Raw genomic sequence first — 288,358 nt, 5'->3', positions numbered from 1 at the left:
AATTAACAGAGTGAAAATGACCACTTGAAAAAGTTAGAATTATAGCCATTTAAATAAGTAATGTGATAAATATTTTAAACTAACTTATACATAGGTATATCTAAATAATTAGTGAATAGTAGAAAAAGTAGTAAGATATTTGCCCAATAGATAAAACTGAAATTTTTATAGTACCTATCAAAAATAGCAATATTGAGAAATGTAAGACAATTGAGAGACTCTTACATTTATTTAATAAAATTCCTGTAGGAGAAAATAGAGATACATTCATCTAATAAAATTTCTAAAAGTATAAAACAGGGAAAATGAAGGAAGCAATACTTGAAAAAATATTATCTGAGAATTTTTCAGAACTTACCATACTTAAAATATAAATTTTCCAGAACTTATTATACTCCCAATATAAAAAAAAGTTGACAAAATCATGTTAAATTATAAAATACCAAAAAAATCAAAATTTACTATATAAAATATGGAAAACATAAAGATGTACACTGGACATGTGTTGGAAAATTGTATGGCTGAATCATGAACAACTTTGTAACTGTATCTCATGTTGATTCAATTAAAAAAAAGTAAAAAAGAAAGAAAATATCTTGTACATAAGGAAAATAATTTGACAAAATTTCTAAAAAAATAGAAGCCAGAAAACTTTATTTTCAAAATATTAAGAAAATACATATCAACTTAGAACTTATATCTGCTTAAATTACTTTTCCAGATAGCAATACATAATCATATCTACAAAGTAAAAACATAATCTTACTGATAAAGACTGGTTTGACACACATATCCTCTAATGATGAGCATCATAAAGGCATTTCTTACAATTAAAAAAAATGCGGACCTCAAATAAGCATATGTGCTACAAAAGGCACATTGCAAAATCAATATTATATCAAATAAAATTAACATAATTTATACTTAGAAAGCAAAGCTAAATACCTAAGTGTGATAACAAATGGGGAAATTTAAGAGTGATAGATCTGTGTCTATGTGTCTCCAGGGCTATGGCTGTGATTGGCTATGGTAAAATACAATTTTTTGTGTGTTTTGGTATATTCTTTCAGTCCCAAGAGTTTGATCCAGTTTCTAATATTGAATAATTTTTAAAATGTGTCCTATTAGTCTAGATAAGTGATTGTAATTTACCTATTCATTAAAGTTGTCAATGTACTCTGTACTTGAGATTATGAAGAGTTGTTACATTCTAACTTCTGGTTCAGGGTGGAAGAGAGCAATAACACACACACACATACACACACAGAATTATAATAAATTTTACCTATAATAACAGGTCGCTGTAACTCAAAGCATTATTACAAACTGCATGAGGCATTCCAATTGCTTTATAATGGCATCTTACTTGAAATTAAATTTGCCATCTGCAGGAGGTAAGGATGAAAAGAATCTGATAGTTTTCTAGTCTAAATTAACTAGTGAGAAAAAAAAATTTATACTCAGAAAACATGAACTACTAATGCAATATCCTCCTTTTGATTTTTCATTCCCTTAATTTCTTGGGGTCTGTAAAAGGGATATCAAACTATAGGTATTTTGGGGTCTTTTCCTATGACTGAACTGGTTTTGTTAATAAAGGAGTGAAACTTCAGGAAGCTTGATATGTAATTAGTGTTTGTTGGTGTGATAAAGCAATTGAAATGAATTCATCTATGGCTCATTGCTTTTAGCAGCAAATAAGGCAGTCTTCTGCTTAGTATAAGATAGGGAAAAGCAGAAGAATTTCACTGCAGAAAAAGTATTAATTTTATAAATTTGTTGACATAATATTATTTATTCATATAAAATCTCATTGAATAAAATGTTTTGTTGTATAGAGTATCTTTGATTTATACTTTGATACAGTCATGATATTTACTCTTTTTAATCATATTTTAAGTCAATAAAATGAAATAGCAAGTTTCTGATATCTGTGTCACAAGAAAAATGTAATAAATTATTGAGTACATCAAAGAAAAGAATTCATGCAGTGACAATGTAAAACATATGGGAAATGTGGTTTCAAAGAAGACCATGACTTACAAAAGTTTGGAATTTCTGGACTGAGTTCTTCAAGTAGAAAAAAAAATAAATTTTCAGTCAGTTTTTTTAATATATAAATTGAAGCTAGATTTTCAAGAACCTACATAATTAATCATTGTCCTCGAAGCCATAGATGTGACTTCTAATATTGCTCTTACCATTTATGAAATACAAAATTTCTAATCATGAAGGAAAGAAGAAACTATCATATTTCACTTACCATGATTATTTAAATCATGCTGAAAAAATCAAGTTACTTCTCTCTTTCTGTTCACTGACACCCATTAAAAGGAGCATGAGTGAGATTACCAGTATTTAATCCTAATAAGATATTTTAAATGTATTACATTTTAATCCCAATGTATAGTATAAGCAGTGGAAGAAATATTGAAACTAGAAGTCCTGCCTGAGCACCAGAATTTCAACAGTCATAATGAGATAAAAGTTTGCAGAAAGAGAAAATTGGCAACCATCTATTCTATTGAGTTCAAAGTACAATACAAATAAGTAAAAAGCATCATCACAAGAACCTTATTCTATAGTTTAGGGAATTCGTCTTACATATTCTTTAACTTGTTATGATCAAAATGATAGTATAAAAGAAATAAAAAGCAAAAAACAAAAATTTTTACATGAATGTGAAGTTAAATAGAAAATAAAATAGCTTGCAATTAAACTCTTAATGGCAATAACATGTATAACAGACTACATAATTTTTCAAAAATGTCAAATATTTTAACTAGATTATTTGTATGCTGCTTGTCTATTGTTTCTTTGGAGTTATAGACCAAACCTGTACATAACACATTATGGGTTAAGTCACAAAAGGCAGTCAACAGTCTACTTTGTTCTTGTCTCTCCATTCTCAATTCCTCATGCCAAATGCTACGGATTAGTATAAATATGAATTTTAACATTGCTCTAAGTCTATCATATACAATAATATGTTATTTTAAAGATAGTCTAGTAAAACTGTACACATACTTCTAAATAAAGAAGCATTATCAGAAGCTTTCATCTCAAAATGTTAGAACAATGGAGAGGCATGTTGTTAATACACAACAATTTCACCTCTGAGACATGATTTTCTGTCTGTTCATCATCAAAAGCAAAACAAGCTTACTGATATTAATATAAGCCATTTTTCTAACTCTGCCTTAAGCTATTTGAACCTCATGCTTCCTTTTTTCAAAGGCATAAGGTCTTCAGGGACATGTTGTGTTTTAAACTACTCTGTCAATTTGATCAATTTAAAGCTATATCTAAGATGCACATCTCAAGCAAAATCCATAAAAAAGAACAGTGTTGAAATCTAGATTTAAAAGGCCCTTCAGAATCATGTTTGAGGTTAAACTCAAAAGCATCTGATGATAAAATTTTTCTCACTTTTAGAGTTCATAAACAGGAATCATGAAAGAAAACCATACTCTTGCTCACCGATATCAACTGTAATCTTCCATTTTAGCTATGAAAAATTGATTTGAAGTAGTATCACTTTTTTCTAATTCTTGGTAAATATTAAAAGTGCCAAAAACTGCATTGTTAGTTTTAGAAAATACTTGTAAGCATTGTACTGACAAGACAGAGGATTTGGACACCAAGTTCTTCTGTCTTTATGCTACTAAGTACTCACAGAAATTAAAAGGACACACAAAACTCTCAAACTATATTCTTCATCCACACTAGTAATTTTCACATAAGAAGAGAGGATGTACAAGAATAAAACATTTAAGATAAAAAGATTTTCAACAAATATAACTTAATGACAGTAACTCTGAAAATAAAACATCTGTATATCTGACTTAGAGTGCTTTGAGGATGCTTTCTAAAAATTTTGAATTATTGTCCTGATTTTTTTAAAGAAGCATTTTGTAATTTAATTAAGTATCTATATTTACTATTTTACCAATCAGACAACATATTTATTTTTCTGATTCTGTAAATTAAATATACTTAAATTATTAGTTAATAATTACATTTTTAAATGATATTGGATATTAAATGGCAGAACAGACATCTAAATAAATCATGTTTTAAGCTCCAAGAAATGTCAGTAATTGGAGCCAGTATCATTCTGTAGGGTTTACAGGGACACATTATTTCAGTCTCCTTTGCTGTCCCTCAAACTCCCCCTAAACTTCTCAAAGGCCCTCAGCCCCTAAGTATTTTCTCTATTATTGTAACACTGAACCACGAGGCCTTGTATGCATCCTTAAAACACCTCTATTTCTCTGGTTTTGCACTGAAAACACCAGTGTTTCCAGTTGTAGCCCACATTCTTGGAGTACACTCATTCCTCCTAAGAACAGACTCCTTCAGAGACTACCCATAGAGTGATCTAGAAAGAGTCACATAGAGCAGGGAAGGCATAATGGGGAAGTGACATAAAAGCCCACCAAGAGAAAAGACAATGATCCTGAAGACTGTATAGACCAATCAGTCTATAACTACTCAGAAAATAACTTTAAAGCTACCACAATGAGAATGTTTAATGAGCTCAAGGAACAATACAGATAGTCAATAAAACACAATAAGTATGAAATCAGAAATGAAAAAGTGAAATAATATGTGACAGAATTAAAGAGTATGGTCAATAAAATTGAAAAAAAAAACTCACTGGAAGGCCCTAGCAGCAAAGTAACAACAGATGAGGAAATAATTGGTGAGTTTCACAGTGAGTTTCATGAGCCCCTCACCCCAAGAGAACAATAATAGATGGACAAAACTTTGAAAATAAATGAACAGTACATCAGAGAATTATGGAATGAGTTAATGAAGCACAATATAAGGTGAGAAGTAGGAGAAGGGGAAAAGAGAAGAAAGAGGAGGAGGAGAAAGGAGAAGGAGGAAGAAGAAAGAAGAAAGGAAGAAGAAAGGGGAGCAAGAAGGAGGAAGGATGAAAAGAAGGAGGAGGAGAAGGTAGAGGAGATGAAAGAAGGAGAAGGAGAAGAGGAAGAGGAAGAAGGAGTAAGGAAAAAACAAAAAGACGGAGGAGAAGGGAGAAGGGAAGGAGAAGAGGAAGAGGAAGGAAAAAGAAGGAAGAACAAAGGGAGGAGAAGGGAGGAGAAGGAGGAGGAGGAAGAGGAGGAGGAGAGGAGGAAGAGGAGGAGGAGGATAAGGAGGAGGAGGAGAAGGAGGAGGAGGAGGAAGAGAATCAGCAATGGCAGGAGCCAGAAAAATCATAGCTGAGAATTTCCCAGACGTGAAAAATGCTGTACCTAGATTCAAAAGACCCAAAAGGGGCCCAGCCAAAATAGACAAAAATAAAAATGCACCAAGATACGTTATAGTCAGAATGACAGAAGTTAAAGACAGACACAAAATATTTAAAGCAGAAGAATCAAAGAAAGAGCTTATATATAATATATCTTCCATACGATCAAAGTAGATCTCTCAGATATTTTACAGGTCATAAGAGAATGGGAGAAAATAGTAAAAAAAAAATTAAAAAAATAAAAACATCCCAATGAAATGAGGACCTCGCCAAGAATATGCTATTCAGTTTAACACTCATTAATTGAAGGAAAAATATAGAGCTAAATGTCAACATAACAGAATCTTAAAGCTCAACACCACAACTACCCTGATTAATAAAGTAGGAAAATTGGATATGGAAAATGAGGTGTAACATTCTTGTAGATTGCAGTGAATCAAGGGGAAAATCAAGACTATTGTTTCCCTATGAAGAAAAAAATTCTTTTTTTTTCTTGCCAAAATGTAGGCCAATGAGATAGGTCAAATATTGAGTTCCACAATCTGGAAGATTGGGTTAGATCCCCAATAGCACATATAAAATCACCAGAAGTGGGCCCAAGCTCCACTGAGTGCTTCTTGGAGGCCTAAAGATAAAAATAAATAAATGAAAGTGGAGAGAGGGGACTCTAGAAGAATTACACTTAACGACTATGAGAACAGTCATGTCTACCCACTAGTTTGTAAATTGACCATTTTCAAGTTTCTGAGCCACTTGACCAGCACATTTGTTGAGTGGGGCCAAACTGAAGATAGAAGGAAATATCTGAAGAGAGCAGTTAAATAGCCTATATTTCATTGTGAAAACTAGATCATGATCCATGATTTCCTATGCAGATTCTGAGGAATATGGCTAGGCTTGAACATTCTTGCATTATCAATAAATTCCCCTAAAAACTACCTATTAAGGATATTCAAGCAATAAAATTATTTTTATAAGCTTCATGAGGAAGGTTTAGCAAAGCAGAGAATATCAATGCCAATCTGGATGATCCATTCTGTAAGATTTCGGAGGGAATATCCTTGGATTTTATCACAAACCAAAGGAGAATGTTGTCCAAAAAGGATTAGTTGGAGAAGAGCCTTACTGGAGGGAAATGTAAGAAGTGAAGTCAAGTCCTCCCTTGGACAGGAAAGAAAGTAGACTACAGCAATGTCTTAACTAAGTAGGGATATTACAACAGAATACCAAATAATAGGTAACTTTAAAAAGTATTTCTCCCAGGGGCTGGAGAGAGAGTAGAAATAGGGCACTTGCCTTGCATACAGACAGATGATGCCCAGCAGTGAATATGAATCCCTAAGCCTCACCAAGAGTGATCCCTGAACATAGAGCCAGGAGAAATCCCTGATCACAACTGGGTGTGGTACAAAGCAAACAAAATTATTTCTTATGGTCTTTTTGAGTTCAAGTTACAGTTTCTTTCCCTGGAACCTCCTTCTCACTGTGTCCTCATATGGTGAAGCAAGAAAAAACCCAAGTCTCTGCTCTCTTCATAGAGGTTCTCTAATCCCGTCACAAAAATTGCAAATACCCTCCTCTAAACTCATTTCTCAAAGACCTCACCTCCAAATACCATTGAATGGGGGTTTGGAGACATAGGCATACAATCAGAAGAAGCAATATATCTAAGTGAGGCTGGAGGAAAAAATGGAAGTGTTTTGAGTTAATTGTGAGATAGGATTATTTGGCAAAACTAGATGCAAGATACATATAATGATAGAATTAAAGGTAATATACATCAGCAAAAAGTTGGATATGTCAGCATAGTACAGTTATGCCAGAGAAATGCATGTTTCAAATTTATTCCTGACAAATTTATCTTCTTTAATTAGCTCAATTAGATTTTTTTAATTGTACACAAAATACATTTTATATTAAAAAGTAAATACTTTAAAGTCATACTATACTAATATACTTATATACTAATTAAATACTTTAAGTGTTTTCCCAGATGTAGTTATATGTTTTACAAAGCCATATCTATAATACAATTTAAATTTTGCATTTTTGTTACCTATTATACTATAATCATCTATTGTACAAAGCACAGTTCATTCAATTATTTCATAATTTGTTGCTTCACCCAAGTTCTTAAATACCTGTTTCTAATACTTGCTATTACAGACAACACAATAATTTCAGTTTGTATCATTAACATTTTTCTAGGTTTTTGATATAATAAAATCAGATTTATTTCTAACAGTTTTGCAAAGCAGTTAACAATATAGATAGTGACTCCCCCACCAAATATCACCATTCACTGTATCACTGTATCACTGTCATCCGTTGTTCAACAATTTACTGGAGCGGGCATCAGTAATGTCTCCATTTGTCCCAGCCCTGAGATTTTAGCAGCTTCTCCTTACTCATCTTTCCCAATGCTGCCATATTAGAGGCTCTTTTAGGGTCAGGGGAATGAGACCCATTATTGTTACTGTTTTTGTCATATCAAATACGTCACAGGTAGCTTGCCATGCTCTGCCGTGTGGGCAGGATACTCTTGGTAGCTTGCCGGGCTCCCCAAAAGGCATATATATCCCTCTATGATTTGTTGCCTATTATCTGAATCCCATCAAATATGATATGCTAATTGTTGAAAATGGGTATGGAATTTCTTATGATGTATCGGTCCAGTAATATGATCACTTATATGTGAGGCTCAGCCCTAGCATGTGAAAAGTGACCTGGAGCGTGGCGGCAGTTGGGTAGTGGAAGTCGGCTGCCAGGACTGGGTCCCTTGGGGTGGGGAGGGTTCTCACCATTATTATATACTATTACTTCAAAGTTTCATTTACTTTAATAGATAATAAAAGAGGTCTTTATTGTCTTGATGTGCATGTTCTAGGTCCTTCATGAAAGTCACTTTTTCTTTTGTTTACTGTTTTAGTTTTCTAAGATAAATTACATCTTTATAACCTTTGTCCACTTATCTGAGATATTTTAATGTCTTTCTTTGTATTTATGTAAGCTTTCTAAGTTGAAAGTCAATTCTGTTCCACTTTTAAGTGTATTAAACATCTCTCATTCTGACTCTCTCTCTTACAGAATGTTTGTGTGAGTGAGCATAAGTACAAACATCCCCTAACTCTAAGAAGGAGCCTCTGATATTTAATTGTTCTTGCCTCTAAATTATTCAAGAGCACACACCAATTGAAAAGTTCACATGTTCATGTAATTACATTCTGCTAATTGCGGCCATTCTTTTTTTTAAATTTTTATTAGTGAAACACCATGAGGTACAGTTGTAGACTTACAAATTTTTGTGCTTGGGTTTCAATTATACAATGATTAAACACCCATCCCTCCACCAGTGCCCATTTTCTACCACCAAGGGTCCCAGTCCCCCCATCCCACCCTGCCTCTGTGGCAGGGCATTCCCTTTTGATCTCTCTCCCCTTTTGGGTGTTGTGGTTTGCAAAAGAGGCATTGAGTGACAGTCATGTTTGATCTATAGTCTACTTTCAGCATGCTTCTCCCATCCTGGGAGGATCCTCCCAACACCCTTTACTTGGTGCTCTCTTCTCTATCTGAGCTCCCTTTTCCCCTAGCATGTGTGGCTGGCCTCCAAGTCATGGAGAAAACCTCCTGGTACTAATCTTGGCCACTCTTGGGTGTTAGTCTCCTATTTTGTTACTTTATATTCCACAGATGAATGCAAACTTTCTATGTCTATCCCTCTCTTTCTAACTCATTTCGCTTAGCATGATACTTTCCATGTATTACCTCTTGTAGTCTTGTGGCATTCCTTAGGGATAAGTTTTTCAAAGGACACAAAGCTTCTTTTGGACTACCAAGTGAAATGTGCTCTATATATGGGCAAAGAAATACTTCTTTGACATTACTTGTCACTTAAAAATTATAGAAAATATCCAATTATTCCAGATCCTCATTCCCTATTTTTATCTTTGGCCAGAAAATTTGGAGCTATTATAATTTCAACCAAAAAGGTCTCACAATGGAGACGTTACTGGTGCCCACTCGAGCAACTCAATGAACAACGGAATGACAGTGCTACAGTGCTACAGTACTTATTATGAGTAATCCACTAAAAATGAGACAAAAGGTTTCTTAGAGGAAAGTGTGTGAAGATTGTTGTATTTCACCCAGGATTCATTAAGCCCTTCTATAAGAGATTAGTAACATGTTGTTAAAGATTGAACCTTGTGTGCATATGTGTGTGTGTGTGTAAGTGTATTTCCTCCTAAATTGGTTGCCTTCCACTTTAAACCCAATCAAATGTGGTATGTTCACTGTATCACTGTATCACTGTCATCCCATTTTCATCAATTTGCTCAAGTGGGCGCCAGCAATGCCTCCATTCGTCCTAGCCCTGAGATTTTAGCAGCCTCTCTTTACTTGTCCTTCCCAACAGTGCCGCACTGGAGGCTCTTTCAGGGTTAGGGGAATGAGGCCCATTATTGTTAGTGTTTTTGGCATACCAAATATGCCACAGGGAGATTGCCATGCTCTGCCATGCATTCAGGAAACTCAGTAGCTTGCCGGGTTCTCTGAGAAGGAGAGCTAGACTATAAGAGCTTCTGGGAGCTTCGTTTTATAGTCTCTGGATCTTGACTGTTGGTGTGATGAAATGGGCTGGGGACAGTTTGTGGGTGTGACTGCCTAACTACTGGAAAATGAGGGATCTGGGTGGAGTACTGATTCTGATAAGGCTTCTTACTCTGAATCAGTACAATAACATATAAATTTAAACATATAGACACTAAGCAATGAAATTTTGAATACTTGGGGTTTTGCTTACCCTTTCACTTGACATTACCCTTTCACTTAAATTCTTACATATATTTCTGTCTGAGTAGTAGTTAGAAGGTAACTATTTCTTGTGCTCAATAAAAATCATGTTTACGCATTTGACAATCAAGTTGTTGTTTGAAGAAGCAAACTAGCACAATAACACCGACCAGTCTCCTCAATTTCAGTCACCTTTTTGAGACCAGTCAGAAGACTCTTTGTATGTGGAATTTCATGACTCTGGTGTTTATGGACTAATATTCTTTATGCATTTAGGTAGGGAATGACCTTTAGTTTGCTCTCCCATACCTCCCACCCCACAAAACCAGGATTCTTGAACTGATCTTCAGAGCTCCCCTGAGTCCATAATGCATGAGTTTCTTAGTGCATTAGAAAAGAGCCACAATGTAGAATAACCCTGTGTAAATTGCAAGAAGCTGGAATAGAACCCAGGCATGCAATAAGTCATTCACGAGTACAAATAAGAATGCTCAAGGCTGTATGCACTATATTTCTCAGGAGCTTGGCTCTCTGCTATGATTTAGATATAATAGGATACACATGCTGTTTGTCTTTGTATTGGTAATATGCTTATAATAAATTCTATGGCTTCCATGAGCATACTAAGGACTGAGTGAATTAATTTTCCTGCTTGGTGACACCATCTTGTCCTATTCCTATGCAAAGTGTCAATGATGTCAGAAATGTGCTTGAGCATAAAATATGATTGTATGCACTTATGTTTGAATAGACCTATACATTCTTTTTTATGAGACTATTAAACATGTAAGCAAATACCTAAATATATGTTCAGCTTGCTCTTTGGTCCATTCAAATACTACACATTAATGTAGTCGATACATGCCTCTACTTTCCTAGAAAAACACATTAATTCCAAAGGAAACTGATTTAGAAATGAAACATTTACCTCTAAGTTTCTTAATATTTACCTGAGATTTTCTTAACCTTCTAGTGTAAAAGCTGAGAAATAAAAACCCTACCCTGCATGATTGCCTGTAAGACAAACTTGAAGAAACTATCTGTATTATCAAGGTGGCATAAGGTCATAAATATTCTTCATATCTTAACACTCTAATTTTGAAACAATTATAAAATAATTCCAAGTCTGTATTTGGTTGGTGTGAGTAAAGCAATTATTATGTTCTTTAAAAGAGTTTTCAGTTAAATCTAAAGGTAGGAGATGTTTACCTACCTTTCACCACTTTTTTTATATACTCCTACAGAAAAATTCACTCTTATTGGTGAAAGTGTCTTTAAAAATAATGGCACATGAAAAATGGAAGAACTTATGAATATTTTTTCAAAGTCAAAGTACAAGATAAAACAACTGAAGGAAATAAACATATTACTCAGTTCAGTACTGCCTGTAATAGATTTAATGTATGGTCATACGGCTTAATCTGTTTGTCAAAATATCCCTATCCATACCTTTTGTACTTCTTTCCCAAAAAGACCTACCATACACACAGATATTGTCAAATTAAACCTGAAGATAAGCCCATGTGTTCATGGTGTCCTGGTACAAGCTTTAATCATTTTAATGTTGGTATTCAGTCATCAGTGATTCATAAGTGCTGGGAAGATGTGAACTAATATTCTCTAATAATAAATAGAAACATCATTTAAGCTATTAATATTCCTCAAGTCATAAAATCTCCAAAGGTGCAATGATACTTTGAAAGGCAAAGTATTAATTCCTAATTGAGGATCAACTTCTGCCATGTTGGAAGAGTATGGTGTTTCTCTTCTTTAGTCGATTCTTATCATTGCAACCATTTCTGTCATTTATTGGCCTCAAGTTATTTATCATACTACCGTACATGTGAATTTATTATTTGGACTAAGTAAATACAAAGGACTATCAATGCATCCTGATGCTATATGAGGCAACTATATTAAATTAGAGCCAAACTTCTAAATTATGTCCTTCATTCTGATAACAGATTCATATGATGAGTTTCAAATGTCAGCTTCTAAATTCTTTGTTTCTTCTTTATGCAAAATGTCTGAAAACAGGTCTAAGATAACTCACCTTAACATTCAAGGTTAACATATCCAAATAAACAATTTTTATTTAAATTCCATAGAGAGAAAATCATGATACCAAAAAAAGTTGCAGATAAATAGGAAAAATAATAAGAAAAGTGGTTTATATTTGACAAATAACTTCTAGAAGAAAAATTTCATAATTGACTTAGATAATCTCCAGTCATTATAAGTTTTTTTTTTATTAGTGAAGCACCATGAGGTACAGTTGTAGATTTACAAATCTTTGTGCCTGAGTTTCGGTCATACAATGGTCAAATACCCATCCCTCCACCAGTGCCCATTTCCCCCCACCCCCCCCCTCCCACCCTGCCTCTGTGGCAGGGCATTCCCCTTTGTTATCTCTCTCCTTTTGGGTGTTGTGGTCTGCAAAAGAGGCATTGAGTGGCAATCATATTCAGTCCATAGTCTACTTTCAACAAGTCATTGTAAGTTTTGACTATTGATTCAGGATAGTTGCTTTTGAAATGGAGGCAGAATATGGTCACATCCAAACTTTATCTAGAGATTTTAAATCTTCCACTATGCATGGACTTTAAATTTTATAGTTACTTCTTACCATTTTTTAAATGTTTCTGTCAAAATCTCATTTTATGAAAATCCTCTGAAATGTGGCTGTATTATTCTGCTGAGAGTGTAGCAACTCATGCAGCAGATTTGACATTAAACCTGTTGTTTTATCTTCTTTGTCTTGCTAGCCCCAAAGAGGCCTGAGAGTAACTTGCCTGGAGCTAGGTCAGAGCAGAGAGTGCTTCAGTTCAGTCAAAGCAGTACTCACTGAGGATGCTGCAAACTCCGTTCTGACCTTTCTTCCCCAGCAATAAGTGGGTTTCCTCTGTGCCATTTGCACACTTGTAAATATTTCAGTCAGTGTGATCCCACAGGGAGGCAAAAAAAAATAACTCTTGTGTCTTTTCCAGCAACTTTTCCTCCACAGGACAGGGAGGAAAGTGTCAAAAAAAAATGTTTTTGTTTTTTGAGAATTCGATGCTGAGAAAAGCAAGTGAGGGTTTTAAAAAATTTGTACTTTGGGGGCCTGAGATATAGTACAGCTGTACAGCTGGTAGGGTTCTTGCCTTAAACACAGCTGACCTGGGTTTGATTCCTCCTCTGATCAATACCAGGAGTGAGCCCTGATTTTACACACATATGAAGGGACACACACACACACACACACACACACACACACACACACACACAAAGAGAAACAGAAAAATAAGAGGGTGTTTATTACTGCAAAGATACTACAGTGGTCAGTAGGTTGCATGCCTTGCACATGGTGAACCCAGGTTCTAACCTAACTTATTTGGTGCCACAAACACAACTAGGAGTGATCCTTGAACACAGAGCCAGGAGTAAGCTCTGAGTACCACTAGGTGGATCAAAAAAAAAAAAAAAAAGAACAAAATTTAAAAAAAATAGTTGATATTTTTCAAAGTGATGTTTCAGAAAGTTGATTCTCAGCATATAACAATAAATAAACTCATCAATAACAAAATTAAGGCTATTGTTTTGTGCTACATAGTTTAATGATTTCTAGGTATTCAAATAGTATGAACCTGAAAACTATTTAATAAAAATTGGAAAATGGATAGAGTTGCCAGCTTTCACTTTCCTCTCAGCTAATTTTAATTTACTATTAGTAAAGATAATATTGTTATCCTTTATTATTTACATATAATAAAAAGATAAATAGAAACCTTGAATTTATTAAATGAATTTTGCTTAATGAATACTATTATTTTGTATTTTCTTGACAAATACATAATCATAAACCCAATGGACATATTTTTTGTTATAGTGTTTCTTTTAAAAAAAAGGGGGGGAAGTGATTATGCAATGTGTAGGGTGCTTGCCTTGCACAAGGCCAATCTGAGTTTGATCCCCAGCACCCATATGGTTTCCCAAGCCCACCAGGACTGATCTCTGAGTGCAGAAAAAGGGTAACCTCTGAACACTGTTGGTGTGGCCCCAAAACAAAAAAAAAATAGATTCAATATGGTATCAATTTGGAACTTAGAATTTGATTAGAATGCTTCATTAACATCATGTCTCTTAGAAATAGACCATTAGAATTCCAATGACCTTCCAGACTCAAGAGTTAGATGCCTTTATTTCATAGATAAGAATATCAAAACTCATGGGGCCCAAATTTCCAAACGCCATACAAGGTCCCTAAGCTACTGATGTCAACTTCCATATGTCTACAACCATACAGTTTCTTTTAAAGTTATAGTCAATATTTGAATATCTGCTAATGATAAGATGCATTTACAACATTTTGATTATGTTCTTCAAATTTTAGGTAGGCTTTTATTGTGAAGCTGGCAGTTCCATTATATAGATTAGGAAGTAAAACCAATACTATTAGTGCCATGTTCAAGGTAATTTTTTTTATTCATACTATTGCAGACAGACTGTCATTTTTGTTCTTCGTTTTGGCAGCCTAGTTCTGGGTCTCCCTTTGAGGAATCGAAAGAGCTATGCTCAGAATATTGCGTTTCACCCAAGTGAGAGAAGGAATCCGGAGTTTCAACCTCCATTGAAGATCGAGAATCAGGGACTGCTGTCTCGTTTGTCAAAGTGTTTAAAATCAGATGGGCTGGACACGTAATGCGATTCAGAGATGACCGCTGGACTAGAGCTATTACCGACTGTATTCCACGGGACATCAAAAGAACACCTGGCTGCCCACCTACGAGATGGTCAGACTTCTTCATCAAAACCCTGAACTAATGGTTTGAGGCTCTTCATATTCCTGGAGTGAGCAGATGCCACTGCGCTACATTAGCTCGTGACAGGGATGAATAAAGATATTACTGGTGCCGCCTGAGGAAATCAATGAGCAACGGGATAACAAGTGATACAAGTGTGATACAATACTATTAGCAAGTATTTAGACCCGTAAATCTATAGACCCGTAAATCATGAGGGCTATAGTATTTGCCAGTTAAATTGAGGATCTTAGGGCTTGTCATGTAAATGGGGGTCCCTATTGTTGAGAGAAGGATGAGAAGAAATTTATTTTCGTCACATTAATCCAATGCAATATATGTTTAGGAATAGCTGGCAAGTTAAATGGATATCCCCACATTCAGATACCAGCACACTGGCTCTGTACTTCTAGATTCCTGGGCATAATGATGGATCAATCCCCCAAACCTTGCTTCATTTCCTATCCCTGGTTAACTCTTTCAGTTTTGGCTCATAAAATATCTACTACTGAAAGGTATTAAAATTATTATTTATTTTATGCCACTATTTACATTTTCATATGATTAGATGTACTGCTCACTTTGCACACCTTAGTACCAAAGTCTCATTTCACTTCACAGACAAAGCTCAAGATCATTTTTGTATAGCAGTGTACTTTGAACGAGAGGCACAAAAAATTATTAATTACTCTTGGTTTGGTTGAAAGTGCCCGAGTGGACTAGAAAGATTGTTCAACAGACTGAGTACTTGTTTTGCATGTGGAAGGCCTGGGTTTGAGCTCTTTTTATTTGCTATCTCCTATTATTGCTAAACTCCAAGCTCAATGTAAATGAACCCCTTAAAACTTTTTACTATAGAAACTTTTGTAGTCCTTTCTAGTTTTTGTTAGAGAAAAGGCTAATTTTCTAAAATGTAAAGATTACAAGAGGTAATACAATTCTCTCATTACTGAAGTATTCAGTTATAACTGGGGTATATATAAGAGACACAAAACTTGAACACATTTATTCAACTCTTTTTGTTTGGGGATCATACCTGCTTGTGCTTGGGGATTGTTTCCAGTGGTGCTGAGGAACTATACAGTGCTGTAGGGTTAAACTGGAGTTTCTATAACCAACACATGCACTCCGGTCATTGAGGCATTTCTCTGACTTTAATAACTCATATTTAAAATTAATTTTTTGGATTTGGGGCCATACCTGGTGATTCTTGGGGGTTATTTTTGACTCTATGCTAGGATTTGCTTCAATCAATACTCAAAGCCTCACATAGTGCCAAGGTTTGAACTGGTATCATCCTCATGCTGATATCTCTGTTTATCTCTAATTCCCTAGTCACTCATTTTGTAGTTGGTTTTTAAGAAACATTTGAGTATGCACTGTGGCTTTCAAGTACATTACCATTAAGTAAAGCTTTTATAACTCATTACATCTATTTATCCCAAGTAATATTGTATTTTCCACTTTATTGCTTATAAATCAATCAAAATTTCAGTCATCATGAAGTGGCCAGTATTTTTTCTTACTGCACTAGTAGTATTTCAATCAACAGTCAAAAAATCTTTTACAATAGTATGTGCATATTTATCATCATAGATGGGTAATTTCCTTTGACATTTTGGAACAATGACTGTGGAACACCCGGATTTCACAGTATCATCACCTCATCTCTGTAGTATGCCCAGTCTTAGAATCACTGGTTGAACACTATTTGCTGAATTTAGTGATAAATGCTCAAAATATGAAGCAAAATTATTCAGGAGTCCTACCTTGATATGTTTAGTATATTCTGAGTGGATATACTTAACATTTGGTTATTCAGGAATACCTGACTGAATTTTCACCTTATCTAGGTTTATTCTTCTTTCACTATTTTACTCATTTTGGTGGTACTGGGCCCATGACCCTATACTCTTCTATCTCCAACCACCTTAATACTTGGGGAGAGGGGGGAAGGGAAGGGGGATTGTGGATGAGTTTCCCTTCCTTTCTCTCTTGCTGATTAGGAATCTCAGCTAGAACACTCAAATCCCTATGTCTGCAGTGGGCTTGTTTCTAGTCTATGGGACAGGCCCTAAGGGTTACTAGCAAAGAGAGAGGAAGTTCCTTCCTCAGCTGGATGTTATTAGACTGTCACTCACTTCTGCCCTCAACCCTTGACTCACAGCTGGGAGAGAAACCACAGTATAACTACAGAATTATTGACAGCCATGAGCCAATTTCCCACAATTTACCTCCCTCCCACCACTTTCATCCTTGTTCACCCTGACCCCCAGTCCTATTCTGACCAAATCATCATGATGCCATTTGGATGGGCAGGTTACAAATAGGATAACAATAGATGAAACTAATGCCTTCTGTATTTTGTATATGATTTCTTCAATATGTAACTAATCAGTATCTTGTCAATAAAGTCAGATCAGTCGACTTCCAAAAAATAAATAAGACACTATCTCAGTCCCTCCTCAGGACAGTACTAAAATCACTCTTTTTTCCCTTGCTTTAACACTGAATAATTTAGGGACTTCCTCTCTAAGCATGGAGTCTAGCAGCTGCTCTGGGCGGGTGGCAGGAGAGAGACACTTAAAGGAAGGCAGCATAATGTAAGATCACTTACCTGAAATTGGACTGGTTTTTGAATTTGAATCCCAGCTGTTCCAATTTAAGCTGAGGAAATGAAATCTAGTGCCAACCCTCTCTTAGACTCACTTATCTGAAAAACAGCAATAATAGTACCTTATTTATAAAGTTTTTAAAGGAGTAAATGATAGATATTCATGAGGATTAAATGTATGTAAAACAGTTATACTGGCACATAGCAAATATTTATTAACTTTCACCTATTATAATTATTAAAGGGGAGAGTCAAAAAATAGGATTTTTAAAAATTTTTTTAACAAAATGAATACATTCATATAGCTCTTGAACCAGAAAAGCATCAGATTTGATAAAAATCATTATTTTGAGAGTTAAATAAAGGACAGATAGAGATTAAAAGATAAAAAACAGCATGAAAAATAAAACAATAAGTTAGAAAATGTAAATATGGTTCCCAGAACTCCCTTCTGTATGTTTTTTATGTTCACTTGTTTTGGGGCTACACCTGGCTGTGCTCAGGGCTTACTCCTGACTTTGAGCTCAGGGGTCACTCCTGGTGCTGTTCAGGAGAACAAATGAGGTGCTGCCAGATCAGCCATGTACAAAATAAATGTCTTACCAACCAGGGTTCGATTCCTCCATCTCTCTCAGAGAGCCCAGCAAGCTGCCGAGAGCATCTCACCTGCACTACAAAGCCTGGCAAGCTACCTGTGATGTATTCAATATGCCAAAAACAGTAACAAGTCTCACAGTGGAGACATTACTGAGCCCGCTGGAGCAAATCAATGAACAACGGGGGGACAGTGCTACAGTGCTACTCACTGCACGATTTCTCTGGCCCCTCTTATGGGTAATTTTCATGACTATTCTTTTTAATTTCGTATTATGTGCAAAGTAGGATTAAAAATAGGCTTTGTTTTAGAGCAAAGGAATTCAGAAAGTATAAAGGGTACATAGGGATCTATTCTTGTATATTCAGTGAAGATGAAATTAAAAATAAATCTAAGTCAGACCAAGATTTTTAACTTTTAATTCTTACAAGGACTTAATGCAGAACCCAGCAGCTTGGAGCAGAAAAGTGAAAGGACTATGCGTTAATCCAGGCCATCATGTCTGCCCGGAGGGGAAAGGGTGTTGGTCCCTTCCGCCCTCCTCCCTCTGGAAAGAAAGATGGCGGCCACACGGGAGCCTTGTGGACAGCAGGTATGAGCCGGGGGTGTGGGGGCGACTAAAACCTCATGGGAAGGGGGGCGTTCCGGTCCGTCCTTCATGCCCTACCGAGGTCACCAGTTGCCCCCCGCGAGCGGCTCTCCAGCACAGCCACGGCCCCAGAAGCACAAGGACTTAATGTAGAACCCAACAGCTTGGAGCAGAAAAGTGAATGGACTATGCGTTAATCCAGGCCATCATGTCTGTCCGGAGGGGAAAGGGTGTTGCCCCATTCGTACTTTCCTCCCTGGAAAGAAAGATGGTGGCTGCATGGGAGCCTTGTGGACAGCAGGTATGAGCCGGGGGTGTGGGGGCGACTAAAACCTCATGGGAAGGGGGGCGTTTCGGTCTGCCCTTCACGTCCTACCGAGGCCACCAGTTGCCCCCCACGAGCGCCTCTCCAGCACGGCCACGACTCCAGAGCACAGAAACCAATTTCTTAACTATCTGACTTTCAGTAGAAATACTTCCAGGGTCAATAAGTAAAATAGCAGAAATCCAAAACCAACATTTAATTCTTGAACCCAGCTGTAGAAAGCAAATCACTTCACAATGCTTTTTCAGCATGTCTGATTTGGGGGGGGTGGGTAAACTCTAAATAATAGTGGTGACTCTTTTAATGAAACAATGAATCTAATCAAAGCAGAAAGAGTGTTAACTAGAATTCATCTGCCTCACAGGGACTGGGAGGGGTGGGGGGTGGGGTCTTATTGGGGTTCTTCATGGTAAAAAAATAAGTAGTGGTAAAGGGAAATGTGTTTGATATTTGCATGACTGAGACCTAAACCTGAAAGCTTTGTAACCTTTCCCACAGTGATTCAATAAATAAATAAATTAAAAAAAAAAAAGAAAGTTAGGTCACTAAACTCCAGTATTGAAACAGGAGGAATTGAAATTTATTCTATAACCTTGGAGTTTGAAAGCTATGTTAGCTTCCTGTTTCTGCTGGAACAATTTATAACAAATTTAATGATTTCAGTCACATGAACTTATTATGCTACAGTTTCAGAGGTTAATGTAAGAAATGAATCTCTCTTGGTTAAAATCAAGTATCAGCAAAGTTTAGGAAAGAACCCATTTTTTTACCTTTTTCCAGGTTCCAGAGACTCTGAATGTCATGACACATGGTTTCTTTCCACTTTGGGCTTATATTATACTCACAGGGGTTATCCAGTCCAGTTTCCAAATCAAGGTAAACTGATTAGCAAATACAACTCCACCTACAAGCTCTGTAGCATTTGATCTATAAAGTAGTTCCAGGAATTAGAACGTGATTACACTGTCCACCATCAGAGTTTTCTAAGTGTCTTCTGATTTGGTTCTTTATGCTTATAAAACAAATTCATAATAGAGCCAAATTTTGTATCTTCATATATATAATTAATTAATGCCATTAGTAATGCTTATTTATGAAGAAAAGTTGGAAAGCAGTTTATCAGGAAAAAAATAGTATAGAGATTCAGGTGCTTGCCTCGAATGTAGCTAAGCCTTGTTTTATCCCTGGCACCACATATGGTCTCCTAAGCCCTTATAGGAGTGATTGCTGAACACAGATACAGGAGTAATCCCTGAGCACCGCTGAGTGTGGCCTCTTTATTTTTAAGTTAGAAAGCAGTTCTCCTTACTAAGAAAGAATTTGGGGAAAATTATTACTTTTTCTGTGCAATCATCTCATTTTAAATTAAAATTATAATATCTGTATTATTGTTATGAGAATTAAATATGATTATTTATGTAAGAAATATAGGGTGAAAACAAAATGATTATCCCACTAAGTTAGTTATTATTATTAGGCTTCTTTAGGATCATTATATCTCTTAATTTTATGTGTAGTTTTATATATTCACCTCTCATTACCAATTCATCCATTTAATATACCCATTAAGTCATTATCATTTACTATTACAAAATAAACAGCAAAGTACACATAGAAGAAATACCAAAAACTTTTTATAGTTGTAAAGCATTTTGCACTTGCTCATGTATCTGACCCTCCTTAGAAGAAAGTCTTGCCCTGAGTCTCTTGAGAAATTACATTCAAATCAGTCAAACACATAGACATGGACTGGATTTCAAGAGTGTTGACAGTGGGTGCTTTCTTGGGTGTCAGAAGCATTATGACTAGGGCCATGGCTAAGAACACCAACCAGCACCTACCAGCTTAGCGTAGATTGGGCTTTTTTTTTTTTTAAGTAATGAACAGACACAGCAGGTTAATGAGGTCAAATCTTTCATGAAAAAAAGAATGACAAAATTAAGTAAAAAGGAAACAATATATGATGGGGTGGCTTTAATCCTTCCGTGAGTTCTATTACCAAACAGTTAATTCTACTCTTCTTCCTAATAAGGAGAAGTGGAAAACCCAAAAGAAAGCCCCAAATTTCTCAAATTTGTAAATTTCTCACAGATTTCTCAAATTTGTGAGAAATATTTAGGTCACCACTTGAGAAAATTCTATAAGACCTGCAAAGTGCCTCCTTTCCCAGAGTTGGTATTTTGTTATGTTCACTGGCTAATTCCTTTGTCCATTGTTCAGTTGATAGTTCATACGTTAGAAGACAGTTAGAAGACATGGTCGGGAGAGTTTGGATAGAATTCCTCAGGAGAAATTTTTTTTAAACGTCCTATACAGAATAGGTAAAGTGGGAGACCCCAATACAGAAACAGTAAATGAGGACACCAGATAAGAATTTCAGAGTTCTCCATTCCTTCTGCTAATCCTTGGAGTCTGGTGGTCCACAGGGAGCTGTGCCCCCAGGTGGATTTCTGGGAGGAGAAAGCCACCATTTGCTCTCTTACCCTGGGGCCACCCAGCTGCCAAGTGTCAGCTGAACAGAGGTGCATCAGAGGCCTGCAGTGAAAAGGCAGCAGGATGGCCAATTGCCATACATTTCTGAAGCAAGTCTGGCATCTTGGCATCCTGTTCTTTCTCCCCTCCCCCAGGTTAATTGCCAAGAACCTCCGCCTTAAAAGCTGCTTATCCCACCAATTTCAGCTCCTGCCCTCCTTTCTTTATGCCTCTCTGGTCTTACTTTGTGACACCCTAGAAGTGAAATGAAGTCTTTCATATACCTGGATTTATTTGGGAGACCACCCAAACTCTGGTGCAAGTGTTTCTCTGCCCATCCCCCCACCCCCCACCAACACCCCCACGGGTAAAGGCAGAATTGCCACGTCCCCCTTGGACCTGATTGCTAGGCAACACTCAGCCATGTGAATTTGTCACTTCTGTTTGGCGCAAATTTCAATTTCACCTCCAACTGTAACAACACTGCTCGATATATTTTAGATGCCACTGTGGTTGGATGGCATCCCAGGAAAGATGTGAAGTGCTACTGCCAGGAATGAATGATTGGCATTGGGTAAAGCAATTCTCTGAACTCAGCCTTGGCATACCATTAATTGTTAAGTCTGTTCTGCTACCACCAACCTCTTGTCAGAATCATGTCTATTGTAAGCCTTTGCGACAAGAATCCAAATGGTAGAACTCTCTCCCTCTGTTAAGATCCGACTCATGTCGACAATGAAGCAGTGGATTTCTCAGCTCACACCATAGTACTTCTTCCTACTTTCATCTACTGGCTGCACTTTTCTGTGCAAAGAAAAATTATTTCACATTTAAATAGTACTAACTTAAGAGGTACGGTGTGCCAATTCAGAGCCTGGTGAAGAGATTTACCTTTTCTTTGGTTTCTTCATTACAATCTGTTTTTACTCGTTGTAACAATGAAATGCTGTTATGAGAAAACAAGTTATTAATGGAAGAGGAGACAATGCTTAAAGTATTCGTCGGACAATAAATATGTAATATTTGACATGTAGAATTTACAGACTGGCAATAAATCAGAAACATCCAACACGCAAACAATTATAATTTTTGAATAAACATGTACCATCACTGGCAACATATAATTCTATAATCCTTAAAACCTCCATCTAATGTACCAAATGTTTCTATATAAGTATGCTGACTATTATTTGCCCTATACATTCAACTGCATAGTGACCTGCATGAAATATTCTTAAATATAATACTATTGCTCAATCGGCTTTAAAGATGTTAAGTGTAGAATGCTTTAATTTCTGTGCTCTGTGCTAAATAACGGTGAAAAAAGTAAACCTGTTTGTATTCCCCTTCAACCCTTCCATCCACCAACTTTTCAGGCAATTGATTTTTCCCCTCAAAACAAAACATCCTCAGAAAGCTTGAAAATATTTTCCTGGAACAAGTCTAATTAAATAGATGAAGTCAGTCAGCAATGAGTAAGAATAGTATTTGAGACTTTACAGCCATTTGCCCTGATTCACTGGAAACAAAAGGAGTTTCGGTAACAGTGTGAATGAACCATGAAGTGTGCATGTTCTTTTAAGAAAGGCCAAGGGTGCAGTTCTATTTTCTTAGCTCTGCTTTCATATTTATGTGTCTCATTTCCAGCTCATTGCTGATGCCTCAGTTGCGCTATCCATCACCACTTTTATCCTCCTTGTTCCTCAAAAAGAACATAAAATCCTTTTTTATGTGGTGGTAATATTATTGCAAATAAAAGCAAATACCAAAATCTTTATTAGTCTGCCAAAATAATAAACTATTTAATAAAAGCATGCTGTAAAAATAAGGTCATTTGCATCACTCAAGTTACTTGCAGGAAATACAAAGAATTATTGGTCAAAAAAGTATGAGCTGACAGCAATTATTTCTGTTGCTCATCTGATACACTGTGCAATAGGGTTAAATTTTTTGTTGATGTTTTGCATATTTTCTGGCTTTAATATTGCCCAAAACTCTTTGCACATTGAAAAATGAAAAAACAAAAACAAAAAGGTCCAATTGTCACAAAATACTGACTTCTTTGTAAAAATGGTTTTAGCAAGAGAAATGAGCTGTCTAGTTTAATTTTGGATAGATTTTTATAATCGTGGAAGCTGACCCACTGATAATCTTGATATTTTAAGATTTATTGCCTAAATATTTAGCATTTTGACATCCAATATTAAATGTATTTGCTTTGAATTTTGTTCATGTTTCAGTTGTACAACTCATGCTCTCTTTGTACTCATCTTTTGTCATTTCTGCACACACACAAATATAAGATATTTTACTTGGGAAGGTTAGCTTAACAGTGAGTTAACAATAAATGTACTATTTCTAAATAAATGTCTAATGTTTGATCTCTTAGCCTATTACAGTGTAAAACTGCCAATTCTTTTTCCTTTGCAATTTCCATCCTCAGCTGGCAGATCTGCAAATATATTATTGATATGTTTATAACAGCAAAATCAGTAGCATAGCGATATTAAAATATCATTTTTATAGTCCTTACATTGCCAAAAAAACCTGCATACCAGTTACTCTACACAAAAAGCAAACACAACAATTAAGCAAATATTACAAATCTTCAAAACCCATATTATTCATGCTGCTTTTTTCATGCTGGCATATATATTCAAGAAAGGCTCTTTAAACTCAAGTTATATTTATTGTTCTTTTTTCAGTTTTTACCTTATAAAACCTTGTCAATGTTGATTGTTTGGGGCCACAAATTCCTTATTTCCAGCTTTATAGACATCAGGTTAATATAAGAAAATGAGGTCTGATTTCCATTCAATGAACCTCATTGATAATTCAACTATAAAAAATTGGGTATGTGAAATAACACTTTTAGTGACACAAAAAGACAATTCAATCCAGACACTATGTGTTATGGTCTGATTGTGTGCTAATCTCACCGCCAGGTTCTTCTGAAGCATGAGGCCCCACCCCAATTGCTCCAAAAGTGACTGTATTCAAAATAGTGCCTTTAATAAGGTCCTTGAGATTATATCAGTTCATATGAGTGGGTCCTCATCCAGTCTTAGAGATATACTTCAAAGAAAATAAAATGTGAAAACCCAGGGAATATACAACCAGAGAGGAAAAACACATGAATGGTTAGGATGAGAGTCACCAATTGCAAACCAGAGAGAGGGACCTCAACGAAACTAACCCTGTCATTTACTGTATCAGACTTGGAGCTTTCAGAAAAAGAAGAGAAAATAAATTTTTCTGTTGCTTAGATCATCAGTCAGTAGTATAGAGCAAGCCCAGCAAGCAAATATACTATGCATAACAGGCAATGTCTATTTAGGCCTGGGAGATAGTATAGGGGCTAAGACTTCTACCTGGCATGCATCTTCCTGGTTAGACCCCTGACACCACTTGGTGCCCTGAGCACTGCAATTGTAGCCCTGGAGACCTCTGAGCACCACTGGGGTGACCCCGGCTGTTCCCAGCTCCATCAGGCTCAAGCAGTATGTCATCTTTGGACCCTGCATTGAGTTGACAACCCCTTTAGCCAAGAGTCAGCAGGAGTGGTCGATGGGTCTCCTGACCATCACATGAGAGTAACTCCAAATATAACTTTTTTAAAATTCTGACACCAAATAAAATACATTATTTATTTTAACCCCCTAAGTGGATTAAAGAGAAACAATTCAAGTGACTTTGAGCAACTCAGTCTCATGGTAATACAAGATTCCAACACAACTACCTAACTTCTTTTTGTTTGTTTCTCTGTTTGGGGGCCACACTAGGAAATGTTCAGGGGTAACTCCTGGCTCTGGAATTACTTCTGGTGATGCTTGAAGGACCATATGCAGTGTCAGGAATAGAATCTGATGGGTTGCATACAAGGCAAGTGCCCTACATGCTGTATTACTTCTCCAGCCCATGATTCCCTTAATTTCTATGTTGCCACATAAATGGAGACTGAAATTCTGCTTCAGAATAGGAATTCATTTTAAGTTAAGAAGTTAAGCCTTTTTATATTTATTGTATATCATATTTGAGGGAGGGGACCTGCATATATCCATTTAATGGGGAAAAGTATGTCATCTCTATAAATTAAGAGCCACTTAAGATTCTTGTCCTCTGGTTTATTTATAAGCAATAGTTTGTTCCCTAATAAAAATAAAATCTAGTTCTATATAGCCAAATCAATATTTTTAAATGGACAAAACAATGTCATAGAATGAATTGTCTGCCTTGTCCATGGTAAGATGTTTGACACAGTTAAGAAAGTCATACTATTTGAATATTTAGCTCAAGGACAAGGAACTGATAAACCTGCACTCTCTTTCTTTCTTTCTTTCTTTCTTTCTTTCTTTCTTTCTTCCTTCTTTCCTTCCTTCCTTCTCTCTTTCTGTCTTTCTTCCTTTATTCCTTCCTTCTTTTTTTTGGTTTGTAAATGAATGTTTTTAAACACAGTTTACTGGTCTATAATTCCTAGACTCATTAGAATGGCAAATTTTTAAGAATCAAAATATGGCAGATCTTAAGGAAAACATTTACAATTTGGTAAATTCAAATCTATACAGAAAAAAATGCCTGAAACTACATTTCTACCTAAGCAAACTCCACTTGTCAGTGACACTATGAGATAACTCCTAGGTAACAGTTCATATTTTATATGCTCCACAAGAAGAATCTCTCCTCTGTATAATTAACATCTTCTACTAATACTTGAAGGACTAGTCAACAATGAATTCATCTAAATTATTCTTGCCACCATTCTTCTGGATTCATCCCATTTAGCACTTGGAATCAAACATGGCCAGGGAAAAACAATCTTGTGTGGAAGAATCAAAAATGCAGATACATAAAATCTCCCTGATACTGCCACATGCCAGTTCTCCACTATGGACCACATCCTAAGTATGTGTAACTTTAAAGAAAGGATATCATTCTCCCCAGTTGTTCCCCTCAACAGCTTATTCTTCCTTAATAGCTACACTTTATAAATTATTTAAAGAAAAGGTGGTTTGCATTATATTAATTTTCTATTGCTGCTCTAACACTGTCCTCCCATTGTTCATCGATTTGCTCGAGTGGGCCCAGTGACGTCTCCATTGTGAGACTTCTTGTTACTGTGTTTGGCATACTGAATACTCTAGATAGCTTGCCAGGCTCTCCAAGAGGGGCGGAGGAATCGAACCCCGCTCAGCCGGGCTGGCTGCGCGCAAGGCAAACGCCCTACCGCTGTGCTATCACTCCAGCTCCCTAACAAGTTATATCAATTTATTAATTTAAAACAACGGGAATGAATTTATTTACAGTTTTAAATAACAGGTGTCCAAAATCAGTTTTGCTGGACCAAAATCAAGGTATAATCAGGACCACAATCTCTCTGGAGACTCTGGAGTAGGGTAATAATCTATTTCCTTACCTTTCCCTCCTTCAAAGGATGAGTTCCTTGCATTCCTTAGCTTGTGGCTCCTTCCTCCATCTTCAATGTCTTGCTTTTAACCCTCAAAAACTCTCTTTGTTTTGCAAGTAAACCTCCCCTTATCACTTGAAATGATACTGTTGCCAAAGAATTTTAATCAACACTAGCCCTCTTCCTACAAGTAACTAGAATGCAAAGAGAACCTAGGCTTTGTAAACTTGAAGTGCAGAGAGTGTAAAAAGATCTTTCTATAAAACCACTACTTTACTTCGCTGGGATAATAATTCCACTGCCAAGAAACTTAAGAAGCATTCAGTAACAACTCAATTCTTATTTTTCACTGGTTGCGTAGGAAATTAAAAGGAGAAGAAAGAAGGAAAGAGGGGGATGAGGAAAAGGAGAAGACAAGAAGCAAAAGGAGGAGGAGAAGAAAGAAATGACTTGTGGCTACAGTTACAGTCACTTGTACTCTTTAGGTATACTCACCATTGCAAAATCCTTAATTTACTCACTCATGCTAAGATCCTTTTGCCATTAAGTAATATTCACAAGTTTCTGAGCCAGAACCTTCTCAGATTTGGGGGGATTATTGCTCAACCTATGGCAGGTATCCATACAAAACCCGTTCCTTATTAAGGTATACTAGAAAACTGTATACTTTGAAACACTTTTCAAACATTTTAAGCAAAAGCCTATATGTTATTAAGGAGATGATAATAATGTTTATTGGGTATTTGCTTTGGTTGAGACTCAGTTATAAATGTTTCACATATATTTTATGGATTAACAGCAACAAAACAAACTATGAGCTAAGTGTTATGTTAGTCCTGTTTTAAGGCTGGAGAAAACTGAGGCACACCAAGATTTCCAAACTTGCCCAAAGTTACAACAATCTATTTAAGTTATCAATATTAACTATTTTATGTTATAGACAAATTCCCTAAAATGCATTTAGCATAGCCTCTGAAATTATTTCAATAATAATACCATTATAGGCCCGCAGCTACAAGGTATTGCTTGCGTCAAAGTAATTTTCAGATAAATTTTAGTTTCCTTGTTTTGGTATTCCTCCTGTGAAATGATTTCATTCCAGTATAAATAACAATATACTTAGTGTCTTTGGTTCCACTAACAGTAATAATAATTCTAATTGTATTTTGAGAGCGACTTTCTTTTCGGCAAAGATCACAAACTTAGGAACAGGGTTACATAGTTAAATTCGGGCCCAGTAACCTCTCCATCATAAGACTTGTTGTTACTGTGTTTGGCATATTGAATATGTCAAGGGTAGCTTGCCAGGCTTTGCCATGCAGGCGAGATACTCTCGGTAGCTTACCGGACTCTCTGAGAGGGGCCAAGGAATCAAACTGGGCTTGGCTGGGCCGGCTGCGAAAAGAAAATAATTTATCTTATGAATAAAGTTTGAGATGATAGCAGACCTCAGCTACTACTGACATATGCTTCATTGTTACCCAACTCATTCATTGTTCTCAAGTCTTCTTCTATTCTCATAACCTTTAAAACTGTTCATATACTTGCTTTCAAGAGTTCTTTATGGACTATTGTTGAAAACAGGTTTCCCTTATCCTTATAGGTCACCCATGTTCTTGTTTTCCTTTTCAGCAGTGGAGGGAGAGTCAACAAAAACAACTCTGTTGTTAAATTTCTTTTATACACACTTCTTTATCTTTAGAGTTTTCTCTAAACCTCAACCAGATATGCAGTGTATGGAGAGAAAAAAATAAAATATTCTTTTCTTTAGCTTCTTTGGGAATTTTGAAGAAAATGCCTTGAACAATAGAAAAGTCATAGACTTTGAAGACTTCATGAAAGTGTGTTTGTTCCAAAAGCCATGGATAAGGATTATGAGTTTTATTTTGTTTAGATGGGTTTGAGTTACCCCAAATATACCTGATTTTTTGTGTTACTGGATTATTTCCTGTGTAGCATTATCTGAATATACAATAGACACTTAGACACTTCAGCTTAACTAAGTGACATGACTCAGTTTCAGATGCCACAACATGTAGGGAGAGGAATGGTTTTCAGAAGACTGGCCACTTAATACCTCTAAACCTATGACACTAATACTGGTTGATCACATTTCTCTAGATTCCAAATGAAAACATAAATACATCAAAGTACTGTAATGCATAGAAAATTTTACTGATAAATAGTATTTTATTGATATCTGATAATTGCTGACCTCAACTAGCACAGACAGAGGGACAGAGAGGAGTAAAGTGAAGAAATAGGAGACGTTTATTGGGGTGTGCTCCCAGGCATACCCTACCTGCCCCTGACAAAGCTGGGGTAGAGCCATGCTTTGTGACAGATTAAATGAGACTTTAAATTGGCATGAGAGGGAAAAGGGAATGGAGATGGGGTGGGGGAGGAGGGAATAGTGCGCTTGGTCTGGCCTTCTGTTATCTGTAGGGAACGGACATGAGGAACCATGGAATGCAGCCTGGTGGCTTCCTGTCACCAGATGGGCCATAAGTCCTATCTTCTGCGCTGTGGGGAAGGGTGATCTTTGATTCTGGGAATGTCATCATTTCATCAGCCGGCTATCATTTAATCTGAGCAAACCTTACAATATCTGATTTGTATGGTTATAGTGATATTCCAATGTATAGTACCTATAGGAAAAGATTTTATTTCATTTTCTTAACTTCAAACAATATGAGAGCAGATGATAATCAGAGAAATACTGTACAGTCAATAAAGTCATGAAATTTAGACATTAATCAATATAGTGGTGTAAATCCATTAGCTACAGAACCAAGGCAGACATTCTACCTGTAGCTTTATTTTAATCTGCAGAACAGAGACGTTGGCATAAATATAAGAGATGGGAAAATACAAAAGTGCTGTTCTTATGACCCTACATTTCTAGTGATTTTTAAAGTATGTTAGAAGCAATTTCTTTTTTGTTGCTTTTTTGGGGGGCCACATGTGGATGTGCTCAGAGATTACTCCTGGCAGTGTGCTCAGAGATCATTCTTGGTAGGGTACAAGGGACCATTTATAGTAATAGGGATTGAACCTGGGTCAGTTGTGTGCAAGGGAAGTATCTGTGTTCTATCTTTCCAACCCCAAATATTTCAGTTAAAAGTTTATGGGAGAAGAAACATCTGAAATAGAATAGGGAGTAGGTTCCTCAAGTGACTTAGCAGTTTTCAGTAGCATCAACTGTTGCAGTGAAAACAAAGATTTCTAATCTTAGAATTTGGCAGGTGAGTGAGTAACAGATTTCTCAATATAATGTTTTGATTTTTGAGAAATAAGTGGGTTTGTCATTTTTTCCTGTTCCACATTTAGTCACATATTTTATTACCCACTTGGGAAGTTTATTACAAATATCATTAAATCAAAGAATTATTGACTATTAGCTAAACATTATTTTTTAGACCTTTCTATTGTGATATGTTATATAGTCCAGTCTACAAAGTCAATATATGCTTGAATATAATGATATGAAGATATATGTAGGCCTGTGTATATATATTTGAAATGGAAGTGAATGCATATTTAAGAATTGAGTTAAAGGGTTTTTTTAAATATTTTGGGGGTTTTGTCACTTCACTTTACTAATGTCATTTAGTTTCATTTTTTTCTCAAACTGATTTCAGATGTTACAAAGAAGGTGCAGTGGAATTTAAGCTATTTTTACATCCTAAAACATATCATCTTAGGTTTCTTTAAGTGCAATGGATGTTGTATTAATGAGGAGTGTTGTCAACACTATGCCAATAAAACTGCCAATCAAGAGGAGAAAAAGTACCCCTAACAATTTTTAAAAACATAAATTACATACATAATTGGACATTGTAAAACACATTAAGAAATTAATTCTATGTGCTGGAGATGTGGGTCAGTGGCAGAGTACATGCCTTGCATGCTCAAGATCCTGGGTTTGGGACTGGAGCAATCGCACAGCGGCTAGGGCGTTTGCCTTGCACACAGCCTACAGGGTTGGATTCCCAGCATCCCCTATGGTCCCCCATGCACGGCCAGGAGTAACCCCTCTTCATCGCCAAGTATGACCCAAAAAGAAGAAAAAAAGATCCTGGGTTTGATACATCAGACCCACCAAAAATGTCAGACGTGTACATGTTAGCCCTAAGCACAGCACAGTGGGTTCTGGGTCCTGAACATTGCCATGTCACATATGTTCCCCGATAATGATAAAATGAAACAAAGCTAAAACAACTGAATTGTCCAAAATAAAAAAATATTTTTCATATAAAGAATAAATTCCCTGCTAATTATTATTTTGTTTTATTTATTTTTTTGCTTTTTGGTTCACACCCAGCGATGCTCAGGGGTTACTCCTGGCTCTGCATTCAGGAATTACTCCTGGGGGAGTAATTATGCTTGGGGAACCATATGGGATGCCAGGGATTAGACTCAGATCAGCCACATGCAAGGCAAATGCCCTATCCGCTGTACAATCTCTTCAGCCCTAATGATTATTTAAATTAACTGATTTTACTCATAACTTTTGCTCTTCCTCATAGCTGTTATATCAAATATTTTAAATATTCTCTTAAATGCTGTGCATTTTAAGTAACTGTGTGAGTCTCGGGAGTAAAAAGATGGTAACTTTTCTATTTGGGCCGATGTCTCTTGAGGTAAGGAGAGGTAGGGAAAGCATTGTGCAAGTCAATTTTTGGAAATTATTTGCAAGGCTGTTATAACACACATTACAGAATGGAAGCAGATGGTCTTTAGGATTTGCATTATATTGACAGGGAAATTATAACCCAGAACACAAGGGTATTTTTTACTACAGTGGCAAAGGGATACAGGCCAACATCTCAGTGAATATGGTACTCTGCCCTGAAAAAGTAAATTGTGAAAATGCCAGATTTCCACAATATTATATCTTGCAAAATATAGTACAGTAAACTCTTTCAGTTGTCTTTCTTTAGTGGGTCAATGTTAGTTTCTTATTGCACTTTAATATTCAAAAAGAAGTATAGTTTGTTGTGAAGCATTTTTTGCTTAAATCTCTTACTTTTGAATATAGTAGTTTTATTTCTCATGATTATTAACATAAATTTAAAAATCACTGGTAAAAGGTTTTTCATGATACATATGGTTGGAATCATCTTAATTGTTTTGGAATGGTATAAAAATGACCACACCCTTTCATGATTAGTTAATAATAAGCCACTCCAACTTCAGTGTGCATTCATTTTGACTCCAGAAACTTGGTAATTCTCTGTAAAACTTTCTTTACATTACTGTGAACTTGGTGGCTTGATTTAATCTTTTTTTTCCTTCTCTATCAGAGAAAAAAAAAGTTACTTCTTTAAAATTGCCATTATTATTCTTCAGCAACCTCTTCCTTTCCTTATAATAATGACGTGTATTGTCTGTGTCCATAAAGAGCAAGATACTTTGTTTTGGAGAGAGACAGACAGACAGACAGACAGACAGACAGACAGACGAGAGAGAGACCCTCAAGTTGAATGAACACCTCAGGCTGACAACACCCCTCCCACACACACATACACATAACACACACAGTGGGGTCACTCCCTAGCAGAGAGCCAGGAATAGCCCCTGAGCACTGCCAGGTGTGACCAAAATGTTCTCTCTCCAATACTTTTTATTTATTTTGTATAACTCAAATTAGGTTTATCTTTTGTCCTATCCACTTAGTCACCCAACACTGATTGAGTACTCACTAGAGGTACTCACTATGCTAGGCTTTAGGACTAAAATCTCTTCTGAGCTGTCACTCAAGGTGCTAGTTAGGAAACACGAGGATTTAAGTAACAGTATAAAAGTGTGAAAAGAATTGAAAAATACCAAGGCATGCGGAGGTATTCAGGAACTATCAACTGTGGGAAACCTAATCCACTCCTAGTCCTAGAGGAGAAAAAAAAAGAAAATCGTAGTAGCTACTTAGGAATATTTGGAATTTGGGAGGTGGGACTCTGACACTAGAAGATCAAAGCCACTACTAGACATAAGGCATGAAAGGAGAAAGAAAGCAGGGAAAGACATATTTCAACTTTGTTTTCCTCTTTTATTCTCTTATTCTCCTTTCTGGGTATCCTATTGGTAAAATTCAACAGAAATCCAGAAGACAAGAATCAGAGATGCAGTCCAACAGGATTCACATTAGCATAATAAAATGTCAAGAATTTATTAGAGATCTGAAGGTAAGAGAAGCAACCTTATGATTCCTTTCTCCTAGTATCCATTGCCTTATGTAAATCCTTGTATAGATGCACACTGCTACTAAATAGAAGATAACAAAAGTGTTGAAAACCACTTCTATGAAAATGTCCCATCCCGGCTTCAATCTCAGGCTTCCATCTTAGAAGCTTGTTCACTATTCTCACTTGCTCACTTTAAGAGAAGTCACCAGTCAGGCTGTGAGTTATGGGCTCTGGAGTTTCACAAGACATGAAATAAATACCCAGCCTAAGAAGGAACTGGGACCCTCAGTTTAGGAAACCATTAAGTAACTAAATGTGGCCTATAAGCATGTGAATGATCTTGGAAGTAGATCCTTCACCAGTCAAGTCAATGGAAGCATCTTCAACCCTGTAAGAAAATTTGAGCCAGAGAACCTAGTTAAGCATGACTAAATTTCTCTTGAACAGGAACTGTGGAAAAATAAAGGGTTATAATCTTAACAAATTAGATTTGTGGAGTAATCTCTTATTTAACTAAAGGTAACTAGTACCTTTAGTTAATGGGAAAGAGGGGAACAGAGGAAAACAGAGAATTGGCCCAATTCACTATTTTTGTCTCACAGAATTTAATTTTTTCTTCACCAGGTGAAGAGATTCTTGCCTCACACATAAAGTAGTTATTAGGCTAAAGGAATAACCTGTAATCATGAAGTGTAACCAGTTCACTGATGCCTTTTCCTGAAACCTAAATTTCAATGAACTTCCCAAAAGAGGTAATAATACAGAAAAAGAAAGAAAAGAAATTGATATGAGATAAAGTATTATAGTCTCTGTAATTGTTCATGAGAACCAAAATGCTATCTAAATCTTCTTCTCATATTTTTGATGATTGGGATTGCTTACCTGGTCAGGTGGTCCAAACCTTTGCTTATATAATTTTAAATTCCTGGTGATTTTATCTTTATTGAGATGCCTCAATTTCCCATTCTTATGCAATACTAAGAGTTTCCTAGCAACATCCCTGAGTTTTATTCTTGTTCTTCTTGCTTTTGTTATATAACAGTGACTTAATTTCTCCGTAGCAAATTGATCCAATTACTTTGGCCAGTAGTAACCCCCTACTATTCCTGTTCTATTTTGGCCAAAAATAGCCAAAGGTCAATCTCAGCTTTTAATTTAATGGAGCAATGATTATGCTTCCTGAAATAAAATGCTCTACCCTGGGAATTAGGACTTCCAAAACTTTTGAACCCATATGTAAAATACAAAATAAAATAGTGAGAGAAGCGCCAAAAAATGGTGCAGCAGGTGAGGTATATGCCTTGCACTCAGTCAACCCTGGTTCAGTCCTTGGCATTCTGTATCGCCCCTCAAGCACTTTCAGGAATGATTCCTGAGTGTAGAGTCTGAGCCAAGCAGAACTGGGTGTGGCCCAAAATCTTAAAATACAAACAAAAACCCCGAAACAAACAAAACCTTACCTACAAATAGAGAACTAACTCCTACCTCTTCTTTTTGGTTTCCAAATCTCCATATTCTAGGTGCAGAGAAGATGATACTCTATATCACTGTTGGCATAAAGCCTATACTACTTGCTAGCAGTTTCCTAAAGTGAGTAATACCACTCTGGGGGGAGGAGTGGGAGTAGGGGAACTGCCATAATAAAGGGCAATCTTAGCCTCAGATAAAACAGCTGTTTGTTTCCTTATAGAATTTAAGATTTAGGAATTTAGATTTAAAGGGAGGCACTGAGTGTGTTAGTTTTTGTTTTTCCTGAAAAGGGAGGAGGTAACACAAATAAGATTGGGAACTTCTATGTAGCACAGTACCTTAAAACCTGGGCTGGGCTGGAGCACAGTGGGTAGGGCATTTGCCTTGCATGCGGCCGACCCGGGTTCGATTCCTCTGTCCATCTCAGAGAGCCAGGCAAGCTACCAAGTCTGGCAAGCTCCCTGTGGCATATTTTATATGCCAAAACCAGTAACGACAGCAAGTCTCATTCCCCTGACCCTGAAAGAGCTTCCAATCGTTGGCAAAAGATGACTAAGAAGAGGCTGCTAAAATCTCAGGTTGGGAGGAATAGAGACATTACTGGCACCTGCTCGAGCAAATCCACAAACAATGGAATGACAGTGATACAGTGATCACGATCACAATCATCCTGCTGTTCATCGATTGTCTCGAGCAGGCTCCTGTAACGTCTCCTTCTACCTAGCCCTGATATTTTAAAAGAGCCATTTTAATGCTTTTTCAGGATTAGGAAGATGAGACCCATCATTGTTACTGGTATTTGGCATATTTAGTACAACACGGGAAGTTTGCCAGACTCTGCCGTGTGGGCAGGATACTTTTTGTAGCCTGCCAGGTTCTCCAAAGGAAAGATAATAAGATGTCCCACGACCGCAAATGCGCCTGAGCGCTTCTGGGAGCTGGGTTTTATAGTCTCTGTGTCTTGGCTGTTGATGGGACCAACCTGGCACTGTTGGCAGCTGGTGGGTGTGATGCCTACCTACTAGAAGATGGGGGGTCTGGGTGGAGAAGGCCCAGTCCCAATTTGAGTAGGCTTGGAGACCTCAGCCCCGGGATCTGCATGCCTGGATTCCTCTGTCAGTTCTTTCATGCATGAGGCCCATCCAGATTGTGTGGAGAGTGGTCCCAGTATGGCCATGCTGGCTCTGGAGGTCCTCAGCTGCTGGGGCTCTGCTCGGAGCAGAGGGGGGGAGAGAAACTCAACCCTCCCCCCTCCAAGGGACCCCGGTGAGCACAGCCAGGAGTGGGGGTAGGATACAGTGATATATATCATAGAATATAAATACATTATATATATATACATATATACTGTGTATTAGCTTTTAACATATCACCGTAGCACTGTTCTCCCATTGTTCACCAGTTTTCTCAAGTGGGCATTAGTAATGTCTCAACAAATTGTGAGACTTCTTGTTACGATTTTTGGCATATCAAATACATCACGGGGAGCTTGCCAGGCTTTGCCATGCAGGCGAAATACTCTCGGTAGCTTGCCCGGCTCTCTGAGAAGGGCGGAGGAATCGAACCCGGGTGGTCTGCATACAAGGCAAATGCCCTACCCACTGCGCTATTCTCCAGCCCATATATGTATATGTATATGTATATATACACATATATGTATATATACATATTGTGAAATTGTAGATTGGTTTGCAGATTTCTTGGGGCTACTGTGAGATACAATATAGTCAAGACTTTATTCATCATACAATCACCATAAATCTATCCTTTGACCACTGGAACATGGTAGTGTTTTGTACACTAAAGACTAACATTATCTCAGAGTCCCCAGCTAACAATTTCCAAGGCAGGGATTTTTCTTCCTTAATAAAAATCATGCAGGTAAATGGCTATCTGTTCATCTGGAAAAGCAACGGACCAAAAGCTGTTTTGGTCATATTATGGGTATATTCGGCTTTGGAGATACCTGTCTACTTGCTAATGAAAGGGCTTCAAATGTATGTAATGGCTTAATTTGGGGAACACAGTATGAAACTAAGGATTCTCATTATGACAACTTAAATCCCTTTTGATTTTACATGAGTCAAGAAACACCTTATTAGATTGCACATTGATTAACTCCACATACCCATGCTAGAAAAAACGCTTTGATCGCCACTCTTTAACCTGTGCCTTATTAAGTCAGTTTTGTGTATTTGTTGCTGTCAGTTAAGTCCTTGTCTGCTTTGTTATTGTTAATGAAATCCCTTTTTTTTCTGCTCACATCAGTTCATTTTCATGATAACATCTTTCAAGTTCATCATCAACCATTAGAGATAGCCACCACTCAGTTTTCAAAGACCCTACTGTTCCCTTTTAATTTTATATTTTATTTTATTACTTATTTATAGTTTTGGGGATTTGGGCCACACCTAGCAGTGTTCAGGGATTACTCCTGGCTTAAGGTCCAGTGGTCTCTCCTGGAAGTGCTTGGAAAACACATAACGCTGGTGACAGAATCAGGACTCCTACATGCTCAAGGGCCTGTTAGAGCAATCATTCTGAACCACGATGAATTTTAATATGTTTTAATGAAAGAGGTATCCCCAAAGCCAAAGGTTCCCAAATTTTTTGTCCTATTGTCCCCCTTTAGAAAAAAAATCACTTGGTAACCCCTCAAAAATCTACCTTCTTTAAATGAACAAAAAGAAAGTGCCATCTTTCAATTACATCCAGAGCTACTACTGCTCACCCCCAGTGATCCCAGCAAATTCCCATAAAGGGGGCAGTATCACCCAGTAAGGGAAACTCAAATTCAGCATTTCTTTCATGCAGTAAGGAATGCATGAGGATAATACACCAACTTGCACATTAAAAATCTGTCCTAACATTCTCATTTCTTTCCTATATTTTATAACCTCAACATCTCCTGCCCTGATAATCGCCCCAAACATAATTGAAAATATTACATCTCAAAGCTTAGAAGAGACTATATACATACATGAGAATATTCCTGTGGCTCTCAAACTTTAACATGTACCAGAATCATCTGGAAGATTTCTTATAAAGTAATTTCCAGGCCTCACACCCCAGTGTTTCTGATTCATTAGGTCTAGGGTGGAGTTTAGAAATGTGCATTTTTCAACTGTTCAGGTGATATGGATGTGGGTCAGTCCAATGACTATACTTCAAGAATCACTGACCTAATTCAATAATACAGTTCATTAAATTGATCTCATCTCTTTAGAAAACAATCAAATTCATGCCTGCTTGATTCTGGTTTTTTTTTTTAATTTTTATTAGTGAAACAACATGAGGTACAGTTGTAGACTTAAAAATTTTTGTGCTTGGGTTTCAGTTATACAATGATCGAGATACCCATCGCTCCACAAGTGCCCATTTTCCACCACCACTGATCCCAGTATCCTTCCCACCTCCCATCCCCCCATCCCACCCTGCCTCTGTGGCAGGGCATTCACTTTTGTTCTCTCTCTCTCCTTTTGGGTGCTGTGGTTTGCAAAAGAGGCATTGAGTGGCAATCTTGTTTGGTCTATAGTCTACTTTCAGCATGCTTCTCCCATCCTGGGAGGATCCTCCCAACACCCTTTATTTGGTGTTCCCTTCTCTGTCTGATCTGCCTTTTCCCCTAGCATGAGCGGCTGGCCTCCAAGCCATGGAGTAAACCTCCTGGAACTTATCTCGGCTACTCTTGGGTGTTAGTCTCCTATTTTGTACTTTATGTTCCCCAAATGAATGTAATCTTTCTATGCCTGTCCCTCTCTTTCTGACTCATTTCACTATAGCATGATACTTTTCATGTAGCACCACTTGTATATAAATTTCATGACTTCATCCTAACAGCTACATAGTACTCCATTGTGTAGATGTGCCAAAGTTTCTTTAACCAGTCATCTGTTCTCGGGCACTCAGGTTTTTTCCAGATTCTGGCCATTGTAAAGAGTGCTGCAATGAACAAACAAGTGCAGATGTCACTTCGACTATACTTTTTTGCCTCTCTGAAATATATTACCAGGAATGGTATTGCTGGGTCAAATGGAAACTCAATTTCTAATTTTTTAAGAATCATCCATACTGTTTACCAAAGGAGCTGAACCATTCAGCATTCCCACTAGCAATGAAGGCAGGTCCCTTTCTTGCCACATCTGCACCAACAATGGTTGATTTTGTTCTTTTGAATGTTCGCCAGTCACAGTGGTGTGAGATGATATCTCATTATTGTTTTGATCTGCATCTCCCTGATGATAAATGATGTAGAGCACTTTCTCATGTGCCTTTATGCCATTCGAATTTCATCTTTGAGAAAGTTTCTGTTCATTTTGTTGAGCCATTTTTTGATGGGGTTGGATGTTTTCTTCTTGTGGAGTTCGATCAGTACTTTGTATATCCTTGATATCAACCCCTCGTGGGATGGGTATTGGGCGGATATCCTTTCCCATTCTGTAGACTGTCTTTGTATTTTGCTCACCGTTTCTTTTTGCAGTGCAGAAGTTTCTTAGTTTAAGATAATCCCATTTGTCAATCTCTGTTTTCACTTGGTTGGCCAGTGGCATGACATCTTTGAAGATACCATTACCTTCAATGTCGTGGAGGGTTTTGCCAACCTTGTCTTCAATGTACCTTATGGATTTTGGTCTGATATTGAGATATTTAATCCATTTTGATCTTATTTTTGTACATGGTGTTAGGTAGAGAACTGAGCCCACTTTTATTTGCATGTAGCTGTCCAGTTTTGCCAGAACAATTTGTTAAAGAGGCTTGTCTTGCTCCATTTCACAATTCTTGCCCCCTTATCAAAGATTAGATGATCATATGTTTGGGGGGAGATGTCAGTATATTCAACCCTGTTCCATTGGTCTACAGCTCTGCCTTTGTTCCAGTACCATGTTGTTTTTATTATTACTGCTTTGTAGTAGAGTTTGAAGTTTGGAAGGTTGATTCATCCCATTTTCTTTTTCCCAAGAATTGCTTTAGCTATTCGTGGGGGCTTATGAAATTCCATATGAATTTCAGGAGTGTTTGCTCTATTTCTTTGAAGAATGTCATGGGTATCATTATAGGGATTGCATTGAACTTGTACAATGCTTTAGGGAGTAATTCTATTTTGACAATGTTAATTCTCCCAATCCATGAGCAGGGGATATCTTTCCATTTTCTCATGTCCTCTTTTATTTCCTGATGTAACGTTTTGTAGTTTTCTTTGTACAGGTCTTTTTCTTCTTTAGTTAAGCTAATTCCTAGGTACTTGATTTTCTGGGGCACAATTGTGAACGGGATTATATTTTCATGTCACTTTCTTCTCTCTCACTATTTGCATATAGGAAAGGCATGGACTTTTGGGTATTGACCTGCTTGATTCTTATGTATACAAATTGGTATGATTTCCTCCCAAAGAAGAACTTACAGTTTTCAATTAGAATTACTCTGAGATTTCATTCTTATTATGGGTGTTGAAGAGGGACAGAAGGGAAGAATGGGAACAGGATGTCTTGTGGAGAAAGAGAGACAACTAACCCAAGATATTAAAATATCTTGCTTCAGCGAAGGTTATGTTTCCTCAGACAGTGGGATAGAACTGAGTCCTTTCCCAAGACAGGTTCAAGAGGATTTGGGGTTTTCAGTTTTCAGTTCTTAGCATCATCTGTGCCTTCATAATAACCTTGTACCAAATCTTAGTATTTGACCTCTTCCCAACAATGCCCCTACCTGAACAAAATTAGTACAGGGGCAAATATATAAAACAAAAAGTACATTTCTAATCATGATAATTTTTTGTTATATTTATTTATTGAATCACTGTGGGAAAGTTACAAAGTTTTCAAGGTTAAGTCTCGGTCATACAATGATCAGACACTTTTCCCTTCACCAGTACTTATTTTTAACCACCAAGAACCCCAGTATACCCCCCTCCCATACCTCCCAATGCCTGTGAGGCAGATGATTTCTACTTAACTCTCTCTCTACTTTGATACATTCATTATTTTGACAAAAGATGCACCATTATTGTTTAGAATTTCCCTCCAACAATCAGATCTGCTGAAAAGGCATTGTGAAATAATTTGTTTTTATAGCTGGTTATGAGAACCATATGATGTCACGCAGTCGCAGTAGTGGCTGCGCAATTTTGGATTTCTGATATTTTACTAGGTAAGTCTGGAGGGATTTTTGCCAAAAGCCAGATAATTATGAGATTCGTTTCTGTGCATCTGGAGTCATGGCTGTGCCAGAAAGCCGCTCGTGTGGGGTAACATGTGACCTCTGTAGGACGTGAAGGACAAGGTGGTACCACCCCCCTTCCCATGAGACTGCAGTTGCCCAGGAGACTGCCGCCTCATACCTGGCTTTACAATAAGCTCTGAGGCGGCGGCCACCTTGCTGCCGGGGTGGGGGAAAAAGGCAGAAGGGAGTGACACCCTTTCCCTCCCAGGGAGGCATGGCGCCATAGTTTAATGCATGGTCCATTCACTTTTCTGGCGCAAGCTGCCAGGCTCTGGATTAAGTCCTTTTGCTTCTGGAGCCATGGCCGTGCCCGTGAGCCACTTGTGTGGGGCAACATGTGACCTCTGTAGGACGTTAAGGACAAGCTGGTACTACCCTCTTTCCCATGAGACTGCAGTTGCCCCGTCACCACTGGCTCATACCTGGCTTTCCAATAAGCTCTGAGGCAGCAGCCACCTTGCTCCTGGGGGGGGGGGGGGGGAAGGCAGAAGGGAGTGACACCCTTTCCCTCCTGGAGAGGCTTGGCGCTTTAGTTCATGATAAATTTTTAATCTATTAGTTTCTATGTTTATGTTAATCAGTTTAAACATAAACATAGACACAGTAACTAATATATTAAACAATGTACAGAAATATAGTAATATAATAAAAGTTCAAAGGGAAAGTAGTTATAATCAATATGCTGCTTTGTCAAATTTTAATGTATAATCAAAATTATTACTGTATTATAATGAAAATTGTCCTAAAATAAATTCTCTCTTAATTTGCCAGTTTTTCCAAGTTCTTTTTATAAATTACTTTCCTTTGGGAGGTGGGTGCACTGATGATGGGTGTGGTATTGCACTTTTGAATTCACTGAATTATGCAGGACTACAACAGCAGGACAGAGGCTATTGTAGGCTTTTAGCAGAGCCATGAGATATTGCTATTGTGACTGGAGGCTATACATTTTCTATGATGAAAAATAAGTGACAGATGGACATGAAGTGTATGTGATGCTTTCAATATTTTCAAAGCTATTTCAAATGATCAATTTAGAAAATAGGGCATTTATAAGTTTGGACACTTTTAGAGGAATGAAAATAGATGTAACATTGAGTCTCATGTCATCAAATTATAACCTCATTTTTTCAGAGAAGTTCTTGATAAAGAGACTCAGTTGTGAATATGTATTCTCTATATTTCTGACAAAATGTTATTTTACAAGAAATTATCAGACTTTAAAAATTAATTATTATTACAATCATAGAAATTCAGGATGTGATAATTACTATTTTAAAATTTCAAAATAGACAGTTTTATGATTTTAATTTTATTATCTGGCTTGAAAGTCAGGAAATCTGAGTTCTAGCACCAATTCTGTCATTAAATCATTAATTACCTGACATATCTATGTTTCTGTTTTCATTTGTAAATTGCAAGAAAAATATTTTCTCATTATATTTTATAAAGATATTGTTAGAACATAGGAAACAGTTTGTTAAATACTTGTAGTGTGCAAAAAGAAAAATGAAACAAAAATTCACAATCTACTTCTTTAATACTACATACCCTACCTAGTCAGAAACATTTTCCAAAATAAGAACACTGAATAAAATTACTCAGAAAGAATATAAAAGTTTTTAATATAAATATTAAAATATATATTTAGCAGAGTGAAAGTATAGTTACAGTGAATCATGCACTTGCTTTGCACATGGCTGACTGGGATGAATCCCCAAAACCTTATATGGTTCCCAAAGCCTACCAGGAGTTATGGCTGAATGGAAAGTCAGAAGTAAGTGCTGGGCACCCACCAGGTGTGGTAAAATTAAATAAATAAAAATATATATTTACACGTCAAAAAAAATACAGTTTAGGGGGTATGATGCCGCCAGCAGGTCAATTTGTACCTGTGACGTGAGTGCCATCAGCAGCCTGATGGCACTATCAGACTTTCAGATACCCCAAAATTGCTGCTTTGCCTTTGGTCAGACCCCAAAAACTTGGGGCAAAGTTTACCAAGAAAGTAAAGGGCCAAAAATTAGGTATGTGGGAGACACACCAACAAACTACCTCTGGCTCTGCTATATAATTGGAGGTATGACCTCTCTGGTTCCTGATCGAACTGCTTAACAGCCATGATCCCAGAGACTCAGAAACGACTCTTGGAACCCAAAGGTTTTTGGCAGAAATGCGTCCTGTTCCTGCAGTAGGTTACTGGCTCTGACCCAATCCAGGTGGGAACAGGTTTCATGCCTTGGCCTGTTTCCCTTGGCGGCCCAGTGACCACCATCCTCCAGAGGCTATTGAACAATCAGTGACGAGACATACGGGGACTCACCAGATGGGGGTGGAACCAGCCCTTTCCTCCCCATCCCAGTGAGATCCCGAGTCACCACCTACAAATGGCCTCTCTGGCTCCTGATTAAGCTAATTAACGGCCATGATCCCAGAGACTCAAAAACAAAACTCGAAACCCAGCGGCTTTTGGCACAAATGCATCTGCACCGCATACAAGGTGGCTGCTGCCTCAGAGCTTCTTGGAAAGCCAGGTATGAGCCAGTATTGACGGGGCAACTGCAGTCTCATGGGAAGGGGGGCGGTACCAGCACGTCCTTCATGACCTACCGAGGTCATGAATTGCCCCCCACGAGTGACTCTCTGGCACGGTCATGGCTCCAGAGGCAAAAGGACTTAATCCAGAGCCCGGCAGCTTGCAGCAGAAAAATGAATGGACCATGCATTAAACTATGGCGCCATGCCTCCCCAGGAGAGAAAGGGTGTTGCTCTCTTCCGCCTTTTTTCCGCCCGGCAGCAAGGTGGCCACCGCCTCAGAGCTTATTGTAAAGCCAGGTATGAGGCGGCGGTCTCATGGGCAACTGCAGTCTCATGGGAAGGGGGGCAGTACTGGCTCGTCCTTCACATCCTACCGAGGTCACAAGTTGCCCCCCACGAGTGGCTCTCTGGCACAGCCATAACACTGGACACACAGAAATCAATCTCGTAATTATCTGGCTCTTTGCAGAAATCCAAAATCGCAAGGCTGCTATTGCGGCCACACAAGATTATATAATTCTCATAACCAGCTATAGAAAACAAAGTATTTCACAATACCTTTTCAGCAATTCTGATTGTTGGGGGGAAATTCTAAAAATAATGGTGCATCTTTTGTTGAAAATATGAATGTGATCAATGTAGAGAAGAGTTAAGTAGAAATCATCTGCCTCACAGGCATTGGGAGGGGTGTGAGGGGGGTATATTGGGGTTCTTTGTGGTGAAAAATGAGTGAAGGGGATGGTGTTTGATCATTGCATGACGGAGACGTAAACCTGAAAGCTTAGTAACTTTTCCCACAGTGATTCAATAAATAAATACAAGAAGAAAAATAAATAAATAAAATTATGAAAAAAAAAGTAAGGAGGAGTTCATGCCCAATTCAATCAGCTAATCAGTGACTGAATAAATAGCAGTACTCCTACATTAAAAAAAATACAGTTTTCGTATGAGACAATTTTGGGGGAAGGCTCAAGTGGAATTCAAAAATAGGCAATTATATAAATTATATATGCATATATATGATCTGGTAATAGAGATTGGAAGTAGAAACATGTATTATTATTATTTCTAATATACTTATTAGGTAGCAGCAAACTTTAAACATAATTAATCATATAACTCCACTTACTGAAATACCTTTAAACTAAAATCTAGAATTATAACTTTATCACTGATTATAGAAAGAGGAGGGAGAAATGGAAGTCAAGCATTTATCTTGGAGACCAAATAGATATAGATGATGCTATTCATTAAAAAAAAGACAAAACTCTAAGGGTTGGAGAGAAAGTATATTAATAAAAGTATGCAGTCACTTGTCTTGCATATGACTGGTTTGATCATTGGCACTGCATATGGTGCACTTAGCACCACCAAGAGTGATTTCTGTGCATAGAACCAGGAGTAAACCCTTAGCTCTGCTGGGAATGGCCCCCAAACCAAATCAAAAAAGCTTTACAAAATAAAAAAATATCTGAGTTGATATTATGGAGGTATGAATATGCATGTTAATATGTCAATTTTGGTTTTTCACATTCTAGAAATACATATTTCCAGTGTTCTTTAAATTAATTACATTCCAATAATATTTTTAAGAAAGCTTCTCCCCATCATATCAGCTGGTATTTGGAGTTACTGATATTTTTGTTGAAGACCTTAAAAAATAAACAACTTGGTTCTTTATTAAAAAGAATGAGATGATATGATACTATACTTATAGAACCCTAAAACCTCTACCAAGAAACTCCTAGAAACAATAGACTTGTATCATAAAGTCACAAGCTATAAAATCAATACCCAAAAGTCCATGGCTTTCCTATACGCAAATAGTGAAAGAGAAGAAAGTCACATGAAGAAAACAATCCCGTTCACAATTGTGCACCAGAAAATCAAGTATACCTAGGAATCAGCTTAACTAAGGACGTAAAGGACCTGTACAAAGAAAACTACAAAAAGCTACAACAGGAAATAAAAGAGGACACGAGGAAATGGAAAAATATCCCCTGTTCATGGATTGGGAGAATTAACATAGTCAAAATAGCAATACTTTCCAAAGCACTGTACAAATTCAATGTGATCCTTATTACGATACCGATGACATTCTTCAAAGAAATGGAGCAAACACTCCTGAAATTTATATGAAACAATAAACCCCCACGAATAGCAAAAGCAATTCTTGGGAAAAAGAAAATGGGAGAAATCAACCTCCCAAACTTCAAACTCTACTATAAAGCAGTAATAATTAAAACAGCATGGTACTGGAACAAAGGCAGAGCTGTAGACCAATGGAACAGGGTTGAATATATTGACATCTCCCCCCAAGCATATGATCATCTAATATTTGATAAGGGGGCAAGAAAAGTGAAGTGGAGCAAGGCAAGCTGCTTTAACAAATTGTATTGGAAAGACTGGAAGATTACATGCAAAAAACTGGGCTCAGATTTCTGCCTAATGCCATGTACAAAAGTAAGATCAAAGTGGATTAAAGACCTCAACATCAGAATGGAATCCATAAGGTACATAGAAGAAAAAGTTGGCAAAACCCCCAATGACATTGAAGCTAATGGTATCTTCAAAGATGCCACGCCACTGACCAAGCAAGTGAAAACAGAGATAGACAAATGGGACTATCTTAAACTAAGAAACTTCTGCACCTCAAATGAAACAGTGACCAAAATAGAAAGACAGTTTACAGAATGGGAAAGGATATTCGCCAAATACACATCCGACAAGGGGTTGATATCAAGGATATACAAATTACTGGTTGAACTCCTCAAGAAAACATCCAGCCCCACCAAAAAATGGGGCGATGAAATGAATAGAAACTTTCACGAAGAAGAAATCCGAATGGCAAAATGGCACATGAGAAAATGCTCTACATCACTAATCATCAGAGAGATGCAGATAAAAACCACAATGAGATATAAATTCACACCACAGAGACTGGCCCACATCCACAAGAACAAAAGCAACCTGTGCTGGTGCAGATGTGGCGAGAAAGGGACCCTCCTTCACTGCTGGTGGGAATGCCGACTGGTCCAACCCTTTTGGAAAACAGTATGGACGATTCTCAAAAAATTAGAATTTGATCTCTCATTTGACCTAGCAATTCCAATCCTGGGAATATACCCCAGAGAGGCAAAAAAGTATAGTCGAAGTGACATCTGCACTTGTTTGTTCATTGCAGCACTCTTTACAATGGCCAGAATCTGGAAAAAAACTGAGAGCCTGAGAACAGATGACTGGTTAAAGAAACTTTGGTACATTTACACAATAGAGTACTATGTAGTTGTTAGAAAAGATGAAGTGATGAAATTTACAAACAAGTGGTACTACATGGAAAGTATCATGTTAAGTGAAATGAGTCGGAAAGAGAGGGATAGATATAGGAAGATTGCATTCATCTGGGGAACATAAAGTAGCAAAATAGGAGACTAGCAACCAAGAATGGCTGAGATATGTACCAGGAATTTTGCTTCATGGCTTGGAGGCCAGCCACACTAGGGGAAAAGGGAGCTCAGATAGAGAAGGGAGCACCAAACAAAGGGTGTTGGGAGGATCCTCCCAGGGTGGGAGAATCATGCTGAAAGTAGACTATAGACCAAACATGATTGTCCCCCATTGCCTATTTTGCAAACCACAACGCCCAATAAGAGAGAGAGAACAAGGGGGAATTCCCTGCCACAGAGGCAGGGTGGATGGGGGGATGGGGGATGGGAGGGATGCTGGGACCTGTGGTGGTGGGAAATGGGCACTGGTGAAGGGATGGGTATTTGATCATTGTATAATTGAAACCCAAGCACAAAAATTTGTAAGTCTACAACTTTACCTCATGGTGTCTCGCTAATAAAAATTTTAATAAATAAATAAATAAATAGAAATATCCTCAGGAAAAATAAAGAATGAGATGAGATAAACCTATATGGTGAGATATAGAATACTGTTCCAGAAATATATGAAAAAAAACAACAGAGTATACATGAATATAGTAGGCTTGCCTTGGTGAAAAGTAAAATTGATCTGTGATTTTATATTCATAAACTCATCCTGGAAAGATACTGAAAACTGTCTGTGTTGCTTGATAGGAAGTAATTTGTGGGAATGGAGGTCTGAGAAGGTGGACTAATTTTATTTCTTGCTCTGAAATGTACATTTTCTGATATGTACAACAGTCATTCAGCTATCTTTTTGAATACTGTTTGCAAACCATGTATTTTTTCCATCCTTTTACTTTTAAACTGTCTCTGTCCTTATTTTTATTTTTAATAATTTTTTATTAGTGAAACACCATGAGGTACAGTTATACACTTACAAATTTTTGTGCTTGGGTTTCAGTTATACAATGATCAAGTATCCATCCCTCCACCAGCGCCGATCCTCTACCACCACAGGTCCCAGCATCCCTCCCACCCCCCATCCCCCCATCCCACCCTGCCTCTGTGGCAGGGAATTCCCCCTTGCTCTCTCTCTCTCTTCTTTTGGGTCCTGTGTTTTGCAAGAGAGGCATTGAGTGTCAATCATGTTTGGTCTATAGTCTACTTTCAGCATGATTCTCCCACCCTGGGAGGATCCTCACAACACCCTTTATTTGGTGCTCTCTTCTCTATCTGAGCTTCCTTTTCCCCTAGCATGTGTGGATGGCCTGCAAGTCATGGAGCAAAATTCCTGGTACTAATCTCCACCACTCCTGGGTGTTAGTCTCCCATTTTGTTGCTTTATGTTCCCCAGATGAATGCAATCTTCCTATATCTAACCCTCTCTTTCCGACTCATTTCACTTAACATGATACTTTCCATGTAGTACCACTTGTTTGTAAATTTCATCACTTCATCTTTTCTAACAACTACATAGTACTCTATTGTGTAAATGTACCAAAGTTTCTTTAACCAGTCATCTGTTCTCAGGCTCTCAGTTTTTTTCCAGATTCTGGCCATTGTAAAGAGTGCTGCAATGAACAAACAAGTGCAGATGTCACTTCGACTATACTTTTTTGCCTCTCTGGGGTATATTCCCAGGATTGGAATTGCTAGGTCAAATGAGAGATCAAATTCTAATTTTTTGAGAATCGTCCATACTGTTTTCCAAAAGGGTTGGACCAGTCGGCATTCCCACCAGCAGTGAAGGAGGGTCCCTTTCTCGCCACATCTGCACCAGCACAGGTTGCTTTTGTTCTTGTGGATGTGGGCCAGTCTCTGTGGTGTGAATTTATATCTCATTGTGGTTTTTATCTGCATCTCTCTGATGATTAGTGATGTAGAGCATTTTCTCATGTGCCATTTTGCCATTCGGATTTCTTCTTCGTGAAAGTTTCTATTCATTTCATCGCCCCATTTTTTGGTGGGGCTGGATGTTTTCTTGTGGAGTTCAACCAGTAATTTGTATATCCTTGATATCAACCCCTTGTCAGATGTGTATTTGGCGAATATCCTTTCCCATTCTGTAGACGGTCTTTGTATTTTGCTCACCGTTTCATTTGAGATGCAGAAGCTTCTTAGTTTAAGATAGTCCCATTTGTCTATCTCTGTTTTCACTTGCTTGTCCAGTGGCATGACATCTTTGAAGATACCATTAGCTTCAATGTCATGAAAGGTTTTGCCAACTTTGTCTTCAATGAACTTTATGGATTCCGGTCTGACGTTGAGGTCATAAATCCATTTTGATCTTACTTTTGTGGATGGCGTTAGGCAGAGATCTGAGCCCATACTTTTTTGCATGTAGCCGTCCAGGTTTGCCAGCACAATTTATTAAAGAGGCTTTCCCTGCTCCATTTCACTTTTCTTGCCCTCTTATCGAAGATTAGATGATCATATGTTTGGGAGGATATGTCAGTATGTTCAACTCTGTTCCATTGGTTTGCAGCTCTGCCTTTGTTCCAGTACCATGCTGTTTTAATTATTACTGCTTTGTAGTAGAGCTTGAAGTTAGGCAGGTTGATTCCTCCCATTTTCTTTTTCCCAAGAATTGCTTTAGCTATTCGTGGGGGCTTATTGTTCCATATAAATTTCAGGAGTGTTTGCTCTATTTCTTTGAAGAATGTCATAGGTATCCTTATGGGGTTCGCATTGAATTTGTACAGTGCTTTGGGAAGTATTGCCATTTTGATGATGTTGATTCTCCCCATCCATGAGCAGGGGATATTTTTCCATTTTCTCGTGTCCTCTTTTATTTCCTGTTGTAGCGTTTTGTAGTTTTCTTTGTACAGGTTCTTTACTTCCTTAGTTAAGCTGATTCCCAGGTACTTGATTTTCTGGGGCACAATTGTGAATGGGATTTTTTTTTCTTCATGTCACTTTCTTCTCTTTCACTATTTGCATGTAGGAAAGCCATGGATTTTTGGGTATTGATTTTATAGCCTGCCACTTTACTATACAAGTCTATTGTTTCTAGGAGTTTCTTGGTAGAGGTTTTAGGGTTCTCTAAGTATAGCATCATATAATCTGCGAATAGTGAGAGCCTGATTTCTTATTTCCCTACCTGGATGCCCTTAATATCTTTTTCTTGCTTAATCGCTATTGCAAGTACTTCCAGTATTATATTGAACAGTAGTGGAGAGAGTGGGCATCCTTGTCTCGTCCATGATCTTAGGGAGAAGGCTCTCAGTTTTTCCCCATTGAGGATGATGTTTGTTGTAAGTTTGTGGTAGATAGCTTTAACTATATTGAGGAAAGTCCCCTCTATCCCCATTTTGGCGAGGGTTTTCATCATAAATGGGTGCTGGATCTTGTCAATTGCTTTCTCTGCATCTATTGATATGATCATATGATTTTTACCTTTTCTTTTATTGATATGTTGGATTATGTTGATTGATTTCTGAATGTTGAACCATCCTTACATCCCCAGGAAGAATCCCACTTGGTCATGATGTATCTTTTTGATGAGTTGTTGAATTCTATTTGCTACTATTTTGTTCAGAATCTTCGCATCTGTGTTCATCAGGGATATCGGCTTGTAGCTTTCTTTTCTCGTGGTGTCTTTGTTTCCTTTTGGTATTAGAGAGATATGGACTTCATAGAAAGTGTTTGGGAGAGTTTCTGTTTTTTCAATTTCCTGGAAAAGCTTGAGAAGAACTGGCAATAAGTCCTCTTTAAATGTTTGGAAAAATTCACTAGTAAATCCAACTGGACCTGGGCTTTTGTTTTTTGGGAAGAATTTTGATTACAGTTTCAATTTCCTTGATGTGAATAGGTCTATTCAGGTACTCTATACCTTCTTGATTCAGCTTTGGGAGATGATAGGAATCCAGGAATTTTTCCATTTTTTCTAGTTTCTCTTGTTTCGTGGCATACAGACTTTCAAAGTAGTCTCTGATGATCTTTTGAATTTCTTTGGTTTCTGTTGTGATATCCCTGTTCTTATTTCTGATTTGATTTATTAGGGTTCTCTCTCTCTGTTTCTTTGTGAGTGTTGCTAATGGTTTATCTATCTTATTTATTTTCTCGAAGAACCAACTCTTGGTTTCATTGATCTTTCGGATTGTTTCTTTGTTTTCCATGTCGTTGATCTCTGCTCTAAGATTTATGATCTCTTTCCTTCTGTCCAATTTGGGCTCTTTCTGTTGTTCCTTTTCTAAGATCTTGAGCTGTGAAGTCAAGTTGTTTGTATGCATCCTTTCTTCTGTCCTGAGATATGCTTGCAGAGCTATAAATTTTCCCCTTAAAACGGCTAAGTACTAGAATGGCCACCCCAGCTTTTTTGAGGGAGCTGTTTGCTTGCAGGATTGTTTTCCATCCTTTGACTTTGAGTCTGTGTTTGCTCTGACTGTTGAGATGATTTTCTTCTAGGCAGCAGAATCTTAGGTTCTGTCTCTGAATCCATTTTGCCACTCTGTGTCTCTTAATTGGTGAATTTAGACCGTTGACATTGAGAGAGATTATTGTTATGGGGTTTTGTGTCATCTTTCTGATTGAAAAGAATGATACTAGTTATCATAAAATAAAAACTGGGGCTGGAGAGATAGTACATGAGGTAGGGTGCTTGCCTTATATACAGCTGACAGGGGTTCAATCCCTAGCACCCCATATGGTTCTTCGAGCCCACTGGGAGTGATGCCTGAGTGCAGAGACATTTGAGTACCACTAGGTATGGCACCCCTCCCCACCCAAAAAAAAACAGAAAAATAAAGAAAAGAAAAAGAAAAAAAAGAAAAAATGAAGAACTAATTTCATTCTTGTCAATAGTTTTTTTTGTTAAATGAGACACAAGCGGAGGTGGTGTAGTTGCCGGCTATCTATCTTCACTCCCATTCCTTCCCTTTCCAATCGTCGCATGATGTTCTCGAGGGTGGCACTGAAGAGTTCTTGGTGAAATGGTATCACCCTGCCAAACCCCTATCTTGACATGGATGATCACTTCCTTGTAGAATGGTGAGATCCTGGTGGTGAATCCGTAGTACAACTCACGGAGGATCCCGATGTATTGAGTTTGAACACCCTGTTTGGCTGTATTCATTACATGTAATAAATTTGACCAAATTCAATTGTAAAGGTTGATGAATTTTCATAGTTGCTTATCATTGTTTAATATGGCTACTATTAAAATAGAGTACCTCCTGCTCTTACTCTCACCCTAAAAAGTCTCCTTAAAGTCTTTTGCCCTTGATTATTTCTAACCTGAGGCAACATAGATTTATTTTCTAGAACTGTTAACTTTTGCTTTTTCTAGGATTTCATATAAAATGTTATTTTTTACATTTGAATTATCTCACTGATCCTTAAATACTAAGCTAGAAATAAGTCCTAAGCACCTCCAAGTGTGGATTGGTCTGTTTGCAAGTATAAGAGTGATCACTGTTGAAGAATAGAAAATGCAGATCCAGGAGGTGAATGATGGCAATGTCTTTCTAATATAAGTTGGCACTGTAGTGGACAGTGCACTGTCTCCCGTTCTTCAAAGATTTGCTTGAGCGGGCACCAGTAACGTCTCACAACAAATTGTGAGACTTGTTGTTACTATTTTTGGTATATCAAATATGCCACAGAAAGTTTGCCAGATTTTGCGGTGTGGACGAGATACTCTCGGTAGCTTGCCGGGCTCTCTGAGAGGGGCGGGGGAATCGAACCCCGGTCAGCAGCGTACAAGGCAAACGCCCTACCCGCTGTGCTCTCTCCAGCCCAATAAGTTGGCAATAGGACATTTTTTTTTTGCTTTTTGGGTCACACCCGGCAATGCACAGGGGTTATTCCTGGCTCATGCACTCAGGAATTACTCCTGGCGGTGTTCTGGGGACCATATGGGATGCTGGGAATCGAACCCGGGTTGGCTGCGTGCAAGGCAAACACCCTACCCAACTGTGTTATCACTCCAGCCCTGAGGCAATAGGACATTTTAGCCAAAATAATCACTTGACCATTTCGGTGACTGATAGAGTATAATGGTTAAGAGCATAGATTTTAGAACTAGGTATTCTGGGTTTGTCTCCTGGTTCTGTCACTTACTAGCTCTGGCCCTTGGATTGTGTTGTGAATTGAATGTTTATGTCAACTTAGAATTTATATGCGGAAGATATAAACTCTGTGTGATGCTAATTTGAACCATCATAAATGGATTAGTTCTCTTATAAGATGAGACTCTCTGCTAAAATGTGGATACATTAGTAAAGCTTTCAGTATAGAAACAAGGAAGTGAGCTCTTTCCAGAATCTGACTCTGCTGGAATTCTGCTCTTGAAATTACAACAGTAAACTTGTAAGAAAATAAATGTCTATTTAAGCCCCTCAGAATATTTTATTTTATTTATGCCCAAATTGATGAAAGGAAGTGAGATATTCTATTTCTTTGTATTCAGTTTCTCTGTCAGTTGTAATTACAACATACTGCTTTACAGATTTGTTGAGATACTTAAATTGGTTATTATAGGTAAAATACTTAGATAGGGCCTGACCCATATGACCTGCCATTTATTACCAACATAGGTATATCATACCACAATGCCTTTAAATTTATGCTTCAGGCAATTACTTAATTCCTCCCTTTCTCCAAAATCTAACTAAACTACCATCTGAAGCCTTCTTTTATGCATGGGTTCAGGTGTAAATCTTTTCATGATTTCTGAGGAGTAAGTACCTGTAGAGCTTTTAAAACTTGATTTTATAAGTCTTTATCAATCACATCATGGAGATGTGCTGCTAATAAAGCAGAATTCAGTGTCAGCTTGCAACTTTTTATTACCAGCAACAGTGTTTGGTTATGCAGAGTTTTCCTAAGAAAACTGGCAAGGGATGTAGATTTTTTAGACTGATTTTCCATTCACTTATTCTTTTGGCTTTGCAAACTAGTTCAGTCATTTATATGAAGTGGTTTGACACTGCAGAGACTGTGAGTGCACAATGATTTTGAAAGGTGAATATTGAGGAAGTTTTTATATATGTTATAAAAGAAATTACTTTAGATTATACAGATACAGAAGTCTAATTATTCGCATTGACTACAGTAACTGTTACACTATCGTGTAGAACACTACATATATAGGGGGTTGTTTAACAAATTTTGTTGGTATTTGGACAAATAATAGGCAAATGAATATAATGATTAAAGTTATGTTTTCCGTATTAAATTTTATCTTATTAAAAACACGTTGCTATGATTCAATATTAGTATATTACTATTGAGTACATCCAGGAAAAGTAAAAGTGTTGCTGTTTATAATTTAGACATTAAGAAATTCAAATACTCAATTCAAATACTCACAAAACTCAAATACTCTCCTTCAAATACTAATCTTAGTCTGAATAAACTCTGTACTCTAGATTTCTTATTCCAACTGGCTACAATGTGAACCGAGTAGTATAAACTCTATGTTCCTCATTATTTGATTTTGGAAGACATGCTGTGTCTCACTATGTCAATCATATAGCTGACTTGCTCAAATCTCCTTTCAAAACACCTATTGGCCTAAAAAATTAATATACAAAAAATCTGCCATATTTCTAGATGCAAAATATGAAGTAGAAGATCAAGAAATCAAGAAAACAAATCCATTTACAGCCAGAGAATAATTAATTCTGTAAGAATCAACATAGGAGGTAAAAAAATTTATTCCTCAAAAATAAAATGTTAAGATAGTCCTTACAAATTTTCGATGACTTTTTCGTCAAGGAAATAAAACACTACTAATGTGCACGAAACCAAAAGTGACCCTCTCAAGAAGCAAAGAAAAAAAAACTGAGGAAAAAAATATATGGAGCATTCTGTTCCCTGACTTTAAACTGTACAATAAAATTATAAAAATAAACAGTGTTGTATTGTAATAAATGCAGACATAACAATAGAATAGAATTACAAGCCCAGAAATAATACTCTAATAATACAGTTAATTTATGAAAAAGGAGCCAAAAGCCTAAAATGGAGAGACAAGTCTCTTCAAGAAATTGTGTTCAGAAAACTGAATCATACATACAAAATAATAAAATTGGATCACTATCATACGCCATGTACAGGAGGTATCTCAAAATGGATTAAAGAATTCCATGGTAAAAAGTAAACTGAAGAGAGCACAGAAAATTCTATGATATTGACTATAGTGACTTCAATTGACTTCAGTGACTCAATTCTATCAGCCAGGAAAACAATAGTTAAAATAAACAAATAGGATTATTTAAAATTAGCTTCCATGTAGCAAAGCAAATCATATCAAATGAGAAAGTTTCTACAGAGCAATATATATTATTATTAAATTTATCACTAAAACTAAGAGACATCCTACTTTTAGATGAATGGGATAAAATACCCACCCACCATACTTCAGACAAATGGCTAGTATATATCCAAGATATATAAAGCACATACAAAACTCAACAAGAATAATACCATCAAAAAACGGGAAGAAAAACTGAACAGACACATCTCAAAAAAGACACAGATGGTCAACAGGCACAAGAGAAAATGTTCAACATCAATGATGATTATGGAAATTCAGATCAAAATTACAATGAGATACCACCTTATACCAGTGAGAATGGCCTAGATCAAAAAGGCCAAAACTAACATATGCTAGCAGGGAACCAGAGCAAAAGGAACACTTGTTCACTATTGGTTGGTAGGTATTATGGGCTTTGAACTATATAAGTTTTCAAAGGAATCAAAACAACACTACTACATGATCCAATGATTCCATTACTAGATATCTGTCACTGTCACTGTCCTCCCGTTGTTCATCAATTTGCTTGAGCAGGCCCAGTAACGTCTCCATTTGTGACAATTGTTACTGTGTTTGGCATATCAATTACGTCATGGGTGGCTTGCCAGGCTTTGCCGTGGGGGTGAGATACTCTCGATAGCTTGCCGGGCTCTCCGAGAGGGGTGGAGGAGTCGAACTCGGGTCGGCCATGTTGGCCACTTGCAAGGCAAACGCCCTACCTGCTGTGCTATCACTCCAGTCCATTAGGTATCTATTTCCAAAAATATTAGTCATAAAAGATATATGAATGTCTATGTTCACTGTAGTGCTATGCACAATGGTTAAGAACTAAAAAAAACCCAAGAACCTCATAGCAGATTTGTGGTAGAGAAGAATGTGATGTATAATAAGTTTATATATGTATATGTTATGGCTGTATATATGTAATGAAATATTTAGCTCTAAGTTCTAATTTTGTATTTTGCTGCAAGTTAGATGAAACTGAAGAGAAGGTCATGCTAAGCAAAATAACTCAAAAAGAAAAAGTCTGAGGATCTCAATCATAGGTAGGATAAAAGAAAGCAAGGGGCTGGACAATGTACAGTGAAAACAAATCCTTAGATTCCAAGCATAGAATTTTAGATTACCAAGAGGGTAGAGGAGTGGTTGAAAATGTCCAACAGAATATCCTGAAGGAATACTTGTAGGTGTGAAATGGTAACATTGTATCCTCCACTCCCAACACAAACATTTACATTCCTATAAATCATTGTTACTCAAAACAACAACCAAATAATTTCTATTGAGGGAAGCATCACTGTCATCTGGTTGTTCATTAGTTTACTCTAGCGGGCACCAGTAATGTCTCCATTCATCCCAGCCCTGAGATTTTAGCAGCCTCTCCTTACTCATCCTTCCCAATGCTGCCGTATTGGAGGCTTTCAGGGTTAGGTTAGTAGGATAAGACCCGTTATTGTTACTGTTTTTGGCATATCGAATACACCATGGGTAGCTTGCCAGGCTCTGCCATGAATACATAAATAAATAAACTGAATTTCCCCCAAATTCCACTTTGCATGTACTGAGAAGAAATAAAAACACACAGATACATATATATATATATATATATATATATATATATATATATATATACATATATATATATAGCACAGCGGGTAGGGCGTTCACCTTACAAGCGGCCAACATGGCCGACCCGAGTTCGATTCCTCCGCCCCTCTCGGAGAGCCCGGCAAGCTACCGAGAGTATTCGATATGCCAGACACAGTAACAACAAAGTCTCCAATGGAGACGTTACTGGGCCCGCTCGAGCAAATCGACGATCAACGGGAGGGCCTTTACCTTTACCTTTATATATTAGCAAAAGAGGTGGGGAAAAGTCCATCATCCAGTGATAAATAAGATCTAATCTGGCTATACAATGCCACCTACACAGGAATGTCAGTCAACAATAAAAAGGAATGATACCTGCTCCAAGGCTGAGCCCGTCATGGGGTGACAGCAGGACAAGCTGTGTGGTTCATGCCACTATTAACCTATTAACGTGACCCTCCAGAACAAGCCTATCAGCAAAGTGGCTGAGAGATGGCCAGAGGCTAAGGGCAGAGGATTGGAGAGGGAAGGTGTTTCCTTCAGCAGGGAATAAAAAGATTTTAAAATAAAATTGTGGACTTCAAGGGACAGCTCAGCAGGATACAGAGCTGGTTTTTCACACAGGAAGCCTAGGCAGTATTCCCAGCAGCACTGAGTCTCCTAAGTGCTGCCAAATACAGATCTTGGAGCAGTCTGAGTGCTGGTGGGTGTGTCCACAGGACAAAAATAGATTAAACTGTGGTAATGGCTACACAATCCTGTGAGTCTACTTAAAAATTAAATTCTACACTTTAATTGGTGAATTAGAGCCCAATAAAGCTGTTCTTAAAATGAGGGTTATGTGTGTGGGTGTATGTGAAAGTGGTGGTGTGGGGTGGGGAGGGAAGGGATATGGCTCAGTGGCAGAGCCCAGGCTTCTAAAGTGTGAGGTACTAGGTTCAATCCCTCAGATCACATATGCACACCCACACAATAAACATGTCAAAGAATTAAAAATCTAAGAAGTGGAGCTGGAGAGATAGTACAGCAGTAGGGCGTTTGCCTTGTACCCTTCTAAGCGCAGAGCCTGGAGTAACCCCTGAGCATCACTGGACAGCTGCCTTTCCTTTCCCTGGCCCAGCCATGTGGAGCTGACTTCACACTGGACCTTTTCCACCAAGACTCAATTCAAATCAACAACCACAGAACATCTGTCTCTTTGACTAACACACTGCTACATTCTTCCTTGGGGGTTAGTGATCTGGGCATTTGTCCATGCCCATTTTGAGAAATGTCATTATTTCCCTTGTGAAAAACTTTAATCACCACACTAAGAGGTCTATGGATCCTGGAGTTCATAACAGATCCTACCTTCCCCCGTCTATTTTGTTTTCGGTCAAACCTGACAGAGCTCAGGTGATAGTTACTGACTTAGTAATTGTATGTTGCTCTTGGTGATGTTTGGGGGACCATGTAGTGTTGAAAGTGGAACCCAGGCCTTCAGCATGCAAAGCTGATGCACACTGCAGGTCTGGTGTGTAAAGCACTTGAGAGTAAAGATAATTCAAATCCCCCTGACTGCAATATAGTCCTCCAAGCACTTCCAGGAGTGATCCCTGAGCATAGAGCACCACTGGATATGGTCCCAAAACAAAAATGAAAAAACAAACCACTTTGCAGAGATCTGGCATAGACCCATGTCTATAGGTCATTGTCATGAGGTAAACTTTATGCAAAGTTAGCCTCACAAAGCACTGAAAAGTTCTACTGAAATAATAGCTAAATAGCTCAGAGATAATAGCTCTTTCCTCCCATTGTTCATCGATTTGCTCGAGCGGACACAGTAACGTCTCCATTTTGAGACTTGTTGTTACTGTGTTTGGCATATTGAATACATTACGGGTAGCTTGCCAGGCATTGCCATGCGGGTGAGATACTCTCAGTAGCTTGCCGGGCTCTCCAAGAGGGGCAGAGGAATCGAACCCGGCTCGACTGGGCTGGTTGTGCACAAGACAAACGCCCTACCGCTGTGTTATTGCTCCAGCCCCAGAAATAATAATCAGCAAATATAACATACATCTCTCAGAATTTAATAGAGATAGGAAATTGGATAACTCTATTTGTCATGGGGTCTCTATATAAAAGAAGGGAGGACATTTAGATCTGAAAATCACATGAAACCAAGAAAGCCCTTATTTACAATCATTCTCAGTGATCCACTGGAAACTGGTTAATCGCTAACATTTCTGGCCTGAATAGAGTTACTGGTCCTAGTCTTCAGAATTTTTCTCTCTTTCTAGGGAGCAGTGAGCAATTAAACTAGAAGTTAGAAGCTAATTGGTATAAAGAAGTTTAAATCAGCTCTAGGGGACCAGGCATGGAAAATTGGCAGGAAGAGATGGAATTATTTTTCACAAAAAGAATATACATAAAACCAAAGTTATCTACCTGATGCTTCTGGGCATTTCTGGAAATGTGAAACTGTGAAATGGACAGATGCAGCAACTACTGGCTAAGGGTATGATATCCAAAGTCCAAGTGCCCTAAGTCATACCATCAGTTAAGTCAATAAAAATCCAGGAAGAACAGAGCTAAGAGTAGAGAGAACAAAAAGAGAATAGTTGGGGGAAGGGAAATACCAAAATTGTTCAAGACCAATGGGAATGACAAGGACTGAAGAAAATCCTGCTAACCTCCATTTTTTAAGTTTATCCTCAGCAAGAGTTCACAAAAATAATAAAGGAGGGTATCATAAACATTATAATGAACTTATCCTAAGTATCTAGCTACAGCCTGGAAGATGGAAGATCTGGGTGGACGAGGCCCCAGTCCCAATCCGAGAAGGCTTTTAGATCTACACCCCGGGTCCCGCACACCTGGGTTCCTCTGCCGGTTCCTTCATGCGTGAGGCTCATCCGAATGTGTGGAGAGTAGTCTTAAGCATGGCTGGCTGGAACCAGAGGTCTTCAGCTGTTGGAGCTCTGCTCAGGGTCAGGAGGGAAACTCAACCTACCCTCCTCTAAGGGGCCCTGGTGAGGACAGCCAGGCAAGGAGGCAGGAGACTCTGCATATATGCTTTTTATACAAATAGATGTTTATTTTTAAATAAATTTTTAAAAAAAGTTCTATGAACCTATATGAAGGAGTGACCCAAAGTTTAAGAAATAAGAATTTAATTCATACCATTGTTATGGGGGAAGTAGAGAGGGAGGGACCAGATAATTGAAACCACAGATTGGTTCCTCATTTATACATGTGATCCAACTGGCAATCCCATGTCTTCATTTGCATAGGCCTCTGTGATCTGATTGGTCAGTTTCACAAACCCTCATTTATGGACAATGTTGGTTTGTCCTTGCTCCTCCTGCAGGGAGCTTAGGTTTATTGAGTTACTCCCATGGCAGTGCTTCTGAGGCGCACCCAATTCCATCAGGCACTAATAATCCTATATTGCTTTTCTCTTTCCTTTATGTCATTTGCATGGTTTAACAATGGCCTTTTTGTATAGACACAGTAAGGGAGTAAGACAATTGATGCTATTCTATTGTAACATGGGAGTTAATTGATTCTGAATAATATCTATTCCTCAGCATCCATCATATTTACTTAACTCTCAGTTGCCCTTACTTCCTAACACACTCAAAAGGAGGGTCCCAGAGAGGGACAAGGATGGCCCCAGGGCAAGCCTGAGCTACCCTGGCATTGAAAAGGGAAAAGCTAAGTGTCATAATAAGTATACTAAGTTAAGAGCTCAGTCATGGAACAAACTCTGTCATGATCCAAAAATAAGTAACTGAATAAGAACCTGACTTGAGGACTGTATCACTGTCATCCCATTGTTCTTTGATTTACTTGATTTACTTGAGTCTCCATTTGTCCCAGCCCTGAGACTTTAGCAGACTCTCCTTACTAGTCTTTCTCAACATCCTGGAGGGTCTTTCAGGGTCAGGGGAATGAGAACCATTATTATTACTGTTTTCAGCATATCGAATACACCACGGCTAGCTTTCCAGGCTCTGCCTTGCGGGCAGGATACTCTCGGTAGCTTGCCAGGCTCTCACTCTCAGATATATATATATATATATATATGATATATATATATATCTGAGAGTGTATATATATATACATATATATATATGACTGTAGTCTGGGATATATAGCGAGATATCACCAAGAAGACCCAACCTTTAATCTTAAACTTACTGTGTTTATACAAAATGACTAGAAATATTTGCTCGAGGTAAAGGCCCTCCCGTTGATCGTCGATTTGCTCGAGCGGGCCCAGTAACGTCTCCATTGGAGACTTTGTTGTTACTGTGTCTGGCATATCGAATACTCTCGGTAGCTTGCCGGGCTCTCCGAGAGGGGCGGAGGAATCGAACTCGGGTCGGCCATGTTGGCCGCTTGTAAGGCAAACGCCCTACCCGCTGTGCTATTGCTCCAGTCCAGAAATATTAGTAAGAAGTAAATTTATTATGATTGTTTAAATGAATTACTAGCTGAGGAAAGGAGAAAGCAATATAGCCTAGATGGAATCCCACCCTTGAGCGGATTTTCTAGTAATCTAGAGTGCTGAACCCTCAAATGAGATTTTGTTCCTGAGTTAATCTCCTAGAACTTCCCCTGAAGGAGTGGCTTTACATTTGTTATTATGATAATGTTCAACCCCATTTATGTGTACCCCCACCCTTCACTATTTCTATATAACTATGTCATAAAAGGGGAGGAGGGAAAAAGAAAGTAATTGGGAAGAGATATAACTATGTAGAAAAATAACAACACTATAATAGTGGAAGAGGAGAACTAACTACGCTGTTGTAGGGGAGAGAGAGATCAAACTATGTCGGGGTGGAAATAACTGTGCTGTAAAAGAGAAGCAGGAGGATGAAGCTGTAAGGATGACGAGGAGAATGAAATAAAAAGTCTCTGATTACCAACCAGACTGGGGCCCTGTTCCTCATTCCCTCCTTCCCCCTTGGGCCAGGGGGAATGGTTCTCAGTAACCAAATGCTCTTGTCCTGCATGCCCATACTCTTTGAAACTCACAGTCAGTTTCACAAATCCTCATTTACATGAGGAAGAATACATTAGATAGCAGAAATAGCTAAAAGGTAGGAATACAGAATATAAAGTCAGGTTGTCATTGAACAGGTAACTAGGGTTGCTGTCCTGTAATTTGCTCAGCCCTGCTTCTTGCTGCAGAATCCATGGAAGAGTCGGTCTGCATAGACTACCTATACCTGCTGTAAATAGAGCTGTAACACTGAAGGCATCTGGTGGTTGGCATGCTGCTCTTGCTACCTCTACACAAAAGCCTAAAGTTTAGTCAGATCTGCTACAACATTGGTATCATTTCTTTCTCTCACATCTCATATCTAGTCCATCCAATTCTGTTGGCTTTATTAGCCAATAGAGATAAAGAGCTGGAATCTTTCCACTATCAGTAAATTTACTAGTATCTTGATTCCACATCTATCAGTTCTGGCCTGAAACACTTCAATCGCTTCCTAAGGGGTATATTTCAAGATAGCAGAACACAATTCTTCTAAAGTTTTAAGCCATATCTTTGTTCAGAGACCAGTAATGGTCACCCACTTCACTCAGAATTAAAAAGGCAAAGTTCTTTATAGCTTCTAAGTCCATGTAGGGTCTTCCTTCCCCCACCATCACTGAAACCTTATATCCCACTACTCTGCCCAATCTGCTCTGATCTAGTCACACCAGTCAGCCGTGTTCTTCCACAAACACAGTGATCCACCCAGAGTGTTGGTTTTAATTCCTTCCTGTCTGGAGCACATTCCGTATTATCAGTGTACATGGAAAAAATCTCCCTGCAACTCTGGTACTTCTCCAGCTGATTTAGGTCAGAAAGAGAAAGAAATTTAATTCTGTGTGCAGTTGAGTGGGTGCTGTAAAGATCACAAAGGTCCAGTTTGTTAAGGTGAAGGGGAAATTGATCCTGAGCTCTTCATCCCAGGGGACCTAGTGGTTGGGGCTATCTTCATATGACAAGGGATGAAGGTATTGGACACAAATCTATTTCTGTGTTTATGCCCTACCTCTGAGAAAAAGCTTGTTTTCGGAACTATCCCTAATTCTAGGCACACTACTTTCTCTTAAGAATAAAAGTTTCTCTAAGGGCACACGGTTCTTCCATTAACTTTAGTACTCATATCAAGGTGATACAAAGGCCTGTGCAGGAAATCCTGGAAAGTCTGTCTAATCCCTTTTGGGGGAGATTTGTTATTTATAGCTAATACTTTTCCTTTAGGTTGGCTTAACTCACCTCATTAAATCCCACCTTGACCATTAATTCCAGCAGCTTGGCCTTTCACCTCCTTCCTGATTCCTCTCAAACTCTAATTTTCTTTTCCATGGCATTTATCACCTTTTAAACAAACTACTTAAGAGTTTTCGCCTGTCTATTGCCTCTCCTTTCTCGCACATAAACGCCTTAAGGAGAATGATATTTTGCTCAAGGAATGTCCCAACTGTCCAAAACAGTGCCTGGTATATGGAAAGCATTCAATTAAGTGCTTGAGGAATCTGAAAGCTTGATTATCTTTACACAACGAAAGAACGCTAGATTTCTTTATTCAAGACCAGGGCCGTTTGGTGAAGAGGCTTAATGAACTTTTCAACGTTTCCAGTTTACAGGTGACCTAACGTCCAGGGAGCTTGGAAGTCAAGCAGGGTCCCTCCAGATCCGAGCCGAGTTCCAGCAAAGAGGAGAAATCAGCAAACACTAAAACCAAAACCCAAGCCGTGGGGGAGGTTGACATGCTGAGGGAAACACGCCTCTCCCTGAGGGAGCGGGGTGGGCAGACTGCCTTTTTCCCACGGCAGGACCAGTGTTTTCAGAACCGACAGCAGAAATGACCTGACACCCGTCCTCTCCAGAAACAAAAGCCGGGTCGGTCTCCGTCCCGGCGTTCTCGCGACGCAGCCCTTGCCCTTCCCCCGGAGGCTTCAGTGCCCTCACTTAGGTGGTTAGGCTGCGCCTAAACGTTTATCGAGGCCGCTTCGCCTCGTCACGGAGACCAGGCGCCTACAGCGGGGAGGGTCGGGTTGGGGGTGAGGATCTATCTCCCGCGCCCGGCAGCCCCGCGCGCGGCGATCGGGGCGGCCACGTCGAGGCGGGCTCAGGCGGGGAGCGAACACTCTGGCGGCGGGGGCGGCCCCGCGGCGCGTCAGCCCCGGCCCGGAGGCCGCCAGCCCCGCCGCACGCACGCGCGCTGCGCCCAGCATGAGGGTCGCGGCGCTGATCAGGTAACGCGCCGCCCGCGCCGCCGGCCTCCCTCCGCGCCCGCCTCTCGGCTCTTCCCGCCCGCGAGCCCGAACTCCTGTGGCCGCCGCCCGGCGCCAGGAGCGAGAGGGGGCGGGTGTCAGCGGCGGGAGCCGCGCTCCCTCCGGGGCCTCGGCGGCCTCTCGCGGCTGCCGGAAGAGGCGGGGCTTACGGGGAGCGGGGCCCGGCCGGCCCGTTTCTCCCTGCAGCCCGGCTGCGCGCCTCCGCCTCATTCTGCTCCTTCACTTCTTTAGAGTGAACTGCGACTTGGAGTCGGAGTCGCCCCACCCGTTAGTCCCCTCTTGTCTCCGCCAGGAGTTCCCGCTGGTCTTTCAGCCCCTCGTCCCTCGGCTGCTTGGGGACTTAGCCCGCGTCCCACGGCGGGGTGCGGGATGGCTGCTACCTGGCTGGGCGTTGGGGCTGCGGTGCCAAGAGAGGCCCGGCTAGGTGGGAGATGGCATTCGTGCCGCTTTGACCCTCTAGTTTTCTGCAGCTTCGGGTGCTCTTTGGCCCCAGAGTAGCTCGAAATCGGTCGTAACCCCTTATATGTGTGCGTTGTTGAAAATGAGGCCTGCGACAACAGAACAGCTACACACGCAGAGACCAGTAGACACACAGGAACAGAGTTGGGGGAAAACATGCCATTTGGACTAGGACCGTTTGACGGGATTTGGGTCTCTGCAGTGAAATGCACATTTCAGTCAAGTGCCTTGTAAACCCTTTCATAAGCATTTTCGTTCAGTGTTCAGCAATTGATACTGGGCTGACAGTAATGGCCGATGAAGGACTCATAACATTATAATCGCCTCTTTGGTGATTACAATAGTTCAGTTTCTTTCATTACTTAAATGCTTTTGAGTGGGGGGGGAGGGGCACTGGACTGTAATATCAAAATACTTGTTATGTAGTGAATTTCTTCTCCAAGAACATTATAATCTCATTTGATCTAGATAAGAATAAAAGGTAGTCAAGGAAATGAGCAATTGAGTTTAAGTCAAGCTTTCAGACTGGAAGCTTGACTGAGACACGACTTAAAGACTCAGAAATCATGGGGGAAGGGAGAAATGCTTGGTATACTTGCTTTCAGTATTCTGAAATGTACACGTATTACTTCTATAATAAATGTTTTAAAAGGCAATGTATTAATTTGCACGCAGTTGATCCCCGGAGCACTGCAAGGAGTGATTCCTGAGTGCAGAGCCAGAGTAACTCCTGGGCATGGCCAGGTGTGACCCAAAATAAACATGGCAGTGTTAGGAAATTATTATTAGGGTTTAGAGAGTACAGCAAGAAAGGCACTTGCCTTGTCTGAGCTGCTGCTGGTGTGGTCCCCCACCGCCTATCCCGGTGAAGAGTGGTCCCTGAGCACAGAGGCAGGAATAAGCCCTGAGCAGGTGGTCCCCTAAACCAAAAGACAACAAAACAAGAATGCTTGCTAAACTGTAAGTTCTGTATAAGGGCTAGGAGACATACTGTAAGCATGAATACATAGCCTGTATATCAATATGGATACATATGCATTTATCTGCATATGTAGATAAATTTAAGCTTAAATTTAAGCTTAAGGCGAATCTTCGCTGTGTACCATTTACGTATCATTATGTGACTAAAATGAATTATAAGATATATGTGTTTTAGGGAGTAAGTGAAACAGACTCTTTTGACCATAAATGATACTGTTTTCCTACACACAAAGGATTGAATTATTGAATTTTGCAATTAAATGAAACCTTGAGGATTAATTAGGTTATTCTATTAATCTTATAATGAGGATTGTAAACCTGCATATATTGAATAACTTAGTTTAGTTTTCTAGGGTTGGGAATGAAAATTCTTATTATCTGTGGAGTTTCTCACCAAGCGCATGCTAGTATACTTTAAGTCAGACTAAGACATGAGTAAGTTAATGGCATCTCTTGAATTTATTTGACTTTGAAATGCTGTTATTCGTAGACACAAAAGATTTTAGATACTAGTCTTCCATACAATTTGGGAAATGTTATTTTAAAACCACACCTGAAAACTCATTTCATTTTTTCATTTCATCATCCTGTTATTCGTCGATTGCCTCGAGCAGGCCCCAGTAACGTCGCTTTCATCCTAACCCTGAGATTATATTCAAGGCTCTTTAGGAGAATGAGACCCATCATTGTTACTGGTATTTGGCATATTTGGTACGCCACGGGGGGGAGTTTGCCAGACTCTGCCCTGTGGGCAGGCTACATTCGATAGCCTGCAAGTTTGTCCAAAGTAGGAATGAGATAATAAGATGTCATAAAAGATGTCCTGATAAGATGTCCCATGGTTCCGGGAGCTGGATTTTATAGTCTCTGAGTCTTGGCCATTGATGGGATTACACGGCGCCAGGGGGCCAGGTGGTGGGTGTGACCCCCGCCTACTGGAATTTGGAGGATCTGGGTGGAGGATGCTCGACTCCAATCCGAGTAGGCTGGGAGATCTCGGCCCCGGAACCCGCTTGGATTTGTCCCTCTGCCAGTACCTTCAGGTGTGCGGAGAGTGGTCTCAGCATGGTGGTGGCTGGTCCTGGAGGTCTTCGGCTGCTGGAGCCCTGGTCGGGGCGGGGAGGAAAGCTCAACCCGCTCCCCTCCAAGGGGCCCCAGCGAGGAACAGCCAGGCGCGGGGGCAGACTGCACTCTTCTCTTCCGGGAGCTGGATTTTATAGTCTCTGAGTCTTGGCCATTGATGGGATTACACGGCGCCAGGGGCCCAGGTGGTGGGTGTGACCCCCACCTACTGGAATTTGGAGGATCTGGGTGGAGGATGCTCGACTCCAATCCGAGTAGGCTGGGAGATCTCGGCCCCGGAACCCGCGTGGATTTGTCCCTCTGCCAGTACCTTCAGGTGTGCAGAGAGTGGTCTCAGCATGGTGGTGGCTGGTCCTGAAAACTCAGCATATTCTTAATTGTGGTGTTTGTCCTTTAATCTGTGACATTCTAAATATTCTAAATAATTAGATCCTTTTGTCTTACAGAAATAGAGCAGTGAGGTTTAATAGGGAAAGTTGTGTGAAACTTAGAATTGGAGGAAAGACATTGTGATGTATAACTTCAGTTTGCTCCTTGCAATCTCCCCTTGAGAAGTTCTAGAATGACAGTTATTGATCCATAAGTAGTAGAGGCAGACAAATGTTAGGAACTAAAATAAAGGGGGAAAAAGGGCAACTTCTAGGACAATCACTCTCTTTTAGTTTCTTGGTCTATGAATAGGTTTGTACATTGTCTGGGTGTACATTTGTAGATCTTAAGCCAAGATTGGAAAGGAGGAAAATAGGAGGGGTGTTGGGGAGAAGGTAGAGAGGCAATAATGGAAAAAAGAATGCAATAATGGAAAAAAGAAACATATATAGTAAGAAGCAATAGGATATTACACTGAGATATCATACATGTTGCCTTAGAGATGAACTAACACCTGTCTTGAGAAAATGATTCACTTAATCACTTAATCACTTAATCCCCGTTATTCATCGATTTACTCGAGCAGGTGCCAGTAACATCTCCATTCATCCCGGTTGCGTGCTAGCGTAGCCCAGTGGTATCTGTTCGTTCTAGGAACATGCAGAGCCTCAAACCGATCATTCAGGGTCTTGACGAAGAAGTCTGACCATCTTGTAGGTGGGCGTCCACATGATCTTTTGATGTCCCGTGGAATCCAATCAGTAATGGCTCTAGTCCAGCGGTTGTCTGTAAACCTCATTACGTGTCCAGCCTATCTGATTTTTGATGTCTTGGCAAATAAGACAGCGTCCCTGATTTCTTGAGCATTGACGAAGATCAGAACTCTGGATTCTATCTCTCATTTGAGTGAATCGTGATATTCCAAGCATAGCTCTTTCGATTCCTCTTTGAGAGACCCGAATAGCGTTCTCATCCTGTTTTCGTAGGGTCCAGGTCTCTGAGGCATATGTTAATGCAGGAAGAATAGTGGAATCAAAGAGATGTGCTCGTAGCTGGAGGTTCTTTGTCCTTTTAGTTATTTCTTCAATGCTCTTGAAGGCATTCCAAGCCGCTCTCTTCCTCCTGCGCAACTCAGGTGCCAGGTCATTCATCATGTTGATTTCTCGACCTAGGTATATATAACTGTTGCATTCGGAGATGGTGGTTCCGTTGAGAGCGAATGGAGAAAATGATTAGCCTAAAATAATCTACCTTATGTAGATTTGGCACCAGAATTTAGAATTTTGGCTATTTATTAGATTTGTGGCTCCAGCCTTACTCTGCCAGCGTATGTACAGTGATATCTGAGTGCTGAAGAACTGAAAGTACTGATACTTAATTTGTCTATATGATCCAGTAATTCCACCAGGTATATAAATCTTTGCTATTAGATTTGGATATCAGAGCTTACTTCTGGCTATGTGCTCAGGGACCATATGTAGTGCCAGGGATAAAACTAGGGTCAGTCTCATGCAAGGCAAGCAAGCATCTTAACCCTTGTACTATCTTTTTTAGCCCAGTATCTCAAATCTTTATTTTGATCCTTTAATTAGTGGTGATGGCTAAAACCAGTTGTTAAATTTTCTTTTTTTCCTTTTTTGGGTCACATCTGGTGATGCTCAGGGGTTACTCCTGGCTCTGTACTCAGTACTTAACTCCTGTGGTGCTCGGGGGACCATGCTGGGGATTGAACCCAGGTTGACTTCGTGCAAGGCAAACGCCCTACCTGTTGTACTATTGCTCGGGCAGCCTTGTTAGACTTTTCTTAATGGAATAGAATAGTTTTTTTCCCATGGAGTTCATGCCCACTTCAGTATGCTTAATCAGTGACTGAATAAATACCAGTGTTTCTACATTTAAAAACAAATAAATAAATGTGATACTTAAAAAAAAAAGATTTTTCCCCCTATGTTTTATAGAATTTCATCTGAATATCACAAATACATATACATATATATGTTTAGCTGAAATATAATTTCTTTTTATAAACTAGTTTATTAAGTAAAGTCAATATAAATCAGTTATCACATTTTATTTGGAATAATCTTTGTTATTAATGTACAATTTAATAAGCTCTTGTGTAAACAATCTTACTCATTTTTATTTGCTCAGTTTCTTATACTTTGAAAATTACTTGAGTTTTTAAAATTCTAATTGTAGTCCCTCAGATATTCTAAAATAATACAGTTTTATTTTGATAGCTAATCGTTCTATATTGATAATGATTAATAACCTAGTATTTATCTCTTTATCTCCTTATGTTTTAGTGGTGGGAAGGACAGCTGTTATAATATGATGCAGTGCATTGCTGCTGGGCATCAGATTGTTGCTTTAGCAAATCTAAGACCAACTGAAAACCACAGTAAGTACATACTTTTAGTAGGATGTTACTTAAATGATTGAAACTCCAACTTCACAGTGTGTTCTATTGTATGTGATATGCAAAAACAAAAGGGAACTAATACAAACTTACAATCTATTAGATGCTAAATTTTATTAATCTACAAAAATGTATAGACTTTACTTTAGTTACTTAAAATAAATTTATCCTTAGTTGTATAAAAGCTACAAGGGGTGGCCAGGGGGAAGCCCGGACTGCTCTTCCCCCTCACCACCAGCGTGTTGTGTTGTGGGGTGGAGTGGGGGTGGCCTCTGGGCCTGCTTGATTGATCAGATGCCTTTATTCCATTCTCCCCATGTACCTGCCTCAGTCTCTCTGAGACCCCCATTCTAGTCTCACACTCATTCCCATCTCCTCTTGTCTCTCCCATTCATCTCTACGCACTCCGTCTTGCAACCTGGGCTCTCTCCACACACCTTCTCCTGTATTCCTCTACATCCTTGACCCTCTTGCTAGTCTCTTCCCACTCCATCTGGCAGCCCTGCTCTTTCTCACTCTCTCCCCAGCTCTCTTGTCTTCCCAACTTTCCAGTACTCTGGGTGATCCAGCACCCAGTCTGGTAGCCAAATCAACATAAGAAAGCCCTTCTTGAGGGCCCACCAAGTTCAAAAGAAACCACCTAAGAGGTATTCCAAAGCCCTTCCTGACTGCCTCAGGCAAAATACCTCTTTTTATTTATTTATTTTTCTTTTGGGTCACACTAGGTGGTACATAGGGGTTACTCCTGGCTTTGCACTCAGGGGACCATATGGGATGCTGGGAATCAAACTCCCATCAGCTGCGTGCAAGGCAAACGCCCTATCCTCTGTACTATTGCTACTTAAGGTGTTTTTCTCCTTTCCTCAGCCCGATAACTCTATCAACATCTTAATACTAGTTATTTTTGTATGGACACAGTAAGAGCTACATTAAGGCTTGTGGGGCAGCTCTCCTGGGAACATCTTACCACAAACTCAGACTACAGAGCTCAGGCCAGATTAATCTTTCCTAATCCTAGCAGGGCCCGAATCTAGTTATTACTTTTTGGATCATGACAGCATTTGTCCATGACCAAGCTCTTAACTTATAGTTAAGCATTATGACACTTTAGCCAGGCCCATCTTGATGCCAGGGTAGCACATAGCTTACTGCTTGCCCTGGTTCCTTCCATTCATTCCCTCATCAGGACTCTGCTTTTGGGGGTGCTAGGAAGTAAGGGCAGCAGATGCTCAGGAGGAAAATAACACTGAGAGTCACATTACAAAAGCATAACATATACTGTCATCTTGTGCCCATACAAAAAGGACATTGCTCTGAATAAACTATGCAAAGGACTTAAGGAGTAGAAAAAGACAATATTTACAACTCAACAGAGCACAAAGAAAGAAGTTACAAATAGCATAGAGGAATGGGAGCACTGTGATGGGAGCAACCTAATAAACCTAAACTACCTGAGGCTATGCAGGAAGGACAAAACAGTATTATCTTATACCTAGTCTTTTGCCATTAGAACTTTTATCTTCTTGTGTGTTCATGCCTATGTCCAAATTCCCCTCTTATAAATCATTTTGGATTTAGAACAAAACTTAATGACATCTCTTAGCTAATTCTATATACAATGACCCTGTCTTCAAGTAAGTCAAATTCTGAAATACTAAACTAGCACTTTAACATAAGAATTTGAGAAGGATTCAGTTAACCTACAATATACTTTTAAAAATATTGAAGTATGAAGCTGGGGATTACAGCTCAGAAGCACATGTTTTGCATGTGTTAGGTCTTTGTTCAGTCCTGGGCACCGTGTGGCCTCTGGGCCCTGCCCAGTGTAGCCCTTGAGGACTGCAGGCAGTGGCACAGAGGAAGGAAAGAAAAATATTCAGTAAGTTGCTTTCTTATACTCATATAATTTTAGAGATTAGCTGCTAAAATGATACGTGGCGAGATTAGCCGTTGCTTAACTCTATTACTACTTTTCCACATGACTTTTCTAGTAAAATATATATATTTTTTGATCATCTTCCTTATCACCCCCAACTTATTTCAAGTTCAGTGCTTTTGTTCTACTGTTATTTAGTGTGAATTAAATGAGTTGTTTATGTGAAGGTAGTAATCATAGTTCTTGGCATGAAGTAGATACCTAATAGTAGCACTGTAGCACTCTCCTCCCGTTGTTCATCCATTTGCCCGAGCGGGCCCAGTAACGTCTCCATTGTGAGACTTCTTGTTACTGCATTTGGTATATTGAATACTTCATGGGTAGCTTGCCAGGCTTTGCCGTGTGGGCGAGATACTCTTGGTGAGAGGGGTGGAGGAATCGAACCCGGCTTGGCTGGGCCAGCTGCATGCAAGGCAAACGCCCTACCGCTGTAATTTAGTTAAATCTGAATTTAGTCTAGATATTCCCTTTTCTGCCTCCTTTATCTCCTTTATTAACTTTTTACCTTCTTCCCTTTTCCCTTCCTCCCTTTTCCTTCCTTCCCTATTTTCCTTTCTTCCTACCATCCATCAGTCCTTCATCATTTCAATTTGTTTTCTATTTATTTTGCTTTCCTTTTTTATTCCAAAATAGGTTACGTGTGAACTTGTAGAGAGACCATATTTTCTTTTAATTGCTCTTAGTACTTGGGACAGATCTGTGCTTCTGGTAGGTATTTACTCAAAGTTTCTTGGTAGAAAGATGAATAATGAATTAACTAGAATTAATCATGAGAGTCACATTACAAAAGCAAGATGTTGATTTTACTTTCCTTTTATGATTAAGACTAAAGTAGTGTTGAAAGTGAAGTGAAAAGACAAGAATAGAAACTGAACCTTCTCTTACAGGGCCATGGATGAACATATACATTGGGATTTTTCACTGGACGTCTCATGTTTACAAATAATAACATTTTTAGGAATGACTTTTTTTTTAAAGTGAGCTATCTCTGACTTTTAAATAATAAATCGTTCAGTAAGGATGAGGGAGAAATATACTATAATTTCTATAATAGAAAGAAATAGAATCTTTTTGTATACATAGGTTCTGTTACAAAGGAAATAATTCCCTCATGCTTGTGGCCAGTCAGGTAAATGGGTTTATAAGTTGTCTATTTTGAGAGGCCTTGGTCTTTAGATAGCAAATATTTATGTAATATGTAACGTATATGTGATATAATTTCCCTGTTGATTTTTATATTGTTTTTAGCTTTCTATGTGAATTATTATAGTTACCATGTACTGAATTTTTCATGTATAGTCTTCCATTTGGTCATGGTTCACTGGAAGAATAGGTAAGATGACACAGACATAGTTTGTCCTTAAATTATACCTCACTGTGGAATGGAGACATTTATTTAGAATATTATTATTATGACAAATTTAAAGTAAATAAAATATACTCAGTGAAGTAAAAGCTGGAAAAAAAATCAGCTGGAAACCATAGACATAGTAGAAGAGACTAGATGATTACAGATTGGGTTATAGGCTATAGGGAGGGTTAGCTAATCTTGAATTAAAGTCAGCAGGAAGTTGGTAATTATTGAGTGATTTATTGATTAACTTCTTTTCCTTCCAGTATATTGTAAGAGCAAACCTAATGAGGTAGAGTTGACTCCAGTATAGAGAAAAGTTGGTTAGAGTGAATTCATGGGACTGTTTTCAATAGGTAGTCTGGAAAGGAATTTATCTCCATCAGTGCGGATAATATGGACTTGTCATAAAATTTACAAAATCCATCTCTTTAAATTTGTAGTAGGAACTTTTGTGGCATATTAATTGAGGTGCTTTGGGCAACAATGGAGACTTTGGTTCTATCTGATCTCATACCACTATTGCTATGTAACTTCCATTAATAAAAGTTACATTGTGGTTGGGACTAAATGGAGCCACAAAGGAAAACTGTCTTCTAGATTTTTGATGTCAGTAAAATGTTTTAATTATTATGCCAACATCAGGAAGTTTGTTGCTAAGAAGCTCAAAATTTTTAATTTATTAATTCAGTGGTATAAATGTCCTTTAAAAATAATACATTTAAAGATCCAGTCTAACTTTGAGATTAGCGTAGACTGAAAGGCTCTTAGGTAATGCTGTCTGTATTTCTGTTTCATTCTAGAAGGAGTAGACATACTGTTAAGAATAATATGAGTATGTGGAATCCAATCTAATATGTCCGTTCAGAAACTTGGTGAGCCAAAAGTAATGGCATATGATGATGATTTGATTATTTAAGGAGCCGTGATGATACTATCTTTCATGCCTTTTGTTAGACAACATTTACATTCACTTGAAAGCCTGGACCTACTTAGCATATAGTTATATATACACAACTACAGACATATTTGTTAAATTGCTTTGTAACCTTTTTTTCAAATACATAATAACACATTGTATACATCTTTTATGCTGTTAAGTAATTTTCTGCCATAGCATTTCCTTGAGAACTTCTTTGGAGCACTGATAACTCATGTGGATAGATAAATTTGAAAGATAGTTCATACTTTTATACTCCCCTTACTGGAGAACCTTATATTAAGTGGTTTATCTTCATTTTTTGCTTTTGTTATATCTGGTGATGCACAGGCAGTACTCCTATCTCAGTGCTCAGGAGTCACTGCCATCTATGGTTGAGGGGGTCTATGTATCCTCTCATTCATGCTTTCCACATTCAGAGCATGAATATTAGCCCTTTAAGCCATCTTCCTTGCCCCAATTTAGCCCTAATTTTTATAAACTCACTTGACCCTTTTTTATTCCTTTCTTTTAACTTCTCAAGATTTCTGTTCTGCAGGATATACTTTAGAAAATTCTCTTCAAAACTGTTCTAATAGTTATGTATCTTATATGAATATACAGCAATAATTTAAAATCTATTCTGTATGTGATGTGATGACTATCACCACAAATAATATGTAAATTTGTGATTTTTTTCCCGAAAAGTTAAAGTTACAGATAAAAATATTTATACCAATACATTTCTTTTTTTTTTTTATTTTTTTATAATTTATTTATTTATTGAATCACTGTGGGAAAAGTTACAGAGCTTTCGGGTTTAGGTCTCAGTCATGTAAATATCAAACACATTTCCCTTTACCAATACTTATTTTTAACCCCGAACCCCAATAGACCCCCACCTCCCACCCCTCCCGATTCTTGTGAGGCAGATGAGTTCTAGTTAATACTCTATCTACTTTTGACTAGATAGATTGTTTCGATAGAAGATGCACAATTATTGTTTAGAGTTTACGACCCACCCCCCACAATCAGATATGCTGAAACAGCGTTGTGAACTGATTTGCTTTCTACAACTTGGTTTAAGAATAAAATGATGTCGCGCGGCTGCAATAGCGGCCGCGCGGTTTTGAATTTCTGCTATTTTACTTATTGACCCTGGAAGAATTTCTATTAAAAGTTAGATAGTTAAGAGATTGGTTTCTGTGCCCTGGAGTCGTGGCCGTGCCGGAGAGCCGCTCGTGGGGGGCAGCTGGCGACCTCGGTGGGGCGTGGGGGACGGCCCACAAAGCCCCCCTTCCCATGAGGTCCCTGCCGCTCCCGCCGAGCCCGGCTCAAACCTGCTGTCCACAAGGCTCCCGTGCGGCCGCCATCTTTCTTTCCAGAGAGGAGCACCAATACATTTCTAAATTCACTTTTATTATCAAAAAACTTGGTGCAACTCAACCTGTTTTGAAAATTTTATCTGTATCTTGGATATATTTATATCACAAGATTGTGAAATCTTGAACAAAAAGTGATTGTATTATGTTAAAGCTTTAGTTAGTGTGTTTTGATACATGTTTATAATTTTTGTAGCAATATTAAATATGTTTATATGTTTTATATTTACATATGTTTTTATATTTATATATATTTATTTATATTTATATATATTTATATATGTTTTTAAGTTTTGTTAAAGTACTGAGTATAAACTCTGACTAAGGACTTAAATTTTTTCTTGAATTTTTTTTTCTTTTTTTAATGTTTCTGTCACAACTGTCTTTGCTCATGGATCACTCCTGGTGGGCTCAGGGCAACATCTAGGGTATAGGGGATCCATCACAGGTTGACTGCATGCAAGGCAAATGTCATATCCACCGTACTTTCTCTTCAGCCCTCTTCTTGAAAATCTTGTCACATTCACTATCACTGTCACTGTCCTCTTGTTGTTCATTGATTTGCTCAAGTGGGCCCAGTAATGTCTCCATTGTGACACTTGTTACTGTGTTTGGCATGTTGAATACGTCATGGATAGCTTGCCAAGCTTTGCCATGCGGGCGAGATACTCTCGGTAGCTTGCCGGGCTCTCCGAGAGGGGCACAGGAATCGAACCTGGGTCAGCCAGATCACCCGCGTGCAAGGCAAATGTCCTACCCGATATGCTATTGCTCCAACCCCTTGTCACATTTAAGATATTTAATTAAGAAAATTTTGTTCTACAGGTCTAGATTAATTCTTGAATAACCTTGAATATTTGAAAAGCATGTAATAAAATCTGTAAAGTTAGATATAATTCTTTTGGGGGGAAGATTGGTTACATCTGGCTCTGCTGAGTGCTTACTCCTGGCTCTGTGCTCAGGAAATCACTCCCGGTAGTGCTCAAAGTACCATATGCAGTGCCAGGGATCAAATCTGGGTCAGCCATATTCAAAGCAAGTTTGCCTTACTCACGATACTATCTCTAGCATTTCTACTTTTTAAAAATGTTCATTGTATATTGCTTCTAAAATTATATTTAAAAAATTCATTTAATTTTTAATTAGCAACAGAGAAGACTGTAGCTGATAGGAAGTAGATATTCAACTATGAATAACTTCACCTTACGACAGAAATGCAGATAGATTTAATATAGTCACTTTTAAGATGATACTGACTGCTCTCCAAGCAGTAAAATCTAGACACTCTTTCAAATTCACTGTCTCTTTTCATTATTTTATTAATTATTTCTGCTCTAATTGTTGCAGCAGGGTCAGATGAACTGGATAGCTACATGTATCAGACAGTGGGTCATCATGCCATCGACTTGTATGCAGAAGCAATGGGGCTTCCCCTCTATCGCCGCACCATAAGGGGAAGGAGTGTGGATACAGGACAAGTCTACACCGAATGTGAAGGTGATGAGGTTGAGGACCTTTATGAACTTCTAAAACTTATTAAGGTATGCACAGAGTGACTGATTACGTTTAACTGAATTTACTGGGTGATTTAGTAAATTACATGTATCGCAGTCGTTTAGTAAAAAGTGACTTACTGTCAGTAGTAGCTCAACCGTTTCTTGAAGGTCAATATTTTATATTTTAGGATAGAAAAAAAATCAGGTTACCATGCAATATTAAATTAATTTTATTAAATTAAATATTAAATGGTATTTAAAAATAAAATATTGCGTATGTTTTGGCACCCAGGATTGTCAAATGATAGTTAACTAAGTCTTTTACATAGAATTGTGGGACTAATCAATTTTAAGCTCTAATCAATTTTAACACATGCTTTTTGTAGGCCTGTGAGTATGGTTAACATTTAGTTCTAGACAATGGATTTAGAGCACTAAACAGATTTTATAAAAATTTTATTCTACTGGGACTCACTTACCAGTGCCAGGAGATAGAAAGTAAACAAAGAACTAAATACTGTGCCTTGTGGTGGAGAATACAATGAAACAGAGAGGGCTGAGTTCAGGTGATGTTGAAGTCTGATGAGTTAGGATTGGCTCTTTGCAAGATGGTCTAGCCAGCCCTTTGCTTGGTGGTCTAGTCTGCCCTTTGCAAGTTTGGAATTTGTATTGACTGACAGAAAGTGAAAGACTGAATTTTGCTTATCAATTGAAAGAAGCATGAATTAAATACTTTGTCTCTATGTATAAGCAACCACTGTGATTTCATTGCTAATATCTCTAGACCAAACTTAAGAAAGTTGTAACAGGATTATCTAGTAAGTTCTATACCAGTAATTGGTCATTCAGGATATTATTTTAAGCGCTTAGTTTTTTATTCTCATTGATAGCCAACTCTATGATTACAGTCCAAATATCTAAATGTGTGTTTTGTTTTGTTTTGTTTGAAATTTTACTTTAGGCACTTTGGTTTATAGTACTGTTTATGATAGGGTTTTCATACATGACATTCCAGCATACACCATCCATCAGAGTGCCCACTTACTTCTACCATTGTCCCAGTGTACCCAAGCCCACCACAGTAAGTTTCCTACTGAAGACAAGTTCTCTGTTTCTCTTGCCTTTGGACATTGTCCTTTCCTTACATAAAGATATAAAGAAAAATCTTTATATCAACATTTGGAGATCATTCTGTATCAGTCTCTATCCTTCTAACTTCACTCAGCATGAGAAAATATGAATTTTATCTAGTCAGTTTTAGGCAATTTGTGTAAGGAAATTTTAGGCAGTTTTCTTGGATATCAGTAATTTTTCAGAAAGGAAAAGAAAATTTCTTCACTTTTCTCTACTAAAGAACTTTGCGTTTCAATATTTTATTCTTTAGAGGAGTTCAGTCTTTACAGTTATGTAATGCGTCCTTATGAAAAGTTGCCATTCAAATAGCTGCTTCAGGCGCTAGAGTACAATGGGGAAGGTGCTTGCCTAGCATGTGGCCAACACAGGTTTGACCCCAGCATCCCACATCGTCCTCTGAACCTGCAAGGAGTAAATCCCTGAGTGCAGAATTAGCCAGGAGTAATTCCTGAGCACAGCCAGGTGTCCCTCTCAACCCCGCCACCTCTGCAAAAAAAAGAAAAAAAAGGCTACTTTAGTGCTGAGCCTTACATTTGATGCTGATCTGTGCTTAATATCAGTGAATAATTTTGATTTTAAAAACTGAAAGGACTTCTATTCTTTTAAACTTTAAAAGTCCAGAGATGTAGCTCAGTAGTAGAATACTGCTTTACATGTATGGGCACTGGGCTGGATCCTTGATGTTTTCCACACATAAAGTTAGTTTGCCTAATTAAAAGCTTATTTTCTATGTTGAAAATTTTCATTTTTATTTACCTTTTAATAAATAAATTTATAGAGGAAATACTTAGAATAATTCTATAACTTACTCTTTAATCATGTATACCATAAGAAGTAGATGATTTCCTTTCCTTTTGGGGGCAAAAGGGAGTTCCAGGAATTGAACACAAGTTGTCACATAATTCAAGAAGGTTGATGTCTTGCCACTGAATGACACCCCAGTTCTGTAGATATTTTTCAAAGGAAAATACAGAAAAAACCTGGTTTCTTCCTTCTTAGAAGACATCTACTGATAACTATTTTGACTGTCAAAGGAGAAAGTATAAAAGAGTTCTGTTTATAATGGTCTTCCCACACTGATCAACCAAGATCTTATTAGTGCTCACTTTTGAGTGAGAATTTGCATTTTCAATTTCTTTTTTAGAGTACAAATAAGTTGGATTTTTACCATTAGCTAATGTTATTAAGTGGTGGGATTGACACAAGAAATAATTGTGTCATTAAATAGTGGATAACTGATAACTTTGGAGAAGTTTTGTGGTAATAGCCTTCAAGAAAGTGAGTGATAATAAATTAATCAATTTAATTTAAAATGAGCAGATTAGTAGTACTTAAGAAAATTTTTTATTTAGGTCTATGTTCTCTTTGGAGAAGAGGATGCTTTGCCTTTATCTTTATAGTAACTATCAGTTTGAAATAAGTTAATACTAATGTTAAATCTTGACAACTTTGCTTTGGAAGTTCATACATGATGATTTTAACTATAGTCAAAAGAGGTGTTATCAGATTGTCTAAGACTACATAGTTCTTTTTTCTATGTAGAAATACTAATTTACTATTGGATATTTTAAGGATATATATATATATATGTTTCAAAAACATTGCTTTCATGAAAAACATTTTATAGTCTTTTTTTATAGTTAAATCCACTTATGAAACATTGGTGCTAAGATTTCAATAGACATCTTATATATTCTAATGAATAATTAATTATGGAAAAAAATGAGAATTGTTATCACTCTTCAAGTTAGTTTTGTTCTGAGAAGATGATGAACTATTTTTTCTGATTATTTTAATGTGAATGAAGTGCTGAAATCATTTGGATTGATTTTCATTTTCAGTGAATTTTTGACAGGTTACAGTTTTGTGCCTTTTATATGTAAGTCAGTCTTCTGTTTTTATCACCCCCCATCCCCTAATATTAGAGCTGACTTTTGCATAGGAATGCTTCTTTTTGCAAAGAATTTAGTTACTATAATTGAAAAGAAGTAGGAAAAATTTGGAAGAATTTTAATACCTAAAACTTTGCTAACTTGTAAAGTTAATGAAAACTGGTAGAAATGTAAAAAAATTTTTATATTGCTCATGATTACCAGGTGATTGCAGAAGATACTTGTCTAAGTATAATGCAAAACCAAATATATATATATATATATATCACACATATAATTTGAATTCCCTAAGTTTAGTATTAAAGTAGTTTCAAATCATTTCTCTAGCTATTTATCGATGTCTGTTACCTGGTTTTCAATTAAGTGTTTGCCAACTACCTGGTTTTCATATAACCAGAATTTCTCTTATTTTTTAGAATTCCTTGGTATTAATATGTCACTTTGGGGGCTGGCAGATAGCTTCAGTGGTAAAGTACACAGCAAGTTATAAGCAAAGTGGAATCTGTTTCCTGGAGCCCCCACACCCCCTAGATATTCCCAAGCGTCCTGAAAATTGTCCTGGTTCCCAAGAGCCATGGGATGTGGTCTCTATGGAAAAAAAAGTCACTTTGGGGGCCAGAGCAGTTGTACAGCAGGTAGGGCATTTGCCTTGCACAAGACCAACTTGGAGGGCTGGAGCAATAGAACAGCGGGTAGGGCATTTGCCTTGCATAAGGCAGACCTGGGTTCGATTCCCAGCATTCCATATGGTCCCCTGAGTAGCCAACTGCCAGGAGTAATTTCTGAGTACATGAGCCAGGAGTAACCCCTGTGCATTGCTGGGTGTGACCCAAAAAGCAAATAAATAAATAAATAAAAAGACCAACCTGGGTTTAATCCCCCGTGACCCATGTGATCCCCAAGCACTGCCAGGAGTAATTCTTGAGAGCAAAGATACCAGTAAGTACTGAGCACAACTAATGAGCGTTCCCCCCCCCCCAACAAACAAACGAACAAACAAACAAAAAGTTACTTTGGGGGCTGGAGCCATAGTACAGGGGGTAGGGTGTTTGCCTTGCACATGGCCAACCCAGGTTCGATTTCCAGCATCCCATATGGTCCCCTGAGCACCGCCAGGAGTGATTCCTGAGTGCAGAGACTGGAGTAACCCCTAAGCATCACCGGGTGTGACCCAAAAAGCAAAAAAAAAAAAAAGTTAATTCCTCCGCCCCTCTCGGAGAGCCCGGCAAGCTACCGAGAGTATTCGATATGCCAGGCACAGTAACAACAAAGTCTCCAATGGAGACGTTACTGGGCCCGCTCGAGCAATTTGGTTCTAATCTGAATTAATTAGGGCTAGATAACCTGATTATTTCATGAAAATTCTTTTTCCATATGTATTTTCTTTTAAAGTCAGATAAGTAATATCATAGTTATTAGAGCATAAATGTAAATTCCTGATTTCTACAGACAGTGTATTTAAGGATCAGCATATTTTTTCTATATGGTACTGGAGAAACTCCTTACTGAATTTGCTATGATCTTTCTTGGTTTTATTTCTTCATTTCGGAACAGCTCACCTTCAGGAAATTTTCTTAGGGAAGGTACTTGCAGATTCTTACATTTTGAAAATTTTCCTAGTCTACTCACATTTGATGGGCTGGAGCGATAGCACAGCAGTAGGATGTTTGCCTTGCCCGCAGCCAGCCTGGCCGAGCTGGGTTCGATTCCTCCGCCCCTCTGGGAGAGCCCGGCAAACTACCGAGAGTATCTCGCCCTCATGGCAAAGCCTGGCAAGCTACCCATGATGTATTTGATATGCCAAACACATTGACAAGAAGTCTCAAAAAAAAATGGAGACATTACTGGGCCGGCTCGAGCAAATTGATGAACTCACATTTGATATAATAATGGGATTAAAATTTTTAAATTGAGGAGCTGGAGTACTAAGTCAAAGAGCTAGAACACTCACATATAGGGGGCCCAGGTTCAATCTTCAGCACCTGGGTTCCCTGAGTATCATTTGGAGCCAGCTTGGCACACAGCCATTGAATAGCCATTGAGCACCACTGGGTATGACTACAAATCTAATAAACAAAAAAAGTTAGGTCAAAAATCAAGTTGTTGCAGCTGTGGTTCCATGTTCCTATAGTGTAAAAAATTATGCACGCAGGAGGTTGTGTGTTTGCGGGCTCTCTGGACAGCTCTATCTCACCACCCCTGTTCGGTGCCCTAGAGCCTCTGTGTGTGCTCTGGATCGGGACAGTTGTTGGCCAAGGGCAGACGAAGGAAGAGATGAGAGCCATGCTGGTTGGTCTTAGTTGCAGTTTATTCCAATCCTCTCTCTTACACTCCACCCAGTCAGGTAGCCAAATCAACATAAGAAAGCCCTTCCTGAGGGCCCACCAAAAAGGTAATTCTAAAGCCCTCCCTGACTGCCCAAGGGCAAAATACCTCCTAAGGTGTTTTTTTTCATTTCCTCAATCCAATAAACTATCAATAAACTATCAACTATCAACTTCCTGAGGCTATGCAGGAAGGACAGAACAGTGTTATCATACACTATAGCATTTTGTTCCTTTTTAAGTGATGTTTTTCCTTTCTCAACATTTTCATGATAGTGTCTTCATGCTTATACTTTAAAAAGTCACTGTTGGACACTGAATTTATTATATGTGATGACATGCTTCACAACCCTCATTTAGTAGCATTATATCCCTGTCCTCATTCCCTTTTTGGTGGGTCAGGCATAGTACTAACTTAAGTGAAAGCCAGAACTAGGATAATGAATGGTTGGCAGGTCCACTTTCTCCTTTACAGAAGGATTTGTGAATATGAGATCAAGAACTGCTATGTCCTTTTTTCCCCCCTTAATGGAAGAAAACTTTATATATAATATGACACATAAAAACATGGCATAACTCATAGGATTGCACTGAGGGGACCTGGGAAATCCTTTTTCATATTTCTTCTATAATTTGCTCCCGTTTATTATTTGTTTCTCTAGTATTTGTGTTGATCAGGTATTAGATCTTATAAATTGAATCTTAATGAATCCTGTCTTTCATCACATATTTTCTATCTCTTTCTTTAGATTTTGTGAGATTTACTTCCTTAAAGTCCTTGAACTGGCCTTGCATGAGACTAATATAATAAATTTAGTATGAGACTGATTTTAAAAAGAGTCTAATAATAAAAAATATTATGAGACTAATATCAAAGGCTAGGGAAAATAGGGGCCAGGAGGACTGGTCAGTGGTTGGAAGCTTGCTATAAGTGTGTGGGAGGCAAAGGGTAATTAGGATGGAGAAAGGGCCATTATGATGATTATAGTTGGAAGTAATCCATTTGGACATGAACCGAGTGTGGGAGGGAGGGAGGAAGAGAGGTAAGAAAGAGAAGGGGGAAGGGAGGGAATGAGGGAGGAAAGGTTTGGTATCTGCCATAGATGTGGGGTGGGAGGGAAACTGGGGACATTGGTGATAGGAAACGTACACTGGTGAAGGGACGAATATTGAAACATATGACTGAAAATCCAATCATGAACAACTTTTTAACTGTGTATCTTACTGTAAACACTGTGATTCAGTTAGAAAATACATTTAAGAAAAGGGCATGTAGGATAACATTGGTTTGTCCTTTATGCCTAGCCACAGGGAGCTTAGGTTTATTGGGTTACTCCCATCACAGTGCTCCCATTTCTCTGTGCTTATTTGTAACCCCTTTCTTTGTGCTCTGCTTCCCCAACCTATCACCTTTATCTCCTGTCAGACTCTGTTAACTTGTAAATATTGCTTTTCTCTTCTCCTTAAGTCCTTTGCATAGTTAGTTCAGAGCAATGTCCTTTTTATAGGGAAATAAGAAAACAGCTAATGATATGCTTTTGTAACTTAGGAGTTAATTGACTCCATATATTCACTCCCGGGCATCTGTTCTCTTGACTTAAGCCTCAGTTGCCCTTACTTCCTAGCACCCCAAAAGCAGGGTACTGACAAGGGACTGGAAGAACCCAGGGCAAGCTGCGAGCTACCTAGGCATCAAAATGGGCCAGGCAAAAGCACCAAAATATTCAACTAGAAGTTAAGAGCATGGTCAGATAAATTCTGTCATGATCCAAAAGTAACAGCTGAGTTAGGACCCTGCTAGGGTTAGGAAAGATTAATCTGGCCTGAGCACTGTAGACTGAGATAGCGAGATGTCCCCAGGAGAGCTACCCTACAAACTTAAAATATCTCTTACTGTGTCCATATAAAAAACAATAACTAATATTAATAAGTAGAATTAAGATGTTAATTAAGTTATTGGACTAAGGAGAGGAGAAACACCCCTAAGTGGTATTTTGCCCTTGAGCAGAAAAAGGGCTTTTGATACATTGATTGTGCCACTGGGTGGAGTGTGGTGGCTATCCCCAATGCGGGGAGTTGGAGAGAGAGGAGAGAGAAACCAGGCTGCGATATGGAACATGGAGACATGAGTGAGGGGGACAGGAGGAGACTGGAAATGAAGAGCTTAGTGAGATTGGAACAGGCACTTGGGGACAGTGGGATAAAGGGCAGCTGATCACCAACCAGCCTGGCCTGGCCCTCATTTCCTTCTTCATCCGCCCATGGCATTGGCTGTCCTGGGTGGGGAAGTGGTCTGAGACCACCGAATGGAGGCAGCAAGAAAGAGCCGGAGCTTCTCCTAGCCACTTGGTGATCATGCAGGGTAATATTTTAATCTCGGCCCACTGGCCAGGGAGGATGTGTGTGTGTGTGTGTGTGTGTGTGTGTGTGTGTGTGTGTGTGTGTGTATGTGTGTGTGTGTAATAGACCTTGGGCTGGAAAGATAGTACACAGGTTAAGGCACTTGCTTTGCATACAGCTAAATATGGTTCAGTCTCTTGCACTGGATATTGTCTCTGAGCACAGAGCTAGGAATAAATCCTAAACAGTATTCCATGTAGCACAAAAACAAAATACAAACAAAAAGAAACCAAAAAGGAATCTTAAAGTATTGTTTCTTTTTGGGTCACACCGGTGATGCACAGAGTTTACTCCTGGCTTTGTACTCAGGAATTACTCCTAGAAGTACTTGGGGAACCATATGGGATGCTGGGAATCGAACCCAGGTCAGCCACGTGCAAGGCAAACCCACTGTTCTATTGCTCCAGCCCCTTATTGTTTTATTTTTAAAAGCATCTATACTTCCTTTCCTAGTTGTAACATCTCTGAATCTTTCTTTAGATACAGATCATTTGTTTACTGAAATATTCATATTTTCTCTGGGGCTTGTCACTCCCTCCCCACCACTACCATGTTTTATTCTCTTTCATGATATAGGATTTTCTGAAGTGTCTTTATTGCTTGTTCATAATTGGGTTTCAGTCATACAATGATCCAATACCCATACCTCCACCAGGTAATTTCCCACCACCAATGTCCCTCATTTCCCTCACAACATCCCCAAATACCCCACCTCTTACCAGCGTTCTGCCTCTATGGCAGACACTTTTGTTCTTTTTCTCTTTCCCCTTTCCCTTTTGTGCATTTTATTTTGCAGTACAAGTACTAATAGATCATTTTATTTGTTCAAGATGTTCAGTATTTTTATCAGGAACATAGGACTAAAGTGGCCTCTTAACTGGGTGAGAGCTTTGGGGTGTGGGTGTGACTGCTGAGGCTTCCAGAAGTACAGGAAGGTGGTGGGAAGTAGCACATCCTGACCGCAATAAAGCCTGCAAATTTTAGTCACAAAATCCGCATACCAAAATTTTCAGCAGATTATGTCTCGCTGAGGCTCTCCAGTTAGAATTGTAACAGAGTTTTAAAAGCAAATTTTATATCTTTAGTAAACAACAGTTATCTCTGTACTCATTTTGGTTGGCATTCTCTCTTCACTTTGTTTTCTTCACTTTACTGGATGGAAGTTACTCATAAGCTGGTGTGGTGCTTGCATGCTAGTTGTCATGTTGCCATTCCCAAACAGTTTCTGAATTCAGATTATAATAGACTAAATTTGTCTCTAAGAAATTATTTTACATATTTTGAATCTTTGCTTGTGCCTTTCTCTGTCTTTACTACTAAGTTGTCTTGAAGAAAACATCTCATGTCATGTTCTCTGAAATCAGCTTCATCTTATCTTCCTTCTTCTTTCTTTCAGAGCATCTTGTCTGTACCTCTACTGTGGTCCTCAGAACGTTGCTAGGATTGTTATGTGCGACTCTTCTCTTGCTGGATTGTGAGATCCTTAAAATATGCCGTGCTTCCCATATTTTTATCTCTTGGTGTCTGGACATCTTGTAAATGATTGTTTAGCAAGTTAGTTTAATTCCCCTATTTGTGTGTGTGTGTGTGTGTGTGTGTGTGTGTGTGTGTGTGTGTAATAATTGATCACATTCAGGGGAGCTCTAGCATTTTTACAAAATGTACTATCAACCCATAGGTAAATTTATTTTTGCTTTTTTACTGAAGCTTCAATGCAACAATCAGAGTAAGTTCTGCTAGCAGGTATGGCAATATAACCTCTATGTGTCCACAGATAATTTCCATATGCAGAATATTTTGTTAAAATTCAAATAACTTTTGGTATCTGCATCTTTCTTGTGTGTTGGAAAATTACTTTGTGGAAGCCTTCTGATTTTGATTCTTGGAGGGAAATCTTAGAACACCCAGTGGCTAAGGCAAATCCAAAGGCTGTGGAGTGGGAGGAACATGTAAGATGGCCTTAAGATTTCAGAGGGACTCAGGCCTAGTGCTAATTAAAAAGGAAAATAGCCTGTGCAGATTGTTGCTGGCTCTTTAGCACTGCACAGCTTGCCTTAAGCCCTGTCAGTTCCCAAGATTTTGGACATTAAACCTGGTCTCTTGGCCCCAAACACATATTTCTATTATTGATTCTGGACACTAAACAGGAAGTGTTAGAATTAAAACAGTCCGGCATCATTTTCTCTCCCAGGTGCAGCTTTATAGAGACTGCTTTCCCTGGCCTACTCAGATGATAAAGTCAAGCATGCGTGAGAAAGTACATGATGGATGATCTGTCTGGAAATAAAATGTTGGATCATACTTGTCAATTATTGTAGCTTGAAAACTTATCATTGGTTTAAAGTTTTCATCTGTAGATTTCTTCAAAGCCCAGAAAACATGACCTCCTCATGCTAGTGAAAATACCATTTTGTCTCCTCAACCTTGAGCTTTTTTCATTTGGTATCCGTAATTTTGTGTGTATATTACGTGTGTTTGTGTGTGTGTGTGTGTGTGTGTGTGTGTGTGTGTGTGTGTGTGAGATTCGGTACCTCTTCATAAATTCACCAATGGACTTTTATGCCTTATTCCTTTCTCTAGAAACTATAGGTTTCTTTATATTTATCATCTACTCTTCATATTTTAAAGCATACTGGGTATGTTTGATTTGTCTCTCAAATTTCTTTATGCTATTCAACCCTAATGTTTCTGTGTCCAATTGATTTTCTTTTTCCTAACTATGCCATCATTTATTTCTAAGAAGTCTTTCATAGGTATCTACTTCACGATTTTGTGTTACAAAGCATCAGCTATATATGTTTGTCCTACAGTATTTTACTTTATTTCTAGACCTGGGGTTTTCCTTGTCCTTATTATGCTTTCTATTAAATGACTTGAAAACACATAACCCAAAACGGATAAGCTTGAATTATTCTATTCCTTCTTTGTTTTCCTTACATTTGGAAGGAACACAGGCTTTAATGCTGAACATTCACCAGTTTGATAGATCCTGAACTGAACTTTTTATATTGACTTTCCCTTTTAAATGGGGAACATCTTCATCCATCAGATTCATAGCCTGAACTATAAAATAGCCATAAAATAATGACACCATCAATAAATATTTAGAGTTTTTTTTCTTGTAAGAGGGAATTTAATAGGAAGTTATTCTATGACATGCTGATGTGAGAGAAAACATTTAGTGAATCAAAAGAATGTCTTGGTTGACCCTGACTTTTCCTATTAACTTTAAACTACATTACTAACACTTAGATACTCTTATAGCTTTCATTCAGCAAACAATAATTAGGTGCTTATGATGCATCAGTATTGTACTGTACTTATGAGTAAAATGATGTACAAGACATAGTCTCTGCCCTTACAAACCCTGAAGAGATAAAACAAATATGCAGTGTTAACTTCAGTGTATCTTTTTCCAATATTATGTTGTATGAAACCTAGGTTTCAGTTAAATTAGACTGTTGTTATAGCTCATTTTTCCCCACATTGTTCCTGATTCTCCTTCCTAGTTCTGTGGTTTAGTCAGACAACCTTTTATTTGGTGTCTCTTCGATGTCATCCTAGATAGGTTCTCTCTCTATGAATGAAATACTTTCTGGAACCGTCATCTAAATTTGCATTTCTCTTTTAGTCCTTAATGCATCTTGATATACAAGCCTACTGGTTTGTATGTGTGTGTGTGTGTGTGTGTGTGTGTGTGTTTTGTCTTATGAGTTTTTATTTAAAGATTATAAATGATAAATTTTTAATTCAGTTATACCATCTGTAAAAAGTGGCTATATCTCTTTCATTGTCTTATTTGTCTATTTTGACACTAAATAAATTTATGGGCATCTCTTTAGATTTCTAAAAAGAGAAATGCTATATTGCTATATTAGTTTTTATTTTTCTTCTCCCATCAGGCTGCAAGTACATGATTTCATGTCAGCTTCGGGTCTTCTCTCCTTTATTTCTTAACTTCTAAAAATCAACCAATAAAGCTATATGAAGTGTATTTTTTTTCCATTATATTCACAGCTCCATTAGCATATAAGTTGTAGCTCCAACTTGGCATTGGGATGAGTGTAATTCCTCTTGACTTTATTAGTAAGTTAATGCAGAGAAGAAAAAGAATAGTAGTCATTCAAATTGTGAAAGAGGTTTTAATGGGGGCAAATTTATATTATGTATTAGATTGGATTTGTCCATCTACATTTGTTGCTTATAATCTTTGGCTCTTCTGAGGTTTTTTTTAGACCCCCACAGTCAAATAAATCAGCCTTCTAAGAAACATATGGAATTGCTGTTTTCTATCTAACTTTCTATAGTAAACTGAGGCATGGGTCATTTCAAAAAGATAATTAAGTAAATCGAAAGATAACAATTTTTTTATTATAAGATGCTTTCTTTCCATTAAAATTATTTTGGCATGTTTCCTTTTAGGATTTAACTCTCTGCTTATCTTTAAAATCTAAGCAATGTATTTTCTATGAACTCATTTGTAAAAAAGCCTTAAGCCAGGACTTCCATTTGAAAGTTACATGAACTGAGTTTAGAGAATTTAGACTTGAAAGAACACATGAAGAATTAAGAGATTTTAAAAAGTGGCTCTTTGACTATCCAGAGGCAATATAATAGGGCTCTTATGCGCTCTCTTGTGTATAGAAGCAATTATCTCTCAACACTAGCAGAATTATATATAGTACATTTATTCATTGCATTTACAGTGGTGACCTGTGTGGTCATGTGACATTCTTGCTCACTTAGTTGGGTACTAAATGAGAAATTCTTAAACTTACCAAAGAAATTTGAGCCTATCTAACCAAGATTTAGCTTATACTGATGCTTGTAGATTTCCATTAAAAAACACATTGAGGGAGCTGGAGTGATAGCACAGCGGGTAGGGCGTTTGCCTTGCACGTGCCCAACCCGGGTTCAATTCCCAGCTTCCCATATGGTCCCCTGAGTACCGCCAGGAATAATTCCTGAGTGCAGAACCAGGAGTAACCCCTGAGCATCACCGGGTGTGACCCAAAAAGCAAAACAAAACAAAACAACCCCACCTCCCCCCCCAAAACCCCAACACATTGATAAATCAGAAGAGGCAGAAACTATGAGATGTGTTACTTAATTTCCTTGTACTAGAATTCTTTGCTATCTAGTAGGGAATTGGTTCTAGAGCCTTTAGAATAGCCTATTTAAAGGCTTCTCTATAGATTCCTTTTCAAGCAATAGTAATCTTACTCGGTAGTAAGGTAAGGTGGAAGAAGCATCATCATTTGTTTATAACTCATTGTGTCCCTTTTGAATCATTTACAATTTAGATCCTTCAGTAACTTTTATTTATCTCGTGGTAAATTTTCATGACTTCTTAACCATCATCACAGTTTTACTCATTTTCTGGTCATAATATCTGGACATGATCACAGAAAGCTAATAAAGTTCATTCCAGTGGACTTCTGTATAGGAAATGTGATTCTTTAAGACAAGACTTCTTAACTGGGAGGAGAGAGGTGTCTATCTATTAGTTAAAGATAAATAGCTACTTCTATCTATGGCTACTACTGGCCAGGGTCTCCTTGAAGCTCTTTATACAGGAATACCTCCTGCTGGTGGCTGGGGAATGATAGGCAGTGACAGGGATTGAACCAGAATCAGCTGCAAGCAAAGCAAGTGCCTTATATCCTATACTAACTTTTTAGTCCTGGAGGGGGGTATTTTTGAACCCTGAAATTTTGTGAAAAATTGTATATGTAATTTGTTTTTCCTTCGGAGAGGTCCAAGTTTGATTTATTGGTTGCACTGAGATCTATTCATTTTGAAGTTTAAAAACTATTATTTAAACTACATTAATTTCTGAAAGTCTTGTAGCCTGGAAATATTCATGACTACTAGGTTCAGAATCAGTTTCCCTCTGATCCTATAACATACTATGTTATGTGCTGTGATGTCAGGGTGTCATCTTGTACTTCTAAAGAATTAAAAGAATCACTTTGAAATATCATCTAAAAGCAGATGATGATGACATCTTCCAAAAAATATATTAAAATGATGGAAATACAGCTGAGTATTAGAGCAAAATATATTAAAATGATGGAAATACAGCTGAGTATTAGAGCACTTTCCTTGTCTGTATGAGAGCCTAGACTCAATTCCTGGTAGTGTCCTCAGCTCCTAGCCCCTGGCCCTTAAAAAGGGACCATAATGATATTAAAATCTTAAGACAATAGATTGCAAAGTGGCATCCTAAAATTTTAGGTAGGAAGTGCTAGGGGTCAGAGAATAGGCAACACACTTGGGGATGAGTTTTTTGTTTTGTTTTTTATTTATTTTTATTTTTGGCACCATGGTTTACAAAAGTGTTAGTGGTAGACTTTCATGCATTAAACATTCTAGCATCACACCCTCTACCAGTGTCCACTTCCCTCCACCATTGTCCCTGTGCACCCCCCCCCCCCCCAACCCCCAAGCCCTTCTACAGTGATTCCCTGAATCCCCTATGGTAAGCTTCCTATTGAAGATAAGTTGTCAGTTTCTGTGACCTTGGGCCTTTTTTTTTTTTAACTCCTGTACTAAGTTTCTTTATATCCCACATATGAAAAAGAATATTGAGTGTGTCCCTTCTCTTTTGACTAATTTTACTCAGCATGGTACTTTCCAGATCCATCCACGTAGTGGTGAATCACACCAAGTTTAGTAGTACTCCGTCGTGTATATGTGCCATAGTTTCTTTATCCAGTTATCTGTTCTTGGACACTTGGATTGTTTCCAAATTTTGGCTATTGTGAGCGGTGCTGCAAGGAACAAAGGAGTACAAGTGCAGTCTTCAGAATCTTCTCTGAATAGTGTTTGGGTCCTTGGAATAATTTTGTTTCTTTTAGTTGTAAGAAAATGGAAGACCATGCAATTAATTCATTTTAGTTTCTATATTTATTGTTGGGCTGGAGTGTTAGCACAGCTGGTCGGGCATTTGCCTTGCACTTGCGCGACCCAGTTTTGATTCCTCTGCCCCTCTCAGAGAGCCCGGCAAGCTACCGAGAGTATCTTACCCGCACGGTAAAGCCTGGCAAGCTACCCGTGATGTATTTGATATGCCAAAAAACAGTAACAACAAGTCTCACAATTTGTTGTGAGACATTACTGGTACCTGCTCGAGCAAATTGATGAGCAACGAGAGGACGGTGCTACAGTAGATTTATTGTGAAAAATCCCAGAGACATTTTTTTCAGTTACTTATTTTAGGGGAGTGGAGAGGTAGTATATGGGGTAGGGCACTTGCCTTGCACAAAACTGACCTGGGTCTGATCATCAACATCCAATATGCTCCTCTGAACCCCACCAGGAGTGATCCCTGAACACATAGCCAGGAGTAAGCCTGGATTAGCTTCAAGTGTGGACCTAAAATAAACAAAAAATTTACATAATTATAATTACTCCAGTTTATAACACTATTTGCCAAACACTTTAAACAACTAGTTCAAAAATATGCAGCTAGAAAGAGGTCGTTGGGTTTTTTGGGTTTTTTTTTTGTTGTTGTTGTTGTTGTTGTTGTGTGGGTGCTTAAGGCTTACTCCTGGCTCTGCACTCAGGGATCATTCCTGGCAGTGCTCAGGGTACTGGAGATTGAAACTGGGTTGCCGTGTGCAAGGCAAGTGCCCTCCCTGCTGTACTATTGCTTCTGCCCCTGAAAGATATAGTTTTAATACAGCATTCTGCTACCTCTCAGAATTGCATTTGTATTCATTCATGTTGATATTACCACCTAACAATAGACATACATTGTGAATGGAAACCAATAAGGTATGTGTGGATTAGCAATGAGACAGAGAGGCAGGCATATGGTTTGATAAGGAGAGGTGGAGTTATTAAGTCAGGGATCAAAGTGTTCAGTCTGTGTTTGATCTCATCTCATTTCAGAGCTCTCAGAATAATTATAGATCATTGTTGCTACTCAAGTGTGGTCTAGAGACTGGTCCATGAAATGTGTCTGTTATTTGTGAAAGGTCAGCTATTTTTAGAAATTAAAAATAAGCATTTGGAAACTTTGTAGCCATTTAAAAATGATTTTATATCTTTGAACCTAATAATAAAAATTAGCTCACATTTTAGACCTCTACCCACTTCACCCACACCCCGCTCCTGAATATTTTATTAATTTTTCATATTGTGGTTTACAGAGATTTTTTTGACGGTTTAGAGATTTTTTTTTTAAAGAAGTGATTCTTAACACTTTGAGAAGCACTCTTCTAGGTTGCAGCTTTTTATGTTTTTTAAGCTATTGTTTATCTAAAAGAGAAAAAATGTGATGGTAGTTTGAAGTTACAACCTAATTTGATCCTCTTTTTGATGATGAGTTAGAAACTACTTTATCATACTTGACTATTTTATCAGTTTCATGGTTCTGTGAGTATGTGGCCCTAAATTAAATTGACTTTTGGAGGAAGGAGGGCACCTTTCTCTTTTCTTCTTTCATTTTTATTTTTAATACTTACTACTTTTCTTAGGAATGACACATTTAATAAGTCATTGATCCAAGATAATAACATGAGAAACTTGCTTCATTATTCATTCATCATTCATTCTTCCTTGACTTATAAAATAAGACAATTTGGAGGGACTTGGGAGAAAGCACAGGATGGGTGCTTGACTTTCATGGTCAGGCCTCACTTCAATCTCTGGCACTACATGATCCTGTGACACCCCTGGGTATAGGCCTGCAAGTACCCACGAGTGTTGGCCCAAGCACAGAAATTTCCAGCCTGCTGTTCCCTCCTGCCACCCGCCTATCCCCCAACTCCCACCCCTCCCCAAAATAAGTGTAGAATGTAGACTTTCTATGTGTTCACATTTTTCTCCCAGAATAACAGAAACCCAACAATACAACAAAACATTCATTGCTGATGGTGGATGTTGCAACACCAGTTCAGTTTGTAATATTTCTTATTCTTTGTGGGTATATTAAGAAGTGCCCTTCTATAATATTTTGTGGCCAGATAGTGTCATGCAAAATTACCAACCCTAAGAGGGGTCTTTGCATGTTTTAACAACTGTCATCTCCTCTTCAAGATAGTCTCTTTTGGTGGTGCCCTCAGGTAGAATTTGAGAAGGAATATCTCACTGTCTTATAGATATTTGAAAACTGAACTTCAAATAGAGAAATGAGCTGAGTATATGAACAGGCAGTTCACAAGTAGAGAAACTCAAGAACAAAGAAATGTTCAGCCTCACTAATTAAAAAATGAGGCTATTAATTTGGCTGGATTGACAAATGATGCTGATTTTGGAAAAACTGTTACCCTTACATACCTCTAGCAGACCCATAATTTTATTCAGCCTCTCTCAGGGTAATTTGGCAGAAGTCATCAGGCACACACAAAAAAATCAACTAACTCTTTACCAAGCAGTTCTACTTTGGGAGATTTAGTCCAAGTCAATAATTAAGGAGGCACTCAAAAATTTAGGGTAACTATATTGTAGCATATCCCTATAATGGGGTACTGTAGAGCATTAAAATGAAGTTGTAGAAATTTGTATATATTATTAAGGAACAAAATATATTACCAAATGCTCTGTATGCTATAATTATATTTCTGTAAAGTGCAGTTATACAAATACATGCATAGAAAATATCCAAAGGATATATTTTAAGTCTGTATGTGGAAAGTATTGAGTGTTTGTATAATTTTTGCACATTTGAATTTTAAAAATTTTTCCCCACTAATGAGCATGCATCACATTTGAAGCTTCTTTGTTGAAGATTTGGCTTCCATTTTAAAATGCACAGAATGGTATAGGAGGAAAGGAAACCTGATAATCAACAGGATGTCGCCATTCCCTAGGTCTTTTTTCTGAAGGTTCACGAGAAGCCTGTTTTTCTTTCAGCACTGGTATTTGAAAGCTGAGTTTGAGTTTTTTTTTTTCCCTTCTGTGACAAATGCCTATCATTTTCTAAACAAGAAAGCCAATGTCCCAGTTAGGTGTGTGGAGTTCTTTTCATTCCCTTGCAGCCCTGTTGTGTTAACACTGAATAAGCAGAGACAGCCTGGCTGGTGGTGAAAGATGGTGAGCCAGCCTTGGGGGTTTTTCTGGTCAACCCTAAGCCTCTGATTGCCACGTTTTCCTAATTTCCCATTTCCAGGGCATCACTAAAGTGACCTTGCTTGCTGAATATGATGCTCTGAATCCCTCAGATTTTCACAAGCATTTGGAAGTGGGCAGCCAGGCGATTGTTTACAGGACTCCAAATGAACTGTGCACTCACAGCAAGTTTGATAAACACACATTTCCTCCTTTTATCAGTGAGATTGCAGAATGTGAAGTATGAGTTTCCAGTTTTACTCATTCCCCTCAACCCTTTTCCTGTTTAAAAACTTAGACATACTAATTGGATGCTGATCTGTCCCTGTTTTTCATTCTGCTTACCGGTAGTTGACGGTTTATTCTAATACTTACCTAGGCAAAGTTTGGCAATCCTTCAAAAATAAACTTCCCATTTATTTAACTTAAAAGAGATTCATCCCAAGGAATGTAATGTGAGCATTAATTAACAGTAATGACTGCTAATCACTTTGCTTTTTATACTCCTCTAGGAGCACTGCTATTATCCAATGTAGTTAAGTAAAATGCTTGTATATGAATCAACAATGCTGCATCCTTTTAGCAGCTATTGCTTACAATCAAGCTTTGCATAAATTAGAGTTAACTAAAATTGATTTTAATATGCTACATTTCTTTCTACATTAGTAAACTAAAATATCTTGCTAAATATCCTGAATATTAAAAAGATATTACCTTTTTTTGGCAATTATCCTTGTGGTAAATGAAAACCAATATTTCAAATACATTTTCTCAGTTAGCATTTTCCTTTAGATTTCTTTAAATTGCATGTGAAATATTCTTCATAGTCACAGTACTGATCCTGCTGTAAGCTTTTTATCAGATCAATGAAACGTAATAGCCTTGTGTTTAATTTTTCTGAATTTGTGCATTTACTTCGTAGAGGATGTTACAATTTCTTTAAATTATATAGCCCATTTATATAATCTTGGGTCATAAGATTGTGCATTCAGTGTTCATTAAAAGGGGTTGTTTTATTATGTTAGTGTATTATCAGACTATTATAAAAGCTTTCTGTTTATTTACATGCATCCAACATACCTACCAATTGCCTTGCCTCAGGAGGAGAGTAAGCAAAACTCATAAATTAATAATTTAAGGGAACTATACTCAAGTAGCATTTTTGTTAAGTTAATAAGAGTCTTAGAGTCAGTGCTAGCTACTTTAACAATGCTTTACTTTTGACTTTTATTGCTGAAAATAACTTGTTAAACTAAGGCTTTTGTAATAAAATCAAATCTACATACGATCCGAAGCCCTTTCCCCTCTTTCTGATTTATGAGTAGGTTGGCATATTATTGAAGAATTTTAACACTTTCACAGTTCCGCACTTTGATTTGGGAGATGGTGCTAATCTCTATCGAAGTTTGAGAGTGACAGAATGACTTGTATACTATTTTTCTAGGGAATTTGGGATGATTTTTAGATGCTTCAGTTTTATGATGGTACCTGTATTGATGTTGATTTGTCTAATGTGTGATTTGGGGATGTGAACTAGTGTAAGTGAAGTATCCTCCTTTCTCAATTTGTATAATTGTTATCGTTCATTTTGATATTTTTATAGTGGCTCAAAAATGAAGGACCATCAAAATAAAATAATTTAACATCCCTTTTCACTTTTGTATTATTTGTAGTGTCAAATACTTAAATTTTTGGTGAATAAACAAGTGGAAAAAATTAAGTAGTAGCATAATAAGATTTTTATACTTACTAGTCTTATTGTAATGCATTGTAAACATATGTATTTGAAAAAGCCTTTGGCACTGTACTTAAATTGTAATAAGAATGATGTGAAAGAACGGAAAATATCTGGAAGCTTAATTGAATGCTATCCATATATAATCACTAAATGTTGTCAGTACTATTATGTGTAACTTACTTTATTCCTTGGTACTGTTGTACAGTAGCACAAAATATATATATGTCTATGAGAAGAAAATAAAAACACTTTGTCATTTATATTTTGCATTTTCTTTGAGTTTGAGTTTTTTTTATATAAAATAAAATTTCATATGAAAAAGGCAAGGTTTTCAGTTTCTATCCTTTTTTTTTTCCCAGTGTGTTTACTTCCATGTAAGAGTGATTGATCTGTAGCTGTCATTTTACCCAAAGAGGGGACAAATGGAATTGGCCTTTTAGACAAAAGTATGCAAACAGACTGCATTCTTTCTGCTGATAGAATTATGGAAGGATTGCATGAGGTGCCACATTCATTTTCCTATTGATTGTAAAGAGGATTCTGCAATGGGATGCTGTTTCCAATGGATAAGGAGATGCTATGATTAGTTACCTTTCTCGTGAAAGCACTACAAAGGAAAATGCAAAACGTGTGCAGTGCAGTGTTCTCAGTTTGACAGTTGTTTTTGTTAAGTTTTTTGCCCCACTGAAGTCCAGCCTATTTTAGAAAAACATACATTTTAGGTGTCCCCCCCTTATATTAGGTTTAAATTTAGATTTCCGTGCATTTGATCCTTTAAAAGAAACTGCACATTACGTATAGATTCTTTTTCTTAGAATCTATTGTAAAGCTTCAAAGCTGATGCAACAGTGCCCTCTATAGGTCAGTAGTGAATAGAGGCCGCATGCCGATAATTCAGAATTTTCAGGTAAGAAGCAGGATATTTAAATTTAACTTTTGCTCAGACAAGAGACTCTTTTTTCCTCAGTAGACATTCTTGGTTTTTTTTTCAGTAGCGGCTTTACTTTAAACAAAGGGAACAAAAGACCATTCTAAGGATTCATTTGAAATTATTAGCTACCTCATGTCATTACCCAGTGTTGTAAATCTCAAATTTTATCAGACATTCATCAGAGTAATTTGAGACAGAAGGAATCTTACAAACTGTACTGTCTCTTCATGAAATTTCTTTTTGAAGTTGAGTTCCAATAGGAATGTTTCAAAAAATTATTTCATTCCACTGTATTAATTTCTTCCTTCTAATTAGAATCTGAATAAGCTGTCTAGAAGTTAACTTTTACTTGTACCTGAGTTTGGCAGCCCTAGTTCTATACATCACATTATTTAAATTCAAACTCTGGAAGTTACACAGTGGCTAAGTCATTTATTCTTACTATTGATTTAAATTTTAGATTTCCTTCTTTAGTTTTCAATTGGATTGTACATGTTGCTAGCTAGTTTTTACTTATAAAACAGTATTTTTTATAAAGTTATATGATATAAAAGCAGCTACTGTGTTTAGCTGTGTTTTGAAGAGAAAACTTCTAAAGACTAACTTATTTCTGAAAGTATTTTAGTTAAAGATGTATGGACTACATTTTAGCTTTTCCATGTATTCTCTATGTAATATCAAATATATGATTTTTAATTTTTTTGACCTTTGGTTCTGCTTTGGGAAGAAAATACCTTATCTTTTGAGGATTTGTGAAGGATTAGAGATAATATATATTAATTGGCTGCATCATTTTAGATGCCCAAACTATAATGGTAACTTTAATCCAAAAATCACACTGTGAAGGTTAGTGGTATTATTTTACAGCAGGCGTTTTAATATAAATCTGAACACATATAATGCACTTTTTTTAAAATGCCATTTCATAGCTTGTGATGATTGCTGTGGATCTTAAAGCTGCCATACAATTACTTAGCATTATGAACCAAGAAACGGAGATGTGTATTAACTTCCAATTCCCTACAGACCTCATCTCCAAACTTAAAAGTCATGTTTATAAACTTCTGTAGAGAGTTCCAAAAAAAAGGGGGCCATTTATTTTTTTTCTTTCTTAAATGCTGTATCTGGGAATACTTTTTCATTTACCTGTGTTCTTAGTTCTTATTCATACATGGGTTGTGTGTGTGTGTGTGTGTGTGTGTGTGTATGTGTGGTATCAAGAATTGAACACAGGGCCTCACACATGCTAGGCAACAATGTAACTGAACAAGCCCAGCCCTCATTCCTATTGGCAAGTCATATTTGCTTTCTCTGGCTAAAAACAAAACAAAACAAAACAAAACAGCAAAACACTCAAATAGATGAAAGTGGAGATTTTCTGCTTAAGATGGTGATGGGAGTTGAAAGGCCCACAAAAGTTATAGAGTTTAAGAGAAACTTTGCAGTCCTGGAAGATAGCTTAAAGTGCTGAAGCACTTGCTTTGCATGCGGAAACCCCAGGTTCAATGTCAGCTTTGTATGATTCCCTGTGTTCCTTAGGGAATGACACACAAACATGAGCCTGGAGTAGTCTATGAGCAATGCTGGGTTTGACTACCAAAAAAACATAAATAAAAGCAAAATAAAATAGCATATATTCACTCTCTCTTCGTGTGTGTGTGTGTATATGTGTGTATCATATATATGTGTGTGTTTGTGTACATTGCACAGACACATATACTCCTTTTGTTTTGTGCAAAGGCTTTCTTCTACTTTTACTGGAATTCAGAAAAGCTCCTAATTCTGTACCTGTCACGAAAGATGCTCAGCATATGCCTGGCAAATACAAAACTCTTACATCAGACTTCTTATTGGCATATGATTTGAGATATCATATGTATTAAAATGCAGTTTAAATGTGCTAGTATAGTACTATAGTGATTGTTTTCTGTGAACCATTTAAACAAACAGAATTTCAATATTATCCATCAATTCTTAAAAGTCTACAAATTGTAGCTACAAATAATGGAATTGAATAGAAATACTCAGAACTTGTCTTCAAGATGATTAAAAGCTATTATACTTCACAGGGATGGATTTTAGCTAAAGATTCGGGCATTTTAAATGAACCAATGAGAAAAATAATCACATAAACTTCAGAATTGATTTTTCTCACATGCAGTATTGCTTCTCATGAAAAATTCTTATTTGTGAATTTTATCAATACTGAACTACCTTGAATTTACATTGTGAGAAATTATACATTATTTTTAATATATGTCTTGGACTAAAATTGAGAGCTCCAGAAGTATCTTTTTCTATTGTTATAAAGAAGGCACCCGTATTTTAAGGTGATAGAATAAAAATGAACAAGTGCTTAATAAACCAAATACGGTAATTCTTTTTTAAAATATTGACCAGTTGAAGTGAGAATTATGATTTAAATTAAACTCTGGTTTACAAGACTGACAAGATTCTGTCTACCAAAAAAATTGAATAAGGTATTTTTTTCTTTGCAATGAGAGTACCAAATTAAGAAACTGCTTAATTAAAATAATGATAAATGTAGATTACATTACTGAAGACAGTGAAATACAGCTGCTCTCTAGTGAGAGTCTGCATAATTTACTAATACTGTACAAAGAAGCAATGGAGCAGCCACTGCAGACTGTTAGAGGAAATGTCCTGTTTATTCTACATACATTTCTTTTTTTAATTAAAATGTCAATGAAAATTTTATAGCAGCATTCCAAAAAAAAATTCCTTTAAATTTCTTCAAGATGGTAGAATATGAGACAAGATCATTACTGCTGCTGAATGAAAATGATTAAATTTGAGAAAAATATCTTTATTCTGTTTTTCTTATTATAGTTGATATTGAAGTATGTGTTTATATATTATATGCAATATGTAATATATATGTATAAGAATCTAGCATGTGAAAATTGGAGCAAAATCTTTGAATATACACTTTTATAAAAAAGTCTTTGGGGTTGAAGCTTTGTGTTTTTCTTTTCATTACATTAGGTGTAATGTTCTATAAATTGTGGGAGTGATGCCAGGAATAAAATATAAGGAATTTTAAAAAATAATAGAATACATAAACATTTAAAAGTCTTTTGGAGTCAAGCATTATTTGGATGAGCCACAAATAGTATTTTTACAGAGGTGTAGTTTTAGGTCCTGAGAAATTCTCAAGGTGGGGCAAATAGCTCTGGACATATCAGAATAAGTTGATATTCCTCCTCAGCATCATGGGTCATGATGAGGTATATATGTTGCTATTGTGTGTCTAGGGACCAAGATGTAGTTAAGAATCCCTGTTATACTGTATATTCCTGAATATAATTTTAATGATAAGAAGTGATCTTTTACTTTCATAATATTAAAGGAAACCAGTATATAATTTGTATGTAACAAGAAGTGTTAATATCTATAAAGTGAGGACTTTGGCATAATTTAGACTGTCCCACATGTTAACCATATGATCCTGTTTTTTAACGTCTCTGTACTATTGTTTTCACATTTATAAAGTGAGCTTTAGTAATAGTACCTACACCATAGGGTTGTTCTGACGATTTAATGGGATAACTCAATGAAAATAGGTGATAATGGAAAGTTCAATAAATATTGTTACGTTATTATTGCTCTTGCTGTTGTCATTCACTAGGTATAACATTTCTGGTGTATTGGAGCATTACTGTATTGTTAATGCTTAACTAACTTTAATAAGATCATTATTATCAGGCATTGTTACCCATTGATTTTGTTGTTAAACAAGTTAACTGTTCTGTGTATTCAGTTATAGTATGACTGAAATTCTGTTACTCTTTATTTTGTCTTTAATCTTTCCTTCTAATGTTTTACATATTAGTTTATTTATACATGGTAAAGATGATGTCAAAGCTTGTGTGTTTCAATATGTCTATTTTGGACCTTGTTTTTGATTGTGATTTGGGCAAAAATTAATTGAAAGATTTCCAGAATCCGGATTTCTAAAGGTTCTTTCAGGTGTTCTAAAAAGTCTTAACTAGGAAAGCTTGATGGACATATGACTAATAAGTTTGCTTTCTCAGAGAAAAATGTAAGAAAAAACTTTTAAAACATAAGTCATTTTTTGATATGTATCTAATTCCTTTTCATTATTATATGGGTTAGGTAACATGGCTATAAGATAAGAGCTTCTTAAGATGACTTTATATGCTCTTGTCGAAAGTAGACTATGGACTGAACATGTTTGCCACTCAATGCCTCTTTTGCAGACCACAACACCCAAAAGGAGAAAGAGAACACAGGGGATTGCCCTGCCACAGAGGCAGGGGGGGATGGGGGGGTGGGGGTGGGGGGATATTATCCATGGTGGTGGAAAATGGGCACTGATGGAGGGATGGGTATCTGATCATTGTATAATCGAAACCCTAGCACAAAAAATTGTAAATCTACAACTGTACCTCATGGTGTTTCACTAATAAAAAAAAAAAACTCTAAAAAAAAAAAAGATGACTTTATATGCTCATTTCTTTAATTTCAAAAAATGATAAGTGCAAGGTGTATACAGATGATGCCATATGCTACATGTCTCTAATCTATAATGTTTGCATATGCTATATGAAGTTTAGGATGTAAACATACTATTTATTTTTCCTTCTGTGTTTGTTACACGCTTTTTTATAGTTGCTAGAGATGTAGATGATTAAGGCATAGTGCCTATTTATGGATTTGGCAATTTTAGTTTTAAGGAAGAAAGTTAGTTTTACATGTTCATCAGAATGATTATAGTGAATGTTTTGCTATTAAAATATTTCATATTCTTATATTGTAGTGTTTTCTCTGTGACTTGCATGCATCCTTCGTTATTTCACTAATGTCACTAGGGTTGTCCTAAGAATCTTGTGGTCTTTAAGTCTTCGTATCACCCTACCTGTGTGTTTGATTGTTATTCTTATGATTCATTCTTGTTTTAGCTTATAGTTTTGATCAGTACTTTGAAATTATCAATTATTCTTAACAATTTAGTCTTTGAGTTTCTCCATTTCTACCATATATTAGTTATATTTCCTCATCTTGTTCCTCTCTGATAGAGATAATTACAGATAATTACATATCTATACAGTTTTTCAGTGCTTTCAGTTTTACTATCAAATATATATACTGAAGTGAAGTATGAAGTAACTCTAAAATTAAATCAAACCTCCAATTCAGTGTGTCCTAAGGTCATTAATTAGCTACTGTTTACTTTTGTATTTTAAATTAGTTGCTTTGGAAAGCCAGAAACACCCTACCCCCTTTATTTATGGAAGCGCATTTACTTCAGATATTCTTTAGTGCTATCATTTAACACAGATTCTGCCAAAGACTAGGTACTGTTATGGAGCCTATTTTTAGGTTAATGTCAATAAGCCTTGTTTTTTGATGGAGTTCTTGATCCCTTAAACTTTATATTTATAAATTATACTTAGAAATTTTGTCTTCAGCTTTGAGTGGTTTGATTTCTTCCTCAGGATACTGAGCACATAGTTTCTTCTCAGATGTTATTTATGTCTATTGTAGACAAAACAAGGCTACATAATATGTAAAACTTCTCTAGCTGTAATGATTTTGCATAATTGTAAGATGCCAAATTTATGTTGATGCCTTTTTTGCTTTATGGTTAATTGATAATTACCAATTCCCTACTGTGTGTACAATTACTGCATTCACCAAATTCCCTGTTTTATATAACAGATTTAGTGTGACTGTAAAAATGTCTTATTCTTTATGCCATGTTTTTATTGACTTCGAATCAAATAATCAGTCAAGACATCTTATATGGAAATGATTATAAAGCATTTAAAACCAAGAAAAGTGAAGAGAAAATATAGTAAGTTGTAACTACTGTAAGTAATTAACATAGTAGTTAAAACATTGTTTTATAAAAGGCATTGTTTATGAATTTATTATACAAATATTTGAGTTTATAGTATTGTCTAGAAATTAAAAAATCTGTATTAAATGTGGCAAACACAAAGGAATCTTTTCAGCTATCAACTTTGTAGAAAACAAAATAAGTTTTGTTTTGTTATGATTTAACTAGGTTATTTCCTTATTCAACACAAGATTTGTAATAAGTTGGTAAAACTATTATTTATTTCCTTACATTTTTCTACTTCAACTATCTGGCAGTTTCGCATAATAAAAGTAGAATTAGCATTAATACGAGCTTCTTTGTTTAGTTATTAGATTCTAACTGGGCATTTCTGCAGTTTTGAAATTTTATTTTCTGTTCCTTTATTTTTGACTCTCTTTTTCATCTGTCTTCTACCTTACAAGTAGTGCAAAAAAGCCTGTATTCTGAGAGTTGGTGCTTAATAGTCATCTTGCAGACATACACATACAACTGTATTTTTTTAGTGGATAAGCTACATTGGAACTGCAGTGTTGATCGTACCATTTAAAAAAATATAAATTATAACAATTTTCTTTGATTTTAAAATAATTATTTTTAAATTTAAAAATATATAAAAATATTAATAAAATACTCAAAATTTAGTCACTCAGGTAATGTTTTTACATATACCCTACATGTAACCTACATATTTAGCACACATACATAAATTTATACATGTTCACAAATGTATTTGTATAGTCATTTATGTATACACGTTTTTCCATTGCTTTTGTAAACTGAAAATATTAGAAACCTTTTTCTATGTCATCAGAACTTCCTTATGAACATAATTTAACGACTAGCTAATATTCCTTGCTATGGATATGTACTAATTTCCTTAATGGTCCTAATTTTGTAAATTGGCTTGAATATTTTTTTGTAAATAATAGGACTTAGATGTGAGTACATAATTTATTGTCTGCATGAAAAGAAATAATTTTGTAATGACAGCTATCAAGACAGAATTAGTAGATCAAAAATTATGATTCTGTCTAAGACCATTGCTATACATTGCTTAGTTTATTTCTGTAAATAATATACCTGCTTATCGCATTATTTATATTTTGAAGTTCAAAGGCTGCTTAATGTATCTGAAACTTCAGCTTGAAATTCTGTTTTACTCTCCTTGACATTTGGAGAATACAAGCTGAGAGAAGCATTCTGCCCATCTCTGACTTTATTTTATACTTGGAACAAAACCAAAGAGATATATGTTAGGGCAACTTAGTCATGTAATGCGATGCTTAGGGTTATTTTGCCCTACTATTTTGAGAAGTCAGTTTTCATTGATTTAATGGGGCTATATTCCTAGATGACCAGCTGCATAGTGGTTTACTAATAAATGTGCTATGTGGATGAACACACACATGTGTATATATATATATATATATATATATATATATATATCCCTGTTATTTTTAAAGCAGTTACAATTATATTAGCTAATTATAACTCATTTCCCCCCTAGATTCTATTTGTTGGTTTGTTTTCTGTTAACAATAAGTTTGACATTATTTAGAAATAATTTCTAAGTTTTCCTCACCAAACAAATTACAGAATACTAGATTCACCATTTGACACTATATATTTTTAATATCATATAAATGTTTGATAAAATATACACTGTACAAATTACTTCTACAAGTATAAGCCATTACTTTGTCTTCTTCCTTTTTAAAATGTGCTTAGTGTTGTTAATGTTGCTGATTTTATCATCTCATTATAAACAATCTATATAAAACTGTAGTGCTACTATTTTGAATTTAGTGGATTTAATATAGTAATGATGATAATAATAAAATACTTCATTTGTAAGACTAAAACGGATAGTGTTTATTTTCTGGTAACTATAACTAAATGGTTACACTTTGAGAAAAGAGTATTAGAAAGCCTTCTGAGCATTGTATGTAAATTTTGCTTTGCTGTTGTCGCTACTTTTTCAGAACTAAATTTTTCCATATTTACTTGCATTGTTTTTTACTGGCTTCTGTGACATATTTTGTATTTCAAGTCTCATTTCTTGGTAGATTCTTATTAGTGGTATGTAAAGCAGTGTTTGCCACACTAGCTTGGGCATGTCTGTGTAAGATGGAGAGTTGTATGAAGGAGGTGTTGTTGCTCTTCTCCATGCTGCTGTATCTTCACTTAATCTCTCCCTACTTCTCAGCTCTAAACAGCTCTACATAAACATTCTGTGTGCAACATTTAGTTAAATTCTTTGCCTGTTTTTTTTTTTCACCCCTCCAATTCTCATTCTGTCTTCTTTCACCTCTCCAACAAATGGTGTGTGAACATACACATTAAGGGGACTTTCTAAGTATTAAACATAGACTTTAGGATCTAGATCTGCTTTAATTGCTCAAATGCCCAGGTGATGTCACTACTGCAGGCCTGAAGCTTTACTCTCAGTAGTGAGGTTTTCGCACTCTTATTCCCTTTTCCCTGAGGCTGTCATTTATTGGAACAGGAATATTGGGATGGAAAACTTTCTTCACATAATTACAAAAAGAGTTTAGTATTGTCAGTGTGTAGGGAGAGGTATGGTGGAGTTGGGGTTGCGGGGTGTGAGGGGTGACTGAAAGGGCTAGGGCTCCTTTGCATGTAGAAAGCCCTATGTTTGATCCCTGGCACTACATTATATCCCAGCACAGTCAGATCTACTGTTCTCAAAGTTAACATGGAATACATTTTATTTCCCTTTTTATTTATTGTTATTTTTGTTTTGGCCACTAAAATTACATCTGCCACTACTCAGGAGACTATGGGTTGCCCAGTGACTCGGAGTCCTATGAAAGCAAGGCATATAGTCTAACACATCATGTTAACTTTCTGGCATAGATTACATTGTCTTTTTAAACATAATTTTCTATGTTTCTACAGTTTTCCTGTAATATTGGCAGTTGCCAAGCCTGGTAAATGAATATATCCCTGAATTTTGGTTATTCTGTAATAATTTTGTATATAGTGTCCCTAATGTTACTTAGTATAGACTAATGGTAACTTGTATCAATATTTACTTTTCATGATCAGATTTTGTAGTATATCATCTCTATATGATTATTAAGAAAAACTGCTGGGAATTTTGGGAATGAATGTGAAGATCATAAATTGGGAGCTAGATGGAGGCTTTAATGAAAATTAGGTTACTGCAGAAAAACACTTTTATTCCTTCTCATCCCTATGGTTTTCATGAATAGAATCACAGACAATTCAGTGGAAATGAATTGCCTGTTGAAAGTGAGAAAAATAACCCAATATGATACAGCTGAGGAATTGTTCCCATTATGCTTTTAAATAATGTATTCAATGTGCTTTTAAATAAAGAAATATATAGTTTTCTGTACAAAAGTAGACTGCTTCTAGCAATAAGTCATATCAGAACTTACGGCAGAGTGATTGAAAGATTGGCCGATTTTAGAAAGGTAAAACGTATGACCAGGTTCTGTAGCTTGACCCATTATTTTCAGTTCAGTAATCAGATGTAGCCACTGTCATAACTCCTACGTCATTACTGAGATGAGTTTGGTAAAGTACATTCGTTTACAACATTTTTGAGGACAAATAATTAAATTGCCTACTGCGGTTGGTTTCAAGGTGGCAGAAGTTCCATATTCTAATTTTAAAGATTAAGAAAACTAGAAAAACTTTTCTTTCCAGTATGCACTATGCTTGAAATTTAATTGTATTTTAATTTATGACCAAGAAAAAAAGAGTCTAGCATAGGTTTTGCTTTTTCAAATCTTTGCAAACATTATTTTAGAACTAGATACAACATTTAAGTTATATTCCCAATCATATTTGTCTAGGTACTTTCAATGAATATAGATTGCTTGTTCTTTAGTCAGCCTACATTTAAAAGGCTTATGTTTTGCCATAATACTGTAGAATTATTTGTGGTAATGTTACAAGTCTCTAAACTGCATGAACATTATCCTGCTGTTTTATTGTTTTATAATGTAAAAGTAAATGCAAGCATTAAGAAATGTGCAGTGCTGTCAGGCTCCTTTAGGATTTAAGAAAATTGCCCCTACTATTGAAGAACTGAAAATAATCTTTCAGGTCGCAAAGAGCAGTTGTTATAATATTGCCTAGCATTTTGCTTTCTTTTTTACTCTTAACCATGGTGGTGATTTGAGTCAAAGCTGAAAAAACTCAGATTTTATTTGATTTCAACAAACTGTTATTGCCTTGTAAGAATTACATATAAAATAGCCAGGCTAAAAATAGAACAAAATAGAGGACTCAGTATTAACTCTCTCTGCATAAGGCTAAATCATAAATCAGTTTCTTATAATAGTAAAAATTTTGCAGCCCATTTTCTTGATGCAATTATAAATTTTATATAGCACAAGTAGTATGTATTAATCACAAAACTGAAATTATGAGGCATTGTAAGCTCTTCATAAAAATAAGAAGACATACAAACAAAATAAAGCCAAACCTTCCAGAAAAGTTCTCATGAGGCATTTTGGATTTTTAAAATGTAAGGAAGGAGATATTCCTTATGGTTTTAGCCTTTTGTCCTATCTGTTTTAAAATATTTCCATTTAAATGCAGATTTTGATTTTCCATCTGGCACTAGGTAGAAGCCATTCTATTATATTACTAAAAGAATAATCCACTTTAACACAACATTTCTCCCTAAAGGGATGTTCTTTTCTAGTCATAAGGTATTATTTTTCTCAGAATGATATTAACATTCATGATGTAGTGATTTTATCTTGATTTGAAAGATGTTTTGTTCTGGCAGTAAAAGGGATTAGGTGAATGTCCTTTGTATCCTGTTGCTTAAAAAAAAAAAAAACAGAGTCTTACCATGCTCAAGATTAGGTATTAGTAATTTTCAAAGTGTTTCGGGTGGGTATATGATTTGTATTTTTATAACAAAAATATTTAAGCCTGGTAAAATATAAATCACCACAATTATTTAATCAAATTCTTAAATATTGTGTTTTAAAAAAATAAACCGAATTTCCAAATGTCTGCCCCCCTTTCTTTATGCATTTTAAACAAGCCATTTAGATTCAGAGGGAAAGTATTAGAAGCTATTTATTGCATTCAGTTTCATGGATGTGTTGATTTTGCCTTACCTTCTAAATTTATTAAAAATTTAAGATAAAGAGGGATTAATTAAATGGGGTGTCTCAGTCACAAGAAGCAAGGCTCTGAAGGCCTCTGCTATTTGTTGGGCAAAGTATTGGCATGCAGAATGTCACTCTCCAAGACTTCAGCACTTTGGGACCTTGTGGAATGCCAGCACCATGCCCCTAGGCACGCTGTCATTCAGTTTTAGATTAATTAATCAGAGACTGCAGAGCCTTGTGCTTTTAGCCAGCCCATTTTTGAGGCAGAAAATACAACGTTTATAAAGCCTTGAATATTTTTTTGAAGTTTTTTTTTTAACAAAACCAGAATGACAATTTTTTTCAGAAAATATTTTTTCTTATACACATACAGTATATCTTATATATAATGTGAATATAAACAAAATTATAGGAGATATGTTATGTGGGTGTACATGTATGTTTTTATCACTTTGTAGGAGTGAATGCTTTTAATGAATTGAAACTTTAAAGCCCAACCTAAGTATGACATCTATAGCCCTTGGAGAATTTTTCTAATGTTGTATGTCCTTTAAACTTCCTTATTAATGATTTATTAAATCAGAGTAGGTAACAGGTTTATAATTATCATTAAGACTGAAGAGATTTCAGTAAAGTCTACCTGAATAAATACATTTATTTATCTAATCACAGGCACTGCTTATTCAAATTTTCATTAAGATTTTTATCTTCATCAAGGATATTTCTATTCATTCTTAGATAGAAAGCATTTTAAGATAAATGATGATTGTTACACTGGAATGTTTTGTTTAGACATCACATATTTCTCAAATAACATGTATATATTTATCTTGAGAAATGATTGCATTTTCATTTTTTAAGTTAATTTTATAATTATTATTAAGCATGAATCACTTGTGGATAAAATATTATTAGTTTCTAATTATGAGCAAACTTCTTTCTATGTTTATTTGCACCTTAAAATTAGTAAAGGACAGGAGATATATTTTAAAAAGACATGTTTTCATTTAAAAAGTTTAAAGCAATGTAGAATACAACTCCCTCCCCTTCCCCCAACATCCCCTCCACTTTCACCCTGTCAATTTTTTAGTGTTCTCACTGGAATTTATTTTGTTGTAGTAAATAAAAGACAAGTCATTATTAAACAGATTTTGCTGTTAATTCAATGTATGATTACCCTTTGCCATAGGTACTTTTAAGGGCTTTTATCCAAAATAAAATTCATTAAAAATGCAATTAAAAAAATCTATTGTTAATGACTGCTTGAGTGACTGGTTCATAATTGGCTCATTACAATAAAAAAGCAACTGTTTAAAAATCTTGACAATGAGATACGGTGTAGAGTGAACACTGTATTGTAATGCCCTGTGTGATTTTAGGCTCCGGAAGGTAAAGCAGAGACACGTGTAGATCTGAGACTTCAGACCAACTTTCTCTTCTACACTGGTACAGTGAGTTCAGGTCATGACCTAGCAAGGACTGTAGAGGAAGGAGCCCCTCTATTTACAGTGTCTCCCTCTAAAGAGTAAACTTAGGTAATATATTCCACTTACACGCCAGCACTCAGACTTCTCTTTGTTTCCCTTCCCCAGAAATCTTTTCAGTTGACTTAGATTACAAAGTTGTAATCAGGAAATCTTTAGTTCTGTTGGACTAAACTAACAAAGACAATATTGTCATACAAGCCATCATTATTACCTGACCCTTTGTTAGTGCAGGAAAGCATAGAAGTAGCTTTTTCAAGCTCCAGCATTTTTGATTAAGTACTCCTAGAGCTTTGTTTTTGTTCTAGTACTTTAGCGATTTAATATTTGTATTACATTTTCTTTAATTAATTGCTTTTAATTTATTTTATCTTTGGGACTTAAGTCTTTTAGTCAACAAGGAAAAGAAACTTGGTAAGGCAGAAAAAGTAAGCAGTAAATAAGTTTTACTTCATAAATTGAAGTTTTATTTATTTCTCTTTCTGGGTCTTGGGCTTGACATACTATAATTTCAATAATGTACTTTGAGATGTCAGACATCAGCTGTATTCTGTATAGTATAAAATTTTAAAATACTGACAAGTATAAATAAGAATGACCATTAAATTTCTGCTTCAAGTTCTACCTATAAGGCAAAAATCCTGAGCTCCAGCTGTAGTGTAAAGGCCTTCTTTAATGAACCCTATATTTCCAAAATGCTTTTCCTGTTTGAGGCTAAAAAAAAAAAAAACAGTAAAAGTTTTAGACTGACGGACTCCTGCTTTTGTTTAGTCTACAACAGCAATATTAATGTTGGTCTTGTGTTCTGGTGACTGACTTAGGTGTAATTTTTCATTACTTGTATTAAAAAGTTGAATTATTTTGAACTCTGAACTTTAAGACCAGTCCCTGTGTGAACCTTAGAGTATAAGCAAGGCAGTAACTTCAGAATCAAAATCACTCAAGACCACTCACCTCAAGCAATCACAGACTGTTGATACTAGAATTTAATAAAAATTAGGAAAAATCTCCCAGTCAGATAGTAACCAGTCCTTAAAGAAATAAGATATGTTTAATCAGCTTCATACCTGTATAAGTAACTAAACTGCTTGAGTATTTTTTTTATTTATCTGCTTTGCATTCCTCTAATCACCTTATTTTGTTATCTTTGCATTTTCTTTTCTATAGAGATAAGAAATGCCACAGAGGAAACTATTATTTAAAATATAGTGAGAATCACATTGTTTTCTGTTTTAGTTTTCTTTGAAGAGTTACTTTGTGTGTTTACCTTTGCTTTTTTTTTAATTGAAAGAAATTTACTTAGAGATGTGTGACAGAAGAGAAAGAGAGGAACACATGTTCAAGAGAGAGCATGGGCTTGTCCAGAGTGGAAAAAGCCTACTTTTGCTATTCTAAAACAAAACTAAGCAAAGCCTTTGTCATACTCCAAGTCAAGTGAGACAGCTTCAATCTATTTGACACTTTTTTCAGTCAACTTAATCTATTTCACACTTGTTCAATCTATTTCACAACTGTTTATTAAGTTACCTTAATACATCACAAAGGAATCATCTTACTTCCCAACTAAATATAACTTACTAAACAATATAGGAAATGCCTTGGATTAATTAGATCAGTAGCAAAATGTTTTCTACAGTTAGGAACTAGTAGAGCTATAAAAACTTCTTAAATATCACTTCAATGTTTGGTTCCTGAGAATGTTCAGTAATAAATTGTTTATTTATAGTAAGTTATTATTTGGTAACTATTCATGATCATGTTAGTGACTTAGAGATAGTCCTAACATTTTTCTTTTCTTTCTTTTTTCTTTTTTCCCTCTTGTGTTTATTATTTACTTGGAGTTTGTGTGTAGGGGCCAGAGAGGTAGAACAAGGGTTAAGTCACTTGCCTTTTACGTGGCTGACACTGGTTCAATCCTCTGAGTAACGCTAAGAGTGATACCAGAGCACAGAACTGGGAGTAAGTGCAGAGCCCGACATGGAAGGAAGAAAGGAAGGAAGGCAGACAGGTACAGAAGTATGAAGTTTTTAGGCATTTCGTATGCATATAATGATTAAGTTTTGTTCTCTTCTATGATGTGCTAATTTATCTACACCCAGGGAGCATTAATTTTGAATATTAAAGAAGAGCTACATATCCTCATTCATCAAATATGGTCTGAGTGATTGCTCTGTTCTGGGTCCTGAAGACAAGTGTGTGTGTGTGTGTGTGTGTGTGTGTGTGTGTGTGCATGTGTGTGTGTGTATACACATTATATATATAATGTCCCAGCTCTCTTAAGAGCTCATAGTCTAGATTCCAGAAGACAATATATGATGATAGAGATGCTTTATTTTTGTTTTTTTTTTAAACAGTGTTGTAGGAATATTGGTTTAAGAAATATTATCTTTTATATCAGGGAAGGGGGATGATGGGCAGTTGGGGAACAGATAAGTACAGAAGAGATGAAGAATGACATCCCAAAATAGAGATCATTTTATGTGGGATGAGCATGGGATGTGACTAAGTGTGCTTTCAAGTTTGATGTGACTAGAGGACATATATAAGTGATGGCAGCAGTGAAAGTAGATAATTTGGGAGCAGTTTGTAAAGAGCGTATCATGTGCCTTGCTGAGGAGTTTGTGATCCCACTCTCTAGGTAATGGGGTCACTGATGGTTTGAAGGGTAATAGCAAAATGGGTAGATTTGTATGTTGTAGACGCATACAGATGACATAGGGAGGGGAGAGATGGAGACTGTGGTCTTTAAAATATATGGTGGTGTGGCTTCTGAGAACAGAAGATGGTGACACTGAATAAGGAGAAATCAAGCCTGGATTTAATGAGAGATAATCAGTATTTAATCAATAATTAAAGTTGTGTAAGGAAATAACCTTACTCAAAGGTTTGGGTTTGGGGACCTGTTTCTGGGCTACTAATGCATTTCATTGCATAGGTATCACAGATTTTATGCCCCCATTTTGTGTGTGGGGGGAGGGGGTGGAGGATTCTTGCTGTGCTTCAGGGGCCAGTAATCCCTTCTGGAGATCTTCAGCCAACCTGGCTGATGATTCAGTGCTAGGGTCTGAGAATGCCATGCTTTTTGGACCCTTCAGTACTGGGTTATCCTACTTTTTTTTTTAATAAAATAAAACTGGGGTGTGACCATTATGTGAACTTAAAAAAAATGTGAAGAACAGGTTTGTGATAATCATGCAGTGGCAATCATTATGTGGTGAAATATACAGTGTGTGACTTTGAACAAACTTTATCTCTCTGTGTCTCAGGTTTTTTTTCCTTTATAAAATGGGGATAAAAATTACTTGCCTCATAGGGTCTCAGTGATGACTGAGAGATGTAATTTTGTGTTATGCATTATTATTGTTGAGCTATTTAGAGTTGATAATTTTCATCATATAAAGTCGTTTGATAAGAAAGGGGAAATTACTAATATATAGAAAACTTTTTTTCATACCCCACCCCAATTTGAGCTGAGAACTTGCTATGTACTAAGAAATTATTTTTTAAAAGCAGCCAATAGAAAATGGGTTATAGAAGGTACTGTGATATGGATTCAGGAAGATGTGGAAGTGCTAGGAAGAAGCACACAAGTTGGTGAGGTTGTCACTAGAAAGAATATAGATATGTTTGGAGTTAAGAAAAATGGAGTGATTCGGACCAGGAGTTGGCTTTCTCCATATATGCGCCATGGGCGTCCTCTAGGACCCGGGGACACTCACCATCCCTGAGCCTCTTCTTGTTTGTTCCCAACGCTGTGCCCAGTCTTCTTCCTTCCCCAGGTCAGTTATTCGAACCTGGGACTAGGCTTTCCCCGTATATGCACGCCAGGCGTCCTCTAGGACCCTGGGATGCTCACCATCCCTGAGCCTCTTCCTGTTCGTCCCCAACAATGTGCCCGGTCTTCTTCATCCCCCAGGTTGTACCCCCGCCCCACACACACCAGGTATCTATAGGGGGCGTGGCCTATTAAGAAGTGGGCGTCACCTCTTCAAAAGTGGGCATGGCCTAATTTTGTGCTGCTGTGGCCCATGTGGCCACAGATACTTTACTCATACCCAACAGTTTCGTGTAACATCTCAGTCTCTCCATAACTCCACACCAACATGAAGGAACAAGACAAATCCTCACCACGAGGGGAGGACAATGAAAAGAGTTTAGAAGCGTCAGTAGGTGCTACTCACCTAAGGGACCTCTCTGAGAAAGAATTCAGATATAAAGTAATGAAGATGTTCAATGAACTCAACGAAACAGTGAGACAGATATCCAGTAAATTAAAGGAGGACATGAGAGAAATAATTGAGAAAATCCAGGAAGAAATGAGAACAGAAATTGGAGAGCTACACACAGAAATGTCACAAAAGATTCGCTAGATGAAATAAAAAACTCAGTCTGTGCTCTCAACAATAGAATGGCCACAGCTGAAGACAGAATCAGTGAGCTAGAAGATCAGCTGCATGAAGCCTACAGGCAACAACGAACAATGGCAAGAGACCTCAAAATAGCTCTAGAGCGAATCAGAGTCCTAGGAGATGATTCCAAGAGGAACAATATTAGAATCATTGGAGTACCAGAAGGTCAGGAAAACAATCCCAATGAAAAAACCACGGTTAAAGAAATTATTGCTGAAAAATTCCCAGAGCTGTACAATGCAGCCATTCAGATTCAAGGAGCTGAAAGGGTGCCAGCTAAAAGAGACCCTAACAAAAACACTCCAAGACATCATAGTTAGAATGATGCATGCTGTGGATAGAGACACAATACTGCAAGCAGCAAGGTCAATGAAGGAAATCACATACAAAGGAGCACACCTTAGATTCAGAGCAGATGTATCAGAGGAAACCCTCCAAGCCCGAAAGCAATGGTGGGATATAGTGAAAAAACTCACTGAAATGAACACTTCACCAAGAATACTCTATCCGGCTAAACTCTTACTCAAACTCGAAGGAATGGTATACTGTTTTCTGGATAAACAGCAGCTCAGGAGCTTCATAAACTCAAAACCAAACCTAAGGAAGGGCTAAAGGGGCTATAAGATAAGACAAGCCCTACAAGCACAACAAACCCTTACACAAAGATGACACAAAACCCCATAACAATAATCTCTCTCAACATCAGTGGTCTAAATTCACCAATTACGAGACACAGAGTGGCAAATTGGAGTCAGAGACAGAATGCAACATTCTGCTGCCTATAGGAAGCTCATCTGAACAGTCAGAGCAAACACAGACTCAAAGCTAAAGGATGAAAAACAATCCTGCAAGGAAATAGCTCCCTCTAAAAAGCTGGGGTGATCTGGACTGCATACAAGGTGGCCGCCAGCTGAGAGCTTATTGGAAAGCCAGGTATGAGTCGGCAGTGACAGGGCAACTGCAGGCTCATGGGAAGGGGGGCGGTACCAACTCGTCCTTCACGCCTTACCAAGGTAACGAGTTTCCCCCCACAAGCGGCTCTCTGGCATGGCCATGGATCCAGAGGCAAAAGAACTTAATCCAGAGCCCGGAAGCTTGCGGCAGAAAAGAGAATGGACAATGCGTTAAACTACGGTGCCATGCCTCACAAGGAGGGAAAGGGTGTTGCTCTCTTCTGCCTTTTCCCCCCACTGGCAGCAAGGTGGCTACTGCCTCAGAGCTTATTGGAAAGCCAGGTATGAGCCAGCAGTGACGGGGCAACTGCAGTCTCATGAGAAGGAGGGCAGTACCAGCTCATCCTTCACACCCTACTGAGGTCATGAGTTGCCCCGCAAGCAGCTCTCTGGCATGGCCATGGCTCCAGAGGCAAAAGGACTTAATCAAGAACCTGGCAGCTTGTGGCAGAAAAGTAAATGTACCATGCGTTAAACTACGGTGCCATACGTCCCCGGGGGGGAAAGGGTATTGCTCCCTTCTGCCTTTTCCCCCCCTGGCAGCAAGGTGGCCGCCACCTCAAAGCTTATTGGAAAGCCAGGTATGAACTGGCAGTGAAGGGGCAACTGCAGTCTCATGGGAAGGGGAGTGGTACCGGCTCATCTTTCATGCCCTACCAAGGTCATGAGTTGCCCCCCACAAGCAGCTCTCTGGCACGGCCATGGCTCCAGAGGCAAAAGGACTTAGTCCAGAGCCCAGCAGCTTGCAGAAGAAAAGTGAATGGACCATGTATTAAACTACGGTGCCATGCCTCCCCACGAGGGAAAGCGTGTTGCTCCCTTCTACCTTTTTCCCTCCTGGCAGCAAGGTGGCCACTGCCTCAGAGCTTATAGGAAAGCCAGGTATGAGCCGGCAGTGAAGGGGCAACTGCAGTCTCATGGGAAAGGGAGTGGTACCGGCATGTCCTTCATGCCCTACCAAGGTCATGAGTTGCCCCCCACAAGCAGCTCTCTGGCATGGCCATGGCTCCAGAGGCAAAAGGACTTAGTCCAAAGCCCAACAGCTTGCAGAAGAAAAGTGAGTGGACCATGCATTAAACTACAGCGCCATGCCTTCCCAGGAGGGAAAGGGTGTTGCTCTCTTCCACCTTTTCCCCCCTGGCAGCAAGGTGGCTGCTGCCTCAGAGCTTATAGGAAAGCCAGGTACGAGCTGGCGGTGAAGGGGCAACTGCAGTCTCATAGGAAGGGGGGCAGTACCGGCACGTCCTTCACGCCCTACCGAGGTCACGAGTTACCCCCCACGAGCAGCTCTCCAGCACGGCCATAACACCGGACACACAGAAACCAATCTCATAATTATCTGGCTCTTTGCAGAAATCCAAAATCGTGGCCGCATGGCATTATATGATTTCATAACCAGCTATAGAAAACAAAATAATTCACAATGCCTTTTCAGCAGTTCTGTTTGTTGGAGGGAAATTCTAAACAATAATGGTGCATCTTTTGTCAAAATAATGAATGTAATCAATGTAGAGAAGAGTTAAGTAGAAATAATTTGCCTCACAGGCATTTGGAGGGGTAGGAGGGGGTATACTGGGGTTCTTGGTGGTGAAAAATGAGTACTGGTGAAGGGAAAGGTGTTTGATCATTGTATGACTGAGATTTAAACCTGAAAGCTTAGTATCTTTTCCCACAGTGATTCAATTAATAAATAAAAAGGTAAAGGTAAAGGCCCTCCCGTTGATCATCGATTTGCTCAAGCGGGCCCAGTAACGTCTCCATTGGAGACTTTGTTGTTACTGTGTCTGGCATATCGAATACTCTCGGTAGCTTGCCGGGCTCTCCGAGAGGGGTGGAGGGATCGAACTCAGGTCGGCCACGTTGGCCGCGTGCAAGGCAAACGCCCTACCCGCTGTGCTATCGCTCCAGCTTAAGGTGGAGTTCATGCCCAATTCAATCAGCTAATCAGTGGCTGAATAAATAGCAGTACTCCTACAAAAAAAATAAAAATAAAAAGCTGGGGTGGCCATAATAGTATCCGACAACATAAATTTCAGGTTCAAAAAGATTAGAAGGGACAGCAAAGGCCATTTTCTATTTATCAAGGGAGACATACAACAGGAAGAAATCACACTCTTAAATGTATATGCACCTAATGAGGGAATAGCTAAATACTTAAACGACTATTAACAGATTTTAAGAAGGACATTTCTAGCAACACAATAGTAGCCAGAGACTTCAACATCGCCTTATCACCTCTGGATAGATCAACAAGAACAGATCTCAGCAAGGGAACATTGGCTCAGAAGGAAGAAATAGGAGAGGGATTATAGACCTATACAGGGCTTTACTCCCCAGAAAGAAAGAATACACATTCTTCTCCAGTGCTCACGGAACATTTTGAAAATAGACCATGTGCTAGGCCACAAAACATACCTCAGTAGAATCAGGAAGATAGAAATAGTATCAACAATCTTTTCAGACCAGGATGCACTGAGAATAGAAGTGAATCACATACTGACGCGGAGAACCAAATCAAACACCTGGAAATTAAACAACTCAATATTGAACAAGGAGTGGGTCAGAAAGGAAGTCAAGGATAAAATCAAAAGATACCTGGAAACAAATGAGAATGAAGACACGAGCTACCAGAACCTATGGGATGTAGCTAAAGCCGTGTTAAGGGGGAAATTTATAGCTCTACAAGCATTTCTCAGGAAGGAAGAAAAGGCCCACATAAACAGCTTGACTTAACAGCTCAAGATCTTAGAAAAGGATCAACAAAAGGAGCCTAAATGAGGCAGAAGGAAAGATCATAAAACTTAGAGCAGTAATCAACAACATGGAAACAAAAAAAAAAAAACAGTCTGAAAGATCAGTGAAACCAAGAGCTGGTTCTTTGGGAAAATAAACAAGATAGAAAAACCACTAGCAAGACTCATGAGAGAGTAAGAGAGAGAGAGAGAGAGTAAGAGAGAGAGAGAGAACCCTATTATGAGAAGCGGGATATCACAACAGGAACCCAAGAAATTCAAAAGATCATCAGAGACTACTTTGAAAGTCTGTATGCCACGAAACAAGAGAACCTAGAAGAAATGGATAAATTCTTGGATTGTTACAATCTTCCAGGGCTGAATCAAGAAGATCTATTGTACCTGAATAGTCCTATTAACATCAAGGAAATTGAAACTGTAATCAAAAGTCTTCCCCAAAACAAAAGCCCCGGTCCAGATGGGTTCACTAGTGAATTTTTTCAAACATTTAAAGAGGACCTATTGCCAGTTCTTCTCAAGCTTTTCTAGGAAATTGAAGAAATAGAAACTCTCCCAAACAGTTTCTATGAAGCCCATATCTCTCTAATACCAAAAGGAAACAAAGACACCACAAGCAAAGAAAACTACAGACCGATATGCCTGATGAACACAGATGCAAAGATTCTCAGCAACATATTAGCAAATAGAATTCAACAACTCATCAAAAAGATCGTACATCATGACCAAGTGGGATTCATCCCGGGGATGCAAGGTTGGTTTAACATTTGGAAATCAATCAACATAATCCATCATATCAACGAAAGAAAAGATAAAAACTTATGATCATATCAATAGATGCAGAGATAGCATTTGACAATATCCAACACCCGTTTATGATGAAAACCCTCGCCAAATTGGGAATACAGGGGATTTTCCTCAATATAGTTAAAGCCATCTACCACGAGCATATGATAAGCATCATCCTCAATGGGGAAAAACTGAGAGCCTTCCCTCTAAGAACAAGGATGAGAAAAGGATGCCCACTCTCTCCATTGCTGTTCAATATAGTACTGGAAGTGCTTGCAATAGTGGTTAGGTAAGAAAAAGATATTAAGAGCATTTAGGTAGGAAAGGAAGAAATCAAGCTCTCACTATTAGCAGATGATATGATACTAAGAGAACCCGTAAACCTCTACCAAGAAACTCATAGAAACAATAGACTTGTATAGTACAGTTGCAGGCTATAAAATCAATACCCAAAAGTCCATTACTTTCCTATACACAAATAGCAAGAGAGAAGAAAGTGACATGAAAAAAACACTCCCGTTCAAAATTGTGCCCTAGAAAATCATGTACCTAGGAATCAGCTTAACTAAGGAACTAAAAGACTTGTACAAAGAAAACTACAAAACACTACTTCAGGAAATAAAAGAGGACACGAGAAAATGGAAATATATTCCCTGCTCATTGGTCATGAGAGTTAACATTGTCAAAATGGCAATACTTCCCAAAGCATTGTACAAATTCAATGCAATTCCTATAAGGATACCCATGACATTCTTAAAAGAAATGGAGCAAACACTCCCGAAATTCATATGAAACAGTATGCCCCCATGAATAGCTAGAGCAATTATTGGGAAAAAGAAAATGGGAGGAATCAACCTCCCGAACTGAAACTCTACTACAAAGCAGTAATAATTAAAACAGCATGGTACTGGAACAAAGGCAGAGCTGTAGACCAATGAAACAGGGTTGAATATACTGACATCTACCCCCCAAGTGTATGATCATCTAATCTTTGATACGGGAGCAAGAAATGTGAAGTGGAGCAAGAAAAGCATCTTTAACAAATTGTGCTGGCAAAACTGGACAGCTACATGCAAAAAAAAAATGGGCTCAGATCGCTACTTAACACCATGTACAAAAGTAAGATCAAAATGGATTAAAGATATCAATATCAGACCCGAATCCATAAGGTACATTGAAGGCAAGGTTGGCAAAACCGTCCACAACATTGAAGCTAATGCTATGTCATGTCACTGGCTGAGCAAGTGAAAACAGAGATGGACAAATGGGACTATCTTAAACTAAGAAACTTCTGCACCTCAAAAGAAATGGTGAGCAAAATACAAAGACAGTCTACAGAATGGGAAAGGATATTTGCCCAATACCCATTCAACAAGAGGTTGATATCAAGGATATACAAAGTACTGGTCAAACTCCACAAGAAGAAAACATTCAACCCCATCAAAAAAATGGGGTGATAAAATGTAATGGCTGGAGCGATAGCACAGCGGTAGGGCGTTTGTCTTGCGCGCAGTGAGCCCGGCCAAGCTGGGTTCAATTCCTCCACCCCTCTCGGAGAGCCCGGCAAGCTACTGAGAGTATCTCGCCCGCACGGCAGAGCCTGGCAAGCTACCCTTGACGTATTCAATATGCCAAACACAGTAACAACAAGTCTCAAAATGGAGACGTTACTGGGCCCGCTCAAGCAAATTGATGAATCACGGGAGGACAGTGTTTGTTTGTTTGTTTGTTTGTTTGATGAACAGAAACTTTCTCAAAGAAGAAATCCGAATGACTAAAAGGCACATCAGAAAATGCTCTACATTACTAATCATCAGGGAAATGCATATCAAAACAACAATGAGATATCATCTCACACCACAGAAACTGGCCCACATCCAAAATAAGAAACGCAACCAGTGTTGGCACAGATGTGGTGAGAAAGTGACCCTCTTTCACTGCTTGTGGCTATACTGACTTTGTTCAGCCCTTTTGGAAAACAGTATGGATGACTCTCAAAAAATTAGAAATTGAGTTTCCATTTGACCCAGCCATACCACTCCTGGGAATATATCCCAGAGAGGCAAAAACGTATACTTGAAATGACATCTGCACTTCTATGTTCTTTGCTGCACTGTTCACAGTGCCCAAAATTTGGAAAAAACCCGAGTGCCCGAGAACAGATGACTGGTTAAAGAAACTTGGTACATCTACACAATTGAATACTATGCAGCTGTTAGAAGAGATGAAATCATGAAATTTACATACAAGTGGTTCTATATGGAAAGTATCATGCTAAGTGAAATGAGCCGGAAAGAGAGGGACAGACACAGAAAGACTGCATTCATCTGCAGAATAGAAAGTAACAGAATAGTTGTTGAACACCCAAGAATAGTTGAGATAAGTACTTGAGTTCTGCTCCATTGCTTGGAAGCCGGCCTCACATGCGGGGGGGGGGGGCGGGGGGGGAAGGCAATTCAGATAGAGAAGGAAACACCAAGTAAAGGATGTTGGGAGGATGCGAGATGCATGCTGAATGTAGACTGTAGACCAAACATGATACCCACGCAATACCTCTGTTGCTAACTACAACACCCTAAAGGAAAGAGTGAGCACAAGGAATGCCCTGCCACAGAGGCGGGGTTAGTGGGGGGATAGAGCGTGGGAGTGGGAGGGCTACTGGGATCATTGGTGGTGGAGAATGGGCACTGGTGGAGGTATTGGTATTGGATCATTGTATGACTGAAACCCAAGCACAAAAGTTTGTAAGTTTACAACCGTACCTCATGGTGTTGCACTAAAAAAAAAATTGGAACATTAAAAAATGAAAGATGGAATGACACAGGGTGCTCCATTCAACACCTGCTCCTTTTCTTTGCCATCTTGGGGACAAGACCATTTACTTCAAACAGGTGGACCCAATGTCATCCATTAGGGGATTGAGGAAGATTTTAAGTATGGGAATGTTCTCTTAGGAGAAGTAAAAGGGAATTAAGAATTGCCAGTCTGAGATCAGCACCAGGAGGATTACTCCATAACTTAGAGGCCAGCCGGGTATCCTAGAGGAAAGGGCAGTTCAGATAGAGAAGGGAGCACCAAATAAAGGATGTTTGGAGGATCCTCCCAGGAGGGGAGATGCATGTCGAAAGTAGACTATGGACTGAACATGTTTGCCACTCAATGCCTCTTTTGCAGACCACAACACCCAAAAGGAGAGAGAGAACACAGGGGATTGCCCTGCCACAGAGACAGGGGGGATGGGGGGATGGGGGTGGGAGGGATATTATCCATGGTGGTGGAAAATGGGCACTGGTGGAGGGATGGGTATCTGATCATTGTATAATTGAAACCAAAGCACAAAAAATTGTAAATCCACAACTGTAAAAAAAAATAAAATAAAATAAAGGGGGAAAAAAAAAAAGAATTGCCAGTCTGTTTAGAACTCATGTGTCATTGAAAACTTTTAAAAAAATATTGATGAGGAAGAGTCTTTAACTCTCAAATTAGATTGAAAAGAAAATTAGAAATATTGATAAAATAATTTTTAAGGGGCTATCAATTTACTTATATCAAAAGAAATTGATAATTATGTTTTGTTATGAAATACAACTTTCCAGAAATTATAGCAGGCAAAAATTACTAAATAGAAAATTATTTTTTGGTTTTGGGGTCATACTAGGCAAATTGCAGGCTACTCCTGGTTCTGTAGTTGGGCATCCTGCGGTGTAAGGCACTGAACCCAGGCTCCACATACAGTTGTGCTTAGGCCAAGGGGCTACCTCTTGGTTACTAAATAAACTTTGTATCAGAACAGTCTTCTCTACTCAAGAGGGGACTGCAACATTAACACATATGAGTTTAAATGAAGCAGCTACTAAGGTTATATTTTCTGGGTAATGAACAGGAGATATTTACCTTCTGATATGATGGTTACTATCAGTGATGAAAAATAACATGGCAGAAAACAGAAAGATCAGAGTCTTTCCACTTTAGTGGGGGAAAAGGCACTAAGGAGAATTAACTCCTAAAATGCTTTTTAAAATAAAGACAAAATGAGGTATCTATATTTATGGCAAACTAATGTCTGCATAACAACCTAGTATTGCAGTTTTACTGTATTACATATATTTCTTCAAGGGTTATTCTAGTTACCTCAACATAACTAATTGCGTTAACACTGATTTGTTTGAGGGGGTAGGAGCATTGTGGCTTGGAGGATGCTACTTGTGAGACTCGGCCAACCTCCTGGTGGTTCAGTGTAGGAGTCTCAGGAAGTGGTTATGCTTAGGCTCTGTAATGCTGGGGATACCCATGCCAACCTGATGGTGCCTAGGGGTCTCCAGGGCTGCACCTGAAATACTTGGGGGACCCTGTGGTGCCAGGGATCAAATTACGATAGGTTGAGTCCTCCTTAAGTCCTATGTATCTCCCGGATCCCTTCACTGATTTATTTTATGAGTAATTGATATAAAATATCCAGTGTCAGTGATTTACTTTTCCATTAAACTGTTGAGCAGTTGCCAACCATTTGGGTTTATCTATAGAAGGCAAACAATGCTAAATGTGGGATTATTTGTCAGTAGGTAGTAGTAGTAATAGGGAGATTCTCATATTTTTGCTTGTTTCCTCACACTTCCATTAATTTCTCCAGTTTTGTGACTGAGGGAAATTTCAGGTATATATAAGAGAGATAATAACTTTATGAATCCCCATTTATGTATCTCCTAAGTTCAATATTTTTTCAACTCATGGGATTCCTCATTGAAATTGTGCAGGTTTCTGTGATGTCAGGGCGCTGATATAATAGTTACATATTGCTTAATTAAAAATACAGAAAAGTACAGAATAGCATTTAAAATTAAGCACAATTTGCCTAAGTACATTGTGAAAGAATGAGTAAACCTGTATTTTTATTTTTTTAAGTAAGGAAAACTAAATTGTCAGATCTAGGCTACATACTGTATGAGAGGTTAAAATTAAATTAAAACCCCCAGATTTTTAGGTGATAGGATTGACCTTCTCTTGGGAATATTACATTCTAAAGTTAAATTGGATGAGTTAAGGTTCTGCTGGAGTTTCTTTTAACCACTAGATAGTTCTTTATCTTCTGATTAGAAAAGCCCTGAGGACTGTTTTAAAATATAGCCACCCTTAAAATTATATGAACAGAATTTAAATCAAATTGACTTTCTACTTTTCTCCAGGAGATAAATATAATAGTTTGAGTCTCTTCAATTTCTTAATGCATGAACTTAATGTATTGTCTGAAAACATGATGAGAATTTTATTTTATGGTAAACTTTTCAGGAACATATTTTATAAAAATGAGTAGACTTTCTTTTTAATATTTAAATGAACTCATTGGTTTTAATTTGTTATACTCTAGAAGCAGAGAATAAGCCTTTAGTTTTTCACTTGGAGGTTGAGGAAAAATTATATTGTGCAATTGCCTCTTTCTAGGGTTTTTATATTTTCTATAAAATGTGATGAAATTTCTAAGAAAAGTTGCACTTGTCAGAAATTTATCTATGTCAGTAATTTGGGGGACTCAGTCTTACTAAGCTATGCCCTAATGTTAACTGAAAGTCTGCTCTACATTCATGAGTATCACTTTGCTCAAAAATAAACAGAATATTAATAAATAACAAAGTGTACAGTAGAAAATTTTGTGTGTATATGTTTGAAAGGAAGCCTCTGATACTTTTCTGTGATTTTAATGATACTTTTATTGACTTCTTATGGCATTTTGATAGGTGTCTTTTGAAAATAGATAATGAAAGGGAGAAAAAGGAAGAGATAATGGGATCTCCTGAGTAGAGAAATTCATTCAATAAATAATCAAATTAAGTCCCACTTTGCTTAAAATGCAATTATCATAAATAAGAGCATGCATATCAAAATCTATTGGCATATAATGTTTTCCCAGTAGGAATAAAATATAGAAAGTTTCCATTTTTGGATGGGCATATTACCTTGTCTTTTCATTCCCCTTTTCATCTGTTAAATGAGAATGTATTAAAGTGGCCTATACTGCTTGTAGAACATTAGGTTCAGTTCATATTAAAATCATGGCAGGAATACCCAAGTCAGTACTTGGTTCTAAAAATAGCCAAAGCACTCTCACTTTCCTGGATAGTCAGATTGCATTGTCAGCAAACACAGTTCTGAGGCAAGTACTAAATATCAAATTTAATCAACTTAGATCCTATTGAGCACCTTGCTAGTATGCTGAGCACACTTGCAGGGCACAGAGGATAATTCTCAGTGACACACCCATTCATAGATGGTGCTGATATGATTTACTCATGGAAAGTAATATTTAGACTGAAGTTTCTCATCTATGAGAGAGATGGAGAGAATTCATTACCATCTTCCAGGGATGGTTAATCAGCTATTTTCCTAATAAAGAAGTTAGGATATTAATTATTTTGTGGCATGCACTGATAAATCTATTCTTGGGAAAAATAGAAGGGTTCATTTACAGGATAGGACCAAAACATTCTTTATGTTTATGATGAGTGAAGCTAGAAAAATGTGACAACTTCCTTGAAATTATTCATTTCACCTTAGATGGTGCCACTTTCTTGACCGGTTCACACGGTTGAAAGCAAGTTATATTCCTACAGGTTTGTTAACTTTTTCATACCCAAAGATGTAATGGCTGTTAGAAGCTGGTTGTTACAGGCACATTATTGCAAGGAACCTCATTCCTCCTCCTATTAAGACTGCTATAGTTATTGAAAAAAATGCTTACCTTATATTTTTGTTCCCTTATCACCCGTGACGTATTGAATATGCCAAATACAGTAACAACAAGTCTCAAAATGGAGACATTACTGGGCCCGCTCGAGCAAATCAATGAACAACCGGAGGACAGGGTCCCCATATATTGTCTATTAAATGAGTATCATCTGTTAAGTGAGAAACTTGCTGGCATGACTCCAGTGCACCTATGCTAATGGGTAAATTCACCAAACACAATAGCTAGACAAAACAAGCATCTACAAGATCTGTAACCGATAAATGACCTTTGTTGTTCGTGTGAATAGCATTTTCTTTAATGCCTAAGTTCACTTATTGCTATAGCAATGATTTTAACTCTGACAACCATGTTGTTGACATTAGAGATCTGGAGTCTCTATATAGCAATATTTAGAGTCTCTGACTTTTAACTCTTTTCTCTTTATCTTCCCTATCCCCTTAAAACAATGAAAAAAAATGTTATTTCCACCCAAACTACATTTCAGGGCATGAAGGAGGGGACAGAAATATTTCTAAAGAAAATATTCTAAATGTTTCTAAAGAAAAATTAATAAAGTTCACACTAATATAAAGTTTACACTTGCCCATATCTGCTAGGGATAGAAGTATGAACATTAGCTAAATAAGCATTTATAACTATATAGGTAAATTAAGTTTCATAAACATTAGGAAAAGGAAAGAAGAAGAGGCAGGAAAAAGGAAGGAAGAAGGAAGAGAGAGAAAATGCTAGCTTGTACATCCGAGACTTGCCTTTAGATGATTTCATTTGGTTCTGCTCATAATATCTCACATGAAAATTTATTAAAAGCAAAGGGAATTGGAAATGAGTATGAGAAGAATGAACAAGTTCCATGTAAATCTGTATTTATTATTCTAGATATGAGAAGAGGCAGATATTTAGGAAAATATCAAGGGAAAAACATAAAGTAGCTTTCTGAGAGAGTGCCACACTAAAGAATTTGCTACTCTAAACAGTACATTGTAAGAATGACTAAACTATACCATTAACTGACATGTTTTGTGCAGCCTTAAAGTTAAATGCCAAAGACTATGTATTAGTACTTAAAATGCATGTTATTTAACAAGTAAGAAAATTACATATATATTTTGCCAGCATGTATACAAAAACAGCATCATGGCTAGAGACTAAAAGGGAATATAACAAAAGTAGAATAACTTGACTTACATTAGCCAGAGTAGTAAATTATACTAGACTTGGCATTGAATAAAAGATATATAGTGTTCTAGGAAGTATATGTTGTTTGGCATTATAAGAAAATCTTTAAAGATTTATTAATTGCTCACCACAGTAAACTGACCCAATTCCATCTATAGTGAAGCATATACTTCCCATAAATCACCTTTTCTCAACATACTTCCCAGGAATTGGGAAGATATGAGATGGAGTGAGGGAAATGAATAGAAGATTCTTGGATAACACTGGCCCTAGGCTTTGATATCCACTGTGATTACCTATGCAAAGTGTTTCATATAGTAGTCATGTAACTAGAGGATTCAAATTCTTTCATCCTCTCATAGAAACACACAAAATAGTCATTTTTAAATCAAAGAGTAAGCAGAAAGAGATCAATGAACTACAGAAAGAGAGAAACTGATATCCATGTAAGTTCATAACTTTGCTCTTAAAATTGAGGTGCATGTGATTAAAGGTTTTTTTTTTTTTTGTTTTGGGGACATTTATCATTCTGGATTTATTTTGGACAAACCTTGAGAGTTTACTTAAAATGAAGGTTTAAAAGAAAATTTGAGGTAGTAAGGACATTACTTTTTAAGTTGCTCAATCTCTAGAAAATAAAGATGATGGTTTGCAGAGGTTCCCCCCCCACCCCCGCAGGTAAATTACTACTGCCTAAATATCTAGGGTTTTTTTTTAAAAAAGCAGATCTTCATAACTTTCATTACTGTCAACAAGAAGGGACCATTTTAACACATGACAATCTTTTGCCTTTTTTTCTCTTCAAAACATGTGGTATTTAATATTTCTAAACTGGTGTACTAATTATTTTTATACTATTATGTAGTGTTGGTGGACTAGAAATAATTTTCTAAATACTTGGGTACTTTTAGTAAAAAGTTTCAGAATGACATTGAATAATATTAGCTAAAACATTGAATTAAATCAGTTTTGTGATTTGGATTATGAATTTATGGGTTGGCCTTTATTTTGCTCTATTTTATTGACACTTTGATAGCTTGATAAAATTAGTATTTCTTTCTCCCACTCCCTCAAATATAGACTGATTTTAAAGGGGTGTTAATAACATTCTGTAACTATTATTATTTTATATAATCATGTTCTTCAGCTGATCTTCTCGGTCCTATCTTGGCATTAAAATCACCCACAATGATCTTGTAGAAGGTGTGGTCTTCTTTATAGAATTTCTCTAGCTCCATGTAGAACTTCTCGATTTCTCTTTCATCATAATGAGATGTTGGTGCGTAGACAATGAAGATAGAAACTGCAGGCAGTGAGCCACATCTATTCAAATGTAAACGTCCAATTCGGGTTGTTAGGCATTCGAATGAATCAATGCTCTTGGCCAAGTTTGTGTTGATAAGGACACCGACGCCTCCAACACCTCTTTTATCGCATGTTCCGAGGAACAATTCTTCTCCAGTGTCGAAAACGGCATGGTGAGATTCGTGTCTTCTTGTCTCGGTCAGACCAATGATGTCGTACTTGATCATTCGCGCTTGTACCATCAGGTCCTCGATGGATGCATCTGATGCTAGCGTCCGTGCATTGAAAGTACAGACGATCATTTTTGTCTTCCTTCGTTGTGGCAGCCTAGGTCGGCCTTGAGATTTTGTCGGCCTCTCCTTTCTCATCCTTCTCAGTGCTGCCATGTCGGTGAAGCCTTCAGGGTCAGGTGAATGAGATCAGTTGTAGTTACTGGTTTTAGCATATCGAATACACAGCGGATAGCTTGCCAGGCTCTTCCGTGCGGGCGGAATACTCTCGGTAGCTTGCCAGTCTTTCCGAGAGGTATAGAGGCTTTTGGGGTGAGCTCTAATCACCCTTGTAGGTGTTACCATATTTGAACCCTATCAAATATGGTACGACAATTCCAGAAGACGGGTATTTAGTGTCTTATGATGTGGCAAGCGGCCGCGCGGTTCCGGAAAGCGTCCTGGAGTGTGGCGACGGCTGGGTAGTGGAAGCAGTGTCGAGAGTGGAAGTCTGCCAGTGGGGTATTTATCTGGGTAGGGTGGGTCTCCTGTGCACAATTCGATCCCTGGGTGGTTGATGGAAGCAGACAGGGCAGGGTAGGGTGGGGCTCCTGATTAGAATCCCTTTGTCACCTGTGGTGGTGGGAGCAAGCAGAGAAGCTCTGTCCCTGGGTCCGCCGAGCCTGGAGTCCAAGGTCTCAGAGAGTTCCGCTTACCTTGTTCTGTGGGTCTTCAGTTGTGCGTGGGTCTCGGCCGGAGCTGCCGCGCGGGTCCGGAAAGCGTCCTGGAGTGTGGCGACGGCTGGGTAGTGGAAGCAGTGTCGAGAGTGGAAGTCTGCCAGTGGGGTATTTATCTGGGTAGGGTGGGTCTCCTGTGCACAATTCGATCCCTGGGTGGTTGATGGAAGCAGACAGGGCAGGGTAGGGTGGGGCTCCTGATTAGAATCCCTTTGTCACCTGTGGTGGTGGGAGCAAGCAGAGAAGCTCTGTCCCTGGGTCCGCCGAGCCTGGAGTCCAAGGTCTCAGAGAGTTCCGCTTACCTTGTTCTGTGGGTCTTCAGTTGTGCGTGGGTCTCGGCCGGAGCTGCCGCGCGGGTCCGGAAAGCGTCCTGGAGTGTGGCGACGGCTGGGTAGTGGAAGCAGTGTCCAATAGCTAAGAGGACGAAGAACCTCCGGCTCCGGGCACATCTCTTTGATTCCACTGTTCTTCCTGCATTAACATATGCCTCAGAGACCTGGGCCCTACGCAAACAAGATGAGAACGCCATTCAGGTCTCCCAAAGAAGAATAGAAAGAGCTATGCTTGGAATATCACGTTTCACTCAAATGAGAGAACGAATCCGGAGTTCTGACATCCGTCGACGATCAAGGATCAGGGACGCTGTCTCATTTGCCAAGGTGTCGAAAATCAGATGGGCTGGTCACGTAATGAGATTTAAAGACGACCGTTGGACTAGAGCTGTTACTGATTGGATTCCACGGGATGTCAAGAGACCGCGTGGCCGCCCACCTACCAGATGGTCAGACTTCTTTGTCAAGGTCATGAACGATCGGTTTGAGGCCCTCCATGTTCCCGGAGCGAAGAGATGCCATTGGGCTACACTAGCACGCGACAGGGACAAATGGAGACGTTACTGGCGCCCGCTCGAGCAAATCGACGACTAACGGGAAGTTAAGTGATAAGTGATAAGTGATATAATCATGTTATATAGCATTGGCTTCTTGACTTCTGACAAAGTACATGGTATAAAAGAACTTCAAAGTACTTTTTGTAAGGCAGTATAACTTGCCATACATAAAAGGAGCACCTATTAAAGAATAGAATCTATTCTGCTCAGATAATTCTCTATCTGGTTTCAATAATGTTTTTCAAAATGTGTCAGTCATTTTGCATCACTCATTCAGCAATAGCAAGAATAAAAATTGCATTTTAAATCAAAGTCACTGATACTTATTTTTGGTTCTATGATACTTTATAGCTATATTTAATTATATTTGTTTTATTCATTTACTTAACATATTCATTGAGTACTTACTGGATGACAAGCCCTGTGTTCTCTGCTAGGAATAAAAGTGAGCATGGCTTAGAGTCTAGTAATTAATGTCTTTGGTTTAATTGCTAATTAATTACATGGTTAGTTATCAGTGTCTATAGGCATTAATCAAACTAAATCATCTAAAACATATAATTGTACCTATGACAATGCCACTAAAGGAGTAGAGATGAGAAGGAATTGGTCAAAGACTAAGATAGACTTTTCTCTGACGCTTGAATGTAAGTTTTCTCCAATCAGAGAGTATCTGAGTAAGTCTTTGGAAGGGAGAGTATTTCCTTCCTTGGAACAAAGGTGGATATGGTACTAGTATTAGGCTTAGAGAAAATTAGTATGATTGCAGTGTCCAAAGTGGAAGTTAAAATTGATATGAAAAGGGGAGTGGAATGATAGTATAGCAGGTAGGCCTTCACACAGCTGACCCAGTTTCAATCATAGCATCCTATATGTCCCCCAGATTATCACCATAAGTAATTTCTGAATAACTCTTGAACTTCTTGGGGTGTGGGCTTCAAACAAAAACAATAACAAAAGAAGGCTGGAGAAGTAAGTAGAGTTGGGTAGCAATTACATAGTTTGTTTTATGTCTGTGTATTCATCAAAGTATACACGTTGATACCCTTCTATATGTGCTTATTTCAGTTTTTAATTTACTTAATTTAGGGGGGCATATTTTCGTGAGTAGTTGAAGGTTTCTAAGCTTTATCAAATGAATACTGTAGTAATTCTCTTATATCCATGTCCAGTTACCACTCTAGTCATTAAAATCAAGCACTACCCTGATTTCAGTCACCTTAGGTTATTTTTGCCTGTCCTTTAATGTCATAACAGTAGAATATTTAATTTAAAATATAAATTACAAATTTAATTCACACATATAAATATTTGTAAGTTTATATATGCCTTCTTTTATCATTATATACTTTTGGGATACTTATGTGTTTACACCTAGCAGTAATTGGTGCAATTTTATTGGAGTATAGAAATTCAGTATACAGACATACCATATCTTGTTTATTCATTCTGCTATTCATAGGTACTTGGGTTATCTCTAATTTGGGGATAGGTACTTGGGTTACCTCTAATTTGGGGATATTACAGAAAGTTCTGATATCAGTACTTTTGTATATATCTTTCAGTGTATGTATATGCCCATTTCCGTTAGGAATGAATATAGGAGCCACAATGAGAGGTAGTTGACATGTTTTTAGTACTCATATTTTGTAGCTACTAACTGCTTTCCAAAATTTCTGTGCAGATTTTTACTCCCACCAGCAATGTATGAGGGTTCCATTTGCACTCACCCTAACGAGCATTTGGAATTGCTAGTTTTGGGAGTTTTAGTTTCGGTTTGGGTTTTTTGTAGGGCGTTTGCCTTGCATGCATCTGACCCGGCCGACCCGGTTCCGTCCCTCTTGGAGAGCACGGCAAGCTACCGAGAGTATCTCACCCGCAGGGCAAAGCCTGGCAAGGTCCCTGTGACGTATTCGATATGCCAAACACAGTAACAACAAGTCTCACAATGGAGACGTTACTGGGCCCACTTGAGCAAATCAATGAACAATGGGAGGACAGTGACAATGACAGTGGCTTGGCTTTTTTGCCAGAGATTGAACCTAGGACTACATACATGTGACATGTGTATTCTCCCACTGAGCTGTTTCCCTACTGGTAGTCTATTTTTAAAAAATAAAGTATTCTGGTGGTGTATGGTATTACATATTATGATTTTAATTTATATTTCTTCGCTGAGGTAGAAATTGTTTAATGTTTTTTGTTTATTTTTATATTCTTTGTTGGGTAGTGCCTAGTTAAGACTGTTGCCTTTTAAAAGCATTTGATTCATTCATTGATTTATTCTTTGTAACTTTTATTATTCTTGGTTAGATGCATTTTAATATCTTTTATTCTTTGATGAAAAATGCCTTCTTTGATATAATATAGTATAATAGTGTAAATTATAATTTTATTCTTTATGAGGCATTTATTTTTATATTTTATTGAATCACCATGAAATATAGTTACAAGCTTTCATGTCTGAGTTACAATCACATAATGATCAAACACCCATCCCTCCACCAGTGCACATTCCTCATCACCAAAATCCCCAGTATACCCCCACCTTTTCCACCCTCCCACTGCCTCCATGGCAGACAATATTCCCCATCTCTCTTTCTACTTTTGGGCATTATGTTTGTAATACAGATACTGAGAGGTTATCATGTTTGGTCCTTTATCTACTTTCAGTACACATCTCCCATCCTGACCAATTCCTCCAAACCATCATTTTCTTAGTGATCGCTTCTCTTTTCCAGCTGTCTTCTTCCCCCGGCTCATGAGGCAGGCTTCTAACTGTGGAGCAGTCTTCCTGACCCTTGTATCTACTGTCCTTGGGTATCAGTCTCATGTCATGTTGTTTTATACTTATGGGCATTTTATTCCTTGTTTAAGAAAGTTTTTCTACCACAAAGTCATAATGCTATTTTTTCAGAGTATCTTTTAGAAGCTATTGCTTACTTGCATACTTAGATGCATTTGATTTGTGTAGGTATGAAATAGAGATTAAGATTTATTTTTCCCAAAAGGAATATCCATTTCTCTAAGTATTACATATTGAAAAATCCTCATCATCTCTCATAAATATATAAATCTGCTTATGAATTTTCTGTTTTCTTCCATTAGTTCATTTGTTTCTCCTGTGCCTTTGGAACACATTTTTTTAAATTATTTCAGTAAGATATAGTTGCTAAAAAAATAATGTACAAGGATTTTAGTTGATATTATAGTGAATCTGTAGCTTACTTGAAGAAAACTGATATTAAAGTATTGAATCTGTCATCTGAGAGTATAGTACATATCTCCATTTGTTTGCATCTTCTTTAATTTCTTTGATAATGTTTTGGAATTTCTTATGTAGAAGTAGTGTAGAAGTAGTAAATTTATGTCTTTTTAAAAAAAATATTCATGCCTGTATATATTAGCTAAAAGTCATAACAAAATACCGCAGAATGGGTGGCTTAAACAATAATTTTTTTTTTTAGTTCTGGTGACTAGAAATCCAAGATCAAGTTGTCAGCAGGGTTGGTTTCATTCTGAGGTTTCTTTATAATGATTTATAAATGACCTTCTCCCTGTGACCTCATGTGGTCTTTCCTCAGATGAGCACCTATATCTTGATTTCTTTTTTTAATATAGATCCCAATCATAATGGATGAGAGCCTACCCATATGATCTGATTTAATTTAGTTACCTCTTAAAAGGCCCTATATTCAAAATATAGCCACATTACGAGGTAATGCAGGATTTAGGACTTAAGTGAATTTGAGGGAGACACAGTTCAGCCCGGGACACAATATTTATCAAGTTATTTTTTGCTGAGTGATCCACCGCTAAGAGTCGTACTGTTTTTTGCCGCTTGCGCGGGCATCGCTAGCTTCGGCACAGTGGGCTCCGGAGAGCCCGTGCCTCCGGCCGGGCCAGACTTGGACAACGAGACCAGACTCGGTGGGGTCGGGAGAGGTTTCACCCACGAGGGGGTTGAGCCCGGACGTCCGACACCGTGCACGCAGATTAAATTTTAAGTATTGTTTAGTATATGCCAACTATGATAAAGTTACTTACTCTAATATATTTCTATTAATTGTTTTGACTTTTCTTCATATGCAATCATTTATCATCTGTGAAATAATTGCAGTTTTATTTCTGATCACCATTAAATATGCTGCTGTAGATATTTTGTAGTTTATCTCCCAATGATTACAGTAACCCTCTTTCTTTAGCTTGTTTTGAGAGTTTAAAAAAAATCCTGATTTGATTTTTAAAGCGCATAGAAACTGAATGCTAGTTATAACCATAATGAAGAGTAACAGAATTTACTGGTGGATAAGTTTGATACAGAAAATAGTGGGAAAAGGTGTAATGGAGAACAGTGAGAAAAGGAATAGTGGAGTTTTAAATTTTAACACATTATGTTAAAATTGTTTACTAATATTTCAGAGATCCAGTTACTTAGCTAACATCTGTATATTTTCATACTTCTCCCTCTAATTTTTGTTAAACAGTTATCCATTGTTGTTGAAAGTATCCAGTTTACTTTAAGTTAGTTAATAATGGATATAAATGTCTGAGTTCTTTGTGCAAAACATTAAACTATGCATTGAATGATTTTAATGTTTTATTTGGAGCAATCAGGAAATCTGCAGCACTGTAGCACTGTCCTCCTGTTGTTCATCAATTTGCTCGAGCTGGCCCAGTAACGTCTCCATGTGAGACTTCTTGTTACTGTGTTTGGCATATCGAATATGTCACAGGTAGCTTGCCAGGCTTTGCTGTGTAGGCGAGTATACTCTCAGTAGCTTGCCGGGCTCTCCAAGAGGGGCAGAGGAATCTAACCCAGGTCGCCTGGTTCAGTCGTGTGCAAGGCAAATGCCCTACCTACTATGCTATCGATTATTTTATTTAATTTGGAATGTGTGGGATTCAGACTGCAACTTGCTGTATGCTCAGGGCTACTCCTAGCTCTATGCTCAGGAATTATTCCTGGTGGGGCTCAGGGAAACATATGAGGTATCAGAGATTGAACCTGGGGGGATAAATAGTACAAATGGTAAGACTTGCATTACATGTAGCTGACCCCCAGCCCCCAAACAAATAAATAAATATACATGAAAAGTGCCTACTTTTGAATTCAGGTTAAGGAACTGACATACATTGCATAGTCCTTACAATAACTCTTAGAAAACTGTTTTTAAAACTGGGTTTTTACAAATAAGAATACTGCCACATAGAAACATAAATATTTGTCCCAGGTCAAACAGCTAATAAATGCAGGAATTGTGATTTGAATCCAGTAATTTGCTCCCAGAGTTTTCTCTGGAAAGGCTATATGATGTCATTTTGAAGTAGAAACCTTTAGTTGATTTGTTGTTGTTCTTGTTGTTGCTTTGCTTTTCCAGTTTTGGTGGAAAAGCACCTGTGGTATTCAGGGACTGTTTGCAGCTCAGTGCTTGGAGAACACTTCCTGCTGTGCTCGAGAATCCCCTGGGTTCCAGGGAATAAACCCTGGAATCCTTCATGTAAAGCATGTATCAAACACAATGGGCTATGCTTACAGCCCCAGAAATCCTTAGTTTTAAAATAGAATTTTTAAATGGATGGATAATAGTACATTTTAATCTGACATTCAAAAATAGTGTAGGGGACAACAGAAATGCTATTAAAATAGTATCGCCACACAACATACAAGAATTTTCCACATTAGGACATCATTATTTGTGCTGTTACGTGGTTTCTCTCACTTTTCCTAGACTAGTCCAACTCTTGCCCCAGCACTTCACCTTCTTACACCTGAACAATTTGATGTGCTCTTGATAGCAACAATGTTATTGTGAAGTGAAAATTGATGTAATGAAAAATTATGGTCCTAAGTTTCAGTTGTGTTGAATTAATCTCTAAAATTCTACAATGACCAAAACTTTTATGCCCATAAACAAACTTGAAATGATCCTTTTGCTGTCCTATATTCCGTTTCTTCCTCTTTTTCTTATTTAAATGTGTTTTTCTTCAAGTATTCTGTATATAAGATGAAAGTCTTTCTGTTCTTTTGAATTCATTTTGTTGTTGTTGTTATATTTTGAAATTTTTAACTATATCTTTCTACTCTTTTTCATCACAAGCATATCTATGGGTATATTATAATTAAGTAAACCAGTAATCTAACCTTTATTTAAAATGGATTTGTAAAACATAAATTCTTTGTGGACTGAAGTTTGCATACATATGCTTCACAGCATACACATTATAGTTAAGACTATTTATTTGGAAGTAATGAGTGACTCAATTTAACATTATTTTTTCTGTCTATAGGTTTCATTTTCTTCAAAAATTATTTTAGACACCATTAAACTGGGTCACCCTTGTCACCTCTATACTATCGCTTTAACCCCAGGAATTTTTTTTAAGATAGCACAAAAAAATCAAAGTATGGTATTTTGTTTTTGTGGGTGCTTTTTTTTGGGGGGGCACACCCTGCACTGCTTAGGGCTTACTCCCTTACTCTTAGCTCTGTGCTCAAGGTTCACTTCTGGCAGGCTCAGGGAACTCATGGGGTATTAGAAATCGAACTCAGTTAAGCATCATGCAAGGCAAGAGCTGCCCAATGTACTATATCTGGCCATGGATCAAAGTTTTTTTATTTATTTATTTATTTTTTTTTTGCTTTTTGGGTCACACCCAGCAATGCACAGGGGTTATTCCTGGCTCTGCACTCAGGAATTACTCCTGGCGGCACTCAGGGGACCATATGGGATGCTGGGAATTGAACTCAGGTCGGCCGCGTGCAAGGCAAACGCCCTACCCACTGTGCTATTGCTCCAGCCCCTGGATCAAAGTATTTTACAAGTTATATTTTATATTGCAAAGCCTTATCTTGTGCCTAATACACAAAAATAGTGCGATTCATTTTTCAGTTTTTTCATTTCATCTTTTAGATATTTTAGTGTTGATGCTGTAAACCTATATTCAGGGCCAAATGTGGATCTTGGTACCATATGGCATTAAGTTGCTGTTTGTACTTTCTTGGAAAAATTAATCTCACTTTGGTCAGTTTTCCTATTTTTAAATAAAAAATGGAAGAAGATTAAGAAGATAATACATATAACATATTTAACAACTCAGTGGGTTTTTTTGTTTTATTTTATTTTATTTATTTATTTTTATTTTTTAATTTTTTAAATTTTTTTATTTTTTATTTTATTAACAACTCAGTGTTTTTAAACAGTGCTCCCAAACCTGAAATTTTCAGTCAATGATGTCCTATGGATATAGCTCTTTATGAGAGAAAATGTTTCTGAATCTTTGGGGAAGTCTTTTATGATAAAATTATAATTATTAAGTCCAGAAGCATAGTACAGGAGTTGAGACTCCTGTCTTGCACATGTCAGACTCCCAGTTGCATCTTAGCACCATATATGGTTCCCTGAGCACTGCTAGGAATGATTCCCTAAACACAGAGCCAGGAGTAAGCCCTGAGCATAGTTGGGTATTGTCCAAAGTCTCCTTGCCAGCATTATAATTATTAACTAAAAAAGTAAAAATTTATGGACTATCCTTTATATGTTATGCATAGCTAGCAGATATTCTCACATCTAAAAATATTTTGTTTTTGTTAGGGGGTCACACCTCACAGTGCTCAGGACTTACTCTTGACTTTCTTCTCAGGAATCATTCTTGGCTGTGCCCAGGACTTCCTTTTGACTCTCTACTCAGGGATCATTTCTCGCTGTGCTCAGGATTTATTTGACTCTGTACTCAGGGATCATTTCTCGCTGTGCTTAGGATTTATTTGACTCTCTACTCAGGGATCATTCCTGGTAGGCTTGGGGGTCCATATGTGGTGCTGGGAATCTAACCTGAGCAAGGCAAGTACCCTGCCTTCTGTACTGTCATTCCAGCCCTGAATAAAAAATCTTGAATCACATAAAAGGTGAATTCATGACCTCCCTTCACTGGCCTAATGTTTGATTTTAATCAAACATGTGAGTGATGATCAAATAGTGCCACTGAAGAATGGATTATGGGAAGTAAGTAAATAACTTCTTCAGAACACTAATACAAAAATAATCTTTGTAGAAATTTCTAGTTTGTAAACCCTCTTCCTTTGTGAATTCAGTTATTTAACTTTTGACCAAAACAGGCAATAAACAAGTATTGTAGTATCCTCCTTTACTCTAAGCCAGGTATGTAGAAAGCAGTTAACTTTTCTTTCTTTGTTCAGCCTAGTTTCCTTGTACTCACACATATACTCTTCATTCAGTATATGTGTGTTCATATATATATATATTTATACATACATATATATACACACACACATACATACGCATCATCTACATGTATATATAAGCACACATAGATGTATGTATCTTTAGATTTCCCAAACAAGCTGAAATGGCACAGGGTGTTTAAGCAGTGTAGATTTTGTCAGACATCACATTCTTCCAGATATATTTTTCCAAATGGAAAGATGGCTCAACATTTTCTATTATTATTTTAGATGAAATGTTCTGCAATATGTTGTTGACATTGTACTGAAGTAAATACTGTATGCTCAAGTCTCTCAGGGACCCTCATGAAAATGAGATGCATGTCCCAGGAGGCTATCTCAGAAAAGAGAAATTCTCAACAAAATAGCATGAATGAAGAAACTCACAGGAATTTATTATGAGAAATATTCTTTTGTATAATCCTGTACTTACATTGGCACAACAGATTACTGACATCCTGTGGTTCAGTTTAGTATAATAATAATTTATAATTTTTACTTTTATGTTCAAATAACCAAAGGTGTTTTATTTACAGTGATGGAATATGGCTCATTTAGTAACTAAATTGCCAGTTAATTCCATCACTGCAAACATCTCTTTATGATGAACAATTTAGAGTGTCTTTTGTTATTTTGTTTTTGTTTTACTTGAAACAGACTGAAGGGGAGCCACGCAATTCTCAGATTTTACTGATTAGTGAAGTGCATGTTAACCCAAAAATTAAGGTGTAGTTGAAAAGAACCAATTCATTTAGAATAGATATAGTCCATGCAAAGAGATAATTGCATACTCATTTGTGGAGTATAAAACAACATAACATGAGACTGACACCTAAGGATAGTAGATACACGGGACAGAAAGGTTGCTCCATAGCTGGAAGCCTACCTCATGAGCAAAGGGGAGAAGGGAGCTGGAGTAGAGAAGGGATCACTAAGAAAACGATGGCTTTAGAAACCGGTTGGAATGGGAGATGTGTGCTGAAAGTAGATAATGGGCCAAACATGATAACCTCTCAATATCTGAATTGCAAACCATAATGCCCAAAAGTAGAGAGTGTATGGGGGATATTGTCTGCCACGGAGGGGGGGGGGGAAGGGGAGGTATATCGGGGATATAGGTGGTGGGGAATGTGCACTGGTGGAGGGATGGATGTTTGATCATTGTGTGACTGTAACCCAAACATGAAAGCTTGTAACTATCTTATGGTGATTCAGTAAAAAAAAGAGAGAGAGAGAGAGAGAGAGAGATAATTGCATAGTCTTCTATGTGGGGCTTTTTTGTGTGTTTTGTTTTGGGGACCACATGTGGTGGTGCAGAGGGGCTACTCCTGGTTCTGTGTTTGGAATGCTCAGGGGACTGTGCTTTGCCAGAGATAGAACTAAGCATGAAAGATAAATATTAACACCTGTGCTATGTATCTCTCTGTCCTAGCTTTGGTGGTTTTAAATTTTGATGCTCCTTCTGCCTGAAGGGTATTCCTTCTGGGCTTACTTATTTTTAATAGTTTTGTCTAATTGCTGTGTATTATTCCATTGTAGAATGAGTATAGTAAGTTGCACATACTGATCTATCACATTTTTCTTACACTTCCATCTCCACCAATAATTGGAAAATTGGAACTATTTATAATTTTTGGCTAATATGTAGTTAACATAATGTAGCTTAGGACATTCACCTGTTAGGACATTCACCTGTAACTTTTCTGAAAATGTAATTTTTATTAATCATGAATTGATACTAGGAATAAAATTGCTGGATCATAGAGTGATGATAAAAATGAAAATGCTGGATTATTTCTCTACTAACTGAAGATACTGAGTATTTTTTCATGTGCTTCTACTAGCTTTTCATATCTCTGTTTAAGTAGAATATTTATCAAAGTTTTAAAATTATTTTTAGTTGTTCAGTCGTAAAAGTTTGTTTTATAGTCTGCATAATCTTTTATCAGCTATATGACTTGCAAGTTGCAAATATTATTCCCAGTTCACAGTCTATCTTTTTATTTTTGTAATGGCAGTTTTTGAGTTGTGAAAATTTAAAAGTCATTGAAGTCTATTTTATCAGTTTCTTCTTTCATGATTTCGATATTTTTGATCTAACATCATCTGGGTTTTTTTTTGTTTGCTTCTGTTTTATATTTGTAGATAGAAAATATAACTACTGTGTATATGTTGTATATGTATATAATGAATTTATATAGCTTATAATGGTGCAAGGCAGGGGTCAAATTAATCATTTTTCATATGAATATCCAATTGTGTCAGTACCATTTATTGAAAAATTACCCTTTCTTCCACTCAGTTGCCTTGGGAAGTTTGTCAAAGATCAGTTGGCCAAAATGTAGAGATATATTTCAAAGCTCATTTGTTTGATTAATTTCTGTATGCATTTTTCCCATAGTGTTATTTTGATTGCAGTGGTTTTATAATACATTTAGGATGGTTAGTAAATCAGAAATAAAGTGCTCTCTCTTACTTTCACTCCTTATGGTCTCACCATAGTCAAGAATATGTGGCTCACTTTGGTCCTCTCTGGGTCTCTATAATGTATACAAAGTTGATCACTGTCTTTAATGCTGTCTCCTTTTATGAGTGTCCCATTTAAATATCTGACCAGTCTGAATGTCTGTCCACTGCTTTATGCAACCAGGACTACAGCTTTAAGACTGAGTTACAGAGTTTCTCACTGCATGTGCCAGGGAGGTCATAGTTGTTACTTGGCACTGTTAATAGGTTCGAGGGCTTCCTATGTCTCACTCCAAATCTCTCTTTTTCCATGACAAAGAGAGATTTGGGTTTTTACATCTTGACTTGCCCTGGTGTGGAAACAGCTTCAGGCAATAAAACTAGATGCCCAGCTATCAGTAGTTTTTCAGAGATAGCTACTTTTTATTTTCACATGTACATGTGATCCATCCTCAGCTCCCTGAGTTAGTTGCTTTTGATAGCTGTGCACTTTTATCACTGCAGTGCGGGGTGGAGGTGGGGAGGATTTGCTAATAGTAAACACACTATACTTGAATATTGGAAGTCCTGTCTTGGTTTTTACAAGTTATTATCTCTCTTTTGCAACACAACTTTTAGTATTTAAATAAAAAGGTAGAGTAATAAATCTAAGAGACAGCTTCAACAGGTGGACACAACCCATCATTTCACTCTGATGCCTTATTACCTCCATTATTTTAAAGCAAATATCAGATATCATCACTTGTTCTTCAACATCAGTCTCTAAGAAATAATGCTTACTGTTAGATCTAATGGCAGGGTCATACTCACACATTAAAATAAGTCACAAAAATTTCTTAGCACTGCACTGTAGCACTGTCGTCCCATTGTTCATCGATTTGCTCGAGCGGGCACCAGTAACATCTCCATTGTTAGACATGTTACTGTTTTTGGCATATTGCATATCGAATACACTACAGGGAGCTTGCCAGGCTCTGCCAGGCAGGCAGGATACTCTCAGTAGCTTTCCGGGCTCTCCGAGAGAGATGGAGAAATTGAACCCAGGTCGGCAGCGTGCAAGGCAAATGCCCTATCTGCTGTGCTATCTCTCCAGCCCGAAAAAGATCTTCAACCTCTCTCCCCATCAGGGAATTGAACCCTGGTCTCCCGTGTGAGAAGCGGGGATACTCACCACGGTACTAATGAGGAAGACTTATAATTAAGAAGAGACAATTTCTTAATTCATTGAAATAGCTAATCAGTCTTCACATTTCTAGTTGTCATATAGATATCTTTTTTGTTTTGTTTTGTTTTGTTTTACACTTGCATTGCTTAAATCAAGATCTAAGTAAGTTCATTATGATTTGTAAATATATTTTTCAAGTCTCTTGTCAGGTTTTTTTCTTCCTCTTTTAACGTCTTTATTATATGAATTAGGTCACCTGACTAATAGAGAAACCCACAGATTGACAAAATTTTTACAATAAAGTACAATATGTTCTTTGTTCTCAGTGCTTTCCTATAAGTTGAGAGTTGGATCTAAAGCCGTAATTTCTAAGTCTGTACTTACCATGTTAGCATATAGATTTAAATTTGGGGGTTTGGTTTTAATTTTGTCCTACACACAAGCCACTCATGGGATACTCCTGACTTAGTACATAGGGGTTTCCTGGGCAGTACTCGGCAACCAGGTGGTGCCAGGCATCCAACAGGGCCTCTTGCATGCAAAGAATGTGCTCCAGCTCTTTGAGTGACCTCTCTAGCCCCTAAATATACATTTTAAGTAGTAAAAACAAGTAAAACTTAAAATTCTACTTCCTCAATCTCACTTTTAATATCACTAATATTTATTATCCTCATGTAACTAATAATTGCTATATTTTTTTTACTATAGAAGTAGAATATTTCTATAATTGCTGAAAGTGATATTGGAAAGCATAGATTGTTTTTGTTTTTGCATTGGGTGCAGGTTTGAATCCAGGACTTTACACATGTGAAGTATGCCCTCTGATTTGTGTGTGTGTGTGTGTGTGTGTGTGTGTGTGTGTGTGTGTGTGTGTGTGTGTGTTTGGGAGCCATCATTTGGGCTTACTCATGGTTCTGTGTCCAGGAACTAAATATGGTACTGGTTATCATACCCAGGTCAGGCAAGCACCTTACCCACTATACTGTCTCTCACCCTGGCTCCCGATTAAAACAAAAAAGAAGTTTTTTAATATTGCATTAAGGTGTGTTTTTCTATCAGGCGAAAGACAATATCTAATTAGCCCTCTCATCTTTGTGATGTTAGCAACTGTTAGTGATTGTTGCTTAGATGTACTTTTATAAAGTAGATTAGAAAATGGCAGTGTTATTTTTTTTTTCCATTTTTGCCTTATTTAGTATCTGGAATATTCTATGAAAAGAGATTTTTCCTGACCTATTAATTAGATCTCAGCAATTATGAGACACATATTGTTTTTTAATTTAATCATTTTTTTCTGATGGTGATACTGTGTTTTACAATATTGTTAATTGTGATTTCTTCTGAACTCCTGGCTCTGTGCTTAGGGATCACACTTGGCAGTGTTCAGAGGATCATATGTAGTGCCAGGGATCCAAATGGGGTCAGCTGCATGCAAGGCAAGTGCCTTAACTTCTGAAATGTCTCTCCAGCTCACCAAAAATTTAATTCTTAACTTATTTGATAGTTTGTTTTTGTTTTGGAGTCATTCCCAGAAGTACTTAGAGACTACCTCCAAATCAGTGCTTGGGGCCTACTCCTGGGGCTATTTGAGGCTTGAGGGACAGCATAATGTCAAGGATTGAACCTGGGATCTCAATCTTTTTCTTTTCTTTTTTTTTTTTTTGGTTCTCAATGTTTTCTTAATTTCTTATTTTTTAAAAATATTTTCAATTGACATTTTGTAGTTTACAATGCTATTAATAATGTTTTTTCATGCACAAAATTCAAACACCACACTCATCACCAATATACCCCTCCTTCTCCCAAGGTCTCCACAACCCCTCCCTTCCCTGATACCTATCCCACAACTCCTTCCTCTCACAAAGTCCCAACACCCCTTCCCTGAAAACCCTTCCTCCCCAAACTCAATTGTGTGATTAGTTCTACCATTATGTTGCCTTTGTTACTACCTTGCTGTGTATTTAAGTCCCATATATTAAAGAGATTATTCTATATTATCCCGTTCCTTCTGACTGACTTCATTCAGTATGATAGTCTCAACTTATATTGTATGATTTTGTTCTTTCTTAGAGCTGCATAGCATCCCGCTATATGTAGACATTTATCTATCTATCCTTCTATCTATCTAACTATCTATCTAAGGGCTGGAGCAATAGCACAGCAGGTGGGGCATTTGCCTTGCATGCGGCCAACCCGGGTTCGATTCCTCCGCCCCACTCGGAGAGCCCAGCAAGCTACTGAGAGTATCCTGCCCACATGGCAAAATCCTGGCAAGCTGCCCATGATGTATTCAATATGCCAAAAACAGTAATAACAAGTCTCACAGTGGACATGTTACTAGTGCCCGCTCGAGCAAATCGAACAACAGGAAAGCAGTGCTATCTATCTCTCTATCTATCTATCTATCTATCTATCTATCTATCATCTATCTATCTACCTATCTGTTTAGCTATGGATCGGTGATACCACTTTTTGGTATCTAGCATTAAATTACAAAAACATTATTCAAAAGGATATATGCACACCTGTGTTCATTGTCACACTTAGTACAATAGCCAAGATATGGAAACAACCCAAATGCCCAACTACAAATAAATGGAGGCAACTCAGCCTTTGAGTTACCTCTCTTCACTTATTTAAAAATACTTTCAGAGCCTGCTAGTAGACACCATGAGCAAAGCTTACCCCCTAGACTGAAAAATTTATGGACAAGAAGTTATTGTTGAAATTGAATGGTGGTAGTCTGGCAGTCATATCCAAGGAATATTCTGGGGATTTGATCCCTTTATGTGTCTTGTGATAGATGAATGTGTGGAGATGGCAACAAGCAAATGACAGGATATTAGGAAGTTGGACATACAAGGAAATATTATCATATTAGAAGTCTTAGAATGAGTCTAAACAGTGATTATTTAGAAGGCAAATGTTTTCATGTATACCCTTTATTGTATCTTCTTACTGATAAAAAGTTGGGATATGCATATTTTAAAATTTTTGTTAAATTTGTGTAATAGAAAATAATAAATAATGACAATCACTTAATCATTTAACTTCCCGTTAGTCGTCGATTCGCTCGAGCGGGCGCCAGTAATGTCTCCATTTGTCCCTTTCACGTGCTAGTGTAGCCCAGTGGCATCTGTTCGCTCTGGGAACATGAAGAGCTTCAAACCGATCCTTCATGATCTTGATGAAGAAGTCAATGACAATAATAATAATATTAATAATAATTATATGCTCTGGGACTGGAGTGACAGTACAGCAGTTAGGGTGCTTATCTTTCATGCAGCCAACCTGAGTTTCATTCCTGACATCCATATGGTCCTTTAGCGATGCCAGGAGTGATCTTGGAGAGCAGAGTTAAGTCCTGAGCACTACTGGGTACAGCACTGTGGCCAAAAACCCATAATGATAATAATATTTTCTGAAAGACAATATCCAGCCTTTATATAAAGTGATTTATTTTCTGTTATTTTAAATGAATTTTTAAGTTAAGTATTTATATGCTATAAGTAAAGTGCTATAATGGTTGTTTTTAACATTTCACTTAAGGAAAAATAATTATATAAGTTTCACTGTTTCTATATAAAACAGTGCAAATATATTTGTTATTATTGTAGCTTATAGCCTTTCAATTATCATGCATTGGTACCTTGTTGCTAAGAAATAATTTTAATTTATTACAGCTTAAGAAGCTTATTTATGATTAATTCATTTTTAAATATCATTAGGTCTCTGATGGTCATCCTTAGAATTTTTTTGAAGGAACTACCTATAAACAAATGTCTTATATTCTTAAAAAGTGAGAAACAAAAAAAAATGCTACTCTTTTTTCACCTGAACCCAACTAAGCAAAATTGGATATTAATATAAAATTTGAAAATTATTATAATTTATTTTTTAAAGTTTTATATAATTTATATCAGCCATTGTATCTAAAATCAATTTTTTGATTAGAAAACTTTTTAAAAGTAACATTTTGCTATTCAAGAAGGTACATTTGACAATATAATAAATACTTAGAATATACTAATAAAGGCACTGTCCTAATAAGTAGCTTATACATATTTTACCTTTCAGTTAATTTTAGAGGATAGATGGGCCAAGTCTTTCTTATAATTATAGAGCCTCAACTAAAACTTTTGATACTTTTCCTTTTAATGAATTTATTATTTTTCTTGTCCTTTGTGGCCGTTGAATTTTTTATAAACTATTATTTTAAAAAATATGCTTTTTAGACTCTTGCCTTTATTTGAAGTTCTGGAACCTTCAGAGGACAGCACTTGAGATCGTTAACATTAGATATTCAGGGGTCAAAGGAAACATGAAAAATCCCAGTGGTATGAAAAGAGACTGTAAGCCCTGGGGATTGCAAGAACCTGCTAAATTAAGGCACTTCGTGGTGACCAGCTTGAATTTCGTTTTATAGCCATAAAATAATTTCTCAGTTGCTCTTTAGTGAAATCTGAAACATGGAGAAGCCCTAACCTAGTTTTGAGCAATGTTAGTTGGTGATGGACTCCCACTGCCAAAACCTTCCCTTAGAGGCATGGGTTGCCACTTGTTACAGTTGGAAAACAAAAACTTTAGCTAATTCTTGACCAAAGCAATGACTTCAGAGAGTTTATATTAAGCTTTTCAGTGTACTTAGAATCAGAACTTTTAAGCTGTACTAATCCTGTCTCCAGATGCGGCCAGGAAGTTTGAACTGCTGTTGAGTAACTTTTATTTGCATGAAGCTCTGATACTTAGCAGTACATACTGGCCAGATGAATTCTCCTGTCACAGGTCGACTTATTGAGAAGTTGCAGCTGATAAAGGGGAATGAGGATCTTGTTGTAGCTGAATACATTATCTGATCACCGTAGAGGAGAAGAATAAAGATGATGGGGTATTAATTTGAAATTTTCTTTGTCAGGGGGTTTGAGAATTCTGTTCTGCTTTATAAATGGATTTTTCATAGCTACTGCCCATTATATCTTTCAAAGATAATTTTCTATTCTTTGCAGGATTTAGTTTCTTTCTTGCCGTTGTTACTGATATATCAGTTCATAAGATAGCCTTCTTTGGTAAAGTAATCTTAATTAGGAATCTTAAAACCCTTTGAAAATCATAATATCCCCTGAGAACTTAAGGGCTTGCCAATTTTCCTATCAAATGATTGTAGGAGCTTTGGTCTTTTTAAAATAATTATATACTTTGTTATATATATATATATGCACTTATGTTACATATTATGTGCTATAATATATATTCTATATAAATATTATATTTGTGTATATACATGTGTATCTTAGACTGTGGGGGCACACCTGGCAGTTCTCAGGGCTTCTCCTGGCTCTGTACTCAGGGATCATACTTGGCGGGCCTCAGAGTAATACATGGGGTGCCAGGAATCAAACCAGGGTTGGCCACATGCAAGGCCCCTAACCATTTCTCCAGCCCTGATATACCTATTATTTAGTGAGCAATATTTTGAATACTAATGGTGATCATTTTACAAGTCAAAAATTATCTTCTTAGTGTATAATCTTCCTACAGTTTCAGACTACTTCATATTCTTTAAAAATAGATAAAATTGTACCATTTTAGGCACTAGGTGCTCAAATTCATATGTTCCTTCCTTTAAACTCATTTAATATTTGGTTACTTGGTATACTTTTTGAAGTATCCTAGAAACAGTATTGGTGATAATAGACATTTTTAGTAAAAGATTTTTAAGAACCTAGTTTTAAGAATTCTGCTTTCATAATCTATTGCATATTTTTACTATCTTCACGTGCATTTTTAAAACTATATATGTGTTTATGGATAAAATACCTCTAACCTTTTTTCTAAATTTTTTTCCTTAAAATTGGAGAGCGATTTGAATGAATTTAACATTTCTTTGCAGGCAGATGTTGTTAGAGTGGTAAGCAGTTCTGTTTAGTTATAGGCTTATCAGTAACCTTTACACATAATGTGATATTGTCTGAATGTCTTATTTTGTTCAGCTTTCCCTGGCACTGATGAAGCCTAAGGCTGCTGTTTCTTTGAGTTACTGATAATTTTTTATCTGATTAACTGACACATTTAGTTGAAATCAGACACAGCCCTTAGGCTGGGCATGGATTTAATTTAAAAAGTATCAAAGGTTTGCTCTGTGTGCTGTTTAATCATCATGTTTATCAGGCAAAGAAAAATTACTGGAAGGACCATAGGGAGAGGGTTATCTTAAGGAGCAGTAGCTTGGGAAATTGATAATAGCTACAAGGTAATTTACTTCTAACTTTTACATTCATTAATATAACATTTCCCGCTAATAATTACAGGGCATGTAATATACTAATTAAATTGAAAGTATTATCACTAATTTTCTTTTTGCTGAACCCTCAGATGGATAGATAATAAGTGAGAATGTGAATTGAAAAAACCCATGTAGTCATACCAATTAAAAAAATTGGTTAGTTGACCAGTAAAACACTTTGGAAATAGAAAATTAAACTATGAATGTTCAGAAAAACTCATTTCAGTCTCTGACAAGGAAATGAAATTTCTAAATGAAATCACCATGTACCATAAGTTTTTAAAATATTACACTGATCTGACCTGTAAAAGCAGTACATCTCCCAGGAACCAATGCATCACTACTATCCATGTGTATGATGGCACCACTCTAATGAATGAATATGCTGGTTGATGGAGTTTATGGATGCTATAGGGCCTTTGTTTGTTGTATAGCTCTCAACACTGCTTAAGATCCATTTTTTACTTGGAAAAATATGTCATACTGTAGAACAGAGCACAGTAACTCCATGTTAATTCTTAAGAGGTAATCTACACTCCTAAAATCCCTTAAAAACACAATAGCAATCAAAAACTGGATTTATTTAAAACTTTATGCAATTCAGATAATGTTATATTTGGGTATACAGTTATTGTATAATTGTACAATTTATTCCAGCAGGCAGCCTCCAGGGTTTTTCCTCTACATGCATTAATGATGTGCATAGGGTATAGCTTTGTAGCACTGTAGCACTGTACTCCCATTGTTCATAGATTTGCTCAAGTGGGCCCAGTAACGAATTCATTGTGAGATTTTTTGTTACTGTGCTTGGCATATCAACTATGTCATGGGTAGCTTGCCAGGCTTTGCCATATAGGTGAGATACTTTTGGTAACTTGCTGGGCTCTCTGAGAGGGTGGAGGAATCAAACCCGGGTCAGCCGGGTCGGCTACGTGCAAGGCAAATGCCCTACTTGCTGTGCTATCGCTCCAGCCCACATAGGGTATAATAACATCTAAAATACTATAATCATTTTAGCATGTTTGAGAAATAAAACCTTTAATTACGAAGTCTTATCTCTGTAGACATTATAAAGTATTATGCCACCACTAAATTTGTCTTATCACAACTAAAATTTGTGTTTATATTTAGTTTGATTCAGTTTGGTTTTTGAAAGTCTCGTGCATTTTTAGGACAGTAAAGTTTGCTTTAGTCTTCTTATCCCTTTCTAAATTGTCCATGAAAACAACATGTTACAAGAAATGAAAAGTTTCATTGCCTGGAAATTTTCAGTCTTTTTAAACATATATTTCCTAGTTTTTTTCTTAACTTATTGCTTCTATAAAATTATATTTTATGTATATTCTGAAGATTAACGCCATTGGAAATTCTCTGTAATACCCATTATTACTACAAGTGATCAATCTAGATTTTCTTATAGTTGGTTAATCATAGAATATGGGCAGATTTTATCTTATTTTATTTTGCTTTTTCCCCAGTGGTGTTCTGGGACATCCAGAGCCATACCTAGTGGTGTTTCAGTGGCCTGTGGTGCCATGAATTGAACTTTGGCCTCAATAATGCAAGGCATGTGCTCCAGCTCTTCTGAGATATCTCCCCTCCCCCCATAATTGTCTTTGTTTATTTGTGCTTTTTTTTTTCTTTTTGACTAATCAAGCAAGCTGTATTAGCAACAAATCAGCAGGTTGGAACATAGTAAACACTTGTCTCTCAAGAATAACTTATCTACACAGCCACAAGAAATAAATTTTTAAGAAAAGAGCACTGGGAAGCACATTTTTAAGAAGGATGGTTGCTGATAGTGGGCATCAGAGTATCAATAAATTCCTCTTAAGCACACTCCCAGTGTATCTACAAATAGATTTCTGTCTATGGTTTCTGCTTTCTTATCTTTTAGAAAAAGATTAGGGGTTACCCTCCACATTTTCAAACATCCCTGCCCAGACAAATTTCCTGGTTTTTAAAATTGACTTAAACTTTTTTTTTTGACGGGGGTGGGGTGGGGTGGTCTTTGGGTCACACCTGGTGGTGCTCGGCACTTATTCCCAGCTCTGCACTCAGACATCAGCCCTGACAGTGGTCAGGGAACCATATGGGATGCTGGAGATTGAACCCATGTTAGTCCTAAGCAAGGCAATCACCCTGCCTGCTGTACTGTCTGTCACTCTAGGCCCTGAATTCAACTCTTTATTTCACTGACCTGCTTTAATCACCACTGTCCATTCTTCCTTCTATTCCTCTGGAAGTTGGGGCATTTATTCAAAGAACAGATAAAACATTGCTTTAATTAAATGGAATTAAAATTAGTTTATAGATGTGGAAGGGTATGGCTCCATGGGAGAGCATATTGCCTCACCAGTGTGAGGCCTTGAGTTGGGTCCTCAGTACAACCGATCATCACTAATGTAAGGCTTAACATAGCTGCTGTTGTACCAAGAACCACAAGTACAACTCTGAACACTAACAAGTGTGTAACACCTGGAATCACTGCAATTAAAACAGCAAACAAGAAAAACATGAAAATAAAAAAGTCTGTCCTGCAACTACACCTCTGAAAACATTATAAATATCTGAATGCCCTTGTTTGAAATAAGCTTTATCTCTAAGTAACCCCAAAGGATGGGACTTGAAGAGTTTGTAATTGCAAATATTTGATATGAATCATATTTTCTTCTATATATTTAATATAATGTAGTAGCCAAAAAATCAAGTAGAAAAACAGAATCTTTATGCTTCTGGGTAGATTATTTTAAAGCTTAAGGTTTCTAAATTGTGTCTAAATGATAGTGTTTTCTGATATTTTATTTGTTTTCATTTGGGGGGTGCACTGGTAGTGCTCAGGGCTTACTCCTGGCTCTCTGTGCTGAGGGATCACTCCTGGCTGTGCTTGAGGGACGAGATATGGTACCAGGGATGAAACCAAGGTAGCCACCTGCAAGAAAAGCACCATATGCACTGAACTATCTCCCCAGTACAGGTTTTTTTGCTATTTAGAATGAATGAGTATTCTTGGTATTTATATTTATCATTTCATGCATGCAATTTTGTTAATAGCCTGCCTTAGGGGAAAAAAAAAGTAAGACTGTGTTTTATGTATTTGACTTCAAATAGCAGATTGATTCATAATGTAGCTCCTCAGAAGGTTATCTGTTACTTATAATACTAACTTTAGACATGACCATATTAGCTTCAACTGTTCAGTATCAGAATAACAGTGAAGAAGTTTAAGCCTCCTGGGATACTATAGTGGGTAGGGTTCTCTTGACTTGCCATGTGGCTAGCCCAGGTTCAGTCCTGGCATTCCATATGGTCCTCTGAGCACTGCCAGGAATGACTCCTGAGCACAGAGGCAGGAGTAAGCCCTGAGGACCTCTGGATGTGGCCCCCAAACCAAAACGAAAATAAATAATAGTTTTTAAAAGAAATTTTATTTCAAAACAGTGTTTTAAGGTTTGAAAAGTCACCCCCCACAGTTTAAGTAGCTGGTCTTGGTGCCTAATCTGGGAAGACCCAGCAAGTCTGGAATAGAGACTGATCAGATTTTTTGGTTTTGTGATTTCTGAGATCCTCCAACTGCAGAAATCGTGGAGTGAAACTACGTAAACATGAGTATCTAGAGCTTTTCTGATCTCTGGGATTATTTCTAGATCTTTGGGGCCCAAAGACTTGAAAATCACATAGGCAAGATGTGATTGTAGAAAGATGTTTTAAAGATAAGTTACCACATTTTAATTTTCACTCTTCAACTTGTCTCTTTTATTTTTTTTATAATTTTATTTATTTTTCTTCTTATATTTATTTATTGAATCACTGTGGGAAAAGTTACTAAGCTTTCAGTTTTAAGTCTCGGTCACACAATGATCAAACACCTCTCCCTTCACCAGTACTAATTTTTCACCACAAAAAACCCCCAATATATCCCCCTCCCACCCCTCCCAATGCCTGTGAGGCAGATGATTTCCACTTAACTCTTCTCTACATTAATTACATTCATTATTTCAACAAAAGATGCACCATTATTGTTTAGAATCCCCCCCCCCAACAATCAGAATTGCTGAAAAGGCATTGTGAAATACTTTGTTTTCTATAGCTGGTTATGAGAAACATATAATGTGCAGCTGCTATTGCGGCCGCCACGTGATTTTGGATTTCTGCAAAGAGCCAGATAATTATGAGATTGGTTCCTGTGCGTCTGGTGTTATGGCTGTGCCGGAGAGCTGCTCATGGGGGGCAACTTGTGACCTCGGTAGGGCGCGAAGGATGAGCCGGTACCGTCCCCCTTCTCATGAGACGGCAGTTGCCCCATCACCGCTGGCTCATACCTGACTTTCCAATAAGCTCTGAGGTGGCGGCCACTTTACTGCCGGAGGGCGGGGGGGGGGGGGGAGGCAGAAGGGCGCAACACCCTTTCCCTCCCAGGGAGGCATAGCACCGTAGTTTGTAGTTTAACGCATGGTCCATTCACTTTTCTGCCGCAAGCTGCAAGGCTCTGGATTAAGTCTTTTTGCCTCTGGAGCTATGGCCGGCCCAGAGAACCGCTCGTTGGGGACAACTCGTGACCTCTGTAGGGCTAGAAGGACAAGCCAGTACCACCCCCCTTCCCATGAGACTGCAGTTGTCCCGTCACCACTGGCTTATACCTGGCTTTCCAAGAAGCTCTGAGGCAGCGGCCACCTTGTATGCGGTCCAGATGCATTTCTGCCAAAAGCCTCTGGGTTTTGAGATTTGTTTCTGAGTCTCTGGGATTATGGCCATTAATTAGCTTGATCATGAGCTAGAGAGGCCCTTTGAAGGCGGCGACTTGGGGTCTTGCTGGGATGGGGAGGAAAGGGCTGGTTCCACCTCCATCTGGTGAGGCCCCACGTGTCTCGTCACTGCAGTCCCAAACCTAACTGTTCAGTGGCCTCTGGAGGATGGTGGTCACTGTGCCACCAAGGGGAACAGGCCAAGGCACGAAACCTATTTCCACCTGAAGTGGCCCAGCATCAGTAACCTACTGCAGGAACAGGATGCATTTCTGCCAAGAAGCCTTTCGGTTCCGAGATTCATTTCTGAGTCTCTGGGATCATGGCTGTTAAAGCAGTTTGGTCAGGAACCAGAGATGCCATGCCTCCAATTATATAGCTGAGCCAGAGGTGGTTTGTGTGTGTGTGTCCCACATGTCTATCTTTTGGCCATTTACTTTCCTGGTAAACTTTGCCCCAAGTTTTTGGGGTCTGGCCAAAGGCACAGCTATTTTGGGATATCTGAAAGCCTGATGGTGCCATCAGGCTGCTGATGCACTCATCTCACAGGTACAAACTGACCTGCTGGCGGCATCATACCCCCATCTTGTCTCTTTTATAGCTACTATTTAATTTTTGTATCTTGAATGTGAGATACAAAATATAGAATGTGAGATACAAAAGATAGAATATGTTCTGCTGTGAAGTTCTTCTTTCTACAAAAGCTAGAGTAAGACCTGAAGGAGAGAACAAATTGGGAACAGTGGTAGCAATTTAAGGCCAACCTTCCTCTCTCCTCCCCCCATCTCTCATCTCTCACAGGTTGCATGAGGTGCAGTTTTTTTTAACTACTCCGATCCTAGGACTGGGTCTCTGTGGCCTGGATACCAAAGATCTTCTGATGGAAGATGTGTTGTGCATTTGCAGTGGAGCTATGGAGCTAATATTCATTCATTGAGTAATGATGACTTATTGATAAGTAATAACATTTTAAAAGCTTTATTCTTTACAGTTTTCCAATATGGTTTGAGAGAAACACTATTTAGCTAATGGGCAACATTTTTTTCCTAAAGAATGCTAAATGAAACTAAAAGATGATCTACAAAGCAGAACTGGCAAATAGTGTTTTGACTTAACTGGTTTAATCAGGTATAAGATGTCAGCTGCCTAAACTTAAATAAATACTGAAAACTATTGTCTCTGCCTCGAAATCCTGATGTTATCGTTCTTTGTATTTTTTTTCATTCGAGTTTATCAAGAGAGGAGAAAAGTTAAGACTGTAACTGGTCCTCAGTATATTTGTGTGGCAACATTCTGCTAAGGTTTAAACCTGGTGATCTATAATTGTAACAGCACTTCAGGCAATAATATGTAGATCAGAACTAATTGGAATTTTTCCCTTGAATTTTTCTCTTTTTTAGAGGGGGGAAAATTAGCTTGCTTTAGAAATCAGTTTCCTGCCAAATTTGCTAAGGGCAAAGATTTAGAGGATTTTTCTGTTAATGTTGCTGTTAATTTTATTTATTTCTTGAATAGGCAATGCATTCACCTGATTCAAAATTCAAAATGTTTATAGAGGCTCCATATTTGTAGCCAAGCTGAACAGAATTAGTGGCATCCTAGGCCAGTACTGATTGCAGTTGGCATTGAAGTAGGTTGTGAATCCTTAAACCACAGGATCTGGGACTCTCCAAATAGAGTATTAGACGAGTGAAATTTCGGACTCTAACTGGTATTGCTTTGTATATGAGAAAAAGTAAAAATGACAATAAAAACACATCTTGGAGTATAATATTAGAATGAAAGTGTATAGGAGTATGCGAGAAATTAGACTTTTTTATCTTTGTTTTTGGTCTACACTTGTTAATGTTCAGAGGTCACTTCTCCAAGGTGTTTGGGGAATCATAATATGGTGAGGATTGGACTCTGGACTCCTGTAAACAGTGTGTGTATACCAGCCCTTTGAGCCATCACTTTGGCCTTGAGCTGCTAGGTTTATCCTTATGTTTTCATTTGTATAGTCATTGAAATTATGTCTATAAGCTTCCAGAAAAACAATAAAATTTCAGTAGAACTGGTATCAATGAATCATTATGTGATTCAGGAATCACTAATTTTCACTGTATATTACTCTGCTTTTATTTAGACATATTCTAGAAGAAACTTTGCTAGACAGGAAGTTCTAAAAAGGCAGAAATTATGTCTGCCTATCTATCTGAGTTTAGAGTGTATAAAAGTCACATATTTGTTGCATAATTTACAGAATGAAAACAAATACTGTTAAGAGTTATCTTGTTCATTTCAGAGGGTGGTGGTGGGTCCACATTCGGTCTGCTTGTGGCTTATACCTCACTCGGTGCTCAAGGAGCACTCTTTTTTTTATTAAAAAGTTTTATTAATGACAGGTGAGACATGATTATTACCACAATGAAATCCAAGTATAAAATAAAATTAAATCTTAAATTTAATATACTTAAGATTCCAGATTTGAAAGTTTATATGTAAATAAGAATTGACAATTTATTGTATTGTATGAAATGTTTTAATTTTCTTATTTACATAGGTCAAAATAATACAATAATGGCAAATTGGCTATGATTGATTTATTTTCTGATCATTGTAATTACCATTTATTAACGTTTTTTATTTTTAATTGTTTTTATTAATTTTTATTAGTGAAAAACCATGAGGTACAGTTGTAGACTTACAAATTTTTGTGCTTGGGTTTCAATTATACAATGATCAAATACCCATCCCTCCACCAGTGCCCGTTTTCCACCGCCATGGACCCCAGTATCCCTCCACCCCCATCAACCCCCATCCCACCCTGCCTCTGTGGCAGGGCATTCCCTTTTGTTCTCTCTCTCCTTTTGGGTGTTGTAGTCTGAAAAAGAGGCATTGAGTGGCAATCATATTCGGTCTATAGTCTACTTTCAACATGCATCTCCCATCCTGGGAGGATCCTCCAAACACCCTTTATTTGGTGCTCCCTTCTCTATCTGAGCTGACCTTTCCCCTAGAATGCCCGGCTGGCCTCTAAGCCATGGAGTAATTCTTGTGGTACTGATCTTGGCTATTCTTGGGTATTAATCTCCTATTTTGTTACTTTATATCCCCCAGATGAATGCAATCTTTCTATGTCTATTCCTCTCTTTCTGACTCATTTTGCTTAGCATGATACTTTCCATGTAGTACTACTTGTATGTAAATTTCATGACTACATCTTTTCTAACAGCTACATAGTACTCCATTATGTAGATGTACTAAAGTTTCTTTAACCAGTCATCTGTTCTTGGGCACTCAGGTTTTTTCCAGATTCTGGCTATTGTAAAGAGTGCTGCAATGAACAAACAAGTGCAGATGTCACTTCGACTATACATTTTTGCCTCTCTGGGGTATATTCCCAGGAGTGGCATTGCTGGGTCAAATGGGAGTTCAATTTCTAATTTTTTGAGAATCGTCCATACTGTTTTTCAAAAGGGCTGAACCATTCGGCATTCCCACCAGCAGTGAAGGAGAGTCCCGTTCTCTCCACATCCGCACCAGCATTGGTTGCTTTTGTTCTTTTGGATGTGGGCCAGTCTCTGAGGTGTGAGATGGTATCTCATTGTGGTTTTGATCTTCATCTCCCTGATGATTAATGATGTAGAGCATTTTCTCATGTGCCTTTTTGCCATTCAGATTTCTTCTTTGAGAAAGTTTCTGTTCATTTCATTTCCCCATTTTTTGATGGGGTTGGATGTTTTCTTCTTGTGGAGTTCAACCAGTACTTAATATATCCTTGATATCAACCCCTTGTCAGATGTGTATTCGGTGAATATCCTTTCCCATTCTGTAGACTGTCTTTGTATTTTGGTCACTGTTTCTTTTGAGGTGCAGAAGCTTCTTAATTTAAGATAGTCCCATTTATCTATCTCTGTTTTCACTTGCTCGGCCAGTGGCGTGACATCTTTAAAGATACCATTAGCTTCAATGTCATGGAGGGTTTTGTCAACTTTGTCTTTAATGTACCTTATGGATTCCGGTCTGATGTTAGGTCTTTAATCCATTTTGATCTTAGTTTTGTACATGGTGTTGGGTAGAGTTCTGAGCCTGACATTTTTTTTGCATGTAGCCGTCCAGTTTTGCCAGCACAATTTGTTAAAGAGTCTTTCCTTACTCCACTTCACATTTCTTGCTCCTTTATCCAAGACTAGATGATCATATGCTTGGGGGGAGATGTCAGTATATTCAACCCTGTTCCATTGGTCTGCAGCTCTGCCTTTGTTCCAGTACCATGATGTTTTAATTATTACTGCTTTGTAGTAGAGTTTGAAGTTAGGGAGGTTGATCCTCCCATTTTCTTTTTCCCAAGAATTGCTTTAGCTATTCGTGGGGGCTTATTGTTCCATATGAATTTCAGGAGTGTTTGCTCCATTTCTTTGAAGAATGTCATGGGTAACCTTATAGGGATTGCATTGAATTTGCACAATGCTTTGGGAAGTATTGCCATTTTGACAAAGTTAATTCTCAAGAAGCACTCTTGACAGAGCGGGGTACCATGTATCATGCTCAGGATCAGAGCTGGGTAGGCTGCACATCAAGGTAGCACTTTAGCACCTTTAGGTGCCTGTTGTTTTTGATAGATCTATCACTTCTGTAAGTAGCTATGTTTTTATGTAATGAAATGATTCTAATACAATTATATGTTGCTGTAGTTAATATATATCGCTGGGCCTCTTCATCTTCATATTTATTCTTTGCCCCTTCCAGGAAAAGTGTGGGGGTATAGTGGGCTTAGACTCTTGATACTGGATTTCCTTCGAATTTGTCCAGTCAAACCACCAGGGAGACTGAAGATGAGAAGGAAAGGAGGAACTCTGGCTGTTCCATTTTTCTCAGTCTGAGTAGAGTATCCACTGTGGCTGACTTACCCTTTGCATCTGCTCCTATTATATAGACCAGCCAAGGTTCTAGCTTCCATAAGGGTACTTGATTTCTGGATTCTGGAAAACTTCTTAATACCAGAGATAGTAATCTGCTGCTATCGCTGAACCCAAGTTACTGCAGTGTGGTCTTTCAATTATGTCACCAGTGTTATCAATTCACTGTATTTATATTGGTTTCTTCTTTTAGCTGGATTTTAATTGAAATTGTCCTCAAAATTTTAATCTTGTAAAGCATAGTTTTAATGTCATTTCTAACTGCACTGCACTGCACTGTCCTCCTGTTGTTCATCGATTTGCTCGAGCGGTCCCAGTAACAACTCCATAGTGAGACTTGTTGTTACTGTATTTGGCATATTGATTACATCACGGGTAGTTTGCCAGGCTTTGTCGTGAGGGCAAGATACTCTTGGTAGCTTGCCAGGCTCTCCGAGAGGGGTGGAGGAATCAAACCCAGGTCGGCCAGGTCAGCTGTGTACAAGGCAAATGCCCTGCCCGCTGTGCTATTGCTCCATCCCTTTGCATTTATTACTGTGGAATATATAGCACAGCGGGTAGGGCGTTCACCTTACACGCGGCCAACATGGCCGACCCGAGTTCGATTCCTCCGCCCCTCTCGGAGAGCCCGGCAAGCTACCGAGAGTATTCGATATGTCACACACAGTAACAACAAAGTCTCTAATGGAGACGTTACTGGGCCCACTCGAGCAAATCGACGATCAACGGGAGGGCCTTTACCTTTACCTTACCTATATAGAAATAACTGAATTATCCTCAGATACCTTTTGATGATTAAATATAAGACATTTTACTGGGTGTTATGCAAATGCTGACAGAATCTAATGGAACTAAAATATATATGTGTATATATAGAATATATTCTCATCATATATATAAATATATATGTATATATATAATATACTCTCATCCTGGGTGATGTTAGTGACACAAAAAGAAAAATAAGAACATAGAAGAAGATGCATGCTGAAAGTAGACTATAGACCGAACATGATTGCCACTCAATGCATCTTTTTCAAACCACAGCACCCAAAAGGAGAAAGAAAACAAAAGGGAATGCCCTGCCACAGAGGCAGGGTGGGATTGGGGGGGATGGGGGGTGGAAGGGTTACTGGAATCAGTGGTGGTGGAGAATGGGCACTGGTGGAGGGATGGGTACTCAATCATTGTATAACTGAAACCCAAGCACAAAAATTTGTAAGTCTACAATTGTACCTCATGGTGTTTCACTAATAAAAATTAAAAACAAACAAACATAGAAGAGGCTAATAAGAAAATGAAAATAAGTAGTATTTGTATTACTCTTTATAGTTGAGTACTTTCTCTTCCATTTAACCAGTTATATCACACAATTCTGTGAACTAAATATTATCTATATTTTATGAATAGTCTTCACTTAGAGTTAAGGAATTTGAACAAGATCTTGTTTCTAGATGTTTTGTAAATCAGCATTTAAACTCAGGTCTTCTCTTTCACTGTTTTTTTTTTAAATCATTCATTTTTATTGGCTTCCTTTTTCACATATTAAATCTTGAATTCTTTTGACCAGAAATCATAGTCTTACTCTAATGATAAGTTTAATTTTGGACAGATATTTAAAGAAAAATTATAAACTTATAAAATTTCTTTGTTTTCAAAGAGTCCAGAATTAAGTACAGAATAGTTTAGAATTGGGGTAATGTGTGTAGGATTTCCTTTTGTTTTCCTCTTTGATGGATACCTAAGTTTTAAGAGAGTATAAAACTAGGTATAATTTTTCAGGCTATGTCATTCTTAAATGGCATAATGTTTCTCTATGTTAAAAATGGGGCTGAACTGAACTGGAAAATGACATTTCAGCTTCTCTTCATAATGTTATACCATCAAATGTTTTTGGGAACTTGTATTCACATGACATATTCTACTTCTATACTATTTTCCTTTCTATCAATTAATTGCATCATATCTCTATACAGTACTTTTGGGAATATTTATTCAATCTTATAATTTTTTATCACTCTTCCCTTATCCTGCTTCACTTGAAATTAAACACCAATACTAATTTATTAAAATTCCTCCTCTTGACATCAGTAAAATCCAACTCTGTTTGGTTTATTATAAATTATAATAAACTAAAGCATTATTATAGCTTAGATTATATGGTTACAATCTGTGAACATTTATGGTATTGATGTATATAGTTACTGTACCTCACCACTTCCAAAGTGCCCAAGACCTTCCATCATTTGTCCTTATGTCACGTCTAGTCTATATCTTCTTCAAGATTAAATAAAACTTGGGGTCTAAAAGGAAATCAAAGAAAAAATATCCTTGAAATGATTGTAATTGAAAATGCAAATTATCAGTACCTGTGGGAAACAGTGAAAAGCATTACTAAGGATGAAGTTCACAGGGGCACAGCCTTTTATCAAGAAACAAGAAAAAGCATAAATAAATAACCTAATCTCACAACTTGATAAACTAGGAAAAATGGTAAATGAATCCCAGAGTTAGTAGAAGGAAGAAAATAATAAACATTAGAGAAGACATTTTCTGTGTCGAGCATCTTCCACCCAGATCCTCCAAATCCCTGTAGGCGGGGGTCACACCCCCACCTGGCCCCCTGGCGCCGTGTAATCCCATCAACGGCCAAGACTCAGAGACTATAAAATCCAGCTCCTGGAACATCGTTTTATCAGGACATCTTTTTATGACATCTTATTATCTCATTCCTACTTTGGACAAACTTGCAGGCTATCGAATGTAGCCTGCCCACAGGGCAGAGTCTGGCAAACTCCCCGTGGCGTACCAAATATGCCAAATACCAGTAACAATGATGGGTCTCATTCTCCTAAAGAGCCTTGAATATAATCTCAGGGCTAGGATGAAAGAGACGTTACTGGGGCCTGCTCGAGGCAATCGACGAATAACAGGATGATGAAATGAAAAAATGAAAGAGAAGACATCAATTATGTAAAAATCAAGAAAACTATAAATTGTTAATAAAAATCAAAAGTTTTTTTCAGAATAAACATTATTAACAAATCTTTTTTTTGGGGGGGTCACACCCAGAGATGCTCAGGGGTCACTCCTGGCTCTTCACTCAGGAATTACTCCTGGTGATTCTTAGGGGACCATATGGGATGCTGGGGATCAAACCCGGGTCGGCCACGTGCAAGGCCATCACCCTACCCGCTGTGCTAGCGTTCCAGCCCCAACAAATCTTAACTAGAATCACAACAACAAAAAAAAAAGAGAGAAAGGGTCAGAGCAATAGTATAATGGGTAGGGCGTTTGCCCTGTACGTGGCCGACCGGGGTTCGATCCCCCACATCCCATATGGTCCCCTAAGAACCGCCAGCAGTGATTCCTGAGTGCAAAACCAGGAATAACCCCTGAGTAATGCTGGGTATGACCCAAAAAGAAAACAAATGAACAACAACAACAACAAAAAAGAGACAGAAAACACAAATTACATCAAAAATGAAAGAGAAGAAATTACAACAGATATCTCAGAAATGAAAAACAATAAAAGCAGTTACTATGAATAATTTTATGCCACTAAATTGTAAAACCTTTTTGAAATTGATGCATTTTATGAATCATACCGCCTCTCATACCAAATCAGGAGGAATTAGAAAAACCAATTAGACCAATCACTGATAAGGAAATTCAAACAGTAATGAAAAATCTTTCTAAGAACAAAAGCCTAGATCAAAATAGGTTCACTAGTGAGTTCTAGCAGATCTTCAAAGAAGACATTACCTGTGCTCCTCAAGTTCTTCCCAAATAGTGACTATTACATATTTATTCTTTTAAAAACACAAACTCAGTTGCAAAATATTACTGCTTGGGTTGCTGTTGTTGTTGTTGTTGTTATTTTGTGGTACCAAACATTGAATCGCAATTTCACAACATTACTTACACAATATGTGTTCATTGATTGGAAAAATTAAGTTAAAACACCCATATCCAAAGCTATTTATAGATTTAGTACAATCTTATCAAAATTTCAATGGCATTTTTCATAGAAGTAGTTTTAAAATTATATGTATAAGAACCACAAAAGACCAATTGCCAGAGGTTCCATGAGAACAAAGCTAAAGGCATCACTTCCTGATTTCAAACAATTACAAAGATACAGTAATCCAAATAAGACGGTTTAGCACAAAAACAGACATATCCATCAGTGAAACAGAGTTGAGAGCTAAGAAATAAATCCTTCACATTTTATAGTCAAATAACTTTCAACAAGGTAATCAAAATGAACAATGAGGACAAAGTTCTTCAATTATGATATTAAAAAAACTAACTAGCCACTTGCAAAATGTATGTGGAGAAAAAGAACACATGTGCTCTATTGGTGGGAAGGTAAACTTGTAAAGTCACTATGGAAAACAGTATGGGGGTGTCTCAAGAAATTAAAGCTAGAACTACCATATGGTCCAACAATTCTGCTTCTTGGCTTATATCCAAAGCAAGCAAAATCATTCTCTCAAAGTGATAAATAGACTTTCATGTTCATTACAGCATTATTCACAATAGTCAAGCTGGAGAGATAACCTAGGTGGCCACTGAAAGATAAATGGATAAAGAAAGTGCGATATATAATATACGTAATGGGATATTACTCAGCCTTTAAATAAAAAAGGAAATCCTGTCATTTGCAATAACATGGATGAACTTTGAAGGCATTAAGCTAAGTAAAATATGCCAGGCAGAGAGAAACAAATACTTTATGGTGTCACTTATATGTGGAATATGAAACAACAATAATAGCAAATTGATCTCATAGAAACAAAATGGAAAGGAAGTTGCCAAGAGCTGCAGGATGAGGGAAATATGGAACAGTTGGTAACAGGGTACAGACTTTGAGTTACTTACAAGTAAGACCTGAGGATTTATATAACATAGAGACTATAGTTGATAAAATTATTGCACAAATAAAATTATTTTGAGAGTCATTTAAATTTTCTTACAAAAAACAATGGTATGGTGCTGGGACTAGAGTATGGTACAGTGAGTTAGGCACTTGCCTTGTACACTGCAAGGTTCAGTCCCTGGCACCTGCTATAGTCCCTAGAGCCTCACCAGGAGTGGTCCCTGAGCACAGAACCTAGCGTAAGCTCTAAGTACCAGTGGGGGACGTGCCCCCACTAAAGAAAGGTAAATATGTGAAGTGATAAATATGTATAATCAACTTGATAGAATTCTTTTATGTAAACACATTAAATAATCACATTTTTAAAGTATAATTTGCCAGTTGGGCTGGAGCGATAGCACAGCGGTAGGGCGTTTGCCTTGCACACAGCCAACCCAAGTTCGATTCCTCCATCCCTCTCGGAGAGCTCGGCAAGCTACCAAGAGTATCTCGCCCGCACGGCAGAGCCTGGCAAGCTACCCGTGATGTATTCGATATGCCAAACACAGTAACAACAAAGTCTCCAATGGAGACGTTACTGGGCCCGCTGGAGCAAATCGATGAACAATGGGAGGACAGTGATGTGAATTTGCCAATTATATATCAATAAATCTGGAATAACCCTTAAAATTTACAGCAAATGCACTTAAAATGCATTTTAAATGTTATCTCTAACCACTGAAATTTAATTTGTTCAGAAGCAATTTCTAAATTGATTAAATACTTAGTACAAAATAGTTTGCTTAGAAATGAGTACTGTTGATTCTTGCTTTGTTCTAACAAGGATGAATAATTCAGTTGTTTATTTTATTGTTTAAATTTCACAGAAATCCTCCAAATGTCACTCAGTCTTGATAGCAAAGAAAAAACACTCTTGGGAAAATTCAAGGGAAATTGAATTGTAGTTTTAGACTTCTGTTTCTTTAGTAGGTAGGTTGAATTTGGTCGTAGATAACTTTTGCAACTAAGTGGGAGACTCAAAACTAAATTAGTACATTATTAGTCTTGAAATGGAAATAAATAACAAATGATTATGAATTTTTACAATTTCTTTGTCATTTAACACTGAGCCTTAACAACTTTTTCCTTAATTAATTTAGCACAGAAAGAGAGATAATAGTGCTGCAAATTAGTGACCTAATATTTTGTCTTGAGCTCACTGTTTAATGGAAGAACTCCAGATGGTTATCGTTCCCCATTTTAGAAATGTTTTATACTTTTGCTGTTAAGAAAAACAAAAGATTTTTAACGTCAAAAAAAATTTTAGTCAGATGCTTGAAATTCTGTTACTTTTAGAACTATTTTATATAAAGTACCATTCATCTCTGTGCTTGTTTTATTAACCTGGACTTGAGTAATTCTACAAAAGTGAAGGATTGGAAGTTTAAAGAAAAAAATGTCTAGTGCTTTATTTGCTGTATCAATTTCTTGTTTAGTTACCCAGGCCCTGGAACATCACTGACATTCACAAATGTTTCTTATTTAATAATGTCATGTTGCCAGAAGTCCAAATATTGCCACTCAGAGCTATAATGCAAGTGTGCTTCTCTAATGAATGGTTCATATTAAAAATGGTAGAATGCCTTTCAGATGAAAAACACTTTAAATTCAGCAGATCATTTTTTTCTCAACAGGCAGGAACTCATTAACAGAATAATACTGGTAACTGAGGCATTTTTCAAAGAAAATAATATCCCCTATAAGTGCAAGCTGCATATTTTCTCATCTTTAGCATAAGTAGGCCTAGTTTTTGTTTGTTTGTTTGTTTGTTTTTTAGAAAAATGACAACTTGTATCCAATTGATCTTGTCTTTGTGAACAAACTTCTCAGTATGGAGACAAGTGAATACAGGGTGAACAAATCTAGGTTTAAATTTCTAGACAAATCCTCCTTCTAAACTTACAATTATCACCATTACCCTATGACTGAATGTCTTTATCATCCCTATATCTGTGTTGGGTGCCTTTTAAATGTGATATAGAATTCTACAAGTAAATAAGATTATCACATCAAGTACATTTTATAATAGAAGTTCATTTCCAGCCTTATGTGTCTGTGTTCCATATCTTTAGGATACTGCTTTTAAGAGTAGGCTGTAGGGCTTTGTTATAAACTCATGTTTGCAGGTTCGTATTTTGGTGATTTGAATAGGAGTCATACATACCAATTTAGTGATCTTTTAAAAAATATGAATGATTCAATTATACTCTCAGATATAGAAAATAAGGGTTATGTAGATTTGTCAGCTGATAAATTTTATTTTTTTCAGAGTTGAATTTATTTCTTTGAAAAAAACTTGGCTAATATTGCTATCAATAAAAAAGTGTCTACATTGAAAATAAAGTTGTTGGATTTTTCTTTTTTTGGTAGGAGTACTGCTATTTATTCAGCCACTGATTAGCTGATTGAATTGGGCATGAACTCCACCTTATTTTTTTTTCATAGTTTTATTTATTTTTCTTCTTATATTTATTTATTGAATCACTGTGGGAAAAGTTACTAAGCTTTCAGGTTTAAGTCTCGGTCATACATGATCAAACACCTCTCCCTTCACCAGTACTCATTTTTCACCACCAAGAACCCCAATATACCCACCCTCCCACCCCTCCCAATGCCTGTGAGGCAGATGATTTCACTTACCTCTTCTCTACATTGATTGCATTCATTATTTCGACAAAAGATGCACCATTATTGTTTAGAATTTCCCCCCCAACAATCAGAATTGTTGAAAAGGCATTGGGAAATACTTGTTTTCTATAGCTGGTTATGAGAAACATATAATGTTGCGCAGCTGCTATTGCGGCCACGTGATTTTGGATTTCTGCAAAGAGCCAGATAATTACGAGATTGATTTCTGTGCATTTGGTGTTATGGCTGTGCTGAAGAGCCGCTCGTGGGGGGGCAACTCATGACCTCAGTAGGGCATGAAGGACAAGCCGGTACCGTCCCCCTTCCCATGAGACTACAATTGCCCCATCACTGCTGGCTCATACCTGGCTTTCCAATAAGCTCTGAGGCGGCAGCCACCTCGTTGCCGAGGGAGGAAAAGGCGGAAGGGAGCAATACCCTTTCCCTCCTGGGGAGGCATGGCACTGTAGTTTAACGCATGGTCCATTCACTTTTCTACCACAAGCTGCCGGGCTCTGGACTATGTCCTTTTGCCTCTGGAGCCATAGCTGTGCTAGAGAGCCGCTCGTGGGGGGCAACTCGTGACCTCCATAGGGCATGAAGGGCGAACTGGCACCGCCCGCTTCCCATGAGACTGCAGTTGCCCCATCACCGCCAGCTTATACCTGGCTTTCCAGTAAGCTCTGTGGCGGCGGCCACCTTGTATGTAGTCCAGATGCATTTCTGCCAAAAGCCTCTGGGTTTCAAAATTTGTTTCTGAGTCTCCGGTATCATGGCTATTAATCAGCTTGATCAGGAGCCAGAGAGGCCTTTTGTAGGCAGCTACTTGGGGTCTTGCTGGGATGGGGAGAAAGGGTCGGCTCCACCCCCATGTGGTGAGGCCCCGTGTGTCTCGTCACTGCAGGCCCAAACCTGACTGTCCAGTGGCCTCTGAAGGATGGTGGTCACCAGGCCGCCAGGGGGAACAGGCCAAGGCACGCAACCTATTCCCACCTGGAGTGGCCCAGCACCAGTAACCTACTTCAGGAACAGGATGCATTTCTGCCAAAAGCCTTTGGGTTCCAAGATTCGTTTCTCAGTCTCTGGGATCGTGACTGTTAAGCAGTTTGATTAGGAACTAGAGAGGCCATCTCTCCAATTATATAGCTGAGCTGGAGGTGGTTTTTGGGTGTGTCTCCTATATACCTAACTTTTGGCCATTTACACAAGGAACATCTGCCTTGCAAGAGCAGTCAGCTAAATTTATTCCTACCCTTCATGCCCCTCCCCAAGTTCTATGGTGTGTAGGCCTTGGTAGTCCCTTGAGAATGACCACATATTGCCTGGTGGTCCCCGAATACCATCAGTGAATCCCTGGTGACCCACCCACTAGCTCAAGCAGAACCACATCACTGACCCCATGCATTAAATCTTCTGCCCAATTAGCAAAGGATTTCCAGCAGTGGCACCCTAGCCTCCTGAGTTCAGCTTGGAAGGAAAGGAAGAGAGAAAGAGGAGAAAAAGAAAAGAATCTTCAAAGCTTAATGTAGATGACAAGTCATGCTTTGTTACTTTATCCTTCCTTTCCATCAGAATTCTCTATCTGTGAACACATCATTACTCTGTCCTGGTCATAGCTTTTTCATTCTGACCACCCTCTTCCATTGTCTTCACTAACTTTCCCTTCTCCCTCAGCTTACCCTTTCTTTGCTGCACCCAGGATCTTACACTGCGCACTCTTGTTGCACTGTGTGTATTCTAATGCATGGGACTCTTAATTGCTTCTTTGGCTTTAAGTCCTCCTACAGGATATGACAACTACATCTTTATATTCTCTTGAGCCTCAGAGTATTCAGTATCCCTAATAGTTTTTATCTACTTTGAAAACAGCATAGACAAAGCTCAATAAACTCACTATTTTTTCTTTTTAAGACATGCATTTACTTTCTCAGTTCAGCACTGTCCTCCTGTTGTTCGTCGATTTGCTCAAGCGGGCACCAGTTGTGAGACTTGTTGTTACTGTTTTTGGCATACGAATACTCCACGGGGAGCTTGCCAGGCTTTGCCGTGTGGGCAGGATACTCTCAGTAGCTTGCCGGGCTCTCCAAGAGGGACAGAGGAATAGAACCTGGATCGGCCACGTGCAAGGCAAACATCCTACCCACTGTGCTATCTCTCCATCCCTCCCTGTGTGTATTGTATCCTTCTTCATTTAGTCTCCAAGTCCTGTTAACTTTGGCTGTATTCTTTTTTAATTTGATCTCATCTCTAATTCTTTCAAAGTGGCTCTTTTCTCTCCTCTTTACCTCATTTTCATTCTTCACATCATCACCGGGTTAACGTTTCTGCTTTTGTAAATCTGAGTATTTCTCACTTAAAATCCAGTGACTGGAGACATATTTTTACACAAAGACATAGAAGAAAATATATGGTAACTTTATTCTCAAGAATTCCAGCTTGGGGGGCTTGAGCAATAGCATAGCGGGTAGGACGTTTGCCTTGAATGCGGCCGACCCAGGTTCGATTCCCAGTATTCCATATGGTCCCCCAAGCACCACCAGGAGTGATTCCTGAGTGCATGAGCCAGGAGTAACCCCTATGCATCGCCAGGTGTGACCCAAAAAGAAAAAAACAATTTGGAAACAATCCAAGAATTTACCAATAAGTAAATAAATGCTTTATTAAAAATGAGAAGAATAAAGTATGGATTAACTAACAACAGGAATGAATCTCAAAATTATACTAAATGATAGAAACTAGAATCAAAATGGTACATAATGTATGATACTATTAATATAAAATTTCGGGAAATACAAACTAATGTATAATGAGATAAAGGAAATTAGTAGTTGCCTAAGTAATTGTTGGGCTGAAAAAGATAAAAGATCTTGGAGAGTAATGTATAGTATAAATATATAAAACAAAATTTTGGTTATATGTTTTAATATTAAGCGAATGACAGGAGGCTCATTGGTCAAGAGGAACACCAGTGTGTTTGCCTTACTGTTTTGGTGAGCACAGTACTGATAGCTCCAAAACTAGAGTTGTCTTTGACTGTTTACCAGAATGTTATCAATTGTGCTGTTATGTTGTAAAAAATGAAATTCCATTTGACTGATGTGTAATATCAATTCATTAATTAATAATGTATATCACTTGTATTATTTAGGAGTCAGAGAAGGCCCTCAACAGATGGGCCTTGGATGATGTCCATTGGACTTTTGAGGACTATTTCTTTTTCTCAGTTTACTGATTTGAAACTTATTCTATTCAAAAAATATCAAAAGATATTTTTTTCCACCTATATGGTCATCTCTTAGCCCAGACAGGTGATACGTAAGTCATCACTGGTTAGAAGGTTAATGTTTTATGTAGTAACGAGAAAATGATTATAGTCCAGGAACAAAGGAGTCATTCCAGCTAAAAGGAATTAACAGTTATCCAGTAGTAGGGCAGTGATGGTGAATGAGTGAGAGTGGTTAGTAGTAATAGTAGCAAAATAGCTATATAAGTAGTTCGAATAATAAAGAGATGATGATATTGACAGGAAAGAACATTTACTGAGAATATCCTAACACACTTACTTGGAATTATTTTATTCAATTTTCTTAATCTTTGAAAATAGGAACTGTTGTTATTTTCACTTCATAAATGAGAAAAAAAGTGTGAATTACATAATTTATTTAAAACCACAGGGCTAGTATGAAGTGGGTTTAGATTTCTAATGGAGAGAAGTTCATGATAGTTGAACAATTAATAATAATCTCTATTTAGCCATTGTCTTAATTTAGCTGGATAGGTCATTCTAGAACTGATTAAGTTAGTACCAAGTAGTAAATGAAACAAATGGAAATTGAATGGACTATAGGGAATACATGTAGAATAAAATAATTATTTTATGAAAGTGTTTAGCATTAAATAAGAATCAAATAAGCAGCACATTTTAAATGAATAACATATGCGATTCATTTTAATAGTATTTTTTATTTAGTTTAGATAGAAAAACACCATTGATTCTATGTTATGAGCTATATATAAAGAGAAATACACATACCTAATGTATGTAAAATAGTGAATATCATACATACATTTTCTTATGGCATTACTTCAGACAGAGAACTATATGCTTTAGAGATAAAACTAATATTTAAATTTTTTGATAGTCGCAACACTAAGCCATATTTGCATTTAATGAGGGACATTTTGTCTTGACATTTTCTATTGGTTGCAATGACTTTTATGAAAAGAAAATAGCAAAGGTTAGAGAAAAGTTATAAGCAAATATTCTCACAGGGTTGTTGAAATTGAAAAGTAAAGGAAATAGCTCTTTTCCTAGAAATGTTATCTAATAGAATCACTTTATTTGGCAGGTTTTTGCTGATGTTTCTGTATCATTTTGGAAAAGATGTTTTTAATAGGACTTCATCTCCAAACCCATAAGAGAGTCTTGCAGGGCATTTTGTTATTTATTATGGCACCCTTTTAGGACATAAGGGTTTATGTTAGTATGTCTCAAAGTTTTGCATTTTTTTTAATGTGAAACACTATGGGCTTTTTAAAAGTAGATTTTTGAGTTTGGAAAGACCAGAGTTACTAACACGGAAGTCATCTCTCAAGTAGTTTCTTCTGTATTCCATATGCTGGGGTGAATTTTATTTTATACCTGCTCATAGAATTTTTATTCAGTTTGTTATTAGTAATTATCCCCTAGTCACTTACTTCATATCTAATTTCTACATAATAGTTCCCTAGTTTATACCTGGTTTGTGTATTATTCTTCCCTAAGTGTGTTATGTTATACTTCTTTGCTTTAAATCTGATCTTAGACCTGTCCTTTCAAATCCCCATGTTGTCCATATCCATCCATATTCTTCATTGAGCTTCTTTTCTTTTTCATTCATGCTTTGTACCCTCTGCAAACTTTGTAATACTTGAATTTTATTCTCTTGGTAGTTACCCTAGAGAGTATGCTGAATGGACCAGTTTTTATTCCACTGGGTCTCTGCTGGATATACTGCTGGGTGTTCTCAGCTGTAACTTTCTTAGTAATAATTCATTGTCATCCTCCATCATAGAATTTTCATCCACTCTGCTACATATTGTTATATCTCGGTATCTTTACTGTCTGTTTCCTGGATATTCCTATATCAGTTACCTTTCTAAAATACAAACAAAATTGTGGTCAATTTTTGCCACTGTCTTGATTTTTCAAATTAATCAGAAAATACTGCTTTTTAACAGAACTATGTTTAAATTATCCTTTAAATGCAAGTCTTTAAGTATATGTTGACTTAGAAAACAATTTAGAAATGTGTTTTAAGTTTTTGGATCTCCATAGACTATGTTTCTAGTTAGTTGCATTTTCAGTTGAAAGAATAATTATTTTCCACATAGCTATGAGAATGACTTGAATAAATGATTTTTTTTTCCTGAATGTAGACTGTATTTTTAGTAAATTACTCTTCTCCAAAGTAGCATTGGAGAAGAACAGTTAATTTATAATTTTCAGGGCCTGATGCAGAACAACTTGTTTATTTATTTTTTAAAGGTTTATTTTTCTTTATCTTCAGGAGAAAGAAGACATCGAGGGAGTGTCAGTTGGGGCTATACTTTCTGATTATCAGCGTGTACGAGTAGAAAATGTGTAAGAGAACTTTGATTTGTCCTGTATCTTTAAAATGTTTGTGTTTTAGAATGTAAATAGTTAAAAAATAAATGTGTCCAAATAATGTTTTCTACATGTTCTGTGGGACTAAATGTATGCATTTATCTAAGTCAAGCATTTACTTTTTCCTATCATTATGTCACACACAAGAAAACTTATATACTGTGAGGTAAAACAAATTCTTCATTATAAAAAAATATAAATGGGACAAATTATTTTATATTTTATATTCTGACTGTCCAGGGTTATATTCTGGTATTAGTAGTTAAATAATTATTTTTCATATAGCACAGCGGGTAGGGCGTTCGCCTTACAAGCGGCCAACATGGCCGACCCGAGTTCGATTCCTCCGCCCCTCTCGGAGAGCCCGGCAAGCTACCGAGAGTATTCGATATGCCAGACACAGTAACAACAAAGTCTCCAATGGAGACGTTACTGGGCCCGCTCGAGCAAATCGACGATCAACGGGAGGGCCTTTACCTTTTTAATTTGAAATCCAGATAGTATATGGGATGGCCAAATATAGATAAAGTAAACAACTGTGTTTAAAAGTTAAACCCCGAATGAACATATTCCCAGGTTAGGAGACTGTTATGTCTAAGAATTTTGCAGTAAGGACAGGAAAGAATAACACTTGAAAATAAATCTTAGCTTAAAAGGATAGACTAGTTTGATAAGTAAAAATTAAACATTGGTGAGAGGTCAGTAAAAACCATAATGATTTAATTACTTGGGTGGTATTTAGTTTTATTTTGTATTTTTTAAGTATCTCAGTGGTTTTACTTTTGGGGTGTTCTGAGATTTCTTACAACAGCAAATTAAGTAAAAACAATCTCTGCAACACTTAGTATATTTTCCAGGATTTGAAATAATTCAAATATCCAACAACACATGTGAATGGATAAGAAAAAGTAAGTGAGATATATTTATATAGTAGAATACTATGCAGTTGTAAAAAATAAAATCTCAGCAGTTCTCTGCAACCTAGGTGGAACTGATGGGTATCACGTTAAGTGAAATAAATCAGAGAAAGTTCACAGATTATCTTGCTCGTCTGCAGTATGTGGAGAAACAAAACAAGGGACTAAACGGTGTTGAATTATAAAAACCCCTGGCCTACAGTTTCAGTTTACCAAGCCAGAACTGGAGCAGGGGTGAGGGAAATAAATATGTAAACTAGAAGTAACATTAAGACAGTGATGTAAGGTACTTTGATAATGTTGAGATGCAGTAACTGTACATCAAAAATATAAATATTAACACTATTGTAAACATGTTTCCTAGCTTACAACAGTGAAAAAATAATCTCTTTGATAATGAAGGTTTAGTTTGAAGTCAAAGGTATATTTTGAAGTCAAAGTATATATGCATAAAAAATATAACGATTTTACATAAACTAATTTTAAAGTTTATGTAAAACTACATGACCAAATATGTGGTATATTTAATAACTGGAATTTTCTGTGCCAGAAAGAGAGCAGTATGGGCTGAAATAGACAACTAGGTAACTTTACAGGGACTGGATTGTGGACTTTTTTTTGAACTCTCATCTCAGCTACCTGTGTGACTTAGACAAGTCACTAGGCTTTCATTACCATTTATTGAATACTTTTTTCTAGGCATTATACTACATTCCTTATCTATGTTACTTATAATCAAGTAATTATGGTTTTCCCTTAGTGATATTTAAGCAAAGGCATGAAAAGCAAGGTCAAGGAGCGTAGGCCTGAGTGAGGAGTAGAAGCAGAGTTGAAATCTGGGACAAATCAGGACAGAATCCAGGTCCCTTTCAAGAACTCTTCTTAATGGGGCTATCAGTTAAAGAAATATCATGATCTGTGTATGTGTTTAAAGAATCACCGTTGAAACTACTTTTATAGTCTACTAAAGTAAAAACTAAATTATAAAAGTTTGAAGAAAAGTAGCAGAGAAAGGAGTTAGGGGGACATTAACACAAGAATAATAGCAGTTTTGACTTGGGTATTAGTGGTTGTTATTGGTAAGGATTAATCATATTCTGTTTTTTCCAAGCGGCCAACATGGCTGACCCGAGTTCGATTCCTCTACCCCTCTCGGTAGAGTCCGGCAAGCTACCGAGAGTATCTCGCCTGCTCTACCCGTGTGGTATTCGATATGTAGACTGGATGTAGAATATGGAAAAAAAAAGAGTTAAAAGATGATTGCACCTTACAATTTTTTAATCTTCTCAAGAACTTTGAGAGAAAATGTTTTTGTCCCTATTTATGAATTAGGAAACAGAAGAGCTTAACAGATCTGCTAAAGTGGTGTAGCTAGGGGACACAGAGTTGACTGCAAAATTTATATTCTTTATACTACTGCAATGGAAAATATGTTGTACAATGCCTTCAGCATAGAATAGTCCATAAAATCATTGGTACTAAAATTTAATTGACACATGTGTGATCTTCAGGTGGCTAGGGAAAGCCCCCACAGCTATCTCTCTCACTGCCTGTGTTCGGTGGTCTTGAGCTGTATCCCCTCCAAGGACGACCAATGCCATGGGCAGTCGAAGGAGGAAACGAGGCCACCAGGCTCATTGGTGATCAGGTGCCATTTATTCCATTCTCCCCACGTGCCTGTTCCAGTGTTACTAAGGTCCCCATTCTAGTCTCACACTGCCCCTTACTCCTGTCTCCTCTTGTCTCTTCTGCTCATCTCTCCACTCTCTCTTGCAGCCACCTCTCGTCTCTCCACGTGCCTGCTCCTGCTTTCTTCTACATTCTTCTCCCTTCTCCCTCTGTCTCCCTTGCTAGTCTCTCCGTGCTCCATCTTGCCGCTCTGGTCTCTCTCCAGTCTCTCATCAACTCCACATACTGGGGGTAGCCACCACACCCGATCCAGTAGCACAATCAACATATCAAAAGCCCTTCCTGATCACCAATGAGGCTCAAGGGAGGGAACTACCACCTAGGGATGTTTCTCCTCTCGTTAGTCCAATAACAATTAACATCTTAATTCTACTTCTTAATATTAGTTATTTTGTATGGATACAGTAAGAGATACATTGAGTTTGTAGTCTTGCTCTCCTGGGGGACATCTCGCTATAGATCTCAGACTACAGTACTCAGGCCAGATTAATCTTTCCTAATAGTGGTAGGGCGTTTGCCTTATAAGCGGCCAACATGGCCGACGCGAGTTCGATTCCTCTACCCCTCTCGGTAGAGCCCAACAACCTACCGAGAGTATCTCGCCCATACTACCCGTGAGGTATTCGATATGCCAAACACAGTAACAATAAGTCTCATGATGGAGACGTTACTGGGCCTGCTTGAGCAAATCAATGAACAACGGGAGGACTGTACTTAACCCTAGCAGGGTCCTAATCTAGATATTACTTTTTGGATCATGACAGAATTTGTCCATGACCGTTCTCTTAACTTATACTTAAGTATTATGGCACTTTGACCTGGCCCATTTTGATGCCAGAGTAGCTTACAGCTTGCCCTGGGTTCATCCAGTCCCTCGTAGAGACCCTGCTTTTGGAGTGCTAGCAGCTGAAGGCTTAAGTTGAGAGAGCAGATGCCAGGGAGTGAATATCATTCGGAGTCAATTAACTCCCAAGTTACAAAAGCATAGCATTAACTGTCTTTCTGTGTCTATGCAAAAAAGGACATTGCTCTGAATTTACTACGCAAAGGACTGAAGGAGAAGAGTAAAGCAATATTTACAAGTTAACAGAGTCTGATTAGAAAATAAAGGCCAGTTGAGGAAGCAGAGCACAAAGAAAGAAGTTACAAGTAAACACAGAGGGATGGGAGCACTGTGATAGGAGTAACCCAATAAACCTAAGCTCCCTGTGGCAAGGCAGAAAGGACAACCAGTTTTATCCTATAGACACATTATTTTGTTAGAATAAATTTTTCAATTTTGAGTAACCTAACTTCACAATTTGGATACTCAAGGAAGTTCTAAAACAATGATCATCTATTATTAACATTTGGAAGTTTTTTGCCTGTATTTCTAAACATAGAGTCTAATTCAAATTAATATTTCTAACTTTCTAGAGATTTCATTTTTATCTGTTTATGCATAGCCTATGGAAATTAAATGTTTATATTATATATAAACTTCATTACGCAAAACATTTTTGAAAGTATTTTAAATGCTAATGTACCTCAGAGAAGCATTGTGTTAAAATCAAAGTAATTGCTATGGATCTGAGTATAGGATATTGAGATACCATCTTATTTCTTTCCTTTTTATTTTATAGGTGTAAACGGCTTAATCTACAGCCATTAGCTTACCTTTGGCAGAGAAATCAAGAAGATTTGCTTCGAGAAATGATATCATCTAACATTCAAGCAATCATTATCAAAGTAGCAGCTTTGGGTATGTACCCAGACTTTCAAAACTGTCTGTTGCATTGCAGATAATCAGAGTTCACTAATATGGAATTATAATAAAAAGAGAAGGATAATGTAGAATATAAAATGTGGAGTCAAGCTGAAGAATTGAGTTAAGTAATATATGTAAAAAGAAGATAAGTATTAAAGTGAACTTTCCATCAAAATTATTAATAATGAGTATCTTGAAATATATATGCATATATATAGATATATAGCTCCAATAATAGTATAATATTATAGTTCCTTATGTTTTTTGAATTTTAGGTTCATAGGATACAGAAATTATGGGTTGGTTGTTTTGGAAGCTTCTTAAAAATCTGTATTTGACACATAATATTTCTTTGTATCTAAAAAATATGAATAATGCGAAAAAATAATGATGGCTTTGTTTAGTATCTGGAAAAACAGGAAAATGAGTTTTTATTGGTGATGGTGAGAAAGTCATTTTTGAAAGAATAGTTTTTGATCTTTTAGCCTAGAGAACAGAAAAGTGATCCTGTGATTCAAACATGGATATTATATATGTACATATTTAATTTATTGATTTGAATTTTTTATAATTATATTCATTTTCTGAGAAACCATAGGGTTTGAAGCCAATACATTTATTTCCTCAACCCACTATGACCAATACCCTGAAGCCTCAGAATTCTCAAAGCCTAATTCATGTACCTCTTTTGAGATGTTTCCTTACTAATCTCTGAAATAATGAGGTTTGAGCTGTGGAAGATATTACAGGGAAATCTACATTTGTAATTTCACACACAGCAGAAATGTCACATATATTTCTTACTGGTAAATATCGTACTTTCTCTTCCTGTTGAATGAGAGGAGTTGTTTTTAATGGAAAGCCTTGTTTACAGAACCTGTCACTGATCTATTTAGAAGTAAAAAAGAGAAAGAGTTGGGTAGTAGGTTCTTAATTTTTAGAAAAGGTTGTCGGGAACTTTAAAAATGGAAATTGTCACTGCCACATGAGTTTCTACATGAATCTATACAAAGTATGTTCCCTCTCTTTTTCTTTATCACTTTTTTTGGGGGGTTTCTATGAGGAAGTTAATGTAACCTCACTGTAGTACATATTCTATTCCTTTTATTAGTAGAAAAAGGAATGAATTAGAATTTAAAAAAAAAGCTTTGCCTCATTCAAAAGACATAGCCATAGATTATGATATTACTGTTGTCTTTATTTCTGTTTGAACTGATATTGTGTGTTTTCATTTGTGTGTGCGGATATGTGCACATGCCTATATATAGGTATATATAGAAAGAGATGAGAATTAACTGTACTGAACATTTAATAAAGTAGAGAATGTTATAATGATTTTTGCCCTATTGTCCCAATAATGTAAGTATAGATCTAATTTTAGCATTTACAATGTATAGTTTCCATGGATTGCCATAGGTGTGCAGTGATGAAAGTTATTCTCAGGAACAGTATTAAAGAAATGTTTATCCCACTTCTTGGAATATATCCCGAGAATGCAAAAAAGCACAGTAGAAATGACACCTGTACCTATATGTTCCTTGCAGCACTGTTCACAATAGCCAAACTCTGGAAACAACCCAAGTGCCCTCAAACAGATGACTGGTTAAAGAAATTTTGGTACCTCTACACAATGGAATACTATGCAGCTGTCAGGAGAGATGACGTCATGAACTTTGCTTATAAATGGATAGACAGGGAGAGTATCATGCTAAGTGAAATGAGTCAGAAAGAGAGGGATAGACATAGAAGGATGGCACTCATTTGTGGAGTATATAACAACATAACATGAGGCTGACACCTAAGGATAGTAGAGACATGGGACAGGTAGATTGCTCCATAGCTGGAAGCCTGCCTCATAAGCAAAGGGCAGCTAAAATAGAGAAGGGATCACTAAGAAAATGATGGCTGGAGGAATCGGTCGAGATGGGAGATGTGTGCATAAAGTAAAGAACCAAACATGATGGCCTCTCAGTAGTATTATAGCAAAACAATGCCCCCAAATAGAGAGAGAGTATGGCGAAAATTGTCTGCCATGGAGGCAGGGGGAGGATGGGAAAGGGGGGGGTATACTGGGGATATTGGTGGTAGGGAATGTGCTCTGGTAGAGGGATGGGTGTTTGATCATTGTGTGATTGTAACCCAAACATGAAAGCTTGCAACTATCTCAAGGTGATTCAATAAAATTTAAAAAAAGAAAATGTTTATCAAGTGTTATATCCTTTCTAAAGACACACAAGCATAAAAAAAATCAACATAAGTTTCTAAGCTCTTTTAAAGCTTTCATAAAGGTTTTAAGCAAAAAAAAGGGGGGGAATATAGTTAATTCTATGGGGAAAAGGAGTCAACAAAATTTTATGGTGCTTTAAATTATGGAATTACCTTTTAAAAATCTTGATTGTGTGTATACATATTACAATTGATAAAATTAGTTTCAGGTGCACAATATAATAATTTGGTGCAGGAATATTATAAAAATATTATTAAATGATTACCACATAAGTTACCTTCATACTCAAATATTGTTACATATATCTTTTTCATGTCATAAAGACTTATAACTTATAGCTATTATAATAGGTGTGAGGTGATGTTTCATTGTGGTTTTGATTTCTGTTTTCCTAATGATTACTGATGGTGAGCATCTTTTCATGTAACTATTGACCATCTGTATATACTCTTTGAAATAATGTCTATGTAGATACTCTGCATATTTTTAATTGGTTGGTTTGTTTGAAACTATATTTCTAATATAATTGTGTTATATAACCTTGATATCTTGCCAAAATCAATGAACTTGTGAAATTTTCACTTTTAACAACTTAGCATCTTAAGAAGTTTCTAGTTTTTAGGCTTAAAGAACCAGTTGTACCTTGGATTTTAGAACAATCTTGACTTATAGACATACTTTTAATCACATGAGCATTACATGAAGATAATTTTTGCTATCTAAAGATAATTTTCCTCATTAAAGTTTCCATGCTTTTTTTTCCTCTTCCTCCAGCTATTTCTTTTCTCAGAGAAAGTCAGAAGTATAGTGATTTTTAGGTCACTATTTTTCAGTTTGTAGAAATACTATGATTTTTTTATATGATCTGAATAGTCACTTGAATGGCTTTTTACTCTGAGTGTGAATTTCAACTTGCCTTTAATTCAGTATGTCTTAGGATGGCATTCCTGTCAATAAATTCCATCTAGCTTGGAGGTTTACGTTAGTTTTTCAGTAGCCCCTAATTGAAGTATAACATAAATTACTATTTTCTTGTTTTGTTTTGTTTTGGAGCTATATCCAGCGGTCCTCAAGACTTACTCCTGGCTCTGTACCTCACTCTTGGTGTGACTCAGGACACAATCAGGGGTGCCAGGTTTGAACCTAAGTTGGCCTCATGGAAGGCAAGCACTGTTTCTCTCTGCCTATGTACTCGCTCTCCAAACCCCATCAATGTTTTTAAAATGTGCAGACCCTTAGTTATAACTTGATGAATTTTCATTACATTAACATACTTATGTTATCAAAATCCAAATGTAAGTGATGTAAGCTACATGTATTAGAGATCTTACATGTTAAGATCTGAGTTGGAGCATACCTAATATGGCTAGAAAATACCAGAAGGGCTACACTATTAATCCTGCCTCTCTCTACTTCATCTGGCCCTTTGATTTCTTATATCCTTGAAATTGTTGGTAAAGCTTAAAAATACTATATATGAGTAGATAAAATTGAAATTTATTCTAACTTTTACTCACTTTAAAGATAAATTAGTTTATTTAAGTCAAAAATAACTGCTGGGTTAATAGCATTTGGCAAGTAAAATATAGACTTAAAATTGTACAAGGCTTTTGCGCTATTTTTACAAATTTAGTAAGTATACTTTTTAGTACAGTGTATAAGAATTTTAAGTTGTAAATGCTAAATGAAGGTAAACTATGTTTTAAAAGACATCACTGTCACTGTCACTGTCCCTGTCCTCCTGTTCTTCATCAATTTTCTCGAGCGGGCCCAGTAACATCTCCATTGTGACACTTGTTACTGTGTCTGGCATATCGAATACATCACAGGTAACTTGCCAGGCTTTGCCGTGCGGGCAAGATACTCTCGGTAGCTTGCCGGGCTCTCCGAGAGGAGCGGAAGAATCAAACCCAGGTCGGCTGGGTCGGTCGTGTGCAAGGCAAATGCCTTACCCATTGTGCTATTGCTCCAGTCCTTAAAAGATGTAAGTAATAAATTGTTTAAAAGTGAGGGACTCTGGTGATGGGAAATGGGCACTGGTGAAGGGATGGGTATTTGATCATTGTATAATTGAAACCCAAGCACAAAAATTTGTAAGTCTACAACTGTACCTCATGATATCTCACTAATAAAAACTAAAATAAATAAATAAATAAATAAAAGTGAGAGACTATAGATTGATTAATAGGGAAAAATGGCAAATCAATATTGCAAAATAATTCAAAAGAAGGCAAGAAAGTGTTTAAAATACAGAACATATGGGAAAGATCATAAATAAAAGTAAGATAGCGATGTAAACCCAATCATTCCAGTAATTACGTTCAATGTTTAGTAATGATCACAACACTTACAAATAAAAGGGAGGGAATTTCATACTTGATTTAAAAAACAACAAAAAAAGCTAAGGTCCAACAAATTGGTTATAAGTGATATAATAAATTTGAACAAAGTAGTCTTTAATAAGTGAAATACCAATAGGAATAAAGAGGGACATTTCATTCTGATAAAGGAACTATTTTATGAAGAGAAGATAATGTAGTACTGTAGCACTGTCCTGTAGCAACCCTGTGCTATCGCCCCAGCAACCCTAAAGAGAAGATAATAGTCTAAATATTATATTAATATTATAAATATTAAATAGTCTAAAGATAATAGTCTAAATAGTCTTAAGAGAAGATAATAGTCTAAATATTCACCAATAACAGAACTTTGATACAACATAAAATTCATAATTAGCACAAATGGACAAAATACTTGGAACTTCCATTTCATTTTAATTATGGTCACGGTCCTCCCGTTGTTCATCGATTTGCTCAAGCTGACCCAGTAACATCTCCATCGTGAGACTTGTTGTTACTGTGTTTGGCATTTTGAATATGTCATAGGTAGATTGCCAGGCTTTGCCGTGCAGGCGAGATATAGTTAACTAAAAAGAAAGCCAATAGGGATTGTAGTCAAAGTTGCTTGGGGTAGAGGAGAGTTCCCAAGCAGTGTTCAGGGGGTCGGAGGACCACTCCCAGGAATACTCAGAAAATTGGGCTGTGCAGTTTAATGCTTGACGTAGTAGTGATGCAAGACAGCTAGAGCCTTGTGGTGCGAGAAGCCACCACGCCACACCCAGTGGTGCTTGGAGACTTCCAGGACTATACCCTAATATTTTCTAGGGGGTGCATTCAGTGTTGGGATCTCACTCAGAACCTGATACATGCAATATATATTCTCCAACCCCTGAGCTATCTCCATGACCTGGAACAAAGATGTTTGAACAATACTAACAACCTTTTTGGCCTACTGGCCACTCACAAAATATTTCAACCATTAAGTGCAAAAGAACACATTATTTGCATTGCATAGTTTTCTTATTTTTCAGCATGATAGACCTTACTGTGGATTCTGTAAATTAAATTGCTGTATATGAAATCAGACAAAGTATTCTCAAGACCGTAGAAAAAATAGAAATTAATAAGGAATGTATCAGAAAGTCCCCCCCATAATTTTGATACTAATCAACATAGTTACTAATAATAACTCAGTAGTCAAGTAAGTATTTGAAAATAAAAAAAAACATTGAAACATATAACAGTATGTGGGTTACAAATAAAGCTTCCAGTTATTATGACGGAAATAGCCAGTTCTCTGTCCATCTTAGGCAAGACATGTATTTCAGGGCCATACTACATTTGTTAACTTGCTCAGAACAATAGTGTCTCTGAAAGCAGGAATGGGCAATTATTACACAAGTTAATTAAAATTACTCTGAAAAAAACAAGATTTGAACATTAGCTTAACCAATTTGGAGCTTTTATACTAATACTGAAGAGAACAATGCTAAGACTGCAGTGGTAAAATGTCTATGATTGGGAGGTTTTAAGATGTTTATGATTGGGACTACAAACATGCAAATATATATTTGAATATATATATGCAAAGAGCTTGAATAAAATAGTAATACGGAAACAAAATGAATCATGGGAAATGGAAAGAGCACTCCACAGACTTAAGCGTGGTCCTGTTTTCTGCAGAGAAGATGCTAATGTATATGTTACACTGAATGATTTCATATGGGTAATTTAGAGCAACAATAGCTGATGACTTAGTAGAGGGGTATTTTACTGTGGTTGCCACTGAATTTTTGATGTATAGGCTTTGTTACCATTTTTGACATAGTTCTGATGGCCTGTTACTAATATAGGTGGAAAATTTTGAACAGTAGAGCTTTTTTACTTCTAAGCATGAATCAAAAACAATTTATTACTAAGATATATATCTAAGTATAATGGAAAGCAGATTTCTACTACTTTTTCAAAGATAGGATATATAAATATTCATTTAAGGGAATTGAAACACCACCCATAAGGAGACTGGTTTGGGAGTAATATGATAAATCAATATTATTGACAATTCCTATCCAACCTTATGCTAAGTATGCTTATGGAAACCCTAGGACACCGAGACAGATCATATTTGACATAATATACTGCTAACTGACAATCTGGTGAAACATGCATATTATTTAGTGCTATTTGATTATTTTCATTCTTTAAGTTTTCAGCAAAGATTGCTACTAGATAAGACCTCAGTTATTCTAAGTTGCATAACTATCACATATACCATGATAACCAAGTTGTGACTCTTTTCCTCTGCTGTGGCAAATGTTTTATTGTTGTTAGGATTTTGGTACTTGTCTTGGGATGCTGTGTCAGACCAAAATAATGGTGCCTAAAACTCATCATGAGGAAAGGACCATGCTAGTCCAAAGAGAGCCACTAGAGGGAGCTCTCTTCCAGGAGACTGCCTGTATCTAGAAATGGCCCTGGAGGGACAATAAAGCTTTAAATCACTGTTCTAATAGAGTATTTACTTTAATGGAATTGGGCAAATAAGGGAACAACAGTGTATTATCCTGAAGAAAGCAAGTTGTATAATGACATCTGGAAACCAACACCTGTTAAAACTTGTAATGTGATATCTGTTACATAGTCATGTCCTCAAACCAAATGGAATCCGAAATCTAATGACGCATGTCTAGCTACTACCTGTGTCACTGTAAATTTAATGTGCATGAGAAAGTGGCCTGTTGATTTTTTGTTTTGGGTTTTTTTTTGTTTGATTTTACGGAAATTAAGAGTGGTACTGTATTTGATTTCCCATGCTAACTTGAACCAGAGCGATTCCAACATGACAGAGAAGGACTTGGAGAACAAATAAGGTCCATGGTGAAAGTATCATGCTAAGCGAAATGTGTCAGAAAGAGAGGGACAGACATAGAAAGATTGCATTCATCTGGGGACATGAAGTAACAAAATAGGAAACTGACACCCAAGAATAGCCAAGATAAGTACCAGAAGGTTTATTCCATGGCTTGGAGGCCAGCCACACACGCTAGGGGAAAAAGCAGCTCAGATAGAGAAGGGAGCACCAAATAAAGGGTGTTGGGAGGATCCTCCCAGGATGGGAGAAGCATGCTGAAAGTAGACTATAGACCAAACATGATTGCCCCTCAATGTCTCTTTTGCAAACCACAGCACCAAAAAGGAGAGAGAGAACAAAAGGGAATGCCCTGCCACAGAGGCAGGGGGATGGTGGGGGGAGGGATACTGGGAGCATTGGAGGTGGAGAATGGGCACTGGTGAAGGGATGGGTACTCGATCACTGTATAACTGAAACCCAAGCACAACAATTTGTAAGTCTACAACTGTACCTCATGGTGTTTCACTAATAAAAATTTTTTAAAAACCCAAAAAACTAATAAGGTCCATGATTATTGCTGATATGCTAGGCTGTTTGATTACTTCCATTGCTTATTACCAATGAAGATTAGTACTAGATAAGATTTCAAATCATTTGAAACTCATTTGATGTTCCAATTTTTAGATTTAACTCAATTTTCCTTTTTTTTTTGGTACCACATTATATATATGGAGTTGAAGGGGAAATGTGTGTCAATTTTGGCACAGATTTGTGAGCAAATTTTACAAAACTTGGATCTAGGCTAAAAGAAAACTCAGAAAGACTGAATTCTCCGTTGTGTTTACAATGCAGCACTGGATGAGACCAGGACCCTGAATGAATCTTATAGATTTAAAGTTGGAGAAACAAAGTGTGGGGGGGGATGGGGGGATGGGGGGAGGGTGTTGTCTGTGTGTGCATATGTTTCCAGGGATTAAACCCAGAGTCTTGCCTTCATGCAAGGCATGACATATTCAGTAAGCCATATCTCTGGCCTCTTTTCTTTACTATTTTCAAGGAAACTTTCAGAGGGAAAGGGAGTAGCTATGTCTTTGCTAAGTAAATATAAAGACTTTATTTCAGGACATTTACCTAGGGGAGATGCGATTACCTCAAACATTACATCGCATTCCCATCATCTCATTCCTGGGATAAGAGCTGGGGCATAAGTCCATAGTATATGATCTTTGGTGACCAGCTTCTTTCATTTAATGTTTCACAGCTCACCTATATTATGTCATATATATAGATGGTCAATATTTGTTCAATATTTGATTTCTTGTCATATATTATTCCTTCTTTTTATGTACTGCTTTAGTTTGCTAGCACTTTGTTTAGGAATTTTATAAGTTTGCTAGCACTTTGTTTAGGAATGTTGATAAGTTTTATATGTGAGATTGACATTCGTTATTCTTCCCCGGTAATGGCAGGTGTGAATAATAAGGTTGCTCTGTTCTCATACTGTCACTGTTCTCCCTTTGTTCATCGATTTGCTCGAGCGGTCTCAGTAACGTCTCCATTTTGATACTTGTTGTTACTGTGTTTGGCATATTGAATACGTCACAGGTAGCTTGCCAGGCTTTGCCACGCGGGCGAGATATTCTCATAGTTTGCTGGGCTCTCCGAGAGGGGCGGAGGAATCGAACCCGGCTCAGCCGGGCTGGATGTGTGCAAGGCAAACGCCCTACCGCTGTGCTATCACTCCAACCCCTGGTCTCATAATACTTTAAAATATTTCTTTTTTTTTCGATTGTTGGAAATATTTTTTCTAAGACTGTTTTTAATTCTTCAAACTTTTCTTTTATACTGTAAGTTTATTATTTACATTTGATATGTCTGCATTTAATATGTTTGCATCTTCTGTTCCTTCTCTTAATCATTTCTTCATGCTCTCTTCCTATGTATATATGTATATATACACATATATGCCTATATGTGTATATATACATATATACATGTTACAATAGTTTTAATATTTATGGATTTTTTATACATATTTACCACACCTCACCACCACCAGAGTGCCTGAAACTTATTCCACTGTCCTTGTGTCACTTCTGTCCTACCTCCTTCCCCAGTGATTGCTTATCTCAGTTCTGTAATCCAAAGCAAAGGGTTTTTCATCTTTTGAAACTGTTCCCTGTCTTGTTTCTCTATATGTCTTAGATTAGTGAAGTCATATGGTATTTGTACTTCTGTCTCTACCTTAATTCACTTAGCATACCTACCTTCCAATTCTATTCAAGTTGCAGTACAAGCTTTTATCTTCATGTAGCTGCCTAGTTTGTGTGTCTGCATATAAACACATATACTGAGCTTCTTTATTGAAAATTTGAGTTGTTTATATGATCTCACTATTGTACCAATTGCTGCAATAAAAATGATGTATCTTTTAAAATTAATGTTCTTGTGTTTTAAAGACAGATGTCAGGAAGTGGAGTTGCTGTGTCATACGAAATCTCTATGCTTACTTTCTTGAAATCTGTCCATACTGTTTTTCATAGAGGGTGAACCAGACAACATCACAACTAATAGTAAAAGAGGTTTCCCGTTTAACCACATTCTTACCGTGCAAAGCATGAAAACTGGATCCTTATTACTCCTGTAAGGGTGGTGGGGGGGTATTAATTTGAAGTCTTTTTATTTTGTGGGTTTTTTGCTTTATATGTTGATTTTATGTTTCATTACTTCTGCTTCTGTTTTATTTTTCTTAATATCAATATGACCACCCAAGATGAATAGCTATATTTTTATCATTATAATCCAGTATAATAGCACTTATACTTTCCAGTATATATGCCTGACATTTAAAAAAAAATTGCTCATCTTCATTCTACTTCATGTTTTAGGGATTCATGTTTTAGGGATTTATATCTATAATTTTTAACAAAATTTTTGTTTCAAGATGTGCTGTATTAATCTGGGCATCTAGTTTGTGACACATAGATATTTATTCACTTTAGTTTATGTAATACTATTTTATTGTGCCTCGACTTGACCTTTAAGATAGTGTGCTGGATTCAGGGTCAAAATGTGTCACTTTAGCTCCTGACTTTATTATAACTTAGCTTTGCAGCTTCTTTCATTAAGCTCCAGAACCACTATTCTTCATTTTCTTATTGGTAAAACAAGTATTTTTCTATGTGTCCTACTAAAACCTTCACAACTAAAATGAAACAGTATGTGTGAAAGCTCTTTTTTAAATAGTTATACGTATTATACACATTTTTATTACAGCTAGTCAGGGGTAATTATAACTGACTTGATATGTTGTAGTATATGTTAACAAGTAAACTTGATAGGTCAGCCTTTTCCCCATATTTCATTTTTCCATTTGTCAAAATGAATATAGTGTTATATAACTGCTTAAGATATAAATCCAATTCTTTTTCTTTTCTTATCTTACCTTTTAAAATTACTGCAAGTTTCCAATGCAATAGATGGAATATAGGTGAGATAATAGAAGCCTCTGGTTTTCAATTTTACCAAATCAAGAAAACATATGCTTTTTTATTTTGAGAGGTTCAGAAAAGTTAATTGTTCAAATCTTGGGGCCTTTTGGCATCTTATGCTTAATTGTTAGTCTCATTATTTTATTTGCTGCATTAAAATAATCAGATCAAATGTAGTTTTATGTTTTGGAAGCCTAATGCAATTTCAAATTTCTAAGTAACTGTTTTTAATAAACCTAAAATATTTAATTTGAAAGATATAAGAAATGAATTAATAGTTGATACCATAAATTTGGACTAATATCGCAAATTTTATGAGTAAGATTTTTGTTAAATAAAGATATAAAAATTTATTGCACAAATCCAAATACTATACAGTCTTCAAATTCCCAAAACTACAAATAGTTTTACATAGTAATTGAATTGAAATCACTGACTTTATTTATTGACTATCAGATAAAGAAAGATCTTATAAGAAAAAATTCTTCATCTGCCTCTAGGAGAGTAATTAGATATGACAAATTTCCTGCGGCCTGTATGCTTTGAGGCCTTTCAGCTATGCTGAAGCAGTTACTGAATTGCTTCGTGTGTGTGTGTGTGTGTGTGTATGTTTGTGTGTGTGTGTGTGTGTGCATGTGCGCACGTGTGGCATAAGAGTTACTTAACATTTCAAGTTACAAAAAACATAAGATACAGATTATCTCTATATAACTAGGTGACTAGCTATAGGTACTTTATAAACCAAATTGTAATAAATGCACTAACAAATAATAGACTCCAGTTAGAAAAATAAGTCTGCTAATGGCATGCAATTATTACGTCTTAGTCCCTAACTCATTAAATGTTAGGATTATTACAGATTACTTCCCCTTTTTGTTGCTCTTCAATCTGTTAATTTTTCCCTGGAAAAGTTCAAATTTCACTTAAATAACGATCACGATCATGATCACGACCAACCTGTTGTTCGTCGATTGCCTCAAGCAGGCCCCAGTAACGTCTCCTTCCTAACCCTGAGATTTTTTTAAAAAGTGCCATATTCAAGGCTCTTTCAGGGTTAGGGGAATGAGACCCATTATTGTTACTGGTATTTGGCATATTAGGTATACCACGGGGAGTTTGCCAGACTCTGCCGCGTGGGCAGGTTGCATTTGGTAGCCTGCCAGGTTGTCCAAATTAAGAATGAGATAATAAGATGTTGCGCGGCCGCATTCTCGGCCTCATGCTTCCAGGAGCTGGGTTTTATAGTCTCTGGGTCTTGGCCATTGATGGGATTACAGGGCGCCAGGGGGCCAGTTGGTGGGTGTGACCCTTGCCTACTGGAATATGGAGGATCTGGGTGGAGGAAGCTCAGCCCCGATCCGCTCAGCCCCGGGAACTGCATGCCTTTGTTCCTCTGCTGGTACCTTCATGCGTGTGGAGAGTGGTCTCAGCATGGTGATGGCTGGTTCTGGAGGTCTTCGGCTTAAATAACATACATTTGAATACATCTGAATAAGTAAAATGTCTTATTTTCATCTTTTATTGTTTAATTCAATAATTACAAAATAACAAGGTAAATTTTGTTCCATCACCCAGGTCACGGTCACGGTCCTCCCGTTGTTCATCAATTTGCTCGAGCGGGCCCAGTAACGTCTCCATTGTGAGACTTCTTGTTACTGTGTTTGGCATATCCAATACGTCACGGGGAGCTTGCCAGGCTTTGCCGTGTGGGCGAGATACTCTAAGTAGCTTGCTGGGCTCTCTGAGAGGGGTGGAGGAATTGAACTCGGGTCGGCCATGTTGGCTGCGTGTAAGGCAAACGCCCTACCACTGTGCTATCGCTCCAGCCCTGTCACCCAAGTCAACATCAGAAAATCAATTTTTTCTTTTTCTTTCAGTTTTTTTCTACCACAAAATTTGTTCTTCACCATCTTCTAGTACCTAGCTCAGATTCAGCCACTGTTGCCTCTCCTAACTCATATATACTGTGCATCAACTTATAGTTAAGATAAAGTAGCATTATCAACACACCAACATACAATTAAGATATAATGAAATTTGGTTAAAACAGATATGGGAATAAAACATAAAATGGCATTACTAAAGTGTTATTTATATTAGGCATAATTTTTCTCATAGAAATTCTTTTTATCTTGAATTCTATTGATATTTAAAGTGTGATTTTATTTATTTACAGCTTTTCAAAAATACACCTCCAGTGTAAAGACATCAGATGTTGTGTGTATGTTAGTAAGCATGTATCTTTCTAATGTGTCAGTGGCACATGTGGCAGCCCAAGCAGCTAAGGATACCTGTAGAGTTGCACTATCAGATTTAAAGTGGATATTGTGTTTCATTATAGGACCTTTATTTAACCAAATTCAGGGAAAAAAGTAGTCTAAATGAGTCTTAAATCCATGCAAAATGTATTGTAAAAGTAACTGGATTTTCAGCCATTTTCTCCAGAAAAATATTAATATAAATATCAAAATTTTCTTTTTCATGGTTTTTTTTTTGTGTGTTCTTCAATGAACAGGTTTGTGTTAAAATGGGACATAGAAATAGGTATAATTCAGTGAGCAGTCTGTGATCAGAAAAATGAAAGAAGTGACCAGCTCTCATTTGGCTACTTAAAAATCAGTATCATGACTTTTACTGGTTCTTATACAGAGGGAATCGGACAGATATTCAGTAGGTAAGGTGCTTGCGGTATATGTGACCGTCCTGGTTTCTATTCTTGGAACTGCATTTGATTTCCTAAGTCTTGAAAAAAGTGATCCTGGACTGTAAAGCCAGGAGTAAGTCCTGAGTGCTGTCGGCTGTGTGTGGCCCAAAACCAAACAAAAAATCTTACACAGAACACTTGCTTTGAAACTTAGATGCATGCCTTTTGGATTCTGTTTAATAGGTAAAATTTTTGTTATATATTTATCTTGTAATTCCCTGTTGATCTCTTGTTCTCTTTTTTTTTAGGGGGGGTGAGGCAGACTTGGGGGCTAGGGTTGTGTCACACTCAGCAATGCTCAGGGCTCACTCCTGGCTCTGCACTCAGGAATTAGTTCTGGCAGTGTTCAGAGGACTCTAGGGCTTGCGGGGGATCTAAGCCAGGACAGCCGCGTGCAAGGCAAATGCTATGCTTGTTGCACTATGGCTCCAGCCCCTGATCTCTTGTTTCCTTCTCAATTTTAGAAGCATGTGTGCCTTCTCCATTGATTCTCTATGTCTTGTCTATGGTGAACATTTTTAAAAATTAGTTTGAAAGCAATCTGTACTTCTATTAGAGGCAACCCGGTGCTATGGAAAGAAAGAGAAATTTTCCTTGGAACTTTGTTTTCATTAGTTAGCACATTTTTGCAGTCAACGACAATTTCTCTTGTGGTCTCTCCTTCCAAAGACTGTGCTTATTTATTTTCCCCAATAGTCCCATGTGACCTTGTTAAAAGCCTCATGTAATTCCCAAATAAATTACATTTACTGGTTTACTTCTATCTAGTATTTTATTGACATTTCCAGATAAGTTTAATAGGATGGAGAGAAACAGTGTTCTCTTTATAGACTCAGTGGCTGATTTGACCTTAGTAGGTTAACCTTATCCTGATGTTGAAGGAAGCTATTCTTAATTAGACTCTATCAGTTTCTCCATTATCACCTAGAGAGCCACTGGTCTGTAATTCTATAAATCTTAATTTGATTGTTTTTCTTTTCCTACAAAAAAGCTACCATATTAGCAAATGTGCAATATTTGGAAACAGTTGCTGGTTTTCCAGATACATTGCATATCCTCAGTCATTTCACACTTTATTTCCTTCAGAAACTCTCAGTTGAATACCATCTGGTCATGGTGATTTATTGCTGTGGAATTTTTCAAGTTGCTCTATAATTTCCTCCTAGGAGATTGCTCTTGGCTACCACCCCACAGCTTTTCTCAGAAAATGTCCTTGGGATAGTCGTTTCCCCAATATCTTGTACAGTAAAGGTCAATGCCAAGTAAAACAGAATTAAACTCTCTGCTGCTTCTCTTCTTACTTGTCCTCATTGCAAGTCCTTGTCTTCATAAATGGGAGAAATTGAGCTGTTACTCCAACCACTCATCTTGACTGGTTACCCTTCTTATTCCCTTTCCCTTTTTTTTTCCCCCAGATTCTTCCTTTCTCTGACAAAATACCTTTTTGGTGTTTAATTCAGTAACAAAAATCTCAATGTTAAAAGATGTTCCAGATACCTTAAACATGTTTATAGATTTATCTGTAGAATTGTTTCCAAAAATTAGACACAGATTGCTATGTTCACCTTTCAGATAATATATGCTATGTATTCATACACCCAGTATCCTTATCTCCCTTCCAAATAACCTGGATAGTTTTTAAACTCTTTGTTTGCCTCTTGGAAAACTGCTTCCTAGTTTTTTCTCTCCAGATTCTTCATATACTTTAAAAAGTCTCACTCTTTGGGTTAACCTCGGAAGCCCATACTAATTAGAATAGACCACTAATTGTGTAGCCTCCCACTTGCTGAGTTCCACTCCTACACATTCTCACCTATGCCAGTTCCTATATGTTACATTAAGATGTTTCCTTTCTTATAATTGCCCCAAATAAGTGAAGATCAGACATCTTAATTATTATTGCTACACATTGTGCTCTCTGTCATTCATTTGGATAATAATGGACATAATTAAAATCATTCCTTGCAATAGCCTTCTTAGAAAAGAATGCCAAACAGTAGAGGTTAAAAGTAATTTGCATTATTCTTTCATATTTTGAAGATAGCATGTTCTTTGCACACTGACTTTTTTAAAAATAATTCTTTTGTTTAAATGCTGCTCCTCAGTGGGCACTGAGTATAGTTAATTGTTATTAGGAATAAAATTCTATCTTTTAGCACAGAATTTTTAAACTCCAAAGTTAAGTATCAAGGTATCAAAAGTTGAGACCTAACATTTGTCAAATGTGTTATAAATTACCTATTGTTTTAAATTGAAGGGGAAATCGGGTTTTAAGATCAAATCTCTTTCCTTAAGATTCCAATACAAGTAATACCTGTCCCACCATGACTCATCTCTGAAGAGAGTCTTTTGCTTAGGCTCTCAGAGGGAGTAACAGGTTACAAAAGCAGAGACAATAAATACTGATTCTATTCATTTTTACTGCTAGAACATCTTTTTCTTCACTAGGTAGGACAGCCTATTAAAAAAATAAATTAACCTTGTAACAATTTGGTACTAACATAGATATATCCTTTGATTTTTTTTTATATATTAGGATGCAGCCCATCTCAAGCTGTTTTTGTATGTGTTAAACATGGGGGGCAGAAATATGTACTATTGTATAAATGTTGATATGCAATTATAAAAACTGTCTTGCTATCTTTATCTCAACCAATAGCTCCAATTTCCTCTGTTCTTTAAAAATCAATAATGCAATATTCATGGTCAATGAGATCATATTTTAATGTGTGCTATTATAAAAGCTTGATCTCTATAATAACACAACTGTGTCAAACAGTTTAAACTGAAACAGCTCTTGTGCTTATTGTGTAATAATTATCTGAAAACTCATCTAGAAAGATAAGACTATGAGTCATTTCCTATTTGTCTATTCAGTTTTAAGACTTGTTAGGGGCTAGTTAGAGAACTTAAGTGGTAAATATGTACCTGGCATGGAGATGCTAAGTTCGATTCCCAGCCCTAAATTGTCCCTCGAGCACTATAAGCTGTAGCTTGGTGGTCTCTGAAAGGCCTGAACAACAAACCATCAGGCATCACCAGGAGTAGCCCCAAGCCATGAGTTCTGCTAGGGTGGCCTCCATTTAAAATAAAAGGTATTCATGGGGCTGGAGAGATAGTACAGCTCATGGGGAGCTTGCCTTGAATGTGGCCAACCCAGATTCAATCCTCTGCACTCCATATAGTTCCCTCAGCCTGTTTGGAGTGATCCTTGAGCATATGGCCAGGAGTAATCCCTGAGTACCACCAGGTGTACCCCCCAAACAAATTAATTCATGAATTAATAAGATTTAAAAGTATTCAATAACTATATTGTCCAAGCAGATATTTGTATTTAGTGCTTCAATTTCAACATTATTCTTGTCATGCCCAGTTCATTAGTACCTATTATATATGCTACTTACTGTATATGTTTTGTCAAATTTGTTGTACTAATTTAATACCTATTGCCCTGTCTATTACATTGCAGTAGTCTCTGTGTATGCCTTCTTATTTCACATTTCCTTGCAAGAATTTTTACTGAACTAGAGAAATTTTGCTGAACTAGAGAAATTTTGCTGAACTAGGGCTGGAGCGATAGCACAGCGACAGAGCGTTTGCCTTACAAGCAGCCAACATGGCTGACCTGAGTTCAATTCCTCCGCCCCTCTCGAAGAGCCTGGCAATCTACTGAGAGTATCTCGCCTGCACGGCAGAGCCTGGCAAGCTACCCGTGACATATTTGATATGCCAAACACAGTAACAACAAGTCTCATGAAAGAGACATTACTGGGCCCGCTTGAGCAAATCGATGAGCAATGGGAGGACCATGCTACCGTGCTAGAGTGATGTACCTAAAAGTCAGTTGAATTCTGTTCTTCTGCTTAGAATTTCTATCGTCTTTATGACCACACATTCAAATATAAATTTCTCTAAAATGAAAGAAAACCCCTATATTATCAGGCTTTTATCTTTTTTAAAAATGAAATTTAATTAAAGAATTTAAATAATTGTGATTTATAAAGTTCCAGTGGTTGCAACTTAATAAATCATAAAATAATCCTTTGTCTTTTTAAAAAAAAAATTCAAGTTTCATCCCTTAAGATACTGTCTCTTCATAACAATATTTTTTCAATTTATAGTATTTGTTGTTGAAAACTAATATAAAATATTAAGAAGATATTTCTAAAAATAAACATTTCAACTTGCTCTTTAAGAAAATCTATTTGAAATACCTATTCTTCATTTTTTATTCATTTTGTGTGTTTAAACTCTAGAGTTTTTTTTTTTTAATTAAATCACTGTGAGATACACAGTTACAAAGCAGATCAAAATGGTCGGGTTTCAGTCATACAGTGTTCAGTCATACAATATCCATCCCTCCACCATGTAGTATTGGTCTCACATTACTAAACTATAGGATTTTAAAGTAGAAAAATGATCATTTGAGTTATTGCCAACATGTATTGATTATCATTAACCGCATAATTATTCTTGAAATGATTTATTATTCTTTCATCACATGGGTTTTAAAAGTGAATCATAAAATATCCAAGTCTCCATGAGTTTTCTTACACCGAGGTAAAATACAAAGTTTGTAGACTTTCAGGATGAAATTAAATGCTGAGAGAAAGCCTGATGCAACCCCTGAAAAAATTAAGTATTTAGTGATCTCATTATTATCTCATTCCTACTTTGGACAAACTGGCAGGCTACTGAATGTAACCTGCCCACACGGCAGAGTCTGGCAAACTCCCCGCGGCGTACCCAATACGCCAAATACCGGTAACAATGACGGGTCTCATTCTCCTAACTCTGAAAGAGCCTTGAATATGGCACTTTTTTAAAAATTTCAAGGCTAGGATGAAGGAGACATTATTGGGGCCTGCTGGAGGCAATCGACGAATAACAGGATGGTCGTCGTTGTCGTCGTGATAGTGGTCTAATTGTACGAATGGAATATCTGCAAACTGACATGAGATCTTTCATCAGCTTTCAAAATAACATAACATTTTACTTTGTAGAGTCCATATACTGTCTTCATGGTTTTTAACACATTTTAGTTACTTTACAACAAAACCTATATAGCTTCCTTAATGCTACTTGTTATATTATGTAATGACCTGATAGAAAAGGATAACATTGTTAGGTATGTAGTGATGTGTGTGTATCTATGTTAGTGTGTTGCAGTTTTGAAGCTACATGAAATACTCCATTCTTTTCTGCACTAAATTTATCAATAATAACAGGAGTTTAGAAATTACCTTTCAGAGTAACTATACCTTTTCTAATATCACCTGCTAATTTAAAGTAAGAATCTAGATTTAAAAAGTTGAGATGAGAACACAGTTTTATTTGACTGTGTTAAAAATAGCATTATCTAACATTTTGTGATTTTTCTTTTGTATCTGTCATATATTACATTGTTACAAAGAAATAAACCTCCACTTGCTTTTGTGACAGTGGATAATAAATTGACTGATATAATTTAGTCAAAAAGTTGAAAAATACATTGAAAATAATGGGGCATAACAACGTAGGGTTAACATTTATTCATAGATGATGCAATTAAATAAAACCGGCATTAACTTCAAGGTCAGTCAGTAAAGTAATAAAATTGAATATTTTAATTGAATTGTAATTGCTTCCCATTGATACATGCAAGTAAAATAAAATAGATGTCAGCTCTGCAAATTATGGTTCTTCCTCCTAATTAATTTCTTAATTCTGCATGGAGTTATTCAGTGCCTAGGTCTTGTTGTGGGTTTATTCATTCACCCAGCTTCTATCAGGGAATGTCCATAAGACATGATTAAATGGTTAGGTGTCAGGATTTATAGTAATTTTTCTGCATGTTGGAGAAAGTTTTGAAATTTATGTATTTGAGTTGTTATGTATTCTCATTATAACATCATCCTAGGTCCTCTGGGGTGTAATAAGAATCATCTTTATCATCATATATCTCTCTTGATGTTGATATTTATATCAGCATTAATAAATGTAACTCACAATAAGTATGAATTTTTTTGTTTCATTTTAGAGTACATAGGTACATTGCGACTGGCATTCCATAACTGGTTGATTCAGGAGTTAAATTGAATAGATTATTAGGGTTTTATTGAAGCAGTTTATGTCCAGACTGCACTAGAACAGTGACATCTAATTTAAATGAATCCAAAAAAAAAAAGAAACGTCTTTTATAGGAACCAGAATAAATGGAAACCTTTAGATAGAGTTGAATTGCATTGAAAAAACGAGCATTGTAGTTTTTTGAAAGCCTTTTCACCATTTTTCCAAAAAACTTAAGAGTAATACAATTTTATATAAAATAAAATGGGTATGAGTACATTGCAAGGATAAGGAAAGATATTTTCAAATTGCACATAAATTTTATTGGGTCTAGATACTAAGGTTTATTTAAAGAAAGAGAAGATTATGCCTTTTGGTCCCACTCCATTTACCAGGTAAAGGGCTACTGCTTAAAAATAAAAAATAGAACAATCATGTAATATGGATTTTAAAATGACTGAGGTATTGCTATATATTCTTATAATTTAAAATTATTTTGCATGATAGAATCCTGTCAGAGAAAATATATTGGTAGGTTGGCATCATTCTTTAGCTATACTCAGAAATATAAATAGTTGCTTACTGGTGAAACAGGTAACTTAAATTGAGAAATTATTTGTGTTGTTTAAGCTTTGCATAAAATCTCAATTCAAGTATTGTCTTTAATATTAAAATGCTTCTCCCTAAAGAATCCAACACATAAAATGAAGCCGAGGAGAAATATATTTTATTAATACTAATTTGTCCCTGACCTTCTGTTCGCAACTTTTAAACATATTGAATGGAAGTATTTCTGTGCCTATCATTTAGTTAGGAAATATCCAAACCAAAGTACCTGAGATCAAAACAGTAACATATTTTGAGCTTTATACTTATAGATAAGCTAACATATTTTCATGGTAATGTGATCTGTTCCCATATTCTTGTTCTTAAATTATTTTAATAATTGTATTGAAAATTATACTTAGAGAAATTAATAAATATGTTAAAGACTGTACATACAATGTTAAAGTGTTTATGAATGAGAAAACTTATGAGAAAATATGAAGAAATAAAAGAAAATTAATTATTATTCATTGTATGTATAACAATAAGTTAAAAATAGTTTCATTTTATTGATGGAATGCATGATTTATGGAATTATCAATAAAGAGAATATTGGAAAATTTTCTGCATCTGGATATATTCTGGACTATAATCTTCCTACCATAGCACATATATGATAGTCTCAGCTAACGTAGGTGAAACTTCAAGGGTAATTTCAGCCTATTGATTTCTCAAGGACAGCAACTTGAATTGCTAGAGAGCTCTGGATCTTATCCAAGAAAATATTTTATAAAAAACAATCTGAAATATGTGTCATATGGGCAGTGATCCTAAAGCTCCCAGTGAATTTTAACTTTCTAATAAATAGATACTTGAAAACAAAGACACACTGCACTTTGCACAGAGTAACTAGGAAATCATCAGGACAAAAGAACTGGAGTAGTCATTTTACTCCAATCCAGTAGAACATGTTAGCCTACAATCTATAAACCTATCAACTGGAAAACTTCACTATTATAGTATTTCAGTGTCTTTGTCAATGATTACGTATGCTGGATTGGTATAATATTTTTTTTAAATTGTCCTTTTTGTTTTTATTTATCTTGAAACCAAACCAGGTGGTTATCAGGGGCTACTTCTGGATCAGTACTTAGGTGTCACCCTATGTTGCTGAAAACCAGATGGTACTGGGAATTGAAGCTGGGTTTCCTGCATTTCTCAGACCCCTCAAGTCAACTCTTTTTATTTGGAATGCATATTTTCATGTTCATCATAAGTTGGTAAGTTGTGTCTGTATCGATGGTTTTCCCTGACCAATATCGCTGTTGTCCCAAAATTCCAAACGGGATCAGACCATCTCCTTCATGCAAAATTCTACTTCACAGAGCAGGGAGAAAGGGCTGCAAACTTTAAGAAGAGAACTCCCAGAACGACCACCAACTGGGAGCTCTGTGGCACTATTGTTGCAACATGGGAAGATGCCATCATTGACAACATTGACGAGGAATACGATCGACTGGTTCAGCACCTCCATGATTGTGTGAGGAATACCGAGAGAGAGATAGCCACAAAAAGATGCCTGTCTTCGAAACCTCTCGAGCTCATTCGCCAACGTGGCTTGGCGCAAGCCTCAGGCAACTGCAAGCGAAAGTGCGAACTCGCAAAATAGTGCAGAGAAGTGATGAAGGAAGATCTCAAAGAGAGAAGAGCAGCAGTGCTGGCAGATGTGGCAGAAGCTGGGAAAGGCATTCGCAACGCCCGCCTGTCCTTTGCCAACTACAGGACCAAGATGGACAGACTGCCCTCTGATATCATGAAGGATCTATCACATCTTCCAGAAGGTCAATGAAGAAGATTATCCATGACTTCTACTCAGATATCTTAAATAGCCACGTCCAACTGCCCACATACCAAATTCTGCAGGATGGATATGTCATTCCCAACGTTCGTTCTTCTAAAATTTGACACGCCATTTCATCGGTAAAGAAGCGAACAGTACCCGGCCCAAACAAGGTCAGACCCGAACACCTGAAGAACCTGCCATTAGTACTCATCAATACACTGGCTCGGCTCTTCACATACTACCTGTCTGAGTGCAAGATTCCATCCCAGTGGAAAACCGGCAGGACTGTACTACTGTACAAGAAGGGAGACATCCATGACATTGGCAACTATCGCCTGATCTGCCTTTTATCTGTCATCTACAAGCTGTTCACTCAAGTCATCCTGAATAGGATTGACAGAACACTAGATGAAGGACAACTATGCAAGCAAGTCAGTTTCCAAAAAGGATTCAGCACAATCGACCATATCCACACGATAACCAAGTTCATTGAGGTTTCTCAGGAGTTCAAGATGTCTCTCTGTCTAATGTTCATTGATTTAAAGAAGGCCTTTGATTCTGTTGAGACTGAAGTGGTCATCAAAACCATACCCAAACAGGGCATTCAAACTCAGTACATCAGGATCCTCTGTGAACTGTATTGCGAATTCACTACCAGGATCTCACTATTCTACAGGGAGCTGATCATTGACGTCAAGAGAGGGATTCGGCAAGGTGATACCATTTCACTGAAACTCTTCAGTGCCACCCTCGAGAACTTTATACGACAACTGGAATGGGAAGAAATTGGAGTGAAGATAGATGGTTGGCAACTACACCACCTCCACTTCGCTGATAACGTTCTAATAACAACAAACATCAGCCAAGTGGCACAAATGCTGGCTGACTTCGAGTGAGTGTGGAAAGGTAGGACTACAGCTGAATCTCATGAAGACGATGTTTATGAGAAACCGTCTCGTTCCTGACATTTTATTCGCTTTCAATGGGATGAACATCTCCAAATGCAACAGTTATGTGTACCTAGGTTGAGAAGTCAACGTGACAAATGACCTGACACCTGAGTTGCGCAGAAGGAAGAGAGCAGCTTGGAACGCCTTCAAGAGTGTCGAAGAAATAACTAAGAGGATGAAGAACCTCCGGCTCCGGGCACATCTCTTTGATTCCACTGTTCTTCCTGCATTAACATATGCCTCAGAGACCTGGGCCCTACGAAAACAGGATGAGAATGCTATTCGGGTCTCCCAAAGTGGAATAACACTTGGAGTATCACATTTCACTCAAATGAGAGAAAGAATCCGGAGTTCCGATCTCCGTGGATGATCAAGAATCAGGGACGCTGTCTCATTTGCCAAGGTGTCAAAAATCAGATGCGCTGACACGTAATGAGATTTGGAGATGACTGCTGGACTAGAGCCATAACCTACTGGACTCCACAGGACGTCAAAAGATCACGTGACCACCCACCTATGAGTTGGTCAGACTTCTTCATCAAGACCCTGAATGATCAGTTTGAGGTTGTTCATGTTCCTAGAACGAGCAGACACCATTGGGCTACACTAGCATGCACAGGAACGAATGGAGATGTTACTGGTGCCTGCTCAAGCAAATCGATGAGAAATGGGATGTCAAGTGATCAAGACCATATACTATTCGTAATGAAATTTTGTATCCCTTCTACTCTTATTTTCTAAGGCTAAAGTTAGGGTAAAATAGAAATAAACCAGAATAATCTTAGTTGCCCATCTTTAAAATAAAAATTATAATATTTTAATACCAAGGATTTAAATCTTGTGTAGATCTGAGATTATATTTGTGTTCCTTTTCATTTCAAAAGGAAAAGGAACAAAATTAGTGAGTTCGATAGTTGATACAAAGCAATTGAAATTAAAATGAAACTATTTTTCAGAAGCAAAAAGAGTTAACCAAGGGGAATAGGAAAATAAATACTAGCAAAGTACATTTTGTTTTAGGATCAAAGTCATTTAAAATATATGCATATCCTGGTTTCCTAGGTGAAGAGAGGAGGGGAATGTCTCCTTAAACTTCTAATCTGATAGTTATCTAAAACACTTAACCTTTCTTGGCAGGTTTAGATCCTGATAAGCATCTTGGAAAAACCCTGGATCAAATGGAGCCTTATCTCTTAGAGGTAAGAATTTATATCTTACTCAAAATACAGGCATTTACCAGATATTTTTAAAATTATGCTATTGATATACTTTTATTTTAGAATAACTCAAATTCTTGATCAATTTTCATAAAAATTTAACTTCTTATGGAGAGTAAAACACGTATAAAATTTTGAAAAGTATTACCAGCCTGTTTATTGAAATAAAAGAGCAAGTTATACTCAGAAACTGTATTGTCAGAAATTTTTTTATCAAAATTCGCATTCTATGCTACATAGAAATATTATATTCCAAAGTATCTAAAAGATTCTATGATTAAAAAAGAACTATTATACTCCAAAAGTCTCTGATAGCTCCCATGATCAGATGCTTTATTCCATCAGGAATGTTAGTGAATGAAATGTTAATGAAATGAGAGATGTTAATGAAATGTCTAAATCCTCTTTTAGAGATTATCTAATCTTTTCTCTTTTTGCCCATTAAAAATTAATTTGCAGAGTAGTAAGAAATTATCTTAAGAATTTAAGTTATAATTGTTTAACCTTTTCATCATCAAATATTAAGTATGTTCTAAACATTTAAGAAGGATTTTATTAATGGATTTTATTAGAGTTTAGGGGGAAATATTATGATTAGCATGGTAGTGTTTCAAGAACTTGAGTAATATAATGATTAGTTTTTAGCTCTCACAATCACAGTGAATACAGAAAATCACCCAACTTCTAGGATAAAATTAACTACTTTAATAATCGTTTTCCCCTGGCTAGTGAGATAGTACACGGATCAGTCTCTTGTCCTGCATGCAGCTGACCCAGTTTGGTCCCCAGAATTCATATGGTCCCCCAAGCACTGCCAGATGTGAACCAGTACATGCCTTTCCCCCCAAAAAAAAATTATTTTCCCTCATGTGCTTTTAATTCAACATTGTTTCTGAACATAATGTTATCTGAACTATTAGTAGTTATATTTTTCACTAATTTATGGGGTTCACATTTTCTTTGGCTGCTATTTGCATTTTATTATTTTATGATTTAGCAATCGGGCTGAAGCGATAGCACAGCAGATGAGCGTTTGCCTTGCATACGGCTGACCTGGGTTTGATTCCTCCGCCTCTCTCAGAGAGCCTGGCAAGCTACCGAGAGTATCCCGCCCACATGGCAAAGCCTGGCAAGCTCCCGGAGAAGTATGCGATATGCCAAAAACAGTAACAAGTCTTACAATGGAGATGTTACTGGTGCCCCTTGAGCAAATCGATGAACAATGGGAGGACAGTGCTACAGTGCTATGATTTAGCAATATCTGCCACTCAGAAACCCCTAAAATGTCTATTTCTTCTTTCACTAAGCATTGAGCATCTAATATATACCAGCATAAAATTTTTGTTGTAAGTAATTACAGTATAAAAGTTTATATTTGATTTCTACATAATTTGCTGTCAATATGTGAGATAATTGTTTTCCATTCCCTCTGTAGACTCTCCTCAACTATTTGGCTTTTGTTGTTTTTCTTAAATTAATAAATTATTTCTAAGCTTGGTTTCAGTTTTATAGAAAAATTGAGCAGTGAGTACAGGGTTCCTACATACTGCCCCAACTCCCACAATTTTTTTCTATTACAAATATTTTTCCACTGATATGATCAGTACCTAAGATATCATATAACAGGTAAGGCTTGTACACTGTTGACCTAGATAGTATCCCAGCATCATATATGGTCCCATAAGCACCACCAGGAGTGATTACTGAACACAGAGCAGGAGTAATCCCTTAGCACTGGCCCAAAAACAAACAATAATTAATGAACCAATATTAATATAGTATTATTGTCTAGAATTTTATATAAGAATTTATTCTTTGTGTTATATAGGTCAATAAAATTTTGTTTATTGAGGTAACATTACATCATAATATTATATAACTTTCAGTTATATGTCAATAAAAATTCAATGTAGTTCTTTTCCTTTCCTTTCTGATAGGAATCTTCTTATAGCAATTTGTTTTACAAATTATCATTATATCTCATATAATAATAATACTTATAAAGCCATCATTACACTATATCTGACATTTGTTCACTACTATCAGACTAAATTTCTCTTCTGTCAAAATAATGTAGATAAAAAATGAAGTTAAATTTATGGGAATGACAAAGCATAAACACATTAATTCAAAAAGCTATATGCACATTTATGTTCATTGCAATGCTTACTTATACAATAGATAGGGTATGGAGACAATCAAAACATCCATATATGGCATAGATACACAGCGGAATACTATACAGCTCTAAGAAAAGAAATGAAGTCTTGCAATTTACTTCAACTTGAATGGAACTGAATGGTATCATGTTAAACAAATTTAAGACACAGGACAAATACTGGGTGATCGCACTTATCTGTGGTATATAGAGAAACAAGACAAGGGAATAGATAACGTAAAATGATGACAAATCCTTTGCTTTGAATTACAAACTATATTACCAAGCCAGGTTGGGGAAGTGGGCTACAATGAAATGGTACACTAGAAATAACATAGTGACATTGGTGGAGGCTTTGGATACTTTGGTGGCTGTGAGACACAGTAGCTATCAATAAAGCCATAAATGTTGCCAATATTTATGTTGATAATATTGTAAACATATTATCTAAACAACAGTAATAAAACTTCAATTACAATAAAGTTATAAATGTCATCACCATTGTAAACATATTATCCATTGTAAACATTTTATCTAAAATATCATCAATTAAATCAAAATTGAAATTAAAATTAAACGAAACATAAAAATTCTTTGTAGAAAAATCAAAGATTGGGGATTGCTAAAATGTTTATGATGAATTACTTGTGTATTTTCATGAGGTATAGAACCTGGCAAGCTCCTCGTGGCATATTCGATATGCCAAAAAACAGTAACAACAAATCTCACAATGGAGATGTTACTGGTGCCTGCTGGAGCAAATCAATGAACAAGAAGAGGACAGTGCTGCAGTGCTACCTGCTCTAAAAAGATGCCAACATTATTTCTATCTAAATGAGTTCTTCAATACAATGATATTTTTCTAGAAAAATTCACTACTCATTCTCTGTATGACATTTTTGTTTCTTTTCTTCTCAAATTATTCTTCATATTTTTTCAACTGTCTCTTTGAGTGGATGATGTGTTTCTTTCTCACAAAGAGAACAATAGGTTTCATCATACTGAAAAGCCCTTTACCTCCAAGTACATCTCTAATTTATTTACAGCCCACATATCCTTTGCTACTTGTGACTGTGGAAGTATCACTTCTGTAGGTAATCCTCTTTGTCTGCCCTGGATGCCATTTGGCTTCTCAGTATCTCCATCCTCTCTCTCTTAATAACTCCTTCACATGCCTCTCCCATCCTAAAGATGTTTGCCTTTCATTCTAATTTTTTTACTTCTTTCCTTCTTCAAATAAATTTTGTTCAGAAGTTTTATCAGTATACATAGTCATGTTTCAGATATTTCCTGCACTTAGATTCTGGTTTCTTCATATACCAGTCACCTTTAATTTCCATTTCTTCAAACATGGTAGAAATTATTTTTTCTATTTTACAGGTAGAAACACTTCTGGAAATGCTTCTGTCAATCGAGATATTGCTTATTACTGCCTCAAATTAATTGTGCTATATGTATTCTATGGGCTGGAGCGATAGCACAGCAGTAGGGCGTTTGCCTTGCACGCAGTCAACATGGCTGACCCGAGTTCGATTCCTCCGCCCCTCTCAGAGAGCCCGGCAAGCTACCGAGAGTATCTCGCCCGCACGGCAGAGCCTGGCAAGCTATCCGAGACGTACTTGATATGCCAAACACAGTAACAACAAGTCTCATGATAGAGACGTTACTGGGCCTGCTCGAGCAAATCGATGAACAACGGGAGCGTGATGTATTCTATGTCATTGAAATTGTATAATTGACTTACTCCAAAATGTTTTGTGTCCCCATTGGCTGAGATTCTTCTTTCTCTCAACTGTTGTGTCCAACCCATTAATGTGATTTGCTTGCACTATCTCGGTAATATATTCACCAGACTGTGATCATCTCTTGTCTAGAATACACATCACCCCTTAACTGATCTGCTTACTGCCATTGCCTTGCCACAATACATTATTCACACAAATGCTAGGGTGACTTGGGGTTTTTTTTGGGGGGGGGGGGGGTGGAGTTGAGGGGAAGCACACACAGCAGTGCACAGGAAATCATATGTGTGACAGGAATCAAACTGAGGTTCAGCACATCCTAGGCACATGTTTTACCCCCATACTATCCCTCTGACCCAATACAGTGATTTTTTTTAATATTATCAGTGCATTTTCTTTTCTTTTTTTTTTAATGTAGGAGTACTGCCTTTTATTCAGCCATTGATTAAGCTGATTGAGTTGGACATGGACTCCACATTACTTTTTTTTAATATTGAATCACCGTGAGATAGTTACAAAACTTTCATGTTCAAGATTCCGATGATCGAACATGCATCCCTCCTCCAGTGCACACCCTCCACCACCAGTGTCCCCAGTATATCCTTCCTACCCCCCATCCCAGTCCACCCTGCCTCAATGGCAGGCAATCTCCCCAATACTCTCTCTCTACTTTTGGGAATTATGTTTTGCTCGAATTTTCCCACCACCATTCAAGCCTGCCTGCAGGGGCAGATGCTGGATCATTTATTGTCCATTGCTCATTTTGAACATCTTGGTGCTGTGCCACATGCTTCTGGAATCCTAGATTGTAAATGGTTGGATTCCAAAGACATTTCTGTAGGACACTTATCCATTTTAGGATTCAATTGGGCATCTCTGGACTAGGGCTGTTGTTGCGCTAAGATGGTGCCCAGAGGCATATTGTGGGTGTGACATCTAGGCCAACGAGTAGGCAGGAGCCAGGAAGGGACAGCCTGGCACCTCTGCCAACATGCATCATGGAGATTTAGTCCTGGAACCCGCATACCTGGGCCTTGTGGAACCTCTTGGTCACCAGGATTCCATCTGGAGTAGGCAGGGAGACTGTACCTGCTCCATCTGGGGTGCCCCTGTGAAATTGGCTCAGTGTGGGGCCCAGAGAGATCTCCGGTTCTCTGGTGTCTTCGAGGACTCGCTGCTTTGTCTCTGGCTTTTGACCTCTTTCGAGATTTATTGATGGGTCTCTGAAGCAAGGCCAGTAATAGAGTGTACAGGGTGGCGCTGGAGTTGGTTCATGGGGGTGACTGCCAGTGCTTCTATGTGATAATACAGTGATTTTTAATGCTATTCCTATCACACATTGTTTAACATTTAAATATTTCTTCAGTGTAATTTTAATTTAAAAAATAACTCAAACTCTTATAAGATTACCTACCTTTGAGAGCTAATAAGATCAGCACCCAATTTTTTCCAGCTTGTTTTCTGTCAGGCTCAGAACTAAGTCTCACTCAGTTCTATCAGCCATGTCTCTTTAATTTTTGGGCACACTTTATTCACCACTTTCTCCTTAGGATTTTCCTCTGCCTAGAATTTTTTCCTCAGACTATCACAAGATTAATACTTTCTCATAATTTAAGTGACAGGCTCAAATGCTAAGTCCTTAGAGAAACTCTCCTGTGACTACCTAAGCTAAAGAGAATCTCTCCAAATTACTGTAGTTTTTCATCTATTCATATGTGTATAGTCTGTAACCTTTCCAAAGCCCCATTAGAATGTGACTGCCAAGATTTTAACAAAAACTTTAGTTCTTTAGTTCTTTCATTCAATTCTTTATTCATTTGTTTAGTCATTGCACTCACCATCAAATTATTTAGCATTTAATGATGACCTATTTTGTGACATGCTTCTGTGAGATCTGAGTATACTTGATAAATTAGACAAAATCTTTGTTCTTGAGTTTACTATTTGCCATGGCTGTTTTTAGTTCTGACAATATTGTTCACTTGTGGACCGTGTTTTTAAAAATAAATAAACAAGACATACTCATGTACCCCTAAAAGAGATTTAAAACGAATGGAATCTCTAGGAGAAGCATGTTGCAGGCAGGTAGATAGAGGGCTTTGCCTAATGAATTTTTGAAAAATACTAAAACTTAAATTTCCTGGCCCTGAAGTAGCCCTGTGGCATAAGGAACACATCCCATTGTGGGGTTTTGACTATTGTTGAGTTTTGTGCTAAAGATAGATACATAGATTAGACAGATATTATTTATGTGTCAGATGCATGTTATGTGAATATTTCCCCCCATTCCATAAGCTATCTTTATATTTTGTATTCCATTTAACACATGTGGGCTGGAGCGATAGCACAGGGGGTAGGGTGTTCGCCTTACAAGCGGCCAACATGGCCGACCCGAGTTCGATTCCTCCGCCCCTCTCGGAGAGCCTGGCAAGCTACCGAGAGTATTGGATATGCCAGACACAGTAACAACAAAGTCTCCAATGGAGACGTTACTGGGCCCGCTCGAGCAAATCGATGATCAACGGGAGGGCCTTATTTATTATTTATTATTTAACACATAAAAATCCAACTAATCTATCTGCTCATATTATGTGCATTATATAGGTGTACCATGTATAATATACTGTATCTTTTCTTTACTAATGGTATTTATTCTTTATTAATTTTCTTTCTATTGTATTACAAATTATGTAGAATGAAAATTATTCCATAAATTTTTAAGCACATATGAGTTTATTTGTAAGATAAAGTTCTATAATGGGAATGCAAGGCCAAGGAGTATAAATATGTTTTGGCATATGTATGTATGCATAACGAAATATCCATGCCCAACTGTGTTGAAGCATCAGCTCAGCTCTCCCAATACAACTATATAAGTTATATAAAATCAAATAAAAATAATGTTGAAAGGCATTAGAGAATTTTAAAAATGGAAACAATATAAGGGACCATAATTGCAGGGGTAACAGAAATCCTGCACATTGTTTTTTTCTCCTCAGAAACATTTTTTAATTTTAAAAAATGGTACAGAGATGCCAACCTGAAGAGAAAGCACCAGCTAAGAAGCTGACTAGAGTGCTGAGTAGCTTTGTAAGGCTAGAGAGAAGAAGCTGAAGTGGACCTGGTTAGTTCTTTTTATTTAGACTTCAGAATAGACTATTTCTTAGAAGCAAAAGCAAATCATAAATAGTAAAGCTTTTGTAAATACTAATCTCTAACTTTGAATCATCAGCCCTACACTGAATTAATGACCTGATCCTCCTCTGTCTATTTCTCACTAAAGAAATACAACATGCCAGAGTCTTGGGACTCTTTAAAGACACTTTACATACAGATTCTACAATTTGACCAAACTACCAAGCATATTAGACCTGATAAGATCATGAAAATTGAGAGAAAAATCACAGAATGAAAAAATCACATGGATATGTATTATTATTATTAGATTTGAAATGACTTATAGTATTGGATGAGAAAATGAACTGTTTTAGGGGAAAATTGGATCCTGTATAAAAGAATCTAATCTAATAAAATCCTTGTACTTAAAAATACGATTTATGAAATTAAAAGCGATTCATGGATTTGCCAGGAGGTTTGTAAATTAGGATGACGTACAATCCAGAGTTAAGTGCTGAGAGAATAGGATAGAAAAGTAGGAAAAAGAACCTGAGAGAAATCAATGATCTCCTCTTTCTTTTTTTGTTTTGTTTTATTTTTGTGGTGTTTTGGACTATATCTGGTAGTGTTCAAGGTTTTTACTTCTGTACCCAGGGATCCCTGACTCGGTACTCAGGAATCACTTCTGGTGCTGCTCAGGGGACAATATGGGGTGCTGAGGATCAAATCTAGGTCAGCAAGGCAAGAACCTTGCCCGATGTTCAACAATCCCCTTACACACATACACATACACCCCATTCTCCTCACTTGAGCTCTTATCTTTCTACTTCTCTCCCTAATTTCCCAAACTTATTTTACTTCTTAATGAATATGAGATGTAAGGGGAAGAAGTTTATCAGATATGTAGATGAATTGCAGAAGAGAGAAAGGAAAGGAAAAAAAGCATTTACTATTGAACACACCTGAGGTTAGTGCTGCTTGTTTTGACAAGTAGCTTCACATGGTGGATAAAGTTTCTTTAAGAAATCTTGAATATTAATGGATAATAGCTAATTCTGAACTGCAGTTCCTTTTCCTGACTGTTATAGAAAATAATGAAAAGCAATCCAAGTATCTTTTTCTCTGGATTCTGCATAGTCTAATCTGTGTGTACATAAAGTACATAAACTTAGTACTTAATAAATGTCTGTGCATTTAGCGATATGTATAAATATCCCCTCAATCACAACATAACACAGCTACATAACACAACTCAGATCTTCAGACTCCGAGGTTTTGCCCCCTCTTCTTCCTTTCATTTTTTGGCATATGCTCATAAAAGAGACTTAATCAATGAATGAATTACCCAAAGCAAAATTGATTCTAGTATAAAATCAGAACAAGTCATCTGTCAAACTCTTCCTTTAATATTTAGAGGGTATTTTTAACTTATTATCTAAGACTCTATCTTCCATACCATTGCCTAAGACAACTCAAATCTTTAGGGATTCTTATATCTTCTTATCTTTATGAATAATGTGATTAACCTCATTAAGGGAGATAAAATATCAACCCAATATTTATTTTTTAAATGAACAGTCAAGGAAAACCCTAAAAAAGGAGAGGAAATAGACTCTGGATTTGTAAATGTAAGGTACAAAACAAGGGATTAAGGAACCTGTATTGTTCGCTCTCCTCAGAAATCCTGAGTCACCTCTTACATATGCCTTGACTTACCTGTAAAAAGAAAGCATAGCTAATATAGTAATGCTTCAATATATTACTATATGCAAGACTTAATAATTTTATTTATGAGGATTTTTGCATAGACAGTGGTTTCCCTGCAAAAAATAAGGGGTTAGAGAGATAGTAAAGCAGGTAGGGTGCTTGCCTTGCATGCAGCCAATCTAGGTTTGATTTCCCCTCATCCCAAATGGTCCCCTGACCACCACCAGGAATAATTCCTGAGTGGAGAGTCAGGAATAACCCCTGAGCATTGGTAGGTGTGACAGAAAAATCAATAATAATAATAATTAATACTTGAACATGAGAATTGCAGGTGGTGGCAAGATGGTAGAGAGAGCAGCAAGATGGTGAACCACGGTCCTTTTCATAGTTCATTCAGATGTATGAGACAGTCTGGGATAACAAGCTGCAAGCTATCTCCAAACTCAGGTGCCTCGGTGTGAATCGTGACTCTACTACTTACCTGAAAAGTTGGTTTAGATTATTTTTCCATGTATAAAATATAAACAATAGCAATGAAAAGATACAGTGTCTTATCTCCATATCAAACACATTCTCAATGCTGAGTGTGGGCAATAATTATTATGACTCAAATTTTCCATTTCTAAAATTAAATTCTAAAACCTCTTTCTCTCTCTCTTTCTGTTTTGTTTTGGTTTTGGTTTTTGGCCCCATCTGGTGTTGCTCAGAGATTACTCCTGGCTCAGTATTCAGGAATCACTCTTGGAAGTGCTGGGGGACCATATGGAATGTGGGGGATTGAACCCGGGTTAGTCTTGTGTAAGGCAAATACCCTACACACTGTTCAATTCCGCTGGCCCAAAAAACTTACCTGGTTTTAAGAATATTCACAGAAAACTGGGTAGATATCACAATTGAGTAATAGTTGTAATTCTCAGGAGATATTTAACTGGGTATATATCTCCATGTAAGAAAGCAATCCTAAAAACAAAATGGGAGGGGGGGAGATAACAGGGGGTAGAAAATGGCAGTAGCTATGGAGAACAAAAAAAAACACAGAAGGAAAAACTATAAAACCTGTATACAGTTATGATAAGATGCTCAAAATGATTAAATAATTGAAGAAGTATAAATTAGAGTAATGGTGAGGTGTTACTTTGTACCAGTTTTGTGAAATGAAAATGAACAATGCCAGTGTGCAGTTGAAAAACATTCAGTTTGTGTGGAGCAGAAAAGGGTTGAAAGTAAAATACAATAACAAAATAACTTTGAAATATGGGCACACAAAATAAAAAAGAATTCATTGACAACAGCTACAAAAGAGATATACATCAAATGCATGACAAGGCATAAAATGGGAACAAGAAATAGAGATAGGGACTGCAGGAGTAAACCCTGAGAACCACTGGGTATGCTCCCCTCACACAACCACCACCACTATCAAAAAAAAAAATTCGAAGTAGAGATTGTAAGATTTGCTCTGGACCTAATGGCATGGCAACAGGACCAAATGGCTACTGGCTGATGAGATAACAACATACTCAGAATCAAAGATCATCCTGCCCCCTGCACGGATTTATGGCCCACCTGGCACCAGGAAGCTACTGGGCTGCATTCCATGCTTCTTCACATCGACCCCCTATAGATAACAGAAGTCCAAACCAAAGGCATCAATTCCACTGATGGTCTTTGTTCCCTTTTCCTGCCCAAGAAAACTTAAAAGCCCCTTAGTCTCTCTCAAGGTTCGACTCTAAGCCTACCTCTCTGCGCGCGGGGTTGGGGGGGGGGGGGTCAACAGAGAGGGGGTGTATGATTCTGCCTGGGTATGCACCTCTTATATTTTTCCACTTTATAATAAACTTCTATTTCTTCACTTTAACTCATCTCTGTCTCTCTATCTGCACCGGACAGGATTCTCAAGTCAAACAGAGATAAAGGGGAATTTTTCAAGTGTGCAAACTTCACCAGGTTCTGCCACTAAATCATGCAAATAATGCAACTAAGTGTGGAACCACTAACAAGCACACAACTGAGAATGTGCAATCCCAAATCATCATAACAATAAAAATAAGTAAAGAAAAGGGTAAAAAATACTTTTTAAATGTTTAAGCCATTAAAAAATGCCTATGGTAGGGAGCTGGGAAGATAGCTAAGTGGTCAGGAGAGTAGCAGCCTGTCAAAGCTAAGCATTGAATCAGGTAGACTAGTTGACTGAGGGTCACCTGAAGTGGTCCCTCACCTTACTGAGCACTGCTTGAAAGGCCACAGGAACAACACCAACCAACTATTACTGAGTATTTGAGATATCACAAAGGAGACAAGAAAAAGCCTAGTCTTCTGCCTCATGATGTACACTGCTCACGTGTTGGTATACGATGATTTTTTTTCTTAGCTTGTCATACATACATATCTATGTAGCTAAAATTTTTACCTATTTTCCTTACACAATTGGATTCGGTTATATACATGGTGTGGTGAAGTGGTGTGAATCCATACTTAAAAGCATAAACAGTGCTGTAAACCAGAGAAGGAAGGTAGGAAGGGTAGGAGTAAAGGAGGGATGGAGGGAGAGTATGTGGTTCCAAGAAACAAGATCTCCCTAACAGAAGGAAAACTACTTTGTCCCTAATCTTATGCCATACTTATTTTTCTCACATAACCAAATGTATTTTGAAAATGCATACATGCTATGTAGTTTTTATCATATTAATATTATGCATATGAATATATCAAGGCAAATTTAGCAAGTTATTTCTTAAAAACGTTATTAAAATGTTATGACCATCATCTTTCCTAATAAATCTTCATGTTCCTGATATTATCTTTAGATAAATTCCTAGAAATGTAATTTGTGATTCAGAAATATAACTTTAGGCCTGTACATTTATTATTTTAAATTAACTTATGAAATGATTTAACTATTGCTGAAAACTTATGCTGGTGCCTAAAATCACTATCTGATAAGTGAATAATGGAATCCAAAATTATGTTATCTCTGGTGCTTTCTTCTCTAGGGCTATTTTATCTTTTTTTTTTTTAAGGAGATATTTTCCAAATAAAATTTGTACCAAATTTTACAAGCTGGGGTTTTTCTTTAGATGGATATTAAGCACGAAAGTTTGTAAGTATGTAACTGTACCTCACGGTGGGTGATATATCGCTCCAGCACAGCGATAGGGAGTTTGCCTTGCACTTGGCTGGCCAGACCAGCCCAAGTTCAATTCCTCCGCCCCTCTTGGAGAACCGGGCAAGCTACCAAGAGTATCTCACCCACACGGCAAAGCCTGGCAAGCTACCCATGACGTATTTGATATGCCAAACATAGTAACAACAAGTCTCACAATGGAGAAGTTACTGGGCCCGCTCAAGCAAATCCATGAACAGTGGGAGGACAGTGACAGTGATATAGGTAGACAGTAGCAGTGATATATATATATATATTTGAAAATGTAAAGTGTTTGTTAGCATTCATATTCTGAAATGATTCTTGAAACTTTGGTATTGAATCTACTTCTGAGTCTTCCCTCCTCCCATTTCACCATCTTTTTTTCATCTCTTTGGCGGGGTATGTTGCTATTTACTTCATGTCTTTAAACTACGTGTTTCTAGCATTACTTCGTAATTTCTTCCCAATGTCAGCATTATCTATTGGCCTCTACACTAGACTCTGCAGATTTTGCTATCTTTAATCCCTTTGTTTTCATCTCATATGTATATTCCTTTTCCCTTCTTCTCTTCCTATATGGTACTTTGCAATTCTAGTGGATCAGAATTGAGTCATTATATTCTGTGGCTAGAATTATTATTTTCATTATGATAATCTAAATGAGACAGCGTCCCTGATTCTTGATCGTCGACGGATGTCAGAACTCCGGATACTTTCTCTCATTTGAGTGAAACGTGATATTCCAAGCATAGCTCTTTCTATTCTTCTTTGGGAGACCTGAATAGCGTTCTCATCCTGTTTGCGTAGGGCCCAGGTCTCTGAGGCACATGTTAATGCAGGAAGAACAGTGGAATCAAAGAGATGTGCCCGGAGCCGGAGGTTCTTGGTCTTCTTAACTATTGCTTCGACGTTCTTGAAGGCGTTCCAAGCCGCTCTCTTCCTCCTGCGCAGCTCGGGTGCCAGGTCATTTGTCATGTTGACCTCTTGACCTAGGTACACATAGCTGTTGCATTCGGAGATGGTCGTTCTGTTGAGAGCGAATGGGGCGTCAGGAACGAGGCTGTTTCTCATAAACATTGTCTTCGTAAGATTCAGCTGTAGTCCTACCTTTCCACACTCACGGTCAAAGTCGGCCAGCATTTGTGCCGCTTGGCTGATGTTTGGTGTTATTAAAACAATGTCATCAGCAAAGCGGAGGTGATTTAGTTTCCAACCATCTATCTTCACTCCCATTCCTTCCCATTCCAGTCGTCGCATGATGTTCTCGAGGGTGGCACTGAAGAGTTTCGGTGAAATGGTATCACCCTGCCGCACCCCTCTTGACATCAACGATCACTTCTTTGTAGAATGGTGAGATCCTGGTAGTGAATCTGCAATACAGCTCATGGAGGATCCTGATGTATTGGGCTTGAATGCCCTGATTGACTAGGGCTTCCATGACCACTTCCGTCTCAACAGAATCAAAGGCCTTCTTTAAATCAATGAACGTTAAACAGAGCGGCATCTTGAACTCCCGAGAAACCTCAATGAGCTTGGTTATCATGTGGATATGGTCGATGGTGCTGAATCCTTGCGGAACCCGGCTTGCTCGCCTGGTTGTCCTTCATCTAGTGTTCTGCCAATCCTATTTAGGATGACTCGAGTGAACAACTTATAGATGACAGACAATAGGCAGATTGGGCAATAGTTGCCAATGTCATGGATGTCTCCCTTCTTGAACAGTAGTACGGTCCTGCTGGATTCTGATCAAGAATCAGGGACGCTGTCTCATTTGCCAAGATGTCAAAAATCAGATGGGCTGGTCACGTAATGAGATTTAAAGACGACCGCTGGACTAGAGCTGTTACTGACTGGATTTCACGGGATGTCAAAAGACCGCATGGCCGCCCACCTACCAGATGGTCAGACTTCTTCGTCAAGATCATGAACGATCGGTTTGAGGCCCTTCATGTTCCCGGAGCGAACAGATGCCATTGGGCTACACTAGCACGCGACAGGGACAAATGGAGACGTTACTGGCGCCCGCTCGAGCAAATCAACGACTAACGGGAAGTTAAGTGATTAAGTGATTAAGTGATGATTATCTAAAGTGGAGGCATACTGCAGGTAATTTGGGATTTTGTTTTTTTTCTGGGAGTTGAGCACAGCGGGTAGGGCATTTGCCTTGTGTGCAGCCGACCTGGGTTTGATTCCTCTGTCCCTCTCGGAGAGCCCGGCAATCTACCGAGAGTATCCTGCCCGCATGGCAGAGCCTGGCAAGCCCCCCATGGTATATTCGATATGCAAAAAACAGTAATAAGTCTCACAATGGAGACGTTACTGGTGCCCACTCGAGCAAATCGATGAACAGGAGGACAGTGCTACAGTGCAGTGCTACCCCTGCCCTTAGCTGTGTCTCATTTTTCCCAAGTTCATTCCTCTTTGTCACTCTCTGCAGAGAATAAACTTTCTCTGTTCTGCCAGGGGTAGGAGAAGCATTGGCCAATCTACAGAAAAGTTTATATAAGATCAGACTGCTTCTTAAACAGATTACCTATCAATCCTTCTTTTCTTTTCCCTTTATTTCAATGAGTCTGCAAGTTGTTTACCTTTTTGTCTGACAGGAAGGTAGTTATCTCTGTATGTAAGTTGAATTGGTTCTCAGAATTCTTCACTATTACCTTTGAATTTAATGTCCTTGGTACTACTAAATTTTGGTTGGTCTGTCACTTCCTCTATTCTGTTTTCCATCTTTGTGACTTATGCCTTTTTCTGAAATACCTTCTGGTAAGATTTTAGAAGGAGTAAGAGGAAATACAATGATTGAATTCACCGTCTTCGTCAGCAGCAGTTGCTTTAGTAAAAATACTTCTCAAGATCATATCAGTAAAAGTCTGCTAGAATGGAAAGCATTTCAAATTTTTACTATATAACTTTGGTTTCTTTTTTTACTCATGTTCATATAGAATTGGAAAATATGACTTCGAGCTTTATGTCAATGATTATAGATGTGTATTGGCTATTTATGGATTCAACCATTTCATTAGGTGCTATAAGGATAAGAATGATGCCTAATTCAAGGTTAAAGTTTGGGACAGTAGAGATAATAGTTGGTAAGGCACTTGCATACAACTGACCCTGGTATCACAAATGATTAATCCCTGGTACCATATATGGTTCCCCAAGCACTGCCAGGAGTGATCCCTGAGCACAGAGACAGGAATCAGACTTGAGCATAGCTGGGTATGACCCAAAACCCAAAACAATGATAATAATTCAAATTTTACTAGAGGATTTATCTATTTGTAACCCTAACTTACACCTATTTAGAAGTATACAAACTTCCTTTCCTAAATTATCGCTATGAATTGAGCCAGGTCATGGCAATTAATTTGTATTCTTCTCTCTTTTTTCAGTTCATTTGTCTTCCTTAAGATTTTCACAAAAGCAAAATTTACAATCTTAGCTATATATCACTTAAACGTAAGCAACAAAAGAGAAAATAATTTGACCAAAATTGACCTGATATTATAGATGAGAGGGAGACCATTGAGTCTTATTTTATCAGTGCTGAATTTATAGATAGCTGTAAAAATAAAGTTTCCACTAAGCAGTCACACAATTTCTACACATTTCTTCTAGTCCCCCTGACTCAGCATTATGAAATCACGAATCTACCTTTTCTATCAATTTGCCTGTTTGGGGCTTTCCTTATAAGTAGCATATTATAAAATATCCCGTCTTTATGACTTACTTCTCTCAAGTAATGTCTCCAAGATCCTAAACTTCACTTTTCTTATCAGGCAACTGGGGTGGTAGTGGGGGGCAGGTTCAAGGTTGAGGAAGAAGGGCACAAAGGAGCTTAGGCCACACCTGGCACTTCTCAGGGGCTATACCAGTTTCTGCTCAGGAGTGACTTCTGATAGCGCTCCATGTATAGTCTGAGCCTTACCCTGGGCTCAGAGCAGGGTCACCTTCGTTGCAAGGCAGGCACCATACACCTGTACTATCTATGGGCTAGTCAGTGAATGTGTTCCTAGTGCTGCTCCAGCCTTGTACAAGCAACATAGGGAATATTTTATTCCAAGCATCTGGATATTTCAAATAATACAGCTTATATCAAATGCAAGTCACAGGTTTTTTTCCCATTTTTAGTTTGACTTCCAGTTTAGTTGGTCACTACATTTACTAGAGTTAGTGCTTCCTCTAATAACTTGTCTGCAGATTTAGTGTTTCACTATTTCACAAAACTCTTGGAATTTTACTACTAATAATTACTACAAGTATTATAACCATATCTGACTTTTTTCATTCACAGACATAATGAGAGTTATTTTTATGTTTTTGAAATGTAAACACAACATATATTTTGTACCTTTCACATATGTCAAAAGACAGGGGAGAAGCACAAGTTGATTTTGTAAATTTTCATTTACTTTGTAATGACTTTGAGCCTTTTTTCTTTAGCCTTCCTTTGAACACAAATCTAGAGACATATCTAAAACCTATATTTCTCACTCTTTACAAAACTGTTGATCTCTGATGTAAAGTTTAGGGGGTTATTAAAATGTTATGATAATATTTCTTATAAACAAGTTTTAAGCCAAAATACAAACCTTCTTTCCTGTAATTTGCAATCTTTTAGAATTAAAGGGTAAAATAGTGTATTAAGTATTAAGTGACTATTGTACCTAATTTGGGCTGGAGCCATAGCACAGCAGTAGAGTGTTTGCCTTGTGCACAGCCAGCCCGGCTGAGCTGGGTTCGATTCCTCTGCCCCTCTCGGAGAGCCCTGCAATCTACCGAGAGTATCTCGCCTGCACGGCAAAGCCTGGCAAGCTACCCGTGATATATTCAATATGCCAAACACAGTAACAACAAGTCTCAAAATGGAGATGTTACTGGGCCCGCTCGAGCAAATCGATGAACAACGGGAGGACAGTGTTTGTTTTTTTGGTTTGTGCCTAATTTAAACTTTCTGTTTCTTTTCTCTTCTTCTTGTTTCCAGCTTTCTAAGAAGTATGGAGTTCATGTTTGTGGGGAAGGTGGAGAGTATGAAACATTCACTTTGGATTGCCCTCTATTTAAGAAGAAAATAATTGTGTAAGATATCTCAGCATTTTCTTCTATTTTCCTAAATTTAAGTGATGGAAGCAACTTAGCATTAAGCTTGAGGCAAGTTTTGTTGGGAAAAATAGAACATGTCCTCTAAGTTCACAAACACTCAATTTGTTTAATACCAGTGAAGTCGTCTGAATACCTAAATCAATACCTGACAAGACGAGGCCTTCATAGAAGGCTATAAACTTTTTAGACATTGCACTTTCGTTTACTTGCTGATTATGGCCTGCAGTAAAACTGGTACCTACACACTGACACTTTTATCCTTTCATGAAGTGTGAATTGCCTATATTATTTATCTTTCATTACAGCTACATTTGATAAACTGCCACATCAGTAGCCTGTGGGTTCCATTAAAACCATCCTCTTTTTCTTCTTTCTTGGTTTTAACAACTTAGAATGGTAATACTAAATATTTCTCCTCAATTACTTGGAGTTGTTTTTACATTTCAACTTTGTTTTTAAATGAATTCAGTTTATGGTGAGTAGTGCAATTCTTTGCCATAAATTGTTAAAAATAGTAGAGTGAGAAACAGGAACTTTCATCAGTTTATTACATTATTATCCATACACTAATTTATGTTGTGTTTTGCATATGCTAAAAGAGCACTTTATCTGCTTTTCTTCAGCTGTTACGCATTTTGGAAAAGATTGTCAGAATGAATTTCAGAAATGTCATTTGATGAAGTATGAGAATCCTGCATTGAATGGACAGTTTGAGTATTTTCAACATTAATAGATGAGTCTTTTGGGGCCAGAGGAATAATACAGAGGCCAAGGCATATGGCCAAACCCAGTTCACTCCCCAGTGCCACATGATCTCCCCAATACCAATGAGTGTGGCCCCTAGAGTTCCCCAGACACTACCAGGGTGATCCAGGAAACCTCCTGGCATCCTGGCCTGTAGCACCATATCCTCAGACCCTTATACTGAACCAACAGCAAGATTGGCCAAGAGTTACAGGGAAAGACCCTGAACTATTCCTACATTCGCCCACTTTTTAATGTTCTTTTAACGTTTTCCCTTAATTATATGGCAAAATATTTGGCAAATACAATTTGGCAATTATTATTCAATAATTATTTGGCAAATATTTATTAAATATTATATCCAATGCAAATTTGGGGGAGCCAGCACATTTAAGGGAAGATGCCACAGAATAGTACTTTTCTTATTTATTTGAAAATTTGAGCAATACAGAAGTCTAGAACAGTCTATAATTTTAAGATATATATGAATTTACATCACATACAGAAACTCTTGTTTTTATTTATTGTTCTTTATGCCGAAAAGTTGAATCTTTTTGACTTTAAAATTTTGTAGACAAGGAAGCCTAAGTCTGATTGAAACAATTGCATGAGGGGAATTAGTCATGGTATGGAAGACAGAAGTACCAAGGGAGGTATATAAAAAGCCTCTAGTGCCAGAATGAGCCATACTGTTCAACTGAATAATCATTTACTGAGGCAAATTATGTGGGTGGAACTCTGCAAGCTGCTACCATACTCTGTAGGAGGTCTTCCTTTAACGGAATAAACAGGCAAATCAATATAAGTGGTAAGTGCTAACATATGGGTATGTACTTGAGAACACAGAGAAGCCTCCATCTTTTTGTTCTTATTCATTTTTCAGTTAACCACTAATCTAATTGTGCTGCTTAAGACTATTCTTTGCTGGGGCTAGAGATAAAGTATAAAGAGTAGGGTGCTTGCCTTACACATGGCTGACCCAGGTTCAATCCCTTTTACCTTATATGGTTCCCTGAGCCCACCGGGAGTGATCCCAGAGTGCAGAGCCAGGAGTAAGAGGAGTAAACCCTGAACACCACCAGATGTGGCCCCAAAACCATTAGGAAAAAGAAAAATCCTAGGGCTGTCTGTGGATAACAGAGAAATGGAATCACAGAAATGACACTAGTAGTTGTTTGTAAGGATAAGGTTCTGTACATGGATAATAACTATTTACAATTGTCTTTTCAGGTGAGAGGTAGGAACAAACACTCATGGTTATTGAGAGATATCAGAGTCTTAAAACTTTATTCTTTTTAAATAATTTATTGTTTTAAAACTGCTATTATTTTGAAATGAATAAGTAGGGTCTGACCTCACATCTGGAGAACCTGACAACAGTAAAAAGACTCAGATCTGTCTCGGTTATTCCCATTTAACTCCCTAGAAGTTGTAGTTATGGCAACTCATTGATAGTGTCTGAGTGTAGAAAGTCTCGGTGTTTAAGAGACTCATTATGTTAGCATACGCAAAGAAGGAGGGCAGCAACTGTAAAGCATTTCTGCTGCATCATAATTGGTGACACTTGTATTTGGATTACTATAATATTCCAGTAAAGCCTAAATTTAGGATTCAGAGAAGTTCATGAGGTCTTCAAAAACCAAAGAACTTTGAAAGCCCAGTTCCATTTTAGGTTTATGCACTAGAAAAAAGAATTTGTGTTTTTATTGTTTAAAAACTCTTCATTTGAGATCTAATCTGTTGACATAGTTTCATAAGTGAAATGGTATTAGTCAGTTAGAGATTATAGACAATAGAAGTCATGAAAACCATTTTTCTCTTCATTTAGTGTTCAGAATGTACTTATTTTCTCTAGATAATAATCTCAATTCAGAATGCAGTAATAAATTAAGTGAGCTGTTTCTATCAACCTTCTATTTCTTGAGGGAATAAAGGCCATGCACTGATAATAGAGAGTTTGAAAACCCTTTCTACTGACATAGCATTAGTTCACATTAGTTATATTTTTAGTGCAAACCATAGATATCAAAACCAAGGTACAAAGATTGGGCATAACTAAGGCTCATGGTCAGTTTCCAATGCTGAATTCAGGAACCAAGAGATTGTAATTTAATATGAGTATGAGTATTGATAGAAATTTGAATGTAAATCTGACTGAGGAATCAAGACTAGATCAGACCTGGCAACTCTGGGTTAAATGGAGAAATAAAACCACTAGACTTAAAAAAAAGAAAGAAAAAAAGAGTGGGTGTGTAGCATAAAGCAAAAGCAAGAACTCTTCATCACTTTCCATTCCTCCCTGTATACTGGAAGCATCTTAGTTGATACACATCTAAACATATGTACAATGGATTCTGCCTCTTTAATGATTCTATTTCTATTCTATTATTTTCTTTTTATGTCATAGGGGCTATCTTAATATTATCAGTGTTTTATAAACATAATAATATATATTTGATAGCAATTCATAAAGTGTAGTTGATTTTTTTTTGTCAAACTTCTTTTTCCTCTTTCTCTAATCCTAAAGTGAAAATAAAACAGATTTTTCCCATAAAAATATAACATTGTAGGGCAAAGTATTTTTTTTCTTGTTGCAAACAAGTTTACATTACAAAAGTTGATTTTTAAAAATATATTACTTCAGTAACAAAGAGTCAAGTGAAGTAGGAATTTATCTTCAGGGCCAGAGCAGGTAGGGCATTTGCCTTGCATGTGACAGACCTGAGTTCAATCCTGAGCACCACATGTAGTCCCCTGAGCCCCACCAGGAGTGATCATGGAGTGCAGAGCCATGAATAATCTCTAGCATTGCTGGGTGTGGCTCCAAAACAGAAACAAACAAAATAAAACAAACAAATGAAATTTATTTTTCTGTACTATCCTGGCTAAAGGCTATTAACATATATTATTATAAGCAATGGAACAAGTTCCTGAGGCATTAAAGAAATAAGAAACATTTTTTTAAATTCTAATTGAAATGTAAAGATTATTATTTTAATAAATAACAATAAAATAGCTATTGGAATTTCACACAAAATCTTAATTATTTATGTATACTTTACAGTATACTTTTGATAAAAGTTGAACTAATTTACATGTATCCATATGGCACGAGCAAGTAGTTGATACCATTTTACCTGATTGTGGTAATTACTATGTCACACCGTCAATTTTAATAGCAATGATATTGCAGTGTGAAGAGTTCAACTAGAGCTTAAAACCATCACTAGTATTGCTTTTGTGAGGGATAATTGAGATTTTTGTGTAACACTGAATGAATTACCTCTTGAAAATGAGAAGAATAATGAAGATAAAGTACTATTGTTTAATGGTTAGCCCATATCAAGCAAATTTGTGAAAGTGAAATTGAATAGGAGTTCTAAAACTTAACACTGTTCAGAGATGTTTTAAGTGTACCTGAAAATTGAACTGTGTGTCCTCATAAAGATGAAAGCTTCATTACTTTTTCTTGAAAGGTTAGTGTTCATGATTCTTTCCTCAGATAATGAACTACTAATAAAATTTGTTAATCACTACATATTGTATTCCAAAGGAAATAAATATTAGATGACAGTTTTTGGTCTCTTTTAGTCACTAGTAGAAATGATTTCCACAATATAGGTAGTAGGTAAATACTTAAGAATTTTTATATTTCAGGGATTCATCTGAAGTTGTTATGCATTCGGCTGATGCATTTGCACCTGTGGCATACCTGCGCCTTTTAGATTTGCATTTGGAAGACAAGGCAAGTAAACCTAAACTTGACAGTGATCTCAAAAAAAATAATAATAATAAAAACCTTAAATATGCTTTGGCTTTGTATATATAATTCTGTAATAAATAATGGTTAAAAGATTATTATTATTATTAAGATATATTATATATCTTACTGATTCAATAATATATATTAAACCTTTATTTTAAAATATTAGAGCTCTATACTATACAAAATATTACATTTCTGAAGAATTAATTGAGCACAATTAACATGCATCATTTGAGAAGACAGTATAACATCTAACCAACTAATAAATAACTTAATAAAATAAGAATTAGGTTATTGTGCATAAGCATTAAGCAAGAGCATCAATTACACTTTCATTATGCAAAGTTCAAGAGGAAAGAAAAAGGAGAAATATAGCATTTTCAAAAAATATCCAAGAGAACAAAAATGGAAGTAGAGATAGAGGTCAAATATGTGATAAAGTTCTATTTTATACTATTTTATATACATTGATTGTCAAAATACCACAGAATATCTATTTGAAAATCTTTGGTAGATGTATTGTAAACCATAGTGCCCAAAAGAAAAAGGGAGGGGGGGAGGGAGGGAGAGAGAGAGAGAGAAAGAGAGAGAGAGAGAGAGAGAGAGAGAGAGAGAGAGAGAGAGACGACAGACTGGGCTGGCAGGGTGATGGGAGGAAAATTGGTGAAGGTGAGGGATGGGAAATGTACACTGGTGAAGGGACCACATTGTAGAACTGAAACCCAATCATAAACAACTTTGTAATTGTGTGCCTAGCAGTGATTCCATTTATAAAAGAAAAAGAAAGAAAGAAAATATTTGGTAGAACAGGTAACAATCTGATTAGGTCTTTTGATTAAAATGTCTGGTTCTTCAGTAAGCACAAAAACTATAACTTTTAATTAACAAATTATGGGGATAGGGACAAGATACAAGGAACACTGCACCAGAGTAGACATAGGAATGGGAGAATGATCATGGACACTTTGGTGGTGGGGACCCATTATATCTTTGCAACAATACCAGCAACTCTGGTTTAACCCTGTCACCTAAACTGTTAGTATTTTTTTTATGAAAGAAAGTGTGTTTTCTGAGATGCGATTTTGTATATATCATCATAGAAATGAAAGCTAAAGTTATGTGAGCAAATGATGTGAGAAAAAAAGTATTCTGCATCTTTAATGGTCTATTACCAAATCTTGAAACATACTTATAGTGCGTATATATAATTAATACTATATAATAATAAATATAATGTCATGTAACCCTAAAAATCTCTGAATGGAAAAACTTCTAAGAGTAAAACACATATCATCATTTCTCCAGCAAAAAATAGGAAAGACCAGACTGACAGTAGGAATTGTACTAGAAAATCACTAGTGGTGACCTTTTACCAAAAAGTAACTAAAGAATGGCGTTTACTTGCAAACATTCTTGAGATTTACTGAAAGTAACCCATTCCTTTCTGGATCTCTGTTACTTTTTTAACCATAATTCACACCCAGAAAAAAAAACCTTACATTCCTTGATGAGACAAGTTAGCTGCTACATGTTCAGCTCTAAATAAATATTTTATTATTCACCTTGCTGTTTTATTCTTCATAGTCTATTTAATCTATTGCAGAAAAAAATGTTCTTTAAGATGAAATATTCACTGATAATAAATATGGTGCCTCTTCTTTCATTTTTTTGTAGGTGTCCTCAGTGCCTGACAACTGCACAACATCTAATTATATACATAATTCTTGAAAAGCTACTTTAAATATTTTTACTATGCTATCATTTATGTATAAGAAGAGTTACATAATGTTTTCTGAATTATTACGGCCAGTTTTTTTGTCTAAACTTTTCACTCATATATATATATATATATATATGTATAAACTTATAATATCAGTACAGCATTTACCTTGCATGTGACCAACCCAGGTTCCATACCTGGCACTATGCTTTGCTCATTAGTATTACAAGAACTGTATTCTTTCTCTGACTTCTGTTAACATACCGTGTCTGTGGCAACTCTGTGCTATGTGCCTTTTGCTTCCCTTTTTGCTTTGTCTCTAACTCTTATTTCTATATGGTTTCTTTGCTTTCATCACACTCATTTGTTTTCTTCCTTCTCTCCTTTCTGTTATCATCTCTGCCAGTAATATTTGCAAAGATACTGAAACTAGGGATGAAATGGTAATCACTTAATTTTACCAATTTAATGTATAAAACTGAGTATCATCAGGTTATTTTCATTTTGAGTAAACTGTTTCAACATTATTGAATGGTCAGGAAAGCTGTAGTTAACTCTTAGTGATTATTTTATAACTGATTAAAATTCCATCTTTAGAATTACTTGTATTGACTTTAGATGGTCTTATTTTAAATAGACTTTATTTTTAATGTAGATTGGGCTTCACAACAGATTTGAACAGAGTTCTCATAAATCCTATCCCACATATATACAAACTCCCTCACTATCAATATCTAGCACCAGAGTTATACATTTGTTACAATCACTGAATTTACATGGACATATCATTAGCTTTAAGAGTGCATAGTATACATTACTGTTACTTCTTATTTTCCTTCTTCTGGATTGCTGGAGATGGGGGAGTGACAGGTGGGAAGAGGGGTTGGAACATGCCTGGTGATGATCAGGGACTATATTGCAGTGCCAGGGATCAAATCAGGTTCAGCTGCATGCAAGGCAATCACCTTAACCCCTGTATTATCTCTCTAGCCCACTGCTATTCATTATTGACGGGCTTTTTAATTTGTTGGGGTTTTTTTGTTTGTTTTATTTTGTTTGGGAACCACACCTGGCAATGCTCAGGACTTCCTCCTGCCTTTGCATTCAGGACCTACTCCTGGCATTGCCCAGGGGACTATACAGGATGTTGGGGATTGAATCTGGTCAGCTATGTGCAAGGCAAGCATTCTAACTGCTGTACTGTCACTCTAGTCCCCTCATTTTTGATATTGTATATTGTTTTGGGTATCCACTATTATAATATCATAAAAATCTTATGTGCTACCTCTGTTCACCTTTTCTTTCCTTCTAATTCCTGAAAACCACTAATCTTTATGTCTTCATAATTCTGGCTTTTTCAGCATGCTGTTTATTTGAAATCATATGATATACAGACTTTTTAACTGGGTCTGGTTCTTTGATGTCTCTTCATGAATTTTTAAGTGATGAATTAATTGTCCCATTGTTCAGCTGTCCCACAATTCATTTATCTATTCACCTACCAAGATATATCCTGTTGCTTTAAAGTTTTGGAAATTATGAATAAAGCTGCTATCACGATCACGATCACGACCACCCTGTTGTTCGTCGATTGCCTCGAGCAGGTGCCAGTAACGTCTTCTTCGTCCTAGCCCTGAGATTTTTTTTTTTAAAGTGCCATATTCAAGGCTTTTTCAGGGTTAGGAGAATGAGACCCATCATTGTTACTGGTATTTGGCATATTGGGTATACCACGGGGAGTTTGCCAGACTCTGCCATGTGGGCATGTTACATTTGGTAGCCTGCCAGTTTGACCAAATTAGGAATGAGATGATAAGATGTTGCGCGGCCGCATTCGCATTCCGGGAGCTGAGTGTGATAATCTCTGGATCCTGGCCGTTGTTGGAGTTACACGGCAGTTGGTGGGTGTAACTGTCTAGTTACCTTCCAGTAACTGTCTAGTTACCTTCCAGCTACCTTCCAGTCCCAAACTGTGCAGGCTTGGAGATCTCAGCCCCGGGTCCCACACACCTGGGTTCCTCTGTCAGTTCTTTTATGCGTGAGGCTCATCCAAGTGTGTGGAGAGTGCTCCCAGCATGGCCTTGGCTGGGCCTCGGTGGTCTTCAGTTGTTGGGCCCTGGTGGAGACAGTCAGGCATAGGGTAGGAGACTCTGTCTTATTCTCTCCCAGGAGCTGAGTGTGATGATCTCTGGATCCTGGCCGTTGTTGGAGTTACACGGCAGTTGGTGGGTGTAACTGTCTAGTTACTGGCAGGTCCAGTCCCAAACTGTACAGGCTTGGAGATCTCAGCCCCGGGTCCCACACACCTGGGTTCCTCTGTCAGTTCTTTTATGCGTGAGGCTCATCCAAGTGTGTGGAGTGTGCTCCCAGCATGGCCTTGGCTGGGCCTCGGTGGTCTTCAGCTGTTGGGCCCTGGTGGAGACAGTCAGGCATAGGGTAGGAGACTCTGTCTTGTTCTCTCCCAGGAGCTGAGTAAAAGCTGCTCTAAACATTAAATATAAGTTCTTATATTTCATCCTTTTTGGGTAAATGCCAAGGAGTATGACTGTTGAACTTTGTGGTGGGTAAGTTTGTTCATTTTGGGACTGGGAAGATAGTACAGTAGGTAGGGCATTTGCCTGGCCTGTGGCCAATCTGGGTTAAATCTCCAGCACCCCATATGGTCCCCCTAAGCATCACCAGATGTGGTCTGAAAACAAACAAAAAGTTTGTTTTGTTTTATAAAAAGTCACCACGTCCAGAGTATCATGTTGAGTGAAATGAGTCAGAAGGAGAGGGACAGATATAGAATGACTGCATTCATTTGTGGTATATTAAATATAGTAGAAGACCAATATCATGGCCAGGGAAAACGAGGGCTAGGAGGAATGGTCAGTGGTTGGAACTAAGCACAAGTGTGTGTGGGGTTGAGGGTAGGTTAGATAGAGAGGAGACCGGTATGACAATAGTAGCTGGGAATGCTCACTCTGGATAAAATCTGAGGTTTAAAAGTAGGAAAAGGAATTTTCTTGTTAACCTTTCAGTATCAGTATTGCAATCCCAAAAGGAGAGAGACAGAGAGAGAGAGAGAGAGAGAGAAGAGAGAGAGAGAGAGAGAGAGGAAAAGTGCCTGCCATAGAAGCAGGTAGGGGGTGATGGGAGGGAACTTGGGGACACTGGTGCTGGGAAATGTACACTGGTGGGGGGGATTGGGTGTTGGTATACTGTATGACTAAAATCATGAACAGCTTTGTAAGGGTTTATCTCACAGTGATCCAATTAAAAACGTTAAAAAAAAAAGCCACCCGTTCCGGTCCGTCCTTCACGCCCTACCGAGGTCACCAGTTGCCCCCCGCGAGCGGCTCTCCAGCACGGCCACGGCCCCAGAAGCACAAGGACTTAATGCAGAACCCGACAGCTTGGAGCAGAAAAGTGAACGGACTATGCGTTAATCCAGGCCATCAGGTCTGTCCGGAGGATAAAGGGTGTTGCCCCAGTCGCCTTCTCCTCTCTGGAAAGAAAGATGACGGCCGCATGGGAGCCTTGTGGACAGCAGGTATGAGCCGGGGGAGTGGGGGCGACTAAAACCTCATGGGAAGGGAGGCGTTCCAGTCTGTCCTTCACGCCCTACCGAGGTCACCAGTTGCCCCCCACGAGAGGCTCTCCAGCACGGCCACAGCCCCAGAAGCACAAGGACTTAATGCAGAACCCAGCAGCTTGGAGCAGAAAAGTGAAAGGACTATGCGTTAATCCAGGCCATCATTTCTGCCCGGAGGGGAAAGGGTGTTGGTCCCTTCTGCCCTACTCCCTCTGGAAAGAAAGATGGCGGCCACATGGGAGCCTTGTGGACAGCAGGTATGAGCCAGGGGTGTGGGGGCGACTAAAACCTCATGGGAAGGGGGGCGTTCCGGTCCGTCCTTCACGCCCTACCGAGGTCACCAGTTGCCCCCCGCGAGCGGCTCTCCAGCACGGCCACGGCCCCAGAAGCACAAGGACTTAATGCAGAACCCAGCAGCTTGGAGCAGAAAAGTGAACGGACTATGTGTTAATCCAGGCCATCAGGTCTGTCTGGAGGGGAAAGGGTGTTGCCCCAGTCACCTTCTCCTCTCTGGAAAGAAAGATGGCGGCCGCATGGGAGCCTTGTGGACAGCAGGTATGAGCCGGGGATGTGGGGGCGACTAAAACCTCATGGGAAGGGGGGCGTTTCGGTCCGCCCTTCACGCCCTACCGAGGCCACCAGTTGCCCCCCACTAGCGGTTCTCCAGCACGGCCACGACTCCAGAGCACAGAAACCAATTTCTTAACTATCTGACTTTCAGTAGAAATACTTCCAGGGTCAATAAGTAAAATAGCAGAAATCCAAAACCAACATTTAATTCTTGAACCCAGCTGTAGAAAGCAAATCACTTCACAATGCTTTGTCAGCATGTCTGATTCGGGGGGGGAGTAAACTCTAAATAATAGTGGTGAATCTTTTATTGAAACAATGAATCTAATCAAAGCAGATAGAGTGTTAACTAGAATTCATCTGCCCCACAGGGACTGGGAGGGGTGGGGGGGTGGGGTTTTATTGGGGTTCTTCATGGTAAAAAATAAGTTTTGGTAAAGGGAAATGTGCTTGATATTTGCATGACTGAGACCTAAACCTGAAAGCTTTGTAACCTTTCCCATGGTGATTCAATAAATAAATAAATAAATTTTAAAAAAAAAGCCACCAAGTCCTTTGACACTACCATTTTGCAGTCTCACCAATGATACACGAGCATTCCTGCTGCTCCACATTTCTTACCAGTCTTTTGGACTTCTACCATTTCAAACATCTGTGCCTCAGTCTTTTAGTTTGCATCCTACTGTGAACTTTATTGTAAGGCATCTTTTCATATTTGTAGTTGCCATTTCTTATCTTGTCTGATGAAGTTTCTGATCAGGTCTTTCATCCATGTGTATCCATGTGTATCTAAGTTGTTCACTTTTAACTACTGATTTTTATAATTTTTATATATTTTAATAATAGTTTTCTATTAATTATTCCTTTTATGGATCATATTGGAGTTACACTTAAAAGACCATAGCCAAACCAAAGATTATTTCCTTTTTCTCCTGTTTTGTCTTCTAGGAATTTTAATAATTTTAAAATCTTATATTTGCATTCAGGATCCATTTTTTATTAGTTTTTGTAGAGGTATCACATCTGTGTTAGATTCATAATTTAATATGTGGTTGTTCTAGCATCATTTGTTAAAAACTTAATTTGTTAGGTAGCTATTCTAACATCATTTGTTAACTTGCTCTGTATATTGTCATGCCTTTAACAAAGATCAGTTGTCTATATTTATATATGGGTACTTGTATGCTTTCTATTCTGTTCAGTTGAGCTAGTTGTCTCTTATTTAGCCAATACTATAATGCCTTAATACAGCTTTGCTGTTTGTCCTGAAATCAACTAATATCAATCTTCCAACTTTATTCTTTTCTTTTAGCATTTTGTTGACTATAATGCTTTTTATCTCTCTATATAAACATATCTCTATATATAAACAGAATCTCCTGCCCCCGCACCTGGCTGTCCTCACCAGGGCCCCTTGGAGGGGGGACGGTTGAATTTCTCTCCCCCCCGTGCCCTGAGCAGAGCCTCAGCAGCTGAGGACCTCCAGAGCCAGCCAGGGCCATGCTGGGACCACTCTCCACACGTCCGGATGGGCCTCATGCATGGAAGAACTGGCAGAAGAACCCAGGCATGCTGGTCCCGGGGCTGAGGTCTCCAAGCCTACTCGGATTGGGACTGGGCTTCTCCACCCAGACCCCCCCCCCATCTTCCAGTAGGTAGGTGTCACACCCACCAGCTACCACCAGTGCCAGGTTGGTCCCATCAACGGCCAAGACACAGAGACTATAAAACCCAGCTCCCGGAAGCACGCAGCAGCATTCGTGGCTGCGCGACATCTTATTTTTCCTTTGGAGAACCTGGCAGGCTACCAAAAGTATCCTGCCCCCACGGCGAGTCTGGCAAACTTCCCGTGTCATACTCAATATGCCAAATACCAGTAACAATAATGGGTCTCATTCTCCTAATCCTGAAAGAGCATTGAAATGGCTCTTTTAAAATCTCAGGGCTAGGAAGAAGGAGACGTTACTGGTGCCTGCTCTAGGAAATCGACGAACAACAGGATGATCATGATCATGATATAAACATTAGAATCAGAGATTTTGATCAGAGATTTCGAAGATTGATCAGTATATAGAGCAAGTTCAAAAGATCTGACTTTTTGACCATATTGAGACATCTTACTCATGGTTATGGAGAATCTGTTTCATTTTACTTACATTTTTGTCTGAGTTTTGGTTAGACTTTTTTATTATTATTAGTAATGTTAAGTGTTGCATAATCTGGGTCTTCTTTTTCTAGCAGGCTTTGGGTGGCATTCTGAATTCACAGAAAATAATGAGACATCCTTTCTCAGACATGTAATTGCATCCCAGTGATTTGAGTAAAGCTTTGGCCAAGTCAGCAGCTTTACTCCTCAACTGCCCCAATAGTAGAGACAGGCATTTTTCTAGAGGAAACATAAAATATTATTGCCAAAAGATAGTCAAATAAATGAAGGCAAAAATTCTGTATATTATTTTATTTTCTATCAAAATTGTATTGTCATTTCAAGCTCACATTAATCATACTTCACCTCAAAAAATGCTGAGACCTAAAATGCAGTACCTTGTATTCAAAACTCTCTAAAACTCTCTATCCCCAAATTCTCTACAGTTTCCTGTCACTCCAGCTATCAAAGATTTGCAGTCTGTCGTGATTTCAGTTATTTGCTGAACTGTGACTGATTTTTTCTGAGTCATCATTATCCAAATCCTTTTCAAGAATAAGACTGGCCACCATTTCTCTGGTAAATTTTCTTATGGCTATAGGTCACTATATTACTTTGATATTTCTTCTTCTTAAGATTTCCTGTCTTGACCAATAGTTTCTCAACATTTTACCTTCAACATATACATAAATCTAAAGTTCCTTTTATGGCTTCTGTTAAAATGTATGATTTTCTATATTTTTCCTACATGCTAGCTTATCATTCTTTGTGTGTGTGTGTGTGTGTGTGTGTGTGTGTGTGTGTGTAGTGTTCCTTTTTTTTTTTGGTCTGTTTGAGTTTTTATGGGGTGGGATATATGTGGTAGATGTTGGGTCACACCTGGTGGTGCTCAGAGCTGACTTCCAGCTTTGTGCTCAGAGATCATTGCTTGTGGTGCTCTAGGGACAGTATATAGTGCAAGGGATTAAAACTTGGTCAGCTTCATGCAAGGTAAGCACCTCACCCTCTTGGCCATCTCTTTGGCTCCTACTTTTGTTTTTAATATGAGAGAAATGGCAGTGTGCCTTCTTCCATTGCCCTAATTCCATTTGGTCATCCAGTCCCCTGGATAAAAAAGGAAATGTCTGGCTCTTAGATGGTTTAAACTGGCTGCAGTGGGGGGGAGGGGGGGGGAGGGGGCGACATGGCACAGCAGGTAGAGAGCTTGCCTTGCATGCAGCCAACTTGGATTCTATCTCCAGGACTACATATAGTTCCCTGAGCACTGACAAGAGTGATGCCTGAGCACAGGACCAGGAGTAAGCCCTGAGTACTTCTGGGTATGGCCCAACTGGCCCCCAATGACCCCCAACCATGGCTGTAATTAAGACAGAAATATGCAATATAAATTGGGATTAGATCTCTTATTCCCATTCCATGACACATTACCTTCAAAGTAACAAAGATGTTTCTAAAAACTCAAACTCCCTGAAGAATGAAGCCAAAAGTCTTTCTTCTAAATCTAATTTACTTTTTTTTTTAATTAGTGAAACACCATGAGGTACAGTTGTAGATTTACAAATTTTTGTGCTTGGATCTCGGTCACACCATGCTCAAACACCCATCCCTCCACCAGTGCCCATCTTCCACCACCAGGATAATATCCCTCCCTCCCCCATCCCCCCATCCCCCCCTGCCACTGTGGCAGGGCATTCCCCTTTGTTCTCTCTCTTGTTTTGGGTGTTGTGATCAGCAAAAGAGGCATTGAGTGGGAAACATGTTCAGTCCAGTCTGCTTTCAACCTGCATATCCCCTCCTGGGAGGATCCTCCAAACACCCTCCATTTGGTGCTCTCTTCTCTATCTGAACTGTCCCCTCCCCTAGAATACCCGGCTGGCCTCTAGGCTATGGAGTAATCCTCCTGGTGTTGATCTCAGCTATTCTTGGGTATTAATCTCATATTTTGTTATTTTATATCCCCCAGATGAATGCAATCTTCCTATGTCTATCCCTCTCTTTCTGACTCATTTCGCTTAGCATGATACTTTCCATATTGTACCACTTGTATGTAAATTTCATGACTTCATCTTTTCTAACAGCTACATAGTACTCCATTGTGTAGATGTACCAAAGTTTCTTTAACCAGTCATCTGTTCTTGGGCACTCAGGTTTCTTCCAGTTTCTGGCTACTGTAAAGAGTGCTGCAATGAACAAACAAGTGCAGATGTCACTTCGGCTACACATTTTTGCCTCTCTGGGATATATTCCCAGGAGTGGTATCGCTGGGTCAAATGGGAGCTCAATTTCTAATTTTTTGAGGAACGTCCATACTGTTTTCCAAAAGGGCTGAACCAGTCGGCATTCCCACCAACAGTGAAGGAGTGTCCCTTTCTCGCCACATCCATGCCAGCAGCGGTTGCTTTTGTTCTTTTGAATGTGGGCCAGTCTCTGAGGTGTGAGATGGTATCTCATTGTGGTTTTGATCTGCATCTCCCTGATGATTAATGATGTGGAGCATTTTCTCATGTGCTTTTTTGCCATTCGGATTTCTTCTTTGAGAAAGTTTCTGTTCATTTCATTGCCCCATTTTTTGATGGGGTTGGATGTTTTCTTCTTGTGGAGTTCAACCAGTATCTTCTATATAGATGATTCTGTTTTCATATCTTTCAATAAATAGTTTTTTTTTCTTAAGTACAGATCCTTATTTCTAAATATCTGATAAACATGACTGCCAATATGTAAGTGACCATAGGGTACAAACATTGAACTCATGTTCCCCTCCAAAAATACCTTTTCCTTTTTGAATTATTTAATATTGGGCTGGAACAATAGCATAGTGGGTAGGGCATTTTCCTTGCATGCGGCCGACTGGGTTCGATTTCTCCACATCTCTCGGAGAGCCCGGCAAGCTACCAAGAGCATTCCGCCCAAATGGCAAAGCCTGGTAAGCTACCCGTGAGTTATTCAATATACCAGAAATAGTAACAGCAAGTCTCACAATGGAGACATTACTGGTGCCCGCTCAAGCAAATTGATGAACAACGGGAGGACAGGATAGTGCTATTATTTAATATCATTGATTTCCCCCAGTATCCCAGTGCAGATTAGTGTCATTCATCTAATACAGCTGCCTTTCATTATCATGAAAATGTAATTGATAATTTTATCCTTTTTGTGCAAGTTCTAATGTGTCTCTTTACCACTTTATCTCCATTCCTATCTTTTAGTTAAAATTGTATCTTCAATTTAAGATAAAATTTCTTTTAAGTGGACATTTTGCTTTCATTCTTCCTACATTCCATCTTGTCTACTGTCATATTAATTTTCCTTTCTAAGTTTTGAATCCCAAATTGTGCTACATTGTTTTCTAAATAAGCAAAATGTTTGATCATGAATAGAGAACCCCTTCACAAGTTGCAATAATACCCCTTTTCATCAGTGTCCCCAGAAATCCCATACATCGTGGTAATACAGAACCGTAGAATTTTACCTCATGACTTATGATTCTCTCCTTCCTAGCCTTTGCTTAGTCTCTTATCTGCATTTCTTTCTTCACTTTAACTGTCTCCATCCTAACCATGATGCAGGATTGAGCACAAATACTCTTAACTTACTTATCCACATTCTTATCCTTTTGATTCTTTATTTATTGTAACAAATAACAGATTCAGCTTTTCCTCCACTTCTGTCTCTGTTCTCAGAGGGCTCTCTACCAGCTTGGGGACCCATAAATGATACTGGAATTCATAGCGACATGTAGAGCAAGTGCATGAGACTCGGTACTATCTTTCCAGTCCCCAGAATTGTTTTGTTGTTGTTGTTGTTGTTGTTGTTATAGCTGTTAAAGAACTTTTCTTTACATGTGGTTGTAATTTACTTTTTTTTTTCTTTTTAGGTCACACCCAGTGTTGTACAGTTGTAACTCCTGGTTCATGCACTCAGGAATTACTCCTGGCAGTGCTTGGGGGACCATATGGGATGCTGGGAATCGAACGCAGTCGGCCACACGCAAAGCAAATGCCCCATCCACTCTGTGCTATCACTTCAGCCCCATGTGGTTGTAATTTTTGTGTAACAATTTTTTATTATTTTCATATCCTTTGTAAGAGATATTAATTCAGTAACAACAACTTTTAATTTAATGAATTGTGTGTTGTTTTCAACATTTTTTATTATAAATTTTATATGGACCTGTGATTCAGTGATAGGCCACATCCCTTACATGTGTGAGGCCCTGAGTTTTTTGCCCAGTACTACATAAACAAAATCAAAAATTTTATAACTTTCCATATGCTTCCCTTTCATGTTACATACCATTTAATGAAAATTACTTTCTTGATTATTCCTTTTTCAATGGCTTGCTAGAGAAAAAAATTACTTTAAGCTAACTCTCATGTAAAAATACAATTTTTACAAGTTGTTAGTGTAAATTTTAAGTTACACAAGATTTTCAGGTTATACGGATGACCCTTTAACTTTTCTAATGAATAATTAATATATTCAAATTTTACCTTTGAGTTAAAATCTTAAATTATTAATGTGAGTATAAAAATTATATCAACTAAACATGGAATCTCAAACAAAATAACTGAATAATGGAAGGCTCCAGGTTAAAAATGGGGAAATATATTAAAATTTCGTCTGGGGCCCTGACTTTATTGCTTACGGCAAACTTGATGCTAAAATGTACCATATATCACCACAATGACGGTCTTGAGAAAATGAAAAATACAAAGCTTTACATAAATCAACCAAAAGATCATATTAAAATGCATAACCTTTAACAGAAGAATCAAGACTTTTACTTTTAACTATTCAGAAGCTTTTTCTTCCTTAGGAAGTTGTTTTAGATTTTTTCAGCCAACATTATGAGAAATAATATTTCAAATTAATTGTAGCAGAGTCATTACATTTATAAAGTAAAATTTCACAGAAAGTTGTCCTCAACTTTATTAATACATCCTCACTGTCACTGTCACTTTCCTCCCATTGTTCATCGATTTGCTCGAGCGGGCCCAGTAACATTGTGAGACTTGTTACTGTGTTTGACATATTGAATACGTCGCAGGTAGTTTGCCAGGCTTTGCCATGCAGGCGAGATACTCTTGGTAGCTTGCCGGGCTCTCTAAGATGGGTGGAGGAATCGAACTTGGGTTGGCCATGTTGGCTGCGTGCAAGGCAAGCGCCCTACCTGCTGTGCTATCGCTACAGCCCAGTACATCTTACTATCATTTAGCACTTAATTTTATTTTTCGTTTAAATAATCTCTTGGGACAGTTATATATGTCTTAAAATTGTGACAAGTTCATATTCTTATAGTTGTAATGTTCATTGAAACCATAAGCTAAAAACCCATTTTTGTCTCTCTCGTTGTATTTTTCTTTAAAATAACTTTATTAAATCTCTTGAAAAAAATTGTGACATTGTACCATCTCTCTGCTTCTTTTTTCTGCAACAAATACTGAAGTTTGAAACTGTTAGGGCTATGTGAAATTCACTTAAATATGGCCAATTATAGAGTAATTCTATTTAAAACTTTAAAGAGAAGGTATTACAGATAATCACTCCAAGCATAATGGTCATAGTAATATATTTCACTAGTTTAGGCAATCTAAATTGAAGTTACAGTCAATATATTGTTGGTTCAAAATGAAGAGCTGCTTAAAGGTACAATCCTGCTTTTTTCTTTAAAAACATAATTGGTGATAGTGGTAGGGAGTTTATGTGCTTATTTATATTTAAATAAGGATAATAAGAAGTGGGTATTCCAGACTATTACTGATTTCTTTTAGGGAAGATGGCATAAAAGAAGAAAACACAGGAACATATTATTATGTACCTGTAATTTGTGACTTCTTACAATGAGCACCTGTTTGTTTCTTTTTAATTTGAAAAACATTTGCTTAAGAAAATAATCTGGAAGATGGGAGGCCAAGATGGTCAGAAAGAAATATTTCTTGTGACACTGCTGTAACATCAACACAAAGAAAACACAGAAAAACAGAACCTGAAAGGGGTACCACTGAGCAAATTCTCTGAGGAAAGCAGACATCTCACAGAGACTTAGCTCTGAAGGAGGCAGAAGATCAGACAAGCCCAGAGTTAAGGGGAGTTTCCCCTAGGAGTGGGGAAGAGAGAGATAGAGACTGAAAGAAACAGGGGATTGGCAAAGCGGAAAAGCCAATCTGGGCCAGAACAAACAACTTAGAGCAGAAGGAACACAAAGGACTTACACAGCATCCCCTTTATATCTGCACTTGGTAAGACAAAAACAAAGAGCTATTGGATCCAAGTTTACTTGTATGCATTAGGATTGCTGTCTTGGCTCTGTTTGGAGGGACACCTTTCTGAGCTGACACAGCCCAGATTCACCCAATAAAATTCAGCTTAAATTTTGTTTTATACTCAGAACCTCAGGAAGCACCCCCAAAGTGCATGTACCAGATTGTCTCCAACCTTAACTAGAAGACACCGAGTGCAAAAGATCCAATATGGTTCAGCTTTGTCATGATATGAGACTAATACCCAAGAACAGTAGAAACAAGGGCCAGGAGGATTGGTCCACAGTTAGAGCCTGCCTCAAGTACTGGGGGAGAAGGCAGCTGGGAGAGAGAAGGAACCATTATGACAAAGATTGTTGAAAATGATCACTATGGATAAGAATTGTGTGCTGAAAGTAAAGGAACAAACATAACCTCTCAATATCTGCATTGCAAACCATAATGCCAAAAGGAGAGAGAGGAGAGAGAAAGAAAAAGGGGCTGGGGGAGAGGGAGAGAGGAGTGAGAGAGAAAGAGAGGAAAAGTGCCTATCATAGAGACAGGCTGGAGGTAGGGTAGTGGGAGGGAAACTGGGGACTTTGGTGTGGGAAATATACACTGGTGGAGGGTTGGAACACTGAATGACTGAAATCCAACCATGAACAGCTTTGTAACTCTGTATCTCATGTTGATTCCATAAAATATAAGTAAGTAAAACTGGGGAGGAGGGGAGGAAGGTTCATTTTTGTTCCTGTACTCACTGTGTCAGAAAGAGTCTAGGACTAGGACTTGGCAGTAGCCACCGCAGATGGTGCAGCTGTCCCGGGGCCATAGCTGAGAACAGCCATTCCCCAGAAATCAACGGGTTACTGCCATCCAGGACTGAAGCAGGTACCACAGACACTCTGGAGGTGAGCCACACCCATCAATCAGACTGATCAGAGTAACCATCCCCAAACTGGAAGTAGAACATGCAGAAAGTCCCCTGGAGCTATGGAAGTCAGCTTGCAGAACAGCTGTTATTGGATACACATACCCATAATCTCCAGTCACTGCCCAAATCAGGTGGATTGTGATGCCACAACAGCTGCAAGAACCAGCAACTTCGAACCCTAGGCCAGAACTCAGGCCAGATAGACTTGCTGTTCTAGCAAGTACAGGGCACAGCTGTTGACATCCAGGTGCACACAAACAAGTAACAGGTAGAAAATTGGTCTTGCGGGCATTTAAGAAATCCTGACAAGCATGTGTGGCTGCCAGAAGTCTAGTAGAGTCATAGTCACTAAGCTGACAGTACAACCAAGAGGATCAGATCACTGTTCAGACCACCTGGAATTCAGAGCTCCAAGCTTTGCTTCCACAAAGCAGCAAGAATAATAGGGGGGGAGGAGATGAAGAAATTCAGCTACATCAGTATATAGGAACAGAAACTCAGGAAAGTGCTCATGTACATCAGAGCATTTGAAACTGCCCAAGAATGACTTCAGAGAAACAGTCCTCTAGATGCTCACGAGCTGAGCAAATTGTTGAAAGAGATGTCCAATAAATTTGAAGAAAGAGTCAAGAAAACGTTAAGAAATCCATTCAGGGGCTTGGAGCGATAGCACAGAGGGTAGGGTGTTTTCCTTGCATGTGGCCAACCCAGGTTCGATCCCCAGCATCCCATATGGTCCCCCGAGCACTGCAAGGAGAAATTCCTGAGTGCAGAGCCAGGAACAACCCCTGAGCATCGCTAGGGTGACCCATAAAGCAAAAAGCAAAAAAAAAATCCATTCAGACAGAAATGAAGAAGCTAAAGAAGAAAGTAGCAGGACACTCAATAGCAGAATGGAAAAAAGTCAAAAATCAAATTAGTGACCTCAAAGACAAGACACATGTGAATAAAAGAGGTAAGGGTATGGAAAGATAGGACAGGGATAGGCTGCTTGCCTTGCATACAACCAACCTGACTTTGATCCTTGGCACCTTATGTGGTCCCCTGCACCTGACAAGAGTGACCCTGAGTGCAGAGTAAGACCTAATTGCTGCCAGGTGTGTCACAAGAAAAAGAAAGAAAGACAAAGGGTCATATAGAAGATATTTTTAATGGAGAAATGTTAAGATATTTAATGAGCTATTGCAAAAGGAACAACTTCCTAATCATACAAATTCTAGGAGAGGAGAGAGACAAAGGGGAAAAATAGTGAAAGAGGTAATAGCTTACAACTTCTCCAGAGCAAGAGAGACTGATCTAGGAGAACCAGAGTGCCAAACAAAATAAACTCAAACAGAGCAACACCAAGACACACTTATCAAAATGGCAATAGCCAAAAGTTGTGTTTATTTAAAGCAGGAGAGAAGCAAAACCTCAAATACAAGAGAAAAAACAAAATCTACCTCAAATTTCTCAATGAAACTCCACAAGCAAGAAAAGAAAGGAATGATATACTGCATTAAAAATGATCTTCCTGGGACCATAGTGATAGTACAGTGGGTAAGGCATTTGCCTTGCACCTGCTGACCCAAGTTAGATCACCAGTATCCCATATAGCTTTCCAAATCCCAGCAGGAGTAATTTCTGAGTGCAGAGCCAGTAATATGCCCTGAGCGTCACAGGGTGTGCTTCCTCACCCCATCCCACCCCCAGAAAGAATTCCAGCCAAGCATCCTCCATGCTGTCATAGTAACTGGATTTTACTTTCTCCTAACTAACGTTTCCAGTTGGCTTTTTTTTTTAGCTGATTTGCATTGGTTAAGAATTAAGAACTGTCCTTTTCTAAGGAGTACATAAACTAGAAATAAAGAGCCTGATACAGTAGAAATATCACAGTGATCACGCGCGCGCACACACACACACACACACACACACACACACACACACACACAGAGGAATTGGAGAGCTTTATATGGTCATAGTGATTACACAGGGATGAATCCATAAACTACATAGAGAAAAGCATAGGCAGAGCTTTCCAAGATCTTGGCCTCAAAGGAGTCTTCAATGATACAACCCAACTGGCAAAAAAAAAAGCAAAAATAATAAATTAAAAGACTTCTACATTATGAAAGAAACAAGGCCTAAATTAATATGAAGAAATCCCACTGAGAGAAAATATTTGCACATCTAGTGTCAAAAAGCTAATATCCAAGATCTATAAAGCACTCTCAAGGCTCAAAACAAAACAACCCAAGCAAAAATTAGGGAAAGAGATAAACAGAGAATACCTCAAAGACGACAGAAAGATTGCCAAAATCAAAGTGACAATGAGATATTATCTCACATTGGCAAGAATGATCTTTATCAGAAAGTCCAAAACAGTCTCTGGCAAGAATGTTGTTATAAAAAAAAAAGTAATCCTTAATCACTACTTGTTGAACTATTTCTTGATTTAACCTCTTTTGAAAACAGTTTGAAGACTTTTCAAAAACTTGGGCTGAATCGATAGCACAGTGGGTAGGGCATTTGCCTTGCATGCGGCCAACCCAGGTTCAATTCCTCTGCCCCTGTCGGAGAGCCCAGCAAGCTACTGAGAGTACCCGCCCGCATAGAAAAGCCTGGCAAGCTACCCGTGACGTATTCGATATGCCAAAAACAATAACAAGTCTCACAATTTGTTGTGAGACGTCACTGGTGTCCGCTCAAGCAAATCAATGAACAATTGGAGGACAGTATTACAGTCCTACAGTGCTCAAAAACTTGAATATAGAGATTCCACATGTTTTGCAATTCTACTCCTGAGAATCTACCCCTCAAAGCACAAAAATATTAATCTGAATGAGCACACCTACATTCGTTGGAACATTATATACAATAGCCAAGAATTAGAAACAACCCAAGTATCCAACGATAGATGAGCAGATAAATTGTGGTATATATACTCAGTGAAATACTACTCAGCTGTGGAAACAGATTACGCCTTGCAATTTGTTTTTTTTTTTTTCCCTTTATTGTATTTTATTTTTTTTTAAAGTTGTAGATTTACAATTTTTTGTGCTTTGGTTTCAATTATACAATGATCAGATACCCATCCCTCCACCAGTGCCCATTTTCCACCACCATGGATAATATCCCTCCCACCCCCATCCCCCCATCCCCCCTGTCTCTGTGGCAGGGAAATCCCCTGTGTTCTCTCTCTCCTTTTGGGTGTTGTGGTCTGCAAAAGAGGCATTGAGTGGCAAACATGTTCAGTCCATAGTCTACTTTCGACATGCATCTCCTCTCCTGGGAGGATCCTCCAAACATCCTTTATTTGGTGCTCCCTTCTCTATCTGAACTGCCCTTTCCTCTAGGATACCCGGCTGGCCTCTAAGTTATGGAGTAATCGTCCTGGTGCTGATCTCAGCTATTCTTGGGTATTAATCTCTTACTTTGTTACTTTATATCCCCCAGATGAATGCAATCTTTCTATGTCTATCCCTCTCTTCCTGACTCATTTCGCTTAGCATGATACTTTCCATATTGTACCACTTGTATGTAAACTTCATGACTTCATCTTTTCTAAGAGCTACATAGTACTCCATTGTGTAGATGTACCAAAGTTTCTTTAACCAGTCATCTGTTCTTGGGCACTCAGGTTTCTTCCAGTTTCTGGCTATTGTAAAGAGTGCTGCAATGAACAAACAAGTGCAGATGTCACTTCGACTATACATTTTTGCCTCTCTGGGATATATTCCCAGGAGTGGTATTGCTGGGTCAAATGGGAGCTCAATTTCTAATTTTTTGAGAATCGTCCATACTGTTTTCCAGAAGGGCTGAACCAGTGGACATTCCCACCAACAGTGAAGGAGTGTCCCTTTCTCGCCACATCCACGCCAGCATCGGTTGCTTTTGTTCTTTTGAATGTGGGCTAGTCTCTGAGGTGTGAGATGGTATCTCATTGTGGTTTTGATCTGCATCTCCCTGATGATTAATGATGTAGAGCATTTTCTCATGTGCTTTTTTGCCATTCGGATTTCTTCTTTGAGAAAGTTTCTGTTCATTTCATTGCCCCATTTTTGGATGGGGTTGGATGTTTTCTTCTTGTGGAGTTTAACCAGTATTTTGTATATCCTGGATATCAACCCCTTGTCAGATGTGTATTCGGCGAATATCCTTTCCCATTCTGTAGACTGTCTTTGTATTTTGGTCACTGTTTCTTTGGAGGTGCAGAAGCTTCTTAGTTTAAGATAGTCCCATTTATCTATCTCTGTTTTCACTTGCTCGGCCAGTGGCGTGGCATCTTTGAAGATACCATTAGCTTCAATGTCATGGAGGGTTTTGCCAACTTTATCTTCAATGTACCTTATGGTTTCTGGTCTGATGTTGAGGTCTTTAATCCATTTTGATCTTACTTTTGTACATGGTGTTAGGCAGAGTTCTGAGCCTATTTTTTTGCATGTAGCCGTCCAGTGATGCCAACACAATTTATTAAAGAGGCTTTCCTTACTCCACTTCACATTACTTGCACCTTTATCAAAGATTAGATGAGCATATGATTGAGGAGAGATGTCAGTGTATTCAACCCTGTTCCATTGGTCTGCAGTTCTGCCTTTTTTCCAGTACCATGCTGTTTTAATTATTACTGCTTTGTAGTACAGTTTGAAGTTCGGGAGGTTGATTCCTCCCATTTTCTTTTTCCCAAGAATTGCTTTAGCTATTCGTGGGGGCTTATTGTTCCATATAAATTTCAGGAGTCTTTGCTCCATTTCTTTGAAGAATGTCATGGGTATCCTTATAGGGATTGCATTGAATTTATACAATGCTTTCGGTAGTATTGCCATTTTGACAATGTTAAGTCTCCCGACCCATGAGCAGGGGATATCTTTCCATTTCCTCATGTCCTCTTTTATTTCCTGAAGTAGCGTTTTGTAGTTTTCTTTGTACAGGTCCTTTACTTCCTTAGTTAAGCTGATTCCTAGGTACTTGATTTTCTGGGGCACAATTGTGAACGGGATTGTTTTTTTCATGTTGCTTTCTTCTCTCTCACTGTTTGCGTATAGGAAAGCCATGGACTTTTGGGTATTGATTTTATAACCTGCAACTTTACTATACGAGTCTATTGTTTCTAGGAGTTTTTTGGTGGAAGTTATTGGGTTCTCTAAGTAGAGTATCATATCATCTGCGAATAGTGAGAGCTTGATTTCTTCCTTTCCTACCTGAATGCCCTTAATATCTTTTTCCTGCCTAATCGCTATTGCAAGTACTTCCAGTACTATATTGAACAACAGTGGAGAGAGTGGGCATCCCTGTCTCGTCCCTGATCTTAGAGGGAAGGCTCTCAGTTTTTCCCCATTGAGGATGATGCTTGCTGTAGGCTTGTGGTAGATGGCTTTAATTATGTTGAGGAAGGTCCCCTCTATACCCATTTTGGCTAGGGTTTTCATCATAAAGGGGTGCTGGATCTTATCAAATGCTTTCTCTGCATCTATTGATATGATCATATGCTTTTTATCTTTTCTTTTGTTGATATGGTGGATTATGTTGATTGATTTCCGAATGTTAAACCATCCTTGCATCCCTGGGATGAATCCTACTTGGTCATGGTGTATGATCTTTTTGATGAGTAGTTGGATTCTATTTGCTAGTAGTTTGTTGAGGATCTTTGCATCTATGTTCATCAGGGATATCGGCCTGTAATTCTCTTTCTTTGTGGGATCTCTGTCTGCTTTTGGTATCAGTGTGATATTTGCTTCGTAGAAACTGTTCGGAAGTGTTTTTGATATTTCAATTTCGTGGAAAAGCTTAAAGAGCATCGGGAGTAAGTCCTCTTTAAAGATTTGGAAGAATTCACTAGTGAATCCATCCGGGCCAGGACTTTTGTGCTTGGGGAGACTTTTTATTACCATTTCAATTTCCTTGATGGTGATAGGTCTGTTCAGGTATTCCAGGTCTCCTTGGTTCAGCCTTGGGAGTCTGTAGGAGTCTAGGAATTTATCCATTTCCTCGAGGTTTTGATGTTCCGTGGCATAAAGCTTTTCAAAGTACTCCCTGAGGATCCGCTGAATTTCTGTGGTTTCTGTTGTAATGACCCCCTTTTCATTTCTGATTCGGCTTATTAGGGTTTTCTCTCTCCCTTTCTTTGTGAGTTTTGCTAGAGGCTTATCGATCTTGTTAATTTTCTCGAAGATCCAGCTTTTGGTTTCATTGATCTTTCGGATTGTTTTTTGGGTTTCCATCTCGTTAATCTCTGCTCTGAATTTTATTATTTCCTTTCTCCTGTTCGGGTTGTGCTCCTTTTTTTGGTCCTTCTCCAAGCTCTTAAGCTGTGAGGTTAGGTTACTTATGTGTGCTCGCTCCTCCTTCCTGAGGAATGCTTGTAGAGCTATAAACTTTCCTCTTAACACAGCCTTTACTGTGTCCCATAAGTTTTGGTAACTCGTGTTCTCATTTTCATTCGTTTCTAGGAATCTTTTGATTTCCTCTTTGATTTCCTGTCTAATCCACTCGTTGTTCAATAGTGCACTGTTTAATTTCCAGGTGTTTGATTTAGTTTTCTGTTTTTGTGTGTGATTTACTTCTAATTTCAGCGCATTATGGTCTGAGAAGATTGTTGATACAATCTCTACCTTCTTAATTTTATGGAGGCATGTTTTGTGGCTCAGCATGTGGTCTATCTTGGAGAATGTTCCATGTACGCTTGAGAAGAATGTGTATTCAGCTTTTTGTGGATGAAGTGTCCTGTATATATCTACTAAGTCCCTTTCTTCCATTGTTTCCCTCAAATGAAGTATGTCCTTGCTAAGCTTGAGTCTGGTTGATCTATCAAGAGGTGACAAAGCAGTGTTGAAGTCTCCCACTAGTATTGTGTTGCTATTGATGTCTTTTTCCAAATCTATGAGTAGTTGTTTTAAGTACTTAGCTGGTCTCTCATTAGGTGCATATACATTTATTATTGTAAGTTCTTCCTGTTGTACAGATCCTCTGATCAATAAGAAATGGCCTTCACTGTCTCTTATGACCTTCCTCACTCTGAAATCGATGTGGTCTGATATAAGGATGGCTACCCCAGCTTTTTTATGGGAGCTGTTTGCCTGTAGGATTGTTTTCCAGCCTTTGACTCTGAGTCTGTGTTTGCTTTGACTATTGAGATGCGTTTCTTGCAGGCAGAAGAATGTTGGGTTCAATTTTCTAATCCATCCTGCCACTCTATGTCTTTTAATTGGTGCGTTTAGCCCATTGACATTGAGAGAGATTATTGTTATGGGATTTTGTCCCATTGTTCTGTTAAAATTTGGTGTATTTGAGGATCCTTTTTTGCCTTAAAGTAGCCCATTTAGTTGTTCTTGTAACCATGGTTTTGAGTCTATGAAGTTCCTGAGCTGTTGTTTGTCTGTGAAACTGTGTGTTGTTCCTTCTATTATGAATGAGAGTCTCGCTGGGTAAAGTATTTTTGGAGAGGCATTTATTTCATTGAGTTTTTTCACTATGTCCCACCACTGTTTTCGGGCCATGAGGGTTTCATCAGAAAAATCAGCTGTGAATTTTAAGGATGCTCCTTTGTAAGAGATTTCTTTCTTCGATCTTGCTGCTTTCAGAATTTTGTCTCTGTCTAAGGTTTTGGTCATTTTGATCAGAATGTGTCTTGGGGTATTTTTATTCGGATTTCTTCTAGCTGGTACCCTTCGGGCCTCCTGAATGTGGTCACAAGTTTTCTTCAGCTCTGGAAATGTTGTAGCAATGATTTCTTTGACAGTTTCTTCTTCATCGAGGTTTTCTTCCTGTCCCTCTGGGACTCCAATAATTGTTATGTTACCCCTCTTGGCTTCATCATGATCTTCTCTTGCCATCTGTTCCCGAATTGTGAGTCTCTTTTCCATTTTCTGCTCTTTTCTGGAGAGTCTCTGAACTTCATCTTCGAGCTCACTGATTCTGTTCTCAGCAGCTGTTTTTCTGCTGCTGAGGCCTTCCACTGAGCTTTTCAATTCGCCTACGAGATTTTTCAGGTCTGACATTTCTGATTGCATTTTCCTCATTTCTGCCTTCAGATCCTCTTGTCTTCTATTGGCATTGGTTTCCATTGTTTCTTTTAATTCCCTAAGCATCCTAAGTAGCTCCCTTCTGAATTCCTTGTCAGAGAGGTTGTCTAACACTACAGTAGTGTTGGTGTCATCTGGGCTAGAGTCTTCAATATGAAAGTTTGGTGGGCTTTTGCATTGCTTTACCATTGTGAGAGGTGTGGTTTAGTCCTTCACGTTCACTGTTACTATTCTGCTTTGATATGCAGTGTGAGTTAAGATAGGCTTATGAGTTATTGGCTACTGTGCTTCTAGTGGCTGAGCTAAAATAGAGAAGTTTCCATCTAAGAAGTTAGCTTACGGTTTCTATGGCACATGCAGTGGGAAAATATTTCGCGGCCGCATTAGCGGCCGCGGCTCCGGAAAGAGTCCCTGGCACTAGGCGAGGAGTTGGGAAAGTCTCCTGTTTGGAATTGGAGCCGTTCAGCTTTGTTGCCCAGAGCTGGGCCTCTGTGCCAGTCCCACGCAGATCAGGGGTTGAAAACCGGCTGTCTAGGGGCTGTTTCTAGCTGCGCGTGCCCAGAGAGGGACCCGAGCCCTTGGGGACGGGCTGTACCTGTTGGAATTGGAGCCGTTCAGCTTTGTTGCCCAGAGCTGGGCCTCTGTGCCCGTCCCACGCAGATCAGGGGTTGAAAACCGGCTGTCTAGGGGCTGTTTCTAGCTGCGCGTGCCCAGAGAGGGACCCGAGCCCTTGGGGGCGGGCTGTACCTGTTGGAATTGGAGCCGTTCAGCTTTGTTGCCCAGAGCTGGGCCTCTGTGCCCGTCCCACGCAGATCAGGGGTTGAAAACCGGCTGTCTAGGGGCTGATTCTAGCTGCGCGTGCCCAGAGAGGGACCCGAGCCCTTGGGGGCGGGCTGTACCTGTTGGAATTGGAGCCGTTCAGCTTTGTTGCCCAGAGCTGGGCCTCTGTGCCCGTCCCACGCAGATCAGGGGTTGAAAACCGGCTGTCTAGGGGCTGTTTCTAGCTGCGCGTGCCCAGAGAGGGACCCGAGCCCTTGGGGGCGGGCTGTACCTGTTGGATTTGGAGCCGTTCAGCTTTGTTGCCCAGAGCTGGGCCTCTGTGCCCGTCCCACGCAGATCAGGGGTTGAAAACCGGCTGTCTAGGGGCTGTTTCTAGCTGCGCGTGCCCAGAGAGGGACCCGAGCCCTTGGGTGCGGGCTGTACCTGTTGGAATTGGAGCCGTTTAGCTTTGTTGCCCAGAGCTGCGCCTCTGTGCCCGTCCCACGCAGATCAGGGGTTGAAAACCGGCTGTCTAGGGGCTGTTTCTAGCTGCGCGTGCCCAGAGAGGGACCTGAGCCCTTGGGGGTGGGCTGTACCTGTTGGAATTGGAGCCGTTCAGCTTTGTTCCCCAGAGCTGCGCCTCTGTGCCCGTCCCACGCAGATCAGGGGTTGAAAACCGGCTGTCTAGGGGCTGTTTCTAGCTGCGCGTGCCCAGAGAGGGACCCGAGCCCTTGGGGGCGGGCTGTACCTGTTGGAATTGGAGCCGTTCAGCTTTGTTGCCCAGAGCTGGGCCTCTGTGCCAGTCCCACGCAGATCAGGGGTTGAAAACCGGCTGTCTAGGTTCTGTTTCTAGCTGCGTGTGCCCAGAGAGGGACCCGAGCCCTTGGGGGCGGGCTGTACCTGTTGGAATTTGAGCCGTTCAGCTTTGTTGCCCAGAGCTGGGCCTCTGTGCCCGTCCCACGCAGATCAGGGGTTGAAAACCGGCTGTCTAGGGGCTGTTTCTAGCTGCGCGTGCCAGAGAGGGACCCGAGCCCTTGGGGGCGGGCTGTACCTGTTGGAATTGGAGCCCTTCAGCTTTGTTGCCCAGAGCTGCGCCTCTGTGCCCGTCCCACGCAGATCAGGGGTTGAAAACCGGCTGTCTAGGGGCTGTTTCTAGCTGCGCGTGCCCAGAGAGGGACCCGAGCCCTTGGGGGCGGGCTGTACCTGTTGGAATTGGAGCCGTTCAGCTTTGTTGCCCAGAGCTGGGCCTCTGTGCCCGTCCCACGCAGATCAGGGGTTGAAAACCGGCTGTCTAGGGGCTGTTTCTAGCTGCGCGTGCCCAGAGAGGGCGCAATTTGTTTTAACCTGTATACATTTGGAGGAAGTCACACTAAATGGGACCCTGGGTTAATGATGAATATGCTGGCACCTTCATGGTGGACAGAGTTTAGCAATACTGTAAGTCACTGTCACTGTCACTGTTCTCCCGTTGTTCATCAATTTGCTCAAGCAGGCCCAGTAACGTCTCCATTTTGACAGTTGTTACTGTGTTTGGCATATCGAATACTTCACGGGTAGCTTGCCAGGCTCTGCCGTGTGGGCGAGATACTCTCGGTAGCTTGCCGGGCTCTCCGAGAGGGGTGGAGGAATGGAACTCCGGTCGGCCATGTTGGCCACTTGTAAGGCAAATGCCCTACCGCTGTGCTATCGCTCCAGCCCAATACTGTAAGTACAATACAATAAATGGAATTAATGAAATGAGTAAGATGGTAAACTGATACATGCTGCTATCACAATGATAAAGCTAACTGAATAGTCTTCAAAAACTGAAATAAATAAATTTCTAGATATTCATGGCATAAATCCATGGAAAAATTCTATTTTTATAAAGGGTCCATGTTAAGAAAATTAGAGGGAGAAGGGAAATAGCATGTGATCTCACTCATCTGTGATCTGTGCTATATTAAAAAAAAGAGCAAGGGAATAGGTCATAGCTAATAACAACAGCTCCTTGGATATAATAAAATCTGATAATTACATTAAGAAATTATAAAACTATAAATCAGTCTTAGTGTATATTTAAACATTCTTCACAAAATATTATCAAAGTAAATCCAGTGACAGATAAATAATACCTCATAGCCAAACTCTATTATTACAAGGATTCATGGCTGATTTAACTTCTGGCAATGAGTATTTGAACTCATCAATTAATTGATATTAAAGACAAAAGTCTACAATGAATATAGTAAATATCATAACCTACATGAAATGAAGACTCTATTCCTGCAGGTCTAAGAAGACTAGGATGCCTGAAACTATCCAACATATAGTGAAAGCAAGAAAAATAAATGTAGAAGAATTCTTTCATTTAAGAAAAATAAAACTACCATTATGGGGTGGAGGGGAGAATTAAGTCTACAGTGACATTTTAGAGCTAATACTGAGTTTGATAAAGTTTCTGAATACAGTTAATTTACAAAATCATCTTTTATTTGGTGCCAACCAAGTTCCCTTCTACTTTCATGTTTGAATGATCTAAGCAAAATTTTTTTAACTTCTCATCACAATTGATCACTTGACATCCCGTTACTCATTGATTTGCTTGAGCGGGCGCCAGTAAGGTCTCCATTCGTCCCTGTCGGTGCTAGTGTTGCCCAATGGCTTCTGCTCAATCTAGGAACATGAAGAACCTCAAACCGATCGTTTGGGGTCTTGATGAAGAAGTCTGACCATCTCGTAGGTGGGTGGCCACGCAGTCTTTTGACGTTCTGTGGAATCCAGTCAGTAACGGCTCTAGTCCAGTGGTCATCTCCAAATCGCATTATGTGTCCAGCCCATCAGATTTTCGATGCCTTGGCAAACGAGACAGCATCCCTGATTCTCGACCATCATCGGAGGTCAGAACTCCGGATTCTTTCTCTCATTTGAGTGAAGTGTGATACTCCAAGCATAGCTCTTTCGATTCCTCTTTGGGAGACCCAAATAGTGTTCTCATTCTGTTTTCGTAGGGCCCAGGTCTCTGGGGTGTATGTTAATGCAGGAAGAACAATGGAATCAAAGAGATGTGCCTGGAGCCAGAGGTTCTTCGTCCTCTTAGCTATTTCTTTTGCCTCATCACAATTATTTTTACAAAATAGGAATTTTAGTAGTTTGTTATTTTAAGTGTTTCTAAGTTTTAAGATATTCACAATGCCTGATGATTAAGAATTTTTCAATAAATAACTATAATTTTCTTCCTTTTTCTTTTATTAATTTAATTTATTTTTTATTATTTTATAACAAGTATTGTTTGCATTTAGTAGACTTCTGATTACTTTTAAATACATATTCTAGAACAACCCTATAAAAAGAATTGCATTATTTCTGGTATCTTTTTAGTTGATTCTCTTAGATTTCACGAAAATTTGTTCATATCACTTCATTTTAAATATCATGGGCCAGAGAGCTAGTACAGAGATTCGGGCTTTTGTCTTATGTGACACTAACCTGGATTCCATCCCGGTACCTCAAGCATGGCCAAAAGTGATATCTGAGCACAGAACCAAGAGTAAGCCCTTAGCACAGCCAAGTGGCTCCAAAACCAAATAAATATATAATATTCATGTTATACTTTCCAAGTTTCATTTTTCCAGTACCTTAGCACAAATTGTAATTATAATAACAACAGTGATTTCAATAACGATGGTAATGATGATGGTGAGGAGGATGAAAGTCAACTCTAGTGTAGAACATACTGCATACTATGTATACTCTTATAAATATTTTAAATATAAACACCCTTGCCTTTTCTTTTATCAGTAATAGTTAAAAATATAGTACATAAATTCACTAGAATAGTATACTTCCATTGAAAAAATTTTATTACATATAATATACAAGATTGGTAATTGCCTATTTCATAATTTTAAGTTAAGACAAAATTGTTCCTGTAATGTGATTATAGATGTGTAGAATTTATGTACCTGGAAAAATGATAGGAAGAAACATGTAAAATAAATCAGTTTCAGATACAGAAATTTTGTGAGAAAACAAAACAATCTATTTTTTAGATGTCAGTTTTATATTTGTCCTTTACAATTTATTAAAAGTGGGACAAAAATTTTAAATATGCCTTTGGAAACAGTAAGGTATTTGTAGACAGAACAGATGTCTAAAGAAAAGGTAATAATTAGTGTAGAAAAGTAGGTCGGTCTAAACTATAAGAATTTGGCTAATAGGCAATATTAATAATTAGCATTATAGAATAATCTCAATATTTAATTTTACCTATTAATTAGAAAATGGCCACTATAATGAGAGCTGTTATTTTTAGTGATGGTATTTTAGTGATGGTATTTTCATAATTAATTTTAGCATTATGTTGAAATTATAATAACTTTATTATAACTTTATTTGGAGATAGAGGTGGGCATTTGGATTACATCTGGGAGGGCTCAGGGAATATTTTTGGCTTTGTGCTGCCCTAGTGCCACACCTGACAGAGAGATGTTGGCAACTTCTCAAGGGTCAGTGGGATGCAAGGCAAGTGCTTTAACGCCTGTACTTTGTTCAGTTCCTAAAATTTTTTTGTGAAAACACTTATCAAATATGTACTTTGTAGCTACATATTTGGCAGTCTCTAAGAGTGTGTTAATGAATTGTTGGTCCACACTAATCATTCCAAATACATTTTCTTCTTAAAATAAGTTTTTTCCCCAAGAAACCTTATTAGACTAAAATAACTAAAAATAACATTCTTCAGTTTTAAAAGTAATTCTTCATTAAGTCCAAAAGTCTTATCAACCTTCCATTCCCTTTGATAGTGATTTATGGAAGTCTTTCACCTCTGTTAGGTTAACTCCCAGGTACTTGATTTGTGGGAACACCAATGTGAAAGGGATTGTTTTGAACTTCCAGTGAGTCCACTTCTTGGCATCTACTCCAAGAACCCAAAACAGTATCTCAGTGTCAAAGATATTTGCTCTCCTATATTCCTTGCAGTTCAATTCACAAGAGTCAAGATCTCGAGCCGACACAAGTGCCCATGAACAGATAAGTGTTTGTTTATGACAGATAAAGATAAGTGGGTAAAAAAACCTGTGGATTATTATTCAGCTATAAGGAAAAACTGAAAATTTACAATTAACTGCTATGTTGGTCGAACTAGAGGACATCATGCATAGTGAAATCAATGCAGAATATTATCTCTCGAATGTGAAATAGAAAGAAACAAAGTTAAGACACTTTTTAAAAAGCCAATGAAAATGGGCCCTGAGAGTAGGAATGCAGAACTGAGTTTGCCAAGACAGGTATGAAGGAGGGAATGGAAAGGGCATGGAGCCATTAGCGGAGGGATGATGGCACTGTGTTGGAATTTTGAGTGCCTGAAACATCACTATTAACAGTATGGTAAATCACAGTGCCTTAATAAAAATATATAAAAAGATAAAAGGAGTTTTCTATCTTCACTTGCTAAAATATATATAGATGAAATACTATGATACCTAGGATTTCCTTCAACACAATCACGGGAAGAATAAAAAATATAGATGGAAATGATTAGCCTAAAGCAAAAAATGGTAAAGCTGAGTGACAGGAATAATAAAATGAGTTGTGCTTTCACAAAGAAAGGAAACCAGGTAACCCATAAATTACTGAACCTCTTTTAACATCGCTGAGAAATGCAGAAATGATGCACATGAATGAATAAATAATCTGTGACTTCTCTAAAAGCTGTTGGTTAGTTTTACAGGAAAATATCTGTTTTGTTTTGTTTTTTGCTATGTTTTGATATGGAAATATGACCAAATAACACCAGAAAACAATTCTGAAACAATTCTGAAGGTATGTTCATTTTCACGTGAAAATGAACATACTTTATTTTCTATTTTCATATATAAATTTTCCTTCAAAAAATGTCTATTTTAAACCAAAGCATTAGATACTCTATTACAATAGGTGTAATTTGTTTATTAGGTACTTTTACACAATTTTCATGTTTTTTTGAAAGCTGAAATTACATATTCTCAAATAAGTATTTTCTATTCCACTTTTTCTTTTTGGTTTTTTGAGGGCCAACAGCCAGCTCTACTCAAGGATCGCTTCTGGTGGTAGTCAGGGGATCATGCAATACCTCCCATATACAAAGCATGTGCTCTAGCTCTTTATACTGTCTCTATTCCATTTTTTAAATCCAAAATTAGATTAAGAATTAAAAATTTACAGCTATTGCTTGTTTGATGCCTGTGAGATCCCTACAGTAACTTGAACCAATGTATTATATGCAGTAATAAGTTTAACCCAGATTGATCACAAATTTTGTTTCTTATAAGTATTCTCAGTGCTTTAAGCTTAGTAATTTATATTACTTTGTCTTACTGTGGACAATGTTTTTAGTTTATGTATTAATTTCTTCCAATATATTCTTAATGGTGCTAATATGACTTTCTAATACTGGCCTGACATTGTACAACCAATCTTTTATCCTACTGGAATTTAAAAAAAATTTTTTTTAATTAAATCACTGCTTTTAGTTTGCCCTTTATGCTTTGATATTTACATTATTTTCTCTTTAGTTTGAGCAATTCACAGCATAACTCTAAACTATTGTAAAATGGTGTTTTGATGATTGAACTTCACTTAATATTTTTATGTTTGCAGTAGAGCTTCTCTTTTTTTTTGACATTGGTTATTGACCACAATGTGTTGCCAAGTTCTACTTGGTTGCCATACTCAGATATTGTATTTCCCTATTAATGGATAAAATTCTTACTTTCACGTTTAAATTTAACTTCAGTAAATATAAATAGCATTTAGTTATCCAATTTCAGCTTTTTAAAAGCTTCCTGAATCATCATTTTTTATTCTGCTCGCTAATCTTTTTTCTAAGCATTTGGCATACTCAGAGAAGCTGTTTTGGATAACTGCTCATGTGAGGTGAACTATAATGAGGATAATATCCTTGCTCTCACAGAAGACTAAAATGAACTCCCCCTCCCACCTGGAAATCATCGACTTCTACAAAACAGTTAGTATATTCTACTCAGTTGTTTTCTCTCTCCTTTTATTGGTTTGTGGCATAATTGTACATGAATGTACACCCAGTTAACACACTCGCTCTGAAAGCATTTTATTTTCATTTTATTTTGCAGAATGCTAACAATACAAATAACATTATTACAAGGTGGGCACTTTTCTGAAGACACCACTTTGTATAAATTAATCCTAAAGAATAAAATATCTGTCCATATATTACCAAGTATTATCATCATCACCATTTTGCACAGTTAGTAAGTTATAGAGTATACTCAAACACAGGCATGTGACCCTAAGGCCTGAACAGTTTTAACCACCATGATATATAACCTTTAAAAAAGTACAATTGAAACAACCTGTCTCTTCATGATGCCAAAATAGTCAACAGAAAAATGTGAAATTCATCTAAAACATATTGATCTTCACTGAATTTTTTAAATAATTAAACTTATCAAATTACATTAATTTTCTATGTAAATTATCTGGTAATACAAAAATAATGTGAAAATTAGTTGTCATAAACAACTGTTTGACTGATACCTTTTCTTTTTCTCCCTTGCCTCTTTCTTTAAAGAAAAAAACACTTTCCTTTTACTTTAAACTTTAAGTGTATTTTTTTGCCTCTTTAATTTTTTTCTGAAATACACTCAGAAAAAATTACATTATAAAGAAAATGGGTCATTTCTAAAACACAAAGATATTTCCATAAATTAGACTTTTTTATAATTCAGAAATAATGTTCTTTGAAGTAAAAAAAATTCTGAGATTTATGAAATCTACTAATCACTATCCTGTGAACTGACTAAAAAGGATGTAGTTTTAGGTTTTGTGGATAACTTGTATTCTAAGACACAGAGTTTTGGAGTCCTTATAATTTGCTTTTGTCCCACCTCTGATACTAGCTATAGCAGTGCCAAACTATTCTGGGCACAGTGACAATATTCTACCAAAAGTTCGGGCTGTGCATTTTTCCATTCTTCTCCCTCAGGGTTTTCACTGAAGCCAAGGGAGCTTCCTTGACTCTTTTGCCAACAAAGCCCAGAAGGTGGGGGGAGTTGCTACCACCTCATGGAAGATCAAGGATATTATGATAAATGCACCAACCTAAAATTCTTGAGATGGGCAATTCTGGGGTTCATTCTAGATTTTCTCAGAGAGTCCTCAGACAAATTGACCCTTAGATGCCCAGACCATTTACCAAATACATAGAACCATTAGCTTTTTCTTCCCTGTCTTACTCTTTGCCTTTCCTCAGTCTTCTTCCTGGGATTTGTCTCCCAAAGAATTTACCTCCAAATTCCTATTTTAGACTACCTTTTGGAATGGCTTAAATTGAGGCAGAAGTTTAAATGTTAATGTTAAGGAACTTAGAAATAAATGGTAAAGTGGGTTATGCAGTGTTCTTTTGCATCTGGCTTCTTAACTGAAAAACTCTTATGATACACTTTTCAAATCCCTAGTGTTATTTATATGACACCTTGTGTCACCAGGGCTTACCTCTGACTCAGGGATCAGGATTCCTATCAGGAATTTGGGGACCATCTGGAATGTCAAGGATCAAATCCAGTACTTGTGCAAGGCAAGTACTATCCTTTCTATTGCTCTGGTCTTGAAATAATTTAAAACACATTTGTTACTACACAATTACCTAGTCTATGCATAATTCACTTGGTAAAATATAATGAGAAGGAAAGAAATGAGTTTCCTTAATGTGGCATTTTGTCTGCAGGTTGCTATTTTTCCCAGAAAAAATTTTATATGGCAACACCCAGAAAGTGTTGGTTTAATATCTGTCATTATAGGTTTCATTTATTGTATTTTTTCTCTTTCTTTGTTGTTGGTGGTGGTGGTGATGTTGGTGCTGGTGGTGGTGGTGGTGGTGGGATGTGTGTTTTGTCTGCCTTTTTACAGTTAAAAATCATTTTGCACAGGAAAGTTGCCCAGGGGTTAACAGTCTATTAGAAAAATTACTGTTCCTTTTCTCTTATTTTATTCATTGAAGAAAATACTGGAGCCAGAGAGATAGTATAGCAAATAAGGCACCTGGTGCCTTACAAACTGCTGACCTGGGTTTGATCCTGTGTACCCAATATGGGCCACCAAAGCATCCAGAAATGATCCCTGAGCACAGAGCCAAAAGTAAACCTCAATCACTGCGAGGTATGTCCCCAAAACAATAAAATAAGAAAAAAGAAAGTGCTCTAACTACAGTTGCTACAAGCCTTTTCTTCTCTCCAATGTCCTAATGTAGTTAATATTTAGAAAGAAAACTGCTTTACAAATTCAGAAGAAAAACTACCAGGACTATTTATTTAGAACCAAGTTTAAGCCTCCTCCAGACCTGAATCAATACACATGTGGTATTAAGTGAACTTGAGTGATGAGCATCAGCCGTTTGGTGTTGTGAATTTATTTGAAAATGCATAAACATCAAGGTAGCACAGAGAAAAAAAAAGCAAAACCTGTGGATCTGAATCCAGTCTGAACCTTTATGCAAACAACCATGGTTCTTTCCTGTAGTCATCTCTTAAATGCCTATATGTGTATGCTGGGTATGTTGTCTGCTTCCCAAAGTGCTTTTGTTAACACCATAATTTTAAATTAAGTTTTTCAGAAAGCTGTTCCTGCTGTACATTTTGGCATCCAAGATTAGGTCAATGGGCATAAATCTCATTTATATACTTAATGCAGAGGAGAAACTGCTGCCTGGGGAACCATGTGAGTCAGATTCCTTACTTTGCCCCTCTTACAAGATATTGACATATAAAACAAAACGGTCCCATTTTGTTTTGCATCTTTCTTCATTTAAAACTTTAAATAAAGAATGTTTATGCAGGGTTCTTTTTCATTCATAAAAATGGAAATCATCCTTAGTGTCTGCATGAGTAGACTTAGATTCTTCTTCACGAATTCGCATGATAGATTGGCCCATAAAATCTTTACGTTTGGCTTGTGCAGCTGAGTTCATGACTAAAGATAGAATGATAAAGAAGCTTTAGCATTTTGTGGAAAGAAAAGAAATCATGCCTTCTAGATGGCCCTTAAGCTAGCCATTAACTGCCTAGAAATCAGCTAGAAATGTATAATCAAGCATGCCATTAAAGGCACAGTGTTTAGTGTAAATCTTTGGAGCATAATCTGTAAATTAATGTAAAGGGATTGTTTAACATTTATTTGGTTTTTCATTGTATTTGTGTGGAAGTCTGCCAATCCAAATACATAATATATATGTACTTTTTCTTAACCTTTCTATCCATCAAAAGTTAAAATAGAAATGATTGATTATGTCACTAGCCAGTTCAGCAGTCTATTTCTTTCAACACATTACTGTGTATTTAGTGTTTTAGCTATATTGTTTTCAATTTCTGGCAAAATAGTCAGTTTTTGATCCTGGGTAGAAAATGTCCGTGCTCACATTTCCTGTGGGGTTTTAGCCTTTTACTGAAAAGGTAGGGGAGAGCTAAATGAATTATGATGCTGTCATCTGAAGAAACCACAGTGTATTTCTTTGCCAAATTTTAGCAAGAACAGAGCTGATCATCTGCTCACATAAGCCTTTCCTTGATCTTGCCAGCAGCTCACTCAGGCTTCTGCCTGTTCTCTCTCATGCTATGAGAATGTGCCCTGCAGAAGTCCCTTTAACCTTCCCTTTGCTAGGTTAATTGATTTAATAACCCCCAAAGAAGATACATTTTTCTAGAATAATTTACAAATCTACATTTAGGAAATTTGAATTTTATAACTGAGCTTAAGTAACATTAAAATTAAAACTGAGTTGCTTCTCGATGTTTATAGAAAATGTATAGGTCTTTTTTTTCTTGAAAGCTGGCATTTGCCCATCCTTCAAATTCTATTTCTCTATATTTTATAAAATAACAATTATTGCCAGATTGCATCTGTATATCCTAATATGGTAAATCAATAAATTCTGAGTATAAATAATAATTAATGTTACTTATAATCATAGGGTAGTTTAATTTGATGTATTATAATCATCTGATGCCGTATTTTACTATTGCTTTAAGTGCTTCTCAATAACCTTCAACTTATACTTTCTACTATCTTACACTGATGCCTATGGAAATACTTTTGGTTGGCTAATGATATTTTGTTTTTACCTATTGGGAGCAATTTATAGAAAAGGATCTCAATATTAAGGAGAACTGTGCAATGAAGGATTCTTTCATTCCAAAGTTTAGCATTTTATAGCATGAGTTTCAAAAGATTTTTTGATTGATGACTAATTTTATGTCTTTGCTTTTTTCTTATCACATTTTTCATTTTCTTTTGGCCAGCCATATCCTAGCATTCCTTCTTTCCTTAACATTCATTCATTCAACAAACACTTTTGTAGGGCCTCTTCTGTGCCAAGTACCATATGATGTAACAGATGATGGGTTACTACAAAGAATGTAATAGACTTTTTCTGTATGCATGGGAATTAGATCCTAATGGAAATAGGACCCGGTTTATACATAGACATTTGAGAGAGAGGCATAATCTGTAAATTAATGAACTCAAAGAGAGACGAAGTGAGGGAGAAGGCAGGAAAGAGAGGGAGGGCAAAAGAAAACAAGGAGGAGGGGGTAGTGAAAAGGGCAAGAAAGGAACAGTAGAGAAGTAGGGAGAAGGAAAGGTAGATGGAGTGTTGGGAGAAAGTGAGAACAGGAGAAAGATATGGAGAGAGAAGAAAGGGAAGATAGAGGGAAGAAGGAAAGGAGGAAGAAACGGGGGGGAGAAAAAGATAACTAACATATATGTGATATATGTTAATATATATCAATCATGTATTAATGTGTATTGTGGTGTTGCCTGGTGAAGAAAGTATGAAGGAGGAGAAAATGTCACCCAACAGTACAGAGCAGTGGGGAGCAACACATAGCATTTTGATACCTGGAAGCAAGAAAGAGCATGAAGATTAAAAGTCATGGCAGAAAAGGAAGCAGAAAATTATTAATGTAATTCAGCCTACCTGCGTGCATTGACTGTGTATTGTGTTGGGCCATTGAGATACAAAAATACCTAAGGGAAAGTTCCTGTCCTCAAAGAGCTTATAGTCTACTGGCTCTAGTCTATGCGATTTGTATTAAATGATTAAGATGGATATTTTGAGGGGGGTTGGCAAGAAAAAATAAACTCTGCATATGGTTCAAGAAATTGTACTTTTATTCCATGAAGCCTCGTCCAGTAATGTCACCTGCCTCAACCACAAAAAAGGCAGCAGCTTGCAAACTGTTCTGAGTATATGCCTGTCCAGATGCGACAGCCTCTGCTTATTAACAATGGAGCTCTTTATATTCCCCCCACATACCTTTTCCTTGACTTTGTTCCAGTGCATGGAAGTTTTAATTATTCATGTAACAGTGAAAGTGAACAAACTTATATTAAAGAGTTTGAAATAAAGAAGAGAGAGCCATAGCATCATGCGATTTTATCTGGGCATGCATCTGACAGTCAGGGGTCGGAAGATACATAAGTGATGTAGTCCATGTGTGGTATATTTTGCTATTTACTGTATTGGAGTGTCACACAAATTAACATAAACTCGGTTTAAAGTTATACAAACTGGGCTAGAGATAGTGCAGGGATTATGGTGTTTGCCTTGCACGTGGCTGACCAAGGTTCAATCCCCAGCACCCCATATGGTCCCCTAAAACCCTGCCAGAAGTGATCCCTGAACACAGCTGGATGTATCCCCTAAAGCAAAAACTATATTATCAATAATAATGCGTAATAATGCTGATATTTTAAATATCACTGGAGCCCTGTGAATGAAGTTCAAAATTCATAATTGGAATTACTTTATCTACACATACATATTACAAAATATCAAAAAACAATAAAATGTTGGGGCTGGAGCAATAGCACAGCAGGTACGACGTTTGCCTTGCAGGCGGCTAACCCCAGTTTGATTCCCAGCACCCCATATGGACCCCTAGGCACCGCCAGGAGTAATTCCTGAGTGCAGAGCCAGGAGTAACCCCTGTCCATTGCCGGGAGTGACCCAAAAAGAAAAAAATATCCAATGAAATGTTATAGTGGATTAAATTGAAATTTACTAGAGTTTATGACTTAGTCCCTCATCTCACTATCTGATCTCACTAATAATCTTGTTTGAATTTAGTATTAACTCATATCTGCGTTATGTCTCCATTTACATGTATATTTTCCCGTGTTTACATTAGCCTGTGGTGGTTATCTGTAAAGTGCACTTCATGAAAAAAAATTTTAAAAAAATAAAGTTATACAAACTCCTGTATTCATCTAGCAAAAGAAATAGACCCAGGGCCAGAGTGATAGTACAGAGGGTAGGGCTTTTGTCTTTCACATAGTTGATCCAGGTTCAATTGCTGGCATCCAATATGGTCCCTCAAGCGTGCGGCGAGTGACTCTTGAGCTTAGAACCAAGAGTAAGCCCTAAGCACCACCAGTTGTAGTCCAAAAATAAATTATAAAAGATACCCAAGTCAACCCTCCTTGCTCACTTTATAACTGAGGGAACGCAGGAAGTTAGAGGTGAAAGTCTCATAACAGGGGCTGGAGCAATAGCACAGTGAGTAGGGCATTTGCCTTGCACGCAGACGACACAGGTTCGATTCCCAGCATCCCATATGGTCCTCCGGACACTGCCAGGAGTGATTCCTGAGTGCATCAACCAGTAGTAACTCCTTTGCATCGCCGGGTGTTACCCAATAAAGAGGAAAAAAAAAATAAGAAAGTCTCTTAACAAGTCAGCAGCTGAGGAAGAACTAGAGCCCATGAGAGCCCATGTCTCCTTACTTTCAATTCAGTGATTCTCCGTGTAGTTTAAATAAAGTTCTCTAAAAGATTTAGTCAGGACTTTATTAAATAACATTTACATTTTACTTCAGAAAACATATTTCAGAAAGCTTTTACCAAGTAAGTAGGTTATACTAAAATGTATAATGATTCTCATCCTTCTCAGTGCTGCCATGTCGGTGAAGCCTTCAGGGTCAGGTGAATGAGAACAGTTGTAGTTACTGGTTTTGGCATATCGAATACACAGAGGATAGCTTGCCAGGCTCTTCCGTGCGGGCGGAATACTCTCGGTAGCTTGCCAGTCTTTCCGAGAGGTATAGAGGCTTTTGGGGTGAGCTCTAATCACCCTTGTAGGTGTTACCATATTTGAACCCTATCAAATATGGTACAACAATTCCAGAAGATGGGTATTTAGTGTCTTATGATGTGTCGCGCGGCCGCTTGCGGCCGCGCGGGTCCGGAAAGCGTCCTGGAGTGTGGCGACGGCTGGGTAGTGGAAGTAGTGTCGAGAGTGGAAATCTGCCAGTGGGGTATTTATCTGGGTAGGGTGGGTCTCCTGTGCACAATTCGATCCCTGGGTGGTTGATGGAAGCAGACAGGGCAGGGTAGGGTGGGGCTCCTGATTAGAATCCCTTTGTCACCTGTGGTGGTGGGAGCAAGCAGAGAAGCTCTGTCCCTGGGTCCGCCAAGCCTGGAGTCCAAGGTCTCAGAGAGTTCCACTTACCTTGTTCTGTGGGTCTTCAGTTGTGCGTGGGTCTCGGCCGGAGCTGCCGCGCGGGTCCGGAAAGCGTCCTGGAGTGTGGTGACGGCTGGGTAGTGGAAGTAGTGTCGAGAGTGGAAATCTGCCAGTGGGGTATTTATCTGGGTAGGGTGGGTCTCCTGTGCACAATTCGATCCCTGGGTGGTTGATGGAAGCAGACAGGGCAGGGTAGGGTGGGGCTCCTACCCCATCATGCGACGACTGGAATGGGAAGGAATGGGAGTGAAGATAGATGGTCGGCAACTACACCACCTCCGCTTTGCTGATGACATTGTTTTAATAACACCAAACATCAGCCAAGCGGCACAAATGCTGGCCGACTTTGACCGTGAGTGTGGAAAGGTAGGACTACAGCTGAATCTTACGAAGACAATGTTTATGAGAAACAGCCTTGTTCCTGACGCCCCATTCGCTCTCAATGGAACGACCATCTCCGAATGCAACAGCTATGTGTACCTAGGTCGAGAAGTCAACATGAGAAATGACCTGGCACCCGAGCTGAGCAGGAGGAAGAGAGCGGCTTGGAACGCCTTCAAGAACGTCGAAGAAATAGCTAAGAGGACGAAGAACCTCCGGCTCCGGGCACATCTCTTTGATTCCACTGTTCTTCCTGCATTAACATATGCCTCAGAGACCTGGGCCCTACGCAAACAAGATGAGAACGCCATTCAGGTCTCCCAAAGAAGAATAGAAAGAGCTATGCTTGGAATATCACGTTTCACTCAAATGAGAGAAAGAATCCGGAGTTCTGACATCCGTCGACGATCAAGGATCAGGGACGCTGTCTCATACGCCAAGATGTCGAAAATCAGATGGGCTGGTCACGTAATGAGATTTAAAGACGACCGTTGGACTAGAGCTGTTACTGATTGGATTCCACGGGATGTCAAGAGACCGCGTGGCCGCCCACCTACCAGATGGTCAGACTTCTTTGTCAAGATCATGAACGATCGGTTTGAGGCCCTCCATGTTTCCGGAGCGAAGAGATACCATCGGGCTACACTAGCACGCGACAGGGACAAATGGAGACGTTACTGGCGCCCGCTCGAGCAAATCGACGACTAACGGGAAGTTAAGTGATAAGTGATAAGTATAATGATTCAAAATACTTGCCATTTCTTGAAATGTAGTAGAGCAACTATTTAATCAGTATTGGGTCCAGAAGACAAAATTTGAATGTTTAAGGCAGATTCTCACAAGAAAATCGGGAACTTTTTATAAGGCCTTTGTATTTGCAGTTTGATTTACCTACAACAGTCTTTCCTATCACACGATCTTAGGTAGGATGGCCCCTGTCTGTGGATGCTACACACCCTCCAATACTTCATCTGCTGCTTCCTTTTAATAAATGTCTCATTAAAACTCACCCCCATCGAGACAGGGATAGACTCTTCTTTCACTTTGCTTATTTTGTATTACTTACCTAGAATGAGGGTCATTGTAGTGGGGAGGAGTAGAAAAGATTCAAACACATTTCAGGCACTCAATATTTGTTCTGCATTGTATAAAAAATGAACATCTCTTCATGTTTCTAAGATAGCTTTGCTGTTTTTTATTTGATGCTTTCTTTCTTTAAATGCCATCAACTTTTTGCTCTTCCTTTATTATTTTGTTTTGTTTGGGGGGAGGGTACACCCAGTAGTGCTTAGGTATTACTCCTGGTTCCCAACTCAGGAATCACTCCTGGGGTGTTCAGGGGGAACATACAGGGTGTTAGAAATTGAAATCAGGTCAGTCAGGTGCAAGGCAAGGACCCAACTTGTTGTACTATCACTCAGCCTCAACTTGCTTTATTTTTTTGGGTATCACATATAAGACATCATCTAGTAGTTGTCTTTTCTCAATTATTTTACTTAACATAACCGCCTCTCCTTCCAAGCTGCAGTAAAGCAAGATTTCATCTTTTCTTATAGCTGAATAGGATCTGTTGTGTATCTATATCATAGGGTTTTTTTTCTTTTAGTTTTCATTAAAATACTGTGAATCACAAAGTTGTTCATAATAGAGTTGTTTCATGCATACAAAGTTCCAACACCAGAACTCACAAATAAATCTCGGGAGATCAACATGCTGCAGAGATGCCTCCTCACCCAACACGAGTTTGACTTCATCCAGGTTACCTCAAAGGGCGACAGGTGAGCTCACAACCTGCCCCAACAAAGTCACAGCAGCTGGAAATCTCCAGAACCCAGTTGTCGCTATGCTCATGGTCAACTTCACAGGCTCAGGACGAGCCCCTGACGCATGAGAATAAATCTGCTGAAAAACGCAGATATACAGGTTTTGTGACTGAAATCTGCTTGGGGTGGGGAATGGGCACCCTCCCCTCATCTACCTGTGCTTCTGGGTGCCTGGCAATGATGCCCACAAACTGCCTCTGGTCACCATATGAGATCATTAACAGCCATGATCCAGAGACTCACAAATAAACCTCAAAAGAGAACAACACACTTCAGAGATGACCCCCAAATCACCATCCGGTTAAAGATTTTAACTCCAGCATTTTCACCCTATTTAAAATGTTACAATTCCTGGAGCAACATCTCATACTTTATGCCACTGATATGCCAAGAGTAGCACACAACATTTGATGGGGTATAAAGTAGAAGGCAACTGATCTTGAAAAAAAATGCACACAAGGCTCAATCTGTAATTACATGTTAGTGATCTCTTACACAGGATCTTAATGGCTCCAAAGTGAGATCCAACAATTTTCACTCACTTTCCTCTAAGGAAAACTTTTGGAATCATTTTTAGTGGATTATTCATAACAAGCACTACAAAATAAATTATTTAGCATCTTCCTTAGGGGCAGGCTTGAGTGGTGGTAGGAAAATTCAAAATAATGCTGGTGGGAAGATGTGGGAATGTGGTGGGATTGGTGTTGAAATATTGAATATAATAAATCATTGTGAACAATTTTTATAAAAATAAATTTGAAAAGAACCTTTCCCACACCAATACTACCACCACTGTTTCCCCAATCCTTAACCAGTGACCTCATATATAGTGGTCATATAACAAATTTATTTTGAATTATTTGCTCCAATAAAATGTAAAGTAATGGCAGATGGAATTGCCAGAAAAATAAATCAATAAAAGTCCATTTGTAATGATTGATTGCTATGTGATTTTAAGCAATATAAATAAGACATTCATTATTAAATATGTATTAAATATCTTAGCAAGCTAGGAGAAAACATACTTTTCTTAATTTTGTAGCCATATGTACTCTGAGTGCCAGTCTCAGTGCCACATTTTGGGAAACTTGCCTTGTCCTTTTAAGAAGCTCTTTTAAAGCACCTTGTAAAACTGGTTCCAAGACTATGAATTCCCTACATTACTGCCCCTGTGAAGCATCTCACATGAGAAGATGTATTGCTCCTTCAAATCTGAGTGATAATCCAGCTGGACAGAGTATTGAAGTGTTCATTTCATTTTTGTGCTATATCCCTTCATACTCTTCTGATTCACTGAGTTTCATTTGATCTGCAATATATCTTAAAGACTTTCCTTTGTATGTAAATTCCTTTTTTTGAAATGCTACTTTAAGTATTCTGTTTCTATCTTAGAATTTTGGCATTTTGAGTGTCTTCGTGTTTTCCTCATTGAATATTTTTGCTGGGACCCTTTGGGCCTCTTGGATCTCAGTGTTTGTAATTCTTAACTCTGGGAAATTTTTATCAAGTATTTCTTAAACTATTGTTTCTTTATCACATTTGCATTCCTGTTTAGGAACTCTGATGATTCTTAGATAGTTCCTCTTGAATTCTTTTCATAATTCTTTGGTATACTGTTTATTTCTTTTCAGACTGTTTTCCACTTTCTGCTGTTTCCTAGTGGTTTCTTTCTTCTCATCCTGGAGCTCCTCAACCTTTTGCTCAGCTTCTGTCATTCTGCTATTCAGAGTTTCTATTGACCATTTTACATCACCTACCATGTGCTTCATTTCTGATTGTAGTAGTTTTTTTTTTCGTTTAGACTCATACTTTCTTGTATTTTGACAACTACACCACTACCTGTGCTATTATTTCCTTGAGCTCACTCAACCTCCCATCACAGTGTCATTAAAGACAATGTCTGAGGATTTACTGATGTTAAATCTTAATTTACTATTGTTAAATCTTAACGTACTAGTGTCAGCATCTTCAGCAATTTTTTTTTTCACTCATTGAGCTTGGTGGTTTTCTACATGTTTTCCACAATTTTTAGGTTTTTTTTTTTTTTAGTTTTTAGGGGTTTTTTTTTAGTTTTTGGTTTTTGATTTTGGGATTTTTTGTTTGGTTTTGTTTTTTAGTTTTCTAGAGCTCTTGCCATCCTGGGGATGAGTCTCTGTAATCAGACCCCATTAAAGATGCTGAGGGATTAAGCTGAGGTTGCTCTTTCTTCTTTGCCTGCCTTCACCAAATAACAGAAGAAAATAACTGTGATCAGTGTGTAATTTGTTGAATAGATCTGTAGCACAACTGCTTACAATGCCATGTGTTTTGGGAGCTGTGGGGTGGGCAATTCATATGGCACAGGTCAGGTGTGGAGGCTGCTGGAAGCTAGCAGGAAGGGAGCAGCTCTGCCTCTTAGTCTAGATTAGGCCCAGTGATGTCAGCCGGAGGCCGACTTTAGCCAAAATGACAGAGCAGCAGGTGGAAGGTCAGGGGACTTTGTTAACTTTAAGAGAAAATAAAGTTAAAACATGATCATAGAAGTTGTAAATATAACTTGGTATTTTGGTATGCATAATTAGTAAATGCCAGTTAACTTTAACAAGTAGTTATTTTGTAGTTGACAGAAGAGCTGGCTTTAAAAAGTTCTTATTATCAAAGATAAATATAATATGGCTAAGATATTAAATATCTTAATACATAAAATGTAGTGCTTTATCATGTTCTTTGTGAATAGATATGAAAAAATTCAATGTTATAGAAAGGTATACACCCAAAGAGGTAAAGCTTAAACACGCTCAGTTTTAATAAGTACTGATAGACATATAAAGCAGCTGGATCGATTTCCACTTTCCACCAGCAATGTATTCCTTGTGTCCCTTTTTAATTTTTTCTATCTTAATGGATTTTTTATCTTATCATGTTTCATTTGCATTTCAGTAATTACTAAGTAGACTGAATAGTTTTAACTATATGTATTGATGATTTTTATAATCACTTTTTAAAATGTGCAATTAAGTGTCATTATCTGTTTTTAAAATTGAACTATCTACTCTTTATTGATATATGTGTTCTTCATATAGTCTAGGTATGAGATTTTTGCATATATATGTTAAAATAGTTCTTCCTTTCACACACTTTCCCTTTTCTCTTCCTGTCATGGTATATTTCTCATGGATTTTGTTAGTTTATTATAATGTCATTAACACTTTTTCCTTTGTGGTGAGTGCTTTCTACTTAAAAGAATATTTTCAGTCCGTAGGCTTGAAGGAATGTTATGCTATCTTCCAGAAGTTTCACAGCGTTCCTTTTACATTTATATATACAGTCATCTCAAAATTGATTTTTTAGTATGGAGAAAACTAAAGTTCATATTTATGTTTTTTATAAGGATATACAATTGAGCCATCAAAACTGATTGAAAGGTTGATTCTTTCTCAAGTGGTGAACAGCATTACCTTTCTCATAAAGTTAGTATGTATACAACTATTTTCCTGTTTTGCTTTTGATTTTTTTTAATTTTGTCTATCTTTATTCTTATACCACCCTACCTTAATTCCAGTGGTTTTTTAAGTATACCTTGATATCCTAGAATAAATCTTCCAATTTTATCATCAAAATTATTTTGGGCCTCTTAGCCTTATGAATTCACACGACCATGACCACGACCATCCTGTTATTCGTCGATTACCTCGAGCAGGCCCCAGTAACGTCTCCTTCGTCCTAGCCCTGAGATTTTTAAAAATGTGCCATATTCAAGGCTCTTTCAGAGTTAGGAGAATGAAACCCTTCATTGTTACTGGTATTTGGCATATTGGGTACGCCAAATACCAGAATTCACATGGAAATTTTAAAATCAATTTCAACCAAAAATATTACTGGAATTCAGATCAGGACCATATTGCATATCTAAACTAATTAAAGAAGAGCAAAATCATCTGGGGAAACTTCTAGCACTTAAATGTGGTATATGCCTCTCACTATGATTTTTCTTTAATTATTCATTTTTCTGAGAATTTCAACAATATATAAATCAGATAGCACATTTATAGACAAGAAATTAGGATTAATGGTAAACTGGAGAAAATAGGTTCCAATACCTGGTCAGTTATATAATTACAGTGGTAACATAAGTCCTTTAGTGCCATGCTCTCAAAGCAGCCAAGTGTGCATGTTAAACCAGACCAAGCCCATAATGATGTAGATATAAATTCAATAAAGAATTCTCAAGGGGAGTTTTGGGGCCTGAGATGTGCACAGCATATCTCACAAAAGGATTAATTGCTTATTTTATAAAAGAAAGAGACACACACACATGTACTGGCATGGGATCATGGCACAGCTCATAAAACCTGAGTCTTTACTCCAAACTAGAACAGAAAAGATTTCCAGTTGCACTGAGGACAGATGACTTACAGTGATCAGTAATCTAAATGCTTATACTTATAAACAGAAGCTAATAACCAAGAATCAGCAAAGAATTTAGGAAACCCAACACAAATGATAGGCATCACATTCAACATATGAAAATAAATAACCCTTTCTCTAAGTTAATATAGGTCACTGTCACTGTCACTGTCCTCCCGTTGTTCATCGAGTTGCTCAGGCGGGCCAAATAACGTCTACATCGATTCCCAGCATCCTGTATGGTCCCCTGAGCACTGCCAGGAGTAACTCCTGAGTGCAAAGCCAGGAGTAATCCCTGTACATCTCCAGGTGTGATCCAAAAAAAAAAAGAAAATTACAAAAAGGCGAAAAAAAAATACAGGCTGTATTTGATACCTTCTTGTGTGTGTGTGTGTGTGTGTGTGTGTTTTTGGGGGGATGGGGGTGGGAGGGTTCATTTTCCCAAACTTCATGTGATTATTGTGTTTATATGTTTAGTCTTTGGGAGATAAGATGTGGGGAATCTTTGAAGTCATATAAAGAATTAAAAAGAATTGCTAGAAAGCATTGAAAGTTGCAGTTACACATTCGAAGCCATTGTAAGAAAGGAAGAAATTCAAATATAATGAACTTATGTGCTGATCTTGATTTTATTCTTAATCTTGTTTTTTTGTTTTGTTTTGTTTATTTGGTTTTGGGTTGGTTTGGGACTATTCCCAGTGCTCAGAGCTTACTCCTGACTCTATTCTCAGGGATGACTCATGGGATCATATGTGATGCTGGCATCAAATACAAGTTGGCCACATAAAAGGAAAGTACCTTATCCACTATGTTACCACACTTGCACCGTTTAATTTTTGTTGGGCTCAAGAAAAAGTAGATGTCTACATCTAGACCTAACTACAGTTGGCAATTTCTATTTCTAACTTTTTTGAAAGATGGCTTATAACTCTTTTTCAATATACTCATGTCTTTACTTCAAGAACGTCGAAGAAATAGCTAAGAGGACGAAGAACCTTCAGCTCCGGGCACATCTCTTTGATTCCACTGTTCTTCCTGCATTAACATCTGCCTCAGAGACCTGGGCCCTATGCAAACAGGATGAGAACGCTATTCAGGTCTCCCAAAGAAGAATTGAAAGAGCTATGCTTGGAATATCACGTTTCACTCAAATGAGAGAAAGAATCCGGAGTTCCGACATCCGTCGATGATCAAGAATCAGGAACGCTGTCTCATTTGCCAAGGTGTCAAAAATCAGATGGCCTGGCCACGTAATGAGATTTAAAGACGACCGCTGGACTAGAGCTGTTACCGACTGGATTCCACGGGATGTCAAAAGACCTCGTGGCTGCCCACCTACCAGATGGTCAGACTTCTTCATCAAGATCATGAACGATCGGTTTGAGACTCTTCATGTTCCCAGAGCAAACAGATGCTATTGGGCTACACTAGCACGCGACAGGGACAAATGGAGACGTTACTGGTGCCCGCTCAAGCAAATTGATGACTAACGGGAAGTTAAGTGATTAAGTGATTATGTCTTTACTGATATAGCATCATCAAGCTTTATGGTCTCTTCACATAATGAGTGAAGAATATGCTTTATATTATTTACTATGTGCCAGACATAATGATCATGAGGTAGGTACTACTGTCATTCTCACTCTACAGCTGAAGAAACCTTGAAGTTAACTAGACCACGTGTATGCAAAATACTAAAAGATTGTGCATAAAAAGGTACTTGACCATTCTATTTATGTACATTTAAGTGAGATATATAAATGAAGAAATAGAATTACAAGAGCAATGTCTTGTCAGTGTTGTAGCAATGCATATCCTGGGTTGATTCTTGAGCTGCATTTAGTTTTCACTTGGTGACTAAAAATAATGTCTCAGTGTTTTTAATACAGTTCAATAATTAAATAATTTTATATCACTAATTATTATAAATCTGCATAAAAATCAAATTATTCTGATGTAAGATAAACAGACTTTTAAAAAGGTGTTTAAATATGGCAGTTACTAAAGAGATCAGCTGGAACTATGCTGTTTTGGAAAGCTTTTGACGTTAAGAACAAAGTGATGCTGACAAAAATCACCACTATTGTTCAGATCTGCAAATCTGAGGGCACTCTATGTCCACTCTATAAACAAGAATAGTACAAGGGGAAAAAAATAAGGAAAGAAATTGTTTTTCCTTCCTTCCCCAAATGGCACACTTTTCTTGGCTGCTATCCCACAAATATGTTCATTGAAACGTACTCAAAATAATGTTTAAAGTCAAACATAAAATGAAAATTCCCTATAAGAAAGCGGATGCGGAGGCATTCATAGGAAATGACATATCTAACTCAGTAACATCTTCATTAAATAGAATGTTTCTTAAATGTCAGTCAAATCTTGAAAACTTTAAAATCTCTATTCTGATAAATTTATGTTTGAAATATATTTAGTTTGGAATGAGAGGATTTAAAATCCTTCTCAAATTTTATTATAAGCATTATCTTTACTAATTTTCCTTTACTTGTTTACTGTTTAAATAACAATATTTAAGTGAAACAATTTTAAGTTAGTGAAAACCCAGATGTTACCAAAGAAAGTTTTCATTCAGAAAACTGTTTGGATTTTTGCGATAATTTGATATAATCTGATATTGATATGATATTCAGAGCATATGACATAGTTCAAAATATAAGTTTGTTAATTTCCTACTAGTCAATAATATTTTATTAATTAAAGTAGGAAAATGTGGGAGAAATATTGGAGATATAGGTTGAAAATCTGGGAGGTCCCACCTTTAAATAAGCAATAAAAATGGCTAGTGAAAAAGGACAGTTTTAGAAAATGTAAGAAATACCTCCTTTGTTTTTTCTGGTTCTGAGGATCAAACCTTAGAAGTATTTTATGCTAATAACTGTCTTCTAACTTAAAAGCATTGTTATTGACCTGTTTTTAAGATTTATATTTATATTGTTACTTTAGTGAAATTTAGAGAGAACGAGAAATAAAGACTATTGTTTCCACCCATGACTTTGAACCAGAACAAAGAAAAGATTCTTTCCACGTTGATTATCTTCATTTAGTTTTACTTTTTTCCTTTAACTTTATTTCTTTTTTCCAGAGAATGTGCAGAAAACATTTTACCTGAAGAACTTGTTTTCAATAGACTGTCTTGCCCATCAGTATGACATACAGATTAGTGACAGTCTTTCTCTCACCCCAGAAATATCCTCATGTTAAAAAGAAAATCATTCAGCACCTGCAACCAGTAGGCCATCTAGTCAGTCTAACAAGGTTATCAGATTGGCTTAAGGGTTTCTAGCTTGTGACAATCCACTACAAGAAGTTGACAAATTGTCTCTATTTTAGTAATTTTTGTAGCTTTCTTCTTTATAATATTAGTGGTCTCAAGTACATATATTTACATCTTTGGAAGAAAACTCTTGATTTAGAAGCAAAAACAATTAAGAAAAGCAATTCTGAAGGTGGAGTTGATAGTATAGGGATTAAGGTCCTTGCCTTGCAAGTACTTGACTACAGTTTGGTCCCTACCACCACATATGATCCCCTAAGCACCACCAGGCACGTTCCCTGAGCAGAGAAACAAAAGTAAGCCTTAGTATATCTGATGTGACCCCAAAAGCAATATATAAAAAATTATGTATATATACAAATATGTTATATACATATATAAAAAAAGAAATTCCCTATTATGTAATCTATAAAATGTGAATCAAACATAGATTTTTGATATATGAATTTTTTATAGTTAACTGAAAATAAATTTATTTTACATGGCAGTTTTAAACATTTTTATTGGGTGGGGGGGGAGTGCAGGGAGGCAGACTCTGCAGTGCCCAGGGCTCACTTCTGGCTCTGCACTCAGGAATTACTGTTGGCTGGACGTGGGGGACCATATGGGATACAGGAATGGAACTCATGTTGGCCACATACAAGGTAATAGTGCCCACATTACTATTGCTCTAGTTCCATGCAGTTTTAAATGTTTAAAATGATTATTTTTTTCTCTCTTTTTTGGTATGGAGAGTGGTTTGGGGTCTTATCCAGCGATGCTCAGGGATTTTTCCTAATTCTGTGCTCAGAGATCACTCCTGGCAGAGCTTGAGGACTATTTGTGGTGCCAGAGATCAAACCCAGGTTTGCTGCATGCACACTCTACCTGCTATATTACTCTGACCAATATTTAAATGATTTTTCAATTATTTTCCATAGTATAAAACATCAGTCTTATTTGTTGCAGTGTTTCTGCTTATGATATAAAATAAAGATATTGTCTACTTTTCTGTCACTCATTTTGACTTTAATTAAATTATATTGTCTACCTGTATTTAGTCTTTTGAAAGTTGTTGAGACTTGGGGTTTTTTTGAGACTTATTTTAAGACCCTGTAAAAAATAAATTTTGGTAAATAATTCAGTGTGTGCTCAGCCCTGATTCGAGCAGGCTTGGAGATCTCAGTTCCCTCAGGAGCAGGGGACTGACTCTGTGCTGTTCTCTTCTGGGAGCTGGGTTTTATAGTCTCTGGGTTTTGGCTGTTGATGGGATTACATGGCACCGGGTGGGGGGGGGGGCAATCGGTGGTGACCCCTGCCTACTGAAAGATGGATGATCTAGGTAGAGGATGCTCAGCCCTGATCTGAGCAGGCTTGGAGATCTCAGCCCCAGGACCCGCATGCCTTCGTTCCTCTGCCGGTACTTTCATGTGTGTGGAGTGGTCTCAGCATGGTTGTGATCTTCCACCCAGATCCTGATCCTCATAACCATGCTGAGACCACTCTCCACACACATGAAAGTACCGGCAGAGGAACAAAGGCGTGCGGGTCCCGGGGCTGAGATCTCCAAGCCTGCTCGGATTGGGGCTGAGCATCCTCCACCCAGATCCTCCATCTTCCAGTAGGCAGGGGTCACACCCACCAACTTCCCCCTGGCGCCATGTAATCCCATCAACAGCCAAGACCCAGAGACTATAAAACCTAGCTCTCGGAAGTGCGCAGGTGCATTTGCAGCCACGGGACATCTTACTATCTCATTCTTACTTTGGATAACTTGGCAGGCTACCGAATGTAACCTGCCCACATGGCAGAATCTGGCAAACTCCCCGTGGTGTACCAAATATGCCAAATACCAGTAACAATGATGAATCTCATTCTCCTAACACTGAAAGAGCCTTGAATATGGCACTTTTTAAAATCTCAGGGCTAAGGCGAAGGAGACGTTACTGGTGCCTGCTCGAGGCAATTGAGGAACAACAGGATGATCGTGATCATGATTCAGTGTGTATTCTATTAAAATCTTATTATTGGGAACAATCTTGTGTATATGCAAATTAAAGACAATTATTTACACATATGAACAATTAATTTATGAAAAAGGAACCAAGAGCTTACAGTGAAGCAAGGAAAGTTTTTAACAAATGGTGCTGAGAAAAATGGACAGCCACTCCAAAAGAATGAAAACTAACGTATATAAATAAACAATTCCAGATGGATGAAAAATCCAGATTTAAAATCTCCATCTGAAGGAGAGGATATTTCCCTGTGGTTCTGATTTATATTTTTCTAGTAATAAAATAACTCTGAGCATGTTTTCATATATATAATGACCATCTATATGTTTTCTTTGGAGATGTGTCTATTCTGATCTTCCCTGTTTGAAATTGGATAGTTTTTACTGAATTTCAGGAATACTTTACATACCTTGGATATTAACCCCTTATCAGATATATAAAATAAAAATATCCTAGCCCATTTATTATTCTCTTTGTTCTGCTGATACTTTTTTTTGCTGCACAGAGCTTTTTAATTTGATGTAGTCCCAATTGTTAATTTTGCTTTCATTATCTTGCTCCTAAAATTGAGTACCCAGAGACGTCTCTAATATTAATATCATGAAACATGTATACGTTTTCTTCTATATTTTTTATGTTTTGGAATAATATATATTGGTCTTGGGGCCACACCCAGAAATGTTTGGGGTTAATCCTGGCCCTGCATTCAGGAATTACTCTTGGTGATGCTTGGGAAAACATATGGATGTAGGGAATTGAAGCTGGGTCGGCCACATGCAAGGCAAATGCCCTACCCATTGTACTGTCTCTCCAGCCCCATAGTTTGTAAACTTATACTGTCCACTGTCCATTGTTCTCCCGTTGTTTACTGATTTGCTCGTGAGGGCCCAGTAACGTCTCCATTGTGAGACTTGTTGTTACTGTATTTGGCATATCAAATATATCATAGGTAGCTTGCCAGACTTTGCTGTGCAGGCAAGATACTCTTGGTAGCTTGCGAGGCTCTTCGAGAGGGGTGAAGGAATCGAACCCAGGATGGCCATGTCGGCCATGTGCAAGACAAATGCCCTACCCGCTATGCTATCTTACAATGAAGAGTTTATTTATTTGGGCTCTGAGTGAGCCATACACAGTAGCTTTCAGGGAATACTCCTGGCTCTGTGCTCAGGGGTCATTCCTGGCGATGCTTTAGGGGACCATAGGCAAATTTTCCTATTCTGTTTCCTCTGAGCTCCATTTAGGTATAGTCTTTCACAGTCTCAAAGAACAGCTACAATCTATTCAGTATCAATAGAAATAATTTCTGATACTTCCTCTAAAACACTAATTCTTTTTTTTATTTTTATTAGTGAAACACCATGAGGTACAGTTGTAGACTTACAAATTGTTGTTCTTGGGTTTCAGTTATACAATGATCGAACACCCATCCCTCCACCAGTGCCCATTCTCCACCACCACTGATCCCAGTGTCCGTCCCACCCCCCATTCCCCGCCATCACACCCTGCCTCTGTGGCAGGGCATTCACTTTTGTTCTCTCCTTTTGGGTGCTGTGGTTGGCAACAGAGGCATTGAGTGGCAATCATGTTCGGTCCACAGTCCATTGTCAGCACGGATCTCTCATCCTGGGAGGATCCTCCCACACCCTTTATTTGGTGCTCCCTTGTCTATCTCAGCTGCCTTTTCTCCTAGAATGTGCGGCTAGCCTCCAAGCCATGGAGTAAACCTCCTGGCAATTATCTCGGCTATTTGTGGGTGTTAGTCTCCTATTTTGTTACTTTACAAAACACTAATTCTTTCCTTCATTAGTTAATACATATTTAACTCACCTGCCACTTTCTCAATTTTAATTACTACATTTTTAGTTCTTATATGTATATTTGATTCTTATATAGTTCCCTAGGTTCTAGAAATTACTCATGATATTTTTAGCATATTAATCATGGTTTCAATAAATGGATCAGCAAAAGGTCCATTTTTCCTTCCTGTATCATTTTTTTCCTGTTTATACCAGAGTTTTTTGCCTTTTGTTCCTTTTTATTTTTCTTGATTCGCTGTTTTTTTTTAATTAGTGAAAAACCATGAGGTACAGTTATAGACTTACAAATTTTTGTGCTTGGGTTTCAGTTATACAATGATCAAGTACCCATCCCTCTACCAGTGCCCATCCTCCACCACCACGGATCCCAGTATCCCTCCCACCCCCCAACCCCCATCGCACCCTGACTCTGTGGCAGGGCATTCCCTTTTGTTCTCTCTCTCCTTTTGGGTGTTGTGGTTTGTAAAAGAGGCATTGACTGGCAATCATGTTTGGTCTATAGTCTACTTTCAGCATGCTTCTCCCATCCTGGGAGGATCCTCCCAACTCCCTTTATTTGGTGCTCCCTTCTCTATCTGAGCTTCCTTTTCCCCTAGCACATGTGGCTGGCCTCCAAGTCATGGAGCAAAATTCCTGGTACTAATCTTGGCCACTCCTGGGTGTTAGTATCCTATTTTGTTACTTTATGTTTCCCAGATGAATGCAATCATTCTCAGACCCGAATTCATAAAGTTCATTGAAGACAAAGTTGGAAAAACCCTCAATGATATTGAAGCTAATGGTATCTTCAAAAATATCACGCCACTGGCCAAGCAAGTGAAAACAGAAATAGACAAATGGGACTATCTTAAACTAAGAAGCTTCTGCACCTCAAAAGAAACAGTGACCAAAATACAAAGACAGTCTACAGAATGGGAAAGGATATTCGCCAAATACACATCCAACAAGGGGTTGATAACAAGAAAATACAAGGTACTAGTTCAACTCCACAAGAAGAAAACACCCAACCCCATAAAAAAATGGGGCAAGGAAATGAACAGAAACTTTCGCAAAGAAGAAATCCGAATGGCAAAAAGACACATGAGAAAATGCTCTACATCACTAATCATCAGGGAGATGCAGATCAAAACAACAGTGAGATATCATTTCACACCACAGAGACTGGCCCACATCCAAAAGAACAAAAGCAACCTGTATCATTTTGATAGCATATTTTTAGATTGTTAATGAATACCAAATATTATATCTGAAAAACTTAGTGATTCAGAAACATATCACATTTCTCTGTAGGTCTGGTTGGCCAACAGAGATTACTTTTTTTCAAATTCTTAATTTCAGGGTTATTAATATCCAATATACCTCCTTTTTGACTGCTTTTCTAGCATGTGAACAAGAGGATTACCACTTGAAATACTGGATTGGTTGTTTGCTTGTTTGTTTGTTTGTTTGTTTTACATACTATATGATTTATTCTTTCACAATCCAAACACATGCAAAACAAATCTACAATGATAGAAGTTGGAAGGAGTGGTTTAAAGAAAAGTAGTGATCCTGGAGCTTTTAACCAAGATGTCTGTCCACCTCCTTTGGAAGTTTCTGAACTCTGCTTTTTGTATCCATTGGACTATAAGATAGTAGAAAACCCTGCCTACAACACCGACTTTCTCCCAACTTTCTTATCCTCTTGTTTTATTAAGTTTAGTAATTCTTCAAATGTTTTTTATTATTAATTTGCTTTACTGTTGTAAGATTTTATTTTATTTTTAAAAGTTGCATGCATCATAAAACACATACTTTTAGAATGTAGTAACTTCCTTATCTCATATTTTTTTAAGCTGCTTCGTACTGTCTGCTTTTCTGGGAATCCAAGTAAGTTATTTAGTTGTCTTTTTCTTCTCTTTTATTTTCTTAACCGTGTCTCAGACTTGATATCATTAAAGTAGTTATTCATATTTAGAAGTCATAAGATTATAAAATTTAGCATTGGAAGGAACCTAAGACATCATCTTCTGTTGGCTAACCTCCCACACAGTGCAGAAATGTTTCCTGCAGCATCCTTGGCATATGCTCATCCGGTCTCAATTTGGCTATCTCCAGTAAAGGAGCTCATCATTTCCTGAAACAATCCATTCTGTTGGACAACTCTATTTAAAAAATCCTTATGTTAAGCTAAAATATGCCTCTTTATAACTTATACTCATTTACTCATTGTTTCAAGTCTTCCTTCTGGAGTAAGTCAAAACAAGATAACATGAGATAGCTGTACTCAGACAAATCTAAATGCTATTTCTGTCTTTTTTATTTTTATTTTAATTTTTTCTTTCTTGTCCTAAAACATTTAACATAAATTGTTAAATTTAGATTATAATCAGAAGGAAAACCATCTATTTGGCAATGATTTAAAAAGCTATCTTTGTATTTCACAAAACCCTCTGATATTTCGAAGAAAAAATCCTTTCATTGGTAATCATCAAAAGCTATATTTTGTATAAAATAGAGATAGAGAGAGAAAGACTTCAATTTTCAAAGGTGGCACCACATAATCACCTGTGTAATACAGAGATAACCAATCTTCACTTGCAGAGATGTGTTTGAAATTCCAAGGCATGCATTTTTGTTTCCTTTTAATATCTGTAGAATTGCTCTAAAACCCATTGTTTGTGAATTCAAAATTATGACAAGAATCATATATAGATAACATTTGTTGTGTACTTACCATGTGTAGTTCACATATTTTTCCCACTTTTAGGCTGAATTCTTTGTTCCTATGATTTTATTTATAAAACAAACAGGTCACTTTAATGGTTGAAAAATGTGTTATTAATAATGACACTGAGAAAATAGCTGTGAACCAAAAATTTCTAGCCAGATCAGTCACTTATAGTGACTTGTAGTCACTTTTAAACCTGAGTTTCAGTAATTATTTTAGCTAATACCATTACCTGACAAATTACATATATTTATAATTTGGTTCACAGAGCATCAAAAACATTTAAATTTTTATGTGCATTAATTTGTCTGTCAATCTATTCATATCAGATCAAACCCAGAACTTCACACATATGAGGCTGGCAACATACTCTGAACCACATCTCCTTCCTTCTTAAAAACAAGGATATGATTATTTACTGATCTATTTAAGATTTAATATACTATTGCATTGTTCCTCCTCCTTTATATTTATGACTACAAGATACAGTAATAATTACTACTATAATCAAAGCCTGTTAAAATTTTTTTTAAGTCCAGTATTTTCCTCGGTTGGTATTCCCCCACTAAAATTAAGGAAGCAACACTCTTGGGAAGCTAGATTACCTACTTTTTCTATCTTTAAGGTGTCCTCAACATGAAAGAAGAGTTGGAGTTTGAAGAACTATATTTATGTTTATAACATGCAAGTTTCTATAACTAGTTAAAAGACAAAACATGGTAAGTCCCAAAAGCTCCATTAATTTCTAAAATGATGTTTTTGCTAAACTAACACTACTATTCTTAAAGGTTGAGAGTCACTCTAAGCAGGATCCTCAACCTTAGCTATACAATCCAGCAGTACTCATGCTGAGTTTCACTTTGGCTTCATTTGAATAAAATAGAAACTGAGTTTAAAATTATTTAAAAGTTATCTGGGTGATTCATATGTATATATAAGAGCCACTGCTCCCAAGCTACCATGATAAAGGACAAAATGAAAACTTTCTTCTGAGTACAAGAGTTGTGATTACAAATACTAGCATCAGGTAAGTGCTTAAAAGTGTACTCGGGAATATCACACAGATTGCAAATATTCCTGCTGTGGGATCAACAAACCACTGAATTGTTTGGTTAATTCTACAGTAATCATGCAGAATCTAGTCAGTTAATTCCAGTGTGAGGGATATTATTACTCCCCACAAATATGTCATCTTACTCTCAGTGTGACAGAAATCACTTTAAGATATTCTGCTCATAAAATATAAATTTTAGCAAGTTTATCCCATTTGTAATATTGCATATTCTAGAAATCAGATCAAAGCAATCATTGGACAAAGTTGTAGAAAATAATGTCTGTTATATTTTGTTAGATGAGGAAAACAGAACAGAAATTATTTTCCCCAGTTATTCTCCTTTTACTTATTAAAACATAATTAAGGTATAGTTGTATATTAGAAATAACATTAGGTAATGATCATATGAAAGTGCTTTTTTATGCATTATTTCCCAATTTATGTGTTGCCACAACTGAACTGCCTTGCTTACTCTAGGATTTTGAGGGAAATATGTTTTTCACTTTAATATCAATACTTTTTTCCTTTTCTTTAAGAGTATTCTTTATTAATAATATTTTTCTTTCTCGCCTGGCTATCCTCACTGGGGCCCCTTGGAGGGGGGCAGGTTGAGCTTCGCTCCCCGCCCCAAGCAGAGCCCCGGCAGCCGAAGACCTCCAGAACCAGCCACAACCATGCTGAGACCACTCTCCACACGCATGAAGGTACTGGCAGAGGAACAAAGGCATGTGGGTCCCAGGGCTGAGATTTCCAAGCCTGCTCGGATTGGGGCTGAGCATCCTCCACCCAGATCCTCCATCTTCCAGTAGGCAGGGGCCACACCCACCAACTGCCCCCTGGTGCCATGTAATCCCATCAATGCCCAAGACACAGAGACTATAAAACCCAGCTCCTGGAAGCGTGCGGCTGCATTTGCAGCCACGCGACATCTTACTATCTCATTCTTACTTTGGATAACCTGGCAGGCTACCAAATGTAACCTGCCCACATGGCAGAATCTGGCAAACTCCCCGTGGTATACCCAGTATGCCAAATACCAGTGACAATGATGGGTCTCATTCTCCTAATCCTGAAAGAGCCTTGGATATGCCACTTTTTAAAATCTCAGGGCTAAGGCGAAGGAGACGTTACTGGTGACTGCTTGAGGCAGTCGACAAACAACAGGATGATCATGATCGTGCTCTCTCTTGGGGGACTTCCCAAGCAATGTTCAAGTGACTCAAATGATTTTCCCTGATACCTGTCCTTGGGCTGGAGTGATAGCACAGTGGGTAAGGCGTTTGCCTTGCACGCAGCCAACATGGCCTACCCGAGTTCGATTCCTCCGCCCCCCTCAGAGAGCCCGGAAAGCTACTGAGAGTACCTCGCCCACACGGCAAAGCCTGGCAAGCTACCTGTGACATATTCGATATGCCAAACACAGTAACAACAAAGTCTCCAATGGAGACGTTACTGCGCCCACTTGAGAAAATCGATGAACAACGGGAGGACAGTGACAGTGACTTGTCCTTCCAGGCCAGAAAGTTCAACAGCATCACTTGGCTTGAGCCAAGTGATCTACTGCTATTTGCTTCCAGTGATGCTAGAAGGCCACCAATTCACCCTTATGGTACTCAGGGCTTCCCGGGCTATGCTCAGCTGTGGTTTGGTGCCATGCAGTGCAAGAATCTAATCCAGGGCCTTTCATATGCAAGACGATTTCATCTTTGCTCTTTTTAAAAAAGATATATTTGTATAGGTCTGGAGAGATAGTAAAGTGGCTAAGGTGCTTGGTCACTGATCTGGTCCAATCTCTGACACCATATTCAGTCCCTGGAGTTCTGCTAGGAGTGATCCCTGAACACAAAGAAAGCCAAGAGTAAGACTTGGTTAAGAGTAAGCACTGCCAGGCATTACCCAAAATGCAAAAAAAAAAAAAAAAGAAAGAAAGAAAGAAAGAAAGAAGGAAAGAAAGGAAATGTATATATAATGTCCTGTAAATTATATCCAAAAAGGCAGAGATCAAATCAGGAGCCATTAATTAAATATTTCTTATTCTACCTACTAGAATGAAATGACTCTCACTTGAGCCAGCATCTCACTCAGCTCTCATTTCAGACATTGGTCTATAACTCTGCCAGAATCCTATACTACAATCAAACTTCAGATTTAGGAGTTAATAGTTTCCTCATGCTCCTCCTTCTGTCAAGTATATTTAGCTGAGCTTGTGCATATGACTTCAGTTCATAAAAAGTTTACAAGCACAGCTGGAATGCTTAGCATTTGATTGTTACATAAATAAGTATTTGAGATCATATGTAAACTTGACAGTGTTAGTACCAGATGTTCCAGTATCACAATAAAGCTCTTTGAATGTCCATTCTCACTTTTGCTTTGTTTATTTTGGCAGTATCTCTTTATCTGCTAAGTAAGTTTTAGTCCTCTTACTACCACATTTGTTATACTTACTATTCTTAATGTATAGAAGTACAAACAATATAGATTAATGCATAATCACTTTTAATCATTTTTACCTATCTTCATAAAATATAAAGACTCAATTCAAATTTTATGATAAATAAATAAGAAAAATTTTCTCAGCATATGGATGCATTCTAATCAATATAATACTTGCTTTACCAATTAGAAATTTTTAAGTATTTCTTTTTCTGACGACACTTAAGAGATTATTGTCTACTGCATAAATCCCACTACCTTCTTCCTCACCATAACTAACTGCAACTTAATACTGGATTCCAGAGCAAAATTTTTATGTCCTTCTGTAGTCTCATTTTAAGATTATTTCAAACTTATAAATCAGTTGCAAGAATAAGAAGTTATATAACACTCATATCTTCTACTCAGTCTACCATTGTCAACTTATTTTTATCAAATAAGCCTATTCTTCTGTGTTTATATGTATATGCTGAGAATATATTTTGTATATATCTGTGTTCATGTGTAAAAATGTACATATCTTTTTGACCTTTTAAAATTGCAACTCTTAATTCAGTTTATAATTTTTCTAAAAATAATTTGTTGTGCAGGAAAATTTAGTTTTGGCTTTTTTTGTTTGTTTATTTGTTTGTTTGTTTGGAGGCCACACCCAGCAGTGCCAAGGGCTTACTCCTGGCTTTGTGCTCAGGGATCACTTCTGGTGGGATCACGGGACCATATATGATAATGGGGATCAAACCCGGGTTGGATGTGTGCAAGGCAAATACAGTAAGTAGCTGCTATACTATAAGTTTGGCCCCATTGCAAGCAAATTTAAAGTTTACAGGTTTCTCTAGTCTTCTATATGTATTCCAGTTTTGTTAATTGACCTAATGATGTCATTTATATGCTATCTGAATCTTAATTTTGAAATTGGATCTTACCTTTGAAGTTACTTTGAGCATGTTAGATGTGTTCACAGAAGGAGGGCTATTTTGAAGTAGTTATATGATTCTGTGTACCATAGTATCCTAGCAATTTACAGAGACAAGTAACTTATTTGAAATAAAATTCAAAATAAAGAGAGCCAAAGACTGAAGCCCAAAACTCAGTCCTAAGTTTGAAAATAAAGGTCATGTAAGGTCTGAAAATAATAATTAAAAAAAAGCAACATGCATTCATGTGGTTGAAAATCTAGGTCAAAAGCTTTGGAAAGATAGTACAGTATCGGTGAAGGCAAGAGATTTAGAATTAGCTTCTTAAGTTTGATGAAGTCTGAACTAAAGTGAAAACCTACCTATGGGCAGGAAGCAAACTTGACAGCTTAGGAGCTAAACTCTATTCTGTGTGGGCTTTGAAAGACAAAAGATGTGATACACTCAAGGACATACCTTGAGCAAAATGAGCGTTTTCACCAAGAATCAATGGAGAACTGGAAGTGGTCTACTGTTCAACATTCAAGCAAGAATTATGATTGTAAGAAAATATAGCGTTCTCATCCTGTTTTCATAGGGCCAATCAATTGAGTTCACTATTTAAATTACTGCTGTGGGAAGGATATGTGTTTTATTTACATGAAAAATTATAAAAGTATTTTAGAAATTCACTGTGTAACAAACTTTATTATCACCTCAAAGATATAGAAAAGAAAGAAAATGTACATGAAAATAAAAGTTTATCTAATTATAATTCTTACAGGATGAGCTATAAAATTTCTGGAGGCTTACTAAGGGGAAAAATACCAGAGCACCAGGCTATAACATCAATCATTTGAAAGTGTCCGACCGTCTTGAAGAGGATATCCTGACTTCAGAAATCACTTATGTCTTAAGGCTAAGGGAACAGGTCAGAAAAAAGTCAGAACAAAAAAAAAATGAGCAATTTTGAAAGTAATCAGCAGGCTTAAGGTGATCCAAAGTGCACAGATATTAAAGGTTTATTGTTCCAACAGTACCATTACCTAACATAAGAATAACAGATTAACCAGTTTAAAATTTATAAAACTCAACCATGTTGGCACTGAGATCTGATTGTGTTCTTTTTCCATCATGCTAATTTTTTATTTCTATATTAATAGGTTTTTGGTCTTCTGTCTGAATTTTGTAAGAAAAAACAATTTTTTAAATTGAGTCTCTATGAGATACAGTTACAAAGCTGTTCATAATTAGGTTCCAGTCATACAATGTTCCGTCACCCATCCGTCCACCAGTGTACATTTCCTACCACCAATGTCCCCAGTATCCCTCCCGTCACTCCCACCCCTCCAGCCTGCCCACGTGGCAGGCACTTTTCTTCTTTCTATCTCTCCTCCCTTCTTTTATGCATTATGGTTTGAGATAGAGGTACTGAGAAGTTATGCTTGGTCCTTTACCTACTTGAACTACTTTCAGCACACAGTTCTTAACCAGAGTGATATCATTGTCATAGTGGTCCCTTCTCTATCCCAACTGTCTTCTCCCCCAGTACTTAAGGCAGGCTTTACAATTTCTTACAAAAATTGAAAAGTAAAATATAGTTGATCATTCTTAGAAATATGTATATAATTCTGCTGGTCTAAGACAATAGATTTTTAAATCGTCTAAAATAATAACTAATCATAAAATATAGATATATGTAAAATATATATCAATAATATAAAAATTTTATCTTTGCTTTCGTCAAAATTCCTCACACTAAACACAGGTAGTTTCAGGGCAAGTAAAAAAATGATAGGACACTCAAGATTTAGTACAGCAGATAAGGCACTTGCCTTGCACACAGCTAACTAAGATTCAATCTACAGCACCACATATGGTCCACCAAGCATTGTAAGAGTCCTGAGATCACAGTTAGGAGTAATCTCTGATTACTATGGGACACCCCCCAATTTTTTTATCTATCCGTGGTACATTTTGAGGACTGAAGAGATAGTGCAGCAGAAAAAGCACTCATCGTGTACACAGTAGACCTGGGTTCAATCCCCAACACCCTATATAGTTCCCCAAGTTTTGCCAGAAGCGATAACTAAGCACAAAGCCAGGGGTAAATTCTGAACACTACCAATTGTGACCATGTCCCACTCCCCACAAAAAAATCAGAGATGATAGATTGTCAGCCAGTTCTGAAACTTCTGATATGACAACTGAATGTAAAAGGAACTATATATAACTTAAAACATAAACAGAATCATGGGACTAGTCAGGAACTGAAAACAAAAGTGTGTGGAAAATGCTAAATTTGTATTGCAGAGAATGTTTCAGGTAATATCATTAAAACTCAGGTCAGACAGATAGTTCATGGGTTAATGTGCTTGCCTTGCATGTGGTCCACTGCAATTCTATACCCAGCCTCCCTACCCCCAAAACCTCCAGGAGTGATACCTGAACACAAAGCCAAGAGTAAAGCCCTGAATACCATTGGGTACGGCCCAATACTTCAGAAGGAAAAAAGTCATGGAAAATTAATTATGTATTCTTTAAGACTGCCCTCAATTCTTGCATATTTTTAGGTGACATGGTTTACAATAGCATTAACAGTTATGCATTAGTCATATAATAGTAGTGCACATACCCATCATCAAGATGCCAATATCTCTCCACCTCTGCCTCTAGGTTATTTCTTATTTAACCCTTCCTTCCCTATCTCTTCGCCTCTTCAAAAAACAAAAGTTACTGGTTTTGATGTGATTTTTGTGTGTGTATGGTGGGGGGGGGGCGTAGTTTTCCCCAGTAATATGGTGGTTATTTAGTGGTGCTCAAACCTGGTGCCCAACTAGGACTGAACTCAGGTCATTGTGCATACGAGGCATCTGTCATAGTTATTTTTTGAGTTATCTCCACAACCTCCTAAGACTATAGTCATTATTTTCTATTCAGTAATATTGCCCATTATATAAGTGTAAGAAATGCTAATGACAATTATTTGGAAACATTACCCTAGAATCATTGAGTATCACTTAAAGATATTTAAAAACACCAATCATATGTAATAAAATTGAAAGTATATTATCTGTATCAGATTTGTTATTATGACTCAAATTTACTTATTTGGCAATTATTAATAAGTACTTAATGAAAAATCATTATGCATGTTTCTGCAGGAGGGAGTTGGCTATGTGAAAATTTCTGTTGTGTATACCATGATATATAAGACTTCCCCATTGGCTCTTAGGTGAGAAGGGGAAAACTCTAATATTAAAATTGTTCCTCTGTGACTATTTGTCTCTAGTTTCAATTCTAAGACTTAGTAAAATAAGCAGAATTACTAATTTGATTATAAAACTATAAATATATCACACTCAGTTGTTATTTGTATTCAGAGAATATAAGAGTAAGACTATCTAATTTAGCTGCAGCTTGCTTCCCTAAAAAAAAAAATCAAAATAGCTTCGTGGAGAGGAGCTTTGAAGAACGGCTTAAATGTACTCTCTTTTCTACTTAGGTTAGTGTCACTTCAAAAATAAAAATAAAAATAGGCACACTTATTGGAACTTCAGGAGTAATGCTGGATATAAACAGGCTTAGAATATACTTAACTGTGGTAATCCTTCCCGACACACATAGAGATGAATTGATAACGGGATTTGGCATTTCAAATATTTTTTACCCAAGGCAAAGGCTTTTAGGTGTTTTCTTGGTATTAGAGAGTTTAGAGATGAAAAAGGTGTCATTTATTATTTTCTCTTTCTGTCAGCTTAGGACTTAGGATTCTCTTTGCAATCATGTTTATAATTCTGGGTCTATCTGTTCTTAAATGTTTTACCTGTTGAAGAACGTTTTATTAGAGATTGCTCTAAAATCTTATATTGTATTATTCCAAGGTTTTGACAATAATAACCTGACAAAAATCAGTAATTTATTAAGATGGTGATAGTTTTGGAATCAGAAATAATGAGTTTTAATAAAATATATACAACAAAATTTGCATCTATTCTTCAGCAAATAACTCAGATTTTCCATTTCTTTATCTTAAATGTGAGAGGTATTGGCTAATCTATAAGATTCCAATTAGTGCAAAATACATTCCATCCAATTCGTCATCAAATAAACAAGTTGCTGAATCACCTTAACTGTTTCAACTGATAGATAAAGTATTTAATTATTCAGAGTACGATTATGAACTTAGAAAACATTAACACATCTTGAAAATGTCTTTTGCAAGAGAGAGAAAACAAAAGGGAATGCCCTGCCACAGAGGCAGGGTGTGATGGGGGGTATGGGGGTGGGAGGGATACTGGGATCCGTGGTGATGGGAAATGGGCACTGGTGGAGGGATGGGTATTTGATCATTGTATAATTGAAACCCAAGCACAAAAATTTGTAAGTCTACAACTGTACCTCATGGTGTTTCACTAATAAAAATATATATTAAAAAAACAGTGATGGGATGTAGTGAAAAAACTCAATGAAATAAATGCCTCACCAAAAAAAAAATGTCTTTTCCTACTTTCTTGATACTACATTGTCAAATAGTCATTTAACCTTTCTCTTTTTTTATTAAAAATTTTTAAATAGTGAGACATCATGAGGTACAGTTGCAGACTTACACATTTTTGTGCTTGGGTTTCAATTATACAATGATCAAATACCCATCCCTCCACCAGTGCCCATTTCCCACCACCATGGATCCCAGTATCCCTCCCACCCCCCATTCCCCCCATCCCACCTTGCCTCTGTGGCAGGGCATTCCCCTCTGTTCTCTCTCTCCTTTTGGGTGTTTTGGTTTGCAAAAGAAACATTGAGTGGCAATCATGTTTGGTCTATAGTCTACTTTCAGCATGCTTCTCCCATCCTGGGAGGATCTTCCCTACACCTTTATTTGGTGTTCCCCTCTTTATCTGAGCTCCCTTTCCCCCTAGTATGTGTGGTTGGCCTCCGAGTCATGGAGTAAAATTCCTGGTACTAATCTTGGCCATTCTTGGGTGTTAGTTTCCTATTTTGTTACTTTATGTTCCCCAGATGAATGCAATCTTTCTGTGTCTATCCCTCCCTTTCTTTCTGAGTCATTTCGCTTAACATGATACTTTCCATGTAGTACCACTTGCATGTAAATTTTGTGACTTCGTCTTTTCTAACAGCTACATAGTACTCCATTGTGTAAATGTACCAAAGATTCTTTAACCAGTCATCTGTTCTTGGGCACTCAGGTTTTTTCCAGATTCTGGCTATTGTAAAGAGTGCTGCAATAAACAGACAATTGCAAATGTCACTTCGACTATACTTTTTTGCCTCTCTCGGATATATTCCCAGGAGTTAACCTTTCTCTTAACAATAATAGTATTATAGATTTATTATAGCATTATTACCCTGAATATAGCCATAGCTTACTTACTTATTATTAAGACCACAGACTATAACTTTGAAAAATGGTTAACTTTCACAATTATTATTTCTCATGGGAATCAATTAAGAAAATAACTGCTTTCTTGGAAAAAAAGAGATTTATATTGTCCTTCCTCTAAAAGGACAAATATCCCAATAAAAAGTAAGTTTTCATTGTACCTCTCTTTTAAAAAAAACATGATTGAACATAGTTGAACAGACTTAAAATGAAGACATTCACTGTTCTGAGCACATTTCTCTTCATCAAAACCGACAGAATATTTTACTGTATCAATAAGTAGTTTATAACTGCAAATGAAAAGCATAAGATTTCAAGTCAGCTTCAACAATATGCTCTATCATCTATTTTTAGGAGCTATGCATCTTAATGATAAACACTTTCACATCTCTAAACCAATATTTTCTTATTTTTTATTTTTAAAATTAATTTATTTAGTAAAATTTTTGGCTGTTTTTAAGAGTTTGTTTGTTTGTTTGTTTCATGGGGACCCAGTGGAATTCCGGGTCTGTGCCCAGCATGCACCTTGCATGGTGTGCTGGCTTCTGGTGGTGCCACGGCTCCAACTCAGATCTCCTACACGCAGAGCATTCAGTCCTCAACTTCCTTTTTGTGTCGTTTTTGTCATTGAACCTATAATGTTCAGGGCTTACTCCTGGTTCTATACCCAGGAATCCTTCCTGACAGTGCTTGGGGACCACGTGGTGGACCATGTTATATAAGACTTCCCCATTAGCTCTTAGGTATGAAGGTTAAGGTAAAGGTAAAAGGTAAAGGTAAAGGCCCTCCCGTTGATCGTCGATTTGCTCGAGCGGGCCCAGTAACGTCTCCATTGGAGACTTTGTTGTTACTGTGTCTGGCATATCCAATACTCTCGGTAGCTTGCCGGGCTCTCCGAGAGGGGCGGAGGAATCGAACTCGGGTCGGCCATGTTGGCCGCTTGTAAGGTGAACGCCCTACCCGCTGTGCTATCGCTCCAGCCCATGAAGGTTAAACCCCTAATATTAAAATTGTTCCTCTGTGATTATTTGTCTCTAGTTTCAGTTCTAGGACTTAGTAAAATAAGCATAATTACAAATTTGATTATCAAACGCTGTAAATATATCACACTCAGTTGTTATTTGTATTCAGAGAATATAAGAGTAAGACTATCTCATTTAGCTGTTGCTTGCTTCCCTTTTAAAAAAAACATGTGGTGCCAGGGATAAAACCAGAGTCAGTGACAGGAACCACAAAGGCCCCAACCCTCTACATCATCTCTACAGTACCAGTTTCTCTACTTTTTTTTTTTTGCTTTTTGGGTCGCACCCGGCGATGCACATGGGGTTACTCCTGGCTCTGCACTCAGAAATTAATCCTGGCAGTGCTCAGGGGACCATATGGGATGCAGGGAATCGAACCCGGGTCGGCTGCATGCAAGGCAAATGCCCTACCCGCTGTGCTATCTCTCCAGCCGCAGTTTCTCTACTTTTAACAAAGCTGTAGCAGTAACATTTGACTTTTGAGCCGCTATCTGGATGAAAACAAATGAAGAATATCAGTCAGGAAGGCTAACAAGAGTATTATTAATAATAGCTCTTATAAATATATTCTAAAATATTTTGATTTAATGGCTTGTATTTCAGGGGCTGGAACGAACCCATAGCAGGTAAGGCATTTGCCTTGCACGCAGCTGACCTGCGCAAGGATGGTCATGGATACATCCCATACGGTCCCCTGAGCACCGCCAGGAGTAATTCTGGAGTGCATGAGCCAGGAATAACCCCTCTGGAACACAGGGTGTGACCCAAAAAGAAAAAAATGTATTTCATCAAACTACAAACAAAAAAAGCATTATGAATTTATGAAAAGTATAACCTTCTACCATGGGATTGTGCCTGGCTGTGCTCAGGAGATCATATCATGTGGTACTAGGGATTAAACCTGAGTATGTCATGTGTAAGATAAGCATGTTATCTGCTGTACAATTTCTCTGCTCTCACTAAAACATTAACACCATGAATTTATTTTTAGAATAAAATTGTATTTTGTCCACATATTTAGATAGCATGCCGATTAATAAAAACACCTAGGCTAGAGCGATAGCACAGCGGCTAGGGCATTTGCCTTGCATGCTGCTGACCCGGGTTCGATTCCTTTCGGAGAGCTCGGCAAGCTACCGAGAGTGTCCCGCCCTCACGGCAGAGCCTGGAAAACTCCCCACAGCGTATCTGATATGCCAAAAACAGTAACAAGAAGTCTCAAGTCTCCCAATGGAGGCATTACTGGTGTCGCTCGAGCAAATCTATAAACAACAGGAGGACAGTGCTACAGTGCTATTAATTTAGGGGGTGGGGCCACACACAGCTTTACTCAAGGCTTACTCCTTGCTCTGGGGGAATCACACCTGGTGGTGCCCAAAGGACCATATGCAGTGTTGGGGATTCAAAAGAGGTGAGTTGCATGGATGGCAAGTGCCTGACCACTGGACTTCTCAACCCAGAAAGTATTATTTAAACTTTATCATAAAATGGAAAGAAAGGAAATGAAATCACTATTTCTTGAGCACCCTGCCAAACAATAGTAAAGAAAAGCCAAACAATAGCTTTATTTTCTATTTCCTATATGCTGCACTGTCTAATTGGTATATGAGACACAACCTTGAAATGGTTCAACTTCATGAAAGAAAAGAACTTTATTACCTTTCTGCAAACTGTGGAACAAAGAACAGTTATTTAAATATTAGGAAATTCTATATTTTACTCCACAGTCTCACTCACACCTGTATCTTTTCTCTAAATTTATTCTCTTCATACATAAACCACTTATGTGTTTAATAATATATAAAAATATATTAAATTCATATACATTTATTATAAACTGATAAATATATAGCTCATAAATGTGACAGATGTAGTTTCACACCAAGCTGTGAGTTGATTTGTGTATCAAAAGAATAATATTCAAGTTTGAATCCAGGTGGATTTTTAGCTGAAATGCCAAGAAAAAAATGGAAAAAGAAAAGCCTTTTCATTATGAATAAGAGATAATTACTTTTCAAATATCATTGCAACCCCAACCCAAGAAGGGGCCACAAGGTTTAATTGTGGGTGTGCTATTTACAGATTAATTAGGACATTTAACTTCATTTTTTATACCACAGAATTAATCCCATAAAAATTAGTGATCTCGAAGGAGTCAGTTGTCAACTCTGACAGGATCTCTTTGCCATAATGTATTAAAATGCTGCTTTTATCTTGTCTTGCCTGTGTCATATTTTATGGATTTTTTCATAAACACTGCCTATACTTCATAAATGTCTCAATTTTCTAGTCTATTAACATTACTTCAAAAGCAATTGATAAAAGAGTAGGGCATGCATGAAATAATACACCAATAATGTGAAGTGCTGGAGGCAAGAACAGTGGGTAGGATCCGCACAGCTTGTGAGCTGAAACAATGAAAGGATGTTTTATCTACTACAATAAAAAAACAAATGATCATTTTTGATGGTAGAAAAAAGATTGCGAGTAATTGGGCAGATGAAAAATGGGTTACACAGAAAATACAACGTATTTGGAAAACGAGACTGAAATGAGAAAATAAACATCCCCAAGTATATATTTACAT

The 288,358-nt window shown here is 37.6% G+C and overlaps 1 protein-coding gene and 1 pseudogene across 2 annotated transcripts; both read left to right on the top strand.

Annotated features, from left to right (window-relative positions):
• The first annotated feature begins 63,560 nt into the window (after positions 1-63,560).
• On the top strand, positions 63,561-223,371 carry DPH6 (diphthamine biosynthesis 6). Of its 2 annotated transcripts, XM_056133843.1 has the most exons (9): positions 63,561-63,706; positions 68,944-69,038; positions 75,992-76,185; positions 169,951-170,024; positions 174,277-174,395; positions 198,538-198,599; positions 215,474-215,568; positions 219,994-220,081; positions 221,777-223,371. In XM_056133843.1, the coding sequence occupies exons 1-9, from the start codon at positions 63,684-63,686 to the stop codon at positions 221,828-221,830; spliced, it is 804 nt and encodes a 267-aa protein (XP_055989818.1). In that variant the 5' UTR covers positions 63,561-63,683; the 3' UTR covers positions 221,831-223,371. The 2 variants fall into 2 exon arrangements, with proteins under 2 accessions (XP_055989818.1, XP_055989817.1); XM_056133842.1 differs by lacking the exons at positions 169,951-170,024; positions 174,277-174,395; positions 198,538-198,599; ... (1 more) ...; positions 219,994-220,081; positions 221,777-223,371 and adding an exon at positions 94,008-95,906.
• On the top strand, positions 143,594-143,818 carry LOC130041580 (small nuclear ribonucleoprotein G-like; annotated as a pseudogene).
• Positions 223,372-288,358: the final 64,987 nt, after the last annotated feature.

This window comes from Sorex fumeus, unplaced genomic scaffold, assembly GCF_029834395.1.
Source record: "Sorex fumeus unplaced genomic scaffold, SorFum_2.1 ptg000098l, whole genome shotgun sequence".
Lineage (NCBI taxonomy): Eukaryota > Metazoa > Chordata > Mammalia > Eulipotyphla > Soricidae > Sorex > Sorex fumeus.
The sequence above is the reverse complement of the archived record's forward strand: the minus strand, read 5'-3'. Positions and strand labels throughout refer to the sequence as shown.

What these genes read in the sequence shown, in the direction of transcription:
- DPH6 (XM_056133843.1), top strand. Translation starts at nt 63,684, where the DNA reads ATGAGGGTCGCGGCGCTGATCAG. An exon ending in AGGGTCGCGGCGCTGATCAG is followed by an intron (nt 63,707 to 68,943) that starts GTAACGCGCCGC and finishes CTTATGTTTTAG; the next exon opens with TGGTGGGAAGGACAGCTGTT. An exon ending in TTTAAGAAGAAAATAATTGT is followed by an intron (nt 215,569 to 219,993) that starts GTAAGATATCTC and finishes TTTATATTTCAG; the next exon opens with GGATTCATCTGAAGTTGTTA.